Raw genomic sequence first — 288,358 nt, forward strand, 5'->3', positions numbered from 1 at the left:
AATGGTTCACATAGGTCTATTTCTCCAGGCCTGGAGAATTTGAAAACAGTGCTGTCACTGTGAAATTCATTGGGGTTATTCCTAGTTAGGTACCGGAGGTCAAAACGAGGCCCTTTTGATGAATTTCCTTGCTGAAAAATTTTAGCATAGCACTGAATTTAGTGTCATTAATTAGACCTCATTAAGCCAATATTAATTGCTTATGACAGATTCCATACGCAATAATCTGAATAAACGAGCTTGACCTGCCCTCTGAAATTTATTTAGGTACGGAATAAAAAAAAAGACCCATGGAAATCCGGTAAGTGGCTCCCGAGATGCAGCCAGAATCTCGATCTTCTCGGACGTCAGGAAATGTTTCCAAGTGAACGGCGTGCGATGCATTCTCATGCCTCGGGGTAGATGCGAGACAGGAGCTGGAGGTCGCAGTCGCCGAGTTTGATGCGTTCGGTACGCAAGGCATGCCCGAAGCAACGCATTCTTGCACCGATGAAGATGCTGGTACGTCGCTGAAGCGGCAACGCAATTGCTGTCTAGTAGCGATGTAGAAGAAGTTACGCGGCTGGAAGCATCGACAGTCCTTGTTGGCGGCACGCTTTTCCGAAAGAACACAGTTCATACCACGCTTCCGGGCACTGAACGCGTGTAGCGTCTTTAGCTTTGTTGGACGCATCTTGAGTGACTGCGCAATAGTCAACAGTCTGCAGGAAACTGTTCGGACGGCACGGCGAGAGATCGTAAAGACGGTGGCAGCGGCGATCACAATGAGAAAAGTAGAGAGCCAAGGCTGGTGGGGCGACGCGCTGGCCTCCGCTGGAGGGGACCGCCGCGTCAGCGTGCGCAGCAGCCAATAGCAGGCGCGTGATCCCCCGCGTTCTCAAGGAGCGCGCCCTTCGCCCAATCGCAGTCTCGCATTTCAAAGGCGGGAAACTCGAAAGGCGCTTTTAGGCCCCCAATCACAAACGAGTAGCGCTTCCACCACGCCGCCGCTGCCGTTGTCGAAGGCAGGCAAAAGAGAGCAAGAATTCACAAACAGAACAAGACCAAGATGGCGGCTCTTGGTTCACTGGCTGAGCAACAGCGTACGCACACAGTTGGGGTATTTTCTGCACTCTCTCGCAGCTCAGCGGCGAGGCGTTAAGCGCTGGAGGATGCCGAACAGTGTTGGTCATGTGCCAGTGTAGTGAAGTCGGTCCCGCTTTGGCCAGTGTGCGGACACGGCTTCTTAGATATTTAATTTGAAGTACTTTCACGACAAATTAGTCGTTCATATTTGCAGAAAAGGTAGTTAATGGCACATACTACCGCAATGTGCACTTTTCCAAAAATCGGCTTTTTCACGATTTTTCGATTTTCAAGGGCCGCATCCCCCCCTTAAGCGCTGGAGGATGCCGAACAGTGTTGGTCAGGCACCAGTGTAGTGAAGACAGTCCCACTTTGGCCAGTGTGTGGTCACTGTGCCACATGCGCTAAACTTGGGCTTTCAAAATTAGGATGCGGCATTCGCTAATGTGAGCGACTAGTTCTTCTAAGCTAATGCTTTGGTCAGCATCAAGGGCAACAATGAGTCACTCAAGAGTGTTTCACACAAGGGCTTTAGCTTTGTCTTGACATGACTGAAATGTAGCAGACCATATTTGAGATTTGATTCTGTGCTCACTGCCGGGGCCTTCTCCCAACTTTACTTGTTTGGGTGCTTCTACCATGCTGAGATCAGCAAGAGGCACTGTGCCCTTGGAGAGAGCAGGAGGATTGGGTTGGGTGAGGCATTGTTTCTTAATTTTGGTGCTTGGCAGACAACAAAAATAAACTGACTTTCTCATCTAAAATTTTTACAGCGCTGAACTGGGGATGTCAGTGCCACATATATTTGGTGTAGCACTAAAGAACTTCTTCATGGCATTACAGCTTACCATCTAGCAGTGGCAGTACGCATGTTGATTTAATGCTCGCTGCTTGTTTAGTGACGTTAGGCCTGACATATGGTCGTTATGCTAACAATTGCCAAAATGTTCATTTTCATCTGCTTGGTTCTAAAATTCACTCGCATCTGCTGCTAATGCGTAAGGCTTGCTGCATTAGTGCTGCCACTCCTTCAGGTCGATGCACAAGTTGTTTTTCGCTGTCATTGTTTGGAGGTAGACTTTTTTTTTTTTTTTAGTTTTAAAGCACTATTACAATGGGTAAACCCCGAACAACATTTCTTTTGTCCTGTGGTTTATAAACTTCGCCTCACTGCTATGGAGAGGTTATGTCTCGCACTCGTTATGTTTCGGCCACGTGGCTTAGTACAGTCATTCCTGGATGTAAATCTGAGTTGAAGGGGGCTGGAGGTTGGTTAGAATTTAGTGCGGGCCTTTTTAAGTGTAGCGGAGCTAGATTTTGGTGTTTTATGGCCAGATAAACAAGGAAGGCATGCAGCATTAGCTGTAGCTTTCTCATGCCGCTTGCGAGCTAGACTGTCCCTCTTTTTGTGCAGAACCCAGCCAGCACAGAGGTGCCAGGCCGAAGTATGGGCTGTCTTCTCGTCTGACTGCTCAATTTCCGGAGCAATTCTCCACCTCGCCTGAAGTGCAAGTCGGTGGCCGCGGCCCGGTGCCAGGTGGCTCCGCGGAGGGACCGCAGATTCCTAGGCAGCCACGCACGCTGCTGCCTGCCTATATTTAACTCGGGAAGCCGGGCGACGGCAAGTCTGCCAAGGGTGAGTCTTTCCTTTGTGTGCACGCTAGCCGTGGAATGTGAATGCACCAGAGGGGGTGCAAGTGCAGTGTGTCATGTAAAAGGCAAGTGGTGACTGTAGGTGGTGTGATGTTACTGTGAACTACTGTTCACAGTGAACTCCAGTGAAACATGAATAAGGGCCACTCAACTCCTCTGAATATATGAATGTGCACTGAGCTGATGCACAAATGTAGATACACCGTGCATATATTATTGAGGACGCAAGCAAGCGTAACGTAGAACAAGCAACAAATTTTTTGTTTCTTGTCATTAGCTTTGCCTTGCAACTGTTTCTAGCATAGGAGCTGAAATAAAATGTGCACACAGCAGCAAGGTTGACATGCAGCTGCAATCAGAATATGATTTGCAACGCAATGCTGACGTCAAAATGGCGAAAGCGACCAAAGCTGACTGGTTTCATAAGGTAATAATGTATGCTATGCCTGTGCTGCCTAACCTTGCCTACCACTGTTGCTGGCTGATATCGGCGTCTCGGCCTTTTAGCGAGTGGGCCGGGTTGCATGTATGGCACTGCGCTTTACACTAAACTGCTCCTAAAGTCTTTCGTAGCCACTGAGTAGGATAAATTTTCATATGCAGGAAATTACTAGACAAGTACCTCGCAGCAAAGGGGCATAATTTTGTCTCATTGTGTTGATGCTTTGCATAGCTGCTGTGATTGAGGGGTCGAATTGCAGCTAGGGCAGCTAAATTTCAGTTTAGGTGAAAGGAAAAACGTTCCTGGGCTGGGTGATGTCGGCACTCATTAGAAGAATTCCAACTGGTAGAAACTAGTCCCGAGGCCTCCACTGAGTGTCCCTCGTAGCTGACATGTGCCTTTGGGGTGCTACAAATTAAAAATTGGAGAAGCTGTGTTCCGAAAAGTCGGAAGCCAAAAGCATATAATTACTTATGCAGCTTCTTAGACGGTCATTGGATATAGTCTAGCATGTGCCGTATATACCCACCTAATGAACCCACTCTCATAATGAACCCGCCCTCCAGTTTCATCCGCCAGAATCTACTTTTTTTTTTTTTTTTCAGCCTCTAGCATTTTGTAGCGGGGTCCTCTTTTTGCGCCCTCGGCATTGCAAACCTTGGCAGCGTGCCAAGATGCTGCCCCCCTTCCCCATGTCGCATGCCCTCATTCTGCCCACTTGTATGTTTGCACATGTACGCTTGCTCAGTAAATGTATTATGTGGGCACAATTTGTCGAAAGTTTCAACCTGGTAGCCGGGAAATCATGTTTTCTGGGAACGCATTAACCAGGAAAAATATAACGTCTTGCTATGGAACATTCTTAATGTCCGCGATTTTGAGCGTATTAACCGGGAAATCGTATGAACTCGGAACATATCAACGATTCAGTGTGTTCATTGGCATTGGCGTTGACAGTGTTCTAGATGAGGATGCTTTTGAGGAAAGGAAGGGTGGATAACTGGCTCTCTGGATAGCCCTGGCTCCCTGGCGCCCTGGACGGAGTCTGCGTTTACATCACGTTTCACGTTGCTCCGTCCTGTGACGTCATAACAGTGCACAGAGTTTGAATTGGAGGGCGGGAACAACTTTTTGAACTTCAAATCCAAATTTCTTTGAAATAAATGCATCTTTCGCTCCCGGACGAGTGGCAAGAAAGCCATGATATGCCGAACTATCATATTTTCCTAACCAAAAGAAAAAAAGAATGAGTGTTCTCCTCACTGTCCCTTTAAGGGAGGAAGAGGGTCTTAGAAAAAAATTTTATTAATGAAGTCAAAATTATGAAATCTTTAGGGAACATGTATTTTTGTGTGGTGATTCCAAATATGGAATTTAATTTCATGTGCAACAATTTCTTGAGCACTTATGCAATATGTTATGTAACTTTTTGAGAAGAGCTTTCAATAAATCCTGCTGCAGGGAACTTGCTAGAATGCATGTCACTGGTTTCTCTTGACATTGATCTATGCAATAAACCTAAGATTATCATCCTGTCTGTCATAAAAGTTGAGTTATAGAATTTTGAAGTTGTTGCTTCAGAAACAGGAAAACAAATATTTCTTCCCATTTGTGAAGTATGAAGTTCAATACCCTGTAACTCAACTTCTGTGATAGGCAGGATAATAATTTTACCCTTGATGCATAGCTTGTTGTCAAGACCAGCGGACGGGATGCATTCTAGCAAGTTCCCTGCAGCAAAATATTGTTAAAGCTCTCCGCAAAAAGTTACATGACATATTGCATCAAGTGCACAAGGCCTTGTTGTACATTAAATTTAATTCCATATTTGGAATCAGCACACAAAAATACATCTTCCCTGAAGACTTCATAATTGTGACTTCATTAATAAATATTTTTTTTCTAAGACCAGCTTCTCCCCTTAATAGAATATATTTGCTCTGAGTTGTCAAGAACCGGTTATTCCATATGCTTATGGCAACTCTGTATGAATGGTTGCACTTTTGGAGCTCACTGGCAGCACAAGATATTGGTGGTTGGGTCCAAAAATTCGCCTGCTTTTTGTTCTGCAGCTTTGCCATCCATGCAACTTTTTAATGGCTTCTTGCAGCTTTTGCTATATTAGTGAAACAAGATGTTTTTTAAAGCATTGGATGAAGGCTGTGTTGGCAGAGGTACAAGGCCTGTAGGGACATTTTTTACTGGAACAGCCCACTCACCCGGCTCATAGGAACTCTCCCAGTTAGGAAGTCGTGAAATGATACAGCAGAACTACGCTGTTTTTCATGAGGCCACGAGGAAAATTATACCAGCCAGGCAAAGTAGCCAAACAATGTGTGTGGATAAGATTGTGAGTGTTGTATGCGACTTTTTTTTTATTATTCCTTGTAAGCGCAATATGCTTCTGGAATTTACAAGCCTTTGCAGCTGCTAAGCTTTAAGGGGAGACACTGGTCTTAAAACGAAAATTTTTATTATTGGAGATATTGTAATGAAATTAGGTATCCGTATGTATTTCTTCCTCCTATTTTCATAAATGTAATTAGTTTCAACTTATCTCAATTAGTTTTCTACTTATGGAAAATTAACTGAAGCCTAATTAGGTAATTTCTTACGGGTCATTAAGACACTTTCCCTCAACATTTTTTGGTTCCGATTAAAATGTAGCCGTAGCCAAAGAGGTTCCTTGCGGAGCTATGCTATTTATGTTGTTATTAAGATACATCATCATATAAAAATGTTCAGTTATGTCGATGCATCACAATTCTGGAATATAATTAGCTGGTATTATTGTTCACAAAATTTGATATGTTCAACTTAGCCACATAAATATAGCATAGCTCCACAGTTGAATTCTTTCTGAATTCAATGATGTAAAGCTCATTAAAATTGCACCGCAAAAACATAATGAAAAGTTCCGTAACTCTAGTGACATTGGCAAAAAAATGAAGCTGAGAATATCGCAATTAAAGTTTTGACGCTGACTACAGAAAATTCTGGGAGGAATCTTCCACAACGGATTTTATTTAGGTGTTCCCTATCTGTTTCCCTACAAAGCAAAACAAAGAGTGTCTTATTCCATCCAAGGAAACATTAATAAAAAAATGTCGAAGGTGTAAGCGTGATGAAGTTGTAAAAAAAATGATTTCTTATGAAGTTATCGGTACATTTTTTTTTTTTAGGGGCAATGGAGTGCAGGCCTAGGGTGTTGAGCTCTAAAGACAATATTATGAATCCTGAAAACTGTTTTTTGAGAGACCTAGCAGTCCAGAGCCAAGGAGATCTGAGCCACCCTGGCAAGCAGATGGGTGGTCCTGAAAAGGACCGTTGGGTGCGACGCTCGACACGTCTCCTACTCTGTCTCTGAGAAGAACCCCCTGGACGTTAGGTAGCATGCTGCCCTGTGCTGCTGTAGAACGTCTTCATAGCAGTCCAGGACTGTAATCTTCAGTTGCTCCCGTTTTGTGCCGCCCTGTCAGTCTCTCTTTCGTATTAGCGCTCTTTAGCTGAGCTCCATTTGCCTTGCGCAAATGCAGGGCGCCTTTTCCTAGGCTTCGGCGAACAAGGCAGCCACCAGCAGCATAGCCCAGACTTGCAGTGATGGATTCATTAGTTGCCCTCCTTCCTTGGTTGTAGAGGGCAACAGCCTCAGCAGCAGCCGGCTTCACACTTTCCAAATAAGCATTTCCATTCTTTGAAGCTTGCGTCCAAACGAGAGAGTGTAGGCTCTCACTCACCTTCTGAGTCTTTCCTTCGCTGCATCGTGCCAACAGGTTCTCATCGCTGAGCTTTGCAAACACTGGCTCCAGAGCAGCCCCAACACGAGCCGGGAGGGCACTCTTTTGTGCAGGTGGAAGTTCACCACTGGCCAAGGCTCTGTTGAGCTTGCACCAAGAGTCAGCACCCTCAGGGCCCTTGGAGTGGTTCGGGACATCATTTGTAGAGGTCATGTGCAGGAGTGTAGCTTCCACTGCCTTCTTCACGCCTGGAACGTCTTGACTGTTGCTCCTCAGGGCATGGCCGTAGTAGTTGGTGATCTTCTTGATCTTTTCCTGCGTCAGCTTGCCTCTTCCGCCCAGAGATTCACCTTGAGCCTTCTTTCTATGAACCAGGTTCTGCAGAGCAGTCCGCATTCGCTTATGAACGTGGTTAATGCAATCCTTCTTGTCAGTCTTTATGAGTCTTTATGAGTCCGTACACTTTTGCTTCTGACAACGCATAAAAAGTCCGGCTGTCTCCAACAGAGAGGACGGTCGTGTAGCGCAGACCATACTTGGCCAGAGATCTTTAAAACATGGTCAGCGCATTCTCCACTTCCATGCGACCAGAGTTACAATCGATGTTTCGCTGGTACTCGTGGTGGCGAGCCAGTCACTGTAGCCTTCATCTTGTGGCTATGGTCCCAAGGCACATCTGAGACAAAAGTTCGAGTAAACAATGTGGTCTTTTGCCAGTGTACAGCTCAACAGTGCAGGCCACACTGATGTGAGAGCTACGACCTCGGGTCATCCACAAACCATCAAATATAACGTCAGTGTTCCCAATTCTACTCAAGAAGTCTCTATAGAGGTCCTTGATGACTGCCACACTGGCAGCTTCACTTGCGGTCGCTGTGCTTTCGCAGGCTTTCACAAAGTTTTCAGGTGTCCCTGAAAGGCCTTGTGGTGCAGACCTCGGTGGGACAGGTTCATACAGGCGCAAAAGTCTGCAAGTGCAGTCAAGCCTTTGCCTATCGTCTGTATTCCCTTCATGGCCCTCATGTTGACCTCGAAGGGAGTTATGTTGTCAGTTCCACTTACTTGTTGGGAAGAAAATTGCTTCCTCTCCAAGTGCAGCTACCGCAGATGAGCTGGAGCTTTACAGCTAAGCCATACTCCTTGTCTGTTGCCTTGCTCAAAGTCAGACTTCCTGCGCCGCAGGTTCCGCACTTCGGTTGCGCAATAAAGTTGTTTAGAACTTTCATGTCCACAATCACGAACTCGGTGCCAGTATCATCGGTCTGGCACTCCGCGCTGGCGCCAAGAAGTTCAAACTTGCGCTGGGTCGCTAAGTTTTCCGGCAGAGGGGACTTCGTGTTCGCCGATCACTCAACAAACTGCGCCTGCTCCGCCGCAGAGTAGTATGCGGCATCAACACGAACTGTACCGTAATCCGGGAATCAATTCGAGCTGGAACTCGGTCCTGCAGTGTCGTCAGCGAGCAGCGTGGTTGATGTTCCAGACAGATCCAGCGAGTCCGGCACCGGCTTTAGCGAAGGTCCCGACAGCGCACTTGTGGCCGATGCTGTACCATGCCCGTTTCTTACGGCTTCCAAAAGCTCGTTGCATGCACGGTTTAAGTCGGTTGTCTCCCGTCATCTTGATCGCATGGGAAAAATCCCAGCACAAAGCAGAAACATGGCGCATCAAGAAAAAACAAGCGCAAACGCAGACGCACATGAAGCGGCAGTGACGCTGGTAAGCGCAAAAGCGGAAAAAAAAAAAATGACGCGCCGGTTACTCCAGCCAATGGCAGGCGCGAAAAGCGCGCCATGCGCGAGCCAATCAGCGACCCGGAAATGGTCTTCGGAAAGCCAGCCAGGGCAGTCATTTTGCTTGAGCGACGCCATTTTGAGACATCGCAAATTGTGCGCAACGAAAACAGCTTCAAACCAAGCCCAAGATGGCGGCCATCGGCCGTCTGCAGCGTCCGCGGCATGCGTGGGAAGTTCAAACAAATTTCGCCTTTTTGGGGACATTTCGTGGCTGCCGTGGCATATTGAAAGCATATTTTATCGCATTTCCCGACCAAATTTACCGTTAATAATTTGAAAATAGGTGCTTGAAGGGTCAAACATTCCGAAAATGAGTTTTGCTCAAAATCGATTGTTTGACCATTTTTGACTGTTCTAAGACATGCATCTCCCCTTAAGTCTAATAAAATTAGAATATAATCTGACTCACTAGTAGATCACGATCACATTTATTTCGTAGTGAAAAGTTTGTGCAACAGCTATGGCCCATTTGTCAGTACTGTATCTGCAAGCTTTGTTGACAGATTTTTGGTGTTCATTTTTCGTTTTGAACAGCGGTGTGGCCACGGGGACACTCCGGCGCCCCTGGCTATCGTGAACTCCAGAGCAAGGTTGCCGAACTGGAGACAAAGCTGAGAGGTGGGTATCTAGCATAGGATGGGGAAGCGGAAACTTCTTGTTTGCTAGAACGCTGGTGACAAGGCGACCTGGTGTCATTTTTATACAGTGTTGTAACACCTTAGAATAGAGCAGTGGAATGCCTGTGGCCATTTCAAAAGTCTCTCGTGACCACCGTAAGAAAGGCTAGTTTTAGAGGTTGTTTGACCACTGTGTGTTACGGCGCTGGCACATTTACAGAGAGGCAGGATGGCAGCCTGCAAACTTCTATTCCGAGCACCCCCATGAGAGCGCACTCTCTGGACCGCAGCAACCACGAGATGGACTGCCTGAGAAACGACAGTGTTCAACCACGGGGTCAGGTGGGTGGTCCTTTCCTAATAATCGAAAAAAAAAAAATGTTATAATATATATCATATGTTATGTAAAGTGCATGGTCTGTTGCTTGAGTTGAAATATGTGTTCGGCTAATGGTTGACTCTTGATCTCGGTGGCCCTGACTAACGTCCCTTTATGAAGAAGGTAGTGACATTCTCCGTTTCCTGCTGGCTTCCTTCTAATACCTCCATGCCCATCATTGCGTGAGAGCGTCGCTGAAAGGGTCAAAACTTGTTGGTGCACTTGCAAAATTCCAAAGCTTTGCCATTGTTTTGCCATTTATTGGCCGGGCAGGAGTTTCCTGCTTGAACTGTCTGCACCCGGTGGTGGTTCCTGCCCGACCTGCCTTAGCTTGATTGTGGTCTCTTCGCCACCAGAAAATCGCCTCTTCTGATAGAATGTTTTCAGTGCTTTCCCTTCGACATAACTGCAGCGTGAAAAAAAATACAAACGCAATGGAAGGAAAACACTGACGACACGGACAATCGCTGCACTCACAACTGGTTTTATTTTGCCAATACATGCAAAATATAAAGGTTCCGCTGTGCATGCACTCACATAATACAGAAGAAAAGGAGACGTGCCAACGACAACATAGCTCTTCTTAGCTCGTGCCTCAGTTCCAATACCATCGGCGTTGATGCCATCTGGGGTGCACGCCATGGCAATATGCCAGGATGCTGCGCCAGTAACAGCATGGTGTGTTTATATTTTGACGAGAGCGCCAGCGGCAATGGCTCACTTGGCAAGCTTGGCAACGTGCCAGGACACTGCTGTGGCCGGCTGCCGACAGGGTATGTGTTGTAAGAAAGCCGGCGAGACTGTGAGGAAGAGACATGGGGCATGAGGTAGCACGTGTCAGAGTACATGCACTCGAACACCGGAGGAGAACCTGGTAGTTTAGGCCAGAATATCACAATAAGTTTTTACTTTCACCCCACAGCTAATGCTAAAACATTCGCGGTACACACATGTAACTGTCCTCTGAGTTTTTTTTTTATGTAGAATGTTGTCCCACTCGTTTGGGTGACCTCTTCTGTGCAATTGGTCATTAAATCGGCTATGGTGCAGCTGCGTCTCGTGCATACGCTGATGTTATGATCCTTTCCAAACCAAGGAAGAAATTGGTTGGGTTTTAACATAGTTAAGGGGGGAGACTACCCTTAAACACCAACTTTTTTGTTTCTTGAGATATCTGAATGAAATATTCAGGGTAGGCGAAGAGCACGACCATTTGAAGAACTACCAAGTTTCATGGAGCTGTGGGCACTGGTTCCGAAGTTACAGGAGTACAGCAGCCGACGTGTAATTCGGACTCTAATAATTCGGACTTGTAGGATATTTCGGACCTCGTTGAGGCACCGTCAGTCTCCCCATAGAAGCGCATACATATTCACAACGGATATTTCGGATCTAAAAAGTCCGAAAGTTCGATTTTTCGGACTAATTTCAGTCGCCTGCGGGCCAAAGTTGGCCATCTTTTCGGCGGCGCAAAAGGCGCTATCTTGGATGTGGTGGATTTATGCTGCAGTTGGCTTTGCTTGACACACTTTCGGTACCTCATTGTTGCCAGTAGAGGTCCCTGCGATCTCTGACACTTGGAGGTGGCAGCCGGATTGTCATCGCCGCCAACTTGCTTTTGTCGCCGACGTTGTCGCGGGCAGTTATCGCTTGTCCCATACGTTGAGAATTCGTTGTTGGGAAGGAAATTGTGAAGGAGCTATCTCACATGTCGGTAGGAAAGGATAAAAAGAGGGACTGAGAGAAGAAAGGAAAAAAAAGATCTGCCGTAATGGAGGGCTCCGGAATAATTTCGACTACCTGGGGAACTTTAACGTGCACTGACATCACACAGGACACGGGCGCCTTTGCGTTTCGCCTCCATCGAAACGCGCCCACCACGGTCGGGTTCCAACCCGGGTTCTCCGGAGCAGTAGCCGAGCGCCATAACCACAGAGCCACCGTGGCGGGTCTCATACGTTCGCCGTTTCGTCACTTGGGTTTCTCTGACCGTGTTGACCGAGTGGCGCTCAGTCCTCACAAAGTTACATCTGTTCGCCGTTTTGTGATTGCGTCCGGCGGTTCCGCCGCTTTGAAAGAAAAGTGCCTTATCTTCGCGTGTGTTGAACAAGCGGTGTGGTGCACACTCAGATTGTGGACAGCATGGACCCGCTGTGTCCGTCAAACAAGCGTGGCAAGTATTCCAACTAAACGCGGTGACCTTGCTGTCTAGCGTGTGCAGTGAAAGCACAACCATGGCGCAAATACAGGCGCAAATCGTCGCCAACAAGAGAAATTTTCCGCAAGGTAACATCAGTGACATTTTAAAGCAGATTTTTCTCAATAAAGTGATTTTTTTGTACTTCACGGATTTTTCGGACTGTTCGATTATTTGGACCATTTTTGAGGTTCCTTCGAGTCCGAAAAATCGGTCGGCGACTGTATATCAAAGTGGTTCACATAGGTCGCTTATTCCAGGCCTGGAGAATTTGAAAATGGGTTTGGCTCTGTGAAATTCGTTATGGTCATTCCTGGATAGGTGCCCCAGGGCAAGACAGAGCCCTTTTTCTAAATTTCCTTGCTGGAAAAGTCAAGCCCAGCACTGAATTTAGTGTCAATAAACTAGATCTTCATTAGGCATATTTAAATTGCTTATGACAAATTCCAGAAGCAATAACTTGAAAAAGCGGGCTTGTCTTGTTCTCAAAAATGTATTCAGGTACGGAGTAAAAAAAGCCTTATGGAAATCCGATAAGCGGTTCCCGAGCAGCAGCCAGAATGAGCAGCCCCGCCAGGCAAAAAATACATCCTGAGAAAACAGCCCTCAAAGGTTGCGAGAACACAAGCTTTCTTGTTTCTTGTGATATCTGAATGAAATTTTCAGGGTAGACTAAAAACACAAACATTTGAAGAAATACCAAGGTTCATGAAGCTGTGCACACTGGTTCTCAAGTTACAGGAGCATATCAAAATGGTTCACATAGGTCTATTTCTCCAGGCCTGGAGAATTTGAAAACAGTGCTGTCACTGTGAAATTCATTGGGGTTATTCCTAGTTAGGTACCGGAGGTCAAAACGAGGCCCTTTTGATGAATTTCCTTGCTGAAAAATTTTAGCATAGCACTGAATTTAGTGTCATTAATTAGACCTCATTAAGCCAATATTAATTGCTTATGACAGATTCCATACGCAATAATCTGAATAAACGAGCTTGACCTGCCCTCTGAAATTTATTTAGGTACGGAATAAAAAAAAAGACCCCATGGAAATCCGGTAAGTGGCTCCTGAGATGCAGCCAGAATCTCGATCTTCTCGGACGTCAGGAAATGTTTCCAAGTGAACGGCGTGCGATGCATTCTCATGCCTCGAGGTAGATGCGAGACAGGAGCTGGAGGTCGCAGTCGCCGAGTTTGATGCGTTCGGTACGCAAGGCATGCCCGAAGCAACGCATTCTTGCACCGATGAAGATGCTGGTACGTCGCTGGAAGCGGCAACGCAATTGCTGTCTAGTAGCGATGTAGAAGAAGTTACGCGGCTGGAAGCATCGACAGTCCTTGTTGGCGGCACGCTTTTCCGAAAGAACACAGTTCATACCACGCTTCCGGGCACTGAACGCGTGTAGCGTCTTTAGCTTTGTTGGACGCATCTTGAGTGACTGCGCAATAGTCAACAGTCTGCAGGAAACTGTTCGGACGGCACGGCGAGAGATCGTAAAGACGGTGGCAGCGGCGATCACAATGAGAAAAGTAGAGAGCCAAGGCTGGTGGGGCGACGCGCTGGCCTCCGCTGGAGGGGACCGCCGCGTCAGCGTGCGCAGCAGCCAATAGCAGGCGCGTGATCCCCCGCGTTCTCAAGGAGCGCGCCCTTCGCCCAATCGCAGTCTCGCATTTCAAAGGCGGGAAACTCGAAAGGCGCTTTTAGGCCCCCAATCACAAACGAGTAGCGCTTCCACCACGCCGCCGCTGCCGTTGTCGAAGGCAGGCAAAAGAGAGCAAGAATTCACAAACAGAACAAGACCAAGATGGCGGCTCTTGGTTCACTGGCTGAGCAACAGCGTACGCACACAGTTGGGGTATTTTCTGCACTCTCTCGCAGCTCAGCGGCGAGGCGTTAAGCGCTGGAGGATGCCGAACAGTGTTGGTCATGTGCCAGTGTAGTGAAGTCGGTCCCGCTTTGGCCAGTGTGCGGACACGGCTTCTTAGATATTTAATTTGAAGTACTTTCACGACAAATTAGTCGTTCATATTTGCAGAAAAGGTAGTTAATGGCACATACTACCGCAATGTGCACTTTTCCAAAAATCGGCTTTTTCACGATTTTTCGATTTTCAAGGGCCGCATCCCCCCCTTAAGCGCTGGAGGATGCCGAACAGTGTTGGTCAGGCACCAGTGTAGTGAAGACAGTCCCACTTTGGCCAGTGTGTGGTCACTGTGCCACATGCGCTAAACTTGGGCTTTCAAAAATTAGGATGCGGCATTCGCTAATGTGAGCGACTAGTTCTTCTAAGCTAATGCTTTGGTCAGCATCAAGGGCAACAATGAGTCACTCAAGAGTGTTTCACACAAGGGCTTTAGCTTTGTCTTGACATGACTGAAATGTAGCAGACCATATTTGAGATTTGATTCTGTGCTCACTGCCGGGGCCTTCTCCCAACTTTACTTGTTTGGGTGCTTCTACCATGCTGAGATCAGCAAGAGGCACTGTGCCCTTGGAGAGAGCAGGAGGATTGGGTTGGGTGAGGCATTGTTTCTTAATTTTGGTGCTTGGCAGACAACAAAAATAAACTGACTTTCTCATCTAAAATTTTTACAGCGCTGAACTGGGGATGTCAGTGCCACATATATTTGGTGTAGCACTAAAGAACTTCTTCATGGCATTACAGCTTACCATCTAGCAGTGGCAGTACGCATGTTGATTTAATGCTCGCTGCTTGTTTAGTGACGTTAGGCCTGACATATGGTCGTTATGCTAACAATTGCCAAAATGTTCATTTTCATCTGCTTGGTTCTAAAATTCACTCGCATCTGCTGCTAATGCGTAAGGCTTGCTGCATTAGTGCTGCCACTCCTTCAGGTCGATGCACAAGTTGTTTTTCGCTGTCATTGTTTGGAGGTAGACTTTTTTTTTTTTTTTTAGTATTAAAGCACTATTACAATGGGTAAACCCCGAACAACATTTCTTTTGTCCTGTGGTTTATAAACTTCGCCTCACTGCTATGGAGAGGTTATGTCTCGCACTCATTATGTTTCGGCCACGTGGCTTAGTACAGTCATTCCTGGATGTAAATCTGAGTTGAAGGGGGCTGGAGGTTGGTTAGAATTTAGTGCGGGCCTTTTTAAGTGTAGCGGAGCTAGATTTTGGTGTTTTATGGCCAGATAAACAAGGAAGGCATGCAGCATTAGCTGTAGCTTTCTCATGCCGCTTGCGAGCTAGACTGTCCCTCTTTTTGTGCAGAACCCAGCCAGCACAGAGGTGCCAGGCCGAAGTATGGGCTGTCTTCTCGTCTGACTGCTCAATTTCCGGAGCAATTCTCCACCTCGCCTGAAGTGCAAGTCGGTGGCCGCGGCCCGGTGCCAGGTGGCTCCGCGGAGGGACCGCAGATTCCTAGGCAGCCACGCACGCTGCTGCCTGCCTATATTTAACTCGGGAAGCCGGGCGACGGCAAGTCTGCCAAGGGTGAGTCTTTCCTTTGTGTGCACGCTAGCCGTGGAATGTGAATGCACCAGAGGGGGTGCAAGTGCAGTGTGTCATGTAAAAGGCAAGTGGTGACTGTAGGTGGTGTGATGTTACTGTGAACTACTGTTCACAGTGAACTCCAGTGAAACATGAATAAGGGCCACTCAACTCCTCTGAATATATGAATGTGCACTGAGCTGATGCACAAATGTAGATACACCGTGCATATATTATTGAGGACGCAAGCAAGCGTAACGTAGAACAAGCAACAAATTTTTTGTTTCTTGTCATTAGCTTTGCCTTGCAACTGTTTCTAGCATAGGAGCTGAAATAAAATGTGCACACAGCAGCAAGGTTGACATGCAGCTGCAATCAGAATATGATTTGCAACGCAATGCTGACGTCAAAATGGCGAAAGCGACCAAAGCTGACTGGTTTCATAAGGTAATAATGTATGCTATGCCTGTGCTGCCTAACCTTGCCTACCACTGTTGCTGGCTGATATCGGCGTCTCGGCCTTTTAGCGAGTGGGCCGGGTTGCATGTATGGCACTGCGCTTTACACTAAACTGCTCCTAAAGTCTTTCGTAGCCACTGAGTAGGATAAATTTTCATATGCAGGAAATTACTAGACAAGTACCTCGCAGCAAAGGGGCATAATTTTGTCTCATTGTGTTGATGCTTTGCATAGCTGCTGTGATTGAGGGGTCGAATTGCAGCTAGGGCAGCTAAATTTCAGTTTAGGTGAAAGGAAAAACGTTCCTGGGCTGGGTGATGTCGGCACTCATTAGAAGAATTCCAACTGGTAGAAACTAGTCCCGAGGCCTCCACTGAGTGTCCCTCGTAGCTGACATGTGCCTTTGGGGTGCTACAAATTAAAAATTGGAGAAGCTGTGTTCCGAAAAGTCGGAAGCCAAAAGCATATAATTACTTATGCAGCTTCTTAGACGGTCATTGGATATAGTCTAGCATGTGCCGTATATACCCACCTAATGAACCCACTCTCATAATGAACCCGCCCTCCAGTTTCATCCGCCAGAATCTACTTTTTTTTTTTTTTTTCAGCCTCTAGCATTTTGTAGCGGGGTCCTCTTTTTGCGCCCTCGGCATTGCAAACCTTGGCAGCGTGCCAAGATGCTGCCCCCCTTCCCCATGTCGCATGCCCTCATTCTGCCCACTTGTATGTTTGCACATGTACGCTTGCTCAGTAAGTGTATTATATGGGCACAATTTGTCGAAAGTTTCAACCTGGTAGCCGTGAAATCATGTTTTCTGGGAACGCATTAACCAGGAAAAATATAACGTCTTGCTATGGAACATTCTTAATGTCCGCGATTTTGAGCGTATTAACCGGGAAATCGTATGAACTCGGAACATATCAACGATTCAGTGTGTTCATTGGCATTGGCGTTGACAGTGTTCTAGATGAGGATGCTTTTGAGGAAAGGAAGGGTGGATAACTGGCTCTCTGGATAGCCCTGGCTCCCTGGCGCCCTGGACGGAGTCTGCGTTTACATCACGTTTCACGTTGCTCCGTCCTGTGACGTCATAACAGTGCACAGAGTTTGAATTGGAGGGCGGGAACAACTTTTTGAACTTCAAATCCAAATTTCTTTGAAATAAATGCATCTTTCGCTCCCGGACGAGTGGCAAGAAAGCCATGATATGCCGAACTATCATATTTTCCTAACCAAAAGAAAAAAAGAATGAGTGTTCTCCTCACTGTCCCTTTAAGGGAGGAAGAGGGTCTTAGAAAAAAATTTTATTAATGAAGTCAAAATTATGAAATCTTTAGGGAACATGTATTTTTGTGTGGTGATTCCAAATATGGAATTTAATTTCATGTGCAACAATTTCTTGAGCACTTATGCAATATGTTATGTAACATTTTGAGAAGAGCTTTCAATAAATCCTGCTGTAGGGAACTTGCTAGAATGCATGTCACTGGTTTCTCTTGACATTGATCTATGCAATAAACCTAAGATTATCATCCTGTCTGTCATAAAAGTTGAGTTATAGAATTTTGAAGTTGTTGCTTCAGAAACAGGAAGACAAATATTTCTTCCGATTTGTGAAGTATGAAGTTCAATACCCTGTAACTCAACTTCTGTGATAGGCAGGATAATAATTTTACCCTTGATGCATAGCTTGTTGTCAAGACCAGCGGACGGGATGCATTCTAGCAAGTTCCCTGCAGCAAAATATTGTTAAAGCTCTCCGCAAAAAGTTACATGACATATTGCATCAAGTGCACAAGGCCTTGTTGTACATTAAATTTAATTCCATATTTGGAATCACCAAACAAAAATACATCTTCCCTGAAGACTTCATAATTGTGACTTCATTAATAAATATTTTTTTTCTAAGACCAGCTTCTCCCCTTAATAGAATATATTTGCTCTGAGTTGTCAAGAACCGGTTATTCCATATGCTTATGGCAACTCTGTGTGAATGGTTGCACTTTTGGAGCTCACTGGCAGCACAAGATATTGGTGGTTGGGTCCAAAAATTTGCCTGCTTTTTGTTCTGCAGATTTGCCATCCATGCAACTTTTTAATGGCTTCTTGCAGCTTTTGCTATATTAGTGAAAAAAGATGTTTTTGAAAGCATTGGATGAAGGCTGTGTTGGCAGAGGTACAAGGCCTGTAGGGACATTTTTTACTGGAACAGCCCACTCACCCGGCTCATAGGAACTCTCCCAGTTAGGAAGTCGTGAAATGATACAGCAGAACTACGCTGTTTTTCATGAGGCCACGAGGAAAATTATACCAGCCAGGCAAAGTAGCCAAACAATGTGTGTGGATAAGATTGTGAGTGTTGTATGTGACTTTTTTTTTATTATTCCTTGTAAGCGCAATATGCTTCTGGAATTTACAAGCCTTTGCAGCTGCTAAGCTTTAAGGGGAGACACTGGTCTTAAAACGAAAATTTTTATTATTGGAGATATTGTAATGAAATTAGGTATCCGTATGTATTTCTTCCTCCTATTTTCATAAATGTAATTAGTTTCAACTTATCTCAATTAGTTTTCTACTTATGGAAAATTAACTGAAGCCTAATTAGGTAATTTCTTACGGGTCATTAAGACACTTTCCCTCAACATTTTTTGGTTCCGATTAAAATGTAGCCGTAGCCAAAGAGGTTCCTTGCGGAGCTATGCTATTTATGTTGTTATTAAGATACATCATCATATAAAAATGTTCAGTTATGTCGATGCATCACAATTCTGGAATATAATTAGCTGGTATTATTGTTCACAAAATTTGATATGTTCAACTTAGCCACATAAATATAGCATAGCTCCACAGTTGAATTCTTTCTGAATTCAATGATGTAAAGCTCATTAAAATTGCACCGCAAAAACATAATGAAAAGTTCCGTAACTCTAGTGACATTGGCAAAAAAATGAAGCTGAGAATATCGCAATTAAAGTTTTGACGCTGACTACAGAAAATTCTGGGAGGAATCTTCCACAACGGATTTTATTTAGGTGTTCCCTATCTGTTTCCCTACAAAGCAAAACAAAGAGTGTCTTATTCCATCCAAGGAAACATTAATAAAAAAATGTCGAAGGTGTAAGCGTGATGAAGTTGTAAAAAAAATGATTTCTTATGAAGTTATCGGTACATTTTTTTTTTTTAGGGGCAATGGAGTGCAGGCCTAGGGTGTTGAGCTCTAAAGACAATATTATGAATCCTGAAAACTGTTTTTTGAGAGACCTAGCAGTCCAGAGCCAAGGAGATCTGAGCCACCCTGGCAAGCAGATGGGTGGTCCTGAAAAGGACCGTTGGGTGCGACGCTCGACACGTCTCCTACTCTGTCTCTGAGAAGAACCCCCTGGACGTTAGGTAGCATGCTGCCCTGTGCTGCTGTAGAACGTCTTCATAGCAGTCCAGGACTGTAATCTTCAGTTGCTCCCGTTTTGTGCCGCCCTGTCAGTCTCTCTTTCGTATTAGCGCTCTTTAGCTGAGCTCCATTTGCCTTGCGCAAATGCAGGGCGCCTTTTCCTAGGCTTCGGCGAACAAGGCAGCCACCAGCAGCATAGCCCAGACTTGCAGTGATGGATTCATTAGTTGCCCTCCTTCCTTGGTTGTAGAGGGCAACAGCCTCAGCAGCAGCCGGCTTCACACTTTCCAAATAAGCATTTCCATTCTTTGAAGCTTGCGTCCAAACGAGAGAGTGTAGGCTCTCACTCACCTTCTGAGTCTTTCCTTCGCTGCATCGTGCCAACAGGTTCTCATCGCTGAGCTTTGCAAACACTGGCTCCAGAGCAGCCCCAACACGAGCCGGGAGGGCACTCTTTTGTGCAGGTGGAAGTTCACCACTGGCCAAGGCTCTGTTGAGCTTGCACCAAGAGTCAGCACCCTCAGGGCCCTTGGAGTGGTTCGGGACATCATTTGTAGAGGTCATGTGCAGGAGTGTAGCTTCCACTGCCTTCTTCACGCCTGGAACGTCTTGACTGTTGCTCCTCAGGGCATGGCCGTAGTAGTTGGTGATCTTCTTGATCTTTTCCTGCGTCAGCTTGCCTCTTCCGCCCAGAGATTCACCTTGAGCCTTCTTTCTATGAACCAGGTTCTGCAGAGCAGTCCGCATTCGCTTATGAACGTGGTTGATGCAATCCTTCTTGTCAGTCTTTATGAGTCCGTACACTTTTGCTTCTGACAACGCATAAAAAGTCCGGCTGTCTCCAACAGAGAGGACGGTCGTGTAGCGCAGACCATACTTGGCCAGAGATCTTTAAAACATGGTCAGCGCATTCTCCACTTCCATGCGACCAGAGTTACAATCGATGTTTCGCTGGTACTCGTGGTGGCGAGCCAGTCACTGTAGCCTTCATCTTGTGGCTATGGTCCCAAGGCACATCTGAGACAAAAGTTCGAGTAAACAATGTGGTCTTTTGCCAGTGTACAGCTCAACAGTGCAGGCCACACTGATGTGAGAGCTACGACCTCGGGTCATCCACAAACCATCAAATATAACGTCAGTGTTCCCAATTCTACTCAAGAAGTCTCTATAGAGGTCCTTGATGACTGCCACACTGGCAGCTTCACTTGCGGTCGCTGTGCTTTCGCAGGCTTTCACAAAGTTTTCAGGTGTCCCTGAAAGGCCTTGTGGTGCAGACCTCGGTGGGACAGGTTCATACAGGCGCAAAAGTCTGCAAGTGCAGTCAAGCCTTTGCCTATCGTCTGTATTCCCTTCATGGCCCTCATGTTGACCTCGAAGGGAGTTATGTTGTCAGTTCCACTTACTTGTTGGGAAGAAAATTGCTTCCTCTCCAAGTGCAGCTACCGCAGATGAGCTGGAGCTTTACAGCTAAGCCATACTCCTTGTCTGTTGCCTTGCTCAAAGTCAGACTTCCTGCGCCGCAGGTTCCGCACTTCGGTTGCGCAATAAAGTTGTTTAGAACTTTCATGTCCACAATCACGAACTCGGTGCCAGTATCATCGGTCTGGCACTCCGCGCTGGCGCCAAGAAGTTCAAACTTGCGCTGGGTCGCTAAGTTTTCCGGCAGAGGGGACTTCGTGTTCGCCGATCACTCAACAAACTGCGCCTGCTCCGCCGCAGAGTAGTATGCGGCATCAACACGAACTGTACCGTAATCCGGGAATCAATTCGAGCTGGAACTCGGTCCTGCAGTGTCGTCAGCGAGCAGCGTGGTTGATGTTCCAGACAGATCCAGCGAGTCCGGCACCGGCTCTAGCGAAGGTCCCGACAGCGCACTTGTGGCCGATGCTGTACCATGCCCGTTTCTTACGGCTTCCAAAAGCTCGTTGCATGCACGGTTTAAGTCGGTTGTCTCCCGTCATCTTGATCGCATGGGAAAAATCCCAGCACAAAGCAGAAACATGGCGCATCAAGAAAAAACAAGCGCAAACGCAGACGCACATGAAGCGGCAGTGACGCTGGTAAGCGCAAAAGCGGAAAAAAAAAAATGACGCGCCGGTTACTCCAGCCAATGGCAGGCGCGAAAAGCGCGCCATGCGCGAGCCAATCAGCGACCCGGAAATGGTCTTCGGAAAGCCAGCCAGGGCAGTCATTTTGCTTGAGCGACGCCATTTTGAGACATCGCAAATTGTGCGCAACGAAAACAGCTTCAAACCAAGCCCAAGATGGCGGCCATCGGCCGTCTGCAGCGTCCGCGGCATGCGTGGGAAGTTCAAACAAATTTCGCCTTTTTGGGGACATTTCGTGGCTGCCGTGGCATATTGAAAGCATATTTTATCGCATTTCCCGACGAAATTTACCGTTAATAATTTGAGAATAGGTGCTTGAAGGGTCAAACATTCCGAAAATGAGTTTTGCTCAAAATCGATTGTTTGACCATTTTTGACTGTTCTAAGACATGCATCTCCCCTTAAGTCTAATAAAATTAGAATATAATCTGACTCACTAGTAGATCACGATCACATTTATTTCGTAGTGAAAAGTTTGTGCAACAGCTATGGCCCATTTGTCAGTACTGTATCTGCAAGCTTTGTTGACAGATTTTTGGTGTTCATTTTTCGTTTTGAACAGCGGTGTGGCCACGGGGACACTCCGGCGCCCCTGGCTATCGTGAACTCCAGAGCAAGGTTGCCGAACTGGAGGCAAAGCTGAGAGGTGGGTATCTAGCATAGGATGGGGAAGCGGAAACTTCTTGTTTGCTAGAACGCTGGTGACAAGGCGACCTGGTGTCATTTTTATACAGTGTTGTAACACCTTAGAATAGAGCAGTGGAATGCCTGTGGCCATTTCAAAAGTCTCTCGTGACCACCGTAAGAAAGGCTAGTTTTAGAGGTTGTTTGACCACTGTGTGTTACGGCGCTGGCACATTTACAGAGAGGCAGGATGGCAGCCAGCAAACTTCTATTCCGAGCACCCCCATGAGAGCGCACTCTCTGGACCGCAGCAACCACGAGATGGACTGCCTGAGAAACGACAGTGTTCAACCACGGGGTCAGGTGGGTGGTCCTTTCCTAATAATCGAAAAAAAAAAAATGTTATAATATATATCATATGTTATGTAAAGTGCATGGTCTGTTGCTTGAGTTGAAATATGTGTTCGGCTAATGGTTGACTCTTGATCTCGGTGGCCCTGACTAACGTCCCTTTATGAAGAAGGTAGTGACATTCTCCGTTTCCTGCTGGCTTCCTTCTAATACCTCCATGCCCATCATTGCGTGAGAGCGTCGCTGAAAGGGTCAAAACTTGTTGGTGCACTTGCAAAATTCCAAAGCTTTGCCATTGTTTTGCCATTTATTGGCCGGGCAGGAGTTTCCTGCTTGAACTGTCTGCACCCGGTGGTGGTTCCTGCCCGACCTGCCTTAGCTTGATTGTGGTCTCTTCGCCACCAGAAAATCGCCTCTTCTGATAGAATGTTTTCAGTGCTTTCCCTTCGACATAACTGCAGCGTGAAAAAAAATACAAACGCAATGGAAGGAAAACACTGACGACACGGACAATCGCTGCACTCACAACTGGTTTTATTTTGCCAATACATGCAAAATATAAAGGTTCCGCTGTGCATGCACTCACATAATACAGAAGAAAAGGAGACGTGCCAACGACAACATAGCTCTTCTTAGCTCGTGCCTCAGTTCCAATACCATCGGCGTTGATGCCATCTGGGGTGCACGCCATGGCAATATGCCAGGATGCTGCGCCAGTAACAGCATGGTGTGTTTATATTTTGACGAGAGCGCCAGCGGCAATGGCTCACTTGGCAAGCTTGGCAACGTGCCAGGACACTGCTGTGGCCGGCTGCCGACAGGGTATGTGTTGTAAGAAAGCCGGCGAGACTGTGAGGAAGAGACATGGGGCATGAGGTAGCACGTGTCAGAGTACATGCACTCGAACACCGGAGGAGAACCTGGTAGTTTAGGCCAGAATATCACAATAAGTTTTTACTTTCACCCCACAGCTAATGCTAAAACATTCGCGGTACACACATGTAACTGTCCTCTGAGTTTTTTTTTTATGTAGAATGTTGTCCCACTCGTTTGGGTGACCTCTTCTGTGCAATTGGTCATTAAATCGGCTATGGTGCAGCTGCGTCTCGTGCATACGCTGATGTTATGATCCTTTCCAAACCAAGGAAGAAATTGGTTGGGTTTTAACATAGTTAAGGGGGGAGACTACCCTTAAACACCAACTTTTTTGTTTCTTGAGATATCTGAATGAAATATTCAGGGTAGGCGAAGAGCACGACCATTTGAAGAACTACCAAGTTTCATGGAGCTGTGGGCACTGGTTCCGAAGTTACAGGAGTACAGCAGCCGACGTGTAATTCGGACTCTAATAATTCGGACTTGTAGGATATTTCGGACCTCGTTGAGGCACCGTCAGTCTCCCCATAGAAGCGCATACATATTCACAACGGATATTTCGGATCTAAAAAGTCCGAAAGTTCGATTTTTCGGACTAATTTCAGTCGCCTGCGGGCCAAAGTTGGCCATCTTTTCGGCGGCGCAAAAGGCGCTATCTTGGATGTGGTGGATTTATGCTGCAGTTGGCTTTGCTTGACACACTTTCGGTACCTCATTGTTGCCAGTAGAGGTCCCTGCGATCTCTGACACTTGGAGGTGGCAGCCGGATTGTCATCGCCGCCAACTTGCTTTTGTCGCCGACGTTGTCGCGGGCAGTTATCGCTTGTCCCATACGTTGAGAATTCGTTGTTGGGAAGGAAATTGTGAAGGAGCTATCTCACATGTCGGTAGGAAAGGATAAAAAGAGGGACTGAGAGAAGAAAGGAAAAAAAAGATCTGCCGTAATGGAGGGCTCCGGAATAATTTCGACTACCTGGGGAACTTTAACGTGCACTGACATCACACAGGACACGGGCGCCTTTGCGTTTCGCCTCCATCGAAACGCGCCCACCACGGTCGGGTTCCAACCCGGGTTCTCCGGAGCAGTAGCCGAGCGCCCTAACCACAGAGCCACCGTGGCGGGTCTCATACGTTCGCCGTTTCGTCACTTGGGTTTCTCTGACCGTGTTGACCGAGTGGCGCTCAGTCCTCACAAAGTTACATCTGTTCGCCGTTTTGTGATTGCGTCCGGCGGTTCCGCCGCTTTGAAAGAAAAGTGCCTTATCTTCGCGTGTGTTGAACAAGCGGTGTGGTGCACACTCAGATTGTGGACAGCATGGACCCGCTGTGTCCGTCAAACAAGCGTGGCAAGTATTCCAACTAAACGCGGTGACCTTGCTGTCTAGCGTGTGCAGTGAAAGCACAACCATGGCGCAAATACAGGCGCAAATCGTCGCCAACAAGAGAAATTTTCCGCAAGGTAACATCAGTGACATTTTAAAGCAGATTTTTCTCAATAAAGTGATTTTTTTGTACTTCACGGATTTTTCGGACTGTTCGATTATTTGGACCATTTTTGAGGTTCCTTCGAGTCCGAAAAATCGGTCGGCGACTGTATATCAAAGTGGTTCACATAGGTCGCTTATTCCAGGCCTGGAGAATTTGAAAATGGGTTTGGCTCTGTGAAATTCGTTATGGTCATTCCTGGATAGGTGCCCCAGGGCAAGACAGAGCCCTTTTTCTAAATTTCCTTGCTGGAAAAGTCAAGCCCAGCACTGAATTTAGTGTCAATAAACTAGATCTTCATTAGGCATATTTAAATTGCTTATGACAAATTCCAGAAGCAATAACTTGAAAAAGCGGGCTTGTCTTGTTCTCAAAAATGTATTCAGGTACGGAGTAAAAAAAGCCTTATGGAAATCCGATAAGCGGTTCCCGAGCAGCAGCCAGAATGAGCAGCCCCGCCAGGCAAAAAATACATCCTGAGAAAACAGCCCTCAAAGGTTGCGAGAACACAAGCTTTCTTGTTTCTTGTGATATCTGAATGAAATTTTCAGGGTAGACTAAAAACACAAACATTTGAAGAAATACCAAGGTTCATGAAGCTGTGCACACTGGTTCTCAAGTTACAGGAGCATATCAAAATGGTTCACATAGGTCTATTTCTCCAGGCCTGGAGAATTTGAAAACAGTGCTGTCACTGTGAAATTCATTGGGGTTATTCCTAGTTAGGTACCGGAGTTGTTGGCGGCACGCTTTTCCGAAAGAACACACTTCATAGCACGCTTCCGCACACCGAACGCTTGTAATGTCTTTAGCTTTGTTGGACGCTTCGTAATTGACTGCGCCATAGTCAACAGTCTGCAGGAAACTGTTCGGACGGCACGGCGAGAGATCGTAAAGACGGCGGCAACAGCGATCACAGCGAGAAAAGTAGAGAGCCAGGGCGGCCGTGGTGAGGCGCCGGCCACGGCCGGAGGGGACCGCTGCGTCAGTGCGCGCAGCAGCCAATAGCGGCCGCGCGATCCCCCTTGTTCTCCAGGAGCGCGCCGTCGCCCAATCGCAGCCTTGCATTTCAAAGGCGGAAAACTCGAAAGGAGCTTTGAGTGCCCCAATCACAAGCGAGCCACTCTGCCACCATGCCGCCGCCGCAGAAGGCGGCAAAAAAAAAGCGCAAGAATTCACTAGCAAAACAAGACCAAGATGGCGGCACTTCGTTCTCTGGCTTAGGAACAGCGTCCGCTTGAAGTTGGGGTATATTCAGGACTCTCTCGCAGCTCAGCGGCCGCCACGGCTTGTTAGATATTTAATTTGAAGTACTTTCACGACGAATTAGTCGTTCATATTTGCGGAAAAGGTAGTTAATGGCACATACTGCCGGAACATGCACATTTCCAAAATTCGACTTTTTCGCGATTTTTCGGTTTTCAAGGGCCGTGTCCCCCCTTAAGCAGGGTGGATGGAATGATTGCCAAGAAATTGCATGGGCTGGGGGGAAAATCTTTTGCTGCGTCTATGATTTTCCGGCCTTTTACAAAGGTTGCGATAGTGTGGGACCTGTACATACTACTGTGAAGTTGTTTAAGCAGCAAGGCCTTTGTCTTAAGTTTACCTTGGAGGAAATGTCCCAACAAAAAGAGCTGCGGTTTCTGAACGTTACCTTGGTGTTCTGCACACGCCATGTGTGCTAGCGATATTCACCCAGGAGTGTTAAGCAGCTACTTGACTGTTGGTCGCACCATTCTTAGCTAGTGAAAGATAGCATTGCGTCGTCAAGTCTAGGCTCGGTATTGGTGAAGCCATGTTTTCACAGCGTGACAACTGGTTTGCAAGAGTAGATTTTAAGGCTAACGAAAGCATGATTTCCCAACCATGGTATTGCAGGAGCGTGCAATAAATTGTTAAAGCTGAGCATATAAGATTGGGCAAGTTGGTTAGACATGCTGAAGGTAAGAATGGCACAGCATCAAGTAACGAGGACAACAGGAGAGCACACCCACTTACAAGTGCAAACCTTGGAGCGGATACAGAATCCAAGAGCGCGTGCTTGACATTCAGCGTTGGCAGCCAAGGATCGGGCTCGTTCAAGTTTGAGTGTTCAAATCCGTGTTGCCTCGTTTCCTTGACTGTCAATGCTGAATGTCAAGCACGCGCTCTTGGATTCTGTATCTGCTCCAAGGTTGGCACTTGCGTGCGGGTGTGCTGTCCTGCTGTCTTCGTTACTTGATGCTGCCCCATTCTTCTCTTTAGCTTGTTAGAGCTGAAACTCCTTCGCAGGGACTGGCAGGATTAGGCCGGGGCCAGCCGGTGAGATGCCAAAAGACTGACTGTGTTAGTGTACATACATAGATTGTCACAAAATTTGAAAAATGTGCCCAGAAGGTATGACGTAGAAATGGTGTTGTCGGCCCGTAGCAGGTTGTCTACAATATGTAAAATTCTTAATAATTTTGTGAATTTCGTTAGGGAAAAGAACATGTGTCGAGTGAAACATGGCAACATATATGTGCCTTGCAAAATGTATGTGGTGTGTCGCATACCATTATCATGTGGTTGGGTTTATGTTGGTGAAACTAGAAGGTGTATCAATGTAAGACTACAGGAGCACAAGAGGTATTTGGATATTGGTAGGGGTTCTAATTTATCTGTACATTGCAAGGGATGTGAAGGCTGCTAGCCATTCCTTTCGGCAACACGCAGTTTGGCGATATGTTCAGAGCAGATTAACCGTTAAATTATCGAGGCTAGACACATCTTATGACTCGGTGACGAATGTGTGAGTGTGCTGCCCATAGCGTTAACACACAGTTGGACTGTCTAGATAAGAGGAATGTTAATGGTGATCTTTTACTTATGTTGTGATGTTGCTTATGTGTAATTGTGTGGTTTGTGGTGTTTGGCTTTTCTATGTACTTCCTGTTCACTTCAATAAACTTCAGTTGCGAGTCAGTGCCTGTGTGTTTCCTTTCTCGTCCCTGTCTCGTGCTGATAGATTCACATACTTGTAGAGTAGATTCACTGAATTGTGTACTTGCAGAGGCTTGTGAAAAAAAAAAAAACAGGAATTTTCATTCCTTTATGCAGAATGGAAGGTTCAAATTTTCTTACATAGATGTTTGCAGCATGAAATTCCATTCAGAAAGGTAAAACCCGTGAAATTGTACATTTTGTGTGCAAGGGTGCCGATGCTGCGTGCAACTTAAAACATTCGTCCAGGTTATCTAGTTAGCATCCTTCTTCCTTGCGCCAGATTTTCTGAAACAATATTTTGTCAGATTTATTTCAATCAGAATTTCTAAGAACATATTAATTACACCAAATTTGGTGATCATATATGACATAATTCAAAGCGTGATGATCATTGGTATTGTTTAGTCTGGGGCAGCACAATGAGAAGTACATAGTATATAGTGAAATTAAATATGACCAGTCTAACATAAACAAAACCCCCCTTTTTTTTTTAGTGGAAAAGTTTGCTACCGAAGTGGCATGGCATGATGAAGACGTGGACAGTGTACTGTATTCATGATGGCACAAGAACTTGCGTACAGTGCTTCAGGCAATTGGTGAGTACCTTGGTGCTGTGCTCCTGCTTATGTAGCCAAATTATCTTTTTAATCTAAGAGTGTATCTGAAAATTTAAGCAACAATTGGGTAGTATTTAGATATTCTTGCACGAGATACCACTGTGAGAATTGGTTATTAATGATGTGTCTCACATGTACACTTGTCTGCTGAATATAGTAAGCATGTCTTTCGGGTTTAGTGCCTCCGACGTATGAAAAAAAATGGCCAGGTTACTGCACGACGCATGGAGCAGCCCAGTTTAGCACATTCAGGCTTCATGGAGTGGAGAATGAAGGCAGTAAATAATTTAAGAGTAGAAAACACAGCACAAACCACAGGACCAGGAAGCTGACAGAACACACTGACCTTGATGACACTCTGTGCATGAAGGGTGTTATAAAGTTGCCTGTCATGTAATGCAAGACGGAGGTCGCACAGGACGGGTGTTAAACATTAGTTGATGCAGACACCTTCTGTCATTACGTAGTACTCACTGTAGAACTCGAGCAAGAAGCAAAGGTAACAGCTGAGCATGGCCAGACTCTCGTGCTTTCTTCCGCAAGCAATCTGAAAGTGCACTTCTTAGAAATCTTTTATGCTTTCGCTTGACATATACATCATTGCTGCATGTGGCGAGGAAAAGTACATACCCTTGATGTCAAGTGACAGTGCACTCATAGGGCCGGTAACAGCTCACTCAGGTGGTGTGATATATCTACAGGGCACCTCATGAGAAATTCTTAGGCATCAGAACACAGAGCCCTTGCAGAAATTCTCTCAAAGTTTGTTGCCACATGGACCTCTTCATAATCAATGGCCCTAAAAGGCGAGCCTTCCTTTAGTGTCACTTAAAAAGGCCTAGGATATGGATCTTTTCGCTTCTCCATTAGTGCCGAAATGTTTGCTAGCGAGATCTTTCGCAGATGTGGAATTATATCACAAAATGTCAAGAAGGAGACTGAAGCTGCATCAAGCACTACCAGCAAAAAACGTACAGTCAAACTTCACTTGAATAAACTTCAAGGGACCCCAGGGAAAAGTTTGTTAACGTGAAAGTTCACTAAACTGAAATATTAAGTGTGCGGCAGCTTGTTGCCGTTATGTAAAAAAAAAAAACTGGTTGTTAAATTGTTTATTAAGGCATTTATTTGTCATTCTGCTCAAGTTCCGCTAATTAGCAACTTGCAAAGAACGCTGTAATCTTTTGCTGCACTTTCCCACTTAGGACTGCAGCAGTTGTGAACTGAGTCACTGTGCCTAAGCACTCGTGGACCTTCTCTGGCACAGCGGTCTGCTGGGCAGCAAAGGCTTTAACTTTTTCCAGGGCGATTAGTGCTTCTTTAGCAGATATTTTTGGTGCTTCGTCATCATTGGTCGAATCTTCCTTGTCGCCTTCTTCAGGTAATGCATTCGCTACAATATCTTCCTTAGTGAGTGCGGCGCTTGTCTCCACCAGGGTGTCACAGGCGGCATACTCCTCAAAAGAGGAGTATGCACCTAGCCTTTCTGACAATTCCGCCCAGCCATCTGGCTCACTGTTCTCTTCATCAGTGCCATGGTCCTCTGCTTCGAGATTGGTGTTCACAGCAGTCCAGTTTGCTGCATGCAGACCTGCTTTTTGCCAGCAATTCACTATTGTTGCTGGTTTCACACTCCACCAAGCTCCTGTGAGCATTTCTGCTGCCTGCCGCACATTAATCTCGTCAGGCTTCTGCATTCTTAAATTTATCAGAATACACTGCACAAGCCACTTCCTGTAGTGTACCTTTACATTTTTTATGATGCCTAGATCAAGAGGCTGCAGGATTGACGTGCAGCTGGGCGGCAGAAACTAGACTGTGATGTTACTGAGACGTGTGTCGACTAAGTGTGCTGAGCAGTTGTCCAAAAGTAACGAAATCTTGCGATTCTTTCTTGCCATCCCGTCATTAACGCCTACAATCCACTTTGCGAACACATCACGCGACATCCAAGCCTTTGAGTTGTGGGCGTAATCGCACAGAAGCGATGCAAGCCCTTTAAAGCACCTTGGGCGGGCGTAGCAACCGATGATTAAAGGTTTCATCTTATGCGTACCCGATGCGTTGCAGCAAAACAATGCCGTGATCCTGACCTTCGAGTGCTTTCCACCTTTGCACGTGTCGTCTTTGTAGCACATGGGTTTGTTCGGGAGCAGTTGGTAAAATACCCCGGTCTCATCCACATTGCATACATCGTCCGGGCTATAGCCGCCGATGACATCGCGTAGTTTTTCTTCCCGCCATGTGCTTGCTGCAGAGGTGTCCACGCTGCTGGCTTCACCGCAGACTTGTTTCCATACAATTCCGTAGCGCACCCGAAAGCGATGCAACCATCCACTGCTTGCGTCAAATGCACTGACGTCGAAAAGCGCGGCGAATTCCATGGCCTTCTCTTGAATCATGGGTCCTGAAACTGGAATGTTCCTGGATCGTAAATCCTTTACCCATGTGGCAACAGCGTCGTCGACTTTCATGAAATATCCAGTGCACAGTCTTTTGCGGGAAGGGCTGAGCTGCGCACTTTCCGATGCGGCCGCGATTGCTTGGTGCTGGCTCTTAATCGTAGACAATGACGATGCAGGGATCCCAAATGCCTTTGCAATGTCACCTTGACGCTGCCCGGAGTCTAGCCTACGTAAAATGTCCCGCTTTTCGTCGAGTGTCAGGCGCTTTCGTTTGCCGCTCATGGTTAACCAGCACGCACACGCTTCCTCGAAGTTAGGATGTATAGGCCTAGTAGGGCCAGTAGAGCTGAAGCTGTGGCTGCCTGTGGCTATGGCTAGCTGTGGCTGTGGAGCCAACTAAACGCCCTAAACGCGAAAAAAAAAAAACATCAATGGCTTCAGCTGGCTTCGGCTTAGGTAGCCAATCCTGTTCATCGCTAAATGGCAGCGCTAATGGAGCGCGGTCGGCGCGGTTCTCAAACGTAAAAAGCGCGGCAAAAAGGGCGGTTTGTACTTGTTGAAGTGCTCAGTATGACCTAGGAGACATGGCATGGCACCTCGGAAACTGTTCGTAGAACTGAAATGCGCACTGCACTGAATTTCATTAAACTGGAGGGCGTTTGCATTGGGTTTAATGGGGCTACGGTGAAGATTTTAAAAAAAGTTCGTACAACTGAATACTTTAAATAAAGTTCGTTCAAGTGGTATTTTACTGTATCAGCTGCTCAAGAAGCACAAAGGCTCATGCCTTCATCCTTCTTTTGCATCAGACACATGAAGACACTTCGTCTTTCTGGGTCATCATTTTGAAAGGGTTCACATGGCAACGGCCTTTGGTTAAATTTTTGCAAAGAGCCCTTTCTGGAAACTTGAGCATCCGTTCCTCGTGAGGCACACTGCAGAGATATTGGAATGCATTAGTGAGCTGTAACCGGTACATGTGACTGCATTTTCACTGACATCAGATATTAGTACATTTTCTTGCACATGCTGAGATAATGGAAACTATGAGTGAAAACATAGGTTTGGGGGAAGTGCGCTTCCTGGGGCTGTATTCCGAGTTTGTGTCATGATAAAAAGCATCATAATCTGCTGCAGCGGCCACACCTGATTGGTCAGAAAACCGGAAGCGGATGTCGGTTCGGTTGCGACTGTGAGCATTGGCAGGATGTCACTGTGTTGCGGTTGCCGCAGCGAACTGTCCAGCGGCGTTTTTGCTCTTTGCCGAGAAAAAGAATGTGACAGAAGAAACATTCAGCCACAAGCTTGGTTGCGCATCGAATTCCACTGTAAAGAAGTAATATCAAAGCTGCTTTATTTACCCAATTGACTTCAGCAAATACAAACAATATAGTTCAGGCACTCTTTTCTGCACTGTAAAGGCCGAAGGTGTACTTGAAGAAGAAAATATTGAATGCAACCACACATGGCTTTTCAGTGACAGAAGGCGGCATCTACAGCCGTCGATTGCCGATGGTAAATAAGAGGAAGCTAGCTTGTTCGCGCAACACGGCGTTTTGCATTTATCTTGAGGAAAAGGAAACGGAGAGGAAAATTTGAGGCATGCACTTACTCGCTCCACAATGCGCACTTTGTGCTGGGCTGAACCAAGACACCATGACGACTTGCCATCTGCAACATGGCTGAATGTAAAATGTAAATTGGTGCTGTGATCGGACGGTTGTGCAGACGGTAATTAACGTTTTCTCATTCATTTTATGCAGGCACTGCAAATAAATAAAAGGAATGAGCTAAAAAAATCTTCTTACTGGGTTTCTCTTGATACAGTCGCCGACCGATTTTTCGGACTCGAAGGGACCCGAAAAATGGTCCGAATAATCGAACAGTCCAAAAAATCCGTGAAGTACAAAAAATCACTTTATTGAGATGAAATCGGCTTAAAAATGTCAGTGATTTTACCTTGCGGAAAATTTCTCTTGCTGGCGACGATTTGCGCCAAGGTTGTGCTTTCACTGTACATGCTAGACAGCAAGGTCACCGCATTTAGCTGGAATACTTCCCACGCTTCTTTGACGGACCCGGCGGGGTCATGTTGTCCACAACCCGAGTGTGCACCACACCGCTCGTTAAACACGCGCAAAGATAAGGCACTTTTCTTTCAAAGCGGCGGAACCGCCCGACGCAATCACAAAACGGCAAACAGATGTAACTTCGTGAAGACGGAGCACCACTCAGTTAATGCGGTCAGAGAAACCCAAGTGACGAAATGGCGAACCTATGAGACCCGCCGCAATGGCTCAGTGGTTAGCGCGTTCGGCTACTGATCCGGAGTACCAACCCGACCGCGGTGGCTGCGTTTCGATGGAGGCGAAACGCAAAGGCGCCCATGTGCTGTGCGATGTCAGTGCACGTTAAAGAACCCCAGGTGATCGAAATTATTCCGGAGCCCTCCATTACGGCACCTCTTTCTTCTTTTCTTCTCTCAGTGCCTCCTTTATCCCTTCCCGCTGAGATGTGAGATAGCTTCGGCACAATTTCCTTCCCCCAAGAACCAATTTTCAACGTATGGGACAAGCAATAACTGCCCGCGACAACGTCGGTGACAAAAGCAAGTTGTCAGCGATGACAATCCGGCTGCCACCTCGAAGTGTCAGAGATCGCAGGGACCTCTACTGGCAACAATGAGGTACCGAATGTGTGTCAAGCCAAGCCAACTGCAGCATAAATCCACCTCAATCCAAGATTACGTCTTTTGCGCCGGAGAAAAAGCCGATAAGATAGCCGATTTTGGCCCACAGCCGACTGAAATTAGTCCGAAAAATCGAACTTTCGGACTAATTTCCGTCGGGAATATGTATGCGCTTCTATGGGGCGACTGATGGTGCCTCATCGAGGTTCGAAATATCCTACAAGTCCGAATTATTGGAGTCCGAATAACCCGTCGGCTACTGTATATGCATTGGGAGGCTTCAGAGACGGAAGTTTTCATAGGTTTCATTGTTTTCATGGTACGAAGCACACACATGCCCATTGATGCCTTAAAACTAACTTGCAAACTTGCAAGCTAACTCGCGAGCTCAGTGATGCAAAGCCACACCCCCGCAGCTATCAAGAACCGTAAGGGACACCAAAAAACCACCTCTGGCCTGTCAAACGCTTCGGTGTAGCAGCGCATCACTGGCAACTGACCATCCGTGCACGTGAGTGGTTTCACGCTTTCAGACATTACACACGATCATGATACAGGACACTCCAACAGCTAATAGAGAGCTCTAGAATAGGAAATGCACATTTACACGCAGTAAACGCAAGCATTTTGAGTAGGCTTGTACAAGTATTCGATATTTTCAAATAGTTTAATGAATAATGCACTATTCGATATTCGCTTCGATTCGAATTTTGTTATTCGGAAATTTCGAAGTATTCGGCTCGAACGAATAGACACGCGCGGCAGGGAGAAGGCGTTTTCGGAAGTTTCGGTTTTTGATTCAATAATTCTTTTTCCAATCCAATCCAAACCAAGCCAGGAAAATGGAACTATACTCAGAAGCCGTACAAAAACTCATCTCGTCAGCTTGGTGGTATGGTCGACTGCGTTTGGTGGGCTACTCTGTCTCTGCCGCGGCGGCATTTGATCAATCCCAGCCGCCTTGGATCACTCCAGACAGCACCGTGGGGGACTTGCATGCGGCCAGCAATCCGATTTTGAACTTTTTTTAAAGATTCCACCGGGAACCGAAGCAACGCATTTAAGGAGACACCCGGACTTGCACAAGGACTACCAAGAGAAGCAGGACGCACGTGAAAGGCCATCCAAGCTCAAGGGGGCAAGCAAGGCAAGTGGTCAACAGCCATCCATAGCCGACAGTTTCAAGCCGAAAATGAAGGCGTTGGCCCCAAAAGCCCAACAGATGACAAAACTGATAGCTCACTTCGTAACGAAGCTCGTGATATGCACCCCTACAACATTGTCGAAGAACCGGGTTTCCTCGACATGATGAAGTTCGCTATGCCGGATTATGACGTGCCATCTCGGACAACGTTCTCGAGAAAGCCATTATTCCGGACTTCTACGCATCAAGCAAAGAGAAGGTGAAAAAGAAACTCGGGGACATTTTTGCCTGCGGAGTGGAGTCGCTTTCAATCACAACTGATGGTTGGACATTGCGCGATAGCTACGTTTGTCTAACTTGTCACGTCATGGACAGGGACTTAGTGCAACACGTGCATGCATTGGCTTGCGCGGAGATTACAGACACTCGCACTGCAGAAAACCTGGAGCTATTTATTGCAGGTGTCATTAAGGAATGGGAACTTCCAGCCCACGATACTGTGCCGATCTTTGTCGTTACAGATAATGGAAGGAACTTTACTTCTGCAGTAGCGCGGTTGTCCCTGAGTGATGTGCAGTGTTTCGGACACACCCTTCAGTTGTGTATCAGTGATGCCAAAGAGAAGTGTCAGGGTTTTTGTAGCTCTGTGCTAAGGCCAGAGCGATTGTGGCTAGATACACAGTGCCGAGACCAGGGGACGGCTTCAGGAAATTCAGAGGAACATGCAGCTGGACCGTCTCGAGGTTATACAAGACATACCGACGCAATAGAACAGTGAGCATGTCATGATGGCCAGGCCCGTGAAGCTCCGTACAGCCATCACTGTAGAACTTTCAGAATCTGAAGCAGTTTCAAACTTGAACGCAAGTGAGTGGGAGCTTATGAATGCAGCAGTGCAAGTCTTGAAGCCACTGGACCATGCCACAACTGAACTTTCTGGGGACAGGTATCCCACGCTGTCACAAGTCATTCCCCTTTTGCAGTGTACCGAGGTGGTTGTAGCTGAACATGTTTCCGAAGGTGGTGAGGCAGCATTGCTTTCCTCAAGCCTTTTGCGTAGCATCAGGACGAGGTTCCCTGATATCAAGATGTGATGCCTTCCTGCATTGGTAATGTTTGTCTATCATATACAAAGATGTCCGTTACGCTGAACGACCCGCAAAGCAATGGCCGTTCACTCTACTCACAACGGCAGCAGAAGAGACTGTGCCAGTTGATCAACATGGTACAGCAACAAGTGAGAACAGCACCTGCTCTGCAGACCCATCAGGGGACTCTTGTGTGAAGTGCTTTTACACACTTCAGCTCGCGTGCACATCATCAGTCAAGCCATACAATCTCGGATGAGGTTGCTGGGTACTTGAAGGCCCGGGCCCCCTTCTTTCCTGGTCCGAAGACCCCCATGTGTGGTGGAAAAGCAAGGGCGGCCACCTTTACCCGACCCTGGTTGCAGCTGCTCGTAGGTATCTTTCGATACCAGCCACCCAGACAAGAAGTGAAAGGCTTTTCGACTGCGGGAGCCGCTGTAAGCTGCAGAAGGGAGCACCTCAAACCCGAGCATGTGGAACAGCTAGTGTTTTTGCACGAAAATTTGTAGATTTTCATAAATAATGAAGTTGTTTACTTTCTTTTAATAAATCCCAGACCTTAGCCCTCTGCCGTTTTTTTTATTTACTTGCTACTATTCGAAATATTCGCTTCGAAATTATTCAAGACTTGCTATTCGCTTCGAACCAAAAAAGCACTATTCGCACAAGCCTAAATTTGAGGCTCATTCTGCTTTATGTTACATCATTCAACATATGCAGACAAGATAACTCAGTGATTGTGGGGCCATCCAATTTGAATGAAGAGAACAATTTCTACAACAAACCGGTGCTGGTTAGGCCTAGGAGCTACCAAATCGTCCAAAGAAATTAAAAACAGGCCGAATTTATCGTCCATCTAATTTGTTATAGGCAAGACAAGAAGCGAAAGTCCCGTACCCAGTTTATATCCAGTTCACGGGCCGAAAAACGCAGTAACATCGATGAGTTCACTTCGAAGCCAGAGGCTCCACTTTAGAGCGCGCCGCCATGTTGGCTGTCGAGCATCTGCTGCGTACGCTATGTGCTATGTGTGTGATGTCACCGTCCGGTTCCTTCGACCCTTTTCGCTGCATCCGAACCGCCACTTACACTCCCGGCATTTCGACCAATCAGGTGTGCCTGTTGCGGCAGATTATGACGCTTTTTATTGTGACACAAACTCAGAATACGGACCCTGATTGGTTGTGGGCAAGTGCCAGGTACCCACCGCTGATAGAATGGGTACCAGCTTCCCCCTGGCCTGGTTCTCAGCTTCCTTTAGGGTGAAATGCTTGGGAAATGGGTCTTTGGCCCCACCTTGAGATGAAGAAAATACCTTATCTTGTGCTATGGCGCTCTTTGGCCTCAGATGCCCTTGCACCATAAAAAATCACAATCATCATCATGCTTGCGGCCAAGTGTCCAGCCTTTTTCAGATGTTTCCAATGTTCCTTGCTCGCTAAGTTGTGCATTGAGTACTGTGTAGTGAAAGGCATCTGCATTGAATTGTGCCTGGCACCCATCCTGAGCTACTTTCTATTTGCACAAAATAATAGACAACCGTAAAGACTTTCATGCACACAGTGCCGCCCGGGTAAGCGCATTTTGTCTGCTTCTTTCTGGACCTGTGGTTTTTACTGTTTACTGTTATGAGAAATGAATTTTGGGAAATAAATCATAACGGTTTGGTTCTCAGTGAATGGCTTTTGCAAGCTTCTGCGAAAGCAGATTGTTCAATAGCGGATGGTTGAAATGTATTTATGAAATTTATAATTGGTGTTGTGCGACTACTAAATGAGGATTTTTTTTATGCTTTTTCAGGTGGATCCGACAGCAATGTGCAGATGTGCAATTTGTGTAGTTTGCCATGAAAATAAAACGTATGTACAGTAAAAGCTCTTTAATTCGAACTTCACGGGACCGGGAAAAAAGTTTGAATTATCCGATGTTCAAATTATCGAATGGCCTGGAAAAAACTAGCAACAACCATTTGCATTACAGTATATGTACGGTATTTACTGGGTAACGAACCCAGTCGCATAAGGAACCCACCCACCCCTGATTTTTGCCTAAGAATTTGAAACAAAAAAAAGCGTCAGTCGTTAATGCTTCCCTCTGCTTCGCACCCTCACTGTCCACATCTCTTGGCAGTGCGCCAAGAAGCTACGCAGCGACCTTTTGATATTAGCTCTATCATAGGGGTGGAGTGAACTTGGCAGAGTGCCAGCGCTTGTCTGGTTGTGCAAGCCTCGTTTTCACTATGTTCGCCTTATCGTGCCATGGGCGATGTGCCATGGGCGATCGGAGCGGACGCCCTCTACTGCCACTCAATCATTGGAACGCGCGACAGCAGCAAGCGCCTTTTGCAGGGGACGATGCTAAAAGCCGGCGTCATGATCGCGGCTGACCGCGTGGTTCTGTTGGGGACTGATGGGTGGAAAAATGGACACCACTCGCAAAGGAAAAAAAAAAAGTTTTTCGCACCTAATTTGTAGTGCCCACCCGAAGTCATAGCTGTTCATGGGCATTATCTGGGGCCTGTGCCGACAGAAACTTATCCGTATTTCCAAATTAACAGGACTCGAATTAACGAATATTTACCGTATTTACTCGCGTAATGGACCCACTTTTTCCCAGAAAAGTTGACGTCAGTTTGGGGGGAGGGTTCATTACATGGGGAAAAAAAAGTTTCCAACAGATTTTTTTTTTTTTTTTGGAAAGGTCGAGATTTCATATATCTCCGTCCGTCCTTCCGTCATCAACAGCACGCGGTCAGACGCGTTCGTGCCGCTAGTGCTTAGCATCGTTCAGTCTGAAGAGATCCCCGGCAATTCAGCACCGGCCCTCAAAGTCAGGCGTGCGTTTCTTACTGCGAGGTTAAAAACGGGACAGTGACGACTGTCTAATGCGAATATTTAAGCTTTCCTCAAATTATAGGGGGAAAAAAAATATCGGCTGCGGTCAGCAGCTTGGCACGCTGCCAAGGTCCGCACGCTCGCCCTCCCCTCCCTTTCCCTCCCACCCCTCTGCTGTAGCTCTCCTCAAATAACAAAAATGATGTTAATTATCGGCAGCAGCTTGGTGCGCTGCGCTCCCGAACTTTGGCGGCAGACTGGCGCGCTGCCAAAGTCTGCGCTGCGGACGGCAGCGAAAACGAGCTCGCTAGGCTGGAAAACAAAAAAAAAAGTAAATTCTGGCCAACAAAAAGGGGGGGGGGGGTCATTACGCGAGTATACGGTAGTTCCAAGTTTCGGAGGCTGTGCAAAAAAGAGGGTAGGCAGCCACCACCACGTTCAACCGGTGCCCTCCCACGCCGCCTTCCGCTGCGCTGGTGGTGATGACGCCATTTAGGCTTTACCCACTCGTCCACGATTTTATCTGGTTCCATCTTCTGTCCCTGTTTAGCACGCAGCCTCTAAGTACGCACAGGTGCTTTTTCGGCCATGTGCTGTGTGCCAAGCCGCCCAGATGGGGCGACGCGTAGTTCGAATTATCCGTAGCGGAACCGACTCGCTTTCAAATTAACGGGCTTCTTTATACACAGATCTGTATGGAGCTTGGCCGGACCAAGTAAAGTAGTTCGAATTATCGAGGTTCGAATTAACGAGCTTTCCCTGTACTGGTACTCACCCAAACACTTACCACCCTTTCATTCTAAGCTGCATTCTTTGTACATATACAGTACACAATATGCGTAAAGGAAAGCCTTGTACATAATACTTACTTCTTCGACACCTGGACGGCTATATCTGCAGTGAACATTGTGGGCAGAAGCTATACGAAGACGCATGTTCATGTACTGCAGAAAGTACATAATTACAATACAGATAATTTCCGGTCTAGATGAAATGACTTCCGAGTGAACGGAGCTGCATACACATTGCGGAACCTTTAATAAGAACAAAGCAGAAGCGTTCGTTGTGAGAAAACGATTTCGTTCTCGTGCATAGCATGGCGTAACTTTCCGTTACCAAGAATGTGACGTCGTTACACGGAGTCTCTGTTTCTGACATTTAGTCCATACCTCATGTTGCGGAAAACCCTCCGACAACGCATTACGAGCGGGTTTCTCTGTACAGCGGAGCATTTTTTTTTTTACAGTGTATAGGAGACGTTGTCGAGCGCGTCGAACATTTTTGTTAACAGATCGAAGGCCGCCAGTGAAAAAGGAAGAGGCTTGGTGAATAGAGAAAGGAGGCCCACGAAATCTGGGCAAGCGTTTCTATTTTGTGCGACTGCCACCATATACAGCATTGCACTGAGCATGAAAAGTTGCAGCGGGAATTTTGAATGCTTGATTCGCCCCCAATGATTTCCTATGACCGTCGAAACTCTTCGGGGCGAGCGCAGCAAGCATTTTATAAACCAGATTCTGCTGCGCGTAAGAAGAGTAAGCCATCAGGATCTTCGCACGCCATTTCACAAGGCGCTTTAGTTTCCTCTCGACAACTGAAAATATTCCCATACAGGTACGCGCCGTTTGCTATTGCGGCTTACATATACCGCCAGTTATGTCCGCTAGAGTTCCTGTAATGTATACGTCCAAGGCACCCACCGTTCCGCGCAGTAAAAAAAAAAGTGTTCTCAAGGAATAATATATCAGTCTTGCTTCGTTTGATGTTTACCTTTAGTGTCCCTTCAAATATGCCTCAAAATACTTGGGGCATGTAAAGCCTATTCTCTGCCCTTATGCAGTGCCCCTTATATTGTTCTTTTACTTTATACTTAGCAACGCCATCCTTAATCAGCAGCCTGGCCATTGCTCCTTTATGGTCTCCACAGTCGAGGAAAGTAATATAATGATAACTGGTTATGACAAAGGGCAGTAACTGTTTCACTCGAATACGAATCGAATAGCTAAAGAACAGAGTGGAGTACGAATAAAATTTTTTAGGAACATTCGGCCCTTGCGCGATCATTCGTAGAAAACGAATAATCGTGCAATAGCTGAAAATGCTATGGTGGCAGCGATGCAGTAAGACACTATAACTTGTGGAGTCCATAGCTGTCAAAAGGTTCAGCCTTGACCTTCATTAGTGGGTACGCAACACGTAGTCAGTGTATAAACTTTATGACCGTCATGCACACAATTATGAGAAAACTATACCTTTCGCTACTGGTGACGACAGCGAATAAACTCGTGCCACATCTGAACAGATCAGAGGGGCGAGAGCTCTACGTATGACTCGTGTATCCGAGATCTTGCATCAAGACAGGGTTTGCTAAACCTGCCTCGGCCCTGCCGCATCGCCCAACCTTGCTGGTCATGTATGTGCTTTATGAACGCCTCCACACGAATGGACTGTGTCGCGACGCTCAATCCTCCTTCCCAAGCAGACCAATCGTGGCAACATATTGTGAGGCGTCGGTGGGCGCCATGTTTTTGAAACAGTCGTAGCAGAAAACTACGTTCAGCCTTACCCGCCGCGGTTGCTCAGTGGTTAGGGCGCTCGACTACGGATCCGAAGTTCCCTGGTTCGAACCCGACCACGGCGGCTGCGTTTTTATGGAGGAAAAACGCTAAAGCGCCCGTGTGCTGTGCGATGTCAGTGCATGTTAAAGATCCCCAGGTGCTCGAAATTATTCCGGAGCCCTCCACTGCGGCACCTCTCTTCCTTTCTTTCACTCCCTCCTCTATCCCTTCCCTTGCGGCGTGGTTCAGGTGTCCAATGATATATGAGACAGATACTGCGCCATTTCCTTTCCCCAAAAAACCAATTATTATTATTATTATTACTCCAACTTCGCACCAATTATTCGGAAACTACCTGAAAACTTAAAAACATTCAATTATCTTCTAGCAATGCTGAAAATAGGCTATTTTATTTGTCCAGTGTATGGAATATATATTAAATTCCCTATTCGAAAGTTTCGAATATTCGCGCACCCCTAGTTTCAGTCGCCTTTCAGTTCCACAGAAACCCGCGGCCGGGATTTGGTCACACATTCTTGGTCTCAGCAGGCGAGCTCTGTAATCGCTGAGCCACAGTGACGTGTCGCGGAAGGGGATTGATTCCTGAAACCCCAAGAGTAAAAAAATGTCGGCCCAAAAACGCAATTCCCTCGGTCCAAAAAATTCGAGACAGCCGTTTTTTGTCTTGGGATTACTCGCCTTTGTGTTAAGCTTAGAAGATGCAGACTGCCTCATGTGCGACCTGCTAATCGCAACTCCACGTGGAATACACAAACGCGGCTCGGGCAAGCTGCAATAATACGGTATTTTTCTCTTTTTCCCTCTACCCGGATCACCTGTGCTTCTTGCACCATGCATACCAATTTCTGGGACCCTATTTTCTAATGCTCAATTTCGTTTGACCGTGGCCTCAATCATGACGAAAGCACCAGAAGGTGAGGCGGCCAATCACTGACACAGCACGTCTGGTCGCGGCGCCGCCGCTATATTCGAATGCAAGTCTGCAGAAGTTTCGCTCACATTCAGGACCGCTGCACAGAATTCTTCCATGGGAAAAGAAGTAGTCCATTGCTAAAACTTTTCTTATTACGTAAAGGAGAAGCTAATCACAAGGGAAAAAATTATAAGCTCTAAAATTTTGGAACCCGGCTTGTTTAAAATATAGACAAACGCTAAAAAACTGATTTTGTTTACTGTTGTGACTGGCCAGTGTAGCACTTTTTGGCATTCATTTTACAAAAGTTCCAGCCTCGTGCAGCTGTAGTGCAGCGTGTAGGTTGGAGAAGCGAAGATGTGACAGTTCTCTTAATCAAGTGACTATTCTTTCTTGAAAGGAAGGAGGTGAGTAATTGTTCGTGGCGTCATAACTAAACCTAAGCAGACAAGTCGAGCAGCATTTCAGTGCGTATTCGCTAATCGTCTGTGCGTATAGTACATGCAATGACATTTTTTTTTTTCTTTTTCTGTGAAGCGGAGAATTTCTGAGGCTGGTTCACGGCAACACTTCATTGCGATTTGCTGCTTGAAAATTCTTCGCGCAGTTCGGGATTTTGGTACCCATTAACGCCGGCGTCACTCAGCTTGGTGGCGACAATAAGGCTAGCAGACGACCATTCGTTTTGGAAGCAGCGAGTGTCGAGCTGCACTTGCCTGAACTGATGCTGCACGCTGGCGGCACCGCCGTGGAACTTCACTGAACTGGTGCTGCCAAATCGAAGGGACCTTATAGCCACCCTCCTGCCGCTGCATCCAGGCCGCGTGAGTCACACGGACTACGCTGCGTCAGTTCGTTGCACAATTAACCGACGCCAGATACCTTTGCGGAGACGGGATTAGAGCCGATAAAGCTCGTCAGGCGTGGCAAACGCGTCTTCGTACCCTGTCATTCGTGGTCGCCGGTCCGCCAGGGTGGCATGAGCTCGGGACGCGTTTATGTAAGAAATTGGAATAATGGTCCTGTATCTGTCACGACCAGCGTGAGGTAGCAGTGCTATGACTTCTACTCGTGCTTCCATCCTCACCCTTTTGCTGCTAAAGCAGTACGAATGTCGCAATGCAAAAATTCCGACACCTGTACGTCTCTATAGCCTCGAAGAGTGAGGCCGCCACACTCCAGATGTTCCACCCACCACAAACCCATCAGCCTCCAACCACTAGAAGTCCACTGAGCAAAGGAAGGGAAAAAGAACAGCAAAATCAAATTAAAAGACCCAGTGGGAAGGTCAGCTGCCCTCCAGTAGCACAACCCACCAGCCATTTGCCCATCCCTGCTCCATCCTTCAGAAGCGACGTCCACCAGTCATCCACCTCCGCCCACCTTCAAATGTCGCGTTTGTGATGCCTCGGCTTAGAGTGAAAGCATTCATTACAGTAACAGCATCAAAGTAAATCATGAGGGCAATTAAATCGATCTGCTTTCGCAGAATGTATTATTACTGCTTCCTCACACATTCGGATGTCCGAGTCCACACCTCTATCCTCCACACCACACCTCTATCCTCCTTCACCTGCTGCCTCCCTATCTCGTCCTGTGCTTTCCACACGTTTTTGGGGTCATCAGCCGAGCACCATGACCACTGAGCCACCGCGGAGGCCATAATTAAGTGACGAAACCAGCATGGATGACTGCGATAAAACGCAAGCAGTGGGAAAAAATGTGACTCGAAAAAAAATTAGCAGCTCATTTTCCCATGATTTCTTGGTTCGACTTCAGAACGGTTAATTAAACGCACCTCACCCATACGGCTGCCGCTGTCGCTCAACGGCTCTCGGCTGCTGAGCCAAAAGATGCGGGTTCGATCCCGGCCGCGGAGGTCGCGTTTCTAGGGAGGCGGAATGCTGGAGGCCCGTGTACTGTGCGATGTTAGTGCACACTAAAGAACCCCAAATGGACGAAATTATCCGGAGCGTTCCACTGCGGCCTGTCATAGCCTGAGTCGCTTTGGGACGTTAATCAACCAAACTTCACCCATACACTACACTGGTAAACATACACGGAGAACAACGTTTCTCAAATGTTGGTGGAGAATGTGTACCCGACCGACCAGCAGGAGGGCGTTTGAAAGGTGAGTGACGCAAGCCACTTCCGGGGGAAGGGCTGTGGCCCCGCCGCGGTGGCTCAGTGGTTAAGGCGCTCGTCTACTGAGCCGAGTACCCGGGTTCGAAACCGACCGCGGCGGCCGCGTTTCGATGGAGGTGAAACGCAAGGCGCCCGTGTGCTGTGCGATGTCGGCACACAGAGCTTTATCCCTTCCCTTACGGCGCGGTTCGGGTGTCCACCGATATATGTGAGACAGGAATTACTGCGTCATTTCCTTTCCTGAAAACCAATTTTAATTTAGTTTAAGGCCTGTGTCACAGGCAAGCGAAAATTTCTTCCTCGATTGCCCCATCTTCTTGGGCTTCCGCACGAAAATTCGCGTACAGACGTCACACTTTTCTATAGCACTCTGACGGCGTGCTCTGTTGTGCATTTATGGTATTCGCCGCTGCCTCGCGGGCTTCATATGCTTTCTGGCGACATGTGGACTTACATACAATCCATGGAAATGTGCATGCATGTTAAGGTCTTGTTTCGAGCGCTATGGCACACGTAAATGACCCCCCGGTGTGCCGTTCGACCGCTTTAAACAAGTATGTGGGCATCGTACATGGAGTTCTAACCCACGTGGGTTTGAGCTTACCGCTAGCTGAAAGACCTCGATCAGGTGTCGCTACGCGCACTGCTGCGGCGCAAACTCAATCGTAAGTAATAGTAGTTAGTAGTAATTGGTTTTTGGGGAAGGGAAATGGCGCAGTATTTGTCTCATATCGTTGGACACCTGAACCGCGCCGTAAGAGAAGGGATAAAGGAGGAAGTGAAAGAAAGGTGCCGTAGTGGAGGGCTCCGGAATCATTTCGACCACCTGGGGATATTTAACGTGCGCTGACATCGCACAGCCCACGGGCGCCTTAGCGTTTTTCCTCCATAAAAACGAACCCGACCGCGGCGGCTGCGTTTTTATGGAGGAAAAACGCTAAGGCGCCCGTGTGCTGTGCGATGTCAGCGCACATTAAATATCTCCAAATGGCGTTTGTGCCACTCAAGAAACCAATTTATTTTTACTGTCAAGCACACATGGCACGCCTTGCAGAACATCGTTGTTCGAAGCTCAGCCTTGTGCTCATCGTACCATAGTTTGCATAGATAATTTTCCTTGTTTCCCTTTTTTGGGGGCTTGGGACGCAATTAAGCTTGCGGCAGGTCCAGAAGGGGTGTGGCATAGTTGCACAAGTTCAAAGCCGAAAATCTGCTCTCTAAACTCGACCCTAGAGGCAAGCAAGTCGTACTATAGGAACTTGGAGCCAATTCAGGAATGTACCGGTGAGCTTCGCGATCAGCTTGCAGGATTAAGCTGTTGACAGGAGTGATGTCGGTGCAGTGGGAAAAATAATGTTTTCCTCCATAGCACGCGGTTCATCAACACATTGCAACAGATAATGAGCTTGTCTGACTTATCCACACCCAACATGCCAGCATTGTATGCTCGATCAGGAGAGGCTTTATCTTGCGGAATTTTTTTTCTTTTTTTGCAGCGCATGAGCTCATCCGATGTTTATTTCAGGTGATCTATGGGCGTAGTACGGAAAGTTGAGCCATCAAAGTTCTTGCCGAATAAGCTGGAACACAAAAACAACAGTTAAGCGAAAAGCGCGGCAGGAAATCTGGCGAAAATGTTCTGAATCGTATTCTGAATGCGCGCCTTGCTTGGCTTATGCAACATATATGGCGGCTCCAGCCGTAAGACAAACTAGTTTAGGCTTTCTGTTCAGCTCCGGTCTAATGTGAATAAAACCTGTGCGCCTTCTCGTTCTATCTGGAAAGCGAGGACACTGCACCCCAAGCTGAGAGTGCGGACTATCGATGACTGGCCAACCATGGGTTTTAATCGTGACAACGCAACGTGTCTGCAGATGAATTGCTTGGACCGGCTTATTGAGCAATCGTTAAGAAATGACATAGTTGGTTAAAGCTTGGCAAGGAAGGATGGGTCGACGACATAAAGGGACGAGTTGCCGATTAATTTTCCTTTTCGAGATTACCGCCGCTACATGGATGTGCTAGTGTTCAAGCGACCATAAAGGGCGTGCTCAAAATGTATGCACGAACATATAGGCCCATACAGTACTGAATGCATTTTGGAGAAAATAAAATATGGATTGCCAGTCATGCGCAAAGCGGGAAGGTATAAAAAAATAGAGGGGACACAAGCTCCGCCTTAAAGTTATGACGCGATAATGTTTATAGGTTTCTATCTATATTCCCGGAATTGCATGGTCGTTCTCTACTTTACATTCATAAATCTCTGGGAGTCTTCATACCGCTCCTAGCGCAGTGGTGTAGCGGTTACACGATGCGCCACTGCCTTGCGGTGGCAGGTAGTGTCACCGGTGGAACATATTTGAGAGGTTTGTCCTTCCGAGCAACCTCTCGCGACAAATCATTAATTTAACTGCCACATGTCACGGTGAGAACTCGGCTCAGGAACTGGTGGCAGGCGGCTCACCTGCCACCTAGGCTGCTTCTCTGATATTTCGTGGATTTTTCGCTCGCGGCCGACGGTGCAGGCTTGACACGGTGTTGTACCGAAATGTCCGTGCATCGAAGGCCGGTGAATAGAAGAAGACGAAGGCCCTGAACTGCAACCTATAGAAGGCGCGTCAGCTTTGCTAAATGCTCGACGTCATTTAGTTTGGCCTGAGAGATAAGAAATGATCTAGGATGATGTCGTTGACCCGCACCGTGCATTTCGCAGGCGGCGTCAGCTGCTGCAAGCGCATGGAGGCGCTGGTGGCCTCGAACAACCAAAAAATAAAAGACGAGAAGGCGGGCTCGTTACTCAATCGGTAGAGTACTCCTCTAATTGAGAGTTCGGTGGTTAGATTTGCGCCTTTCAAGCTGTCGTGTTTTGTATCCAATAGTTTGTTAACTAGGCAAACAAAAAAAAAACATGGCAACAGATGATCTTCACGTGGACAGTATCTTCTATCCATCTGCAAAAAACTTCCTACATTGGCTCGCAAATGAAACCAATCGCTCTTTCCGAATGCGCATACACGAACTTGACAAGAGTGTCAAGGCTACGCCGAGTCTCTCTTATATGGTTGTCCTTCTGCGATAATCTGAACAGGCAAGTACACACGGTTCGCGTATGGGAACTCTTCCGAACCCTTCTCGGATAAACAAAACCACGTTACACACTGGCCAAAGTTCAGCTTACGCTCAACGTCTCAGCAGAGGTATAAGTGAGCGAGGTATACAGAGCGGTATTGCCACCCCATGTCACCTTAATGCGACTTCCTATCAGAAGCGAATTTGCTGCCATTCATGGGGCTGTCCGAGCTTGGTAAATGGAGGAAGCCCAGTGGCAGTTCTTCTCTTCCGCTTTCGCCAGCTTTTGAGTTTACGCAAACTAAGTTTTATTTATCTTTGCCCAGGACAGGTAACCAAGTCTTGCTGCTATTGACCCTGTTGAGCATCAGGTGCGCCAGGAGGCATTATAAACTTGAATACCACTGCAAAAAAAAAAAAAAGATTCTGGCTATTTTTTTTCTTTTCTTCGTATCCTCCCACCTGGAGATCTTCCTCTTCGTTTTCCACGCCGACAGGCAAGAAATGTATTGCATCGTCGCTACACCGGAAGCCAAACAGTGCTATGGTTCGCCTTATAAATGCCTTGATTGCGCTTAGAAAGAAGAAAAACAATTCTTCCAGAAGAAAACAACAGGAACCCCAGTCCGGTCCTGGGTCATTTCTTTTGTTGTGTTAATTAGATCTCCGGACGGCTGCCTATCACGCAAGTCGCGGCTCATGATTTGGTCAACGCACCTAGAAAACACTTTTTCACTCCCACAAGCCTTTCTGGCCGAATATATTGTGCTTAAAACTAGTTTTTCTTCTGCGGGTTACTCATCGATGTGGTAAATTCCCCTCTTTGTCGACTTCCGGCGGCGGTCCAATAGCTCGCGCGTTCGCCCTCGAGCCCTACCACGCGCAGTGCCTCGCGCTAGCCCGAACGCAGGAAAAGGTTCTTCCATGGAATTGCCGCTCTATTGCATCTTCTCTTCCTGATTTAAAAATTCTTCTATCTTCTCATTACAATGCCGCAGCTTGGGGGCGGTGCTCTATGCGCTGCCGCTCGTCACGGTGCGCAAGCCGTGCTGGAAGATACTCGAGCTCCATCCAGCACCGCAAGTCCCTGCGCGTGTACCTAGGCCTGCCCAAAAACGCGCAGTGCGCCGCAACGTTGGCCGAGGCAGGAGCGTGGCCACTTGAGCTCCAAGCAGCGCGCAGGGCACTGAATCACATCGACCGGCTTCACCGGGCACCGGACGGCGGCTCGCGGCTGCAGCGTATGCGCTCGCACCCGCGCTCACGAATGGGCGCGGTGCTGCTCGAGTATGAGCAATTGACACAAGGCCCACCCCCCTACGGGTCCTGCGCGCCCTGGCCTGCTGCCTCGGAGGTACAACGAGAGATCGTCGGCATTGCGGAAAAGCGGAGCACACCCCTCTGCGCTGTGCAGCAGCTGGCCAGAGCCGTCATACACGAGGAGCTGCAGGACCATCTCCTCGTGTACACCGACGGCTCAGTGGCCCGCGACAGCTGCTCCCTTGCTGCGGCGGCTACCATCCCCTCCCTGCGACTGCACAGCCAGCAACACGCAACCTTCCTGGGCTCCTCCACCACGGCGGAGTTGATGGGGATCCGGCTCGGGCTGGACCTGCTGCTCACCCTCGGCCCTCCGCCGCCCAGGAGTGCTCTGCTGTGCGACTCCCGCGCCGCCCTCAGCCGCCTGCAATCTAACGGCCGCGGTACTCCACTAGAGCGGGAAATTCGCTCGCGCATCGAGCGCCTCGCGCAGAGAGGATGTGCCGTGCCTGCACAGTGGGTGCCCGGTCACTGCGGCATCGCCGGCAACGAAGAAACTGACGACCTCGCGACCGCTGCACACCAACTACCTGTCAGCGATCTGCCCCTTGCGCTGGAGGACGTGCGTGCGGCCATCCACGACCATTTCCGAAAGCAGCACCCCGACCCACGCATCGCAGGACGTGAGCGCATCGACAGTATCATCGGCTGTCGCGGACTTACACGGTCACAACGTGCAATGATCCTCCGCGCGCGCATTGGCTGCGTGTGGCCCGGGGAACGACGGGTGCGTCACGGAATCGCGACGAGTGATGTGTGTGACGGATGCGTTGCAGTGGAAACACTAGAACACCTTCTCATTCACTGTGCCGCGTTTGCCGATGCTCGTCGCGATATGCTCGCGGCCTATCACTGAGGCCGCGCTACCAGACGGCGAAAGCGTCGCCGCGGCAAACGCGCCATGTTTCTGGTCGTTTCGCGAAAGCTCGCGCAGTGTCACGGTGCGCCGTGAGGAATCTGGCCTGAATTGTTGGTGATCCATGACATCTTTGCACGTTGTTAAATGCGACAACGTTCAATTTTCTTTGTAGAATGCTTATTGTGCATAAAGTTTGCAGCAGAATTCTGTGCCGTGATTTAACTGAGCTGCGTGCCGCAACTCGGCAGCAAAACTGGCCGGCTGCATTGTACGCAAGAATGTAAACGACTTGCAGCTTTTAATATCAGTTCATAACTGTCAGCTACTCATGCAGCACACATAGTGGATAACACAGCACATGATTAATTACCCATATTCCTAAGCGGACGCTGCAGAAACTCATATTTCCAGCGGCTGTAGTCCGCGAGCCGCCGAATACTCAGTTTCAGCAAAAAGGCATATTGTGTCATAGCTGCTTTTTTGTCGAGCAAATACTGTCATGCACTCGCAGCAAGAATGGCAGACAGCAAGAATGTTTTGCAGGTTTGATTGTAGAAACGTAGCGTTGCTTCCAGTGCACAAGACCTGGAATCTGTAGGCCGGTTCGCAGCAACGCGATGTGCAGCAATTCCGCTACATTCAGTAGTAACACGTCACTTTCAGCAGACAGAGATCACAAGTTAAGCTAGCTAAACGAACATACACGTTTAACTACTCACCTAGGTGAAAAACGGCACTTCGGCCGTCGGCACCCTCAGCACGGATGTTCGGCTCGACCGCTTGTCAAGCAATTGCGCCCTCATAGATTTGCATACTTTAATTCCTCGGCCTGTCGGCAAACTTACGCCGTGCACAAGGCGTACCTCAATATCGGTGAATTCAACGCACGGCAGCCTTCTTGTAGTACGTCGCACACCACGCCGGCACCTGCACATTCCTACGGGTCGACGTTTTCACAAAATGTAACATTTTCAGCGTGCCCGCTCTCTGCATCGCGCAGTTCACGGCGTATCCACTCAGTCACACGGTGTTACGGGTCGGACAGAAATGATCTGCGGCGAGACGCTAAATACACTCGCATTTCACACATCACAAGCCAGGTAAATGCTGCGGCTGCCGCGCGCGCGACCACCAACATGGCGAATGCCGCGCCGGCCACTAGCTCCCCTTGCGGATGACGTCATGTGAATACCTCCTATAGGGCGCAGGGCATACTACCAGACTCCATCAAGACGCTATTGTGGCCGCAGGGCAGTGCGCGCACTCGTGAGCGAACATTGGTGAGCCTCTGTGCATTCCTCGAACACACGGGCTTGAAGTCCTGTCTGTTCTCCGTCAGGTAGTTACACGCAGTGACCGAACGCTCCGCGAGTTCTACCTTGAACGATTAATAACTGGACGCCCCACTCCAGTTGTAGCCAACACAGTGCTGTGCGCGTGTGTGATTTAATTCCTCTAAAATGAACTAATCACGCGCACAACCTGGACACATTTCTTATTGTGTAAAGAGTTTGTACATATTACTTATCCCCCTATCCTCTCTTCCTGTCCCCTCACCTCTTTCATTTCATTTCTCTATTCTGCCTGCTATCCTTTATTTCCGCTGCCCCAGCTCAGGTGCTTCAGTATCGATGGCAGATGCCGGGGCTAGCAAAAATCTTTTCCTTCCTTTTTACTATTATATTAATAAACAACCACTACCACCACCACTACCTATCTTCTCATAACCCAGATATTGTGATCTTGCAAGAAACTTGGCTATCCCCTATTTAGTCATTTTCTTTAAACAGGTTTCGTGTTTTCCGTGCGGACCGCATAAATGGTAGGGGCGGCGGGTTCGTGACCCTTATTTCGTCAAAATTGTGCCATTGGGCATCAATAACTAAAGGAGTAATGGATTCCGATTGCGAGCTTCTAGCTATAGATCTCACTTTGCCGCACTGCTCTACAGTCACAGTTGTCGATTTTCCGAATGGAGTATGTAGAACAGACCACCTAGACAGCTTACTTGCAAACTCGAGCAGGGTAATCATTGCTGGGGACTTTAACTCCCACCACGTAGTCTGGGGTTCTTATACTGATTCACGTGGCCATACGTTATGGACATGGATGTCTGCAAATGATGTGCGGTGTTGCAACTGGGCCATAACCTTCATTCGCAGACACTCGCGCTCAGTTCTCGATTTGCCCTTGGCAACAAGAAGAGTAGGTATAGGGGCATGGTCCACGATTGACTGTGGCGCATCTAGTGACCGCCTGCCAATTACTTTCACCATATTGGTGAGCCCCCTCCGAGAGCATGGTTCTGGCCGAAAATTAGTTAATCTTGCAGCCTACACATCTTCTTTGCGTGCCTCCCTTACATCTGATCCTTGTTCATGTAGGACCAGCAGGGCTCAGCGTGTGTTTTCTTCAGTTTTGAAGGCTACGGAGAGCTCCCAGTTCACTGTGCGTTCTGCTGTTTGCAATAAATCACCATCCCCATGGTGGAATGATGAGTGCGAGACAGCTTTCCGTCTTAGGAAAGCAGCGTGGGGGTCTCTATCGCACAATCAGAGCCCGGAAAATAGGATCAACTACAAATTTTTCTCCGCATCATTTAAAATAACTATAGCAAAGGCAAAGGATGACTACAATCAAAACTTGAACACATATTTGTCACACCCAAAAAATAAGAAGGCCTTGTATCGTTTTATGGAACGCAATGTGAACACTTCAGTCATGCAGTTAACCAGCTCGGTGGTGCTCTCTCCACATGAGGCGAAAGTTGAGTTAGAACGAATTGTCCAAGGGCTTGCTTCACGTTTTCAGGAGCAGCGTAGAGTCCCTCTGTTCGCCCCCTACCCCTGCTCAGACTATGTTTTCGTTGACAAATCAGAGTTAACAACTCCAGTTTCTTTAATGCAATCCTCAGCTCCGGGTTGGGATGGTGTTGCAGTCGGTATGGCGAAAATACTAGCGCAAGACTTCACTCAGGACCTCCTCGACCTGATTAATACATCATTAGAAACTGCATGACTGCCGCACTCCTGGAAGGTGGCGAAAATAATATTGCTCTTAAAAGATTCAAAGAAAGGCTTCCGTATTGATAACATTCGACCGATAGCTCTAACATCCAATTTGGTAAGGCTCATAGAAAGAATTGTGCACAGTCGCCTATCCGCGCATATCTCAGTAGTGAATGCATTGAGCTCTGCCCAGATTGGCTTTCGCCGGGGATGCTCCATTTGGTCTGCCCATGTCGATTTGGAGAGCAGAATCCGCCTTGCTATGCACAAGAAGGAAGTATCAGCATTAGTGACGCTTGACATTGCTAAAGCATACGACAGTGTTGAATATTTGATCCTTCTTTCTAAATTGGCATTATTACGCACACCGTACTACATTTTTGCTGAATCCGTGAATTTTTAACAGGACAGCAGTTCTTTTGCTCTGACGGTTCCTTCACTTCAGACACCTATGCTCAAACCAGAGGCGTGCCACAAGGGTCAGTACTTTCGCCACTTCTATTCAATCTGTTGATGTGGGACATTCCTGTTCACCCTGAAGTTACAGTATATGTTTATGCAGATGACATAGCCTTCTTTGCTTCTGCAGCAGACATTCATGCCCTATAGCGCTCTCCAGGATTACCTCAATGCGCTCGAGGTTTGGCTGGGTACATTAAATTTGGTATTAAATGTGCACAAAAGCAGCATACTACTTTTTAAAACCAACATACATCTGTATATATCACTACGCTATCGCTCGGACATCATACCTCAGGTAGAATCATTGAGGTATCTAGGCGTCATTTATGATGCCACTTTGGATTGGCGGCCCCACATCAAAGCTAACGTGGAGAGAGGAGAGCGTGCACTAGGTAGGCTACTACGGATAAGTAATAGGAAATTTGGTATGCGCCGGGATACGCTTGTACTTCTCTACAAAACCTATGTCAGACCCATTTTGGAATTTGGCTGCATACTTTTTTCTGGCTCCCCTAAATATAAGCTTCATCCGTTGCTGCTTCTAGAAAGGCGCGCACTGCGTCTCTGCCTAGGTCTCCCTCAATCAGTTTCTACCGCAGTTCTGTACTTGGAGGCTCGTATTCCCGACATTACCTCCCGGTTTCACCTGTTAACTGTCAGGACTTTTTTGCGAGCATTTGAGTCGGCTCCTGGAGCGGCTACTCCTATTTTCGTCTCCCACCCTGCCCTTTTTCTCACTCCTCATTGGCCAAGGTTCCGCCTACCTCAGGTTGTATTTACTCAGAGTCTATTATCCAATATTGGTGTGGATCTCAAGTTTGTATGCAGAGTTGGTTGGGCAGCGTCCCCTGTGGATATTTCTTTTGATTTCATTTTCCCACCTAATGCGAAGCATCTGCCTGCAAAGATATTAACTGGAATCCTCTTGGATCACCTTGCCCAGTACTCGCAACATATTGTAATTGCTACAGATGCGTCTGGGGTCGACAGGAAGGCAGGGGTTGGTATTTTCTCAGTCTCTCTCTCCTGGAGCTTTTCGGTCAGAGTCCCGGATTACACAACCATATTTCTAGCAGAGTTTATGGCTCTGGGGCTGGCCGCTTTGGCAATTCCCACAACTTTTTCTCTGGCGATATTCCTCTCAGATTGTCTCTCTGTTTTGCTGGCGCTGGAGTCCACACGAGACGCTTTTTTGAGACGCTCACTAAACTTTTTTTCTTCCTGGATGGGTGAAAGAGGTGCGCTTCGTTTGGATACCAGGCCACTGCGGTATTTTACAAAATGAAGCAGCAGACTTTTTGGCAAAAGCAGCTCTAAATGCACCAGTTGTCAGTAGCGTATACCTAATCTTGTTCTCTTTGGAATGACTCGATTTCAGCGTTTTCAGTTTATAACCGCCGCATGCAACGATCCCTTACTCTCTACTGTCGACTACCAACATTTCATGTACCCATGGAAGACTCGTGCGTGTTAAACCCGGTAGTGTGAGGTAACGATGACACTTATGCGGTGCAGGATTCCCCGTTTAAATCTGTACTTATGTAGATGCGGGTTCAGTCCCACAAACCTCTGTGCGGTTTGTGGCGAAGTAGAGACATTGGAGCATTTCTTACTCTCTTGCCGGAGGTTTGCACACCAGAGGAGAACACACCTAGAAATTCCCATTACAAAATTGGGTCCCACATTGTCGGTTCCTCTCCTCCTCTCTTTCAGCGCGAGCGCCAGGGGTTTTGCACTGCATCAAGTTTATGAATACCTCCACAATTATATAACAGCTACCGGCAGATTCCCTTGCTAAATGTTTCCAAAAATTTCCGTATTCAAAAAAGCATTTGGGTATTTTCATATCTTTCATTATTTAATTCTCACATATTCTCTCCCGATATTTTGTTTCTTTTTCTTTTAAATTGCTCTGAAATTTCACCCAAGGTACAATCTTTAGCTTGACTCCAGTTTTTTCCTATTTTATGGGGTATCCCCACTGAACCATGGCCAATCCCCCGTCGTGGGTATGTGCCATGTAACCAAGGCAACAACAACAACAAGATCATTCGAACGGCACGGCAGCATCCAGAGTGCCATATTTTCGAGGTCTCTCGTCTGAAAACGTTTCCTGCCAAAAGCTCTTGCGATGCAGGCCCATCGAGGACCAGACAGATGTTCCCAGGGAACTCAGCCGGCGCAGCCCGAGTCTGCGCCTCCACAACGATCATACGCCCAAGTCACCCAGGAGCAGGCGGTTACAGTGGGACCACAGCTACGTTCCTCCGCCCCCGCCACTGGCACCACCACGGCCGCCACTGCCGCTGAAACTAGCACCAGCCCCTCCGCCAGCACAGGGGAAGGAGCCACCAACCGCAACCGGGCCAACGCAGCAAGGGTTCGCAGCACCCGCTTCAGATCTTCCAGCGTGGGCGCACAGCCTAAGGCCGACTCCTTTCCCCTGGCCTCTTACGTCAAGGAAATCGTCATCCGAAGGGTCGAGAGGGAGCGCAATGAAGTTCTCGAACGGCAGTTTTTGCAGGTAATGGGAGAAGACCTCGACCATTCCCTTCGAGACTTCGATAGACTGCTTGCAGGCGAAGATGCATTTTGGCGTTAACGGCGTTAAACCTACACGACCCATTGTTTCTGAAAGGACAGCAACAATCGAGGAAACAAGGAAGAAATTGAAGAGTCCGCCGCCGCGTCTCGCCAGAAAACACAAAAGCGCGCCTTCGCTGACATGATCGAAGCTCAGGCTAACTTCAATAAACACCTCTCACTGCCGTTCTGTGTGTATTTGATGCGCACCGTGTGCCCGGACCTCTGTCCCCACCGGTGGTGTGTTGTGGTTTTATAGCGAGAGTGCCTCAACTCTCGAGATCGTGGTCTCGCCGTCGCCGGCGTACGTAGCGTGTGGAACTGAAAAAATCATGGTGAAAAATTACGCTACGCTTCTACCAAAGACACGCGCATGAGGTGGCATGCGCGCGCGCCCGTCTTTCACGCCGGAGCACGTGCAGGCTCGCGCCAGCGTGTGCTGATGGTGGTGATGGTGAAAAGATCCGCCGCATGGCCGTGTTAGTGAGTGAAAAACTTTCTTGAGCTCTAGATCCGCTGGTCTGCTGCGGTCTTCAGATGGCTTCGTCCATCTTCTTGCAGAACGGTCGGTCGCCCTCAGTCTAGGGCTCCGCTGGATGCTGCTGCCAGTTGTGCTCACCGAATCAGACCTTCTTGGTCGACCCGGCGATCGCTGGAGAGCACTCCCTCCCATTGATCCGCACTCGGGTTTGATATAACGGGTACCACGTCTATCTTCTGGCATGCCCGCGTTATGTGATACAGCATGGGTGTTTCGTGGCACCAGGGGTATTTGTCATTGTATTGTGTGGGATACATTTTGCTGAGTACGTTTAGGTTCGGGTACGAGCCCGTTTGTAGCTGCCTCCACGCGACAGAGTCCTCTTTGCTAAGGGAGTTGTGCGGTGGTGGATACCACTTTCTGTAGCCAACACAGTGCTGTGCGCGTGTTTTAATTCATCCAACATGAACTAATCACGTGCACAACCTGGACACATTTCTTATTGTGTAAATAGTTTGTATATACTACTTCACCCCTATCCTCTCTTCCTGTCCCCGCACCTCTTTCATTTAATTTCTCCATTCTGCCTGCTATCCTTTATTTCCGCTGCCTCAGCTCAAGTGCTTCAGTATCGATGGCAGATGCCGGTGCTAGCAAAAATCTTTTCCTTCCTTTTTACCATTATTTTAATTAAAAAAACCACTACCACCACCACCACCAGCCCTTGTAGTAATTTAGTATCACTGGGTGGCCGAAATTATTTCGAAGCCCTCCACTAGGGCACCTCTCCCTCTCTTTCTTCTTTCACTCCCTCCTTCATCCTTTCCTTCAAAGGGCGGTTCATGTGTCCACCAGGAATTAAAGGCAGTCATTGCGCCATTTCCTTTCCACAAAACTAATGCAAGTGGAGGTCAAAATGTTTTGAAACTCGGCTATAATCAAACGCCTGACATTGATCTATTTGTACCCTTTGTTTAGGTGATCTCTCTATCCAAGCAAAGCCTCAATATCAAGCCTTACGGTTCTTCCCTTGGTCTATAATCTGCATTAGTTATTTAAAGATGGCGTCCTCCCACGATTTCAGACTTGATTTCCGGAGCGTGATAAAATGTTTGTGCAAAGAAGGAAGCTGCTCCGCCTAAGGAATGTACAGTAGAATGGAGAATGTGTACAGTGGCAGTGAACTTCGTTAATATGCTACTGTAACTCGGTGAGGGTAGCCGAGCACTTTGACTGATTTAGATCATTCACCCTCACATGAGAGCTTTAAGAAGAACCCCTGAATAAAGGTCTCCGAGGTTTCCACAAAACTGACTTTCAACTCACCGTTCGCGGAGTATTACATTAATGAGGTTACACCGCGATTTTTGTCACTTGATGTAAGGTTTTTCTCTTCCCCTTCGTAAGCGAAGAGATTCCCGAGCAGATACATGTATACGCCGGTCATATCGGTAACAGAACTGAGGCTAGAAAAAAATTTAGGTCAGCCACAAAACAGCACCCAAATTGTGGATACATCATACTCAACAATTCTGGAGAAAAGCATTTTTGAGCGGGAAAGCGTTGATGAACGCAATTTTTTCATATAATGTAAGATTTCACTTTATCAATCAATATATCCGCAGATCGCCCGTCAGGAGTCTTTTTTTTATTATTATTAACGTTTTTTTGCGGTCGTCTAAACCGTTCTTCATTGGTTTTTTTAATTAACTGTTCGATGCGGTCGATGGAAACGCTTCAAAATAATTATTTTGCAACATATTAGGCGAATGGACCATTACATTCAGCATTTCCATAAGAGTATTTTACAATTTTTCAATCTTCACAATTTTTGGCGGAGTTGGACATGTTCACGACTATCTTTTCTTTCAAAGCGCTGCCAAAATCTCTCACAAGTTACCTCACACTCAAATTTAAGAATTTAAAGTGCGGACACTGAAATGTCGCTGATCTGTCTCATCACCCCCGAGAGCAGTTGTAAGACAGCAAATGCTGCCTATCTGCTGCGGTACGCCACAACGCAATCGGCAGCTAATAGCAACAACGTGCGCAGAGCGCTGATATGGACGCCCAAGTACCTTTGCCAGAAAAAAAGTACAGTAGATTTCTTCACTTAAAACTGGCGTTCTTTTCTTCAAGGACAGCTTAAATTCGGAGTTTATTGGTTTTCCATGATTCATACAAAAACGCCGCGGGGTATTTTTCAGAGTTTATCGGATACTGAAAACACAGAACCCTACTTATAACAGGAACAGGGTTAGTCAGTGTGATTGCAGTGTCAGTACTGCGCTCACTTCAAGAGGCCTGACTGCATGACACGATGACACATACACACGAATGCATCTCCCCACCTCCCTCATCACGGGTCCGTGTTCCACCAGTACTGCGGGTCTTTCTTCTGTACAGTCCAGCCAATGCAGCTCTAAAGCACTAAGTCTTCCTCTTTTCGACTTTCTCACGAGCGAATTAATTGGCCGGATCATTTTCAGTTAACTTCCACACTTTCACGCAGCTGCTGCGTGGATTGTAGAACGCCAATGATAGAGCGTTCCGCTGCCCGAGTCCTCGGCAGACCGAAGTTCAGCAAACATGAACCGAACAGTGCAGCGACGGCGTTCGCCGTCGAAAAGGGGCGTGCATCTCCATGTTCTTGGTGCTGGCAGGCTCCCGTCTCAAGCCGACGGAGGAGGAGGAATTCTAGTACTCTAGTGCCTCTTTCTGCAGGCGGAAAGAATTTCGAGCGGTGAAGAGGTGCGGGGCACTGAAAGGACAACTGAAACCGCGAAGAAAAGTTCTGGGAACCTGAAAGAGCTTCAAGCCACGGAGAAAGGTCACTGAGAGAAATGGACAGTTTGCTCCATTCGACTGTTTTCTTGCCACACAAGGCGGAAACACGTGGTTTTTGAAGATTTCACCAATTACGTGGCTGCAAAAAGGTCTCGCCCGTTCACAATGGTTTGTTTTATTTTGTGCTGTACACAAGCCATAACAACACAATACACTCGCGTTGTATGGCAAGGACCGAAGTAAAGGCTCTAAGGAAAATCCTTTCAGTGTGCGGTCTTTTAAGTAAGTGAACAGGTGAGAACCACGGCCACTAGATAATGCAGTTTCATCGAGCGGCCGCATTTGTACCAACCGCCGCCTCCACAATCATGGTTGAACAACAGCGAGCTAACGGGGTCACAATTTCTGTGTGGCACTGAGGCATCAATTTAGGATTTCGATGTGGTCTGTCTATGTGTCTGAAATTTGCTTGACCTGAAATAAATAATTGGAAATGTCTTACGGCCGCAAGTGAGTTTCGAATCCAGGGCGGCGGCGCGGACAGATCAGTTTTGCTGGACACTGCATTAGACAACTGCAGGGTTCGTACAGACTCAAAAGGGGCAAATTCAAGGATATTCAAGGAATTTCAAAGCCCAATTGGAGTATTTTCAAGGACTCAACACAATGATGCATGCAGCTGTTTTCAATATCAGGTACCAATTTTACTGCACAAAGTTGAAAAAAAAACATTTCAAGGAACAACTTGTGTTGCACTAACCCAACACAATATATGTTCCGTCTTGAAAAACACCCTGCAGTGCATTGCCCCAATGTCGAACAGCAATCCATTCTGCAAAGCTGCTAATGGCAACTTCAGGGGAGCTCCTGCCGCTTTTCCTGAATCGTCTGGTTGAGGCTACACAGTTCATCAGTCTTGCTTTGTGCAGCCTTCCTCAGACTATTCGATCTGACCACGTACTACAGATCATTAGCTGCTTCTGCCTTTTCAACATACGTATCCGCTGAAGCCTGGTGGTCAGCAGTTGTTGCCTCGAGTTTCTTTCTTTTTTTTTCATTGCGTCGATCTCTTCGCCGATGCAGCGCATGATTCCCTGACATCATCACATTGCTTCTTTTTTACTGCTTCCAGATATGCAGCATACTGCTGCCGGGCAGCTGATACAACCGTACTCAGCTCTTTTGTAATAGGGTAGGGTGCCTCGATGCCAGCGCCGGGTGGAGACAACTTAAGCGACGCCGCCATATTGAATCACAACTAGCCTCTCCCATGTACCGCGAAATGCTTGACTGATAGCCCAGTGTAGCTCTCGCTGCAAAAGGCCGTTCAAGTTAAAGCACTTTAAAGCACGCCGAGAGCATGAACGGCGCCGTTACAAACGCTAGCGCCGCTGATCCCGTGTGATTTAATATGGCGGCGCCGCTGAAGTTGTCTCCACCCCGGTGGCGCTGGCATCGAGGCACCCTAGTAATAGGGACTTTAAGAACGCCCCCTACCTTTTCCACAGCGTCGCATACAATACGTTGCGAAGTGTACGACAGGTCCTTCAGGTTTTCTACAGCAACCTGGCGGTTCACGCTAAACCCTCGCTCCACAGTGGTCTGTCCGTGGCTGAGCATGAGCAAAAGCTTGACAACCTTCCACAGTTCCCCATATGATTAATTAAACTTCATCAGCTCAGACAAGAACTCGTCCAACCTGCTTACGTTCTTCTCAAACATTCGCAGATTATGGATCTCTTCCTGCAGGAACTCGGTGTACTCCCCCAGTACAGGGCCTCTTTGGTGCTCAGACATTCTGCCCGCTGTAATGAGGGCATCCAACACTATTCTGAAGCCGGCCAGGCACTCATCTGGTTTTAGTACACATTTGTCGTTTTGTCGTGGGTCCAGAGAGGACAAACTCCTAACGATTGGGAATCTCGATCAGTGGACTTTTTTCAAGCACATTTTTTGTTACACTGATCAAGAATTGTTTGCATTCCATGCGGAACTAGAACACGTCCTTCTGGATTGCTTTAGTTTCCCTGACAGCCTGTTCAGCGGCATGGCCTAAATCCACCTTTTCAAGTGGAGTATGGTTCTTGGTGCTTTCAATGTCCTCCATCAGCAGACCAGTGACTCCTTTTGCTGAAGACCGAGCACTTCAGAAACTTCGTCAGTAGCTTCCTGAAAAGAGTTTACAATGTCCCTTGCAAGAAATAACGCCATTTGGTACTCATTGAGGAATGGCTTGAGGGTCATGGCCACACCCAGTGCAAACTGAAGCTTTGCTAGCAGTAAGACATCACTGGCAAACTCACACAAGTTGTGAAATGAGCCGCAACAAGTCGGGTGCAGAGCCTACGGCACTGTATAGTGCCGTCAACCACCATACTGACTAGTGTTAATAATTGGTTTTTGGGGAAAGGAAATGGCGCAGTATCTGTCTCATATATTGTTGGACACCTGAACCGCGCCGTAAGGGAAGGGATAACGGAGGGAGTGAAAGAAGAAAGGAAGAGAGGTGCCGTAGTGGAGGGCTCCGGAATAATTTCGGCCACATGGGGATCTTTAACGTGCACTGACATCGCACAGCACACGGGCGCCTTAGCGTTTTTCCTCCATAAAAACGCAGCCGCCGCGGTCGGGTTCGAACCCGGGAACTCCGGATCAGTAGTCGAGCGCCCTAACCACTGAGCCACCGCGGCGGGTATACTGACTAGTGTTCTAAATGGTTTTGTAGTAGCAAAAGCGGCGCTCTCCCCGTAAGGCTTTTGGCTCGTGACGCCGTTGGAGCAGGACGCTTTTTTCGGAGCTCCAGTGACTACGTCCGAAGCTAAGTGCTTTTTGGTATTTGCGCTTGTAGTACATGTTGTAGGGGCGGAAGTTTTAAACCGTGTTAAGGGTATAGGAAGGCTAGCGGAAGTGTGTGTGCCGAAGGTTTTTGAAGCGAAAAGTTTCACTACGCTAGTCAACACCGCGCTTCGCGCGAGCCGGCGTATGTCGTAGCACGAGTGACGCCACGCACGGTGCAGTCTCTCTCTCTCGCTCCCTAGTCACTAGTGCGCATGCGCCACTAGCAGCACTAAGCCACAGGCGTTCCGTCGCAGCGCCGCGCCTTTCCTCAAAATCCAACTTTCGATTTTCAGTTTTCTCTCCTCTTTCTCTCCCTCCTTTATCCCTTCCTTTACGGCGTGGATCGGGTATCCACCGAGATATGTGAGACGGTTACTGTGCCATTTCCTTTCCTCAAAAGCCAAACAAAGCAAGTGAGCCAATGGCGTTCATAGAGTTCATTGGTGTTGACAACTTCGCAAAGACCGTTGATTTTTAGGAAAGGAAAAGCGCACAACCGACTCCGTGGGCCACTGGAGACCTCAATCTCGCTTTCGCGTGGTATATCCTGGATGAGTTGGGCTAATCCACATTAATTTTTGTGTAGGAATTTTGGCGGGCTTTTACGTTGCGTACTGCCGAAGGTTTTTCGGTGGGAATTTTGGCGGGCTTTTACGTTTCGCAGTGCCGAAGGTTTTTGTATAGGAATTTTGGTGGGCTTTTACGTTGCGTAGTGCCGAAGGTTTTTGTGTAGGAATTTTGGTAGGCTTTTACGTTGCGTAGTCGGCCGGACGATGGGTCGGCAAGCTAGGAAAGTCAAAGTGGACAGGGACGGGGAGTTAGTGCAGTGCCAGGAGTGCGACCGTTGGTGCTATTTAGACGAGACCAAGTTCAGGAGCTTAGCCGAGGCTGTTGAGGCTAGCTTCGCGTGAAATAATAATAATTGGTTTTGGAGGAAGGGAAATGACGCAGTATCTGTCTCATATATCGTTGGACACCTGAACCGCGCCGTAAGGGAAGGGGTAAAGGAGGGAGTGAAAGAAGAAAGGAAGAATAGGTGCCGTAGTGGAGGGCTCCGGAATAATTTCGGCCACCTGGGGATCTTTAACGTGCACTGACATCGCACAGCACACGGGCGCCTTAGCGTTTTTCCTCCATAAAAACGCAGCCGCCGCGGTCGGGTTCGAACCCGGGTACTCCGGATCACTAGTCGAACGCTCTAACCACTGAGCCACCACGGCGGGGCTCGCTATGTAAGCGTTTTGAGGAGGCCGTTCAGGCGTTGAAAGGGGAATGGGAAGCTAGGATTAAGGAACTCAAAGGGGACCTGAAGGTGGAACGAGAGGAACGGATTAAGCTAGAAACTCAGGTCGTCGAGTCGCTTAAGAGGGAGGGGGCTAATGCCGACCCGTTGGAGCGAATTGTGGGCGAGCTGAAAGAGGAACAGAAAAAGCGGGCCCAGCTAGAAGAGCAGGTAGATGCGCTCAGATCGCGGCCGGCAGGGCACCCCGGTTCGGAGCAGTGTCAGGTGTGGGATGAAGCTCGTCGATTCAACAGTGCTGTAGCCCAGCAGGCTTTGAGTGGGGAAGACAGAGAGGTAAAAACGGGCACGGAGACTCGCGACAGTAGCGTAAGGCGGCGGGGGAGACAGCTGGTGCGATCCGGGGGGCAACAGTCGCAGTTAGGAAGCGAACGGTTAGAGCGCAGGAGGGTTCTGGTAGTCGGTGACTCGAACGTAGCGAGGGTTGAGAAAGGCGTTTTAACGACATCGAAGGTGGACAGGCGGGTGCAGGTGGAGGCCCAATCAGGGAAGTGCATGGTATATGCAATGGACAAAGCCCAGGAGGTGGTAGGGGACAACATGGATGGCGAACACCTTGTCGTTATCCATGCTGGTCTCAACGATGTGTTGAAGGGGAGGAGCCAGAACCTCGAGAAGCAGTTAGACGTGGAGATGCGTAGGATTAGAGAGGCCTCTGAGAGTGTGCATGTGACCATACGCACAATCCCAGAGGTCCAGAGGCAGGCCAGTGAAAAAGAAAGGAGGGTCCTTGAGGCTAACCATGTAATTAGGTTAATAAGTCGACGACTACTGCAGTGCACAGCCGCGTTAGCAGACAACGATAACCGTCAGTCCGTGTATTACATGCATGACGTCGTGCTACTGTTGAACTTCGCTCCAAGTAGCGCGGTTTTCGTGGACCATATTCGTAATAAAGCATTTCCGTTACGGCTGGTGTGCTGGGTGGTTGTCACTTCCTCGCGGATGCGAGACAGTAAGTGGCTCCGCAGGAGAGTGCTCAGAGTGAAGCTGATTACTTACCACCAACGAGACCTAGAGCATTTTCATATCCGCATATCGAGCGTGGAGCGCACCACAATTTTTTATGAGAGGCTGACATAATTGTGAACTTCGTGTAGTATTAACGCGTTTCCATAAGCGCGTTCTAACCATAACATCGAGGAATCCTTCGAACCAGTTTCATGCCAGCTCGTGAAGACTGCTTTATGCGTGGTACTGCTACCATGATAGTTAGCATTTCTGTGTCTATTTTTGTCGCCTTTCTGTGCTTAACAAACCAGTAGGAAATATTTTAGGTTTCTAAGCACCGCTATAACAGCTTGTAAACAAATGCGTACGATGTGCGTGCATGTACACAACCAACACGACAACAATCTGCGAGCATTAAACCTTGCCGTTTTAGATAATAACAATAAAAAACATTCAGCAAAGCTTTCAGGCGGTGCGAAGACAAGCATTCAGGCGACCCATCCTTTGTCTCGAAGAGGGAGAGCTGAGCGGCTCTCTGCGACATGAAACCCGATCATGTTTTCACGCCTCAAGGGATCAAATTAGGGCTCTCACATGTGATTTGAAGCTTTGGCGAAACCATAGTGTCGTCTTCCCGTCAGAACCGAACCATCGGGCGCAGTTGCCGTCGCGAACAGGCGCGCGCCCAGCAGTCAGGAGGCGTGTAATGGCGGCGTGGTCACGTGATCAAAGATGGCAGCCCCATGATCCGGCGCTGTAAAGCCTGTATAGATGACATCGCACGAAGACCGACGGGCTTAGCAAGTGACTGCGGCATTCAAGCTCCGCAACCGAGCAGTTCGGAAAAGACGGGCGAGGAAATGAGACGAGAATGTGAGGAGAATGAAATGGAGCTCGCTACTATATGCCTATAGCAAGCACAGAAGCGTCGTTCGGCCAATGTGCACAAATTCGACCACATTTAATACACCGCCGTTCTGTGTGCATTTCATGAGCACTGCAGCATGCGTGGGTTTTGGCCCCCAGCAGCGGGTTTTTTTTTTTCTTCCGACTTTCTACAACCATTTATTTAACATCTGAGGAGAAAACATCGTTTGCATGTTCATCATCGACTGTCAGCGTTGGTATCTTCAGCAGCTTCACTTAAGTTTATTTCACTTCGCCAGCCCACCCTTCGCAGAGTACTGCTATAATAGCACAGATCGGAAAATTTAATTTTCATAATTTTTTCATTTCCTGTGTAATCTAACTTGTGTTCTAGCGTGAACAGATCCTGGCGAAAGCGATAATGAGGCGGAAGAAGGACATAGCTCACGTACAATATATAGCAACGAATAAACAGCGCACAAATACCGGTCTCTTGGTCGCTGTCTTAACTTTGTGCGTACAGCTAAGGAGATTTCTTAGTATAAACCGACAATCCTGTGGGGCACCGTATACAACACCCAAAAGTTTGGTGTGCCATGGCGCTGAAAAAAAAAAGGCGAGGCGCTATAAGAGGCGCTAAAGTAGCATTTGACTCACGAATGATGCTGCTGCTACAGCTGCTGCTGACGACGACGGCTATGATGATGATGATGATCAACAAAGCGCAATCTTTCTATTTTACGGCGCCAGCTGTTAATGGGAAGGGTCCTGAAAAAAAAAAGCGTGCTTGTCGCGTCATCGAAGTCGCCAAAAAGAGTCCTCGCGCTAACTTTCCCAAAGCAAACAGAGCGAAGGTTCCCGGGAAAGGCATGTTGGTGTAGAAATAATAATAATAATAATTGGTTTTGGGGAAAGGAAATGGCGCAGTATCTGTCTCATATATCATTGGACACCTGAACCGCGCCGTAAGGGAAGGGATAACGGAGGGAGTGAAAGAAGAAAGGAAGAAAGGTGCCGTAGTGGAGGGCTCCGGAATAATTTCGGCCACATGGGGATCTTTAACGTGCACTGACATCGCACAGCACACGGGCGCCTTAGCGTTTTTCCTCCATAAAAACACAACCGCCGCGGTCGGGTGTAGAAAATTGATTTTGTGGAAGGGAAAGGCGTATTAACTACCTCAGGTCGCGGTGGACACCTCAACCGCGCCATTAAGGAAGGGAGAAAGGTGGGAGTGAAAGAAGGAAGAGTTGCCGCATTTACGGGCTCCGGATGGTATTCGGGCACCTTTTGCGTTTTGACTTTATCGAAACGCGGGCGCCGAGGCCGGGTTCGAACCCGGGAACTCCGGCTCGCATGTTTGTGTTCGCAGTCATTTCGCGTCAGTGCAGCCGAGATTGACTGTGCGAAGGGGATGCCATCGCGTTGAAACATCCATTATTGGTTGCGAGGAACTGGATGTTGTCGCGACTGGTCGTTCCACTGCAGTCACGACTGCTGTAATGTTGTGCTCGTCAGAGTAGAGCGGTATAGAGCGGCCGAATTCCCTGGCAGTCAGCGCTTTGTGCACACGTGGGCATACGATTTTGGAAAGCGCTAACTGCAGCATAGGAACGGGCACACGGACACGCACGTTGGAGCGCTACTACCAACTCGTGTGTTAATTCGTCGTGTGTCCGTTCCTGTGCCCGTTATGGGCCTGTCACACTAGGCCAACAGTCGGCCGATTCGGTCCGCCAAAACCATGTCGTCATGATGTCTGGCTCTATGTCACACTGCGCCGACGAAAACACTGGGGGTTTACATAAGCCCGACAAAAGTCGGGTTAAGTCGGCTGTCGGGCAGAAAACCGGTTGTCGGGCTCATGTATACGCTAGGGGTTCGAGCTAAGTGATCGCCGAGTCGAGCTGGGCCAGCCCGGCTGCACGGGGTGGGTTGACTCGTCCCGGCGTTGGCCAGAACCGGTTTAAAGGACCATGTTACGCTGCCGCATCGGCTTAGCGCCTCCTCTCCTGCCTCCTCTCTGGTCTGGCGGCGCTGCGCAAGCCTGGGCGCACCTCCACTTCTAGCATCCGCGCGTGGTCTGCTTGCTCGACGCTAGGGGTAGCGGCGATCTCTGCCCGACAGAAAATGGGTTCATATAAACGCTGTCGCGTCGGGTCGTCATCCCGACATCTGGCGCGGCCCTACTCGACCCGCCGCTGTCGGGCTCATGTAAACAAGGCTACAGTCGGCCGACTGTCGGCGTCGGCGCCATGTCTCCCAAAAGACGGCAGTTGGCCGATGGTCCGCCAACTCCCATGTCACACTAGCGAGACAGCTTGCGAGACCTCCCGCCGACTTGGCCCTTTCTCGTTCTCACTCTTTTGTCATTTCCTGCTATGCAAAATTCATGGGCCGGGACGCTTCATTTTTAACTCTTTTAAATAAATCCCACCATAGTAAAACAAACTCTTTAACAATTGTGATTATGAACCTAGGTTGAGGGCAGCCCAGTACTGAGCGGCACACGCCGCTTCTGACACACGTGCAGGGCAGCAGAAAAAAGCCGACATCGGAACAAATGAAAAGGGCTTTATATACAATGTTTCCGTGGCAGTACAAAAGTTTGGCACGGAGGCCGACAGCATTACGGCTTCTCGAAACGGGGTCGCTAGAACGACGGGCTCGCTGCCTCTCGCCCTCTCGTCGACGGTTGCAGCGTTGCACCACCCGCTTTACCCGATCCGCCGGCTAGGAGGGTAACTCATCAGCGACGGTCCGCGCTGGTTCCTGGCAAGCCTGCATAAATCTGATGGGCTAGTTGCCGCCGGGCGCTGGGCCGATCAGATCTACGCCTGTCTTCAACAGGATGCCAGTGGAATGCACTTGTGTTGAAAAAGCTGTCATAACAGCATCACTGCTGTGAGGTGGTCGTCACGGTAAAGCCGCCGAGGTTCACTGGCAGTTGCTGCGGCGTCCACGCAAGGGCAGGACAGCCAAAGAAAGTCGATGTCGGAGCAAAGGAAAAGGAGCTGTGCGAAGGGTCCATAAATTAAACAAAGTTAAGACATCAGCGCTGGGGACACGAAAGAGCAGCACAGGTCAAAACAGCATGCATCGAAACAGCGCACAAAAACAGCACAGGGAACAAACAGCACGCATCAAAACAGCACGCTGGACGAAACGGCACAGCGAAAGAACAGCACGACGACAGAAGTGCACAGGGAAAAAACGTCACGATGACAGAACAGCACATCGGAGTACGGTGCACCGCTGCTGGAGGGGTGAACACACATAGCCATAACCGCAAACGGCAGATCACAACACATACGGCAGCGACCGTTGCAGTTAGCGAGTGCTCGTTTGGCTGCTTCATTAAGAAACAGGGCAGGCTCATTCATTAACGAACAACGTTGCTTGTATGGTGCATATGGCAGAACTAGTGGTTTTGTAACCCTTGCTTATCTATTTCTGTATTATGTAAGTTTATTATCTAGTTTCTGTATTATGTAAGAAGAGTCTGGGAAACTTAGAGATAAAATGACCCGGGCATCTGCTCTGCGATCACATGTCCCGGCTAGTTTATCTTGTCTTATTTGCTAGCACTGCTTGCTTTGCTTGGATGCTTTTCATGCATTACGTGGCGCCGCACGCAGGCGCTTCTTTTTTCAACTGCTAGACAGCATGCACCGAGTCTCGCTTGATTTCGCTCTTCGACATGTCATAGCCCTCGCCCGCTCTTCGGCGGCCGTAGCTAACATTCGCGGCGATGAAGATTTCCAAAGCATAGCGAGAGAGGCTACCAATCAGAACGGGTAGAGCGAGAGGCTGCTGCGATGGCCGAGTGCTCCATATGGCATCGAAAAGCTTAGCGCGTCGCTGGTTCAAATTCAAATTGATGTAGTATCTTTTTTTTTTGCTTGCTACGGTTCTGACGCAAAAGTTCTGAAAACCTGTGTTTGTTAGGTGTTTCTTGTGGTTCCTGAGCAAAAGTGTCAAATTTGTCGAAAATTGATGTTTCAGTAAAGTAGGCTTCCAAGCGAAAAAAGTACGTTTGGTCAAATGCTACACAAATTGACGTTTCGAGATAATTCTCTTTAGAGTGAAAAATAGAGCTTCACTATAAAATTACTCAGAAAATGCACGCCGATGCATGAATTTTCGGGTGAGCTGTGTAGCCAATTTCGCTAAGGAAAGTAGCCGCCGGTCAGCCTCACACAACCGCTGTGCAGCGTTCTGGTTAAAAACCAAACAACCTGAAAATGTCGGCTCGGCCAATCCTGCCATCGTTAGAAGTAAGCATCGCATGCTGGATATTTTCAGTTTATGAAAGTCCTATAGCTCGCTTCAAACGAAATTACTGAATATTCAATTGGCGACAGTGAGAGTTTTGAATAAGAACTTTTGTTACACCCAGAGCCCTACGTCTGGCGTATTTACAGGAATTCAGCACCATGGTGGTCAACCCGCAGAATCGATGCCTCCAGAACAACTTATTCAGCGTAATTGATTCCATTACCCGCCATAAAAAAGTGGAAATTTGAGATCGCGAATATTACCCGACCCTGTTCCTTACTGAGTCTATGAAACGAGCACTCGCTGACTGCAACGGTCGCTGCCGTACGGGTTGTGATATACCGGTTATGGCTATGATAGTTCACCCCTACAGCAGCGCTGCACCGTACTCTGATGTGCTGTTCTGTCTTCGTACCATTTTTTTTCCTGTGCACTTCTGGCGTCGTGCTGTTCTTTCGCTGTGCTGTTTTGTCCGACGTGCTGTTTTGCCCTGTGCTGTTTTTCACCCCTGAGCTGTTTTGTCGCTGTGCCATTTTTTACCTGTGCGGTTGTGTCGCTGTGGTGTTTTTTGTGTCCCGTTGTGCACAGTCGGACACAAATTAGGTCTGCAGAGAAGCTCCACTCACACTCAGGACTGCCGCACAGAATTCCTCCACGTCGAAAAAGTAGTCCGTTGTTGAAACTTGTCTTGCTACCTAAACAAGAAGCTTATCACAATAAAAAAGGGTAAGTTCCTGAATTTTGATGTCTGGCTTGTTTAATGTAGTGAAACAATAAAAAGCTTATTGCGTTCACTGTTGCGATCGGCCAGCGGAGTAATACAGGACACGGCGGACCATGGCCCACTGTTAGCAACTGCGGTTTTTTAAAGTTGTGTCTTACTTCAGTTTTTGTTATTCTAGAGGGATTCAAGTGTTCTAAGCGCTTGTCTGTATACACGAAATGACATATCTGACGTAACAGTTTGTGGTAATTTATTCCACAGCTTTGTAGCAAAAACAGAAAACAAAAGAATGGTGTGGTTAGCGTGTCGAGTGAAATTGATCGTAGCCCATGTGCACTGGGTGCATATGTTCCTGGGTGAAGTTGATCTCGTTCTCAGCCATTGGCAGGAGTACTTGTGGAATGTTTCGCCGATGTCAACGCCATTGTGTTAGATCATAGCAACACAGTTAGTGCTTGGAAAATTTGCAGAGCTAGGCGAGCCAAGATGGTCGTGAAGTACGCTGAACTTTCCGTGGCGCCATTTAGTCTCTTGGTCGCGAGGAATGCCGCGTTTATGGAGCCAAATATCCGCAGAGGGATGCCCGACGGGGACTCGGTGGCGACTGTATTGTGGTCGGCGCGTTGCCAACAAAGGGACCCGTCCTGACCCCGCCTCCCCTTACAGCGGATGTATGTGTTCTTCGCGCTGTCAAGGGAACCCGTATTGAAGAAGCTTAGGCAGGTACGGTGGTCAACATGTGTGTGGACAAGGGCGTCCGCAGGATTTTTTGCAAGGGGGGCACACGCTGGTTGTTGGCACCGGAGGGAAGGGGGGGGGGGGGGGGGCAGCGGTATGTTCGCAGCAAAAAGGCACTATTTGCGGAGTAAATTTATTTATTTATTTATTTATTTATAAATAAGTAATGTACACACATGAAAGAAAAATTACAAACAGCAAAATAATGCGTGGCTTGGAGAGATCCATAGAAGTTTATTAACGAGCAAACAATTAAAATATTTAAAAAATGCAAAAAGATGCTATCACTTCGTGGAGAAGAGTGCTCAGTCTTGCTGCATGCGGGTTCTCGTCTCACTCGAATTGATGACGATTAAACAGCACAATATGTTCACAAACACGCAACTACAGTCACTCTCCTTGTCAGTCTTCATTGAACAGCAACTGCAGACGCCTGGGATTTTTCTGGATGAATTGCGTGATGACATGGGTGAAAAAGTCATTTCTGTGCTTCTTTACACGCTCTCGGTGCACAGTCATCATACAAAGGTCGTCCAGCCTGTCGTTGTCATCGTTGAGCGTAGCCAGGTTTTCACTTTCCTCATTGTACTGAGGGAGCTTTCGACCGTACAGGTAGTAACTGGCAAAGCCAGAGCCACCTCAATGGCTTTTGGAACACCGGGGAAGAATGTCTTGGCCTGAAGTAGAAGCTCGCAGTAAGTTATTTCTAATGGATTCCCAGTTTTGTTGCACCACATCTCATACAAAGAGGTGGCCTCTTCCTTGAAGTTGTCGATGCCGTAAAAGCATTGGAGTTCTTCGGCGAGGGCAGCGAACTCAATTTTTGCTGGATGCAGCTGGAGAAGTTTGAAGCTCCTCTCATTGCTTTCAGAAAAGCGGCGAGCTAAAGAAGCAGTGAGAGAGTCCAAGTACGGCACATATACTGCCACACGGTAGTATTCCTCCGGCGACTGAATCCCGTAGTTGTCTCGGTGGGCCCGACTAGAGACTTGTCTTGGTACAGATATCACCACATTTTAGCGATTGGCTGCCTCTCTTGCTGCATTCATGATGTCAGAGAACTCCTCTGCAGCGTTTGTCTGGTGGCCGCGAAAAATACGTTGCAGCTCAGTGATGTGGTCATGCACAGAATGGAAGTCCATGGATACACGTTGCAGAACGTTCGTAACTGGTTCGAGCCGAGCGCTGTACTTCGCTACAATGTGCAAGCAGACGATGAAAGATTAGCTTGTTGTTGCGCAGTAGAGGATGTGAGCTCGTCTAGTTGCAGCGTTCGAGCATGATTCCGTTGACGCGAGCTCCTTGAGTGCTTCGACTATGGCCGCGTAATGCTGAGATAAGATCATAATAGACTTGTATTTTGCAGACCATCTTGTCTCACACAGTATCGGAATGTTGGGCACCAATTTTCTCCGGAGCACGCCCTCGCGGAAGACGTTTATGGTTTGTTTGATTATCCCAACTGTGTTTCTAATTTCAGAGAGGTTCAAATCGTTGATGACAAGATTTAGTTTGTGATTTGCGCAGGGGAATAATAGTGCCTTCGGGAACTGTTTCTGTATTATTTTGTTCACTCCAGTTTCTGTTCCAGCCATTGTAGAGCATCCATCGTACCCCTGTCCAACGAGGTTCGGAAGAATCAGCCCGGCATTCGTAAAAAGCTTCAAGACTGCAGCGGCGATGCAAGTGGAGTTTAATTGCTCCAGCTCTACAGATCCCAAAAACTGCTGTCGAACGCACCACACTTCGGCTCCCGCCTTGTCAATAAAGCGAACGCCTATAGACATCTGCTCTTTTCCTGAAATATCTGCAGTTTCGTCAGCAAGAACGAAAAAATCAAACGCTACATGTGTTAACTTCGGCAACTATCTGCTCTCTCAGGATGTCGCCACAGATTGTGATGATCTCATTCTGGACGCGGACAGAAGTGTACTTAGCATTGCTAGCAGAAGCAACGAAGTGCTCCTGAAGTCGAGTATCTCCAGCTTCTACATGGAAGTCAAGGAGATCATTGAAGACTCCACTATCGGACTGCTTGCCGCGAATTGGCAAGTCATGCGTCGCACAAAAGACATTGGCGGAAACTATTGGAAATAGTTTCTCACGATTCATTTCAACTTGCTCGTGCAGTGCTCTGTTCAGCTGCTGTACAACGGGTAGCTGCTTGCCTTTCATCACATCCATAAAGTTCTATGAGGCCGTCATTGCCTCCTGGTGGTGGGATTTTACGTGATCCCTGCACGCCTCGTGCATTTTTGTGTAGTTACTGAAAGCGCGCACGATAAAACTACCTTGAGTACCCTGGTGAACACGCGGAGGAAAAGTGACGCAAAAACGACAAAGGGCGCCTTTCGCTGTCGCTAAGTACGCAAGCCAAGAGGCGTAATCTCCCAGCCATTTGTGGCGAAAAGGCCTCTTTCCAGGTGTTACATCCTTCTTAAAGTCGTATGTAACATTTGGCGACCATGGCTCAGTAAGAAGACTAACTTCAAAAAGTCCAGGATGCCAGTGAGTTTAGCTTTGCCTAGAAACTCTCCTAAGTCATATTCTTGAGGCAAGTTAGTTGTTTTCTTGCTGTTGTCTCCGGACTGCAATCCCAAGCAAGGAGAAAGGGAATCGTCTCGACTTACTGCGTGACCGGAGCTCGCTGTTCGTGTAGTTCCTTCCATGGAGTCGACGACATCGGCTACTGTCCGGTGATGAAAGCTTGCATCGCTCTGGTCAAATCCGGACTTCAATCCTAAGAAAGGAGAAAGGGAATCATCTCGGCCTGCTGCGTCACTGGAGCTCACTGTTGGCGGTGTCCATTCCATGGAGTCGACGACACGAGCTACTGTCCGGTGATGTAAGCTTTCATCACTCTGGTCAAATACTACACCGTTGAAAAGTCACACCAGAATCTTCAGGGGCGCAGTTGGATAACGCTTCGTCAGACAACCGTTGACGCTTGAAGAAGCGTCGGATGTCCATCATTCGGGACCGCGCGAGACAAAGCTGGCTATGGAGTTCCTCGTGGTTGATAGTGTTAGAAAATATATACACATTGATTGGAAAAACAGTTTAACGCGTATGCTGAAAACAAAAAAAATGGCTATATATACAACGAAAACTTATTTACAGGATAAATGCACGCTCGCAGCTTCATACACCTCGCTCGATCTTGCTCGCGCATCCGCACAGTCGAGCAACCGCACACACACTGCTCGCCGCTCGTCGCTCTCTCGTCCGCTTTCTCGGTTGTTCTCAGCTCCGTTGACAACCGGCCACTTAAAAACACCGAAGCACAAACAAACAAAGAGGCACGCACACATACAAGGGCTTACTTGCCGCAACGTCCCCGAGTGGGCACTTTAGGGGTGAAAGGAACGCTGCGAGACTTCCGACGGGAAGGGACACTCGCCACTCCGGTTGTAAAATTTGTTTTGTTTGTTTTTATGGGGTTTAGAGTCCCAAAACGACTCGGGCTATGAGGGACGCAGTAGTAAACTCCGGATAATGTCGTCTTCCTGGGTCTCTCTACCGTGCACTGACATCGCACAGTACATGGGCGCCTTCTGCATTTCGCCTCCATCGAAACGCGACCGCATCGGCCGGGATCGAACCCGCGTACTCGGGCTCAGCAGTCGAGAGCACTGCCCGCTGAACCACCGCGCCGAGGCTCCGGTCGAAAAATGTAAAGGAGGCACTCACAGAAGGCTCCCGACAGGAGAGGGCTCGGATGCCTTTTCAGGAAAGAGGGATCTTGTATTTGGTCACGGTGTACGAACATACTGCACCGTGTATTTGGTTCTACTTTTCTTTGTGTTACTGGCCGGGCGCTGGGTTTGAGGCTGAAGTGTGGCGGCCGCTTCGAAAGAAGGATTTGCTCGTTGTCGGTCCCCTTGGCTCCCTGTTAAGTCGCTGACTCGCTGGTCATTAAGAGGTCCTGGAGTTTGCCAGCGCCCATTCTCGAAGAGTGCCGGCTATGTTTTATGGCCGTCATTTCCCCTCGTTTGCCGTTTCATATGCTTTTACTCGTTCTCTCCGAAGCCCAACTGCGGCGTTCCCTTATGCTTGTTTTTATTAGAGTACGGAAAAAACGCGCGGGCCGCCATTTTTGGTGTTTCTCTCGAACACTTTTCATATATGAGAAAAACGTTGCCTCCTTTCCTTTTCACCGGCAAATCATACTGCAGGCGGTGGTGAAGCATTTATTTGAATATTGCAGAGAGGTTGCGTGGGGAGCAATCCCTAGTGGGCCGCTCCCCTTACAGTACTAGGTGGAGTCCCTTATTCAGGGACCCCATTGATCTGGGCCGCCACTCGAGCTCGCTGAACTAGGGCTTGTTGGGCCGGTATGTCCAGGCAGCTGAGCAGGGCCGCCTCCCAGTCCTCTCGGGTAGGGGAAGGGGCGGAAGAGAAGGGCTGTGTTGACATGCCCAGACCATGTGGAACATGTCAGCCACCTCCCCACAGAAAGAGAGGCCAGAGACAGAAGTGTCGAAATGTTTGAGCACTGCCGGGCACAGTAGAGTGTTAGTAAAAAGTCTAAGCAGTATTCTCTTGTCCGCTTTCCCTAGCCCCTTGAGAGGAACCGGGTGCTGACGGTGCGAGTCCCGGTAATAAGCGGAGATATCTTTGAAAGTTAACAGAGGATAGGAGTCCTGGTCCAGATCGGTAGGGTCTACGTCGGAGGCCCGGTTAGTGAGTGCGCGGGCGACCGAGTTGGCGGCCTCATTCCCTGGTAGGCACTGGTGGCCTGGAGTCCAAATGAGAAATCGGGTCGTGGGGTCCTGATCCCGAGCTGCTCTCCGAAGTACTCGTTGCGCTGTTGGCGTTATCCAGCCCAGTTCATAATGCTGGCAAGCCCCTCGCGAGTCAGTACTGCAGCCGTTTTCATGGCAATGTGGCTCTCTGGGTGTTTACACTTTATAAATTGGTCCGAACGCTTGACAATGGTTTTTATAACCAGAAAATGAAGCAAAGCATAGACTCCTACGAATTACACTCTTCCATTAATAAAAAAGCTTATTTAATTGACTCTTTTTTGATAGGTAGCTATACACAAAATTTGGTGCGGTTGCATTTATCTGGGACCAAAATAATTATGTGGTCCTATCTTAATTCGTTGAAATGGATCGCATAATGACACTACTGGCCTCGGCTTTCAGTGCACTACAAGCGTACAAGCTTTCTGAGGGGCGGATTTATATAGGCTTGGATTGAGTGGCGGGGTGGTGGAAATTTCATCATTTCGGTAAGGAGTGTCTACAAGCAAATGTGACGCCACGGGAAGGTGTCACACTTTTCTTACAAAGTGTGGCGGTCTAGACTTTACTAAATGTAGCAGGCAATTTATGAGAAAGCGGAAGTTCTCGCGATAATGCTGCGTAGATCTCGAAGTTCAATATAGAAAACCTCAAGCGTTCCTCTCAGAATTGCTCGCTATCTTCAGCCTGTCATTCTTTCACTGCCGTGCCGTCACCAGCAAGATTACGTCATAGTGTGCAGAGTGCAAAGTTTGCTCGCAATCCTGAATTGCGCTTCTACAGATATGAAGAACCTGAGTGTGCTGATCAACTTTTTATCTTGAGCGAAAAATTATTGTCCAAATTTCCAGGGGGGTGCACCCGCCCCTCTTGGGCCCCCATCCGGACGCCCATGTGTGTGGAGCTAAAAGGGTTGCCGAGCTTAAGACCCCGTAGAATATCTGATACGGGTCCCAATTGGACTTATTTTTGGAAATGTGGCGGAATGCTTGAAGGTTGCATCACTTTCGCCACCGGTTGGCTCGGTATTGCACTGCCTCCGGGATCGGCCTGGGTCATTACACCGCGCGTCTTTTCTATCCTGTCTTTCTATCCCATCTTTGCACTCTCCTACTGTCTGCACGTGGTAGCGATTGTGGCTCGGCTTGAGCCAGTGGACAGGCCTGTGCGCTTTCTTCCTGGCAACAACAGAGAGAGAGAGCTTCGGGGCATGTGGGAGAGGCACTTCGTAGAATCAAGTGACCATTTTTTTAATTAGTTTTTTTTGGGGAAAGGAAATGCGCAGTATCTGTCTCATATATCGTTGGACACCTGAACCGCGCCGTAAGGGAAGGGATAAAGGAGGGAGTGAAAGCAGAAAGGAAGGAAGAGGTGCCGTAGTGGAGGGCTCCGGAATAATTTCGACCACCTGGGGATCTTTAACGTGCACTGACATCGCACAGTCACACGGGCGCCTTAGCGTTTTTCCTCCATAAAAACGCAGCCGCCGCGGTCGGGTTCGAACCCGGGAACTCCGGATCAGTAGTCGAGCGCCCTAACCACTGAGCCACCGCGGCGGGGCAAGTGACCATGAAGTACTTATTTTCTTGACGACTGTTTTCTTTTCTGTAGAGAACCGAAAATTTTGAGTGGTCGTTTCCTCGGCATACGTTTGTCTCGCATGCACGTGTACGAAAGAGACAACAAATGTCAAGGTTAGGAATGTAGTAACGTCTGTGCGGTGGTGAATGGTAGTGGTGTTTGTGCTGTTAGTGTGTTCGGTTGCAACCTCTTCTTTCCCAAGTGTTTGGCTTCCTTTCCCCGACCATTGTTTAGTCGATATTCTTTTCCCAATCTGTGATTAGTTCGCAGAAACCCTTACTTTACTTTCCCTAACCATTCATTGGCGAGGAGGCTCGCTTGTTATTGGTTGCTGTCCCCGCTAAAGGCGGAGACAGAGGGGATAAAAGTAAGTGCTCTGGGTTGAACCCGGGATGAATTCGTCTGATCAACTGGCTAGTCATTTTGTAAACAGTATTCTCCTTGGTCGTTTCTTCTTGTTTTATTTATGTTGTAGATAAATAGTTAACCTTCTCCTTTCCTCGAGTAACGTGATTGTTTGCGAGTTAAAACCATCAAGTCATCAAGAAGCCCCGATTTCATCACCAACAAGGTGTTTCCTCTCACCGCCACGTGAAAGGGAAACTCAACTGTCGTTCCATTTTGAGCGCCGGGTGATAGATGCTTTCGCGCCGTCAGTGCGCGCCTGCTGATTGGTCCCGACGCAGTAGGCGTGCGCCTACCTCGTCTACACGTGGTGTCATCTGGCGTCCTCATGGCAATTTTTATGTGGAGCGCCGCATACCGTGCGCCCCCTGACTGCCGCTGCTTGGTGTTACAATTCCCTTTGGAATGCCATGAGTGTGTGCCTTCGCAACGTCGTTATTGTAGGTGATGATTGGAAACCCTGCGTAGTTGGCCCAGCTGAAATCGACGTTATCGTGGACTCACGAAGTAGGAAACGAGAATTTTTTAACCTTGTTCAAATAGCCCCTTCTGCACTTATGCAGGTCCTAGAAATGCCGCTTTGGACGGACAAAACTTGCGGACAAAGAGCGACGAAAATGTAACCGTTAAATGCATTCCTGCACTAAAATCCGCGGTGGAAAAACGGCCCGAAACGACACATGGTCGAGCAAAGCAAAAACCTCCCAGCGAAGTCGGGATTGAGTCTAAACGTCCACATAATAGACTACAGCTTATTAACCTTTTTTTTTTCGTTGAGCGAAAACAGACTTAGCCTAGCGGAGACTTAATTTTAGCGTTGACGTATACCGGTTTACCGCCGCTGCGCATACACAGTGGTCCTGCCTGACCCCACCCGTAACACTGCGCGTGTGCAGAAGGCGTCCGGTAAACCGGTATGCGTGTAATTGTCTAAAATCTAAAAGCGCACTCGTGACTTTGCATCCACACCGGTCTTAGGCTAAGTATAGATATTATTCAGTGGCATCGAAGGAAAGTGAGACATCCCACATGCACTCATTTCTCGTCAGTCATATTTTCAGGGCACATATGCGAATACTGGGAAATAATTTTTAAACTAAATCGGTTCGACCCCACTGACATAAGCGCATTTTTTTTTCATGAGCTTGCTCAACTTTAAGGACAAACAGCTGTTTGGAAGTAGCAATTCAAACAAAATTTCAAACAGTGGCCAAACAACAACAAAATTTATTAATTCCACTTGGTTGTTGGGAAAAGCTGAACTATCTTCATCTGGGCCCAGACTAGGCATATTTTGCATAAATATTCGTCAAAGTACTTCGCATGGACGTAAACTAGATATATACGTTTGAAATGGAGGTCTATGCGCGTAAATTTACAGCTGTTACCTGAGCTTATTTTAGTATTACGGAACTGTGGTTTTCAATTAACAGAGCGCTGTAGATGAACCTACTCATACAAGATGAATAAAAGGTCACAACATCCATTTAAATACATTTACTGAGCAACAGTCTACCACTAGCCTTCTTGAGGACACCATTCTTAGGGGGGTATATAAGCATAAGTGAAGGGTGACCTGTTTGAATCAGGTGATGTGATGTGTGAAGTGTTTGTTTTATAGAGTCTAGCAGTGCTCTTAAAAGATTTATGCTATAAAATGGCGTGATGGTGTGTTACGTACAATTCAATATTCGAACTGCAATTCAAATTAACAAAAATATGGCCTAAGTATCCAAGCATAAACGTTCTGTGCAGGTCTGTGTACTTTATGCCCCACCCCCCCCCCCCCCCCCTATTCCCTGATCGATGTCATAAATACCCAACTATATAAAATTATGATTTCATCTTCACGTAGATTCAATCACATTTATTTCCTATCATGTTTAGGCCACAAAGACTGCTCATGTATCTAATGTGTTGTAAACCCATAAACACCTCTCATACGCCTGAGCTGGAATATGTATAGTATGCACTATACCTCAGCATCGCCACTAATTTTAGTGCTGTAGGTACGTAGATTCCTGGAAAACGAGAATAAAATAGATGTCTGCTGGAGATGTCTTATATCCAGTGTAAATATCTCATGGGACATCCATCAAATGTTTTGTGGTTTGCTGGGGTATGACGGATGCCGTACTGGAGGGCTCCAGATTAATTTCAACCATCCGGGGTTCTTTAACGGGGGCGGACATTGCATAGGATACGACCGTATTTTTTTTTTTCAGTTATCACCGAACGAAATGCGGCCGACGCGGCCGGGATCGAACCCGCAACAGCCACCGCGGAGGGTCAAAGAGATGCGTTTTCTTCGCCTTTCCGTGTGACACATGACGCACCACATTCCTGGAACGGGGAAGCGGGGGGGGGGGGGGGGGGGGGGGGGGGGGTTGAGGACAAATCTTTTCGAAGAAGCGTTGGACAGAGAGGACCGAGGCTTCTTGGCCTGCCTTGCAATCATACTATAAAATGAAATAGCACATGGCCTTTTTGGTGCATATTTCTGTGCAGGTGATCTGGTGGCCACAAGAAAAGGGCGCAGACCGGCCACTAGACCAAGAAGCGAGGAAGAGAGAACAAGGAAACATATTTCAGGTACCTCGCCTGATTTCAGGAAACGAAAACGAGATGGACCAGACCGGCCAGGGCGAGGGGGGGGGGGGGGTGAAAGAACCAGATGGGTCTGGAGAGGTGAGCGGGACTGATCCTGTCAAGTCCCAAGATAGAGAATGTGGTTTGGTAAGGAAAGGGAGAAATCTACGCATGTAACTTCACCGCAGGCTGCGCCAGGCTGCAGGAATAAAGGGATATGGGGGATTAAAAGAAGAGTAAGGTACAGGCGATGAGGGAGATGAATTAGCATTGTAGCGCGTGGTTGACCGGGGAGAAGGGATTGATGGGCGGAGGGCGAGGGGGGTGGGAAGGCGATAGGCTAAGAGGGGGGGGGGGTGGAAGAAGTGAGGGGGCTGGATGGATAGAAAGAGTAGAAAAGGGGGTCTGCAAGGGCCTCCGGAGGGAGGGGAAGGAAAACAGCCGCGGCAGGAGTGGAAAGACCCCGACGTACTGGTCTGAATTCCTGAGGAGGCAGTCAGTCAAGCAGCTAATTTTGGGGTGAAAGGAGAACGTGATGCCCAGTCGCGAAGACATGGAGCTAGCTCCCTCCCGCCTCCCTCACCTTTTGCAGACACGCAAGAATTCCTTTCCCAAATAACGAAGCTTACAAAAACCGCGTGCAATGCCGCTTATTTATCATGTCCATGGAGGGGGAAAAAAAATATCCTCCGTGATCATGCCAGTCGTTTCACTTGAAGATAGTCCGAACTGAAAACAAGAACGTTAGGAGGAGTGAAACGAAACACAGCAGACCGAACACAGTGACTGATAGTCCTCGTGCGAAATCTTTCGCGTACTGCCTCGCGAAGGTTGACATACAAGCGAGCGCCATGCCGAAGGGGTTCGCTTCTCAGCTGTTTACCGGAGTTCCCAAGTGTATCTAGCAATCCAAAGCTTGGGAGGATTGAAGACTCGATGCCATTTATCGCTCTAGAGATTACGGTCGCCGAGTATGCATAACCAGGCACGCAGAAGGCGTCGCAAGCAAACCCCCTTGGACTGTATATTTTTGACGAGGGGTGTATATCAAGCTGGAGAGCGCGCGACACGCACGTTTATCCTGTGAAGGATGCCAGTTTTTCTTGCGAAAACATGTGCGAGCGTGTACGCGAACGCACTTTACAGATTTCTCAACAGACTGTCGGCAGAAAAAAACGGCTGCAGCTACGTTCGAACAGATATACCGGTCTCCGCCAGCGTTTTTATCCGAAGCGCTGCCAAACGTTTTTTTTTTTTTCCTGCAGAAATCTTTATGCAATTTCAATATGCTGCTCCAAATTCTACCGAACTGGGACGTAAGAGATCAGGGCTGCAGCCAAATGGGGCAACAATATGTGGATTCATTCACAAATGTGCCAACCACGGTAAGCACCGGCGCCCTAGAAAAAGAAATGATAGGGTGAGGTCTGAAGGCTCGGGATACAAGATATCATCGTGGCACCTTCATAACCACGTTTTTTTAGCTCTCACACCACTTTCACTCTGCTCGCGTGCACACTTTACTTACAGCCGCATGCACTGCAAGCGCTTAACAGTAACAGTGGAACAAAGGATAGGCAAGGAGAATAATGCACAGGTGCATGTCACTGATGTACCAACCACGATTCTATCATTGCATATGTACAAATGAGAGAGAAAGACAAAGAAGGGGACACAGTGCGTGGCATAAGAAAATCGTGGCACTGCTAGGGAAGAGAGTCACTCGAAAATGCCCTATGCTCCAAGGCGTTTATACCACTACAAAAATCAAATAGGAAACAACCAGAATGTGCACGCCTAAAATGAAATAAACAGAGTATCAAGATGTATGTTAAGAAAATGGAATCTAAATACGTCGTAATATTTGTTACCAAGAGCTTCTGAAGCGAAGATGACATGTTCCCCACCAGCCGCTAAGCCATAGGGAAGAACAGGCAACAGCTTTGAGCCAGGCAGAGTTCATAATGCGAAAGTTTTATTGCATGTCTCAGCTTTGCGAATCCATTCTGCTCTTATAAGGAAAAAAGCTTGAGACCTCGCTCTGGTAAGTAAGAAAAAAAAGCTGTATTTATTTTTTGTTGTCGGATGGTGGAGTGAAAGTGGGGATATTAAAGGAGCAGGGACATCTCAATATAATAGGGACTTTCACGCAGCTTGGTTAGGAGTATGGGGACATTTTAGATGCAAGAGTCGTCGGGTGGCCGTTGGGAGCGGCACCTGCTCACTTGCTGCGACGTCAAGGTGGAGGTGAGTTGTGTGCTGTTCAACTGGTCAGTTGTGTTGGATTTCGTCATGCCATATTGTCGGTTCTGCCTTCCAGTGTTCAGACAGACATTTTGCTAAACGCTTGGCGATTATAGATAATTGAAAACAAAGGTTTCCTGCCAAATCAGGTTTGGACCCTTGGCAAACATGAACTCAAGATGGCGTCGTCGTCAGCGCATAGCCTCTGATCTTTTTGCTTTGTTGATGGGTGCAAAAAAAAAAAGCTCTCTGTACCTACGCTTGACCAGCATATTGCTAGGTTTCTGCTAGAAAATTAATGTTGGTGTTAATTCTCACCTCGAGGAACTGGTGTTCTGTTTTCTGAACGCGGAAGCGACTACCGATCGTTCACCGCGCGGGCTTCTCTTGTGGAACATGACGTTTCCTCCCTCTGTGAACTGCTCGTGCTTGTATTTGCGCGTGGGCTTAATGTAAAGCTCAGACATGGACCTTGTTCCAGGAAGAAGTAGGACTTGGTCAGTACGGCGCTCGTCAAAGACGTTTGTCTTGTAGTAACTTGGCTAGGGTGGCTAACTTGGCTGGCGCCTTTTATGGGCCCGCGGATTAGGCTTAAAGGGTCGATCTGGCGCCATGGTGTCAGTTAGTATTGACGTGACGGTTGGCACTATCATTTCTGAAAAGCTCACATAAATGTAGTAATGAGAATTGTCGTCATGCTTTTCGACGAATGAGATCACTCTCGCTGTGCGGATTGTGGCGAAGTATGAATCTTGCGGCTGGCGTATTTGCCGAGTGTTCGACCCGCCTAGTGGCTTTGGCCATGTTTGTTGCCTTATGCTGCTCTTGTGTTTTTATGTGCGCACGTATGTCCGCGCACGCGCATATATTGGCGAAAATTTATCTTTGTTTACGGCAACTGTTGTGGTAAAATTTGCTGTGGATGTTCGATTCAATTTTTGCCACCTTGCAGCCACCATGTGACGTCTAGAAAAAAGAAAAAAAATTTTAATATAAGGACCTAGGCGCGCATGAGCAAGCATTTCATAGCGCGGATTGAAGCTGTAAAACCGCCGGTAAGTTTTAATTTACATGAAACCTAGATGTGCGCGCTAAATTACCTAAAGCAAAGCATCAATTTTTCAAACGAGCAGTATGCAAAAATTCTTGCAAAGAAAAAAGAGACTACTGTTTGTTTTTTCAATTTCCTCATTTCAGGAGCAACTCAAATAAGTTGGTAGCCAACTTTTCTTGAAGAGTGGCCATGGAACTAAACAAGGAGCGATATGCGGGTGTTTTGCTGGCAATTGTGATTGGTTTTGAGATCAAAACTGCTGATGGCGCCGACCATGGAAACAAACTCAGGGACGTCGATCTTCATCGGTACATGTGGCAGTGCGCTGGTGATTGCATACGCTTCAGTTTCTCATAGGGTTCTGTGTGTGACCGGAGACGTGCGTTCAGTTGGCTAGAAAGGTGTACTTCGTTCCAGAAGTCACGACCGTTGCACCTTGGCCAATAGGAGGGAATCGTTCAAGGCGTGTGGAGTGTGCAGCCGCTTGGTCTGCTAGCAGATGTTTTCAGCTGTGAGAGTGTGCTGTCAGAACTGGATCCGTCCGTTGCAAAAATCCACCTGTGAAAAAGCACTAGTGCTGTGTCTCATTTGTGCTACGTGGCTCCATGAAAACTGTGGTGTGCCGCTGTGTATAGTGAATCAATCGCGTCTCTTTGTGCGGCTCCTGAAATAAACGTGATGTGCCGTAGCGTGGTGAATCGTTGCGTCGCATTGCGTTGCACCTGAAAATAAAGTGATGTGATGTGCTGCAGTGTAGTGAGTCAACTGCGCCACACTGAGTGGCTCCTGAAAAAAGCAGGAGGCCATGCGTTGCACCGTGGTGGATCAATCGCTTCGCATTTTGCAGTTGCAGAATCAAGCGTGAGGTGATGATCTGCAGTGTGGCGAACCAATCGCGTAGCATTGCGTGGCTCCAGAAAATTAGCACAGGTGTGCCTCGGTGTGTCAAGTCGTCTCCCAAAGCTACTTCGAAAGTGAGTCGGATAAAATGAATTGGTGTAGTGAAATTGTGCCTCGTGTGAAGTGTCAAAGCTTATGATAAAATAAACTGTGGTAGCGAGTCAGGTGAAGTGAACCGGTGTGATTATTTGTGCCTCGTGTGAAGTGCCAAAGCGTATCGTGAAATGAACCGTGGTTATGAGGCTGGTGAAGTGAACATGTGTGGTGATTTGTGCCTCCTGTGAAGCGTCAAAGTGTGTGGTACAATGAACCACGGTTGTGAGCCAGGTGAAGTGAACCAGTGTGGTGTTTTGTGCCTCGTGTGAAGTGCCAAAGCATATTGTGAAATGAACTGTGGTCGTGAGGCTGGTGAAGTGAACATATGTGGTGATTTGTGCCTCCTGTGAAGTGTCAAAGTGTGTGGTAGAATGAACCACAGTCGTGAGCCAGGTGAAGTGAACCGGTGTGGTGATTTGTGCCTCGTGTGAAGTGCCAAAGCGTATCATGAAATGAACTGTGGTCGTGAGACTGGTGAAGTGAACATATGTGGTGATTTGTGCCTCCTGTGAAGTGTCAGTGTGTGGTAGAATGAACCACGGTCGTGAGCCAGGTGAAGTGGACCGGTGTGGTGATTTGTGCCTCGTGTGAAGTGCCAAAGCGTATCATGAAATGAACCGTGGTCGTGAGGCTGGTGAAGTGAACGTGTGGTGATTTGTGCCTCCTGTGAAGTGTCGAAGCGTGTGGTAGAATGAGCCACAGTCGTGAGCCAAGTGAAGTGAACCGGTGTGGTGATTTGTGCCTCCTGTGAAGCATCAAAGTGTGTGGTAGAATGAGCCACGGTTGTGAGCCAGGTGAAGTGAACCAGTGTGGTGGTTTGTGCCTCGTGTGAAGTGCCAAAGCATATTGTGAAATGAACTGTGGTCGTGAGGCTGGTGAAGTGAACATATGTGGTGATTTGTGCCTCCTGTGAAGTGTCAAAGTGTGTGGTAGAATGAACCACAGTCGTGAGCCAGGTGAAGTGAACCGGTGTGGTGATTTGTGCCTCGTGTGAAGTGCCAAAGCGTATCATGAAATGAACCGTGGTCGTGAGACTGGTGAAGTGAACATATGTGGTGATTTGTGCCTCCTGTGAAGTGTCAAAGTGTGTGGTAGAATGAACCACAGTCGTGAGCCAGGTGAAGTGAACCGGTGTGGTGATTTGTGCCTCATGTGAAGTGCCAAAGCGTATCATGAAATGAACCGTGGTCGTGAGTCTGGTGAAGTGAACGTGTGGTGATTTGTGCCTCCTGTGAAGTGTCAAAGCGTGTGGTAGAATGAGCCACAGTCGTGAGCCAAGTGAAGTGAACCGGTGTGGTGGTTTGTGCCTCGTGTGAAGTATCAAAACGTATAGAGAAGTGATTCGTGGTCATGAATTGGTTGCATCGCTCAGCATCGGTGACCATCTGACGTGCATGCACCGGTCTTGCGACGCTATGTGGTGCGTTTTTAAGCAAAACGTCAAGCAAAGTTGATGGTGTCGCGAGGCTGTGGAAAGGTGTTTTACATGAGTGCATCAATCGACGTGATGGTTTTGCATAAGTCGTCAAAGAATGTGCTTGTATTGGCGTGGTGAATCAGCGTTGTCGTGTTAAGTGCTTCAGAATGTGACGGGAAATGCCTCTTGCAGGGAAGGCGATGTCGTGTTTGTGAATCGCTTGTGGTTTTGTTACTTTCGATTTTGCAACGCTTCGACCGCCACTGATCTTTGAAGTGCCATCGTTGGAAGTCAAGCAGCTTTCAGTATTTAGTCCACCGTGCTTCTGTTGGCCTGCTTTGCAAGTATAGCCTGTGAACATTCGTGTGTGTGCCTGCAGTGTGTGCGTGATTTGTGTGTATGTGAACGGCTTCATCTTTCATCATTGCTGTCAGGAGGAGCATATCTGGCAGAGCCTGGTGAACGCCTCCAGAAATGATCCCTACCTGTTTTTTGTGAAATTGCCGTGTGAAGGTTTCCAGTGCAAAGGAAACAAACAGCATGGTAGAGTGCTGCAAGCTGCCTCCCATGATGTGTGCACCAAGGTGCCAGAGGCGTGATTGCATATACTGTTGAAGGCGTCGGTAAGCTGTGACCCACATGGCAACACCGTTCAGTGTCTGCGCTCTGTGCCCTTGTGACGTCTGCGAATGTGAGGGCCGAATGAAGAAGCGTGAAGTTGTGTGAGGTGTTTGGTGCAAGAAAGTGTGTTCCTTAAACGTGAAGTGCATCTTCGAGAAATCGAGCCTGGTACTGCACTGTGAAATGAAGACATCGTACAAATGAGTCGACACGAAATATGCTGTGGTGTTAGTGTGCCCTACGGAAAGAAAGTTGTGTCGTGCCCTACTGAAGAGAGGTACGCAGTGTGTGCAAAAATGGAAAGTGTTCTCTTGAAAGGGGAGTGGTGCACGGCGAATAGTGCGCGTGTGTGAGTATATGTGCGTGAGAAATGTGAGCGGCACATCCTGCAAAAGCAACGTGAAAGTGGCGAAATGTGGCTGTGAGAAGTGCACCTTTGGTGTTTCTTTGAATGGCGTGGCATTGCAGTCCGTAGTGGCAAGCATGGTGGAGTGCACGTAGATATTGCGTGGTGGCCTTGCGTGAGGGAGCGAGAGGTGTGTGTAAAGGCAGTGGCGACCCGTTATGCCATCATCACCATCAACCAGAAATGTTCTGTGCAAAGTCGGGCAGACTTCAATGCATTTCATCGGTGAAAGTGCATGTCGTGGTGCAGTGGTGTGTTACGTGTCAGTGGTGGAGCCAGAAATGCGAAGTGTGATAGAGGGGCAGAGTTAAGTGCATTTCCTCGTTGAAAGAGTGCAGTGACAACCAGTTATGCCATCAACCAGAAATGTGCTGTGCGACAGTTGGGTATACTTCAGTGCATTTGATTGGTGAAAGTGCATGTCGTGGTGCAATCGTGTGTTTTGTGGCAGTGGTGAATGCAAAAATGTGAAGTGTGATAGCCGGGCAGAATTTAGTGCATTTCCTCGGTGCTAGTGCAAGTCGTGGCGCAGTGGAATGGTCTGTGTGTGTTGGGGTGGGGGTGAGGGGGGGGGCATTATGTAGTTACTGGTGCGGCAAATGAATGTGGTGTGGTGGCTTCTTTGTGGTGCTGTGACTCATGGCATTAGGTTAATTAACGCGTTTAATAACGAAGTCGTAGGTCTGAAGAAGCGAAGACATAAATAGCAGTATTGTGAATGCATTAAGTCGGACATCGCTGACTGTATCGAAGAATTTCTTGGCGGGTGCGTGTTAACAGTGGAGACGTGGCAAGTACTATCAAGAAAGTTGTTCTCATCAATAGATCAAGGTAAGAAGTCGGGTAAGTATATGGGGATGCGGACTAGATTTCGAAGAATGACAATAAAAGGTAGAACAATCGAATGCGTGTCGTTTTACCTTCGTTCCGTGGAACAAGAGGAAGCTTGCTATGCTTGGTAAGAAGTGGTAAGTGTTTGGCAGTTTGTATACTTTCGGTGTACTACCTTGTCTGAGTGGATCAGATGCTGCTTGCGGCACGGACTTGTGGCAAATGAGAAAAACAGTTGGTAAATAATGGCTGCGCTAGCTGACGTATTTTTGTTAAAAGCTCTCGCATGCAAATTGCCCGCGACATATGAGCGGGCAATGGGGTCCCACAGTTCTCACGGCGGCCGAGGCGGGTGCTGATTGGGTCGTTGCCAACTGCCGTAGGGCTTGGTGCTAGGGCCATGTACCACAAATTCCTCGCGCTTTGCCCAGAGCAGAGCGATGACCGTGGGTTTGTGGCAGGACCCAGTCGCTGTACGCGGCCGGGAGGAGAGCAATAGAAAATTCGGCGAGCTTCTACGTTGAGTCCGGACTTTCGTCAGGGCTAGTTGGTGCATAGGTAATTTACGAAAACCGTAGCGCAAAATAACGTAGACAATTGTGTGTTCCCTCTTAATTCTGTTCGTTCTTTCATGCTGCGATTTCCGTCAATTGTCTGCTACGAAGTTCCCAATATTCCTAGCATTTCCAGGCTATGTGGGTGGCGGCAGCCGGACTTAGGAAGCGACGCACATGCCTTCGTTGGGGTCATTGTTGAAAACCTTGTGTCTTAATGACTGGGTTAGCGCAGTGTACCAATTGGTAGCGAGCTAGCCCTCTGTGGCTCCTCCGGCATAGGAGGATTAGGGTGCGCCTGCTCTTCAGCGCATTTCTGTCGGTCGTCGCGGAAGCGCTGAAGGGCTTGTGGAGTCGCTTTTTCACGATTTCCTTGAAGGCTGAGGGTTCCACCGGGCAGGTGTGTGTACCAGCTAAACTGGGAAGAGCGTTCGGCGTGGATGCTATTTTGTGCGCTGCTGCTCACGCCTCGCTGTTGGCCCACTCACTGCCTTCAAGGTACCCAGGAAATCGTCGGTGTAACGTTTATATTATGGTTGAGTTCCTGAAATATTGCTAATAAATCACCGGAACCAGTCAAGCGGAAGGCGTGGATTTTGCGAGCGACAAGAAACATTAAGTACGTCAGCTGCACACTCCAAATTTAGTTTGTCCTAGTGGGGTGGAACGTATACAGCTTCAGAAGTTAGCAATTAAGTGTGGAAATCTGGCTATATACGTGCGCATAATTCTTTTGCCTTAATTGAACATCGAGCCGAACGTTACGAACCAGCACGATGGCTCATAGACCCCACACATTTTAACCAAGTTGTTGCCCGTAGCAACGCGCTTCATGCATGACCTAAGCGGCGATGTGCAAACCTCTCGCATTTGAACTACATTTAGCTGTTTGTGCGGATAAATAAAAGCGGTCGTGCAAGCCAAGCGTGCAAGCAAACTCTACAAACCTTGCAACCGTATGCCATCTCAGTATTTATGCAATCTGTCATATTTGCGTAGCATGACGTTTTGCGATCTCGTACCCGAGTGTAGAATGTTTAAAAAAAAGTACTGTTACCACAATGTAGCGCAAGATTCAGCGACAGCTGGTGTAGCGTGGTCAAGTGATGCACCCTTGCACTGGCAGGCAGCTGTTCCAAACAAAGCCACCCGTAGGCTTATGTAGCCCAGGTTGACCGTGATATAGAGTGGGTGCGTTAATGGGTGGACGTCATTAACGCACCCACCGGTTACGCCGACGGCGACGCACAAACCAAGGACGGGCGCCGAACAGCTTTCGCTGTAAAAATGTTTACGGTCGTTGCACCCTGGTTGCACCGTCTCATAAAAAGCAATGCACAACCAGTCAGCTATCAAGTATGTCCGCATTCAATTGAAGTAACGCAGTTGGATTAAGTGCGACTTGCACTGCGCCATGCTAGCATCTACAAAAAACATGTCTCGGAACAATTTAGCACTCAGCAAACCAGAGCCGCAGTGCATTAATTCTATCTGAGGTAAACATTTTCTGCCAGTGCTTGCATTTATAACAAAAAGTTACATTTGACTGACTTTTTGGCCACTTTTACGGGTAACTGACCGTAGCCAGAGCAAGGGCATTCAAAGTGCGTTTCAATTGAATACACAACTGACTTGAAAGAATGTCACTAGGATGTAACTTCGCGCCCCAATCGCGACCTAACTTGCCTGAGTGCTACGATAGCGCCGTTCTCATTGAGACTTTGAACAGGGGCTTGTAAAATTATTTCAAGGGTCGTTATATGTGTGAGTTTTCGCAAAAAACTTTGTTTAAAGTGCAATGCTTCACGCAATATTTTGTGAAAATAGTAACAACTTTCTACGACCTAGTGCATTCTATTGGGTTCATCATTTTTTGTAAAAGTGCTTGCATTTACTACAAAAAGTGATGTTTGACTCGCTTAGAGCCTCTATTATACGCAATTGACCGCACCCAGTACAAGAGCACTCCGAGCGTACAAATGGTGTTGCGAAAGTCCTCAATCGAACACGTAACTAGTTTTCAAAAGCCTCACTAGTTTACTTGGCGCCACGTTCACCGCCCAACTGACCTGAACGCTATAGTAGCGCCGCACGCTTGGGTAATCATTTTGTTCCAAACTAATTTCATGTAAAAAGAATATACAAGCACTCAGTTAAAGTAGAAAAATTAGACGTCGTAGTTTGTGCAGATAACTAATTTTCTGAAAGTGACAACCTGATGCATTCTGTCCGGTGTACTCTTTCTTTAGAAGTGCTTGTAATTATTACAAGAAGTGACATTTTATTTGTAATTTAGTCACTTTGAAACATAACTGACCGCACTCAGTGCAAGAGGAATTCTAGCACACCACTGGTGCAGAAAAAGTGTACCGACGCGATGAGTTTGCAAGTTTGAAAAGACGACACCCGCGTCGCTGCAATTGTTGCAAAACTGGGCTGAATGCTATTGGTATGGTGGCGTTGCACTGATTGCCTTCCGCGACGGCCTAAGCTGCCTTTAAAGAAACGCCCAGTGCGAGTGCTCTTGCTCGCAACTGCATCAGTTGGAGTAGACCTGGCATTCGTTTCGTCATTTGCTATTGAACAATGATGGCAAAAGTCTGACAGACGCGATGAATTTAAGAGCTTGAGTGCAAGCTCCACGAACGGCGAACATTTCATCTCTGCTTTCAGGCCTATGAATAGCTTTTGATTCGAAATCGGATATTTTTTCGGGGTTGCGCATTGAGCATCAGGAAAGCAGTAGACCGAGAAGGGGGCCGCCGGCCAGCGCGATAACTCCTGCGCTGTTTCGGAACATGTCTATGTTCCACCTAGTAAATACACATGCATGTCTTCTAACTTACGGTGTCGAGCGCGTCGTTCCCGGCGATAAGAACCCAGTGTCAATTGCGCCCATTTTCAAAGCCTTGCACCGTTCGACGCCTTCATTACCTCGCAGGATCCGTAAATCAGTAACAAACATGCACGCCAGGACACTTTACGCAGTCAGTTGGTTAGATATGTTTTTTTTTTTTTTCACCACTACTGGATAGTAAGTCCTATATGGCGATCACTCATAAAATTTGAGCTCGACGCGACTACCGGCCGTTTCATTGTTCTGATTAATGGCAGCCTGAAGTACTCAGAATTTAAAGTTCTTGGATGCTTGAAGCTTGTTTTTTCAAGATGCAAGTTGCACTGGGTAAGTTTGCTCCAAATGTTATTTACACTATATTCAGCCAATCCACTCTTGAACAAAGCGCATTCATGAGTCGCGGCTGAAGAAATTGTGGTGGCTGACTTGCAGCTGTAGGTGTAGAATTTCTGAATGGGATAGCTGACGGTCTGGACAGCATCTTGGCTGTTCCAAAATTGCTTTAATGTTTGTTCACCTTAGCTTGTTCACGCTTCTTTTTTTGCTTTTTTAAAAGAAACAACGTTTAAGAACGTTTACCTTAAATAAGTTCTAAGTATAATCTTTATGTTGTATAAAAAATAAACAATTAAGGTACATCTTGATGTATCCTGAGGGTGATACATTAGATATTTATATGATTAATTCTTATAACAACACAGAAGAAATCAGTGGTGCTTCACGCAGGATGTGCAGCAGGCAGGAAAAATAATTTGTTCTGCTTGCCTCGCGGTTTTACAGGCGCAGTTTTACATGTTTTAGCGCGACTGGGTAAATGTGTAGCGTGCCAGAAGGTTCCGACCGGAGTTAAAGGGCTTGTGTCGCGATGTTTCTATTTTGTCCGCTGCACCATTCATCCGAGTCAGATGAAAGCTGCTTATAGAATTTTTTAGATACGCTCTAATTTTCTCTGCTGTGCACCATTCAGTGCATCTGGCTTAAGTGTTGTTTGTGCGGTTTATTGGATAGAATAACAAAGACGTTTTGATGTCGTTTCTGTTCATTTACATGGAGCAGGATCAGTTGACGCCCACAACAAGCTTAAAACGTGTAGCAGGTTTATTCGTGCTCAGTGCACAGTGCAAGTTTGATGTGGGAAGACAGTGCTCCTTCTTTGCTGAACAAAATACTCAATTCGCGGGTACGAAACATGGGGGCTAGGTGTTGTATCGTGGATGTCTTTAGTACGGATTACGAACTTACTGCATTCAGATGGGTTACGTATTACTGAACTCATTTCTCGACGAATTTTCTGACGATGTCATGACGGATTCTGCATCGTATTTTGCCCCCGATAGACATTAAATTTCCATCGTGCACATGCAGATGTCGACACATCTCCTCTTAGGACTGATGGAAACCGTTTGAGATAGATCGCGCGACGGCTTCCACCGTGCTAGTGCCAGATGCACACAAGTCCAGCGAGCAACATGGCGGCGCCTAGGAAGCGCTTAGTGGAGAACTTTTTACCGATTTAAGACGTCGGATAGCTGGGATTAGATCTACCCTGCCCGTTCCTGAGCTGTTGTTTCGAATAGCTGTGTTAAAGCGACGTCTTTTATCCATTTTTGTGCTACCTGGAGTACTACTTTCGGCTCGAGTGAGGGTGAGAGAGAAAGCCTGCAGCACCTAGCATTAGTCGTCGATCGATGCGGTGAAAAGAGATAAAATCAAAATCATGGCGGTATCGGCGGCAGACGGGCGGCTCGGCTCTTGCTTTGGAAGCTGCAGCGCTATTTTTCCTGACAGGGTCCCGACCGGCCCCAGTCGGCGCAACGCGTCACAAATACGCTCTGGCGTCAAGCGGTGCCCACGCCGCAAATACGTTTCATGTGGTTGCTATTTCAAACCATTCTGTAAAACGACCGTTGCCGGCAGGAGCGCGAGGACAAAAGACGTGACAGCGCACATAAAGGTGGCCACACGCAAGAAACAAATACCACGATATCGTCGAATGGCTCAAACGTCCCGGATCCAGAGCAGGCCTTCTGAGGACGTCCACAGAAAGGGGTATTATGACTGATCCTCCCAAAATGTTAGCTGGGTCTATTCTGGGACCCGCCGCGGTGGCTCAGTGGTTAGGGCGCTCGGCTACTGATCCGGAGTTCCCGGGTTCGAACCCGACCGCGGCGGCTGCGTTTTTATGGAGGAAAAACGCTAAGGCCCCCGTGTGCTGTGCGATGTCAGTGCACGTTAAAGATCCCCAGGGGGTCGAAATTATTCCGGAGCCCTCCCCAACGGCACCTCTCTCTTCCTTTCTTCTTTCACTCCCTCCTTTATCCCTTCCATTACCTTACGGCGCGGTTCAGGTGTCCAACGATATGTGAGACAGATACTGCGCCATTTCCTCTCCCCAAAACCAATTATTATTATTATTATTATTATTATTATTATTATTATTATTATTATTATTATTATTATTATTATTATTATTATTATTATTATCATCTGTTCTGGATCACGAAGTCTTGTTTTGACGGTAGCGTTTGAGTGCATACTAGCAGAGCCAAATGAAACGCGAACAGGATAACTGTTGCGCGAAACCAAAAACACAAAAGCTGGTGAAGAAATGCAGGTACGATACATTAGCACTTCCACGACCCAGCAAACGATGTATCTCCCCAGGTGCGCCCAGAAAGGATGGAATGTCCCAGTCCCAGTAAAACATTTATCGAACATTTCCAGGCCGTAGAGGCAGGACACAGAAACACAAGCAAAAGGGAAGTGCGCCCACTAATGTCATAGAAACGTTTTTTTCGAGGGTGTTAAGCAGAAACAAAAACAAATAATAGCATTTTGGTCCCAGAAAGGTAACTGGGAGCACGTTTTTGGGACCAATGCTTTTCAACAAAAAATACATATTGACTCCTCGCTCCCTTTTCTCTCTCCCTCGCGCCAAAAGCTACGGGGAGAGAAGGTTTTTCTCTTGCACTCGCCGTTTTGAGAGACCAAACAGTTTTGTTCGAACAGCCGAAGGAAGCGCATTTCACCCCGCATCCCTCTCGTGGGCCGTCGGCTCCATGCTGCAGGCAGGCGACGGCGGTCTGCCTTTTCATCGCACCGCCGGGAGCGGCGGTCACCAACGTGCCAGTCTTCTATAGTGTTTCCAACTTCAACACGGTTCGGCGGTCCCTGCAGGCATCTACAACTACCAGCAGTTCTCGTTGCGCCGCTGTCTATCAGAGGCGCAGTGATGGCCCCCCATCGCTCGCGCGGCTTCCTCGCTGCGCTCGCCCGGCTTCCTCGCTGGACGGAAGCCATCTTGCGCACACGTATTATCGCAGCCCCTACCCTCTAGCGCACAAGCCCCAGCGCGCGGCACCTCTTGCTCTCATCACTGGGCTGTCGTGAACTTCGTAGCTACGGATTCATGGCAGCTTTCCAGCGCACCTCGGCGTGCCCACATAATTCCTTTTGGAACTGATGCAGCGGCGCGCGGCGCATCGCAAGTCTTGCGCAGCTTCACGGCCCTACACCATAATGGCGCTCTTACAGGAACGACGCGGCAGCGGATTTCAAGGCAATGGGCGACTCCTAGCGCGCACTCTGCATCCCTCAGCGCCTCCGACGACTGCGGCGTGTGGTTGGTGGCAGCGTGGCCGTCCACTGCGGTCATAGGCGGGAGAGATCTTCGGAAGCCCACCAGACTCTTGCTGCGAATGCCCGTGGATTAACCGGCTCTACCTACATTGCCGTCCTGTCGCAGCGGTATAGTTTGTGTTGTGTTCGCGTCGCTGACTTTCAACCCACCCTCACCGGATTACTTGTGCCTTGATCCCGTTGATCTCGCCTTCCACGCCGTATTGTGCCGCACGGGTGGTCTGCTGTACCATGGGTGAAGTTCTGAAAGGCGCAAAAGACACACACACAGGAAAAAAGGGGGATGACTTTTTTTAAAGGCGCAAAAGAAACACACACAGGAAAAAAGGGGGATGACTGTGTCATCCCCCTTTTTTTTCTGTGTGTGTGTCTTTTGCGCCTTTCAGAACTTCAATCATGAACCAACTAGCCCCAAAGCAAGTTCTGTACCATGGGTGCGGCGCGCCAGGGTTCTTACTTTAAGACCTAAAGTGTGGGGAGGCGCAAGCCTTTAGCACGGTGTTGCTGCTTATGTTGCTGATGTGTGGTTAAGATGTTGATTAAGTACACAATTGTTTGTAAGTCTTAAATGGCGGAGGAACTGGAAGGCGTTTGGGAGGCATCCGTCTGATTCGAAGACTCCGCAAACACTTTCCAGCGTCCGAGACAAGAATAACTACATATGCGTTGGCAGGAACTAGCGTAAAAGTGGCGCCTACTGGGATTCACAGATAGTCTCCATGAGGCGACAAACCCAGGCTTGGATGGGTAGGGAACTGTCAGTGGAACTGTCTGCTCGGGCTCAAGTCTGCAACATTTTTTTATTTGCAAAACTTGCCTATGTGTTGCAGGTTCTCCACTGTGCGAGGAAGAAAGCGCAGGTGATGCACAGAATATTTGCTACATTCGTATGGCGTTCCCAATGGGAACCCATGCGTCGCGATAACCTATTTCTTTCTCTAGAGTCTGGCGGAATAGTCCTTGTCGACTTAATCGTGCATCAGCTTGTTTCGCGTTTTTGCTCTTTCAAATCGTCAAACCACCATTTTTTACTAGCTGTGCTTATTAGTCGTCTCAGTGCTCATTTGCCTTTCCTATTCGCACCGACTGGACACACTCGTGAGGGGCCTTTATGGGGATTCCTTAAGGAAGCTGCTGACACCTTCAATTTTCTCGCTGTGCGCTTTTCTTTAGACTACCTGTATAGCCTCTCCAGAAGGCAGATGACTCAGGCATAGAGTATTTGTTCCCTGTACCTTTGTATCGGCAACCTTTTCTGGAGTTCCTTGACACCGGTGTTTTAAAACGTGTTAGGCGAATGTGCATTTCTTCTGCCGCAGAAACAATCTTTAAACTGCACATATCCACGCTGCATATCCACCACAACATCCTCCAACAGAGTGAAAAGATGAAAGAAGTTATCCCTGATCCCCCACGTGTTGTGTATAGGCGCGCAAGGAACATCCGGGATATGATAACATCGTCTACAATCGGCAACCGTAGCTTCAGAGGATCCGCGCCATGCAATAAACCTAGGTGCAAACTCTGTCCGATGATGACAACAACAACCAGTCCTAAAAGCACAGCGTCATCCTTCTCATTTAAGATAAAAGGTAACTTTTCATGCGACAGCGCTAATGTTGTCTACCTCCTGGAATGTGGCACCTGTAAAGCTCAGTACGTAGGGCAGACAGTTACACCATTCAGAATTCGCATCAACAACAACAGATCACATGTGCGGACACAGCCAAATCTCCCACTTTCAAAACACATCAACAACCTTGGGCACCCATTCGATAACTTTACAGCTATTGTACTCCAATCGGGGTTCAAAACAAATTATGACCGCGAGAGCTGTGAATCGTACCTGATTCACAAATTTAACACAGTCTCGAGCGGCATTAACGAAACAGTAAGCCGGCTATCATGCTTACATACTCAATAGATGTAACAAATAGTTATCCCAGACTCCTAGAATAATAATTATCACAGACTATCAAAAATAATTATCCCAGACTCATAGAACGGGCGGCAGCATGCATAACAAGCATAGTTTCCGACGTGTTTTCCTTTTTTCACTTGCATTGTCCCCAGTTTTTTCACTTGCATTTTTTTTCACTTGTATTGTCCCACATTTACTGCTATTTTATTTCCCCTTTTTATTATTATTCTAATCATGTATTGTCGCGCATTGTATTATATTGTCACCCATTTGCTGTTATCCCCCCTCATTTTTTTGCTGTCATGTCGGTCTTCGCTTCATACATTGATGAATTGTTTACTCTGAATGGTCATTTGTCTAGCGGTAGATTGTACTTCCGACTCATTGCAGTTCGTTTCTGGTGTTGGATTTATTGTTAGCCTTGTCTTTTGTCTGTATCTGTATGCGTGTGTACGGAGTGCCCTTCTAAGGATTGATTAGGAACTTGTATTATTTGATTTCTCTCGTGTTGCCACAACCCTCGTCTGAATGGATATTTCCAAGTCTTGTACAATGGCTCTTCTTTCCTTTTTTCCCCTAATTTTCTTTCTTTTTCTTATTCTTTTTGTCACTGTGTTTTTTTTTCTTTTTTTCTCTTCTTTTTTTAGAGGCCTCGTTAGCATTCCTCTTTACCCCCCTCCCTTCCCCCCTACCAGTTCCTCTGGAATGTTGCCTTCTGCATGTACAGGGGTCAAGCCCTTCACACTTGTCACCAAAATACGCCCTTCACCCCTTTCCAAAGCAGCCCTGAGGTGGTGGAAAAGAATCCCCCCTTTTTTCTTTTTTCCTCTTTTTTTCTTTTTTCTTAATGTCCTATTTTGTACTCTCTCCTGTTGCCACCACCCTTCTCTGAATGCATATTACCAAGCCTTGTACAATGGCTCTTCTTTCCTTTTTTCACTACTATCTTTTCTTCTTTTTTCGTCTTTTTTTTTCTTTATTAGAGGCCTCCTGTGCATTCCTCTTTACTCCCCCTCCTTCCCCCCCCCCCCCTACCAGTTTCTCTGGAATGTAGCTTCCTCCTTGTACAGGGGTGGAGCCCTTCACGCTTGTCACCAAAATGCTGAGGAGCGACACCTCCAGGGCCTTTCCAAAGCAGCCCTGAGGTGGTGGGAAAGAATCTCCCCCTTTTTTATATTTTTTTATATTTTTATTATCTTAATCTTATTGTTCTTTTGTTATTTAAAAAAAAATTCGGCCTCTCCGGAATACCTGCACCGATTCTCTCTCTTCCTTTGTTAAAAAAAAGTTCTTCCTGGTCTCTTCCCTCCCCCCCTAGTGTTCTGAACTCGTGCTTTGCTGTAAACTTGTAAACATTGTACCTCGCGCATTCTCTATAAAAACTGCGTGTTTCAAACGCTGTACTACACTAGAAAAAGGCTGGTCCTCCAGCCGAAACGTCGTGAATTAAATCCTGTTATGTTTCTTCAATTTTTGGTGATTTTATATTAAATTGACCAAATCAGCTGCCAGAAATCACTTTTGGTGTATATATATATATATATATATATATATATATATATATATATATATATATATATATATATATATATATATATATATATATATATATATATAGTAGCTGACAAGGTATGGGAAATCGGGGCTCGCTTGACAAACACACGAAGGAAGCCAACAGAGTCACCGATACCAGTGATCCTCCCACTGATCAGCACTATAAATTAAAAAAAAGAAACATTCTCCTATGTACCTTGGTGTCAGTGACTGTCGGCTTCCTTCGTGTGTACTTTATATAGTATATATAGTTGGCTTCTTCGGCTAGTTGCGTGCACTGGAGGGCTTGCTTTGCCTGCACACTTTCGAAAGCGCGTGTATTTTCGCACGACGTAGCCAAATTTTGTCGAGCCACAGCGGCGAGGGTAATCAGGCTTTCGGAATTCTAAAAACTGATATGGCTATTACTAACGACAGGCTACAAATATCTAATTGCAACTAGGCGCCTAACTCTACTAGTTAAAAAGTTAAGTATTAAAATTTAGTTAACTAGCTTACTACTTAAGACGATTCACCGGTTTTCCGATGTCCGCCAACACTGGCAATACTATGTCGCAAAAGCCATATTTTTACCCCAAAAAGCTTATTTTTAAAAATTTTCGAAAGTGTTCACTTAAACAACCGTGTGTGTGTATATATATAACACGCCTGGGCAGGTGAGCAGCCAGCCACAAAACCGGCTTCAGACAAACACACAACGGCTAAATGCGGGGAATGGCCACTGTAAGAGCTAGCGCACTTAAATAAAGGTTACATGCTGGTACTGTGCTCCGCCGACAAATACATCGCCCGGCCTTCCCGTGCAGCTTGTTCAGTATTCTGGGTATGCGGATCTAATCCAACCAGCGAAGGACCAGACCACACGTTAAGTCTTCTCACAAGCTCAGCTGAAGATGTCACAATAAAGATCAGGAGGATCTACAACAGGAGACCATGCATAAAGGAAGAGGACGCAGTCAAACTAGTCCGCGCCCTGATAGTAAGCCAGATCACCTACAGCCTCTCGTATCAGTAAAGACTGCTCAAAGAACGAGAGCAAATAGAGGCGATACTGAAGGAAGCATACAAGACGGCTCTGGGACAGTCGACCAACACCTCCAATGAAAAATTGGGGGCACTGGGGATAAGCAACACATCCTAGGAACATAAAGAGGCGCAGCTGGTAGCTCAGGACCTCAGACTATGCAGATGTCTTCGGGGCACGCAGTACTAAAAACCCGTCGGATACGGGGACGCTGTCAGGAAAATCCAGGGAGCAACTACACTGGCGGCGCACGTAAGGAAGACCTACGCAGTAGTGGCAGCCCCAAGGCACTAGAACTAGGCCAGAGCGAGAGCACTAAACAGGAGATTTGGCGGGCGAAGAAACTCGAGACACGTGGACGCCTCATACAAAGCGCAACATAGGGCTGTCGCCAACTTAGTAGACGGGTGTTATAAGCGAAGTGAACAGTGCGTTGATATGCGGGGATAACTTCTCGAAGCCGAAGAGGTGACGCTCTATAGCCATCTCAGAGGGCAACATGAACTATCAAGCATGCAGAAGGTATAGTCACGTCCTGGAGCGCGGCAGGCGTACAGCAAAGCTTCTCGAAACACAGAATAATATGGACTCCTGCGCACGAAGTGGTCGCTGGCAACGTCAAGGCGGATGCCGTCGCTAGAGGTTATGCTAACCGAGCGGGGGATGAAGGCAAGGACGCCGGGAGCATCCCTCGAACCTACGGGGACACATTAGAACACTACGATAACCTCCTGCGCATAAAAGCAGTGAGGAGTCGGTGGCCTACTCTAAGCTACGCTTACTAAGTAAAATCCATTCCTCCTATGTCCACAGTCCCCTATGCGGGGAGACACCCACCCTTTATTAGTCTCTATCACACCTCATAGACTTGCCAAACGCAAACGGCAGTGGTAAACAAAACGAATATCAACACGGATCAGTGGTATACGTTGCGCTGTCCAGCCTTGAAGTCGACGATCGGCTTCATCTGTGTGGTAAAACGAGCTCGCCGGGTAGCAGAAGCCGCTGGCTCCCTGGGCCTGAGATGCGTATACCGCAAGACTTGGAAAATCTTCACCTCCTTTAGAGCAATAAATATTTTTTCGATCAATCAATCAATCCCCCTCGCTCTGCTTTGTTGATTGCTCTTGTTGGCGCCCTCGCTCTCCCTCCACAGCCGGGCTCGAGCGGAATGAACGCGCCGCCGTCGGCAAACCGGCATTGCACTCCACGTAGTACGTATACTCTCCTTCTCCTGCTTCATCTCGCAACGTCTTTGCGGTTTTTCTCGCAATTAGAGGGTGTCGCTGACGAACGGCAACCGCTCACAACTGATGTCACGTGGGCGATATGACGTCGTGAGGCAGGATTCGCGCGATAAACCGACAGCAGACGTTGCCGTGAGGTCCAGGAATAGTAATTATTAAAAAAAAATTACTGGCTGGCTTTTGAGAATTTGTACGTGGCATGAACGCTCAATAGCCTTTACTCTACATAATTCATGCATTTTGTACCCACCTTCAAACCGTTTCATGGGACCTTTAGCGCAATACGGTTTTCTGCAAAACTAACTTTTTGACCAAAAAAGGACCTACCTAAATGTCCTTAAGTCCAATAAACACCCCATGGGGATACAAAAAAGTATGGCCAGGAAGATATGTAAGGATATCCGCAGGATCCTGGAGATCCAATGAAATCAAAGTTTATTAATCGCCTGGATGGAAGGGAGGTGCAAGAAAAAGCTGGCCCACAGCACCAAGTTTGGCACAGCTGCAGAATCTTTAAAAACGCACTCACGAGAACACAGGCAAGCTTGAACTCAATATCGGTAAAAAGACCGAAACACAAAAGAAAAGGCACTCAATGATCGTAAATGAATCATTCTTATGTATATCCATTCACACGTTATCGCACTGCCATACCTGTGAAAGAAAGACAATTTTCAAAATAATTACAGTTATGATCCATATATGCGTGTATCCTTGCAAAATCTCACATCGATGCCAATGTTATCATTGAGGGTAGTTGTTCTTGCCTTGGGCTTTTGTTAAACAGTACAGTGAAACTCATACATCCATATCGGTAATGCTGCGGAGGGATCACCCAACTGCATCTCAAACCTGCATTCCTCGAAATATAAAGCGGCTAGAACGTTTTTGAGTCACGCAATAAACTGTAACAGGGCTGTATTTGTCACCGCTCACATCAAAATATGTTCGTGACTAAATTTGAATATATTAAAATTTGGCCTGTGCAAATAAATACAAATACTGCAAGGCTAAGCTCTAGCTTACCATATTTTTTATTCAGCTGGTGCGGAAGATTACATTGCAAACAAACACGTGTCTTCAGCATGACATCTGCAGAAACTCGGAAAGCCTGGTTCAGCGGCAGTTGCAGAAGGTCCAGATGTCACAGATTCGTCTCGCTGCCGCTTACGCCTGTCCATCCATACGACGGACGGCGTGCCATACAACCCGACGTCACTGTCCCCACCTCGTCAGCGCACGGCGCAGGATTCGCTGGCAAAAAAAAAAAAAAGCGGAAGCTTTTTCGTTTGTTTATGGCGTCGGTTTGCTGCGTTTCTAGAAGTACAACTCTCTGGTGCGGCAGCATAAGTATTTTCGTTTTTTTTTTACTAGGGTGGGAGCGCTTTTGTGTCAACAAATCTCGGGGCATGGGCAAATGAAGGGCAGATGTACACGGAGAAGCACGAACAGTCTCTCATAGCAAAATGGCGCAGAGATGTAGAAATAATGAAACATAGGGCATTGGGGGGGGGGGGGGGGGGGGTACAACAGGTATGAAGTACTGAGAGGTATTTGGAAAGGAATAATGGTGCCGGGGCTTACTTTCGGGAATGCGGTTCTGTGCTTAAGTCGAGTTTAGAAGTAAATCAGAGAGCTGTTGGAAGATTAGCACTAGGTGCCCGCGGGAAAACCACAAACGAGGCAGTACAGGGGGATATGGGCTGGGCATCGTTCGAGGCGCGGGAAGCTCAGAGTAAAATACTGTACGAAGAACGCCTGAGGAAATTGGACGATAACAGGTGGGCAGCTATGGTATTTAATTACCTATATAGAAAAAGCGTTGACTCACAATGGCGGAAAAGAACTAGGAAGCTGCCCAGTAATTTTTCCAGACATGAGGAAGGAGAAAGAAAGAGCATTAAACGACAGGTTAAAAACGCGGAAGGTAAAAAATTGGATAGATTTAATGGAAAAGAAGTATAGTGCAGAACTATATCGATACTGGAAAAGGCAGATCAGGAAGGAAGCGTTTTATGACAACTCAAGAGGCAGTGCCCTACTCTTTGAAGCTAGGTCAGGGTGTCTTCGAACGCGCAGCTACAAAGAGAAATTTAACGAAGATGACACATGTGCTGTGTGTGGTAAATTTGTAGAAACGATAGAACACCTCATTCTAAAATGTGATGGTATCCATCCCGATGTCGATGCAGGCGCAGTCACTCTTCCTGAGGCCCTAGGGTTTAGAGATTAGAAAGGTCATGTAAATAAATCTCCGGTGTAAATTAGCAAAACGCGGTTGGAAGATTGGTGGCTCAAAAGCAGAGAGGTGACGTATGGTTATAAGTGTAGGAAGACATATTTAAAGAAAATGGCGAATTTTAATAATTTATAATGCAGTTAAACAAAAATAAAGGGGAAAAAAAGCTGAGCATGGTGGCAACCGCCATTACCCCGTTTCAAAGGGGACGCTCCTACATTCCATCCATCCATCAATCCATCCACGGTAGTCGCTGAAAAATCGCGTGCTGCCGTCTCATGCCTCGCATGGACAGTATCGAAGACAAACGTATCTTCTGTATCAGGTATCGCTTTGCAAAAATGAAAGTAGCGGTGTATCTGTATTGAAAATACATTTATTGAGTGACGTGGATTTTAACGATACTCGGTAATAAAAAATACTGAGAACCGAAAAAGAACACCTCTACTGCAGGAAACTAAACAACTTTTACTCACGACTTAAAAAAAAATGGGACGGCTCAAAACGCGGCTTTTGTCGTTCGTTATTCGTGGAAACCCTAGGGCCCAAGTGAGTTTCTTTTTTTTTGTTCGTTTTTCCCGAGCAGCGCGAAGCCACGCCGAAGCCTTCTTCCGCGGCTCCCGTGTGGAGTAGTGGAGGGGTGTCACCTCACCCCTTGTAGGGCACCCGGGTGGCACTGTCCTTTTTTGTGGCGCCTTGTTTGGCCGGGCTTTAGTTTGGCTCGCTTCAAGCAGGAGGCATCTTTGCTTGGAAGGGAGACGGTGCCTTGCTTCTTTCGCCGGAAAGTGTCTTCACGCATGAAGGTACGCTGGCTTTTACACATCACGGCTCCCCGTCCTAACCGGAAAACACCAATAAACCATGCAACACTATTTATTGTTGCGTGTATGGTTGTCAGAACAACAGCAGGAATGCCGCCGGAACGCGGTCACAAATCAAACTTTACCGCTGTGAGGGCAGGTAGGCACCGACTTGAAGAAAACATCGCAGAAGCATTATTTTAATGTTGCTGTTTAACTATCTCGTGAAACCAGTGTTGGTCTCCACTACCCTTAGTTTTAAACACTGCTTTCATGGTCTGTTTCGTGCTCATCGTTGGACTTAATGACGACCTCCGCCATGCGCAAGGCAGATCCGTACACGATTCGTGCTTGTGGTGGTTCCCAAACACTGCTAGTGCAGCCGCGAGCTTACACCAACTCCAGCACTGGGCGTTGCTAGTTGGCGTTCCAAGCCCGTAGTAATTCGCGGGTTTGTGCGCAGCTAAATGAAATGAAATGGAATTATGCATGCGATAACAAAGCGATACGCAAAAGAATGAGACTCGGCTCCAACGTAAGGCTTTTCATTCCGGCCGCACACTTCCCAAAAATGTCCGAAAGCCCCGCTGCACTGAAAAGATATTCCCGCACGTCACAGTGTCCCGCCTTGAATAATTTGCGGACGCGCGCGAAACTATTCTTTTTAAAATACGCATCAACACACTCGATAGGCTGAAAGCCACAGAGCAGCACGTGCTGAGGTGTTTGCCAACTTATGCCGGATGTGCTTTAGAATAATGCACATGCATATATATACTCTCTCATTAAGTACAGTCACTCGTTTTGACCATGCGCGTAGGAGAAAACAAGTGTCAGAGCTTGTGAACACAGCCGGTGGCCACCTGGCCCGGTGCCTCAGGGCCCTAAGACCCGTGCGGCAGACGGGGTGAGAGTCGGCTCGTCAGGAGCAAGTTTTTTCTTTTTTTTTAAGCGCCTTCACAGCGACAGCTTTCAGCTCCCCTGATAAGAGGCTATCCATGTTGCTGATGGGGCGGAAGTCGGACCTTGAGCGCATTAGCTTTTTCTTGCAACAGCACTTATAATGGGCATTCCCCGCATTTAGCCGTTGTATTTGCTTGCCTGTTTGTGAAGCCTGCTTTGCGGCAGGGTGTCCACTTGCCCACCGGTTTGTGGGCAACACACACACACACACACACACACACACACACACACACACACACACACACACACACACACACACACACACACACACACACACACACACACACACACACACACACACACACACACACACACACACACACACACACACACACACACACACACACACACACACACACACACACACACACACACACACACACATGTGCACGCACGCACATGAAAGGAAGCCAACGGCTTCCTTCATATGTTTGTCCAACGAGCCCCTCATTTCATTTGCCTTATATATATATTCTTTAAGTAATTTTCTTTAAAAACTAATTAATTGGCACTAGATATTAAAAAAAAGAAACATTCCCCTATGCGCCTTGATTTCGGTGACTGTTGGGTTCCTTTATATATATATATATATATATATATATATATATATATATATATATATATATATATATATATATATATATATATATATATATATATATATATATATATATATATATATTGTGAGCCACTGCTTGAACAAAGCGTCTGTATTCCAGAACACCCTGGCAACCTGCGCGCGATCCTCAGAGCAGAGGTGAGCGATGACAATGATGGGTATATACAGGAGGAAGATGGTGCAAGTTCGCGCTCACACAAATCCCCCGGCAAGAAAGCGGCTGCCCTGGTCACTGTTTAGGCAGAGCAGGGGCGACGGGCTCTATGCGCGAGACGTGAACGACACAGGGACCTCGGAACTTCATTTTGAGTGTCAGTGTGTTTGTGTCTGTGTGTGTGTGGGGGGGGGGGGGGGGGGGGGTACAGCGGGAGTACAGCCTCGGGAGCACTGCGAAAGATCGGCGGCATTGCGGGAAACCGGAGCACACCCCTCTGTGCTGTGCAGCAGCTGGCCAGAGCTGTCATACACGAGGAGCTCCAGGACCATTTCCTCGTGTGGACCGATGGCTCAATGGCCCGCGACAGCTGCTCCTTTGCAGTGGCTGCACAGCCAGCAATACGCAACCTTCCTGGGCTCCTCCACCACGGCGGAGTTGATGGGGATCCGGCTGGGGCTGGACCTGCTGCTCACCCTCGTCCCTCCGCCGTCCAGGAGTGCTCTGCTGTGTCAGTCGCCTGCAATATAACGGCCGGGGTACCCCACTAGTGCGCGACATTCGCTCGCGCATCGAGCGCCTCGCGCGGAGAGGATGCGCCATGCGTGCACAGTGGGTGCCCGGTCACTGCGGCATCGCCGGCAACGAGGAAGTTGACCTCGCGACCGCCGCACATCAGCTACATCCCAGCGATCTGCCCCTTGCGCTGGAGGGCGTGCTTGCGGTCATCTGCAGGACCATATCTCCGAAGGCAGCACCCCGACCCACGCATCGCAGGAGGTGAGGCATCGACAGCATCACAGGCTGCCGCGCTCTACGCGGTCGCAACGCGCAATGATCCTCCGCGCGCGCATTGGCTGCGTGTGTTCCGGGGAACGACGGGAGCGTCACGGAATCGTGTGACGGATGCGGTGCAGTGGAAACACTGGAGCACTTGCTCCTTCGCTGTGCCGCGTTCGCCGATGCTCGTAACGACATGCTCGCGGCCTACAGGGCGCTGGGTATACTACCAGACTCCCTCAAGACGCTATTGTGGCTGGCAGCGCGCGCACCCGTGAACGAACCTTGGTGAGCCTCTGTGCATTCTTCGAACAGACGGGCTGGACGTCCCGCCCTTCTCCGCCAGGTAATTACGCGCAGTGACCGAAGGCTCCTCGAGTGCTACCTTGGACAATTAACAGCTGGACGCCCCACTCCAGCTGTAGTGAATATAGTGCCGTGCGGGTGTTTTTATTGCTTCATCAGGAACTAATCACGTGCGCAACTTGTACATATTTGTTATTGTGTAAATATTTTTGTGTATATTACCTCTACCCCCTGTCCTCTCACACTCTTTCCATTCTGCCTGCTATGCATTATTTGCGCTGCCCCATGCACTCAGGTGCTCCAGTATCCATGGCATATGCCGGGGCTGGCAAAAATATTTTCCTTCCTTTTTATTATTATGTTAATAAACAACTTACTACTGCTACTACTGAGGTGATCGAGTTGACCACAATGGCCCATGCAAGTAGCAAACTTCGCCCAGAGGTGTAGACGGAGAGGCGGGAGCAGAGAAGACGGTGGTACTGATTACTGAGGAAGGTTGACGGCCATAAAATAGGAAGAAAAGGCTGTAGGCAGTTGTGCGATTAACCTGAGGAATTATAGACATAGGTGACAAAATGCGAAACGTTGCCCCAGTTCTCATGCTCAGGACTGACGTACATGGATATCATGTCGGACAACGTGCGGTGAAAACGCTCGATGAGGCCATTGTTCTGAGGATGTTAGCTGAGGAATGTCTTGTGGACGCTGTTGGCGGCGAGAAGTACTTCTTCAAGGAGATGGGAAAGAAATTTCCACGGTCGCTAATCAGGGTACGTGGAGCACCACGGCACAAGACTATCACACGCACGAAAAAGTCGGCGACTTCAGAGGCGGCACCGGAGTGAAGAGGGGCTGTTTCAGCGTACCGCGTCAGATGCTGAATGGCGGCGACAACCCAACGGTGGCTGGCTGGCGTGAGAGGCAAGGGGCCAAACAAGTCGACAGCGACAGTCAAAAGACACAGATGGGCAAGGAAGAGTGTAGGGGGCCAGCAGGGAGAGATGTTGAGTGCTTACGATGCTGGCAAGACGCACAGGATATGTATTTGGCGACGCTGGTAGAAAGCCCGGGCCAGAAGTACATACACACATACATGCATACATATTTATTTGTCACAATTACAAGTTGAAATAAGTGTGCCCGCGGAAGCGCAAGTGCGCTTGTGGGCGGGTCACGGCAATCAAACGAAGTACAGGCTCAGTATTGACGAAAAAACATAGTTTCCTGTATGTAGAAACAAAACAAATACTACACAACAAAGCTTATTGCAATAAGACACATAATATTCCTAAATACAAAAAAAGAACAATATCACTAATGCACACTGCCAAATTAAGACACTTATTTACACAGGTTCAAAAACAACTTAAACAACCTAGATTCACATGGGATGGCAAACTCAAGTATTTAGAGCATTCTTTTAATGCAAGCTTACAGGGCCTTTGACATATTAAGCCAGGACTTTATTCTACATTTTACCTCTTTAAGGGATTGTAATGATAGCATTTCAGTTGGAAGCTGGTTAAAATGAAATGGGATGTAGAACATTCGGCACCTTTTCCCGTAGTTAGTATATACCTTGGAAAGTTTGAACGGATTTATTTTTCCTAATACCTTGAGCTTGTTTTCAGGGTGTTTAAATTTATTTGAGAAATAGTTTCTGGTAATTACTACATGCGTGAATAGATCTTCAATGCAGAACATATCAGCAACGAGCATCTGTTTGGTGCTTTCAAGGGCCTCCATTGACGTGCCATACAAAACGTTAGCGGAAATTCTGCTCAGTATTCTATCGATTTGACTGATTCTTGACGATGCACACGAACCATAAATAGTGACGCCATACCTTAAAACGGACTCCCCTAGGGCCTTAAACACCAGTTGACGCAGCCTGACAGAAGTATTGAATTTTATCCTGTACAGATGCATAGAAATTACACAGAGACGTTTGATGAGATGCTCAACATGGGCTGTCCAGGTCATGGTGGCATCAAAATGAATGCCCAGATATTTGACTGTTTCAGAGAAGGGTAAAGGAACACACTGGCAACTAAAGCAAACATTACCATGCAGAATAACAGATTCATTTAATATAACTTTTTTATGTGGATTTCTGAAACAAACCAAAGTTGTTTTTTGCTTATTTATGTAAATCTGATTACCTGAAAACCAGTGGCACACTTGTTTAACATCCGACTGTAGCAGCTCTGCAGCCCTATTGTATGACTCGTGCGAAACAAGCAACGCCGTGTCATCGGCGTATTGGTAGAGCAATGAATTCAGACCAAGATGTGCTAAATCATTGACATAAATATTAAAAAGGAAAGGTCCTAAAACGGAACCTTGTGGCACGCCATATAGAATTGGTTTGAAATGGCTGAAGTCATCTTTGATTCTCACAACCTGAGCACGATTGGAGAGGTAGCTATTGAAAAAAAGCTGATAAGGCCCACGAAATCCAAGTGAAGTCAAGAATGGCAGTTTGTGGCTGCGAGGTCTGAAATGTACCCTAAATGGGAACGCTACAAAAGATTAGTTTATGGCCGGAGATTTCATCACGTATTTCTATTTTAGTTCTATCGAGTGAAATATGGTGGCCGAAATATCAGGTCAGGTGCGTTAGTCGAGTCTTAATTTGTAGAAGGGTTGAAATGCGGGCCAGTTGGTTCATAGTAACTTGGAAAGTTACTCAAAAAAGTCGCAAAGTCTCAGGAAAAGTCTCAAGAAAAGTCTCAGTTGACAGTCCAGGCATTGTGGCGTGTACACTCCTTCTCTTGTCCATTGTCTTTTGTGACTGGTTTTTTTCAAGTTCTTAATTTGTACACGTGTTAGATAAATTTATAATCTGAATGAGATTAAACTGCAGCATAGGGCATCTAGAAGGGTATCTGAAGAAGCAGAGGAATGTTGCATTTTGTGCCAGTTGATATCGGCAAGGTTTGTGCAGCAACAAGATTACTCTGAAGAAAATGCCATGACCTGAAGGCAGAATCCTAGCTTGGAAACTAGGCAGCCAATGAGCTCAAACGCACAGTACTTGCTACATATGTTCTCCACTCAACTATTTGATGCCCCACGTGGTGAGCTTTAGTGCGAACTGCACCGGTAGTGGCGATGAGGTTTGTTGATCACCGAGTTAACCAAGGGTGTTGCGCAAACGTGTTCTACAGACGTTGGAACCATCCTAAGCGAAATTCTGGCAACCTTTATGTACAATCTAAAGGGCTACTAAATTTCGCTAAATACGATTCAATTTGGTGCACAATTACAAAATTTTGTTCATTTTTCTCAGGATGACACAGCAAATCTTGTCTTGAGCAGAATGGCGCAGAAGTCGAAGCACTGCACGTTGCCAAGGAGTCGCATACCACGGGGAGGACCTGCCCCTACTTCCTTCCCCCCTCTCCCACCCGCCTCCTAGCTGGTTCTCTTGGAATTGTTTCTTTATTAGACAAGTACCACTCAACATGCCCCCACTGCTCTGCTCATTACAAGAAATTACCTGGAACTCCTCTTGACATTCATTTCCTTGCTGCTATGGCAGTGACTCGATTGGCCTCAATTCAAGCATTTAGGTTGGCAGGATTGGCACAAAACTGATAAACAAATATATTGGTGTTCACGTGCATGCATACTCGGGTGAAAAAAATCATTCGGTCCAACTGAGAAATTCCCATTTGTGTTTTTGGAACCAAGTGGAAGCTTCAGTTGGAATGCCCACTTGGGTCCTTGCTGTGTATTTATAACCAACTGGTTCCAGTTTTATATGACTGAAACCAATTGGAATCAGTTAGATCTAACTGGTTCCAAATACACAACTGGAACAATTTGGAGCCTATAAGAACTGTTGATTAACTGTTGACTCCCAACTGGAGAGGTAGCATCGCAGTGGGCCACAGGCAAGCATGAATGGCACATAAAACATAGGAACACTAAAAGCCTGAAGGTGGCATAAGGCCAGATTGTGCAGTACATGTCCACTAAAATACCTTTTCTCCCCTTTGGGCTTAGATACTACATTCATTGGGCCCTCCTCCTGAAGCCAGTGGCGCTGGTCCGTTCAGTGAAGTTATTGTATTTAATCATGACTGCAGAGATAGTGGAAATTATGTAAACAATTCAGCAGATTAAGCTCCCAATATCTTTTTTTCCCAGCACCTCATTATTTCTCTGTTCTGTGCTTGTACAAAACAATATGCAGATCTCAGCCATGAAAATCATTGGATTCCAATTTGGCTTTCCAGTTGGAAGCCTGAAGGCCATCCACTCGGGAGGTCTAATTGGACAATCCAATTGCAGCCGCCTGGAAACTCCTGTTGGAATGCCCTGCTGTGCACTTCAGCTGGACCTCCTAACTGGAAGTAAGGAAACCAATTGGGCTACCAAATTGAATTCATGAGTCCAACTAGCTGAGAGTCCATTTAATTCCAATTCAATGCCTAGTTGAGCTGGACCTAATGGTTTTTTGTTTTTGTTTTACCTGGGTAACAGATGCAATAGACTCACAGGTTGGCTAGTAGTGTTTATTCATATGCTTGGCAAACATCATAAGGCATATTCATCTTCCAGCATTTGCATCATAATTAACATGCGCAACTATATAAAAATATGAACTGTGGAGTACAAATGTCAAGAAGACAGCGCGTAAAAATGAAGGCAGAATACAAAGGCACTCACATACTTACAATGGAAGCCAGCACAAACAGACCAGCCAACACTTAGTGTTGCCTATCTTTTTGAAATGGCAGCCTCTGGCAGCAATGCCCTTTCTCACTTTGGCAACAAGGCTGACAAGTTTCACACACTAGGACCATAACAAGCCTGTGTTATCATTAAACATGTATGCATGATGAAAGCCTACACCTCTCCATGCACATTAAGTGCAAAGTCAGCACTCACATAGGCAGAAAAACAAGTGCTACAGCTTAGTTGACAAGATGACACAGCACATGTTATTGCATGTTTGCTAAAAGCTCTTAAATTTGCACAGCTCCAAAGTATATGCCTTGGTAGTTCATACACACAAAAAAAAATATGCACTATGCAGCTTTTATGACTGGCCAAATGTATGCTACTTTCTTTGGCTAGAGCTTCTGGTTGCTTCATAAACAAAGGACGGAACTGACTTTGAAGGACATACCATCCTTGCTGTTGTTCCGCAGCAAGGTATTTGGTTGCTAGACTAACTTGACTATAGTTGTAACATCGCGTCTGAGCTGCTATACATGTCCTCTCTATGCTTAGTCCCTTGTTTGTGCATGGGCAGCTCGTGCATACATCGGGCACTCAAAAAGCTTTTGACGTAGCAAAGGCAAGAAATGGCACACCTATATATATATAAAAAAAGAAAATTCATTGCAAAGGTCTGCAAATGCAAACCAAAGCTTGCTGGCCTAAGCTAGAAGTGTGAACAGGAACAGCATATGAAATAGACATCACAATAACTTACTTCCGCCCACAGCCATTCATTCACTTTAAAAGTGCACAAGATTTACAGCACTTTGGTTTTTCCGTCGACTAGACATTTTTCGAGGTATTCAGTCCTGGCAGAGCACCAAGAAAATTGCTTACTGACAACAAAATATCCATAAGTAACACATGCATTACAGATTTAACAATAACAGTGCTTTCAAGAACAAAACTGAGTGCTTTTGTGGTGGCTGCTATGTGCCGAAAGCATTCACTTTCTAACTGCTAGCCATTGATAAGGTGAGCGCTATACAGTTGGATTCAAGCCTATCTAATCTTATTAACATGGAATATAAATGAGGAACAATGATTCTCTTTTCAGCAGATGATGCCATGAAAGCTTGTTGTATAGTGTGACACAGGGGTCATGTCATCATTCATTCAACTGCTTGAATTTGGAGAACTTGTGAATGGTAGACCATTATCCAAACCTTCATAATGCAGACTGTATTAACTGAAGATATAAATATTTTACGTATATACAGCAGTTTCGCGAAAATGTGTACTCCAAATGAATGTCTCTAGGCGGTTGCCGAAATGGCATTATGGTTCAGAATTTGATCTGGCACATCAATAACATAGTATGAATTGAAAGTGCTGTGATCACAGGATTGATCCCATTGCAGTTAATGCTCAAACGCCGATTATTCAGCAAACTGTATGCATCCATCCAAGAAGTATTCATCTGGAAAATCTCAACAGGCACCTAAATCAAAAATGATCCAAACTTCATACAAACCATGAGTAAAATTAACTATAGTATAGAGCATAGTTTTTCTTTCAGTAGAAGTATTTTGCCCAAGTGTTACATTCTGTTTGCCATTAAAAATGGGAGAAGCCATTTTGAAAGGCATGCAAGCATTACACATGCATGAAAAAAAGTTAGGTTTGTTGATTTAGTTTGAGCATGTATACATGGTTGGCCAACATGTTACAGAGTGGACAGTGTCCAGAGCTAAAAATCAACTGACATTTTCGCCCCCAAAAGGGTGCTCAGAAGTTTGAGCCAACAGTTGGGTATTTTCAGTTCCAACCAGCAATTAAGCTGGCCATGTGAAAGAACAAGCAAACAAGGCATTATCATGACAGTGCAGCTTATCAACAAGTGCAAAGATGGCTCATAGCTGTGCTATACTAGTGCCAACAAAAAACTGAAAGGAAACTAGCTAAAATTTTAGTGAATGATGGCACACTGACGATGGAAGCCATTCAGAGAGTTTTTCTTTCGAACAGAAAGCATGTCCATGTGTAACCTGCACATACATAGCTTCAGTTGAAAATAAAAAAATTATAGTGGAATAATCATGAATGGTGCTATAATCAGATGCTGTGCACAGGGGAACTGTATGACAGGGAACGTATGATTAATTTCCAGGTGCCAATGCTCTTTTTGCATATGGAGTGGCTTTACAAGGAAAAAAGAAAGAGTGCTTATGTACCACTCAGCAGTAATTTTTTCTTGCAGGGATTGATATGTAGACACTAGATTAATTGATTTTTAAATACAGGTTACTATCTTTTTCCCTACATAAGCCCATAGGAGCAATATACTGGTTGCTGAATGGGCCATTGAGATGGCAATTTGATCTGGCAAAATGTCTCCTTTGACGAAGTAGTATGACGAGTGCAAAAGCTCAATGCCACGGCTTCAGCTTGAACTCCAGCATCAGTGCCGCTGACCAATGAGAGATTCAAAGACATAAAGCAGGAATTTAAACCACTTGAACAGTTCCCATTAAAGCTGCCCAGCATTGTAGCCGGCATCTCCAGCCATGCCCCAGGTGTGCATAAGATGTTCAGTCATCTGGCACGGGCGGTGGGGGTATGTCAGGGATGCTGAGCCGCACCTGCTGTTTGTTGGATGGCGTTGGGGGTGGTGCGCCAGCAGCCCCCCATTTGGGGATGTCGTAGTAGTGCCTGCCATCGTCGGGCTCTGGGCAGGCTGGTGGAGGTGGCGCAATGCGTCGCAAAGCAGCCACTGGGAAGTCGTAGTCAAGAAGAGGGTTGTGTCGTTGATCAACAGGCCGTGGCACTTGCGGAATGTCATAGTATATGCCTGCTGATGGGTTTGTCGCTGGCTTAGCTGGGGGAACAATGAGAAAAGACATGGGAGCAATCACTGTAAATGTTGTAGCAAAGAAAGCTGGGTAAGTTGGCACAGGTTCATGCAATTGAAGGCTGAAGGGAAGAAATGGGATGAGACAAGCGCTGTGCTGGGTGGACAAAGGCCGTAACTCACTTGGCAAAGAAATTGTCCTGGCCTTAGACACACAAGGGTAAAAAACTGACACAAAACCAGATCGTTAAGGTTAAAGTTAGAACAAAGAGAAGAGCCCACTCTACAGGAAAAACGTTGATTAGCGAAGAAAGCAAGGCAAATTTGTACAGATTCATGGTAGACAACAGTGCGGTGGACAGCACGAACTTGAAGAAAAGAAACTGGATGGGACATGTGCTGCTCAGTTCCATTTGATTCCCTTGAAGTCCGCGTTGTCCACCGGGTTTTGTTGTCTACCATGACTAAGTCCTCCAGCTTCCTGTGATTGATTGCACGAAAAATCGTGGATTTTGGCATTTTTCGCGGAATTACGCATTAGCAGCTACACAGTCTTTTTTTTTTGGTAACGCTGGATTCTTGGAAGTTAGTGGGATTAATAAAATGATGGGAATGTGATAAATTTAATCACCTGAATTTTCTTAAAACATAGAATGTAGTAACAAGCTAAGTTGTGTTGGTGCTTTGACACACTTCCCCTATCCGCCCAAGCAAGTTAGTGTGTCACTTAAGCAAGGTAGCTGGCACGTCAAGTGCTACGGTTGTGGCAGGAGCGCACCACACGCTTTTATGAGATGTGTCACGATACTGGCAACTGTCGAAAGCACTATCACCATGTTTGCACAAATATTATAATGCGAGTGCTATTTTTCTTGGGTCATCTGTTTCAGAAAGCCCCACACATTATAGCTGAAACCAAATTACATGAATGTAGAGCAAATTTTTCTTCACTGTTCAATACACCCACAGCAAGCTCACCCACTAGGCTAGCGACTTGTGATAAAAAGCAGCTTCTTGACGGCCTCGGGCCATCGAAGTGAAGCGCACGGCCACTGCTGTGTGAAAGGCCACATGTATTAACGCACGGGAGGCTTTCTGCAGAATGTAACAGATTCTTTGATGATGATTATGGATTTTTATGGCGCAAGGGCAGCTATGGCCAAAGAGCGCCATGTCACAAGGTATTTTTTCTTTTTCTCAAGGTGGGGTCAGAGACCCATTTCCCAAGCATTTCACCCTAAATAAGCCGAGCACCAGACCAGGGGAAAGCTTGTACCCATTGTATCACCGGTGGGTACCCGGCGGCACTGGGGATCGAACCCCGCACCTCCCGCATACGAGGCGGATGCTCAACCACTTGGCCACCGCTGCGGTCGTAACAGATTCTTTGTTCTGCAAAAAGTTAGGTGCCTAACCATGACTTTTCAGTGTTCTGAACAGTTCCAGTTCATACATCATCACAAGGTATTCATCAAGTGAAGAATTAGGAAAAAGAAAAGGGTTCTGTAGATGCAGCTAAGAGAAGTGGGGGAGGGTAGGAGTGTTTGAATCCTGCGGTCTAGCAGAGACTAAATGATGTTTGCCACCAGTAGTGAAAAAAATTGGAGAAGAGAGAACACAGAAAAAAAAAGAGCGTGCTCAGTTACCTTTCAAATGGATATTGATCTGCTGTCTTATGCTATGCACCTCTTGGCATGAACGCAGCATGACTTGCCCCACAGAATGCACAATGGCTATAGAGCTTCCACACCTATTCCAACAATGTTGAAGGTGACACCCTCTACCTGTCCAGGCCAATATGCTGTTCATGGTCTAAGCAAGTTGTATGCATCTTGGCATTAACCATGCATTAATGCTTATTCATGTCTTAGTAGTGCAATGGTTACACCTATTCCTCTCCTAAAAACAGCCCTCACTGCACTGAAGTAGGCAGGCATATATATACAAACAGAGAAAATAGTTTATCAACATGTTGTAGAAAGCAACAAATCATGAGAGGAGTAGCTTTCCTATTCTTTGCATACCTCCTGTGCTCAAATTGCCATGTAGGGAACTGCTGGATGGTACACTATTCGTGCTGACTTCTGGTATAGTGGGCCCGGTAAGGTCTCCGGCCTGGAAAAAAAGAGTAAGATACAATATGTATGCTTTTACTGCAGCAGAGAAAGGCACACTTAAGCTTGTAGGTATTTATATTTCCTTCTACTTCTAGTCATTCAACTCCCCACAAAACTCTATGATGCTGACATGGACAGCTGTGCCCAAGTAAAGTTAAAAGTGAACTTAAAATCATTATCTTCAAAAGCTGCTCAGGCAATGCATAGGAATAGACCAATGAAAAAAAATGTTGGCAGAGACACTTAAGACTGCATGGCTCTATGTAGCCAATGTCGCAATGCCCCTGCGCCGCTTCTGATCTGTGCGCAAACTTCGTGAAGGCATGCACCGCCGTACTGCGGCCTGCGCTCAACTTAAAGGGTATGACACGATAGCTAATGGGCTAATGCCCATATATGCAGAATTGGTCTTTCTCTACTGAACATTCTAGATCCCTTGGACTTCTCATATCACTCCTGGCACAGTGGAGCAGTGGTTCAGCAGTGTGCCACTGCCCTGGGATTGCAGGTGCTGCCACCGGTGGAATTCGTGCGATTCAAAGCAACCTCGCGTGACCGATCATTTAACCGCCACCTGCTAGGTTGCATAAGGATGCCATCTTTTATGGGTACCATCGAGTATTAGCACGCACGCACGAATGCACGTGTGCGTGCACGCACACACACACACAGGCGGATTTTCGCTTAATGGGGCAAGTAAGGCCTTAATTAATAAACAAAGACACTCAATCATTGTATTAGGCTTGAGTGGATAATTTTATTTCAGTGTTCTTTCTGCGCTTGTGAATCAGCTCATAATGCAACTCATCTTTTCACAAATGCTGCCACAGACCAGCCAATAACAAAATGAATGGCAAGAAAAACAGCAGCCACAGTGCTTGTCTCCCAGAGCTTTAACCTTCCCGGCATCTCAACTTTTCTTACTTTTCTGCAGCAGCAGTTAATTCTGTGGCCACATGGATAACAATTTTGCCCTCCAACACAAATATAAAGCACATATTTTCTTCAAACAGTTTTAAAATCAATGCAAATATTTTGCAAATGCCAACAGAGAAGAGGAACAGCTTAAAGGGTGAACCCCTGCAAGCTTAACTGAAAATGGGCTTGCAAGTGATTATCAAATAGAGCTTCAGGCATACAAAAATATCAGCAGCTACTTAGCGACACAAAGTCCGCTTTCACATTCTGAGATAGGAAACATACGTACAAACTTTACAAACATGTATATGTGCCCTGTCTAGCTATGCTACAGCACGTGCTCTAACACTAAGCAGTGTGCAATGCCAGCTCAGCCCGAAGTACGCTTTATGGCAGTAATTTTTTCTTGTTAGATGCATGACAGATTAATCTCAGAAGCCTTCCGTGTCTACTCAAGTCAACTGATTATACCAAGCTTATGGAGGGACCCTTTGCTATCAAGTGCCCCTTTAATTGCTTTAAAGCAACATGCTATGATCATGCACAACAGTGCATATTGCGTCACTGCCACGACTGTATTGTCTCACAAAAGTGTGACAGTATACCTCTTGGAGTGCCTCTTAGAGTTCCCACTCTAAGGCACTTGGGCCTCTTGGAGTGGACTGCATTCTCTTTATGTGCATAGGGAATTTCAGTGATATCACTCAGCGTAGTGTATCTGTAGGGCCCTTTATTTTTAGTAAAACCTGAACTTCCCCAATTTTTGTGCCCCAACAAGTTCTTTCAGAAAGTGAGTTAAATCCAATTTTTACCTGAAAAGCTGCATTCCTGATTGTGTAGATTAGAAGTACAACCACTTGATGGTGCTGTTGAGCGGAAGGTATGGTGTGGACAGTAAAAGAGAGAGGTCCTTCCTGTTGACATTGTAAACACTGACTAGAAAATGTTGTAAACATTCTATTTCCCTGGTTATATTCCCCTGGTTTACTCCAGATTATGCTTGAAAAGTTCCCATTTGATGCCAGGCCTTAGAGCAAAGTTCCTGGCACAATTTATTGACATTGTTGGATCAGCAGCTGCCCCACATTAACAGTGCCCTGCTTTAATGTAGTGATTAATTTGATATGGCAACTACCTTATTTACTCGTGCATAAGCCACACCAAAATTTAAAAAAAATATTTAAAAAGTGGGGGTGCGGCGTGTTATCTGTGAATTCTTTCTTTGGGGGGGGGGGGGGGGGGGGGGGGGGGGGGCGGTCGGCTTCACGGCAATGCGCGACGGCCTACCCTGTGTAGTCTGCCATCCCCATCGTCATCAATGCTTGTCAAGCCGATGCCAACGAAAGGCCATAGAGTTTCTTACTATTTAATAGCAAGAAACTCTGTGTGAAAGGCATAGCCAAATCCACATTCATAGTCTGTTTATTCTTCCCCACACCATTGGCCACGTTTTCTTCAGCTAGCATTGTTGAGCTTATAATGTCAGGTGCTGTTTTGTGTACTACACCCCAGTTTGCGCTGTTTGCCTGCTTTGTTTAGGCGCCGTGAGTTATGCCCTGACACCGACGGGACGCGTGCAAAGGCCCGATATTCTATTGCTGTGCCAGTGGATCTTGGATGCGTGGAAAGCGATACCGGCCAACTTGGTGCGTAAAAGCTTTATCTCAGCAATGGAGGTTTGTTCACAAATGTTTTAAAAACTTCTCTAAATATATGTTTTTTATGCAACATTTTAAAAATTTATCTGACAAGAAGTTTACTTGGGAACGTTTTGGCGATGTTTTTTAACAGCAATTTGTTCCAAGCATATCTTTGCATGTATGTCCAAGTGTCAAACAGTCGGTAGATGTGAACTAACGCCGCAGTGAACCGAAGTTCAATGATATGAATTTTTATGCATCTTTTATTTTGGTGATTAGTGACGACTGAGCTAGTCATGTACATGACTTATTAACATAGGAGGATTGCGCACGGCCATTAGGGTAGCAGGAACGTCCACACAACGAACGTTGCAAATGGCACCCTTCTTCGAAGTCAATATACAATAAGAGTAATAAGAGCAACATAGAGTGTGCGTTGGACGTACTGTAAGTAGTAGAGTGCGAGACAATTTCTACGACTATGCTGGTTTCAAGCTCCACGTACGCCGCTGGCAGAAATTGATGAACTGATGAAACTACGGCAGAGACTGATGAAGCTGGTTTTCTTGCCTCATTTGCATGTGCATTTATGCTGCAAAAGGTAGTAGCGGCCTGTCCTTTGCAATTCGAGCTATACTGCACATAACTGAGCTAACAAAATCTGCTGCTCTAAAAGAAGCATGAGCATTATAAACCTAATGAAATCCCACTGGTTGATTTTAGAGGGTTCTAAATATATATAGCATACTGATCTTGAATCTATAGGTTTCATATACAGTCAATCCCGGATATATAGAATTATTGCCTATATCGAACAGTTGAAAAATCCTCTTGGGAATCCCATGCAAAAGTATAGCACTATTGTTCGCGTATATAGAACTCCCATGCACCGGCATATCGATGTATCAAACTCCGTGCCGAGCTGCGCCCCGGCAAGTGTGCTTCTCCCACCATACTCCACCCTTGCAAGTGCGCTTCTCCTCACGAAGCTCTCGCGATGTTCCCGCGATCTCACGCGCGCCGCCCCTTACTCTGAGAAAGGGGTGTGTGGATAAAAGGCACGTGACGAGGAGCACTTGGAGTGCGATTGGGTGTGAAAGGGAAGTGGGAGGAAGAAACCACGCTGACCGCAGGCACCCGTTTCCTGTGTTTTGGTTGGCTGACACCGCTGGCGCAGCAAGACGAACGAGGTCAGTGCAGCTTGGGCTTGTGGTAGTGCGGAGACTGTACAAGGACGCAGTTACCGGGATGCGCTTCCCCCCTTCTCTCCCTCCTCCCCGTATGAGAGTCCCCCCCCCCCCCCCCCCCCCCCAATAACCAGGTGCGTCTTTCGATTCGCTTTGTTCCTTTTATTCACGAGGCCAACGCGAAGGCTTGAGACTTGTGTGGTGCAGTGCGTTTTTCTTTCCGCGTTTAGCATGTGTTCCGGAGCCATGACCGCGAAAAAACGCGAAAATTTGGATTTTTCAGCAAAGGCGGTGGAGGCTGGCGAGAAAAAGTCGTCGGTCGCCGCGGCATTCGGAATTCCCCGCAACACCATGAGTACGATCCTCAAGAACAACGCCATTGTTAAGCTGAAGGCAGTGCAGTCCAGTCGCCTTGGAGCGTGTCGTGTGCGCATCCCAACCTCTGACAAGGTCGAGAAGGCATTGTACGCTTGGTTTTTGGAGACACGTGCCAAGAACATACCTGTTGATGGCCAAATGCTCATGGAGAAGGCCAAATGGTTTGCTGTGGCCTTCGGAGAAGAAAGCTTCACTAGTGGCACTGGTTGGCGGCAGCGATTTAAGAGTCACTACAGCATCGTCGGAAAGACCCTTTCGGGCGAAAGCGAGGCGACTAGCACAAGTCACATAGAGAAGTGGTTGTCCGAAGAGTGGCCAAATATTTCCGACAGCTTTTCGCCGTCGCAAATATTCAACGCAGATGAGACACCACTCTTTTGGCAAATGCTGCCAAACAAGACTCTGCATCTGAAGGGCACTGCATGCCATGGTGGAAAGAACAGCAAAGTGCGCGTATCGATTTTGCTTGCTGCAAATATGGATGGGTCATGCAAACTACGGCCGTTTGTTATCGGAAAGAGCAGGTCGCCACGCTGCTTTAAGAACGTGAAAGGCCTCCTGGTTCGATATGCATCAAATAAGAAAGCTTGGATGACATGCAGTTTTTTCGTTGAGTGGCTGCAGACGTGGGATGCCGAACTGGAGAAGCCTGGCCACAAAGTTTGTCTTCTTCTTGACAATTGTTCGGCCCATCATGTCGTCTGCCCATTAAAGAAGATCACCCTCAAGTTTCTGCCACCAATCACAACGGCAAAACTTCAGCCTCTCAACCAAGGCATTGTGAAAGCGTTTAAGGTTGGGTACTGATGACGACTGGTGCAGAGGCTCCTAATGAACCTTCGATTAGGAATCAAACTCAAGGTGGACCTCCTCGGAGCCATTCAAATGCTGGCTGGTGCTTGGAATGACGTGAAGAGAAGTACAACTGTGAACTGCTTCCGCAAAGCAGGCTTTGTGGTAGCTGCAGACGACGGATGTCTTGACAGTGAAGACAATGACGCTGGATGCCTGGACAGCGAATTTCGTGAGCTCCCGGCATTCCCAGGCGCCATCCCAGGTGGCGTGACAGCACGCGATTTCGTCAGCGCTGACGACGGCGTGCAAGCTGTAGAGGATCACGCTGATGCGGAGATTGTGGCTAACATCATGGGTGACGAGGACGCAGACTCGAGCAGTGACGAAGGTTCCGACGAAGAGGACCAACCACCATGCACTGCAGCTGAACTTGCATCAGCTTTCAGCGTCATTCACCACTGTTGTGGCACAATGGAAGGAGCTGGCCTTTCACATTTGGGCACTGTCAGCAAGCTTGAGGACAGCTTAATGAACTCGATGGTGCAGAAGAAAAAGCAAGCAAAGGTCACAGATTTTTTTTCTTCCGAAATAAAGTGTTCTGGTCATCGCGCTGTGTTTTTTTTTTTTTATGCGCCTTTGAGGCACAGATTGGTGAGTTCCCGTTAGTCACGACATCGGGAAACTGCCTTGAGATGTGTGGAGTTGTTAGAGAAGCTTTTGACGTGCAAATTTTATATTTTGAATTATCGATATATCGAACTATTTCGCGATCCCCTTCGAGTTCGATATATCTGGGATCGGCTGTATGCAGAAATTTCCAAAAAATAAAAATGTCTAAATATGTTCTTAACACGTTCTTACGAAGAAATTTTCTAGATATTTTTTGGCAGAGCATTAGCAGGCATATAACACCTCTTTTTGTCTCAATATCTAGAGAACATCTGAAAATAGATTTCTTCTAGACATTACCGTATACTTTTGTAGACGTTAGTTACATGTTGCGTAGCCCTTCTTGTGTTTCATGGGCTGTGGGTGCACATCGTACTTCTGAGAGTGCTTATGTCGTTTTTCACATTGTTTCACCTAAGCTTTTGCATATGTATTCGTAACATTTTATTGCCTACAGTGGTTTAAAATTTTGTATATTTATTTGTTGCATTCCCAAGATCTAAAATCCTGTTCTGGATATATATATATATATATCTATCTTTTGGATTTCACAACATCGCTAAACCCTTAATTTCTGGAGTTAATCTTTTGATTTTAATGGGGTTTATCATCTCAATGCAACTCAGACTGTAAGGGGCGCCATAATGCAAGATTCCAGATAATTTCGACCACCTGGGGTTCTTTAATGTGCACTGACATATATCGCACAGTACGCGGGCCTCTAGCATTTTGCCTCCATTGAAATGCGATCGCCGCAACTTGCATCAAACCCGAGTCATTTGGGTCAGCAGCTGAGCCCCACCGTGGCGGCCTTTCTAGAGGTGAGTATTTACGAAAAGAAAAATACGACCAAAATATTTCATTTAATTGGTGCTTCATGAAAGTCCTCTAACTTTGGAAGATACTAAGTAAGAAACCATCGTCTTTTTGTATGCTGAGAGCTATGCTTCGCTGAGGGGAATACACAAAGTAAAGCAGTGTCAATCCTGCAGGATGTAAAGCATTAACATCTGATATGTATAGTAAGTTAACATTTTTCGCAATTCTAACTGACCATTCACATAGTGGATGTCAATGGATATAAGTTATACAGCTAATTTCATTATCTGGGTCAATCAGACACTTGTTTCTCAAACTGCAAAGGCACTTAATTAATCTCAATAAGTTGAACTGCGCAGCCGGATGTTGCAGTGCCTTTCCTTTGGGACTGCAACACAGTCATGGTTGCTCGGAATCGGTGATCAGCCCAACCTGAAAGCAATTCAAACTAAATGTAGCAGAGGTGATGCAGTGGTGGTGTCAAGGCTTTCAATGCATTGAAATCCTCAGAGAAGCAGGCATTGACTCAGAATGGCATTGCGGTCAGTGCGTGTCTGCAATGTGGCTGGGCTGACACGAACGCACTGGGCATGGAGGAATGCGCAGGGCCACCACGGTCAGTCTCGAGGGAGGCGGGTGCTCTCCCCTCGAGACCGGCTGCAACTGAGCGTCCAGTTAACGCGGCGAGTGCCACGAGACGGCGCTGGCGATGTGATCGCTGCAGGCACCACCATACCAGCGCACGGAGCCCATATGCAGGGGCGGGTTATACGCAAGTAAATACGATATATGATTTCAAATGGTTGCTGATGAAAAGAATATGCAAGGGGAGCAGGTGGGCACTGAAATGGTGTGAATGAGTAATGTAATGGATGGAAAATAAGAAATAAAATATGAAAAGAAAGATATCATATGCAGATTTAAGTTCATTGTTTTCCAGTGCAACAGCACATGGCCAAAGAAAGGAAGAGGGACAAGAAGAAGGATAAAAAACTAAGTGCTGGAAAACTATGAGCTTAAATCTATAATACGAACTAGCCAAAGAACTAACTGTACTGATGTCATTTGCAGTTAATATATCATTTAATTATTTGTAAATACACAGTTTGTGAACATGCCCTTCATTCAGAGAGCAGGCACAGTATGGAAACTATGCCCTCTTAGTGACCAGTTATAGCTGCATGCACAAGAAGCCAATAGCATACTGAAAGAATGCTACTGTTGCCACTTTATGCACTGATGTCAGTGCACACTCTCTTGTATTGTTATATGATTGTCCACATGTGTCTACACTGAAGCTTTTGCGTACATTTCTCAGAGAAGAACTTTTATGGTCACTCACTAAAACATATATGTCACTAACTTTGAAAAGACACAAGGAAAGTGCTCTTTCATGGAGATATAAGGACCTCTGAAAGGCTATTCTAGAAATTTATATTATTCAAGAACTCTTAAGCACCCTTAAGAACTCTTAAGAATCCTGACAAGAAGGGCTACGCAACGTGTAACAAACGTCAACAAAAATATACGGTAATGTCTACAAGAAATCCATTTTCAGATGTTCTGTAGACAATGGGGCAAAAAGAGGTGTTATATGCCTGCTAATGCTCCGCCAATAAACATCTAGTAAACTTCGTCGTAAGAACTTGTGAAGAACATATTTAGACATTTTTATTTTTGGAAATGGCTACTTATATGAGGCCTATAAACTCAAGATCAATATGCTCTATACATATTTAGAACCTTCTAGAATCAACCAGTGGGATTTCATTAGGTTTTAGTGCTCATGCTTTTTTGAGAGCTGAAGATTTTGTGTGCTCAGTTATGTGCAGTATAACTCGAACTGCAAAGGACAGGCCGCTACCCTTTCCAGCATAAATACACATGCAAATGAGGCAAGAAAACCCGCTTCATCAGTCTCTGCCATAGTTTCATCAGTTCATCAGTTTCTGCCAGCGGTGTGCGTGGAGCTTAATTGAATGAAACCAGCATAGTCATAGAAATTGTCTCGCGCTCTACTACGTACGATACACCGGACGCGCACTCTATATATTGCTCTTATTACTCTTATTGTGTATTGACTTCGAAGAAGGATGCTGTTTGCAACGTTTGTTGCATGGACATTCGATCCTGCTGCCCTAACGGCCGTGCGCAATTATTCTATGTTAATTGATGTTGAGTCATGTACATGACTAGCTCAGTCGTCACTAATCACCGAAAGAAAAGATGCATAAAAATTCATATGATTAGACATAGGTTCACTGCGGCGTTAGTTGACATCTACTGACTGTTTGTGTCAAGTACTTGGACATTCATGCAAAGATATACGTTCGGAACAAATTGCTGTCAAGAAACCTCGCTAAAACGTTCCCGAGTAAACTTCTCGTCAGAGAAATGTTTTAAATGTTTGTGAATAAACCTCTTTTGTCACTATGTTTTTCAAACGTTTGTGAATAAACCTCTTTTATCAGTATGTTTTTAAAACTTTTGTGGATAAACCTCCATTGCTGAGATGTTTTTTAAACGTTTCAGTCTAGAGTTAGCCGTTGCTATATGTATGGAGTTGTTTGAAGACGTTTTATAGAAGTTATGTGTTTTGTGGGGTATACATGCTGCTGCCAAACTATCTCAAATAATACAGCGCTGATGGCACTGAATCACAAGACAATGAAGTCTTTATAAAACATGACAAGTAGAACACGGCATAAAAGGGAAGGCATGATTATTTTTAACAAACAGATCGAGTCTGCCTTACTTCTGAAAGATCCAAGCTTGTTTACATGAAAATTGTGATGCTGTGGCCTAGTTAGATAGCTTAAGGCCTTAAAGATTTGGTGATGCACATTCTAGTTAGATACTGCATGCTGAAATGGTCCTCCAGAGTGCTTTGTGAACGGCATGTGTTTCACTTAGGCTTTCCGAATGCTGTTTGCTGCATCACTTGAAGTGTACAGTATATAATACATCAAACTAAACCCCAATTTTAGCTGGCTTTTGCAAACTATTAATATTGGGGTTAATATCCTGTTCAATGGGAAATACCAGTTTCATAGAGTTGTTTTCATACATACATACAGCTGGGGCCATTCACAGAACACACAATAATGAAAATGGATTTTTGATTGTTTGAGAGACTTGGCGGGACTATCATGTGCTAAGCACAGCTGTGGTGGGTGGCTCAAAACATGGAGTGTGGCACTCACCAGAGAATGGAGGGGCGCATTGCGATCGGTGGGACCGCTGCCTGGTGCAAAAGCATAGTACTGGTGCATTGCCGTCTTCGGGTTGCGTGGCGCTGGCAGGCGTGGTGGCCTTGGTGGTGGCCGGCCTTCCTCGCATGAGTCTGAGTGTGCCCCACTGTCATACGCGCTCATCGAGCTAAACGTACTCAGCCGGTCACTCGAGCTGGAGCCTGCAAAAGGGGGAAAGAATTCGATGAGAGAAGGCTTGCAGGTCAGCTTGATTTATTTAATTTCTGGCCTGCTACTAAACACTTGGGAAAGGAAAGAAAAAATGAAAGAAACAGGAGGGCAATGATGACGATAAGCACAAAGATGATGGAGCTGATATGCAAGAGCTAAGGCCTTTCTCAGAGTCACAATTGCACAGATGGCTAGTGTGGAGAAGGTTCATGATGGCCACTATCAGTTGTTCAGCACATGGTTAGTTTGGGTAAAAGCCAGAGTGGCTGCTTCTCACAGGTTCAAATTGTGCAGGTATGCAGAATCTACAATAACTGACATTCCTCCACATGATGGGCACATAAACATTCAGTTGCCTCAGTTAGGCAACAACAATCACAGTCAGAATTATCTGTACGGCCAATAGAATGCAGCCAGGCAATGGAGTCCATACATTGCTTTAATGTAGAATCTGGGCCTCAGGAAGCTTTCAAATTTTTGGCCACCCAGCATGTCACTGCAGATTCCACAAGATAGTGTTGTCATGCATTAAGATGCAAGCTGAACAAAGCTCATGCGCATATGGTACAACACATAATGTTTAAGCTGCTTGCAAGACAATCTATCAGTACCAGTGCATGACAAAGCAATGTCATTAGCGCAAGAGGCTAGCAACTAACTGTCTACCAGTTAAGCAAGTGGTTGAGGAAGCGTACAGTGCATTCTCACAATTGCTTGAATTACAGACAGGCAGTTTTCCACTGCCCTTAAACGACGTAAGGAACATGCAAAGCATATATGCAAAAAGAACAAAAGCCCTCCTTGCCCTGTTCTGGTGTTGTTTTTTATGAAAACAAAACCGACTTTATAGAGGGTGACCTGCTCAATCTGGCATGTTCTATAGCAGCATATGTCCCAAATAATATCACACGACTGCAGCATGGGGGCCACCCATCCTGGTGGCCCCCATACAAAATACTTCAAATTTAGTGGAGTTTTGGCCAATCCAGGTTTTTGTGATCATTGATAAAGTAATTAAAGAAGCGTCTTCAAACCTCCCGCAAAGCAACCCCACCCCACTCCTTTGCCGAATCTTCATGGCCAACAAACGAGATGGCACCACCGGTGCAATCGCTGAGATAACGGCTAGTTTTGTTTCGTCGTTGCCATAGACAATGAGGGATATCCGACTTTTTTTGATCGATTCAGGCAAGTATCCCAAACAAATGTAGCATAGAACAATTCTGCCAACCCAACACCATTTTTGTGCAAAACTTCAGCTCAAACAAATCACCAGTTTAGCTGGGAGAAGTATTCTATGGCATGCGTTTAATTACGGAACACGCTGTATACGAAAATAACTGAAGCCTAATTAGCTAAATTCTTACAGGTCATTAAGACACTTTCTTTCAACATTTCTTGGTTTTGACTTAAATGGAGCCATAGCCAAAGGCCTACCATCTGGAGCTATGCTAATTATACTCTTCTTGAGGTACATCATCATATAAAAATGTTCATATATGTCCAAGCACAATAATTGCGAAACATAGTTAGGTGACATTATGGTTCACAAAATTTGTAATGTTCTACTCAGCCAAAAAAAATAGCATGGCTCCACAGTTTAGTCATTTCTGAATTCAATGGTATAAACCCAGTTAAAAAAACAATTGACTCCAATTAGGACATTTCTAGTTGGTAACAATGGCAATTTTCAATCGTAAATTAGTACACAATTGGACCAGTTGGACCAACTGGGCCAACTCGAATAACAGTTCCCATTAGGACCCATGCAAGAAATTATTGCATCCAGGAAACTTTCACAAAGTCTACCACCCAACTAGTTAAGCTGCACAAAGTACACAATGTAAGAGACATTAAGGTGCAAAAGAAAAACTGAACTGTGAGGACAGCGGGCTGAGATGTTTTACCTCATACCAAGTTTTTAAATGGATTTAATCTTTTTCAGAAATCAAACAAATCGTACATTACACTCAAGAAACAGCTAGTACAGTCACACACCTAACATAAGCTTAACGCATATCCATGTGTACAATATACTTTTGCATCTGCTTTTATATCCAATATGTACGTGGGACTCCCATAATGGGGCTAGTGACACTTAAGCATAGTTGTTTAATTCATTTTCAATGACAGAGATAGCATAAATGATGTGTACAATTTAGCAGATTAGGCTGCAGATAGTTCTTATTATAACCTAATTAGTATTGCCATGTTTCTCAAATATGCAGTTGTTCACATGAATATATTGGGTGCAGTTTTTAGACCAACTGGATGCAATTGGCAAGACCAGTTGGGCTCACCAGTTGGTGAAGACTGATTCAACTGAGCATCCAATGTAAACGTGAATTATCAGACTACTGCTGTGTCTGAATGGCACTCTATTTAGACTAATTGTAGCAACAATTCCAATTGGAATTAGTTAGAAACTCAATTGGCCCAGTTGGGAGTCCATTTCGACTGTCCAATTGGGACACCATTCCAACTGGAACCAGTTGGAAACTCAATTGGTCCAATTTACAGTCCATTTGGACTATGCAGTAGGAACACCATTCCAAGTGGAACCAGTTGGAAACACATTCAGTCCGATTAGAACCAACTGAAACCAGTTGGAAACCTAATCGGTTCAAATTGTTTTTTTTTTTTTACTGGGAAATTAATTGAAATTGCACCATAAAAACATAATAAAAACTTCTGTAAAGCTAGACATGGCAAAAAACATGAAGCTGAGAAAATTGCATTTGAAGTGCACGCGCCAGCCATTCGGAGGGCGTCGTAGAGGCCTGAAAAAACAGCGTAATGTGGATGTTACAAAAAAATTTCAAAGCAGTGAGTAATACCAGGATGTGGGGGAATTTGGGGCCCAGTTTTCAAACAAAACCAAGATGATGGCCGTTGGGGATGCAGTCAGGGGAAGCAATGGGAATGAAGTTATGCTGCAGTTCGCTCCGAAATCGTCATTTCCTCTCTTTATAGGTGCGAAATTTATAATTTTTAGTAATTAGAGGTCAAATTAGGCCTTGAAACTTTTTAGGCAGGTAAATTAGTGTGTAAAGATCCCAAATAAGCCATTTTTGCAAAATCAAAATTTTCACATTGTTTGATCATGTCAAGACCCACGTATTCCCTTAACAATGCAGCCAAAAAATTATGAACAAGGCTAGGGCTGTCTGCAAAATAAGCATATATCTCCTGACAGAGCTAGTGAACCGTAACTGCAATACTATGTTTCAAGGAACAACATTTTTAATCTCCTTCATTGCCTAATCAAGTTTTTGTTGTTATATAGTACATATATACTGACATTTGAAACAAACATTAATAGCAGTAATTACAGAAAAAAAAAAATAAAGCAGGCAGTACCAATGACCACAACCCCGTTTCGTGGACTCACTTGGCCCAAATGTCTCATTCCTGTTTTTTCATGCATTTCAAAATCCGATAGTCTTTTGTGTTCCGTGCGCAGGTCTAGAATAAGTGGTGCTTTGGTGCTTGGTTCCAATATATGCACTCAAATGAACGCTGTTGAATGCAAGCACACTTGCAAAACTTTGATAGATTCTTTGGTGATCTGTTTCAGCTGGCAAGTTAATAGTATCTAAAAAAACAAAATCCATGCAGAAGAAGCTGTTGATGCGCACATTTTAATACAGGCATACAGGCGTTGCCTTCCAGATGTAGAGCATTTTACATCAGACATATGCTGGAAATCGTAAAAATATGACATGGCACGGTGAATGGCTTCATGCTCCAAAGCTTGATACTTGTAGTTGTCTTCCTTGAAATAAAGGCTCCAGACTTCACTCCAACCACCCACAATCCACGAAATTTTTCCTGGTTCTGTACACCGCTATGAGCTATCAGCAAAAACCACAGGTAACACCTGAGGAAGCACTGCTCATTCTGAACAAGTGCCAGCGTCCTGAGCGCATTTTTCTCGTGCCTCGAAACTATTTGTATTTGTTTATTAGCTTGCTTTCTTTTTGCTGAGAGACCTAACTGGACCATTGCTTTCATGTGACATTCACAGGAAAGCCCGTGAAAAAAAAATTCTCATGGCTGACCGGATGCTTGACTTTCGAGTGACACAGAGCAGTAAAAAATTTTGTTTCTTTGACTATGCTTCACTATTGAATTGCAAGCTTGGAAACGAATTCAGAGGCTTATCACATGTAGTACACTCTTGATAGCCTACCTCAACGAACCAAACACTGGTAAACAGAGGCGTAAGGGGATGTGAGCAGACAGATGGTGGTGTAGAGGAAAGTTGAAGGGCCAGAGGCTGCAATGGCAGCTGAGTGAACTAAGGAACAGCTACAACAAGTAAAACAAATCCTTAGCACTGGCACAGCTCCTGATAAGCAGGATGCTCTCTCTGAAGCCGGTCATGATTAAAAACGATTATAGTTGAATATAAAATAGGGTGCAACCAAAGCAAATGAGTTGCGTTAACACCTTTTGCCGGGCTAAAAAAAAAAAAGCAAATGAGCAAGAGAACTGAAGAAACAGCTTGCATTAAGATGTTTGATGTCTACTAAAAACCACAGTAGTGATCTTACTTCCACTGCTGGATGTTGAGACGGCACTAAGTGTGCTGACACGTCGACAGCCCTCAGTGGAGTCATCTTGTTTCTGGAAGAAATAAAGTATTGAACATGAGATAGAGACAGAGAGAGTCATATTTTGGACGCCAAGCTGAACTTTTGTAAAAAGCATATAAGGTTCAAAAAACAAAACGAAACTGACACCAGCAGCAACCCTATGCAACAGAGTGCTTCTGAGACTTCCGCTTTTAACAGGCTGTCTTACCTACAACAAGTGTTGCCCTTAAGGGTCACACCTTCAGCGTGCTATAAAAACACTAATACTTATATATATTGCCGCGAATCTTTGCAGTGTTTGTTCTTTCTTCGAACATTGCGCCTCTGTTGACTTTGCTACCCTGCTGCCTTTATATTGCCACGAAGCTTTGCAGTGCTTGTTTGTTCATTCTTTAAAGCTGCTGGCACGCCACTTTATCGCTTTGTTTGCGACGCAAGATGCGACTAGATTTATCTCGATTAATCGCAGCCAAGCAGAGCTGATTCTACATTGTTCCAGAATGTTCCAGTAACTTTGCAGGCTTTATCTCGAAAGTTTGCTATCAGCTTTAAATTGAGCACGGCCAACAGCGGCGGGCAATCTGTTCGACAACCGCCGAGCACGCTTGTTGCTACGCCGCCGCCAAGTGATTCAGTTCATTGTGGGCGCAAGTCAGCCCAAATAAAGAGTTTTGTTTAGACACCAGTTTTGCAACCTTTCTGTTCTCCGGACTGCAGTCACCACTTCGTGACATCTGGTGGAGTTGCTGGGTACCTTCCATGTTCCGGGCGCCCCCTTCAAGTCGTGACGCCAGCCCTCAGCGCTTCGCGCCCGAGGACGAGCCAGCAGCTCAGCAAGCCAGCAGACGTCTCCAGGGAGACGAGCCTGAGTTCGGGACTGTGCAGGACCAGCCCAGACAGCGAAAGGACGCTGCTACAAGCACCGCTACTTCTCCAAAGATGTCGACCCCGATCATACTGCAGCAGCCGCAGGTGCCGCCAACTTTCAATGGATCCTCAGGCGAAGACCCCGAAGAATGGTTGGACCAATATGAGCGCGTGGCATCATTCAACAATTGGGATGATGCGTCGAAATTCCAGCACGTCTTTTTCGCACTGGAGAGCTCAGCACGCACGTGGTATGAAAACCGCGAGTCTTCCCTAACAACATGGGAGCTATTCAAGAAGGAACTCATGAAGGTATTCACCAGTGTCGTGAGGAAAGAAAGAGCTGTACGACTCCTCGAGTCCAGGATCCAGCTTCCGAATGAGCCCGTCCGCGGTTACGTGGAAGAAATAAAGCGCCTCTTTCGTCGCGCCGACACCGGGATGACCGAGAAAAAGAAAGTGACTGTCAAAGGACATACCTATCCTGCGTCCTTTGTTTAGCTACCGCAATGCTCCCGCAAAGTGATCTTAGGCATAGATTTCCTTAATGAGCATCAGGCGATCATTCACCTGCGATCCAAGCTAATCATGCTTTCGACGGACAAGGCCATCCCTTCGATGAAAACTCTGGAAAATCACGTTTCTCTGAGTGTCCTGGAGGAAGATGTGAGCGTCCCACCCTGTTCAACCGTTATCATGACAGTAGGCGCCATGAAAGCCATTAACGCTGAAGGAATCATCGAGGGGAACATGCAGTTGCTTCTAGACCAAAGAATCAGCATCGCAAGAAGCATCGCACATTTATTTCCGCAATGGCCAGGCCGAAATACTGCTGGCTAACTTCAGCGAAGAATACCGGCACATTAACAGAGGAACGACGATTGCTTTCTTCGACAAAATATCCGACGTACGAGACTCCTTCGCCCTCTCCGGCCCCTCCGTGGTGCGGCAGACAGTCGGGGCCAGTAATACTTGTCTTGAATGCGGCGGAGGGTGCGAGTAAACCCGAGATGTTCAGCTGTCAGCTCGTCGTGTGAAGCCTGTAGAACTTCTTCGCGGAGACAAGCAGGTACAACAAGGAGGTAGGGTGTTTTGTTCGCTGCGAAGTTCTTCTTCATGAGGACATCGTTCTGACATCGTTCTGTCTCAGAACGATGCAATCAAGACCAAGAGCTAAGAGCATTCCAGAATTCACACGCTCCTCAATATAGCCATATTACAGAAAGGGTGTTTTTCAATATTTAATTCAGGACTGTGATTCACTACCTAGAAGAAACTAATTAAACTTAATGGATTACAAGATATCTATGCTGGGCATGCACATTAGAATGCTTACTTGGAGCACATGGGAGAAAAGCCAAATAAAACTATTTCACCGCAAGTTACATTATGCCACCACTGCTGCAGAAGATGCTACTAGTTGTAGCATTAAGTGGATGTGTGAAATTGGAAGTTTCAACTAAGGGAACTGCATTGAAAATCTTAGTCACTGACTTTTTTCATGCACCTATAAAAATCATCTAATGTTTCTTGCATTTGTTTCTGAAAAGAAACTTATCACAGCATGCAAGCCAGAAAGAATGCTGCCCAGCAGGTACACTAAGTTAAAATGCATGGCGGCCAATATTGTCATCTTTCTCAATGTTGCCCCAAACCTTATCATATTGGTTGCTAAATTTAGCTAAATTAAAAAAAAAAAATTGAAGCCATGAATACTGGAGCAGGGTCAACAGTATATGCTTCATATGTGAAAGACAACAGAGAAAAAAATAAAGGTCTGCAGAGTGTCAACTTATGAAGTGATGACTCATTCAATGAATCAACTTAGTTTCGCTGCTTCAAAACTTGTAAGGATGCTGTGTAGGACTCACCTTGTTAGCCATGTTAGGAAGTGTGGTGTGCTGAATATCACGTCCCCGACTTCCACGTCTGTTCCCTTTACCCGTTATGATTTGCCTCAGGTCACTGAGGCTGAATGACTGTTTCCCTGTTGGTGCTGCACGCTGCTTTTGCTTGTAAAGCTCACGCAAGGCCTGCAGATGACTCTGGAGAAACAAAGTAGAAACACGAAATGAATGGTTATGCAACAATCAGTACTTGCAGAATTTCTTTTGAAACTATGTATGCCAAAAGAAACAACTCTCAGTTTTGATGACAAAGAACACTTGCGAGCTTTCACCAGACTCGCTAGCATTACTTATATGTGCCCATTCAGCCAGAGGTATAGCATCATGTTGTGTGATAGGCTTAGAAGCAGTTAAGATTAAGATATGCTGGCATTAGTTTGGTCAAGGCTGGCCTGAACTCACAGTAGCAAACTACTACCTATGAGGTTCACCCTAGACTGCCTGATCTGTCTGATAGTTTTGTGTGTTCTCAGTTGTCAAAACTGTCCTTAGTAGGACCATGTTCAAAATTGGTGCCACGTACTTACTGCTTGCATCGAAGTATAACTCAGAAACAGTAACGTTTACTTGAAGTGGCCATCTACATAGTTTTATCCTCCACCAACCTCACTTATAGTTAGATGTTGGCGCTTTCTATTTGAACTGAGAAAGGCCAATAAACATATGCTGAATTCATTTTTTGAAATTCGGTTTTGACCGAAAAAGGTCGGTCTCTAAGATGTACATACACCACAGCTTGCTGGCTATTGGGTATTAGTTACAATTGGTCACAAAGAAAATTAGCGAAGTGTGGAAGCCAGGAGCGCAGTGAGACAATAGGGTAATTGCATTAGGTAGCACTGGCGTATGTTTTTAGGAATTCATTTACTACTTTAGACAAAAGCCAGATGCAGAACAAGAGGTTCCATCACCTCGTCAAGCTTCGCTAGCAGTACAGTGCCTTCTGCTTACAGACTATCATCACCTTATTAGAGGCATTACTTGGTTAAGGAGGTTTTTGCAAGACAACCCACGAAACACAAGAAGGACTACGCAATGTGTAACAAACGTCTACAAAAGTACACGGTAATGTCTAGAAGAAATCTATTATCAAATGCTCTGTAGACAATGAGGCAAAAAGAGGTGTTATATGCCTGCCAGTGCCCCGCCAAAAAAGATGTAGAAAACTTCTTTGTAAGAACTCATAAAGAAAATATTTAGACACTTATTTTTTTGGAAATGGCTGCTTATATGAAGCCTATATATACACAAGATCGATATGCTATATATTTAGAACCTTCTAAAATCAACCAGTGGGATTTCATTAGGTTTTAGTGCTCATGCTTTTTTTAGAGCTGCAGATTTTGTTTGCTCAGTTATGTGCAGTATAACTTGAACTGCAAAGGACAGGCCGCTACTACCTTTTGCAGCATAAATACAAATGCAAATGAGGCAAGAAAACCCGCTTCATCAGTATCTGCCATAGTTTCATCAGTTCATCAGTTTCTGCGAGCGGTGTGCGTGGAGCTTAATTGAAACCAGCATAGTCGTAGAAATTGTCTCGCGCTCTACAGTATGTCAGACGCGGACTCTATATTGCTCTTATTACTCTTATTGTGTACTGACTTCGAAGAAGAATTCTATTTGACATGTACATGACTAGCTCAGTCGTCACTAATCATCGAAATAAAAGATGCATAAAAATTCATATGATTGGATTTAGGTTCACAGCAGCGTTAGTTGACATCTACCGACTGTTAGTGTCAAGTACTTGGTCATACATGCAAAGATACATTCGAAACAAACTGGTGTTTTTCCTCACTAATACATTCCTGCGTAAACTTCTCATCAGAGGAATTTTTGAACCGTTGCATGGGAAATGTATATTTAGAGCAGTTTTTAAAACGTCTGTGAATAAACCTCTTTTGTCAGCATGTTTTTAAAACGCTTGTGGATAAACCTCTATTGCTGAGATGTTTTTTAAACGTTTCAATCTAGAGTTAGACGTTGCTAGATGTTTGGAGTTGTTTGAAGACGTTTTATAGAAGTTATGTGTTTCGTGGGATGTGGGACATTGACAGCGTTTTTAACCATAACATACAACAGCCGAAGCGAAAGCATGCACAATTGTTTCTGAAATATGTCATGTACTGGCTTCACTTCAATTGCTGCCGTCATTATGTGGACTGCATAATCCGAGGTCTTCTAGCTCCTTCTGGATTTCTGCTATGATCACTTTCTTTACAATCCAAAGCTTTGCTGCTTCCTCAGTTCATTTTGCGAGTGAAGGAATAAGCAGCGTGTTGCAAGCAAGGAATACACTTACATTTATTACAACCAAATAAAGTAATTCTGATATCAAGGCAACTTGACAGAGAAGCCTGATTCCACCCGCCTGACCAAGGAAACTGTTGCTCACCAGTTTTCGTTTTGCTTGTTTTTTTGCACAACGTAGCATTTAGTCATAATCCTCAGTTTATATTTTTTTTCTCATGGCCCAATCCCTGAATTTCTACACAGTTACTTTTACTCACGCTGATAGCATTCCATATTGAAACCATTGTTTACTTACTGGCACATCACTTACCAACATCAATTGCTCTTGCTAACAAATAAGCAAGGTAAACTATACGTGAATTTTGACCACTCAGAGGCGCTATATATATTAACGAGAAATACTAGGAATTCATTCCTAGGAAACAATGTTCACCACCTTTCTCCCCAATGAAAAAATTTTAATTGTTTTCTAAAATAAACGCCAAAAAGACTACTGAAATTTAGAAAATAAAAACGGACACGCCCAACACCTACTTATACTGCTGCCTCGGAAAATCATGATGACACAAAATAAAAACTGAAAGAATAAATAGCTGAAAATACAAGCAGTGAAGAAAACAGGTGGTGGACTAAATGCCCTTCCAGAAATGCTCACAGTTTTGCATCTACACGGTACACTTTTGAGCAAGCAGTCACAACATAACTGACATAATTACATTGCACAGATTTCTTTGCAATGCTCTGTCCTTACTGAGTCTTTGGTAGGAACAGCTAGCCAGGTTTGATAAGTGTTCAAGGTGAATGTTTTACTGTAATTAGTGCTTTGTTTTCCATTAAAATGTCATAAAAAGTTTTTATTCTGTATCTGTGGTCATGCACTCTCATTTCCAGCAGTGACTGGCACATTTAGCACTTGTTTATTAGCTTTATCCATCCTCTTTGGTGAATAATGATCCTGCAAGAAGGCTGTATAAAGGAGCTACTCAAAGAATATGTGCTTAATGCAAGACCAAGCTTCAGGCGCACATCTATGGGGTGCACAGATGGCTTAATGACTCAGAGGGTGGTGATACCACAAACATCCTTGAAAATGAACTTTGTTTACAAAGATTTTTTATTATAATTTATATTGTCACCGATGAACGGTCAAACCACACAGACCAGGTTTAATTAGACGTGCTGGGCGTGCAAGACAGCAGGGAGCTCGAGCGAGGAAGATGACAATCCTCTAGCCCCTCGGGTGCGCAAGGCATGGAAAGTCCCATCTAAAACAGTTCGGCTGCGGTATGGTGCCGCTGTATTGATTGGTACCGTGGCAATATGTAATTGTTGCCCCCAAAAGGCTGCTACAAAGTGGAATGTAGCAAGAGACGATAAAGGCCTTCTAGGATGTCTGGTTGGGTAATGAGGTACGTAAATGTGAGAAATGCAAACACCAATATGCCGTATTTTTCCACTGTGCAGAGAGACAATATTCCCTTGTAAATAGCGTATCAATACATATAGTTCACTGGCTCCATTACACACAAACATGAATCACTAGTTACATACCCTAGCTGAAAGTAGTAAGATGCAAAATATTGTGTTTTGCTCATGGGTTGCATTTCATTCCAGTCTGACATAACATACATGTACAGTAAGGCCTGATTGAATTTGCCCATAGCTCTACCTTTTAACTGGAACTGTGATAGCTATATACCAAAAGTTTAAAGCCGCATCTATGGTAAGCATGCATTTTAGTGCCAATAACCAAGCCTGTCTTTTATGAACTATTTGTAAAAATTGATTTTTTCACTGCCCGGGAAAAAGATATGGATCAGCACACTCACATCTTCAGTGCTCTTGGTACTTTCATTGCTCTTTTTCCAGTTGTCAAACAGCTTTTCAATCTGTGAGAAAGGCATGCCTTTCTTGTACATTTCTATGATGCGAACCAGGTCCTCTTGTGTGTTTGAGAAGATCATATCTGGTGCACCTAGATGAAAACAAGCACATGTCACATTGTGAACTTGAGCCATAATATCCCTCCCTCAGTAGCTTCCAGGATATATAAAAATTCCTAGGCAAACTCTGCTGCATCAAACCTTCAAATTAAGTTCTGCAGCGCTAAATGAATCATATCAGGAGGCAGTTACTGTATTTACTCGTACAATTTGTGCACCCCTAATTTATTACCCTAGTTTATAAAAAGAAAACTTTACTGGCACATTTTATGTTCCCTGCTGGGCCGGATGCACAAGGCAGGCTTGGGAACGTCGGCACAGTCGTGTCACTATGTGCTGCAGCAAAACGGGCCCGGAAACCTTGGGCTTTCCCGGATGAGGGGGTCAACGTATAGGCGATAATATGTACGGTATATATTGCGTGTTATGGCCTGCGTAGTTTTTTAGGATGTGCTCGCGAAATCTCAGCGTACCCGCCGTTGAGCCTTAATTTAATGAAAAAAGTACGCAAACTACGTACGCGAGAAAATACGGTATATCATTCACCATTCATAATATAGTTTACTGAATTGGCCCTGTCACAGACCCACCAAACCCTTATAAAGTCAAGAGCATTGTGAAGAAAACATAGTACCACATTATGTGACACTGGGATATAACAAAACATATTTCTCTATGTAGGGTGCATTAATACTCTATAGTAAGCATAGGATGAGGTACTAAAGCAAAGTGTTGAAAGAATATTGGTTTGCAGGAATCAGTGAATATGTGGAGCCTGAGCATTGCAAGACCAAGCAGTGAATGATTGTAGTGCAATGACAGCTAGCTTTAGTTAAAAGCATGCAAGAATGTATTTATAATGATAAGCTGATTTTTGTGGGCTGACACTGGTCTTTACTCAGGCAGGCTAAGTACCATGTGTTACTACGTGGGATCCACTGTACTGTGCGGTGGTACAGTGTTAGGAATGTGCACTTTTTAAAAAATAATAAAACTAGACATACCTATATTATTTTGTTCACTTGTGGAATTCACTTCTGTTTTTTCTTCCTCCTGATCACCTTGACTTACTGAGCTTCTTTCTGGTGAGCATGATGAATAAAAATAAATGTCATTCATCTGTCTCACATATCAGCGGACACCTGAACTGCACCCTAAGGGAAGGGATAAAGGAGGGACTAAGAGAAGAAAGGAAGAAAGAGGTACTGACTAGTGGAGGGCTCAGGGATAATTTCAACCACCTGGGGATCTTTAAAGTGCACTTACATCGCACAGCACATGGGCGCCTTAGCGTTTCGCCTCCATCGAAACGCGGCCGCCGCGGTCGGGTTCAAACCCAGGTACAGATCTGTAGCTGAGCGCCTTAACAACTGGGCCATCGTGGTGGGTGGGGTTGGACTGTTTAGATTTTAGGGCCATTAGTCCAAGTACCTATTGCAATGAGGTGGCAGAGTTGTACTCCTAAAAGAGCTGTATAGTTGTCGCTGTATGAAAATATTGCACGAAGAACAACCTGTATGTACCAAAAAATGCGGCAAACAAACCAGTCTTGAGCACTGCAAAACTTTTGCATAATTTATTTGCTAGAATCCAAGATAAATGAAGCAAAAAGGAAGCTGTTTGACAGCCTCTATGCACACTTCCCGAAGTAATTAAGCAATATGACCCACATTCTCTGGGCTAAATCGTCATCTGATGTCCGGAAAACATGCCAAGAATGTCCTTGAGAGGAATTTTGAGGATTTCCTGAGGAGCACGCCCTTCAGTTTATGAACGAACGATGCTTTTTTTTTCCTTTCCTTGTTCCCACAACTGCTGTGGGCACCAGTACCCTTCAGTGTTCTCACATTAAATCAAAGTAGGCAAAAAAATCAACAAGAAAATTGCACCTTTTAAACTAATAACTTAGCATTCTAGAAAAAGTGTCTGCAAAAAGGGAATCGCATTTCAGCCCTTCGTTCAAACACCCAATTGCAGTCAGATTGTAGAAGAGAGGGCGAGCGTCAGTGCTGCACCTTTAGGGGTGGCAACCTGGGGAAGCATGCTCAGGTACTCGGCCTCCTGGTCGTTGTCGGCAGGCGGCGCTGGTGCTGCGGGGGGCGGCACCAGTGACGCCAGCCCATATGAAGGGTTGCACACAGGCGCAGAGCGGGCTGCACCAGGGCTCACGTAATGGCCGCCAACGGTCACATTCTCTGTGCAAAAGAAACAAAGCACACTTATACAACGAATAAGTTGCCATCCAGACCATGAGTTTTCAATCTGCCACAGGTGGGAAAATCAGCACCCTCTTTCTTTTTCATTCGTTCCCCCCCCCCCCCCCCCGTGCATGCTCCTTGGCAAGAGATACACACAGGCAGAGAGGCTATATATATAAATATCAGTTTTACTTCTCTCTATTTGAGCGAATATATGAAAAAGAATGACCCTGTGGTTTCTAAGTAAGTAAATGAACAAAGAAACTGAAAAATGCGTAAACTATTGGGAGCAAGCCTTTGCTGAGCATCAAGAATGGGGGAAAAGATAGCAGAGCAAGTGTTGTGAGGTGCTCCTCATGCGAAAACCAAAGACGGAGTTTACAGACAGCTTATTTTGAAAGGTAAGTTCATAGTTGATGTTTTGAGTCAAAGCATGATTTGAGTGTTCAGGGAGGGTTTGAAGTCTTAGAAACCTGTGTCTATCAAGTGGCCATTCATTTCAAACTTTATCTAAAACTCTTAGTGTTGTCATCCTTCTCCTTTGTTGATGGGGCCCGGGGTACAAATCTATGTCCCCGTGGCAATTTAAGCTGTTCTTCAACTTCAAACATTTAGGTAATTAATTGTAGTTTTTTAGTCGATTTGTCCAAAATCGTACGAAAGAAGAAATGCTGCCCCCTGACCCCACCCCCTGCTGTCGGTGCCCATGATCCAGACTTTTTGCTCTGGGGCTCAGTTTACTAAAACACTGCCCATATTGAACAGAGTTAGAGTGTGTTTACATGCTTCCTAAACTTTTCACAAAATAGGGGGGAGGGGGGTAATCTTATTTGCTGTTTTTTGGGTGCCTTGGCCAGTCATGGCAGCCGAAAGCAGTGGTGGGAATGGCCAAGAGCATTTTGGAGCAGGCTTTATAGCAGGTGAAAAATCAGATTGGAGCAGCTTCCTTGTGTTTCATAGGTTCTGTTTTGTAGCAGGAGCCCTATTATGAAAAATTTCAGTCATGTAGGGTTACAGGCAGCCATCTTAGCCAAGTCTGCATAATTTTTTAATGCACTCAAATTTACTTATTGCATAACAAATTAAAATGGGTGAAATTTCATATTGTTAAGGTTAGCACAAATTTTTCTATGCAAGAGTTGTAAAGAATGCTGAGAAACACCTACTTCAGTTGTTTTCTATAATATGCCTTCAGCACAGTTTCATTTTGAAACTTAAATAAAGCCCACAAGATTTAAAAATTGTCATGTGACCGTGCTCTTACGTCCCAACATTAGCACTCTAAAATGTGCTCCTATTGAAGGAACTCGGTTAGGGCAAGCCAGAATCAATAAACAGACCACTGCAGTCACAGCAATCAACTGTGCTGGCTAAACTATTGCGGCAACTATGGCGGGAACATTATAGTGCAGCAGAAGGTCAGAGCAACCTCCACGCCACGCTTTGCTCCCTTGGGCTGTGTTGCATGCAGCGATATTTTTTTAGCCAAAAAAAAGTTCCAAATAAAGCTGGGGACAACTTTCTGGAGACAAAAGGTCCTGTCCGTAGAATTGGGTGTTCAGATTAAATTCAGGAGCCTTGGACATTCGGAAGTTTTCAGGTATTCAAAGCCAAAGGGGAAGGAAAAAAAAGTGCTCGTTTTCTTTTTTTTCCTGGGTTACTTCCTTGACCCTCGATTTATAAGTGTCCATAACATGGTTCGACAGGGCCTAAGCACCTAAGCGCCTGAACAAAATCCAAAGCTTTGTAGAAATGGCAACACCTTCCAGTGGTTTAATTGGTATGCCCAGAAATCCCAGAAAGCTTGATAGCGACATGCTTTTGGTTAGCCTATTGAAGTCAGAGGTAAAACAGGAAAGTAAGGTTTAACAATCTGAAAGTAAAAGTCTTTAAATGAAAAAGGGGGGAGGCACTGGGTTACACTTAGTATGTGAAAAAAAGCACACAATTGCAGCTGGATTATTTAACTGGTACTCACACTTTTCGGGCTGGAAACCACAACTTTCCAGCTCGAATGACATCTGTTTCCAGCTAGATTATTGGACTGGAAATCGTACCTAGCTGGAATGTTCTTGTATCCAGCCAAAAAATTTACGCTTCCAGTTAGCTCTAGCTAGCTGTAAAGTTTCCAGCCGGAGTAGCTCCAGCTGAATTTACTTAGACTTCCAGCTGAAAATTCAGCTGGAAAAGTGCTTTTCCAGATAGAATGGGTGCCCCTCACTAAAGTTCGCCAAGCCAATATTTTGATCTGGGATTCACTATAACTTTACAAAAAGAACCAGTTCTGCACATATTTGGGGCTTAATTTACACAGCTTTTCAGTGGAGTAAACTGAATATGCATCAGAGCCATTGGTTGCATGCAATGATAGCGTCAAAGGGTCTGCTCACACTGACATATATTTTAAAGCGTCAAAAAAACTTTCAGGGTTTGAATTTGTGAAAGCTTACCGTAATGCATACGAGGTGGGCTGCCTCTACCCGGGTTAGATTGGACTCGCGCAGGGGGAGGAACAGGTGCCTCTTCTTCTGTCACGGAAGAGATGGCTCTTGTCTGCGTGGTTTTTCAAGGGTTATTCAGACACGGGAAAAGTGCACATAATCTTTAATCTACAATGCTGCAATGTTTAACACTGCACAATGGCACAACAATGCATGAAGGTGGCAATTTTGACTGTTTTACATCAGCCAGATAGGTAAGAAATTAACTTTTCAAGCTGCCGGCTGGTACAACTAACCGCAACCCAAATGCCTGACGTGGCCACGTACGTTGATACCACAATTCTCGAAATAACTTGCATTGTGAATGAGCATTTATATATGTTGGGACCTTATAGCAGTACCCTGTACTGGATTTTCACTGCTTCTGCACACAGTGCACAGTGGCTATTAGTCTGTGGCTCTCACAGTAAACTTTGCAGAGCTCCCGACTCAACTCCTCTGTGCACCGCCAGCTCTTTTCATCTTAGCTGTGCATCCACCAATTCCAACCTTTCTATCTGTAGCATTCACGCAGCACGTAATTATTCCTGGCTCACTAACTGGGTCATTAACTGGGTCAGACAATAACGCATGCATTTTGGATGAGTACGGCATCCATTTTCACTCACCTGAAACTCATTGATCGTGGCAGCTAAGCGGTGGTGGCCCGCATTGGACGCGAGCTGAGCAGGTGAGTGACCTTTACAGTTGAGTATCTGGCAACAGGTGCTGGCTCCTGGACACTGCAGGAGGGCGAGGCTGAGCTCATGGAGGCCGTAGTGGGCAGCGAAGTGGAGCAGAGTAGGCAGCAGTTCTTCGCCTGCATTGGGACGCATGTTCACCACTCATGATGATGGGTTGCAAAGCATGCATGGTTTGCACAAAAAATGCACATGTCTGGAGACTCCACTTCCATGCATATTGAAGTGAAAATTGGTCCAATGACCAACAGAAAAGAAAGCGCTTGATTTTACTGCACGAATAAAGATCGAGCTCATAACAGCCCTGCCTACAGGAACCAGTGCACAAAGAGAGGAGCACAAGAACAATTGGAGGACGACAGGACGAAGCGCTGCTCCTATGTTCTTGTGCTCAGCCTCTTTGCGTGCAGTCTCCTGTAGGCGTGAAAAAAAAACACACCTAGCCCAGAGCAAGTGCTGCTCATAACAGCCAACGTAAAGGATGTGTTATGCAGAAAAAATGTACAGAGGGATGAGGAGCGAGCATTTCCGATTCCCCCCCCCCCATTTTTGTTTTCTGAGGGGGGGGGAATTACTTCCCAGAGCAGCCAGTATTGATAACTTCTGCATCTTTCAAAATGAAGCAGCCGAGAAAAAGAAAAAAACGATTTGTTTGTTTTTTGCCATTTTCGATTAGAAACGGAAATTAGGACCATGAAGGATGCGGAGGAGCACCTTTCATGGCTATAGGGTGCGCACGTGATGGCTTCAAGAGGTGCGGCTTAGTTTAGGTTGATGTTTGAAGCACGAGGACAAAGCAATGCTGAAAATTGATCAATGCGGCACTAAAAAAAATACAAAAAAGTGTCCGCACTAACCAATCAGACGACGTTACGTACAACAGAAAAATGTAGGGGGTGTGTGAACAGAAGTTTTTCAAAACCAAATCGAATACTAATTATTATTTTTTTTATTTGGTACCTCAAAGACCCCTGACTCTGACATGGGGCATTACATGAGGGATGGGCATGGCAGTCAAAAAATTTGATAGCATTCTTAAAATGGATGGCGTTGCTATGATGCACGGCATCCTGTGGTAGATCATTCTAGTCCTGGGATGATGTGATGAAAAAAGATCCGGAATGAGTGGTAGTTCTTGTGGCGGGGCGTAGACAGCATTATGGTGACTAATACGGCTGGAGGGGCAATGAGCTGGTGATTCGAGAAATTTTTTGTCGCTTTTCAAGGTTGGATAAGTTGGTTCTGGATTTTAAAGCAGACACACTAGCATAATATGAATAATCAGAATAAATAAAGCAGATAGCACGATTTTGTATTCTTTCTAAGGTTAAAGAAAGGTTAGACTGGTGAGGATCCCCTATTGCTGAAACGAATTCTAGTTTAGTACGGACAAAAGTTAGGTATGCTAATAATGAGAGTGAGATATATAAAACCAAGGGCACGATTAGCCTCATTAGTGATGTGTATGATTTGAGGTGACCATGTTAGGTTTTGCATCATAGTAATACCTAAGTACTTACAGGAAGAAACAGGCAACACTTTTAAACCAAAAAGAACATATTTAGAAGGAATATGCAACTGCCTGTGATGGAACAAAATCAAACATGTTTTAGTATATTAAGAGACATTAACCATTGTTTGCACCAAGTTTCGATTCGTTTATGACCTTGTTGAAGAATCAGTACTGTTAGAGATGAATTGCACAACTGTCGGCAAATAACCGGATTGTAGAGGAAATATTCGAAGGGAGAAGAAAGGGTCCGAGAAAGGTACCTTAGGGAGCATCTTAAATGACCAGGCTACGAGGAGAAGAAGGTAGCATAGACAGATTGCTCTCCATTAGTCAAAAAGTTGCAAAGCCACCCCACTACTAAAGGATTAAGATTTAGGTGTGAAAGCTTTAGGAGTAGCCCTTTAAATTATGCGGTACTTTATCAAAAGCTTTTACGAAACCATGGAAGAGTGTGTCAGTAAGAATGTTTAAATCTTGTGTGTCAGTAAGAATGTTTAAATCAAGATTGGAGCTTAGGTCATTAATAAAGAGAGGTAATTGTCACATGAACATCCTTTCAAGAATATGTTGGTTAGGATGAAAAAATTTTATGGAGATGAGGAATTTGACTACATGGGAATAAATATGTTCCATTAGTTTCGAAGAGATCAGGGGCAAATGAAAATGGGATTGCCTCAAGGCAGAGCTCAAGTGTTACCCTCCAATTCTTGCAGGACGGGAACTTAACGATATTCCATTAATAATAAATGAAAAATGAAGGAAAATTTTTTATGAAAATATGCATCCACTTGAATAATGACAAATTTGATCACTGTTCTTGACGACTATTTCAGCATATGGCTCCTTTGTATGGCTGCTTTCATGCACAATGTTATACCGGACATGTTAGTCTACATGTCATGACCTATGTTCATGTTTGACTTGTGCATTGAGACAGGAACTGCAGTTTGGCTTCCTTATCAAAGCATGTCTTATATGTTTCTGCCATTGCTTTCATCAAGATAATATCTTATAGTCAAAATTTCTTTCATTTTATAGTTATACAACCTCCAGGCGAACCTGCCCATCCGCGACTGTGACCCATCCGCCATCCATGCCTGCCTCACTAAAACGCGAGCATGTTATTTTAAACAGCCGCGTCCCCCTCAAATACTGATGTCACCGCCAGTACGAACACACTCAAGAAGGAACTCTCTCTCCACTTCCACTAATAAAAGCCAGTACATGATCGAGGTAAGAGGCTTTGAAGTTGGTCTTGCCCTCGGCTGAAAACGGGACACACTCACTGCGCTTCTTTTCCGGGGCGGCCAGTTGCTGCGGCGCGAGCAGGTGGAAGCCCCTCGTGGGAAGGTTGCGGCGCAGGTTGGTGGCCAGCGCCGTGTCCACATCATGCAGCGTGGCCAGGCCGAGTGTGAGGCAGAGCATCTCATACGGCGACGTGGCCGACTGCAGCAGCGCGTGCAGCTGTGACATCTGGGACTCACATTTGAGCTGGCGCACTCCCAGCAGCACGCCATCACAGCGTAACTGCACATTCACCACCTTGGACACCTGCAGGAATGTCTCTGCGCGGGAAGTGCAGGTTGTGGCATCGGATGAGCAATGGGCGATTCGAGTTGGGAATTACTATTTTTAACCCCACCTACGTAGGTTTCTCATGGGCCTTTCTCGGCACCAAGCATATGGCCTCCCAGCTCTTTTATACATATGCAACCAAACAGAACTCTAGACTGACAATACCTTCTGCCACCAGTGTCTATACAGTTGTACAGTTAGTCATATAATTGGCTTTTATATTGTAAAAAAATTACTTTTACGGAGATGGATTTCAGCACAGAGCAGGCTGTGACATCACTCCTGAAGAAATTTTCATGCGCTCTCTAAAACGGATGTTGCACAGGAACATACGGCTAAAATTCCTCTGACCGATGCAGTGAGATGTGGCAGCGCACATTCATGGCATGCATTTATTTCGTTTTACCTGACAAATTGCTGAATTAATCCAGTGCAATTAGGGGAAACCCCTTATATGGTGTAGATTTCAATTAGGGAGTAATTACACACTAGAGTCCACCTCAGCCCTGCCATATGGCCACAAAGAAAAAGCAGTGGTCCCAGGTTAGATCCCCGGACCAGGATGAATTTTTCTTCACCTGCGAAGCTTCTGATAAATCTGTACAGCTTTCCTTTGTAGCTGTATGGCTGCACTGATGTGGATGCTTGGGAGTAATCACTCCCTAGATGCTGAATTAAGAAGCTGTACAACAAATTTCAGTTACATTAGCAATCAATTTGGAAAGATCTGCCTTTATTAGAGGGTGTTGTTGCCAGCACTGAAAATAATAGCGCAACACAAACTCACAGCTGACTAGCTCCCAATTAAGTGCAGAAAAAAGAACAATACAAAGTGCGTGAGGAAAAAAATTCTGTTATTTATTCCAAGATACTACGTGTCAGAAGTGTGTTCGGAAACGAGAACTCAAGATGCCTTGAAAAAGAATATTGTGGGAGAATGTTCTGAAAGGATGTTATGGTACAGCTGTCAATATTTGACTCATGGTGAATGCATTGTTTTGTACAAAAACACACCTTGAAATTATAATGCATGTTGTCTAAAGAAGATAAAATATTTCCTGACTACGTAACTTTAATCGAATGACTTGTCAGTGCTTAGAAGTGAATTCAGACTTACCCGGAACAGTAAATTGCAGAACATGCGGATTTCTCCACTTCACTGGCAGCTCATGCATTCCAGAACTCTCGAAGAACAGCTGAAGCTTCTGACTTTGTTCAACTGGCTCGTTCAGCATAGCAAATACTTTTGCGTTTCCCTGCACAAAAGCAATAGTTTCCGATATGGTATGGTATATGTAGGTTTTAACGTCTTGAAAACAACTTATTTAAGGAAGGTTTTTCTCAGTGACAAAACGCTGAACAAATAAGGTTTCATAGCATTTCATGCACAAAACTAATACAAAGGCGCAAAGCCAGTAGTTAAAGATGGTTTTGGCTGTCTGCCAACGTGAGCCTTACAATGAGGCCTAGTCTTCAAAATTCGCCCTTTGATCATAAATTCATGTAGATGCTTTATTAAAAGAAATATAGAGATCTAGTGTAGGTTCGTGGGGGGGGGGATGATAGAGGATAAAGGATTCCACACAGATCACTCATGTATAGTAATACCTGATAGCACGGGCCTGGTTGTGGATTTGGATTCATTGCTATTGCACCTAAAAAGCTAGACAACGAATCAAATTTAATTCTTGTACTTGTCTGTCAAGCAGAGCCCTTTGGCACACTTATGCATAGTGCAAAGATAGTGTACTCTGTGGCGAGCATTTGCTACCATCTGTTGGGTCCGATTCGTCTTCCTGAAACTCGAGCAGTGAATCACCGTGTCCAGGGCAAAACACGTGCGGCAAGGAGCTGCTTCAGGCAGCCAGATACCAATCGACGCTGCCACTACAGTATGAAGCAGCTACACATTGTACACATCTGAAGGCTGCCCGCCATAGAACGGAGCAAGTATGAAAGAGCCAGAAAGTACAATGAGGCTTAATTATTAATACTAGACAGTGAAGAGGGGCATTCGCGCAGCCCCTAGCCGCTTGCGCGCAACCCCCAGCGCGCGGCAGCTCTTGCTCTGATCACTGGGCTGTCGTGGACTTCGTAGCTATGGATTCACGGCAGCTTTCCCGCGCAACTCGGCGTGCCCACATGATTCCTTTTAGAACTGATGCAGCGGCCGCGCATCGCAATTCCTTTGCGCAGCTTCACGGCCCTATTCCATGATGCCGCTGTTCAAGGCAGCGTTCGCGGCAGCGGAGTTCAAGGCAATGGGCGACTCCTAGCACGTACTTGTGCATTCCTCAGCGCTTCCGACGACTGCGGCATGTTAATTGTTGGTGGCAGCGTGGCCGTCCGCTGCTATCATAGGCGGGAGAGATCTTCGGAGGCCCACCACACTCTTGCTGCGAGTGCCCATAAATTAACCTGCTCTACATTGCCGTCCTGTCGCAGCGGTACAGTTTGTGTTGCATTCACTTCGCTAGTGACCCCCCCACCCACTCCCACCAGATTACTTGTGCCTTGATGACCTTGATCTCACCTCCCACGCCGTATTAATTGCGCCGCACGCGCGGTCTGCTGTACCATCGGTGCGTCGCGCCAGGGTTCCTAATTTAAGACATCCCCCCTTCCCGTCTGCCTCCAAGCAGTCTCATCTCCACACTTAGCCACAAGAAAATAAAACGGGGGTGTAACGAGGGCGTAACGCACGTGTGTTTGAGCGTTCGCTGGGCTGCGTTCATAGTTGCAGCTCTTTATTTCATCCCTGGGTTTTCGTTGGCAACGTCGTTAAGGTATGTTGCTTTATGCTAATTTTTTTTTATTTTCGCCGAGTAGAATTGAAATTATTTTTTTTCCTGTTTTGAAAACACGTCGCTGAAGCTTACTCCAAGGCTCATGCGAGAGGCAAAGCGAGAGAAAGGTTTCAACCTGCAGAAAATCCATGACCTGAAACCGCGTATCTGTAGCGTATGCCCATCTTGTCTTTTCTTTTGGCACCCAATTAAGTTGCTCTTTACATGTTTGTTTTTGCGTGTGCATATATGCTTTTGTAGCCCTTAGAATGTTTGCTTGAGGTGCATCAGCTTTCGGCCTGTATTATGTTTTTCTTGCTTCATATTTTTCAGAATTTTCAGAGCTAGAGAAAAAAGTGGCCATTATTATATGCTTCAGGTGCCATAGCGCTACGTATACATTGTGTATTAAATGGTGCATACATATACGCCTGCTGTCTGTATTCATTTAAATGCAAAGAGCACATCTAATAAACTGAAATGACATCTGTATTGCGTTGCTATATTGGGGGGATCGGGGGACTTTTTTCTTTAATTCATATTTCCTTTGTGTGTAAAATTCTAGGACATTTCATGTAAACAGGTAAGTCTCGGACGGCCGAGCCAGCATGCATTCACGCAAGTGGACAGATGTATTACACCACCTGTAACCTAAGCATGTGCCTGAAGTTTGGCATATATGTGTGCTTAGATGCCTGAAGCCTGCAGGAAAAAGGAGAAATAATTTTATTGAGCCAGAGCCGAGAAATCGAGCATCAACCTTTTGGGGCTTTCCCTGGGACGCACAAGGTTTTGGACTCTGCTAGTTGTGGGGATGTTGGATGAGTTCGGGAAAAATGAGCACCTCCTGGGGAGATTCCAAATGCCCGGATTGGCTATTTTTGGGAGATTTTGAGGAGGTTTTGTGTTTGCTGGGGAGCCTAAAAATTTTGATGATGAACTCCCTATTTGCTGTTTGCCGATAAAGAAGAGCTAGCATAAAATTTCTTTCAGACGAACGGGTGTTCTGCGCGATGTGTGTCTAGTGCGGCTGGTACAGTGCATTATCGTAGACGGCGCATATACTATTGATTACTTGCTTAAATTGCGAGCAGATCGAATGAGAGTGTGAAGTGCAGGCACCGGCCGAATGCTTATCTCTGATGGCGCCCGGCCGTCGCGTCGCAAACTGCCGTCGCTTACATGCAACCTGTTGGGGGTGACAGCGGTTCTCGCCGCGCGCAACCGGGCGTCAAGACATCGATCTGTGTCATTGTGGAAGTGTGGAGATGTAGCTGCTCAAAAGTCGCGAATATGTAGCGTGTAGCTTGCGGATGCTTTGTGAAGAAGAGCGAGCAAGCCTCACGGGCATAGTTTTTTTGTTTCCTCCGTGATCACGGGAATAAGTTAACGTTGGGCGTGACTTTAGCCATGAGCCTACAACTTCCGCGCCGTTCATTTATGGAGATTCAACTGGGTACGTCAGACGAGCCTTTAGCCACTTCGTTAATTTACTTATTTATTATTCCAGCTTCAGCTTCTTAGAGCGGCTAAAACCCTGCCCAGCAGGGCGCGCTCTCGACAGGTGAGAGGGATGAGAGTGAGCGGTACATGAACTACCTCTCTTTCTATTTCGCTCACATACCAATTTCCGCACCGAACGGGAGAACGAGGATAAACAGACATACTACTAAGAGCAGCGGGGGAGCACCACGCGGTCGCCAAATTGCTTATCAGGGCGCGGAGATCGAAGGCCCAGAGCTGCCGCTGTCGCTGGCCGCAGTGCCGACAGGATGCTCTTCGACCTTCCGGCGCGGGGATTAATAACCTCACCATACGCCGTTTCCCGTCGGCAAGATCAAATACGCCGACCGACGTCGGGTGCTAGGAAGTTTTGGGGGTCCGATACTATCGTTTCGTCGTCATCGTGCTATTTGGACGTGAGCGGCACACGTGGAAGACGCGGGAAGTTTTCTGCGTCGTCGACGTGGCGTTGTTACTGTTTAGCGCTGCCGCTGCCGAAGCCAAAGAACAAGCGCGTTGACCCGAGCATGGCGACCCAGAAGTTCAAAAAAAAAAAAGAAAGAATGAGAGAGTACGCTTCGTGTGAATTAGCTTGCAGCGACGCCAGGCGTATACTGTAGGCCATATTTCGTGCAGCAGCGCCACGCAACCAAACAAGCCGCAGCGATAAAACACAGTGGCCAAGCGATTGAGCGTATGCGGTGCCGCAGTGGAGGGTTGTGGATCAGTTTACACCACCTGGTGTCGTATTTAACTCTAATTTAGTTCAACTGAACTATGTAACCCAATTTAACTCGCACTGACATCTCATAGTACAGCTCGACAAAACGCTTATCTAGAACACGCGTGTTTCGGCCTGAACACGCAATATCTAGCGATAACATTTGGTTAAATAAATGCTCTGGATGTAATTAGACTCATAGGATATCATCGTTATTTTTTGCCTTCCTGGTCGCAGTGGCTTTGGGAGCTGTGGACCACACAAATAGGTCATTCTAGACAAGTGTTTTGCCCTTTGTACGGGGGCCTTTTTGCATTCCGCCTGAACTGAAATGCGGCCTTGGGCACAGCACCCGAAGCAGATCGCTCGAATCAGAGCCACGATCCACCGATCACATCTACTCTCACTCAAGGATGCTTTCGCATACGCTAAGACACGGCCCAGCCAGACACAGAGAATAGACGACCTCATGTGCTGGTAGTGCGCGAACACTCGGGATGAGAGAAGAGAGCATCACCTGGTGTACTTTGCGCGGGCACAGGCGGAACTGCGGCGAAGCGGCAGCAGTCCCCCGCATACTGTTCTCGGAGCGCTCGACAATCTCGCGGGCCGTCTCGACGAGCCGGATAACGAACTCGCGATCCTGGTTGCGCGCCTCCAGCAGTGGCCACGAGGAGAAGTTTGGGAAGGCGGCGCGAAGCGACGAGCCCAGCTCGTGTGGCTCAACGCCGCACAACATGGCCAGGCCTCGCTCCGACTCCAACAGCCGGCCCACCGAGAACAGCTCGGCGCCACGCCGCTCCAGCAGCTCCAGCAGGTCCGGAGACACGATCAGCAGAGACACCTGCGGTCGCAACGCATCGCACTGAGGGCAGGCTCGCGCGCAGTGGGAGGCCTTGAGGTTGGGGAAATCGCTGAGTAACTTAGCGCACTACAGTCACACTTCTACAAGCTACCGCGTGCTTCATGCATCCGCCTTTCGGCGCATCACTAAATCACGTATGGGACCTCCTTCAAAGTCCTTCTCGATTTCAGTAGGAGAAACATATCCTGCATTTGGTACTGGCTTCGAACAAGATGCTCAAATAAGCTGTGGCTTTGTTGGCGCTTTGACCGTCGACACCATCATTGCTCGGCGGTTTCATCAAGCCGCCCGTAGAAGCCGTCGCCCTCAGCAATACCTGGGACTAAAGAAAAGATGTAACATTGGACCGTACGGTTTGCACGGTGCGCAAATGCCACCGACCACCGCGATTTCGAGCTTAGCGCGAGCCGCAGGGCCCCGACGAGCCGTCGCCACACGCAGACTGGTGCGCCGCTGCGGCACGCACTCAAGCTCCGAAGGGAGGCGAGCGGCTCGCTGCAAGGACACAAGACTACAAGTTCACGAAGGAGACTGCTGTCGTCGTCTTCGTGCGTCAGCTACGAACAATCGTCTTGTCCCGCGGGGTGCACGAAAAGGAAAGGCTCCAAGTGTGCTGGCTAGCACGCTGCTGCAGAAGGAAAGCTCGTGGGGTTCCGGGACTGGGGACCGGGGGGAGTTGGAAATCAGAGCAAGGTAAGCGCCAGTTGTAAGGTCACGAGACTTATAGCGTAGGTCAAACACGAATAAGGACTAGTCCGAACCGATCCCAGAGGGGCCATCGAGCAAGACCAGGAAGCGTACGTGCCATGCGCCTCGGAGGAGTCCAAGTAGTGGGTACACTCTCGAGCGGCCACGCCAAGAGCAGGCTCCGAAATCCCGCCAAAATGTTCCAATGAGAACGATTCATTAGGCTTTCCGGGAGGGGCTGTATATAGTTGAATGAGTGTTGAAAGGAAGTGTTCAATGACTCGGTTACCTCTATGCCCCTGACGTGGGAAAAAGGGAAAGTGAGGAGACGGCGAAAGACCGGTGAACAAGCGCGCCAAGGCAACGGCGGCCCGCCGGGGTCCCCCATCACTACAGAGTACAATAAAAGCAAAGAAAAATACGATAAAGCGGCTGATGTTTTCCAGTACCAGAATAAAACGAACATCATGACTGCGTCTGTTTCTGAAATGCCCCCCCCCCCCAAAAAAAAAAAAAACCTAGGAAGAACCGTAGGCTTGGGAAAAATGCTTAATACTTAGAGCCTTTCGTTTCTCGGTTTTATTTTTTCCGAAATTCGGGGGTGGGGGTAACAATCGGGTGCAATATTTTTCACCTCAGTTTTAAGTACAAGTCGAGTTATTCCGCAAAAGGTTCCATACTTCGGGTTTTATCGGTCATATTTTGTAGATAAGACAATTAGGTATAAGGGTTCGTTTTTGTGCGAAACATAAAATGCTCTATACATTTTTAAGCATTGTTTTGTAAACAATACGAAATAGCAAGTTGCACAACAAACCTTCTATAAAATCAAATATTTCTTTTCTTTCTCATTTATTACAATCAGATTTATCCGCGCGCATTATAATTTACTGCGCATCAATTCTGCGTCCGTGAAGCACCTATCTGCCTTTGTTTGTACACAGCGACAACATTCTTTCAACATAAGTGCGATCGTTTTAAACACAGAAGAGCTTTGGAGCAGGAAGCCGTTATTAGCGTGGATATAGCACTTGACAGAGTGATGCCAATAACGTCTGGTCAGTACCAGGGCTTTTGATTCCCGTTTCCGAAACGTACTGCTCGAACTTGGCCTCAAATTAAGCGCCGTCATAAATAAAAAGACATAAAAGAAGTTTAAAATATCCGCTTGACTGAAAACAACTCTCTGGATTCCCGCTCAAGATGTCCGCTACTTTTCTTGCGGTGTCTGCAGCTTTGCAAGCCCACACTGAAACTAAATTTCGTAGAAGGCTTATTTTCGGGTAGGAATCAGGTTTAACCCTGTTTTTAATAAATTTGCTCGGGGTGAAAAATCGGGTAAAATCGGGATTTACCCGAAAAATAAGAGCCATATTATTACTGCAGGGTTAGAGCATCTATGAACGTCCCCTAAGTATTAAGAATTCTTTTTAGTTTGACAGCATAGCTGAAGTTAAAAGCGACTGATCGCAAGTGGTTTCATAACTCCTGCAGGCAGTGAAACTAAATGTTACTGACATAAAGCAATAACCCTAATAAATTTTTAAGACGAATTCAACGCTGGAATTTAATAACTAATAATAAACTTCAACTTCGAACAAAAATTGGCAGTGACTTAGCTCGGCAATGCCAGGATATACGTAGCGAAAGCTAAGTCATAGCTTGGCTAGCCTTGGTTAATCTTGATTGCAAGTCCAGGTGATGTCACGCCGACGGCGCGGCGCACGGCTTCTCCTCTGACGTCACGCCAGATGGCGAGGAAGTGGCGCCGTGGCTGGTCACGTGGTTAATCACGTGACAAGTCACGTGGTGCGGTGCGACCCCGGTGGGACTGCGAGCACGGCGAAACTGCGAGTTCGTGGCCAATGTAGCTTTCGCTACAAAAACTGGAGCGGACACTCAAGCTCCGCCTTAAGGGTATGACGCGATAGCGTTAATGCCCACATATGCGGAATCGGTCATTCCCGACTGTACAGTCATTGATCCCTGGGAGTCCTCGTACCCCTCCTGGCGCAGTGGTGCAGCGGTTAAGCTATGCTCCACTGCCCTGCGATGGAAGGTGCCGCCATCTGTGGGGCTCGTGAGACCCAAGTTGCTCTTCCCGAGCAACCTTCCGCGGCCAATCATTAGCTTGACTGCCACCTGCCACGGTGGGCAGTTTGCTCACAATCCGGTGGGTAGTTGTGATGTCACAAGGTCCACCTGCCACCTAGGTTGCTTATCTGAGGATTTTTCACGCACGACGACTACGACGCCGGGTTTTCCGCTGAACGAGGCCCTATTGCACTGAAAACATTTAATCAGACATGCGTCTGGAAATTCCAGTAAGTACAAATAAGCAATTATATCTCACTGTGCTGAGGTTGAAACTAAGTCACGAAATCAATGTCAAGGTGCGAAAAAAGATTACAAACAATTTGGGGACTTCCTATCCACATCCTTACGTCTGGAAGTTGGTCCACCCCGAAAGGACCCCAAAATTTTGGAAGTAGGCTCACCACAGAAAATGGGTTAAGGTGGATTGGTGGCAATTGGTGGGTGGATTAAGTTAAGTTAGTATGTGTTAATGGGTGGATTAATGTGGAAAAATGGATCGGGTTAGTACAATCCGACATGATAATCAAGTGAAAGGTACTCACAATATTCTACCACTCAGATTTTCAAATTTGGTGGTGCTGGAGACGTGACGGCTCTTTCGACCAGTAGGGGAATTTCGTTACTGAGGAACCGGGTAGCTTTTGCAAATTAAACTAAATGCTATCGCACATCGCATTAATAGCATTTCTGTAATAAAGCCTCCCCCTCTCCCTCCCATATTTCATCCAAGACAAACGAGAAGAATCGATAGTGAACTGAAAATGATGAGCATTTCGCCCGAGTCGTTTGCCGCAGGTGATAGCAGGGGAAATAAAAAGAAACGCAAAAAAACGCGTTAATTCATACCTACTAATCAGATTTGTCTCTTAATTCGATCGTTAGCACAGGCCTTGGCCGACGTCGCTGCATTTCACCGCATCACCATAACCCGTTCTTTTACAATGTTTCCCATACTTTCGTGGCTTTGTCATGATTAACTTAACGAAAATCGCTGCTCCGTTTGATCATTGGTGTCTGGGCTATCCCGCGGGCGAAGGAAATAAGAAAAAAAAAGTAACGGTAGCAAAAAGTAGATGATTACGAGACAGAATGGGATGAAAGTGAAGGTTTAGGTGAGCTAGTGAATTTGGTCGAAGCACCAGTCAATGTTTATAATAATATAGCACTCATATAAATGCATTCAAGACCTTATTGTCTGTCGGGCTGGACGGTTTTCCGTACCGCAACAACACTTAGCTCAGCATTATAAGTTTATAACGTAAATGAAACAGGTCACAAGTGCTTCGTCCACGTTTGTGATGGTTTGTCTATGTTGAGCAAAGTACGCTCACAATTAAATCAACTCAGATAAAAACTAAGGTGAGGCATATGCTCACGTTTGCTTTCGCTAGTCCCAGAATATTGCTAAAACATAGTCGAAGAAAAAGCACACTACGGCCGGCGGATATATATATTTTTTTGGGGCTAGGCGGAAGTGTGGAAAAATTCAGTGAAGCATGCCAAAAAAAAAAAAAAAAGACGACGACGACACAATTGAGGCGACTCGGCATATAGCATAGATTAGACCTCTCTTCAGGGGCAAGTAGCTTAAAAACGGACACGGAGAAAACCGTGAAGCCTCAGGACGAGTGGGCAAAACGAAGAGAGGAGCTTGTGCTGACTCACAGCGACACCATCACATTACCTCCCAAGAAACCTTGCGCGAAAAGAGATGCGAAATTAACGACTCGATCAATACTTCGACTAGCGTTAAAATCCATTTAGGAAGGACATTTTTGTACTTGTAAGCACGCTTATCTGAAAAATGTTACAGGTATGCTGTCTGGAAGTTTCCGTTTCGTGGTACTACATCATGGTGCGGGCGGTACCGGTCGCAGTCACAGATAAGGTATAACATAATGACTCCAGAGCACAAGCGGAGGCCACACTCCCCACGCACGCTCGCTCTACATTTTTGCTAATAATAATAATTGTTTTTTGGGGAAAGGAAATGGCGCAGTATCTGTCTCATATATCGTTGGACACCTGAACCGCGCCGTATGGGAAGGGATAAGGCAGGGAGTGAAAGAAGAAAGGAAGAGAGAGGTGCCGTAGTGGAGGGCTCCGGGATAATTTCGACCACCTGGGGATCTTTAACGTGCACTGACATCGCACAGCACACGGGCGCCTTAGCGTTTTTCCTCCATAAAAACGCAGCCGCCGCGGTCGGGTTCGAACCCGGGAACTCTGGATCAGTAGTCGAGCGCCCAAACCACTGAGCCACCGCGGCGGGTATTTTTTTTTATTTTTTGCTAACCGTAATACAGCTATTATGGCGGCGCCTCTTGATAGCCGGCCGTTACTCTGCATACTAAATACAGGGTGTGCTAATGTGGTAACGTCGATCCAAATTCATGGAAGGAGGGTTAAAGCGTGGAGAAAAGGTTGTGCTAAGATTATATGGTACCAGCACGGTACTGCCTATAGCGTGCTCGCACAGAACTCAATTAACGGCTCACTTCTTCAGCGAGTGTTGTGTTTAAAGAGAACATATTCGTACTCTGAGCAACCTGACCTTAAAAACGTTGCAGAAGTGCTGTACGCAGCGGCGTTCATAGTGCCGGTTAGAATAACGTAATGTGAAATTATCGTTGTTGCCAGTTTAGTACACCTTGTATATGTGGTCCGCAAAGTAACGGCGGGCTGTCAAGTGGCGCTACCAGAACGGCTGCTACCATGGGTTGCAAGAAAGCGAGCATGGCCGCCGATTTCACTCTATAGCCAGTATTTTAACACTGTGGCCGGAAGCAGGGTCAGAAGGCAGGCGAGCCTCCGTTTTCGAAAACACTCGTCCACAGAAGACTCGCGGGGGGGACGTTAGGCACTTTCGCAGCCAGGAAGGGGCAGAAAAGAAAAGCTCGAATACAAGCAGAGAGCCACTGAGGTACATGAAAAACCCCAGGCAGGGCCCTCTTTCTACGACCAAGCCAACTTTTTTCGCCGTCACCAAACGGCGTCACACTGCTTGCAGAACTCCAGCGCAGGAGGGCTACGGGGATGTCGCAACAGCAAGAAAGCGTCCCGCTTCAGAAGGACCCAAAGGTCTAGTAATGCGATGTTTGAATACATTTAGGGGTCATGTTCTATCAGTACCGAAGAGCAGTCGCCAAACGGCCTGCATCACACACAAAAAAGAAAAAGGCGGCTATGGTGTGTCGGCACTATGTTCTGCTTACCTTATAAAAATACCGTTGGTATTACAAATGCGAAGTGTACTGAGAAATGGCAAACGAAAGTGTGGAGGGAGGATGCAGCAAAAGGTTTCCCTTGGCTTCACCGGCCTGTTATCATTTAGAAGCATATGTTTGCCCTGTGTTGTTGTTGCTAGTTTTCATCGTAAGGAATAGCTTCTGCATACTAACGCTTCAGTGGCTGTCGGTAAACAAGTGTGCCCGGCACCTATTTACCGGCAGCCACTGAAGCTTTCGAAGCGAGGTGTAGGTCGTCGCTGCGACATATGCCTTTGAAAACGCTCTCGGAAATGCTCAAAGAACGCTTCGGCTCCAGAAACAGTTTCTTCAGAGAAGACGAAAAATACGATACCCCAATATTTTTACCGACGCTATCCCTATTGAAGTTACTTTCTGGAGCCAGTGACACAATATGCAACGATACTATTAGTTTCAACCGTCATTCTCTCTGATGCACACACGAACAAAGAAAGTCTTGTCAAGGCCATGTTTTCCTCTGTGGCTGCGTCGAAGGCAGCGGCCGAAAAGGCGAGGTACAGTACGCACTTCTACAATCGAATGTTGAGGTAGTTCACTCTGCTGACAGTGAAACCCGTTCTTTGTGGTCAAGATAGTATTTGTGTTCCAGGAAGCACATTCGTTATAGCACATATAGGATCCATGAGGCCAAAAAGATTTCGCTGAAACTTCGCTCGCGTTATAAAATTCCCGGTCAGACTTCTGTAGTTCGCGGGAACGCTCCGAGATGGCACACCAATATCACTCGGGTAGCTCGGGTCAGAGCCGATCTGTCTGGGGTTAAGATACCAACGGTGAAAACAGTTGCCCTATACTGCTGTTCCTTCCTCGGACTTCCTGTCCGATTATTGCTTACAAATGTTCTAGAATAAGGGTAAAACTTTTCGGCTGATTTGAAGAAAGCGGAGCTTCGACACTCTTTTGTGCCACGATTATAATTAGTTTCTGGAATCGAACTTTATTCCGCTAAGTGTGTATTTATTCGCACAGTCGCTCGTGCAATCGGCTACAACGCGGCTGCATCTCGCGCACGCGCTGACGTTTTAACACTTTTGCGAAGTAAAATAAAAATCACCGCTAGACGTGGGAAGCATAACGCGGGCGCGCTGGGCCAACCAAGTCTAGGGGGTGTTGGCCAACCGCAGATGCGGAGCCGGGGGAAAAGTAAAGAGTGAGTGTGAAAGCAAGGAGGCTCTCGGCAAGATCAAGGAATGTCACTACCTGTAATATAGAGGAACCTTATAGTTCGGGTACGCCAATGCAGCTCGGGGGGTAAATCAGGGACACCAGAAAGGACTATGAGGACATGCATAAACCTGCACAGCGACACCAGGGCGGCAGGGAGCACGTGCAAGCACGCAGCTGTCCTTATGCCAGCTAAGGTGAAGCGCTACAGCTAAACATAATCGAAACTGCCGCAGATTTAAACCTTTGTCATATTCGTTTCAGCCACGGGCGAGTCAGAAACAAGAATAAATAAATAAATAAATAAATAAATAAATAAATAAATAAAGAGCGAAAAACAATACGTGGCGTAGCGGAAAGTAAACGAAGACATCGAAGAAACACACAAACGAGGACGATGCTGCATCGTCCTCGTTTGTGTGTTTCTTCGATGTCTTCGTTTACTTTCCGCTGCCATTTATTCGATCATGCACCAACTAGCTCAACAATCCACCTTAGTGGCGTAGCCATTAAATTAACAATTCGGAATTAAGCAACAAGGTAGTTCGAACGCACAAAAATCAATTTTTGCGTGTCATTGCTTTGGACAAAGTAGCAGTCTAGCAACGAAGTATCACACATCTGATCTGAAAGCAAGCCAGTAAATCCTGAACTCAGTAAAAAATCTGGACCTGCTGACATCGTTTGACGCAGTAATAGAAAATACACATGCGCCCCAATCTTTTGGCGCCGACACACGTCGAAAGAGTCTGCGATAGCGTTGCGGCAACGCCGAAGAGAGAGAACACACGGAGAAAATATGCGCATGAAAAGGGCCCTCTGGATGCGCGCGAGAGAGGAGGGTGAATCCGAGAATACTGCTCCGCACCCCGCTGCTGGCATGCGCAGCAACGCACGAGGGCAAAGAAAGCCGAGTCATGCAGCGAGTGTGCATTTCGCGCAGGCATTCCTGAGAAGCAGGTGGCCGTAAACGCGACGACGCCCGAGGAGCCGTCATTGATGCAGCGCAGAGCACGCGCGTTCCTCTCCACTCGCATACGAGGAAACGAGACGCGCCGCAGCTACCGGTTGTAGAGTGAATATCTGGCAGAATGCGCTGTGTGCGTTTTCTTTCTTTTTCTTTAAATCTCACAACAAACAAACACCGCGTGCCGTGGGGCCAGAAGGCCAGAGATAAATCATCGCCAAGCTACGACTTGAACTGACTTGGATGCGCAGTTACTGACCCATATAGAAAGCTACAACGAACATGCGCAGGAAGTATGCCAAGTTGCTTCAAAAAAAGCCCTAAAACGGATTTTTTTTTACATTTTCACTGAGTTAGCGCACTCATATTAGTACGCGGTGCACACAGCTCAAGACGCCGTATCTAGTCGTCACACCATGCACCATGAGCATGCTGCACTTGTGCATGGTCAGGCTGGTTTCATCGCAACGCACTTCTTAACCCTTTGACACACTATGTACACAATGCTGTACAAAGCGAACGCGCAAGCTTTTTTTTTTTTTAGAATTGACTGCACTTAGCAGTGATTTCTTTATTTCGGGTGAATTTGGCATCCTTCATGCTGCAAATAAGGCGGTTTTCTATGCCATATAGCCAACGCAGTATATAATGCTTCGCGAAACAGTGAGCGTGGTGGAAAAGTCGTCCGCCATTCTTGTGCAGACATATTTTGCCACCTGTAGTAACATAACAAGCGTAACGTTCACTTTAGCAGTAGAAATTATTTCCACGATCCTTCTAGTGTTTGCTTGCTACGTACCGGCATTTCGATGTTGCTACTTCGGAAACATCAATTATGACACTTCGTGCGAAATTTGGTACATCCCTGTAAAAAATTAACCGCTAGTATTTTACGTCGGGAACGTGACAAATTGTCTTTTCTTTACGTCTGAATAAATTATTTAGGCGGGAAAATATTTCTTTTCGGTGGAAATAAAAAATGTCTGCAAGACGTGATCCAGCAGGCAGGAAGTTTAAAATTCTCCAAAGATTTACAGCTTTCGGGCTTTTGAGTTTCTCAAGAAAAATAGACTATACGACTTTCAAAAACCGCTTTTCGACCTTTGTGTCGCCTGATAAGGCTACCGTGAAGCTCTAGGACAAACTCGTATGCTCTGGCGCTGGGACCTATTGTCGCTAATCCTAACCCGTATAGATAAAACAAGGTTATCGTTCAAGGGCGTAGGCAGTAAAAGATAAGCAGCGCACGCCGCATCTTTACAGCAGGTTGGAAGTATTGAGAGCACGCAGCGCGAAGTCAGGGCCTTAGTACAAGTGCTCTCAATCATTTACCACGAAGTCACTTCTCCTTAAGGCAGAATTCTGTCACACTACCAAGCAAAAGCCTAAATGTCCCACAGCGGCATTGAGGCAAACTATATTTAAAAAAAAAATCGGAATGACCGGTGCTCTGGTCTGGTCTACGCGATGTGGTTTTTTTGAGCGAACCAAACAACTTAACTGCGCAAATACGGGGCAAAAAAAAAAATAATCGAAAAGCTGACGTATGCAGCAACCCGAGCAAGCAACACAGCAAGACAAGAGTAAATTGTGGGGTTAGGCGTCCCGAAGAGAAACATGGGCTATGAGGGCCGGCATAGTGGAGGGCCCTTGTATTAACTTATACTACGTCAGGATCTTTAAGCTGCACAGACATCGCACAGTATACGGGCGTGGACGGGATTGAATCCGGGTCCTCCGGCTCAGTTAGCGCCTAGCGCGACAACCACTGAGCCGCCGCAGCGAAGAACAGGACCAGAAGGCGATGCTCTAAAACCAGTAGGCATCGATCGAAACCAACTGATGAAGAGTGGAAATTTGGCCAAGTTGGTTCACTGACCACCACGTGGCGTCTTCAATCGTTCTGTTGCTTCTCGGCGATATACTTACTGCACACGCAAATGAAACCGTTCTCAGTTGGTAGTATAGTCAGCGCGTGTGTTTGTTTTTCTTTAGTCGTCTATGTTCTTTGCGCTGCTTTGCCCCTTCCTCGAAACCATCTATCTCGCCATAAACTTGTGCAGCCCTGGCAAGCGATCACCACAGTCCACTGCGTGTTACGGCGGTGACCGAGGGTCATTTCGGGTGGGCAGAAGCTCTCACCTTAGCGGCGCCTAGAGCCTTGGCCCTGTCCTGGGGCAAGGGCAGCGAGATGGCGTCCAGGGCCTCTTGGGTAACGGTGAGCGCCTGCTGCCGGAAGCAGTCGGCCAGGTAGCTGCCCCACTCACGGCCATCGTTGCAGAAGAGCGTGCTCACGTCGGCCGCCATGCCCAGGCGCAGCAGCGGGACAGGCGCGTCTGCGGGCCCTGCGACGAGGCCCAGACACGTCAACGCAACGGCCACCCTGATGATGGAATGAAGCTGCCGACTAGAGGAGCGGGGAGGAATAGCAATTGGAAGCAGCGACGATTTCATACGTGAAAGGAACATGCGAACGTTCCGCTAACCTAGATGGAGATCCATTTAGATAATAAACTATGGCTGGCGGCTCAGTGTAGAAAACGTAAACTTAAGATAGCGGATTACAGCTAAATAAAAAAATGGAGGACACTTAAGCTCCGCCTCTAAGGGTATGACGTGACAGTGGCTCCTCCTGCCCACGCAGAGACGGACACTGTTTCCTCTTTCACAACAACAAACATTATGTGAAAGACCGAACCATACAAACATGCCTGCGTGGCTAAGCGGTACCATGTCTGACTCGCAACCGCGTGGTCGGAGCTTCGATTCCCGACTACCCCCTTTTTCATTTCACCTCAATTCATTTACTTTATACACTTGCTTGTACTAATCAGTTTTCTAATGTTTTAATCACTTTTAAAGTCTACCGCTCCACGTAGGACGCAGCCACCTTTTCGACCAATCCGGAATTTTCGGTAACAATGCAAACACAGGCTTTTCGCAGAACGGGACCCTTACGTCATTGCGTAAAAGAAAAGTAGCAGTAATATGTGTAGTGTAAAGGGCCGGGGACACCAAATGTTTCATTGCCTGTTTTTTTTCTTTAGTACAATGAGTGTGCCATTAATTAGTATGCGCCCAGTAAGGAATTTAAAAATTATTTTCTCCACCCATGTTGTTTCAGTTTCGGTTTCAGCAGCCGAACGATGGTTGTGACGTCACGAGTATGTACGTGATCAAGTGAGGCCTAAGAAAGCTGCAATACCATAGTTGATTTATCGTTTAGTTCGCTCCTACTCTTAGCGGAGGGCGGGGGGGGGGGGGGGGCGACTCTACCTCACAAACGAGAAATGTGATATGAGAAACCGGCAAAAAGCATTTTTTTTACGCAGGATGTCGCAGAAATGTATTGCGCAAATAGGACCCTCCACCCCAGAAAAACAAAAGGTTCCCTCCAAGGGTCACCCATAAAGCCACCCCTGCCTGGCGTGACCTCATAACCACTTGGGACGTCACAACCACCATTGAACTGCTGAAACTGAAACCGAAACTGCATGGAAGAAGTCATTCAAGCATAATAAATTGCTTACCGGACGTAGGCGGATTTCACATGGTTATCCAGAGTTAGTAATGTCACATGGATCATTCCAAAGCGAAATGCAATCTAACAATTTGGGTATCTGCCGCTTCAAGGTCCCTAAGCTGTACGTGGGCTATGGGGGACGCCGGAGTGGAGGGCCCCGCAAAATGCAACCACCTAGAGTTCTTTAACGTGCACTGAAACTGCACAGCACACGGGCGCTTTCGCATTTCGCCGACATCGAAATGAGGCCGCGGCGGCCAGGATTCGATCCCGTGACCATGGGCTCAGCAGCCGAACGCTAAATCACTGAGCCAACGCGGTGGGTAAGTTAGAAAAAAAAATAGGGAAACGCCGTTTCTCGCTCTTTATTCGCATGAGAGCTGCTAGGCGGTGCATGAGTCATAAAAACCAACACAGCACAACAAAACACAACACACAGCTTCACCCAGAACGATATCGAAAAGGTCCTCTTGTTTTTTTCGGCGTCTCCATCTTGAACTTGCATGAGCTCGATCGCGTACACGCACAGCAAGCAGAAGAGGGCAAATACGGGCTGGTTGGTACATTTTTTACGAATTGGAAAAACAGTGCAATCAAAGACGAGACACAAGAGCAGCATCTGCAGCAGGATATCCCACGAAGATGGTGTCAAATGTTGCTGAGTCCCTGCTTGCAGAATGTAGTCTGCGAAAGATCAAGGGCACCGATGCGGGTCTGGCAGAAAGAAAAAGAACAGTGTGCATCCCGTATGTGCACAAAGTTTCGCACAATCTAAAGAAGATAGTGAGCAAAGGAGGCATTAGGCTGGTTTTTTCAGCCAGGAATAAACTTAGCGGATTGTGCAAGCGTGTTAATGAGGATAGAAGCAGAAAAGGCTGCCAGAAGGAGCATAAGCGGAAGTTCGTTCAGTGTCGTGTTGGTGTCGTTTACAAGATCCCGACCTCTTGTGGCAGTTTCTACATCGGTGAGACGGGACGATGCATCAATGATAGACTACGTGAACATGCAAAAGATATAGAGAACAAGCCTCGCAGAAACCATCTTGCTGTGCACTGTGCTGAGTGTGATGATTGCGAAGAGCACCTAAATAGGACCACTATCATCGCCCGTTATAAAGATGAGACCACAAGGCTCATTTCGGAGGCTTGCCATATCAGAAAGCTCGGTAACACCTGTATCAGCAGCCCATCGATAAATCTACTATCAAAGGAACTTGCGTATCTTAATCAGTGACGTGCCCCTTTTTTTAGTCAAGTTGAGTGGTTGTGCGGTATCTTTCTTTCATGCTTATTTTGTGTTGTTACTCGTGCCATTTCATTTATATGCTGCCTCACAGCGCTGGTGTTTTTTGTGCTTCTCTTGTGTCTCGTCTTTGATTGCGCTGTTTTTCTAATTCGTAAAAGCACAGCAAGCACCCGTTTTCCCCTCCTCGTTTTCAGTCCCGCACACATGTGAAGGCCATTCATTTGCAGAAAAAGCTACAAAGGGTGAGCGCGCTCGGCCGAGCTATGAGAAGTGCTATGCAGAAGTTACGCACGAGGAACAAAAAGGGGTGCTCGGATGACGGATCTACAGTCGGGGCGGACAGGAGATACGCGTACACGGACACGAGACGCAACGGTCGGACAAGGGCGGTGAAGGGCTTTCCGCCAAGGATTGTGACGAACAAAAGAAATCACTGTCGCATCGCAGCACACAGCACGACATCGACAACGGGTGACGAACACGAATTCCGAAACTATAGTCCCGTTCCGGGTTCGTTTCCGTTATTCCCAGCTATATCTATAAAACGTAAGCCGTTGATAGCTGCGCCCTGCCCATACTGTACTAAAAAAAGGGTTGCTCAATTCGCGCATGCTTTTTGCTCCAATGAGCGTTGCCGGCTTTCACTTACTGCCGCTGTTACTGCCACGGCCTCGACATCGAGCCATTCCTTCGAGAGAAAGGCACGAGTTTTTGAGGCGAGATCTCAAACACCAGCGCGATGCAGGCGCAATTTTTACCAGTTCTGAAAACATTGCGAAATCAATACAAATTTTCACTTATTCATTCAGTAAATGCAACAATAGGACGAAATTTTAAAAAAATTCGGCGCCATGAACTGGGCCTGTCCACAGCAAAACGGGAAGCCGACGTTTTCTACCTTGCGACAGAGAGAATACAAATGACTAACCTGTCAAGTACCTGAATATAAGTTCTTGTTGGGCTAGTTGGTAATTGATCATTGTACTTTAAAGGCGCTAAAACCCCACACAAACACGCACGAGAGAGAAAGAAACAAAAAAGGCGTTCTGTCCCGTTCTCTTCTCTCGTGCGTGTTTTGTGTATTTTTTGCCCTCTTCGTGTCCATTCCTTTTTCCCTAACCTTCTACTTTCTAATCAAATATCTTTCAGCCATAAAACAATGCCACTATTAGTTTCCCATTGATCAACAACACGAATAAAAGAATAGAAACATTCCCCTATGCTTTACTTGATTTCGGTGCTGCTGGCTTCCTTCATATATTCAAATTAAAGAGTTCGTTAGAATACCGCACCGCCACGCAGGGCATCAAGAGCAAGAGTAATAAACGAGAACGCCTAAAGTACGAATTTTCAAAGCGCAGCTCCTGCATTGTCAGCTCGCTTCCGTCGCCATGTGTGTGCACTGGGAGCAGAAAACAGCAGTGAGCGAATAATCGTTCGCCACAATGGCGACATCTTGTCGGCAGCGTAAATAGGATCTAGGTCACGTCGAGACGCAATAGTCGGCGTCGCCGAAAAGCCATTGTAGTTGACAAACGTCTGGAATGTCGAAGTGGCAGTAAAAAGTGCGCATCGAACTGTCAGCGGAAGGAACACATTTAGTTATACTTAAAGATCAATGAAAGAAAACAACATTTAAGACACCACTGGTCATTTGCAGCTTTAAACGCGAGGGACCCCGAGTAACGACCGCCCACAAAAGAAATCGCTTCAGCGCGGTAACAATGACACACGGTGGGACGATTTTACGCTCTTGTACCAGCTCACTGTGACCGTAAGCCAATTCTTCCGCCACAGACCAACCTAATAAGTTCGCAAACACGTACCGTTTCCGTCAATTCCGTGGGGCGTGCAGTGGTGATGTGGCGGCACCATTGGCGGGCGCGCAAAACCGTTCGTCACGACTACATCTGCGCTAAATGAAACCCGGAGCAGGAACTAGCGCGGCCGCTCGCGGTTTCCGGAGCCTGGAAGGAGGCACGGGATGTGATTGCGTCAGGGAACCCGTTGCACCGACAGCGAGACACGGTTGGCACGACTGCGGCAGCCTCCCGGCCAGTGACCGCCAATGCAATCCTGTGTCTTGAAGATCACCCTGGTTCCGCCTGCGGCCTGATTCGCCCCCACGGCTAGGTCCAAAACAACCCTACCGCCTCACGGCCACGAGGCAGGCAACAACAATGATGGACTCGATGATGTAAATGGCTTCACCATATACGACGTCCGCAGCGCGCAGCGGTATTATATCACAGGAATGGTATAGATGAACAGGCGGTGGTTGATCAGGGACTATCTGAAGCCACGAAGAAACAGCGCAGGATACTATTTCGGAATATCTGCTACTCTAAATAACTACTTTTGGTACACAACTCTCTGCGGCAACCGGAATGCACGATAAAGTAAATTTACATCTTTATTTTAGACTTCCAGAGCGAGTGAATTCCCCGCGCGTATATATTTAGGTCCAATAACTCCAAATAAACGGTTCTGCTGAGTTTCTCCGCAATGAACAGATATTATAGCTCTAAAATGGTCCTGCAGGGCATTGTTTCGTTTCCGCAGATATGAGCTTATTATCAAAAAACTACATCCGATAAGCAAATATCTTGCCAGCATCTGTTTGACAATACAGAACGTCCGTGGACAGCGATGAACTGTCGCGAAAATATGAGCTAATTGCATATGATGCTTATGTGAACATTTTCCTAAGATAAGCCTTCATCACGTCAGCGGACCTGAATGCGGTTTATCTGCCATCCGGTTAAAACGCAACGAACGAATGAACGTAGTTATCATTCAATGTCGAAAAGGGCACCTTCCGGGCGGCTATGCTTTTCACGAATTCCTTCATGAACGACTCGGACGAAAGGCATATCGGAGACAAAGTTAGTTTCAAGAATTGTGCAAAAGGGTCAGTCCTGTACACTCACCGCCATCAACTTTGAAATATATGTTGTATGACAATGCAGTTAAAATGTCACTTAATACTTTACAGCGAAGCGGGAATATTCCTGACAATTATTCCCGCGCAAATACGTCCGCTTGGCCAAACAGGGACTTGTGTTTTATGGCACATAGGCAGCTCAGGCCATCATGCGCCATACTCAAGGGAAGCAGCGACTATAGATGCGGCAAGCATAAGCCTAAATGCAGATGACATTCGCTTTTCTGTTTATGTTATTCATGTCCGCGCACAGCAGTTGCCGCGCGCTGGAGTATTTGGGGTATCTGCTACGGGACAATTGAAGTCACGTAAAACCAAGCAGCCGATGACCGCAGTATTCGAGTCGGTAACGCACATCATTCACGCTTGAAAAATGCATCCAGTATCGAAACATAGTGCTCGCCACCATTAAGATTCAAATGACAGGCCACAAATCAAAGTATATGATTTGACAAGATATTCGAGATATTCATAATACGGCCTCGAGGCAGCAGCGGTCGTCTAAGAAAGCTCTAGACCAGGCAGAATGCACTCACGCATGCACAGGGAATATTACGAATTTGTGCTATTGTTAACTTGTCAACAGATGTCATCACGTACAGGTTAAGGAATTCAGTTATCTGTACAGCAGTCCCTGAAAAAAAAAATGCCTGAAAACTTGGTATATTCTTATTGGATGCGGTGTATGCACGGGCGTCAGATCAAATCGGCTGTGAACTATATAGGTGGCCTAGTATATAGTTCGCAACTGTAAAAGCTTGGTATACTTTGCAGCATACTATGTTAGTAGGATGCTAAGTGTAATAGTAATACTTGCACGTTCCAGCGACGTTGGCGGCGCCAGCGGCCTTTCTCTGAACTAACGGAAAGGCAATCGGTCTCCGTGTCGCGGGCAGCCGCAGTTCTTTGTTAAGTGCGGAGATGCACGTCAGAATTTGGAATATTTTTGATATTTCATGATGTTTCATTATTCCATGATGAACGCTCGAAAAGTTGAAGATATTGCTTCTGTCACCATTTAGACGTCGAAAATGCCGTCAAGTGTGTCTGAGTAGTACGCAGGGCGTTTCAGCCATGACCAGTGTACTTCACAGCAAAAGTACTTTTTGACGTCGCGAGAAGCACCGTCAGTGGTTTCGTTTTGAGGGTTTTGTTCATTATATCCGTCACAGTGAATCACACAATAGAGGCTAAATTTCAGGCGACCGCATCAAGTGAAAAAGCAGTGCACAATTCTTAGTACTGTTCAAATGGTAAGCTCGTATGTGAAAGATACTATGCAAGGTGTTTCACCTAAGGCTTCACACAAGTTTTAAAAATTGGCTTTTTGAGATAGAAGAGCGCTTTTTTTTTCGGCACAGCATTTTCAGCGGTGTAGTACATCAGAATACACCTAAACCTTGCAGGCTGGTTAACAAATATATAAGTTAACTTTTGAACTATTACTGTTGGACTTGTTAATTATTTAGAGGCGTGTAACCCACCGTAAGTTATATCCATAGCAGTTTTTAGCATTTCCAAAGAGCGGTTACCCTGGGCGCTGTGGCCCAGCAAATTTTGGCTATTTCGACGAGTTACGTTCACTGGAGAGGTTGCTTTGCCTGCAAGCCAGAATTTGTTGGGCCACAGCGCCGAGGGTAACCGCTCTTTGGAAATGCTAAAAACTGCTATGGATATAACTTACGGTGGGCTGCATGCATCTCAATAATTTAGAAGACTAACTGTAATAGTTAAAAGTTAGCTATTCAATATTAGTTAACTAGCCTGCTAACTAGTGAGCACGTCTTAGCTGTATTCTGATGTTCTGCACAGTTGACATTTATATGCCGAAAAAGTGCGCTTCTAACTCAAAAAGCCTATTTTTAGAAATTGTGTAAAATCTTAGGTGAAACACCTTGTATATCGAATGCAGAGCGTAGATATATTCTATGGCGGACGTTTTCACAAGGGGAACAAAACAATTCCTTCAGTTTCGCGTGCATTTCGCTGCGACCTTATACGTCACAGGTGTTTGGTAAGGTGTCAAACAGCTTTATCCATTTAAACTGAGAACAAGAACAGTTGTGCGGCCCTACCGCGATTTCAAAATTGGGTATAAATGGCGTACCCCACCGCGGTGGCTCAGTGGTTAGGGCTCTCTGCTAATAATAATTAATAATTGGTTTTGGGGGGAAAAGAAAATGGCGCAGTATCTGTCTCATATATAGTTGGACACCTGAACCGCGCCGTAAGGGAAGGGATAAAGGAGGGAGTGAAAGAAGAAAGGAAGAGAGAGGTGCCGTAGTGGAGGGCTCCGGAATAATTTCGGAGCCCTCCACTACGGCACCTCTCTCTTCCTTTCTTCTTTCACTCCCTCCTTTATCCCTTCCCTTACGGCGCGGTTACTGATCCGGAGTTCCCGGGTTCGAACCCGACCGCGGCGGCTGCGTTTTTATGGAGGCAAAACGCTAAGGCGCCCGTGTGCTGTGCGATGTCAGTGCACGTTTAAGATCCCCGGGTGGTCGAAATTATTGCGGAGCCCTCCACTACGGCAGCTCTTTCTTCCTTTCTTCTTTCACTCCCTCCTTTATACCTTCCCTTACACGCGCGGTTTAGGTGTCCGCCGATATATGAGACAGATACTGCGCCATTTCCTTTCTCCAAAAACCAATTATTATTTTTATTATTAATATTATTATTATTATTATTGAATGGCACAAATTTCATGATTGCATTTCCGTTTGTTGCATGGAACATGCATAGGGGTAGAATAATTGCAAATGTTTCTAGAGAAATGACAACAATTCACTCGATGAAGGAGCCTTTCTTAGCTACCACCAGTTGAAAACACATTATAATCGGTATTTACAGCTGTCCCATCAAAATCAGACAATAATTTAGCTGCTGCTTTAAACAATAAAATATATGCTGAATAATCTATTAGCGAATACGAGATCAGTATACGATGTAAAAAAATAAAAATAATACTAACTCCTGTGTTTGGCATAACAGCAGCCCCCCCCCCCCCAAAAAAAAAAAATCGTCTCCAAGCGGGAAGACGCTGCAAAAAAACATTAAATATCGATTCCATCTGCTTGTCACACTCTTCACTATACTTCGTTGCTCGGCACGGTGTGGTTACTGAGGTTACTAGCACACCGTACTACGAACGACCAGCATTTGGGCGCTGGCTATTCGATGAAAACCTTAACTTTCGCCATTTACCTCGAGCCTACTTATAATGCCCTCATGCTCAACTTCAGATAGTTTTATAATCTCACATGGAAGGTGCCTGAGCGCCAAGAGGCCGTTTTCCCTCCGAAGACGCACGACTTTAGAAACGAAGCAACGGTGTCTAGAGAGTATAGGCGTGCCTTCCGCGCGACTTCGCCTGATGACAAGAACGATGCCGCTGCTCTGCGCCCGGCGCTCGTCGGCAGTTCGTCTGCTACTTGTCGCGACTGCATCGGGCCTTTAACTACCCTCAGTTCTGGCCAAAAACGCTATCACAACACGGATCAGGGATGCTCTAATGAATGACGGCTCGCCCTTAATTTATTACGCTTACCGTGTTGGCGTTCGAACTTGTCCACAGGCGAAAATCAGATACTGTAGTAATTAAGGCCGGGCTGAACGAGACACATATTTTAAACTCAGCGTTCCTGCTGCTATACAACATTTACGTCTCCCTCTTTTCCCTTCAGACAGTCTGTTCGCAATAAGCTCACGAGGAATTCCCCAAAAATTGAACGTAGTTGGTTTTATGGGGGCGCGGCAGCGGGTGGAGACAACGGGAGGAAACTGGCCTTTCCGCAGTGTGCCGTGCAGTGTCACGAAAAAAAAAAAATGCGTCCGCCACCAACGCCGGTCGGCGCACCTACCGGTAGAGGTAATACGTACACTGCGGCGGCAGCTCTCTCGCGCACGTCATCTCCACGTTCTTGGTTACCATGGAGGAAGGAACTAAGGTGAGGCGGTTACGTTACATTTTTGAGGCCGGCTTCCTATATGTGAAAAGCGGAGTTACGCTGAAACGAATGTGAAACGCGCTTGCTGTTACTGTACTAAAATTACTAAATAAAGCCATTATTTGTGTTTCTCGTATATATATTTAAACATTAGTGGTCCTTACAATCGAAATTAAAGTATGTCGTGATGAAAAAAAAATGTTTGGCTATGTCATGGTCGTCAAGCCGAAGCCCCACGCCGCAAGCTCACCCACTTGATCTCGTCCCTGAATGGTCTTGTCGCGGCCGCTTCCCGCAGAAGGAAAAGATCTCCTTGCGCGCTATAACATTTGCGCGGCTTTGCTTGCAGGCGTGCTTGCGCCGCGTCCGTGCCGATGAAGCCGACGCGCCAGAGTTCGCACTGGAGGCCGCCATGTTAGTCCTCGACGACTCTCACTCGCTGGGCGCTCTCCGCTGGGAAGATCAGACGAGCGGGGAGCGCCGCAAACCCGCTGGCCGCCTGAGCGTTCTGCGCATGCGCAATGGCGCCCTCTCTCGTCCGCTGGCCCACTCTGCTACAGTGCTTCTAGAATATTTACTCCTCTCCCTTTACTCAGCCTTTCCTATGGGCGGCGATACTACTACTATGCACAAACGTTGAAATATGGGAGCCGTACCTGCAAAAGAGCACGATCAGCGTTGCGAAGCATTAACGGGGCCACTCGTCCGCACCACCGCGCTATCGGCTGTTGGCTACTACTACATCTAATTCTCTTGATTCGCCGACAATATCTGTGTACAGCTTCACCTATCTATAGGACCTGTTTTAAAAGACAGAGCCTTATTTCTCCGACGATTCTATGCACAGCGCGCAGCCACGGCGCGGCGCGCCGCATTTCATACAGCCCATGCTCTGGTGGCGCCATCTGGTATCGTCGACACAAGCCGCCTCACCGGCGGCCGCTCCCTGAACATACTACCCATATTCTAGAGCACTGTAACTCTGCTAAAAGTATCTAATGCCAGCAGACGACGCTGCGGCGCCCAGCGTTTGCTGGCTGCGCCGTCAGCCCAAGTCTCCCAGTAGTCCTAGCGAAAGCGCGTGACTTCCGGCACGATTTTTGGCGTGCAGCTCAGATAGCGAGGGCATCTCTTGAGCTTTCCTTCCTCCACGCCCCTACTCAATGTGGATACCGTATCCCTAGTCCCGTCCACCACGTCATGCTGCCGCCGCGCCACCAGTAGGAGCTGGAACGAACGGATGGTTTTAATTCAGTAGTATAAAATTAGTCTGATATATCAGCGTCCTGTGTGCTACACTGCACTAGCATTTTCCGCGCCGGTATTGCAGCTCTACGGTTGAGCCTATAATTAACGAACAGAGCGTGTTTTATTAATTAATTTACCGCGTATCAATGTGCTAGCCGCCATAAGCATGCAAATGTTGTGAGCGAATGACTTACGCCACCGCCGGCTGCATGCCGCGTCGTCCGCCATCACCGCATAACGACGCGCGGAAACCTTTCCAGCGTGACCGATGGTTCCAAAGTACAACAGGAGGGGCAGGACCGCTGCTGTTCTCTGTTACGAGCACCGCTCGGACGCCGAGTCCGGTCGGAATACCGCCCCCTTCCCGAGCACCTCAGCCCCGTAATATGAGGCGTTACTGCAGAACGAGGAAGTCGCAACAGGATGAAGCGAGCAACGCACCTGAGTGGCGATGTCGGTCCAGCCTGAGGTCCATAGCGGCACAGATCGACCAGGGACGCGTCGCACGCCCGCACAGCAAGCAATTCATCAGCGCTCGACAGCGCCCAGCACACGTCTCGAATCTGTCGCGCCCAACAGGCAGCCTGCGTGCGAGACTACCCTACGGCGAAGCACAAAGGAAAAGAGCGGAAGTCCGCGTCTCCAGTTCTCGCGTCTCCCGTTTCGCATCTCTTCGGTGCGTGCCGGCGCAGTGGCGCCAGGCTTCCCAGGCACAAAGGCCGCACGTCGCCGCGGAGGTAACCGGAGGCTCCGGTCCCAGTCTTCCCATCACAGCGCAGTCGTTCGCGATGTGCACGCTCGACTGAGAGTATTGGACGCAGCTAGAAACGAAACGCGCCTCTGTTTCGTACACACTCAAATAAGGCTTTCTTTCTCCGCTTTCCTTTTTCTGCTTTGAAAAAAAAAAAGAAACGATCAATATAGGAATGCCTGTCGTGAAGCATCAGGCCCCAATATTTGCTCAGCAAGTACCGACGCTTGCACGGAGTGTGCTGACGGAACAGAGGGTCGCGAAAGGCAGGGAGGGGGCAGGCACGATGACGTGGTGCGCCAACTCCTCGTCGTCACGGTGAACACGGTAAGCCGTGCTGGCATCCCCCACCCCCCATCTCCGCGAAAAAAAAGCGCTCCTTCTGTGGGCCAAGGGTCCGCAAGAGCAGGGGAGACCGAGGAGCGCGAATCCTTGTCGGGCGGGCGAGTCACCTCGCAGCCGAAAATAGCGCACGCCGCCAGCATCCGTGCCGAACGCGGCAGCTTTCAGGACGATCCAGGCAAGACAGCGCATTTATTGCGCCGGCCATGCAGCGACGTGAAGGCGCTTATCCACTATTTACTGGTACAGTGCCGTCGCTGCTCTGCGGTGTTGAGCGCTCTTCGTACTCTTTTTTTTTTCTTCAATCCTCGCCCCACCGGAATGTCGCGTTTGTCACGCTTTACTGAGCGATAAAGGGCTTGCAAACGTCATCTTATGGACGCCATGAATGGAGCTAGCGAAATCAGTTGAACCAGCCGGCGGAAGAGTACAAGATGCCATCATAATCTCTCTTTTCTCCGCGAAATGATATCAACTGAGGGGAACTGTCATCACCAGAGGGCTCGAGCTATGGACTGAGCACCGTTAGAGGCCTTGAAGGTTCGTCACAGCTCACAATTCCGGCTGCGTTTGGCGAATTGCAGCCACAATACGAATGGGCATGTACCGTGTGAGCGACAGAGTGGTTACTAAACCAAAGCTGGTAGCAGCCGTGCTGCATCCTTTGTGACACCACGGCCGGGCTCGAGTAGCGGCGGCGGCGCGCGCTTGGTATGGCCTGCGCACTGGGGGTGTTTTCTGCCTGCCTCCGTTGCGCGATCGTGGCGCTGCTACCTTACCGCTCCTCAGCCGGCGGACTGGCCGCTCGCATGTGAAATGCTGCGGCGCGTGGGCGCTTTCGCTCGCTGATCGCGTTTTTAAACGCTGCAAACTGTTATGAATCTATTCAGGCTAGTATATACTCAATCCGCAGGCCTACACATGCCTTGCACATTAATGTATTCGAATTGGTAATGTGAATTTGTACCGTATAGTAATATTCAGCCGTATATCTCAACTATACTGCTTTTTATGGTCGCAACAGATCGTGGTCACTATTCACAAAGGGTGTACACTACCCGTTCAACTACTAATTGAAGCTAGCTGGCAGAGCAAGATGCAACCATAAAGACGACTCAAACAAGAAGAAAATTAGCTCTGTTACACGGGTGTATATAAGAGACTTCGAGATGAAACAAATACGCCATCCCAAGTTTTGCAACTTCGACTGCATTTGTGCAACATTAGTTTAAAACTAACCGTTTATTTCCCTCCTAATTAAACTTAGCTCCTAGGAGTGCACTCCTACTTAATTTCAACTTAAATGACTAATTAAAATACTGCCATCTGGGTTTGGGAACAACGTGAAAAACAAACCTCAAGAAATTATTTGTTTTACAGAAAAAGACAATAACGCACGCAGCTGGAATCAGTTTCACCACCCACACCCGTCCTTCCTTGAATGTGACATCACTGACCTGACATCATGAGCCTATGGAACTCGCCCGCTTTAAGAAATTATTTACGGGCCGATATGCTGCACCAAATACGTTATGTAGCGAAATGAGTGTTTTGTTTAGGCATCTGTCGGTACTATTTGAAGGTATCGACGGTACATACTATTTTGGAAAGGTGACATACGTATATGATACACAAAGAGCCCAAGATTTCTACCGATTTGAGTGAACAACCACCTATATTCGTGCGTGCGTACTTCGAGAGCTTGTTTACTTTGGTTGAAAACATCAGCTGTTGTTAGCCGCTACTGAGTATGAGCGACAAGTGATTACCACGAAACAAAATTGATCACGGTATAGATCGTGTATTGATCCCCGCAATACGTGCCCAATAGTGGTTTTGATTCCTGAAGTGGGAGGGTGACTTGTCGGTAATTTTTAACAGCCTGCGCTATTTGAGCAATTATCCTCTATACTCCCATACAAAAAACTCCTATGGGCGTCTATGGAAAAAGCTATGTCCGTCTATGGCCTTTTATGAACGTCTATAAGCACCCATAGAGGTGCTTATTGCCAGCTATTGAAAAACCTATGCCACTAAAGCTATAGCTTTGGAACCACACAATTGTCTTAAGCTCTCTATAGAAAAATATATCAGCCTGTATAGACAGCTATAGACAGAAATAGGAAAGGTCTATAGCTATCTGGGCCAAAATTCTATAGCCGGGCATAGGACATTTTTGTATGGGCTAGTTGTATCTCGCCATAACGTACATGCCTGTGTTGTTCCTATGCTTTTTTTTTTCCGAGGCGCCGATGGTCGTTAATCAGCGCTCGGAAGTGCGAAACCGGGCGCGCACCACCAACCGCCACAGACGCGAGTGGCCCGCGAACGGTAGGGTCACCGCGCCCCTAGCGGCGGCGGAGAGCGTGGCTCGCATAGACGAGCCCCCATTGTCCGCGCGCTCAATGCGAAGGCCGTACGAAAGAAGAACCGTGGTGACCGGCCGTGGTGATACAAACTTGTTTTAGTGCACAATTTCCTGTTCATTAATATGTGATAATTTTCATCCTTGTGGTTTGGCCAAATATTTCAATATTTAGGGGAGAACATCAAGCGCCCACTGCCCGGTGTGCTAGCAGTGATGGTGATGAATCCAACAAAATCACTTGCACGCTCTCAGTACTGCTGCATCACTGTAAAACCTCTCATCCTATTTCACTCGGAAAAAAATTTTCGGCATCTGAGACCTACACCCAGCGACTGGCGGTGATTTGAACTGCACCTCCTTGGTTGCGTACTGTGCGCCCGTCGCAACAACTGCCCCATGTCGGTAGGCGGGCGAAGCCTTGCTGTTTAATTGGTGTTTCAACCCTGTCACATGCAGTATGAGCAAACACCTCCAAGCTAGCACTCCCTTGGCCCCAGTGGCGTCGACCGTGTCTCCTGGCTCTGCAGGTCCCTGTGTCACGTATCTTTTTCCAATTTTAGCGTGACAATCCGACTTTGACAGCTTTTTCTTCTTTCAAATACCTTTTATTGAAACGCTTTTGGCTTACTATCGCTGAAGGCGGCACTGAATAATCATTGCCAGGCCGGCACCCATTGACTGCAAATGCATGCTTGCTCAAATTGTGTGTCACTGAAACGTTCGTATGAAGGTGCTGATTATACATTGCCGAAAAACTGCGCACAAAGACTAGGGAATGGAGGCCTCTCAAGTATATATGTTACCCTAAACTTTCCAGCTATTCGGTGTCGATTTTTTTTCCAGTTCGGCAGATTGCCGCGTTCCAAGGCAAGGCTGACAGAGCCGGTGCTGTGTCAGTACCTGACGCTCTTTCATATGGTCGGATATACAACTCAAGCAAGAAACACTAAATTCCTCGCATAGAAGGCCCTCTAGCCAGTGGCGTCGACTGATTTTCACGACGTCGCGGTTGACGGATTACCCCCCTCCGCGCAAAAAATCCGTGTCGACGCACATAGTTTACTTGCGAAATCGGGGGCCCGTTGGAGGCGACATCTGTATTTCGGTTTTTTGGTCCTTTTAAAGGGGCTTTGAAAGAGGTTCTCAATAAAGGTGCGGAATTCCTGGGATCTTAAAGGACGCCCCTTCACGAATATCCTCCAGCAAGTATTTTTTTAATGCGTATTACAGAAGCTGAGTTACGTGCAGTTGAAATTTGAATTTCAGCATGTGCGCGCCTTTCCCTCTCCTCTCGTCACTTTTTACAAGCCAGAGGCAGGCGCTCCTCCGCCGGCCCCATTAGGGTGCCTCGATGGCCACCCTATAACTCCATCCCATAACTAACTTGCAGCACTACCAAAGGCAGAGACCTTCTCAGCAAATCAGGAGAGCGCGTTAAACGTGTTCCTCCGTGTCTAGTCGTTTGCGTGTCGTCTGCCCGTGGCGTAAACAGCTACGGTTAGAAAAGAGCACAAATCAACACTGTCTACGTACCATAACCGTATGCACGTTCAGGTACGCTAAACGCAAGCATTTTGCGGAACTTTACGGCATTTGTCACAGTCGCACTTTCAGTTCAACGCATGCAAACGGGCACGCAACGACAAGCTCAGTCTAGTGGAGCCATCTGGTTTTTACAATGGGAAGCATTTTTGTCAACCCGACGCTCCTTTTAAGGACTAGAAGGGACAGAATCGTCACTGTCAATAAAAAGTAAAGCAAATTTATCACTCATACGATTTGTTATAGGCGAAATCAGACGAAGCGAAAGTCCGGTGCCCCATTTACGGCCTGTGAACCTACTGAAAACGGCAGTAACAACGACGAATTCAGACCGAGGCGAGGAGTCCTGCTTCGAAGCATGCCGTCAATTTTTTTTTTTTTTTGGGGGGGGGGGGAATGTTTTCGGACCCATCGCTCTGCGGGACGGCACTGCAGGCTGTCCGCGGGAGAAAAACCAGCTTGTGCGGAAAACGTTCTGCGTTGCGTGTTTTCCCGCTAATGTGAGCGCGCCTTTAGAGCACGCAAACGTCCCGTCCCGCACGCTAAACTCGGGAAACAGCGTACGTAACGGGAGCGTACGTTAGCGCTCGATATGAAATAGAGTTTGGTGCATGAGCACTTTAAAGCACGCTATCCAATATGCTCGAGTGCCTATTTCACACTGGCACTACATTCCGAAGCGTCAGGACGTTGCCTGCGCACTGTACTCATCGCAGCTTTGGCAGTGCTGCGAGGCGCGGAATTCCTCGCGGGGAGTGAGGAGCTTCCTGACCCACCGGAGCACCGAAGCGACGCGACTGACTGGCCGCTGCCATAGTAGTTGCGTGACGTCTGAAAGAATCTAACCAATAGCCACCTCTTAACTCGGTTACGCAAGAGCGTGAGACGGAGGAAAGCGCGAGTATGAAAAAGTCTCCAAAAAGGGCTCGCCAACTTTCGCGCGCGATTGTAGGTTACCCCCTCATCCCCTCCCCTACTTGGAAAATAAAAGTTTATCTCTCTCTCTCTCTCTCTGATGCGTGTAGAACCGTATTATTTGGCTCAGGTGCTCGTGACGACACAATATAGTGACTGAGCGAGTTTATGTACTCTCCTTCAAAGGTTGTTTCAGAACCCCTTTAAGGCACTTTCTACGCAATTGTGTACAAACCGAACTCCCAGCTTTTTCTCAGAGTGTGCTATATCTAGCATTTATCTCTCGGTTTAAGGAGAATTTAGTCTCCATCATGTCGCTAATGAGATGGTTTTGTATCCAACTAGCCAACGCAGTAAATAACATTTGACAAAACAGTGAGCATGGAAGCACGCTCACCACCATTTTCGTGCAGACAGCTTTCGCCAACAGTAATATTTTTTTTTCTAAATTTCTAGTGTCATCTGCACGTTCGAAATAGAATTTGATTCCACGATCCTTGGGGCGTTTATTTGAGGAATGTCGGTATTTCGATGTATCAATTTTGAACCATTTTTACAGTTTGTGCAAAAATTTTGCACACGAGCATGTAAAAAATTAACCGTTGGTCTTTAGAGCTGGAAAGGATTGGTTTGCTGGAGGCCTGAATATGACAGTTAGGCGTAAAATGTTTGTTTTGAGTCAGAACAATGAATGACGACTGAAAGGTATAGACACTAGTAGCCTCATTTTCCTGTACGTAGCCAAAAGGACGCACAGCTGAAAGGTTTAGTTTTCTTTGCAGTTTTTTTTTCTTTTCTTGGAGGTGGGGTAAGAAGTAAGATGAATTGCTGGCACAAGTTGGAGCACAACTACGAGGAGGGAGATTTATCCCCCCCCCTCCCCCACAGCATTCTTTCCTTAACCCGAGGAAGACCATTCCCGCTCCCCGAATTCAGTTGTCCTTCTTTTGTTGTATTGGGTCTTGTGGTTACTTGAGATCTTTCGATGCCCACAGGTGACAATGAAATTTGTGTTGTAAGTTCTACTGGAAGTCAAGGTTGTGCGTGCCAAACGACGCGCATGAGAAGGATTTAGTTTTCTCGAAAATGAATTTTAAAGATAGCCTTCTTGCACACTGTACGTACATTGGTGGTCGAAATTATTCCAGAGCCCTCCACTATGGCACCTCTTCCTTTCTTCTTTCGCTCCCACCTTTATCCCTTCCTTTACGGCGCGGTTCAGGTGTCCAACGATATACGAGACAGATACTGCGCCATTTCCTTTCCACAAAAACCAATTATTAAAGATAGCCTTCCATCCTCCCTATTTGCGCTATATCGTACTAGCGATTTTTACGGCTAGCCCTGTTCACTATGACGTCACACTCGGCATGGAGCAGACGGTCGGCGTCCTGCAAGCTCGGCCAGCTCGACTGCGGCTCGCAGCCTGTGTTCGCTCCGTTATTGTGTTGTGGGACGCACGATTCCCTCGGGGAAGACCACGCATTTCCTGGCGACAAGGCGCTTCACGAAAAATGCATTCATGCTGCCCCAACTGGTCCCCGACTCCGCGGGCGGGTTTGCTCGTAAGATTTCACGCGGGATTGCTACGCAGAAAACACTATTCTGAAGGAGTTCGGTTTCGCGAAACTGAATTGCGGGAGGTTGCTGAGGTCGGTCTCTGTGCCAACGTTGCTGTATTCACGACACCTAGCTGTTAAGCTGCCTATATTTCGAGGGGCAGCTACGAAGAGCAATCGAGCGTCGGTAAGTGTAGGAGATCGTTCGGTGCCTTGTTATAGATAATTACCCCTGAGTGGGTAAATTACTGCAAGTAGCGAACAGTAACAGAAGTCCTTGTGGCTTTCCTGCAGAATGTTCACGCGGGCCGAGCATCGACGGAGCATCGGGCATCGACGGACCCCGAGCATGCTCGGGACAGGTCGCCTGACAATACTGTGGCCATTTTTATCAATAAATCGAATGGGAACTCTCAATAACGTTCAGTCGCTGTCATACCGGCAGGAACGTTGTTTACTGAAATATGCCGCTTGTACCAATGTACGTGTCAGCTTGCATAAACAGTAAAAAATAGTGAAGGCTTTCAGCAGCTCGTAGCACTAATGTTTTCAGCAGAACTAGCTCATTCTTTTTCGCTTTGCCGTGTGCATTCGCCCTTTCCCGCACCCTTTTTGCTCAGAACACTCTCCTCGTCTTCCTCTTCTAAATCGTGAAGGCAGGCCTTTCTCGCGGCGGCAGGACATTGGTAAGTTTGTGTCAACGGAGACGTCACTGGCACTGTGGGAGGACATGGAAAACGATCCGCGGATTTGACCTGGGTCCCCGGACGTGCTGCTCCGTGGCCGATTCGCTTTTTGCTTTCGGTTCACAGGTTTTTACTTATTTAAAATTTTTGTTTGAGTATTAAAAAAATGAATTCGCGTTCTCTGGTAAGAAAGCCCTCAGTAACATAAATCAACCATTAATTGAGTATCCACGGTAGAGAGAGGCCAGGAAGACGGAATTCTCGGCAACACAAAACCAAGTTAGCAAGGGTTGACCTTTAGGGGGAGATGGCAAAGAAATCACTGGAGTTGCCCTTTAAGTTTAAATTGCGTTTCGTCGCCGACGCTCCAGCGTTAATTTAGTGCTCGCAATGAATTAATCCTGCCGAAGAAGGGTAAAAAAATTCCAGGCTCTTTTGGCCGCTTCAGAGAGAAAAAGGAACCCTCTAAACGATAGAATGACAAGTGCTCCTACGCCAGCAGTAGGATTCGGGTTCAAAGAATAATAATAATAATAATTGGTTTTTGGTGGAAAGGAAATGGCGCAGTATCTGTCTCATGTATCGTTGGACACCTGAACCGCGCCGTAAGGGAAGGGTAAAGGAGGGAGTGAAAGAAGAAAGGAAGAGAGAGGTGCCGTAGTGGAGGGCTCCGGAATAATTTCGACCACCTGGGGATCTTTAACGTGCACTGACATCGCACAGCACACGGGCGCCTTAGCGTTTTTCCTCCATAAAAACGCAGCCGCCGCGGTCGGGTTCGAACCCGGGAACTCCGGATCAGTAGTCGAGCGCCCTAACCACTGAGCCACCGCGGCGGGGCCGGGTTCAAAGACCGTTAGTGTTTTTAGTTGAAAAAAAGAAAAGAGAGGTTTAGTCGTTTCACACAAAAAGAGAGTCACAGAAAGAGAAGGCGCGCCTCGCAGTTTCTTACTACTACTGTTCGATATGACTGATGTTTCGAATTATGGTCACAGTAACGAACATCATCATTTACGCGTCTCGTGCAAGTATTGGTGAGTAGGTGCGTTTAAGTACAGAATTTCCAAATGGTATCAGACGGAAGACCCTTTACGGTCTTCAAAGTGACAGAGGCGTTGAGGGGCAAAGATAATAGTAGCTGGCTTCATCGGCGGACGATAATTACTTGTGGCAATCATACCCGAAAGGCAAGAACTTTCTTCAAAGCATCTCTCCCACTAGCAAAAATTGGAGGGGACACTTACGCTCCGCCTTAAGGGTAATGAAGCGATAGCGTTAATGGGTTAATTAATGCCCATAAATGCGCGTAATTGGTCATTCTCGACTTTACACTCATAGATAATTGGGAGTCATCATGCCACTCTTGGCGCAGCGGTTAAGCGATGCGCCACTGTCCTGCGATGGAAGGTGCTGCCATCGGTGGGGCTTGTGAGACCAACTTGCTCTTCCCGAGCAACCTCTCGCGAGCAGTCATTAACTTAACTGCCACCTGCCAGGATGGTCAGTTTGCTCACAATCCGGTGGGCAGGTTGTGAAGATGCTACAAGGTAACGTGACCTAGGCAGCCCAGCTGGTTGCTCCTCCGAGGATTTTTCGCTCACAACGCCGACGACGCCGGATTTTCCGCACAACGGAAGCTTTAAAGCTATCGCGTTAATACACCATGGAATCGGCTAGAAGAGCCACAGACTTTCAGAGTCGGAGTTAGATTCATACAAACAACTCTGGGGCCTTTGCTTGGCCCGTGCATAGCCCGGGCTAGCCGTTTTGCGAGCCAAAAGTGGGCGATTTGTAATAATCCTGTAAGAAAAATATAGTTCCCCTAAAATATGTTGGATGAAACGAAAAGGGGGCGCTTATTCTGTGTGACGTCAGTGAACGTTAAAGATCCCCAGGTGGTCGAAATTATTCCGGAGACCTCCACTACGGCACCTCTTTCTTTTTTCAGTCCCTCCTTTATCCCTTTCCTTACGGCGCGGTTCGGGTTGTCTACTGAGATATGTGAGACAGTTACTGCGTCATTTCCTTTCCTCAAAACCAATTTTCATTTTTTCATTCTGTGCCAGCTTCCTTTCTTCTTTCACTCCCTCCCTTATCCCTTCCCATACGGCGCGGTTCAGGTGTCCAACGATATATGAGACAGATACTGCGCCATTTCCTTTCCCCCAAAACCAATTATATTATATATATTCTGTGCCAAGGCGGACGTAAGTTGATGCACCACAAAATTAGCGCGAGCTCAGAACTCGGACATGCAGGGGAGATGCAGAAAGGGGACAATACGTTACCACCCCTTTCTAAGTCTCTACTCGCAGTTAGCTTTCTGTGGCACTGTATCTAATACCCCGGTCACACGGGCACTCTAAAGGCACTTTGAACTAATGCTCCTTTACGCTCCCAAAGGAGCACTACTTCAAGGGAGTTCGTCCGTGCTACACGGTCGCGGAAACGACCTTCGCAAGAACTTTTTAGCGCCCTCATCGGCGAAAAGCGTTATTTAAATTGCAAACCTCACTGCACATGTAAATGCATAAATGTCACATGTTTTTAGTAAATTAGCTTTATAACCGTATTATGTTAAAGCAACGCAATTTTAACTGCAATAATGGACACGATTTTCCAAGTACAGAGGCATAACATCACAGTGCTGGCCACAATGAGCCCAACTCGCTCGTATATCTGGAACGAGAGTATGGCGTGGTGAGACTGCCACAAAACAAATGATCTTATATTTTAAAACACCACTAATCTTATGAAGTGAATTTATAAAACGAAAATTGAACGTTTCTTTTCTCAATTTATTTATGCTGTTAACTCGCTGGGAGAGAGAGTACTCCCTTGAAGCCTCAAAGGACGAACTCGAGCTGCCTTGTTTCGAAGCTCCTTTGAGCTAGGTGTCCTTTGGCGCGTCCGTGTGGCAGCGTGCGTTCGTCCTTAGAGTAATGGAGCACTAGTTGGAAAGTACCTTTACAGTGTCCGTGTGGACAGGGGGTATAAGTCTAAGCACGAAAGGCCTTTGTCCCCGTGCCAGCAACCGCAGGTTGCCCCTTCCTCCTTCCCGGAAACCAAAAACCGAAGTTCGGGTCGCCAACGCAATGCCTTGACATCCTCCTCTTCCGCTTCTTTCTGTAAACGTGTTAGCCCTGCCACCATCTTTTTACTTACGTTAAGGTCTTCCAGGCTTCAGATGGAGGATGACCAGTGCCTTCCTTTTCTCGTGCTCCGAGCACGAAATCTTGGAACCGTGAGTTTCCGTCAGAATACAGAGTTGCTGAGAAGCCGGTAACATAGTTTCATAAGACGTTAGGAAAGACTGCGGATGCCTGAGTAAAGTATGAAATGGGGAAAATAGTGGCAGCAAGGAAACGGGGCTATGAGTTGACGAAAACAGCTCTGGTCGATCACCATGTTGAAATGCTTTCCGCTAAGCGACGTTGCAAGAGCGGAACACTTGTGAGGTGGCTTGAGGACTCTAAATTCGATCCAATATGTAGTGTTCTGCTCCTGTTTACCATTTCCTATGTTTTCCTTTTCAAATCATGTTTTCGCTAGGCAGAAAACAGTGTGACCGTTTGCTAAAAATGGAAAAGCCTCATCACCATCAATATCACTTTAGGGTGCCTACCCGAGGTGCCTATACCCATAAACTTCCACGACTCGTGCCTGGCTCTACCAACGCAAGACTAGCCAGCAAGAAGAGAGCGCTTCACCTGCGTGCGCCATGTTCGGGAGAAAAACATGCATAGAGAACTAAGAAGTCCGTTGAATGGTCACATTTGTCATACAAGCAGGGGCCTGCTCCTATGGCGCTCATTGAAGCGTGTTGGGCCGGCAGTCAGCGCAATAAAGAGGCCCTAAACACGCGAGGAGGTCGCCACTGAAGGTTCTCCGCTAGCGCGTCCAAGGCGTCCGCCGCGAATGGGCCGAACGAGCCCGAAAGGGCGCCAGGGCTGCGGAAAAAGTGGCGCAGAATCTGCCGCGATTGGCATCAATTGGCCACCGCTGCGTGCGCTCTGGCCTCGAGACTCGAGTTATGGGCTTGGCGTCCTCAACTTCCTAATCCTGGAGGCTGAGTGTGCCGCTACGAACTACAAAGTAACGTAGCTGTGATGGCCCGGCTGTAAGAGTAGCAACTATCTTAGCTCTACCATCAGAGCACGTGACATGTCCATGCAAGGAGGAAACTGCCTTGTTAAGTGCAAAAAAAAGGCTTTTTTTTTTCATGCGATAAAGAATACCTTCCTGATTTCTTCATGGAAACAAGTTCAACCTCCAGTTCCAATCTGTGCTCAGGAAGCAGTGTTACAATGTTACCGGTCCGAACAGAGCTATGAGATGGAAGGCTCGGCTCGCTGGAATGTTGCTCGCAGGGTTAAACAAGAAAGCCCCCCACGAAAAAAAAAAAAAACAAGTACAGCCCACCTGCATGCTATCGATTTATAAAAAAACGACAAGCAGAAAATACTAGTTGAGGTGCGCTGTCAGGTTTGGTTGTGTGGTTATGCCTTCATGGCTTCATCAAGCTAATGATTCTGGTGAAGACAACTTATAGGTGTGCTAGATTTTAGTCACTTCACCGTCACCACACCACAAACAACGAGCCCAGAAGTTTACACGCATGAACTGTAGTCGCAGAAATGCCTTGATGGCAGCGGGTACTGTAATACGCTCTCCTTGGTAAGGCTTGATTTTTGCCAACTGAAATCCATCCGTGCGGTGCTATTATACAGTAGGGCTGCCTCAGAAAGAGATAGAATTCCTTTCGCTGCAAGCTTCTTGCATAACAAAAATTGAATGTGAAGTGTATAATGCAGCGCCACACAATCGTGGAACAGGCCTGTATAAATGGGCGGCATGATTTACACTACCACTTTGGTTCGTGACCAGCGTGAGTCCGTGGGCTGCTGAATCACAATAGCCAACGTGACGATGGCTAAAGGCTGGTTCACATGCAAGCGACTGAGCGGATTGAGCGGCGCGTCGAAGGCGAAAAATATCCAACTTATTGGAACCTCGCCGCTCAGGCCGCTCGAGCCGCCGCGACGGCGCTTGCATGTGGAACAGGCATCGCTGGCACTTGTGCGAGCCGATCGCGGTGCCCAAACACGTACCGACGTACAATGACAGATGCACATGAACAAAGTTGCAAATGCAGTCTTAAAATATTGTATACCATAACTAAAAAACGGGTTCAGTTGACAAAAGAAAGCAAAAAAAAAACACTGCAGGCTACGAGTGTTTGTGCGCTCTGTATAGCAGCAAGGTGACCTACAGTTTTGAGCTTCATCTTCAGGATGCATCACCGGTGCGCAGAACAGTCAGCAAGTTCACAAGACGACATCCACAAAAACGAAGAGAAATGCGAAGAGAGAAATAGAACAGAACACAACCCACCAACTGGCCGTAACAGATCGGAGAAAGAGAAAGTGATGCATTTGAAATTTCTCTTTCTCCGCGTTACAGAAACGTCACTAGTGCGGCATTAACGCTGCTTTATAATAGGGTGACCCCAACACTTGAAGGGATAGGTCGCCAAATCCTAAAACTCGTTATTAAGGCCTCTACGCAGCTGATCTCTAGCATCCGATCTGAATCTCGGCGCGATTCGCACGGTTCACCATGCGAGGCGAGCTTTAAACGTCCTTTCCAAGTTTCATTGTCGCTCAATGAGAGCTACTTTGGTAGCCCTTCGCGCAGGCACCCGGCTCCTGTGGTTCATCGTGCACTCTACGTCGCAGTGTGCCTGCAATCTAGACCGAAATTAGTACAAACGGCAAAATGTGCACAAATTTTCTTACAAATGACAGATTTAGCCACAATTTTTAACCACGCAGTCATACAAGCGAGACTTTACGTCTGACCTATTGTTTACATGGCCACAGCAACGACGACGCGACCATTTACACGTGCATTGGCTGAGTAAAGCACCGCGCGAAAAAGAACCAGACCCGCGTTCGGTACCCGACAACGTCCTCGCGCGAATGTCGGGATACCAGAACAACCGTCAAGTTCTCCTTAGGCGCGGTTCCCGTGAAGTCGAGTTAGGAGCAAGTCTCTGCACTGACCTTTTCGAAGACAAGCGGCCCATCCTTTGAACTGCGACCAGGTCATTCTACGAGGCTCTCGCATGGCGCTGCTGGAAGTGGCCCCCGGGGAGCGCACACATGCCAGGATTCGTCCGACGCACCAGTGCTCGGAGCGGCTAACCGCGTGTGCGACTCGCCAGACGAACCGCCAGACGGGGGGCGCTCCACTACGCGCACGAGCCCGGCCGAACCACGCTCACGCGGCGCCACCGAGATTCGAAAGGGCTGCTGCTTTCCCCCTTGCCCCGAGCCCCTGAATGGGGGAGCCCCTCCGCGGGTGAGGAGGTCGCCCAGATCATGTTCCAGATGCGCCGCTTCATTGCGAGCGCCGGAAGCGGTGAGGAGGGGGCGTTCGGAAGTGGGCCCATATCCGCTGTCGCCACGAGCCCCAGCCCGGTCCCCCCCATTTCCCGGCCCCCTCGGGAGCCGCCCCCCCCCCTTGCTCTTCCCCCTCCCTTTCTCCTCGCCATCACACCCCCCTGGCGCTGTACGCGGAGGACGCCGCCCCTGGTCTTGAGCGGTGCAGCCCGAGCCTCTCCCCACGCGAGCCCATGCCACGGGGCCCCCTCGTTGTTGACATCGCGGAGGGCAGCGGTCGACGTCCGGCAGGGGAAAGCGCACGAACGCCCCAAGAGGGAGTGCGAAGAAGGAAGAAAAAAGACTAAGCGAGCAACGGCGCGAAAGCAGAGCATATTAGAAAAAAAGGAAAAAAGACGGGAGTGTTCGCGAGGTCGGGTTGGGTCGGGTCTTCTACATGGATTCCCCCTCTTATGATTTCGGGTGAAAGCCCAAGTCGAGTACAAGGGTACCACGCGTAGAAGAAATCACGCCTGAAGAAAAGTCGCCAAATCAGAAGACCAAGATGGAAAAAGAATTACAAAAGCGGCAATGGCGGCACTGTACCGCACAGGACCATGAAAACACTGTACATGGAATGGTCGCACTTTGTCATTTCTTAATTAAGATAGATAGATAACTGAAGGCGCTGCAAGACGCATTGACTACTACAGTATGCTTTACCATCTGTTCTGTCCTTAGTGCTGAATCCTAAGAGCCCATTACAGAGCAGAATTTTAGTACCAAGAAACGTATACAAGGTGAGCTTGGTAGCCAGCGCTAGTGGTGATCGACTTCGCTAAGAGACTTGCAAGGCCCGATACTATCTGCTACAAATTTATGCCGTTGCATGATGAAACACGGCACTATAGTCGGGTACAAGTCAAGAAAGAAACGAATTTTCCCCGTCTAAGGGCCATCTTCTAGCTGATGGCGTCGGCTGATTCTCAATAACCTGCTGGCAGATGAAAGAGGATAGTCATCTCCATGCACTGTCATGCTACTCATGATCCTGTAGCGTTACGTAGCGCTCGTGACGTCAGCAGTAAGGAGCTGTCATTGGCTTGCCAAAAACCGCATCGAAGAGGTGGGGTGCTCGGCCGACAGGAGACGACTACGTGTCTCCCTTTCCACGTTCTCCTATATTTTCTAGCCGTGGTGGGAGAGAGAAAGTACCGAGCTGGGTTGGCTGAGTGACGCTTTCGTGGGCGGAGTGCGGTGCCGGTCTGTAATCTTCTTTTTTTTATACGAAAGCATTATCTGTCCCATTAGCACAAAAGCCGTTGTCTGTCGTCCATGGCACGAAATTCGGAGGATATCAGAACACCTTTTGACGCAGCACAGAATTTCATTTCGGTCTCGCGCAATCGTGGCCAACGCATTTGCGCATGGCCATCACGCACTGCTTGGACATGTGGATCAAGACTTTCGCCCGACCCAAGCGTCCGACCCTTGGCAGTGCGTGCATCATCACTCTACGTCAACATAGAGTACTGTGCACTGGGACTCCAGGTGGCGACACAGTGCAGTCAAGCAATACCTTGTGCAGGTATATATATATATATATATATATATATATATATATATATATATATATATATATATATATATATATATATATATATATATATATATATATATAATGCTTTCGCATTCTGGTCTGACGGGTAAGCATTCCTAAGTGTCTCTGCCGAATTTTCCTAGGTTCTTCGGTCCTGTGTATCAATTGAGAGGGAAAACGCGGAGGCGGTTTTTAATCGTCGATATCTCTTGTGCTACATCATGTGCGAGATCAAAAAAAAATTGCGCAAGGATGACAGGCGATGCAATAGCTACCAGTATTTCGGCTTTTTCTTACCCTCGGTGGACACCGTTTCAGTGGTCCTTTAATGTCAAGGGAGCGGCGGTGACAGCGGCACCTTCTGGGCAAGAGTGACGTTTCCTTCGACACAAGGAATCGAGTCCACGGGTTACCACGGCTCAAACTTCCATCCATGAATGGCCGGTACACGAGTGGATTTAAAAATAAGGATGCCGCTGGACACAATAGTGCACGCAAAAACACAAAGGCATTGTTAGCAGAACCCATAGAGTTAATATGCTGACTCTAGAGCAAAGGCTGCACATTGGGCCCATACAAGCCATCAAGCAGGCTCGAAAGCAGAAGTTTCTAATCGAAACTCCGAGAGGATTTACTCGTGAACATCGTCCAAAATCGTCCGATATTAAAAAAAGGAGCACAATCAGTATGCTAAACATTACAAAATATGTTTTAAAACATAAAACATACGCGTAAGAGTGGCACTGAATTATTTTATTTAATGCAGTTTTCTGGATTCAAGTTCAAGCTTTACCCATCCTTGATTTAGCGAGAAAAACTGCGCTGTCCATAATACTGTATTGTAAGACGGCGACTTCCTGATGTAAGCCGCCTTGCTGGCTCAGCTTTATCCCCCTGACCATACCGGATAAAAACGCCAGCAGTGAAAAACATTTCACATTTCATGATCGTCCATGATATATTTTTCAAGGGCCTACAGGCTTGCAGCTGAAACATGTAAGAGAAACCTCGAAACGAGGGGGAAAACAAAATAAAACGTACTATAGCCTGAAACTATATGCCAACAGGGCAAAACAGTATCACCAAAGATTCCGCGAATGCGCTCGTGCTGAAGGGGAATGCCGCAGGCGCTATTGGTGTTGCGTGGATCGACAACACGCTCGTGCAGCAAACGCACAGGACTGGACGCGCGACATTAGCGATAATTCCTCTTTCGAGAGACACTGCATCTGAGTACGTCAACGATCCCGTCAATGCGGCCTCGCATGTTCACACACTGAAGGCCCCACTGACGCTCACGCGCAGCCGCACTTATGGAAATACTGACATGCTGACATCCGACGTTCCAGACAAGAGTTTTGCTCTCTGTACATGGGCAGCCTGACGTGGCAGCATTTTTACACAAGCGTAAAACGGGGAGCACATACTTCACCACTATGTGCAGACTCGAAGGCGCCCCTATTTGCATTCCTTACGCTGGCTCCGATTCCGCTACAGAGCACGAAATACATCAGGTGCAGCGCATATGCAAACTTGAGGTATCGAGACAGACCGCGCCTCTGCGAGATCGGTGCTGAATGCTGCTGCGTGCGCAATATCGCACGAGTGCGGACCAGCGTACCGTGGGCCGTCCAGCGATGGGCCGTGCCGTCCGCCGAATGGGCCGGGTGCGTCAGCGGTGTGGGAGCCATGTTGCGAGGCGACTCACTCGCTGATCATGCTGGCGCAGTGCAGGCACTTCACGTGGGTGGCCCGGGGCGGAGGCAAGGAGCGCTCGACACAGCGCATGGAGACAGGGGACCCGCGAGCGAACCTCGGGCGTGTGTGCGCGCGATGGCGCTCGCTCGGAACTGCGGCTGCGCTCGCCGATCCCACGCATGCACGTATTTTTAGAGCCATCGCCGGGCGAAAACAAAAACGCGCCGGGGAAAGGGGCAGACGTAAACAAAGGTCGCACGTGCTGCGGCAACGCCTCGGCAGACGCCCAGGAAGGGACGCCAAGCGAGCTGCTCGTAAGCAGTGCCCGCGAAAACTGTGCGGCCCGGCGGCTGACGATGACGGATTATTCGAGGCTACGGATGCGGTTGCCGCGAACCAGACACGTACGAGCAAACTGCGCCGAAAGCGGTACTGAAAAATTGCTTGGCGAAGACAGCAGGATTGTTGGCGCTTCTTGGGAAGCTCGAATCAGCTGTATAGTTGCACACAATTGCAGAGAAAGCTCGCAAAGGCCAGCAGCGACATCGTCTAAGGCGAGAGACTCGATGAGATGTTTACAAGTGGAACAGGATTTGTAAGTGTCAGCCTCGTTGCTACAACCACACGCTGTGTCTTGTGTACTGCCTTTTGCTGTTTTTTTTTTCCTCAAAGAGGAGGGGGAGGTCGAGACAACATATCCGGTTCGGAAGCGCGAGTGAAAAGCAACCATTGCCCGGTGAGAGAGCCGATGAAGCTATACATCAGCTACGCACACATCCGTTAAATAGTAATTTTGGACTCCAGCAGTGTAAGTCGCTCGTCAAGTGCTAGTTCCCCCGCCCCTGCAGGTATATAATATCTGTCTCCTCATTACGTATTAAACAAACAATCAAATGAAATAAGAAACGGACTAGCAAACACCCGAAAGAATAAACTCGCAAACAAGTGAAAGAACAAACAAAGAGGAAACGAAAAAAACCAGCAAGCTAGCAATAAAGCAAACAAATAAAACAAGTTTAAAGCATAAAGTCAGTTTTCTCTGCGGCGTGCACACCTTCTCTGAAACCCTTGGATTTTAGCCGAACGCCGCGTCCTAGTCGGCACTACTGGCAAACGCAAAAAAAAAAAAAGATAGGGAAAAAGAATAGTTGACAGCTTGGACACTCTGCCTCCACCGACACTCAATGCCGCACACAGTAGCTGTCGACCACCCCAACAAGCTTCGAATAAAAAGGCCGGAGTTAGGCTCAGAGTCAAACTGTATATTGAACTGGTGCTGTGCAAACTTCCTAGGAACTATCTCACCAACACCACTGGCAGGAACTGGCCATGGATACTGAGAGGTGTGGCGTGCGAAGGTGTCACACCAACGCGGCCACCTTGAAACCCGCTTGGCACGGACGATGGAAGCAGCGTTCAACACACAGCTTCGAGGAAGTGTGGCGCTGGCTAGAAGCCAGGGCGTATGGACGTGTTTCGAGGCAGGTTTCGACGCAAGCGTGCCGCTCGAGGTTTGACTCCGCGATCGAAGTTATGACACAGGCTGCGACGCAAAGTTCGAAGAAGAACGCACGCTTAACAAGACAGCAGTTCAGTGAACCTCGAGTATATTTATTTATTGGCGCCTCTTGGAAGGCATCGAACTAGAAATGAGTCGCGTTAATACGCCTCACTGCAATGCATGAAGCGAAGGAAGGCGCGTATCGCGTCTCGTGACCCTGTGGTTTTGCCTACAGCGCGCATATTGCGTCCTCAAACTATGGATTGATATATATATATATATATATATATATATATAAATCACCAAAAGATCGCCTTCTTACATTGCCACCGATTCTCTCTCTTCATCTGCAAAAAAAATTTTTGTTCTTCCTGGTCTCTTCCCCCCCCCCCCCCCCTTAGTTTTTTGAACTCGTGCTTTGCTGTAACTTTGTACCTCGCGCACGCTCTATAAAAACTGCGTGTTTCAAACGCTGTACTACACTCGAAAAAGGCTGGTCCTCCAGCCGAAACGTCGTGAATTAAATCCTGTTATGTTTCTTCAATTTTTTGGTGATTTTATATTATATTATATTGACCAAGTCAGCTACCAGAAACCACTTTTGTATATATATATATATATATATATATATATATATATATATATATATATATATATATATATATATATATATATATATATATATATATATATATATGAAGGGAGCCAACAGTCACCGAAACCAAGGTGCATAGGGGAACGTTAATTAATTTTTTTTAATGTGTTATGCTTATCAGTGGGATAATAATACTTAGATTAATAAATCGATTAAAGAAAATTACTTATAAAGCAGCAGATGATATATATGATGAGACTAAACAGATAAGGAACAAACAAGCGATCAAACGAGGCGGTAAAGAAACAAATAGGAAAGCGAATAAACAAACGAGGGTATTGGCCACTCTTCCCGTGTACGTCAGTGGTGGAGTGTGACCCTGTCGTCGTCCTGCGCGGTATAAAAATAATAACGGGTAGGCACCGCTTTTTCCATCTACGAAGAAGGGAAACCAACAAGAAAAGGAAACACAGTGCAAACAACGCTGTAGCGTTGCACACACACGCCCGAAGGAAACGCATCGCTTCTATTTTTCTGTGCGCACGCGACCAGCCAGAGGAAACGAGAGAGAGAGCGATGGCCAGGGGGTGTCGCGGGGCGCGATCGACTCGAGCCATCTCCGCCTGCAGATGAGCGTCGCGGCGGAAACCCGGGGCGTTTCCCCGCCTCGAGTTGGCCCAGCAGCGGCACTGATGCACTTATCAGACGCCCACGTCAAAGAGGCGCGGGGAAGAAGGCCGGGTCAAAACACGAGTATCGGGGCTGCTTCTACGTTCGCGCGTGGCGCACGCGCGCGATCACTCGTGGAAGCGACAAAAAAGAAAAAAAAAGAAAGCCGGCACGGCGGTGCAAGCCGGTGAAGGTCCGTGGGCTTGTTTACGACGCAGCTATCAACTTCATGCTTTTCGTCCAAAGCGGCGAGCGCACAGAGTGACTCGTTTCACGCCCACTGTACTGCACTTGGCGTTCGATATGACGTTGCGACAGTTCGCGCGAAAGAAATTTGGACAGTAAGAGGAAAACATGTCACATATATGTTGCGATGCTAAGAAATCGGTTGCTTGTAAGCGCTTTCTTAGCGCACAACTCTACTCTAAATTTCAGGGCCACTATTTACTTATTGTTCATTTTTTATTTCCTTCCTTCTGCGCCCTTTGACACTGCCTCTTATATACAGCGCTCTTTCCGACACAGCAGCATGCAAGCAGCTCTAAGCAGGTCAGGTGAAACAAAATGAAGACAGACAACTGGGTTAACTGGGGCCAGTTTATAAAGAATAGCGCTCGTCTTTACGCTGCGCCATTCTTGAGTGCGTCGGCGTTTTTTTGTCTTTCTTTTTTCACGCACCTCAATTATGGGTCCTATCTCTCTCCAGTGACGACAAATTGACGCCAGTCTGGGAAACGTAATCGTCCGTTTTTCGCCTCAGCTTCCTCGTTAATCGTAAAGCAAGCGCGATTTAAAGGCGGAGGATAATGGAGCCCCAAATCATAAGTGAGCGAAAAAAAATGTTTACGAGGTAACAAAGGGATCAAATCGTAACTCAGCTGTTTTCTGCAAAAAAAAAATCTCAATATATTGATCACCAAGGGAGATTTTCGTGCTTGCTTTGAGCGTAAAACCACACGGCGACAGTGAAACTCGGAAGTTTTACATTTTGCTGGTTCCTATCCCTTGTTCATAGATACCAATTGACGACGACGGTAGCACCATACGCTATAATGGATTCTCTCAATTACTAGAGTTGCCCTTCCGATGAATCAGTTCTTTCATCAGATTTTTTGTGCTGGCTACGAACGAAGGAAAAATGCGCTGCGCACTGTACGTGTTGCATGTGTTTCCCGTCTGTCTTGATGTTTTCCGGGCAAGTACGTTTTTTCAAAAAGTAAAAATATATATTTTTCTTTTTCTGATGAAAGTTCTTCCCTTTTGGTATGTCCGTCTAATCCAGTGGGACACACCAGCCACGCTTTGGAAAATCTTGGTATGAGCGCATGTATCTTATGGACGCGGATTAAATCATAGGATTGTCCTGCGATCTTTCTGTATAATGTCGACATCGAATGTTTGGGTGCTTCGCGATAGTTGTTGCGTTTTGGAAAATTTTGTGTATGCGCACAGTTTGTCTTGTTCGCCCGGGATGGCAATGCTGCAAGAAACCTCCCTGTCAGGCTGTTTTTTTTGTTAATTCTTGCATAACTTTTTTTTGTCTTGTATCTGAACAAAGAATAAACATTTTCGAGTTGAACGAATCCCCCCTTTCCAGTAGCAAAATTACGCCGAACACGGGCATGTCTTGCTTTAAGTACCGTCTTTGCCAAAAGTAACCGGGCAGCGGTGGTTTGTTTTTTAGCCGCATAGCGAAGCACTTACGGCAGCCCTTAAGCTCTGAATCTGTGCAAAGTAAGGGGGGCCCTTGCCCTCACGTTTTGACGCCTTTCGGTCTTAACGGATGCCTTAAAATCTCCGTTATACGGTTTAGAAGAAAAAATAAACCTTCTGCTCGGTTACTTTTGGCAAGGGTCTACGTGCTATAATTTTTGTCGAATTTTTAGCGCGTCCCGAGAGGTTTTAATTATTTAAGCGCATTTTCTTGGTGATTCTTCGTACATCGCCGCTCAAATAAGAAAATTTATGCTATACCAATCTCATGCGCCGCAGGATAGCAAATGATTTTGCTGGTGACAAAGCCTTGCTTCACAGTCCCTCACAGCATTTGCGCTTTTACCGCGCAGAAAATAAAACCATCAGCAATCTCACCTGTGCATTTAGTTCAACGCCCCAAAGTGGGATGAAGAAGAAAACGTAACTTTCGTGATGATGCAAGAGAAGAACAGAATAAGGAAAGAGAAGCATGTTATCGAGGAGATGGCACCGCGGTTCCCTTCCCTGCACGCGGGAGAACGGAAAGGGGCGAAACAGAGCGGAATGAGAAATAGTAGCCGAATTAAAAATGAAGTGTCAAGTAAGGACTTTGCGCCTGTCAAAGGCATAGCCTGCAAATGGACAGTGGGGCAGGGGCGGCCTCCTCCCTCTCCCCCCCACCGAAGATATATTTTACGCAAGAAAAGCTATGCTGAAACCCATTTTAGTGGCCAAAAATGCACCAGCAATGCATGGTTCAAATGTCCCCCCCCCCCCCAACCCCCCCTCTACCGCCCCCTCCAAAAGCGACCAATTAATCCGCACGTGCAATGAGGTTACAACACGCTGTCGGAACCAGTCGGCCTAGAGGGATTCCTAGGGCGAGAACACAGCCAGAATAGTCGGCACATGTCAGGAAAATTGAACTTTTTCCGTTTATTTTTTTGTACGAGGTGCAGGAGAAAACATTCCATGCTGTCGACACGCAACGGCAAAAGTTAAATACCACGCGCAGCGCGGCGACCGGATTGCACACTTCAACACCATCGATGGTATGGAAATTGTGGATGATCCTTGCAGTCAGCAGCGATGACACAGATGGCGTCCATCCGTTTTTCATTCTCTGCGTTTATTGTTTCATGTTCCCAAATCTGATAATAATAATAAGTACATCATCACTACAGTAATGCGTATGCACGAAAACAAAGTCCATGAAGTGAAGAAAGAAAAAGAAAGGCGTACATTCGCTGTGTGACGATGTTAATAAATGATGCGCTGGGCAGCAGATGATTACACAAAACAACAACAATAATAACAATAATAACTAAAATGGGAAAAGACATTGGCTCGAAGTTAAAGGACTGTTTTCCTCTAAATCAAACGTAGTTGGGCGCGGTTTCTTTATCTTTCCTTTCAAGGTAGTGGAAATAAGACGGATACAAAGATTTTCACTTATCCGTTCATTCAGTGATGGAAACCACAGTCTAAAGAACTGCTGTCAACGTTATAGGAAACATTTTTTACAGCGGGAGGAAGCCACTGCATGTTATATGCCGCAGCAAAGAAACTTAGTCGCGCAATTTTTTGTAAACAACGGCTTCTTACAAAAGTTGTAAAACCTAAAGTTTACCTAAAGTTCAGCTTTTCATCTCGCTTATTGACGTGTTCGCAGGGCGTGCTTGAATGGAAATACGGAGCAAGCGGCAGAGAGATTGCAGTGTGCATATTTCAGTAAGTAGGATATCCTGCAGGTCGTGGAAATGGAGGAAGTTGCAAACTGCCGGATTGAACACACCTCAGTGACGACATTCAGGCGACAGTGACGGCATCAGTCGGTACAGACGGTTTAGAAGAAGACATAGCGCAGCACAACGGGACAGAGAAAAGGAGCACACAGGACGAGCGCTGACTGAAAACTCAGCGTGGTGTCATTGTTTACCCGCGGTCTTATGGTATCTGCGAATGACGGTAAACCTGGCGTAATGAACATGTACGAGCGAATATTGATAAAAAAAGTTGATTACAAGTATTTCTTGTCGCGATTCCAAATTTCTCAATGAACTACACGGTAAACATTTCAAAACAGAATAAACAATATATAAGCGTGTATTCGTGTTTTCACTCACAGTACCCTGTCGATCAAGTTCCCTAAAATATTCTTTAGAACCTAAATATGCAAACTATGGTATCAACAACGAGTAAACAATATGTAAGCAACGAGCACTCTTCACCTACCGAAAAGAGAAAGAAGAGATATTACGTTCGTACGCCTGCATGCCGATCCCCCATTGTGGGTATGTGCCATCTTTTGATAAGATAACAACAGCAGCATGCGACTGGCCTTTTGTTACTGTCACGTAAAGAATATATTTACAAATATTCACAGTGCTCAAAGACGTATCAGCGGCGTTGTAAGAGTTTAAGAACAATATGGTTGTGTCATGTTACTGTGTTCCGTATCACGTTTGTAATACGAAGTGATTATCAACTGATGCTGAACAGGGTGAAAAAACTTTTGGCCAGCCTCCAGTTTAAATTGTGAACTGTAAAAAAGTCACTTTTTCAAGAAGTTTCTGAAGTATTAGTTTGAAAAAAAAAAAAACGTTTCAGTGCGCTTTAAAGAAGAAGAATGCCCAACATGCGTCCAGTTTATCAGGGTTGCTGCCTAACATAAGTCATTAAAACTTTTGCATGAATTGTCTACATATCTTTCAGGCAATGTTCTGTTTTCCAGCCTGAGCTTGATAGACTAGACAGCAAGTCTGGACGAGCAGCTAAAAAGAAGGAAGGAAGCTAAAATGGCGGAAAGTGACAAATGCGTCTCGAAATTTCCGTTTTTTTTTTTTTTGGATTGGCACAGGCGTGCATATAACGGAGAGCAACGCCACTGTAGTAAATTTAACGGAATAGAACACCCAGCACTTGTCAAGCATCCAGATATCACAGGGATTACTCATAAAACCAGCGCTTCTATCTAGATACGCCGAGAAGTGACGGGTATCAAACTGATATGCACGTTGCGCCATCTTTTGGTGCCCAGCCGAACGACAAAGCCCGACGAAACTCAACTTCCTAAAAAGGGCGGCGAATTTGAAAGCACAGACTCTGCTTGACAACAGCTGATTTTCCGTTTATCACAGGAGAATGTCTGAGGCACGTGCCTTTCACGAAAAAAGCAGGGATTATTTATTCCCTCTTTCAATTTAACTGAGGTGCGTCATTAAAGAAATATTACCAGACGATTAAGCTGGTTGGTGCATTTCATAAGGCAACATATGATTGCGCCAATGCTGCGCACCGCCTTTTTACAAGAGGTATTTAGAGGCTTGGATTGGGAACAGCTGGGGATAAGAGTTAATAGAGAATATCTTAGTAATCTGCGATTCGCTGATGACATTGTCTTACTAAGTCACTCACGGGATGAATTGCAATACATGATGACTGACTTAGACACGCAGAGCAAAACGGTGGGTCCAAAAATTAACACGCAGAAAACGAAAGTAATGTTCAACAGTCCCGCAAGGGAACTGCAGTTTGCAATAGGTAGCGAGGCTCTGGAAGTGGTTAGGGAATGCGTCTACTTAGGGCAGGTAGTGACCGCAGGTTAGGATCACGAGAGTGAATAACAAGAAGAATAAGAATGGGATGGAGAGCATGACGGCAAGTACTTCAGATAATGGATGCAAATTCACCATTACCCCTGGAGAGAAAAATGTCCAACAGCTGTATCTTACCCGTATACACCTATGAGACAGAAACGTAGAGATCAGACAAAAAAATTTCAACTTAAAGTGAGGAGAATGCAGCGAGCTATGGAAAGGAAAATCGATAGGTGTAACGTTAAGGGACCGGAAGAGGGCAAAGTGAGTCAGGGAAAAAACGCAGGCTAATGCCATCCTAGTCGAAATCAAGAAGAAGGCATGGGCTTGGGCAGGGCATGTAATGCGAAGGCAAGATAACTGCTGGTCCTTAAGAGTAACGGAATGGATGCAGAAAGTTAGGTGGGCGGATGAGATATAGAAGTTTGCGGGGATAAGGTGGCCGCAGCTGGCACAGGGCAGGCTTAATTGGAGAAACATGGGAGAGACCTTTGTCCTGCAATGGATGATGATTGCGGGGAAGGGACAGCAGCAGAAGGAAAACAAGGCTCTGAATTTATAACCATGTGTGCTGAAAGGTGTGCAAGAGATGTGCAAGTACAAGTAAAACAAAAATAATAGCTTCGATTACATAGGTAAACAATTTCCAAGTTAATCGATGGCGCGTTGGTGCACGCGGATTTGTAGTAGATCAGTAACGGCCAAATATCAACGTCCAAAAAACACACACGACGTGAGGTATTCAAGGCCTTTGTGATCTGCAGGGTTTTGTGATCTACGTTCGTGTGAACACAGAAAGCACGTATATTTACCTGGTGCAATCTCTATTTGTCGTTTTGCTTGACCAAGGATATACATGCGTATTTCATGATTGTTTCAACACCAGTAGTGTAAGTTCATAGCCTTGTTTGTCATCTGCTTTTGTTTCGACCGCATGCTATTTTGTCGCTTTAACTAAGCCAGGGGTCGTTTATCCAGCCTCTGCCGTATTGCCGACTTTTTGCTTGCAGTCAACTGTTGCGCACGAGTTAAGGACCTCTGAGAATGTCATATCTATCAATGCTGCCGGTATATATTATACACCTAGAGAGACTCCAACTTTCTGACAATTTTCTTTGATTCTAAGGCTTCCCTCCAGGAACTCCAGGAAGTCTTTTAGCTGGCAAACATTCACATTGTGAGCTAGAAAGAAAAAAAAAGGTCGAGAATAAAAGAACAAAACTATACACAAGAGACAAACGTTTGGCCGTGTTTTTTTCTCTTTGCAGCTGTCAATGGTTTATCATGATAAGCAAGCAGCTAGTCCTATATTTTACCCGATTAATGCGTCGCAATGGGGATACACAGAACGTATTTGAGAAGTTCGAGAAGTTTACCCGTTGTGCAGAAAAAAACAACAAGATATCACTGCCACGTTCCAGCGGTGCCACAGAATGGTCGCGGGGCAGAAGCCTCCCGGTGAACCCAAAACAGCCCGATACGCTGGAAGTACGTTTGATGGTGATAGCAAAGAAGTATACAGTGGGTAAGATTACTTACATAGCCGTATTCAATTCATAAGTATGCAGCTTTAATTCCCTTATTCAACTGAGCTACTTGTTTTTCTACAGGGTGTTTACGCTAACCTGTGCACATGCCAAAGCGGTCTACAAAGTTTCTATTAGTGCAGGCTTGTAGGCAGTGGTTTGGTCGGGTCACCATATCTTTTAATGCGTCCAATTCGCTAATTAAAATAAAATAGCAAAATTTTTATCCGTGTCTTTCGCACGAAATTTTCAGCGAAAAATTGCGGAGGAAGCTTAGAAATGCCAATTTTAGTTCTCCCCTGAAGGGTACCTCAGCGTAGTTCTTTTTTTTTTTTTAGAGCTGAAAATGAAGCCCCAGATTTGAAAAATGTTGCGTGATTATGCGCTTCCGCATTGCAATATCAGCTCCTTCAAAAGGGTCCCTACTAAAGGAACACGGTTACGCAAAGCCGCCCTGATGAATGAACAGGTCACCGATCGAAGCGGTTCGTATAATGGACAGGGTGAAAATGCACGTAGCACATTGGGACCCATCTATTTTTGTCCCGTTAACATGGACAGCGATGAGGACAAAATACCGAGTGCTTGTGTTAGATACCTCACACCTTCTATTTTGAGTGCAGAACACCAGCGAAAGGCAGTGCGAAAGTGCAAATGCCGGATTGCTGGCTTTTGCTGGCATTGCTGGCTTCTAGCTTGCGCTGAAACAGTGAATGTGCGCGCGTTGCTCTGACCATGTGCGCTTCACTCTCTGGCGCCGCTGAACAGCGACCATCCTTTCAATGGAGACATTTACAGCGCTGTGAGCCCCTCTCCGTCATCCCTCCAAGCACTCTCATACCCTCCCGTAAAAATAAACACACACACACACACACACACACACACACACACACACACACACACACACACACACACACACACACACACACACACACACACACACACACACACACACACACACACACACACACACACACACACACACACACACACACACACACACACACACACACACACACACACACACACACACGCACGCACACACACACACACACACACACACACACACACACGCACGCACGCACACACACACACACACACACACACACCACTATATATATATATATATATATATATATATATATATATATATATATATATATATATATATATATATATATATATATATATATATATATATATATATATCGTTCGCCCAACCCCAGTGGTTGCACCCTTGTGCCCTCCAAGCGGAACATCTTTTCGCCACGTATCAACAGCAGTTATGCCATATTCTCGATTGCTCACGCCGTGAAAAAATTAATTTTCCTACAGGTATGGGCGCGGCACCGGCCGTCTTTACGAGGGTGTAGCGGACGACGCGCGAGATGTGTAGAAAATCGCGACTGCAGCGCCGTCTAGTTCCAGCGACGTCCGCGATAGGCACGCCAGCAAGCGGAGCTGAAACTGTCTAAGAACGTTGATCGCGGGTTCGACTCCGATGGAAGTGAAATGGAGTAATTTAGATCAAGGCAAAATGTAAAAATTGGCTGTGGTTCAACCCGACTGAATCTAGTTTATAGAGCGGAAGCTCGATTGAGCATTGTCAGACACGGTCTGCCGGGGCGTAACTTTATTGCACATCAATGACTTGACTTGGTTTTTGCTTGAACTTGTGGAAGCTTCGCGCTTTTTGTTACCTTATCAGATGAAGGGCGGGTCACGTGGTCGAGCGCAGCTGCAAGGTGAGCGTTGAAGCACCTTGTTCAACGCAGTTGCAAAGGCCAGCGAACGCCGTCGGCTCCGCGTGCCACAGCTGCGCCGAGGCGCGGCGAGTCACATGGTGTGACGTCGCAGCCACATCCTCACTCCGCCGCTTGAAGGTGATTATTCGGAGCGACATGACCTTGATGTTTTGCATGGGAGGAATAGAGCTCCCGCTCTAAAATATCGCTGGCGGTTTAGCGTGGCTAAGCACGAAATATTGTGCGAAAGCACGATTTTTTGCTGGTGGACACACCCACCGCGGAGGCTCAGTGGTTAGGGCGCTCGACTATTGATCCGGAGTTCCCGGGTTCGAACCCGACCGCGGCGGCTGCATTTTTATGGAGGAAATACGCTAAGGCGCCCGGGTGCTGTGCGATGTCAGTGCACGTTAAAGATCCCCAGGTGGTCGAAATTATTCCGGAGCCCTCCACTACGGACCTATTTGTTCCTCTCTTCTTTCACTCCCTCCGTTATCCCTTCCCTTAAGGCGCGGTTCAGGTGTCCAACGATATATGAGACAGGTACTGCGCCATTTCCTTTCCTCAAAAAACCAATTATTATTATTGCCGGTGGACACCACCGCCACGTACCTGAAAGCACGACTGAGGTGTCCACTGACGCAGGGAGCCAGTTATGCGCACTTCCCTTCCTCATAATCAACGGAGTCTAAACATTCCGCTGGTTTTGAGAAAAGGAAAGGCGCGTAACTGCCTAAATTTGTAGGTGGACGCCACCGCCTCCTCGCAGCGCGACTGAGGGGTCCACTGACGCAGGGAGCCAGTTACACTTGCTACTCAGAGGCTTCACACACGCACACAAACATGCATCGCTGAAACCCGGGAGGCCCCGCCGCGGTGGCTCAGTGGTTAGGGCGCTCGACTACTGATCCGGAGTTCCCGGGTTCGAACCCGACCGCGGCGGCTGCGTTTTTATGGAGGAAAAACGCTAAGGCGCCCGTGTGCTGTGCGATGTCAGTGCACGTTAAAGATCCCCAGGTGGTCGAAATTATTCCGGAGCCCTCCACTACGGACCTATTTGTTCCTCTCTTCTTTCACTCCCTCCTTTATCCCTTCCCTTAAGGCGCGGTTCAGGTGTCCAACGATATATGAGACAGATACTGCGCCATTTCCTTTCCACCAAAAACCAATTATTATTATTAACCCGGGAGTGCGTCTAGATGTGCTTTCGCACTAAAACGTGCCGCGAACTGAAATTTAAACCCAAGTTAAAGAACACCACGTGGTTGAAATAAATTCGTATTCCTCCAGCACGATGTGCCCCAGAGCCTACAGTTCTGATTTGGGATATAAAAATCCGGTGATCAAAAATCAATCAATCCTTTCCACGGCATACAATCGAGCCACATCTCAAACGTACCACGTGTGGCTCTTGACCATGTTGGATTCGCCTGCAAAAATCATGCTGTTCTTATGCGAGAGGAATGTCTAATTTCCAAAGTGTTCTTGGCGAAAAACTTTTGGTTTCTTGAGCACACTTTAAAGACAAGGGTTGGCCGGGAAACACGGCGTTGAAAGCAGTTACTGAAGGAAGGTTTCTGTCGCACGACTAGAATTATTGTTTTTTCTTGAGTTTATAAAAATATGGGCAAGTATGCGTGGGATCATAGCGATCACCGTCAAAATTTTCTATTTTATTATTTATTTTCGTATCGCCGAAAGCTAATTTGAGGGACTGACCTGCAAAAAAATGCTGTTATTTTACTAAAGTTCTGAACTATTTCCTGGGGCTTGTAGAGGTAAACAGATCAGACTGCTCCAAAGCAGAGTTCGTCAGTATGTGTATCTCCTTCCTTGTAAACGTGGTGATGTTGCACTTAAGCTGCAGTTTGAGCCGAGTCTAACTTGCCCAAGAGTTGGCCTTACCAAGAAAACTCATTTATAAACACGTTATAAGATTATAAATATGCGAAAAACGTCGCTGCTACCCGTGTTCGACTGCCAGTTGCGCAGACTGGTGGCCTAAATAAAAATACAAAACAGCCCCCATTTCTTAGCCGCGTTTACGAACGTCGAACACCCGAATATTGATCGCAGTATTTTTTCAAGAAAAAAAAGATATTTTTGGGGAAGAGCAGCCGCTATGCAGTCCATTGTTCTGTACATCCACTTCGCACCATAATAAGCCGGCGCGATGAAACTTCAGTGCGTGGGCGAATGCAATACCGCGGGAAAGCTCCCGGCTTGCCCGACATAACAGTGAAATTTTTTAGCTTCGGCTGCTCCCCGAAAAAACCGACCGTGATGCATACTTTGCCCAGTCGAGCGCCCCCTTCCGAGTAGCACCATCCGTACTGCATTCTCACGATGTCGTCATCGTCCAGGATGCTCCTCAGTCTTATCAGTGCGCGAACACTCAAGCCGCTATGCAACCTGTTGTCGCAAAATTCCCTTCCTAGAAAAGATGCGCTGGCGAAATTTCCGTTACATATTTCGCTGTGATTTCCGACTTCCTACAACGCCACACATATGCTGGTTCGGTTTTTCCTGCACTTCTACGCTAGTTTTTTTTTTTTTCTACACTCCAAACGCCTTGGAGTGGGTGTCAAGAAATAAACAAACAAGCAAGAAAGCTTTTTCGCTTTAAGTTTCATAGCCTTGGTTTTAAATAACTAATAACGCAATAACTAATTTTCCTACTTTTGCACCAAACCGCTGCACATTCTGTGTTGTGAACTACAGATTTGAATTTATATTTTTCAAATGCATTGTTTGTACTGTTTTATGCTTTTGTTGTCTTAGTGTATTAAAAAATGAATTGTTACGTGCTGTTACGTGCTACAAGGCCCACTCCTGCCCAAGGCCTCGCATTTAGGCCGGCAGTACTTGATAAATAAATAAAATAAATAAATAAATAAATAAATAAATAAATAAATAAAACGTACTCCTGATTGTTCTAGCTTACCACGAACGATAGCGCTTCACTTTTGTTCTCGCAGTGTGTAGTTTTTTTTTTTAAAATTACCCCTCTTGCATGTGCTGCGTGGGTCACATTGAATATACAGCCATCATCATCACCAGCCTGACTACACGCAAGAAAGGAAAAAGGCCTCTCTCATACTTCCTCAATTAACCCTTTCCCTTTGCGAGCGGTGGGCACCGTATCCCCGCAAACTTCCTAATCTCCTCCGCCCACCTAACCTTCTGCCGTCCCCTGCTAAGCCTACTTTCTCTTGGAATCCACTCCGCTACCCTTAAGGACCAGCGGTTATCTTGCCTTCGCATTACATGCCCTGCCCAAGCCCATTTCTTCCACTTGGTTTTGACTAGGATGTCACTAACCCGCGTTTGTTCCCTGACCCACTTTGCCCTCTTCCGGTGCCTTAACGTTACACCTACCATTTTCCTTTCCATATCTCGCTGCGTTGTCCTCAATTTAAGCTCAACCCTTGTCATTCCACTTTTCTGCCCCACAGGAGAGTACCTGTAAGATACAGCTGTTATATATTTTTTTTCTTGAGGGATATTGAGAAATAGCTATTCATGATCACAGAGTACCTGCCTAATGGGCTCCACCTCAATCTTATTAATCTAGTTATTTCACTATCGTGGTCCGGATCTCCGGTAACTACCTGCCTTCAGTAGACGTGTTCTCGTACCACTTCCAAAGCTTCGCCTACCAATCGTAAACTACTGTTCCCTTCCGAGACCGCTCAACATTACTTTAGTCTTCTGCACATTAATCTTTAGACCCACCGTTCTGTCTTCCTGTCCTTGATCATACTTTGAATTCAGTGGCTTAACAAGGCAATGTCATCAGAGAAACGCACATTACTAAGGCATTCCCCATTAACTCGTATCCCCAACAGTTCCCAATCCAGGTCTCTGAATACCTCCAGCAGGCAGGCGCTTAATAGAATTGGAGAGATCTTCCATTTCCTGAGAGAGCTTGCCGGCATCGTAGCAACCATCCTACCGCCTACTTCTAATGCGCACTCCTTAATGATAGTTGCGATATTATGATTCACAGCTTGAACACCGAGGTCGTCGTTCTCGATTAAAGCCGAATATCTGTTCTGCAGCGATATCCTGAATTCCTATATTTTCCCTCTTACCGCTAACCTGTTGATGGGCTTCTTCTGCCTCACTAGTTTCTTTCGTTCCCGCTTCGCATCTAGGCTAATTCGAACCATTGCCTTCTTGTAGTCCCGCAAGCGCACCTTTCCGAGGACCTCTACATCCTGCACGATGCCAGGGTGAGCGCACATTATGAAATATATTTCATCTGCAGCTTCACCACTGGGGCTCTTCCATGTCCACTACCTGTTCTCTAGTTTGCGGAAGAAGGCATTCATGACCCATAAATTATTACAATCTGCGAATCCCCTATGCCATAGTCACCTACAGCCTAGTCTCCAGCCTTCTTCTAGCCTACTTTGGCACTGAAGTTGCCATTAGTACAGCATACTGTTTTTACTTTGCTCATTGACGATTCCACGTTTTCTTATAGAAGCTTTCGATGATCTGCTCATTAAGGCTGGATGCAGGCGTGTAGGCCTGCACCACCTCCACGTTTTATCTCTTATTAAGTTTAATTACGATAACTGCCACCCTTTCGTCAAGGCTATAAAATTCCTGTATGCTATCAGCTGTATCCTTATTGATGAGGAATCCCGCACCTAATTCTCGTCTGTCCGCTAATCCACGATAGCACAGTGCGTGTTCGCCTTTAAGCACTGTGTACGCCTCACCTGTTCTAACCTCACCAAGCACCATGACATCCCTTTTAACAGCCGCAGTTAATACCCGCCATTTCATAGCTGCATATGCAGTAGACTGGTGATAATTCAAACTCGCATAATTTGTTTGTACTTTCGGTTAATTGAAAGAAAAAAGAACTTTTGGTTGGCCGGCTATGTTTTGAATGTAGTTTAAAGCCGCTTGATTCGCACTGCGGCTTCGCTTAATTCAAACCTTCTGCCTTGCTTCAACGCTCCCGGCGCGCTGAAGAGCGGCGGCTGAGGTCGGCTACGTCAGGTTAGCGGCGTTGCGTGAGCTGAAGATATATCCGTCGCGCCTCGAGACGGCAAGCGATCGTCCCTCCTCAGGTATGAATTGCGTGCAGCATGGTCGCCCACAGAATCTGTAACGTGCGCGCAACGGCAAGCGTGACAAGAGGAGGGTTCCCGTCGCTGCGCTGTTTCGTTGTTCGCAGTTGTTCGCAGTTTGTGCAGTGAAGACTCCACACATGGACGTCGCCACTTGTGAGAGGCTGCACTGCTGCCACAGCGCACTGTCAAAAATGCCGCGCAAGGCTTGACAATTTTGCAGCAGTGTTGCTTCCACACTCCCGACAGTGTGCAGGAAATAAAGCAATGGACGGAACCGTAAATCTTATCGGTGCCGTGCAGTTTTCACTGAGGAGCGGACGACATTGCCCATTTTGTCACTAATTAAATAACTATAATGCGAAACTATTTTTGGCACTGTTTACATACCTATACATACTTCGACTTCCCGATAATTCTGAAGGTTTTTAGGTTCTTTAAGTCCCTTAAAGTCCCAATGAACGTGGTTCAACGCTATTGGGAAACCAGCGCATTACTGGTACCTTTTTTTTTCAGCTACACCACCCCGTGGAGACTTCTGGGGGAATAAACAAATCAGTGCCTTCCAACAATATTTTATGTTATACTAATGCTTATAGAAAAAGTTCAAAAATTATCTTTGTATGTACAGGTCTCCATAAAGCAAATCATATTCAGTGTTGGATCGTATTAAAGAGGACTTCTGATAACAAAAAAAAATCTCACAGTGCGACTAAGAGTCTGTAACGCATATGTTTTAGTGTATTGGCTGTGGTGGGGTAGCAAATAATTTTTAGTGTTGTGGCTAAAGTACCTTCACTTCGATGATCATCACGTCTCGCCTTGTGTATACCGTGCTCATTGCGCACAGTCTGGTCGACTTTCTTATGATAGATACGCTGCCGCAGTCGTCCGCAGCAGCGTCCTTGCGCGCTGAAAAGTTGGCCGACCGAGCCACAGCTGCCGGCGCTCCCTTCAGAATGTAAACATGCCGTGCAATTACTGCAGCGCATCGCATCTTGGCGCCATGCCAAGGTGTTGCAGCGGACGGCGCCGACGTAAGAAGAACTGCGGAACTGAAAGCGTTATTCCATTTGAAGAGGCGATTTACTGATGACGGAGAGAACACAAGCACACGGGGCTGCTAAGGCAGGTCGAGCGGAAACCGCCCACGGCGCGGGCAGCGCGAGACTAGTGTGTGGGCGACTAAGCGATGGCGAAGAAGCACTGCTGGCGCTTCGTCTTCATCGTCTTCCTTACAAAGCGCGCAGCGGACGCCGCCGATGTCGGCGCGAAATTGAGGAATGAGCTAACGCACTTAAGAACAAATTGGAGGGGGCACTTGAGTGCCGCTTTAAGGACATGACGCGATAGCGTTATTGAGTTAATGTCCGTATGTGCGGAAATTGTGATTCTTTACTTTATACTCATAAGTCCATGGGAGCCTCATACCATTCCTGGCGCAGTGGTGCAGCGGTTAAGCGATGCGCCGCTGCCCTGCGATGGAAGGTGCTGCCACTTGTGAGACTCAGGTTGCTCTCCCCGAGCAACCTCTCGCGACCAATCATTAATTAAACTTCAACCTGCCACGGTGGGCTGTTTGCTCAAAATCCGGTGGGCAGGTTGTGATGACGTCACGAGGTCACGTGACCTGTAGGTGGCCCACCTGTCCCCTATAGGTTGTTCCTCTGAAGATATCTCGTGGATTTTTCGCTACGGCCAACGACGTCGACGTCTACGCCGACGACGCCGGCTTTTCTGCGACACGGGTCCCTTAACGCTGTCACGTTAAAATCTCTGGTTCCTTCAAGTTAGAATTAACAAGCGTATACTGTAAGTATAACAACAGCAGCAATTTGGGGTAGAATGATAACCGTTAGTATCACGAGAGTTGCTAGCATTCCTTCCTACGGTCTTGGACCGAAGTTAAAACATCAGAGAGGCCTGATTGAAGTTGTAGGGCGCACAGACTGCCGCCACACTGGCTACAAATTATACAACCTTTATATACGCGTCACACTTTGACAAATTGCATTGCCTTCCTATAAGTATTATTTTACAGGTTCGAAGATTTTCAGTGCGAGAGCACTAAAAAGGCGTAGCCTGACAGGGGCTCCTGCCCTATCGAGAAGTAACGGCAGACAGGGTGCAATTTCACACAAAACTTGCAAGCATATACCATACATCTTGTACAGACAGCGGGCTATTCTGAATAACCCTCAATGACGAATCGCTTATTATCACCGTTAGTTTCTGTTAATGATCGTTCTTTTCTCTCCTGAAAAATTTAATAACGAGCAACTATAGAGACATAGATCGTGAGGACAGTCACATTTTGTCGGCAGTTCGCGAGGTAATTAATACCTTTGCGATTATTACTTCTGCTGCCTCGGGACCGCACCTGCGCAAAACTCGTCAGACGCTTAGTCCACCAAATTTCGCTTTTGCGCAGATGCTGAACAAGGTGCTTTGATTAAGCAGTCGGTTTTGGAAGAATTGGATAAATCGGTTAGCAGAGCCGACATTGTCATCCACTTCGGTGCAGGGAACAACGATTTAAACGGCCTTATTGCTTTATATTTGTAAGAATTTATTCAAAAGAAAGTCACGGCGACAACAATAGTGCTTTCGTTAGGGCTAAGTAATTCGTTGAGGAGGGCGTTGCGTATTAGAAAAGTTGCCGCGAAATCCTCACTGGCTCCAATGTAATATGTACATTTAATTCAAATAACGAGTATTGTGGGTAAAACGGTATTTTATAGCTGAAAGCGATAATACAAGAGCAGACTGTTTTTTCATCTAGAAGTTATAGAGCGTGTGCGTTGAACAGCGACGGAAAATGCTGCCACATGCAATTCTTTCGCAACTAAAACAGCGAAGCGAATCGGAGAGTCCGTCCTTGATTCCTCTGACAGACGGCATTGCCGCGCTTATTTATGTCTGTTTTCTTTCTCGCAGACGGTGGGTAAACAGCTATCATGCAGACCCGTCGCGTAGCGGTGCATCTCACGCCGATCATTAGCATTCGGCATGCAGCGCTTCTCTTCGATATCTGCACCACAGCGTGTGGCACACTCAATTGCGCAATTTCCGCATCATACCGAGCGAGTGTGTTCAGTCTCACTTCCGCCAGCGGGCGTGGCACTTGCGAAGCAAGAAAATGCGCACAAACTCTGACCAGTCCTATGTTTCGAAGTGCGCCCAGTACGTTTCAACGCAACAGTGTTAAGGGCACAGTGTCGCAGAAAAGCTTGCGTCGTTGTCGGCCGTGAGCGAAAAATCCCGATGGAAGCAAAGAATCAATACAATTGGGCTGAAAAGAAAATTGAGTTAATTTCAGACCCGGCGCGCTGTTGCTCAGTGGTTAGGGCGCTCGGCTACTGATCCGGAGTTCCCGGGTTCGAACCCGACCGCGGCGGCTGCGTTTTCATGGCGGCAAAACGCTAAGGCGCCCGTGTGCTGTGCGATGTCAGTGCGCGTTAAAGATCCCCAGGTGGTCGGAATTATTCCGGAGCCCTCCAACTACAACACCTCTTCTTCCCTTCTTTCACTTCCTCCTTTATCCCTTCCCTTACGGCACGGTTCAGGTGTCCAACGATATACGAGACAGATACTGCGCCGTTTACTTTCCCCCAAAACAAATTATTATTATTATTATTATTATTATTATTAATTTCGGCTTGGGTTGCTGTTGTACTGTATGTTGTTACAAACCTTGAAGTACGCAACAAAAAAAGCGTGCGTTCGTCCAGCACTATCCTGCGTCAAACTTGTTCACAGAATGAGGGCTCTTCGGCCGGCAGGTCACGAAGAAGTATCATAAAGCTGAAGTTGGCACATCATGGGAAGGCTTCACAGGCCTTCGAAGGGAAACGAAGAGCACCGCGAAGATGGTTTATGGGGGATTTAACGTCCCAAAGCGACTCAGGCTATGAGGGACGCCGTAGTGAAGGGCTCCGGATAATTTCGACCACCTGTGGTTCTTTAACGTGCACTGACATCGCACAGCACACGGGCCTCTAGCATATCGCCTCCATCGAAATTCGACCGGGATCGAACCCGCGTCTTTGGGGCCGGCAGCCGAGCGCCATAACCACCGCGGCGGCTGCACAGCGAAGAGTCTGAAGATTCAAAAGCGTGGTTAACTTCGCAAGGCCAAGTCGAAGTACGGAGAGCGACATGCTGTGTGGAAACAGGTGTTTAATACTGCATATAGAAAGAAGGGACTCTTCCGTGTTGCAATTTGCAGAACAGTGAGGGCTCACTAAGACACAAACGAGCGCATTTCCACTTTTGTGTGTTTGAGCATGACCTCGCTATACGAATGCTTTCCCGTTGCGGTGTTCCAGTGCCCCCAAACTTCCCAGTCTCATCTTCCCATCTGACCTTGCCGCTTCACCACCCCCCTTCCCCCTCCTACGCTTGCGCACTTTTTTTATTATTACACTCTATTAATACCGGGGGACCATCGGCTGTGCCCAAACTCATCTCCTCCTCTTGATGTTAGCTAGGATATGCCCAATATTGTAACCAAATTCACCTCCGCTCATTTTCCTTCGCATAGCTCGGTGCACTGTTCTCAGTCCCAATCAAAGCCTTTTCTTCATCCTCCTCGTTTGGGCCCCATAGGTGGGGGCTGACAGGATACCGCAGTTGTTACAGAGGCGGATTTGTGGGAGGGGGGCGTCCAAGAATGAGCGATAAATCCGCCCCTGAGTTGTCACATATACTCATAACCATCAGGGCGACCTCCTTTCATATGTACTACCGGCCCTGTTTCCCAGAAGAGGCAGAACGACAGTACTGGTAAAAATTCACTGATATAGCGTTGATCTTTTTCAAGATGACAAATATAAAGCTTCAAAAGTTGCACAAGCACGAAGTATATAACAGCCCCACAACACTCCTGACTAAACCAGCGCCGAATAGAAGGCAATACACTATCAAAAGGAGATAACTCAATTCTCATTTCGCTCAATTTCCGGAACGGATCTCTTCTATCTCTCCTGCCACGCAATGGTTATCGCTCCAGAGTCGCTATCGTCATAATTAAGCCAGTCACAGCGGCGAACGATAAGAAGACGTTAAACGAAACAGAACAAACGAGAGGTACCGCTGCGTTATAATATCCTTCAGAAGAACAAAAACTGATGTCGCACTCGCGCGGCGAGTTATTCCTTGATCCAGTGACAGGCAAAAAGCTTCCAAGATGAAAGGGCGCGCGCTTACTCGAGCAGAATGCGAGAAAGCAAACAAGCCCGAGCGACGCGTTTTTTGGCGCCTACTCACCGTGGGCCGTGCACGAGGTGCACGCCGTTCCCAGCGCTGTCTGTGCAACGTGACTGGCGGAGCAGCGCTGAAGGCCTGCCACGGGCTCGGCGATGACAGCTCGCCTTGGGCGCTGAAGTTCGCCTGTCAGCGCTGACGGCAGCGGCCTCGACGCAGCGGCAGCACCAGCGCCCCAAGAGCCGGCGGCGACAGAACTTTGCCCCCGACCGGGCGAAGACAGATCCGCCGACGGCGAACCTTGGCCGGGCTTGGCGCACACGTCGTCGGGACGGGCGTAGCAGTCCAGACAGGGCGGCAGAAAGAGGAGCGACCGCGCGCGCTGCCTCAGCTCGCGACATCGATCGGAGAGCTGAGCAAGCCCGGCCGCGATGCCCGCCGGATGCATCGGATCGCTGCTACGCCCGCCGGATCGGACCGCGTCTGCTGTCGTCATCCCGAGGCCTCTCGGGATGCGGCGCGGGAAAAGCCCTGCGTGACTCAGCCGACGCCTTTGGAGATGCGCTCCCCCGACTCCTCCGCTGTTTCTCAGGCGCCTCGGAGTCTGGCACCGAGGAGAGGACTCGGCCCGCGCTGCCGGCGGCTGTCGCCCGGAATGCCGATCAGGCAGCGCTTCCGGCGAGTCCAATTATGGGGACAATGCTATCGTTAAGCAACGCCGATAAGCGGCAGCGTTTATGCTCGGCTACGTGTCATGTTGCACCTGCACTTCGTAGCTGGTGATGCGAGATTGCTCGACCCTTTGTATTTTACGTGTTCTGTTTTTTTTTCCTCTTCAAATTCATTGCTCGGCTTCTTGAATGGTGCGAAAAGTCACCTGCTCAGGAAGTTGCTTGCCGAGGTTATGAGAAGGCAGCGACGTAGAATGGAGAGCCCTTTAATGAGCAGACATAATCGCTCTGCGCGTCGGAGTCATCCCCATCCTCTTCGAGAAGCAACCTGTTTTGCTGAGGCAGCGGGACCGCGGCGTCACTGAATAGCGGTTTTGCTTATTATCCAGCTTTTTCTGGTGTATTGAAAACTGAACCACAAGGCACCTCGAGGGATGTTCAACATTCGAAACCCTATATAGTGAAAAATCATCATGCAGCCTAGCTTTTCATCACGTTGTGCTCTATGAGCGTGGCAGTTTGGACTGTGATCGCCTTGTTAAAAGAGTTTTCCAGCGAATACCTGGAAGAGTTACAGCTTTTGATTATTTTCATGCAGTAAGTATATCGCCGTGAGTAGAGTAATCCACTCAGAAAAGGTCACAAATTTATCCCGCTTTACAGCGGCGCCCTTGCAATACACATAAACAGGCAAAAAAATACAAACATTGATACATCATTTTGGATTTGTATTGCCCAACGCTTTAGTTTCAATATTAAACAGCCACATTACATAATGCATGACGCGCGCACGCGCGTAGCTTTCGTAATGCCTGCTCGTATTTCCCAGAGACGTATACATGAATCCTAAAAGCCGTTCCTTCTTGCTGTTTGTTTACTTCGACCGCACGTTCTTCCTCCGTTCACCTCCTCCCCCCCCCCCCCCCCCTTCCCTCCTGTACGCGTAAACAAGCCGCGGCATATGCTCTAGGGTGGGGCGTTTTGCGGTTTCGTTCGGTACCGCGACTCGATCCACTGATGGTCAATACCACCAGTTTGATTAAGACGGTTTTGCAGCGGCTATGCGCAGTATGCATTCTCGCGGCCCGACTAAGAGCCGCCAACTCCAAGCTCGGAACAGTACCAACTTTTGCTCATCGCTGCCAGAGTTTCGAACCAAGTGGCTCCGTATAGTACGTCTCGGAGAAAAAAAAGACCCTGTAAACACTGACATTTTAATCAAAACGCGGAGCACCACTGACCAGAACGTGTCAGCTAGTTCTTATCACCATCTTCGCCCGGCTCTCCATCCAGTCTCCGAGACCTCTGGGGTCCGTTAAATAGCTGGGCAATAGAAGCAAAAACAATGATCCAACGTCGGTGACACATCCGCATGTGTCCTAAACCAAGAATGCCGCTGTGTAGCGAGCACGTGTACTTTGCGGACATTTTTCGCATCTTCGTTGGCGCCTCCGGACGGGGGCGCCATAAAGGTTAGCAACCTCGCGCGCACTAAATTGGGCGCAGCGGCCTTTGCGCTCTTCTCTTCAATTTGTCCTAATGACATCTCAAGTGGGGGCGGGACGTCTGCAGTCCCACAATCACCGTCCATTTTTTGCGGCTGGCACCGGTCATGCAGCGTGTCCTCAGCTAGGATTATGAAGGAGCCTAAAAATGCTGCTAGTTGCGAAGACGGAAACAAAAACACGACGGACAGCGACCCGCTGTAGACTCGTGCGAAAGCGGATATACACGCGCGAACGAAGACAGACGACCGACCGAACGAACAAGTAAAGCTAAACTACTCGATCCAGCCCCGACAAAGGCTTTCTTGCGGAACGTTCACATATACAAACGTACTGTGCCCCGCGTCTGCCTTGTTTTACAACCCAAAAACAAGCAGTCGCTGCGCTCTAAAAGATAGCAAGATGCAAGCATGCTTCTTCTTGCCTGCGCTCGTATGGCTCCCTCCTTTCTCTGAGAGACCCACTGTCCTCCTTACAGAAAGAAAGCAACTTTCCTAACCTTGCCGCATCAACAGCGCACAAGATGCACGAGATCGTGAGGTAGCCAGAGAGCGTACATGGGCGCGTTTTTCATTCCGGACTAGGTAATATCTGCGGTAAACAACTAGAGGGACATCGACTGTACCACGGCCGGTCCCAGAAGAAAAGCGCGCGCTCCCCTCGAGACCGGCCGCCGTGACTGTACACGCATTTTTTAAGGCACACATAATATTGCTATTTACTTACTTTCCTTATTATTATTTATTTTTCATTAGTGCTCGCGGTTTGTTGCACAATGTGAAGCGCGAGTAGTTGAGTTCGCCGACAATGAACTAGGCGCCCCAGGCGTTGATTGATAACATTGTTCGTCGGTGCAATACGCGTCAGTGAACGTATGTCATCAGTAAATGAAGTGTTGCGGCGCCACAGGGACACCACTCAAGAAGAAAAGCAAAAGAAAAAAAAAGCGGAAACCGGTACGCGGTGATCGTTTATTAAAATTTTCACGCGCGATCGCAATATGTTCGCACTGTGCCGACTGGGCACGTTCTCGGCGTTTGAAGCGCTGCGACTTGTCGGTCGAAACGAGATCTTCCATTTACTTTCTTATCAGCGCTGCACGCGCTGAAAATTCATTCACGTGGAATGAAACGGAGACGAACTCTGACGATCGGAAGCCTCGATCGGCGAACGCCAATGAGGACCGATTGCGAGATCCGTCGATCAGCGGTTTCGCCAACATCAGCGCGACAAACGCCGGTCTCGTTTCACTTCCTGAGCCAGCGTCGCCTCTCTTCGTACGCGTAACGTTTTCCGGTTTTGCGAAACACGTAACTGGTGACTTGGTCCGCCACCTGTGCGCAGGCGCGACCGACTGGGGGTTGGGCACCGCACTACGTGTGGGCCGCTCGCTGCTGCTCTGTGAACTCCGCTCCGGAGCGTCGCGCGTTCAGGTCACGGTCTCCGCGCACGTGGGCGCCGACATCGGAAGAAGCGGCGGCGACCTTGCTCTCCCCTCCCTCGCGCCGTTGTTGTTTCCACCAGATGCGCGCACGCGATATCAGTCTAGTCGAAGGACGAGGGGGAGCGCAACCTCTTCACGGAAACCTCGCAAATACGGTGTGGGGTTTTTTTGCCCTCCCACCCATGTTCATGTTTTCCACACTTTTCCACAGAAAAGCAGGAGAAAAAAAGAAGCGAAAACGGGGTAAATGAACTGTAGGTTTTAACCTGAGCGCAGCCCCTTGGTCGTAGGCGGCTGCAGCGTGTTAGTCAGCTAGGCGCGGTTTCATCCGTTCTTTTTAAAATGTTGTCGGCCATTGCTAAAGTTTTGTGCAGTAACTTCGAACATTTTAGTGAAATTCAGAAAATGGAAAAAGTACTCTGGAAAGCTTAAAAGAAGGAAATAAATGTGACACGCTGTCACCTCAAGCCTTAATATCTTGCCGACAGTAGAGAAAAAAGGCCTAAAGACAGTCGGGAAAGTAAACGAGCGCTCCATGAAATGCCTTCAAGAATGTCAAATGATTACAGAAATAATACGATTACTACATTTTGTTCCCTCGATGGTAGCCTCGGTTTTCTGCGTTTGACAAAGGCAAAAATTGCGGCAGCGTACTGAGATTTCCAGAGTACGTTTCTTTAACCAGAAAAATTACCCACGCTGCTGAACTAAACGGTGACGCAGAAGAAACGGTAGCGGAATGTTGCTCACCGTGGCCTGGCACTATACGTCTTCCGTGAGTACTTGTCGAAACGGCTGAGAGATTCCGACAGCTGTATGCATTGTTTGCAAGATTTCTTGTGCAACATGAAGAAACCGCATACGCTGGAACAAACCGGCACGAATGAGCACAGTGCATTCCAGCTGTCCGCTCAGGTTATGTCCGCTACTTCCTGAAATGCGGAGCGTCGAGTTTTTTTCGTGTTTGGATGCCGAGTAAACTCGATCGCGTCCAGAAAAGGTTGTGATATTCTTGAGCCGCAGATCTTGAACGCATGCATTTTTAATTTCGGCCTGCTTCCTAGTTTCAATCGTCATTACAAGATTACATGAGTGGGAAGAATTTAGCTACAGGTATTTCGAACTTCATGAACCTGCAAAAGAGGCGTATACTGGCAGTTTGTGAGCAGTTTAGAAGGAACATACCAGAAAATTTGTCGGAAACTGTAAAGAGACGCGATGCACTGCCTCCAGCAGTGTATTATACCTTGTCTGGATTCCTACATCTTTTTCCGCCCACCAACGTTTTTGTTCATTTTCTTGAGATTACACGAAAGCCTTACTAACGAAGTGGAACAGACATCCATAACTGGCGGAGGAAGATGGGTGACCTGAAATCCGGTTTTACAAATCTACAGATTTTACAAACAAATTCCAATTCTTCGAAAGTTAGCCGCTGAGCTAGGTGATTTATCACATTGAACTTGCAAACTAAGGTTAACCACTGAACCCATATTTAATGCAGCTTACCCGAGATAGCATAAGAGAAAAACCGATCGCAGCCACATCCCACTTTGGTACGATATAATCTATAGAACGTTCGCAGAAGGGGTCAAAATCCCTGGCAGCTGTTTTGTCTGTCAGGGGCTCTGACTGATGGAACGCTCACAATCAATGTCACGGAGGCTGTAGAGATATTGGCACAAGTGTGAAAAGGATCCGAACAATTAGTAGCTACGAAATGTTATAAGTATGCCAAGTTCTGAGCGTCCCATGAGGAAGCTACGCCCGGTTTGGTTAGCCTCGAGCAGCGCATCAAAAGGGCCGCTACCACGCCCTGAGAACGTTTTCGCGAGCTTTACTCCATCCCGCCATGAAGATCGGTGACTAAGTAAGCCGCCGCATACGCAGATGCGACAGAGCTAGCTTTGAGCTCTCTTTCTTGCTCTCAACGTCGTGGGCGGCGTCGACACCTTGGGGGCAATCTTCTGGGTTTCACGAAACAGCGGAGTTGGCTCTGACTGTTCTTGCGGCTAACCAGAACTGTCTCGCGTCTCCGGTAGTAAACAGCCCGCGACGCAAAACAACCTACTCATCCTCCGACTCAAGACGTTGTCGTGTTTCCGGATTTCAGGAGAGTTATAGACAGTTCCTTCCGACTTGGCAAAATCGGGTTCCAGCAGTATTACCTTCTGGTTTGTGAAACGCCTAGAATGTAAACAGCTGCTGGTAACATTGCATATACAGTCAATAATTCACGCCAAAAGTGCACAGGCATGTGGTAACAGAGCATAGGAAAACATGACGTCACTGTGCATATTGTCTTTACAGGTTTTGTGAGAGAAGCCTGTGAATGAAGCATGAAGACAATGAAGGAATGAATCGGTTTGTCCCTGTGCGGCCGAAGCTTCCGCCTGGACTCGTGTACGTAGCTTAAGTCGCACAAGGCTGAAAAAAAAAAAAAGTTGAAGTTCTGATCTCTGACTGCACTAAGCGGAGCGCCAAGACAATAACCAAATGCAATTAACACACTGTGGTCATGAAAAAAGAAAGCAAGAAACGATGATACGAAAAAGAAATAAAAACAAAAACGAGAGGAAGTCAGATTCTTCGCCGTAATTAGCGACAGAACTGAAGTCAAGCCTTGTATACGGACTTGAAATGTAACCGGCCATCCAGCGTGAAACGCGGTCGTTGTTGTTATTATTATTTCTTTTTTTTTTCGTTCTCGACATTCGGTTTGTTCCAAGTCGCCCAACCGAGTCTCCCGGTGCACCACTACACGCATCGCCACGCACCGCGACATACCGTCGCATTCGGTACGCTTCGGAATGGGAGAGCCGCATGGCGTAGGAGTGCGCGGGCGGCACGAAGACGTAACCGTTAACGGAGAGGCAGTTGGAATGGGAGCCGAGGCCGACCAGTGCGCCCACCACCCCTGAGGCGGAGATGTCCCGCGTACCTCCCTAAGCAGAACCACGAGGCCCACTCGCAGCTGCGGGGACCACGCCGGTCCGAACGCGTCGAGAGTCTTTGCCGGCTGGGCGCGGACGCCCGAACACAGATGCGGACGTCGAGAAGACCAGCGGAGTCATCGCTTGGAAGAAAGGGAGTGAGGCCCTGGCTGTGTACACTCGCTGCGGGCGAAACTGGTTCCATCCCTCTATCGCACCAAGAAACACCCCCCAGGAAACGCAGAAAAGATGGCACATGTGGCTACACTCGATAAAAGCCCAGACGGGAGGCTGCGGAAGAGCGATGCCCCGCTAAGATAACCTCGTTGCCAGAGTAGTTCAGAATGGATTGCGGTGCGCTATTTTGGGAGGAGAGGTTTTCGATGAAAACGCAGCTATGCGCAGAGGAAAAACCAGCGAAGTTGGTGTCGCTCGACGGACCGTGCAGCTTGCTGCTCCGGTACCGGCACCACTCGTCACGCAAAGATTTTTGCGGCGTGCGAGGCGGATACGGTAAGATACGATTCGATGCCGAAGGACCACGTGACATGTGATCAGCGGTTCGCAATAACCGCGCGTAAACGCCATTCGATTAAGCTGCTTCACATCAGCACGCCCGGAAAGAAAGCTCTCGCACAGGGGCTTGTTCGGCTCGGGTCTTCAAAAATATTCGCTAAAACAATAATCTCACCTTTGGATCCCAGCGTGACTTAGACACACCCGTGAAAACAACGTTGTGGATAAAAAAAAAACGGGTGACTTTCGCGGTTAAAAACCACCCGGCAACGAACACTCGCACCGGACGTGCACAGCGATAGCACATTTCGAGGAGCGGTATAGTCGGACGTTATCAGATCGATTTATCTGTTGTTCAGCAGGAAGCGACGCTGTACATGGTTTCTCTCTTGCCATATACTGAATGCACAGCCTGCGAACGCAACGCGTTATCGAAGTTCAGCAGGAAATTGAGAGGCCGACAGTGTGATTAAGGGTCATGTGAATCAGAGGCGAAGTGACATCAACCGGTGAAGTCGACAACTACATTTGCTTGCTTAGCATCTAGGGCGAACAAGTGAGGACTGGCAGGCGGTGCTGTCCAGCTCACATTCGGAGGACCAGCATTTGCTGGTGAACCGGGAAAAAGTGGCGGCTTTAAAAGCCGATGGACTCCTGGAATGAGGGTCGCCCCAAACATTCTATGCATCAAACGTTGTTCTCTCTCGCTCTCTGCGAAGCAATGTTTTGCTGGCCGAAAGAAAAAAAAGGACCATCTGTTCTCCTTTCGCACTTCCAGCCTATCGTTAAATGCAAATATGTGTTTTGTATAAACAAAAAACAAAATGATTCCGGGCAGGCCGTATTGTAATAGCCAGTATTGACCGGTATATGAACGGCAATGACAGTGGCTTGACTGATAAAAACAAGCAAGAAGCTCAATTGATCACGTTTCAGCCCCCCCCCCCCCCCCACACACACACATACACACACACTTTTTTTTTAGTGCGGTGGCATTACTATTTGTTGTTGTTGTCAGTGGCTATTTATTAATAAAATAACAATGGAAGGAAAAGATGTTGCTAGCCGCGGCATCTGCCATCGAAACCTGAAGCACCTGAGCTGCGACTGGAAGGAATAAAAGGACAGAGAGAGGGAAAGAAGGGGGGGGGAGCGATAGCAAGAAAGGATAGGGGTATGTGGTAATATACACTATGTACAAATACAGAATATGAAAATAAATGCGGGATGCTGCGCTGCGCATGATAGGAGTACTCGGTGCGCATTACTAGGAGCATTTTCCGATTCCGGGCATAGATGCGTACGTTCCTGAAGCCTGCTTTGTGGCAGGCTGCCCCCTGGGCTGTCGGCAACCTGCCAGGTGTGTACACCTTGCCTTGGTGAGGGGTACTGCTGGGTGAAGGCCTTCAAGGTAGATGACTTCATGGTAAAAACATTTAGGACAAATGACTTCAGCGGAAAGATCTTGATGGTAAAGGTATTTAGGTCAAATGCTGCCTTTAGTACGTAAGGACCTTAAGTGCCCCCCGTAACTAGCGCTACTGCACGATATTCCACGCTTAGCTGGCTAAACCGTCTGCTATTTTTTTTTTCTTAAGCGAAGGTGAGGTTTTAGCTGGGGGGCGCACTACAAATAAACGCGGAAAGCTGAAACAAAAGATATAGTTCCATTCCTTTTACGCGGCTTATTGCTCGCTATCTATAAATAAAAAATTTCTTAATAACTTTCTCAGGGCAGCTGAGCCGTTAGGTCTATGATTATGTGCTTGGAAGAGAGAGAGAGATAAAACATTTATTATTTCAATGAAGTGTTCTACGAGTCAGGTAGGCGGACTCCTCAGTTCAGGACTCCGGTGGCTTGGGCGGATGCCTGGACCAGTCTGATGATGCGACACCGGTCCTCCAGACCATTGCTGGTCAGGGCTGCCTCCCACTGCTCGTATGATGTCTGTAATGTTTTTAGATGAGGTGTTTTTCGGGGACAATTCCAGGAAATTTGAAACAGCGTAGGCTTATCTCCGCACCATGGACAGAAGGGGCGGTATTTGGAAGGGTGAATGAAGCTGTACAAGTACAAGTTAGGGAAGGTATTCGTTTGTATTCGCCTCCAAAATGTGGCTTGGAAGACGAAATAAGTAGCAACTACAAAAAAAGTGTTGTTCGCCGAAGGAAATGAGCTGCAGAAGAAATGGCTCGGGCAAAGTTAAATAAAATGAGACGCACCTGTTCACTTCAGAAGGGCGGCCACTTGGGCCGATTCGCACACTGTTGCACATGAAGGAATTGCGCGACAAAAAAAAAAGGACATTGTGTGTCCTTTAAATGTCCTTTTTTATCGCCCCATTCCTTCCTGTGATATCTGTTCACGCCTAGTGGAAACTGGGTTCAAGCTATCCACTCCATCGCGCGTACATTACAGCTTGGAGGCTGCTCTGACAGGAGCTATGTTTCAGCGAGAAGGCGCGCGAAACAAAAAGGAAGGAGAAGAGGATAAACAGGAGAGTGAGACCACCAACTAACAAATACGACCTGAACAACAATAAACCGCCCCGAACAACAAAAAAAAAAAAAACCGCCGCGGTGGCTCAGTGGTTAGGGCGCTCGACTACTGATCCGGAGTTCCCGGGTTCGAACCCGACCGCGGCGGCTGCGTTTTTATGGAGGAAAAACGCTAAGGCGCCCGTGTGCTGTGCGATGTCAGTGCACGTTAAAGATCCCCAGGTGGTCGAAATTATTCCGGAGCCCTCCACTACGGCACCTCTTCTTCCTTTCTCCTTTCACTCCCTCCTCTATCCCTTCCCTTGCGGTGCGGTTCAGGTGTCCAACGATATATGAGACAGATACTGCGCCATTTCCTTTCCCCCCAAAACAATTATTATTATTATTATTAAAACAAAAAACCGAAGGCCTACACACAGCGTTGCGTCCCAAGAGTAAGGATACAACGTGGGTTTCCTTTTCCAAGCCAGGCACAGCCCATCTCGTCAGAAACGGCGCAGTACAATTGCATGAAGGGAAAGTAGGTTGCACACTGCGCTGGTAGGTAGCCGAGTGCAGGCTGTGGTTGCCTTGAGGCGCGGTGTCCCTTTCGAGAGGTAATTGCTAGTCTGGTTTCTTTTCCCTCTTCTCAGTCGCAGAGGGAGAGCAAAAAAAAAAAGGATAAGCTGTAAGCGCTATGCCATACTGGCGTCAAGTGCGCAATGAAAAGCGCTAAAGAACAAGCCGCCGGCATTCAATGCGCGGACAGCGCATATTACGTCACTTCACGAAACTCCAGAATCCGCGGCGCGTTTCTCGTGTTACGAGAAAAACTTAAATGACAGCTGACGACGGCAGCGCACAGTTGAAGTCCTGGCTCACTGCTCCACGGCAGAATTGTATAAAGGGGACCATCCGGGTTCGCAATAAAAGAAGCTGCGAGGAGTCTTTTGTCTTGTGAATGATGTATGGAGCCCACTGTAACGATACCGAAATGAGTTTGTTCAACTTATGCGCAATTGTTTTAATTTTCCACCCATTTCAATCACGACATGTCGAGTTTGCGCCTTTTTTGCATTGTCCTCGATTTTCATCTGTGGTGCAAACTGCGCGCTGACCGTATTCAGGCTTATAAGGCAGATACTAACGCACCAAGAACCATAATAAGTCACTTTTTCGGCCAAAACCTCTGTTATCCTTGTTATCCAGGCACCCAGGGTAGCTTCACAGATGCCTCACTTCTGCCGTCGAACTTCCGGGCCCTGCGTGCGCATGCGCTCTCCTTCGGACAGATAACTTTCGCACGACAACGAGTTGGGCGAGCGCGCGGAGTTGCATCGTGCAGAGCGTCGACAGCGCAACAAAGGCCGTGCGCAGTGAGCGTAAACAATACAGGCGCTTGTCTTGCCTTTCGTTAGGTGGACGCCTTTCGCTGCACGCTTCCTCTTTCGGACGTAACACCGAGCAGACACACGCGAGCCATTTCCGACGTATTCTCTTCGTTGACCGACGTGCCCGAATGAAAGCGTAGGACTTTTTGCCCTCGCCCCAGCCAGCACTCGGAATCCCGCAATATGGCTGCTCCAGTGACGCGGCGCCGGAATAGGCGCCATACGTCTTCGGCCGGCCGGAATTAGACGCGATGGGAAAACTCGGCGACGCGAAGAGGAGGTTGCGTTAAGAACGGCCGACGGAGGCGAGGAGAAGTCAACGAGGAACGAATGTCCCGGATGGGAACGAGGCGGTAGCTATCGCCCTCTGTGCTTTTCTTTTTTTCATTTTTCGCCTTGCCTCGAGTTCCCCCCCGAGGCTTGTTAGTCAGAGGAAAACAGCGCCTTTCTCTTCCTCTCCGTATACGCAGTGCATAACTCCACTCATATGCAGTCGACTCGAGTGATCGGTGCCAGCCATTCAGGATGCAGCAACATGGATTTCAGCAACATGGGTCAAATTTTTTGGAGATGATGACTTTTGTTGTTCGTACGGCGCAACACAGCGAGTTGCACGAGACGCTTGAAAGGTTAAAATATAACTAGGGGTTGGACTTCTTGGCTTTTAACTTTCTAAAAATTCGGCCGACTCTTTTCGGCGTTAATTTCAGACCATAGTTTTCGTTTTTTTTTCGGCCCAGATTATTTTTTGCGGACGAATTACCGTGTTTTTTTTTTTCAGCGATAAAATGTGGTACGCTGGTCAGTCAAAGTCACATAGAATTTCTACTGACCTTTCGGTCAGCCCGATCATTCTATTTACCAGTGCTTAGAGCAAAAATGGCCTTACTGAGAGTTTTGTTTGTAGGAAGAATTGCCATAGGCATTAAAAAAGGAGTCGGCGGAATCGTAAGAAAAAAAAAACGGAAGAGGAAGTTGGCTTGTAAAAACAAGGTTGTCATGCTAATGCTGCATTTCTGAACTGGGTGGATGTCGGGCGAGAGCGACGGAGCTGCCGCTTAACCGTCAGGATAGCCAGACCATGAAACTTTTTCGGGGCGCCTGAGCATGCTTCGCGTCAGTGTCCTTGCGTGCAGTGGAAGAGACTACTTACGTATAAACAACAGCCCTAAGTGGGTGGTGTCAGTTAACAAGGACCACGTACAGCGCAGTTTATTCACAACTCATTTACAAATCAACCAAGGCGGTCACTATCATGCAAAACGATCAGGAACGCTAGGACCGAGCTCGCTCCTCACGAAACCCAGTCAGCCTGACCGACCTAACAAGCGCAAAGCGTAGCGGTTCCTCGTTCTTTGGACCGGCGCCAGCACCAAGCTTGGCCCTGTCCACTCTCTGTCACTCCACCAAGAGCAGAGTCGAGTCTCCCCTTTTGGCGCCAAAAAGTCACCTTATTAGTAGCACGCCAGTGCCCACGAGGTTGTCCATTCGCCAGCAGCGCGTGCATTCCACGAAGCCGCTTACGCACAGTTAGAGCACAAACCGCACACTCAAAAGGACAGCGGCAACCGAACGCCGCGGTGGCTCAGTGGTTAGGGCGCTCGACTACTGATCCGGAGTTCCCGGGTTCGAACCCGACCGCGGCGGCTGCGTTTTTATGCAGGAAAAACGCTAAGGCGCCCGTGTGCTGTGCGATGTCAGTGCACGTTAAAGATCCCCAGGTGGTCGAAATTATTCCGGAGCCCTCCACTACGGCACCTCTCTCATCCTTTCTTCTTTCACTCCCTCCTTTATCCCTTCCCTTACGGCGCGGTTCAGGTGTCCAACGATATATGAGACAGATACTGCGCCATTTCCTTTCCCCCAAAAAACCAATTATTATTAACCGAACGGGACTGCGCGCATCGCTGTCCGCGCTCGCTTCTTTGCTGTCCGTCTCTAGAACATCTGGTCCTCGTCACGCAGCGTTCTGCTCAAGTGCCACATTTCACGCCCCTCTTCCAAGGCGACCTTCCAAGGCCCTGGCTCTTCGAAGTCAGCTAATCGCCCGTACTGCAGTTTACAGCGTTTGTTTTCAAAGAAACCCATTCGAACGGCGCCGTGTGGGAAGAGGGGCTGCGCGACCAGCCCTAACAAAAATTGGAGGGACAACTAAGCTTCGCCTTGAGGGTATGACGCGATAGCGTTTAAGGGTTAATGTCCATAAATGCGGAATTGGTCATTCTCTACCTTAAATTCACAGATCCCTGGCAGTCCTCACACCCCTCCTGGCGCAGTGGTGCAGCGGTTAAGCGATGCGCCACAGGCCTAGGATGGCAGGTACGCGCTCCAAGCGGTGGGCCTGGTGAAACCCAGGTTGCGCTTCCCTAGCGACCAATCCTTAATATAAATGCTACCTGCCCAAGTGGGCAGTTTGTTCACTATCCGGTGAGGAGGTTCTGATGACGCCACAAGGTCACGTGGCCTAGGTGGCCCACCCGCCTCCTATAGGTTGCTCTGTGGGAACCACCTGCCAGGGGGACATGCTCGCGATTCTTCGTTCACAACGCCGACGTCGACACCGTACTTTCTGAAGAACGGAGTCTATGAGGCTATCGCGTTAAAATAATTAAATAACTGATCTAACCGCGTCCGGGTGTTTGCTGCTTTATAACGGCCTTTGAATTTTACTCCTGGAGCCTGCCGGTTTGCAGAAGCGTGTAAAGCAGCGGAGTAATACATCAAAATGAACAGCGCTAATTAATCTGCTAATTTTCCCCTTGCCTGATAGTAATTCCCTTTGATTGTCACCTGTGACCTGTAATTGCTGCGTGTATATTAAAAAACACTGACCTTTTTCGGTTAAAACCGAAATTTGAAAACTGAATTCGGCGTACTTTTATCGTCTTTTTTCCGGTTTAAACCGAAAAGTGCGATCCCTAAATGTAGTGTCCCGCCAGACGCAAAAGGGGCTGTCGACTGCGGGGGCAGAATATGGAGGCACTTACACCGAGACGCAAGGCGCATGCATTCCCCGGCGTATGATGCATGTACAAGCAACCGTTACCGTGGAAGCAGCTCAAGTGAGAACAGCCGTTGCACGATCTTTCTGCGGCAAGAGCAACTGATGAACTAAGGTTTAGTTGCCCAGCGATGCCGGCCCAACGTGTGATACATCAAACTGCATCGACCAAGTCTGTACGGCGGTAGTTCGGCGTGTTAGCCTAACCGAGAGGAAGGTGAGGCTAGGCTGGTTTGGGACCCATCTGCTGCATGGACTCAGCTCGAGCCGGGAGGAGCTACAAGCTTCCCGAGCTTATCACCCGACGGCAGCGCTTGGTTAAGTTGTACACAAGAGTGCAGTAGTGCACCCAAGCTTGCGATAACTGCCTCGACATCAACCAAGGAACTCGACATTTATGAACCGGGGACCAGCCCCCTACCACTGTTCAAGTCACTAGCAGGGAAAGCAAAGAGTCCCACTTTGTTTTTCTCGGACGTTTAGTATCCAAGCTCGCCACATTATTTTAGACATTTTTCGGGAGTGCGTCTGAGAGGAAGGTCAGGTAGATGGCGCTAACACAACGACGCGATGGACCAGCGGCTGTGGCGTTCTGCTGCAGAGAGCGCGAGTTTTGACTCCCGCTAGCGCAGACAGTGCTTCGAAGGAGGCGAACTGCGAAAACGCATGTGTACAGACTGATGTTTCGACGAAAGTCTCATCGAATGAATCTGCAATATTCCCTCAACGTCCTTCGTACCCCGCATTAAATTAATTTGGCAATGATGGGAAGAATTTACGGTGAAAAGCGACCTAATGAACTAAGAAGAAATGCTGTCTTACATGTTGAGACAAGTACCACGCGGCTCTTTTGGCTGTCACAGGATGGAAGACCGAGGGACGTAATTGCTCTTTTACACATGATTCACTCCACTCTCTGCATACGAAAAAATCTGACGGTAGCTTGGTCTAGTAGCAAACAATGGTCTGAGAAAATAAAAAAACCGAAAAAAAAGACGGATCTCTCTTCAACCTGTTATTGGAGTAATTCACCCCGTTCCATGAAACCCACTCCCGCTTTAGCAATGCATAGCCGGCCAAAAGAAACAGCTGCAACGCAGAAGGTCCTTTGTCATGGACTGCAGCATTCGCAGAATTAAATTAGCACTGGAAATTTTTCACTTGGTATTTTTCGCTCAACCACAATGGGTGCGCTGAATTCCGCGGCTGGATACCTCTTCTTTCATTAGGAGCGCGCTCCACACTGGTCTGGCTAACGGAACACGGAAATGAGTTTCATAATTAAGCGCAATCACGAAGATCGCCCGGACGGGTGGCTCACTCATTATTTTGGCCTCGATTATTTACTCTTCTCGAGACAGCCAACACGATAAGAACGTTGCCGTTCAATTAACGGAGACGCTGCACAGGGCCATGCACACTAATGCCGCTGACACGCTAAGCCAGCTATCGCCATCGCTTCCTTCTCGCTACCAAAACGCACATGCGCGCGGTCGCATCGCACGCGAAGCTAGCGCGGCCCGGCGCACCGAGAGAACGGCGCCGGGCTGTCCAGGGGGCGCGCGGTCGAAAGCGGCGTGTCAGCGCGCGGGCCGCTTCTCCCAGGGGGGCTACTGGCTGTGAACTAACGGTGCGGCTGAAGCGCGCGGTAGAGAAAAGCACGTGTCGTGTGCCCACTTACCCAGCGTCGGCGGAGACTCGGTGCTAGGACGCCATGGGCCGTCTGTGCCGTTAGCGGCTGCGCGGGTGGGAAGGGCGCCGGCAAAGACCTTCGGGCGTGGTGTTGTTCTTCGCTGGCGGCCGCTGTCACCAGGCCGACGCGTGCAGCTGCGCGCGGCGCCACGCCGGATGCGCGGAAAAAAAGATGCAAAAGACATAGAAATGACAGCTGGGGCGGAAGAGCCCGAGGCGGAAACTAGAGGGCGTCTGCGGCGCGGCACTGAGCGGCGGTCGCGTTAAGGTCGCCAGAAGTCAGAGGGCGTTGTGGTCTCATGACCGATCCGCCGCCGCCGCCGCGAGTACGCTATTATTACACCGCTCACCCATTAGCGCCAGCTCGATGGGCAGGGCTCGCGCGGGCAGACGCAACTGCGCTGGCGCCTCGCAATGAGTGACGTCGACGAGCGCGGCCATCACGTGCGCTCTCGCGTCCCCACTGTGGCTCCTTTTATGGGCTTCGCAGGGCGCCAGTGCCCATATTTCTGGCGACCCTCCGTTTATTGTCTTTCCGCGGCTCTCCCTTTTGACGGACACTGGTGGCGGACGCATGTCGATGACTCGCGCCACCCGTGAAACAAGGCCGACTCCGAGGCATAGCTGCGCTCACGTGACCACCGTGTGCGACGAGTTGAACCGCCTGACTGGTTTATAGGGAACGAGCGCGATTCTGAACAGGGCGAAAGCACCGATCTTCCCTATCACCCGAATGAACTTTAAAGCGCCTGCTATCCGGATGTTCTTAATGTATGTACCGCTTATATCGCAACTGAATTAGCTTGACGAGCCTTGCTGTGCTGAGAACTCTGCATGATGACGCAGTAAAAAGAGCATGAAAAGTTCACACGACAGCGAGGTTTATATTAAAGAGAGCGTTATATGCCAGGTCAGTGATTGAAGTTCCTTATTTTTTTTTTTCTACTATAACTTTTCAGCAATTGAACGCACCCAATAAAAACTACATGGGCGCCCAGGTCGTCAAAATCCTATCGAATAATGAAATAAAATAAATCTTCGGTTGTTTACAGGCAGACTTCAGATGTGAGGAGAGATTACTACCAAGCTTCATTATGTAGATAACGTACAACACATGGCGCTTGCTGCCGGACAGTAAATTAAACTTTTTATGTTCACTGGACTGTGAGGGTGAGGAAAAGATGAAAAAGTGCGATAACGCTGCAAAAAAGCCATTTTTAATCAAGCGCCCGGTTTGGTGCACTGTAAAAAAATTCCGTACCTATAACGTAGACTATGTACGTTTTAAATACAGAACCACTTCTGCTTTCAATGAAACGTAGGGAATGACCGTATATTCAGTCCAGTATTGAAGGAAACGTCCGTGTTCCTCTGTAGTCGTTGCAGGGAAAAATACTAAACATTCAATTTAAGAGATCAAAACTTAACACGACAGGATGGTTGACCCCATCGACTATGTGTTGCACCAAATGCACTAATAACTTGCTTAAAGGCAGCAAAAACAGAAGATGCTTATGATGTGACGCCACTTTTACACGATGAACTGCTGGCCCGCGGACTATAGGCATCACATGACATCCGATTTTTTATTTGTCTGGTTTACTCTTAGCCAACAATGTCTGCAAACTAGCATGGCGAACGACCGTGAGCATGCCTAATGTGATTAACACAATGAAGAGCCGAGGAAGGGTGATAACGCATTACGTTGCTTCAAGGTTGAGTGATTGGTACAAATTGTGAGCAACGTTAAATAACAAAGGCCTTAATTTGCTATAATGTTAAAAGCTGACTTGATGAAAATATTTTTCGCTACATTGCTAGCCACATGATAGAGTAACATTTAATAAAAATGTTACTGCAACATTTGCTTCCTGTGAGAAATGCTGCGTAATGAGGTCAACTGTTAGAAAACATTTAGACACAGACAATGGTTGGACAACTTCTCCAAAGTGAAACTGAAAACCAGCTGAAAGTACATTGCAAACATGATGAAAGTGCACAATTTGAAAGCCGAATTTCCATCTGCCATTTGGTAAGGAAATAAACAACTGAGTAAACCAAAAGCATGGGCAAACAAATCTGTGAATGCAGTGCAATGTAGCAGTTACATCTTTGCTACACAACCATTAATCAAAAACACCAACTCCTTCATGGATAACAAAAGCACCAACACAACAACATATTGCTCAATGCAATGTTTAATTTAGTAGGTACCTATTGCCGCCCATTCATGCCTGCTCTTCCTGCAGATAAATGAAACGCCACCAAAAAGCAGCGAGCAGCCATAATTGCTGCAGTGACAAGGAGGATGTGCACCATCGATGCTGTTCCCCCATCCTGAGTAGGAAATAATAGCAGTTTTTTCTGGAAATACTCTGAAAGCACGAATTTTCTATCCATCGTTTACTTAGCTTGCACTGACATGACCCATTGTGTACTCGGTACCTTTGACAAACAAGGGGCCAGCCGATAGGCACACAAGACTGTAGAACGTTGCTAACTTGCAAAAAATCAATGCACAGAAAGAAAAAGCTGACAAAAAAATGAGGAATTCCTTATTTGCACTTTTTATACAATACTAAGAATGTGGCTAAGATATGGCATGAACATTGTTTTTTTCTGTTCACTTAGAAACTTTCCAGCCTGTGCTAGCATATTACTGTGATGTAAATAATGAAGCATGCCAGCACTGTACAATATGCTGTAACACTTATGAAATACTCCCCTTCAAGGCTACCGCATGCCTCTTACATGCGGTAAAGTTTAAATCTGCCAAACTAGCTAGTCTGCAAGATGAGACGCCAAGCCTCTGACATCTGGCGATGTGTACCTCACATGTAATTAGAGTGATTGGAGATGCTCCTTTTTGATGGCATTTCAGTTGCTGGGTGTGGAAGGACCAGATATGAAGGGCAACAACTAGACACCAACTTTTTAAGCAACATCACAATAAGCAATGTGCCTTAGCTTTCCTTCTGTCTAAAAAGGAGTTTCATTTTCTATGTTCTGTGTACACACAACTGCTTGCATGTGCACATTTTGGCTTGCTGGGAGGTGCTTTCCTCTGTTACAGTTTTAACTCTGGCCTCAGTCTTCTGCGCCTTCTTAATTTTTTGCTAGCATTCACCTTAAGTCGCGTACAAACTCACGCAGATCTCCACTTTTCTACGTTTCCAGCTGTCACATCTCTGCCTTCGTCATGTCCACCACTGCATCCAATGCCTTCAAGTCTGCTGTGTATAATTATTTTAATTAATCTGCCTACACATGTATTTATGTTAGTCACTCTCCTCTCTTCGATGTCAATTGGCCCTGAGAGTAAATAAGTGAAATGGTAGTCTAATCTAGGTCTGAGCAATCACGCATTATGTTGAGTTTATTTTACCACGTTGGCCAGTAGAGAGTGGAAGGAAAAAAAGCTGCTAAGTGGAGCTCGACATGCCTCTCGACCCCTACACTGGAAAGCAGCAGACACCAAGGCATACGTAATCACTAACGACAACAGAACATGACAAGTGTGAAGTAATTCAGTAACGTTCGTCGCATTTACCACAGTGCATACTCGCTGCTCAGTAATTTATTACCTCATTAGACATTCTTCAAAGAGAGTGTACAATTATGTGTTTTGTTTGAACATGGCACCACAGTACAATGACAATCATTAACCTTGTGCCAACACAACATAAAATAAACTTCTGCCCAGTAAATGCATTGCTTACAGTGCCACCACGGCACCTGTTTAGAAAATAAGCTCAAAATATTAGTGACATTAAATTTGAGCAGACGGTAATTCCCCTACCCCCTCCCTAAAAAAATGAAAAAGGGTGCTCTTCCGACGGTACGTTTGTACGCTGTAATATTTGCGAGTCCAACTACGTGTGAAATTCAGATATAGATAATTAACGCCAAAGCATTCGGTTGAATGCGAGGCGCCAGGGCGCGGGCAAACAGTAATCGTCTTCAGGTATCCACTGGTGCCACGCCCTGAGGGCCACTGCTCGGCGAATACCATTCATGACCACGTTCACATCCAACAAGCTTGTCACAAACATCACACAGGTGATGATGCAGCAGCAGTTCATCATTGCTGTTGGCCAGTGCTGATTTTTTTTGGCGTGGTAAACGGAATCATCCACCGAAACGCGCGTCGACTGTTACTCGCCAGATTCTTGCAGTCCCACGAGGGAGAGCAGCTTTTCTGTCGGCTTCAAGTCTCCTCCTTCGTGCAGGGCCACTGGCATTGTAACGCACATTCTGCATGATCGTTTTACTACGCACCGATGCCGCACGGGACAGCGAGCTGTTGTATGTACACTCCAATGCAGCGTTCCGGCCACACACACACACACACACATACTAAAGACACGCAACGCGCAGGACGCACGCAGCGAACACGGAAGAACAAAAACCCATTCCATAGCGCCTGTTCATTCAACTCCGCACTGCGCTAACTGCGCACATGTTTCCGACTGCGGGCTCGGCTAGCGCTTCGACTTCGCCATGGCTAGCCATGGCCAAGCTGCGCTGCCGCTGGTGGTAATAACGTTCATGCAACGAAAAGAAAAAAACAATATATCAAACGATTCAGGTTGTCAGCTAAAAAAGCTACCGTAAAATTAAATACATCTTATATGTTTTTGCCGTTGTGCGCCTTTGCGACATCAGCGACGTGAGCTTGAGCGCGAATACGCGAATGGCGCTATGAATTTCCCGTGTTGCTCCGTAAATTGCAAATGGCGCGGCTGCGCCGCTAACTTTTAGACATGTTTGAAGAGGTAGTCAGTGCGAACACTTGGAAGTTCAGTCGACTGGAATTGCTCAAGGAAAGTCAGCGGCATTGCATTTTTATTGTTTCTGTGCATTGCGAGTGACTTTGGCGGCAGCCACTCGGCAACGTCTCCGGCTTGGCGAACTTGTGAGAAGGTGAGCCTTTTGTTCTCAAATTTTGAAAGCGGTTTTTTGTTTGTATTGTAACCCTGCGTCTCGTCGCATGTTATGTTCACGATAACATCAGTACAACGTGCATGCGCTTTCTGTCTCTATTTAGAGTAATATTGGTCGATCAGCGTAAACTTTTGGATTCAATTAAGCACGAACTTTCCATGTTGGTACTGCGTGTCGAATGTGTTTTGAGATAATTCTGAGCGGGAGATGGTGTTCTGATAATTTGTGTACTACCAGATATAGTCTAGACATTTGAAACCATTTATCACACTGAAACAAAGTTGGAAAACTTTTGTGTTCATGCATCTGCTGTCCTTAAACTTGACTTTTCGGCAATCATTCGCATGGCTCCTTTGGATCTGGAAAATTGACTACTGTTGCCAGGGGTGCCTGGTAGCAGAGCTCCTGGGGACGCCCAGTGGGTCATTTGTTTGTCCAAGTGCCCAGTACCAAAGGTACCATTCCTGACATTTTTTCCCAGTCCGTTAACCTCATATTCCTTGCAAAGATTACAGTATGTAATCAGGTAGTAAAAAAATTGGTAACTTCTGCATATTTCAGAACAGTTCAGAGAAATGCACATGCAGCATCAGTATTCTCTCGGTAGAATTTCTGAGACCTGGATTCATTTCTTCTAGGACTTTGGCAAGCAGTAGGTCAACTGTACATAAATTTACTTTCCTCTGGTGCAAAGTAAAGAGTGCAAACATCATAAGACAAGTCTCTAGTCTGTTTCATTCTCACTGAATTTGGCCAAAGCATAATATGAAATGCTGTGTTTTATGCCCTAGTTTCCTTTACATTGAGCTGTAGATATTGACAGTGAATAGCAAGGCAACTCCACTCGCTGACGGTTTTGCCTTCGGCAGCAAAACAGGGAATACCTTACCCCATGTGTTATCTCGACAGACTGAAAACTGCGATGGACAGCTGCGTCCACAGCTGCTATCACCTCCCAAGTGCATGCGCTCGTAAGACACATAATAACTCTGGATTGCCATTAACATAGCCTTGCTCATTGCAGTTGCCGATAAACACCTCATAAGTGGTACTATTATGCACTCTTTTCTTTGGCACTATGTATGAGCTTCTGTTTTCGCGCTTTCTAGAAATAATGCATGCAGTTTTGAACTGCGAAAAGAGAATTTACGTTTAACTAGATTGTCATGTCAGTATGTTACAGCCAAATTGTACATTGATGTCTGTGCTGGTGGTTTCTTTTCATTATTTTAGGAGAATGTTATAATTTTACCTATAGCAAATAATAGCTCTCACTAATTAGCTGATTTTGTCATGTCCAGTATTCTGATATGCTAAGCCACCAAAGCATGATTCAGAATGTTGTCAGAACTAAAGGCACTGAGTCTTTCGTGTCAGTAAAAAATGTGCTTTATACCCCTGTCACATGGCATTCCTCGAAGGCCTTTCCAGCAAAGGCACCATTTTTCACCAAAGGAGCGAAATATTAAAGGAGCAGCGATGCAGCTACACGGTGCAGCCCAAAGGTGAAAGTCGTTCAGGCTTAGCACCCGCTGCTATACTCGAGGTGGCTGAAGTGAGTGTTCTAAAATTAAAGTGGTGTATTCTGTTCATTCGTTGAGCTTTGACAATTTTTTATTCTGATTGCTTCCTTAAAAGTACTGCAACAGCTACTCTCATCAGCAGGAGCAGGTTTTGTACGTGTATTGCCTTGGCCTCCATGGGCGCTCGGTGTTGCCGCAACACTTTCACTGTCTTGAAATTTGAACATAAAACATAAAAACATAAACACCCGTACAAAAACCAAAGCCAGACACACCTTTCGTATTTGAAAAAAATGTTTTCAAACATTATTAGCTTATGTATTTTTTTTATTGCTTTTACTTTTTGACTTTGGATGGTACTGCGATCACAGCTTCTCGAATGCCGCGTCTTCGGGCTCCGAAGGTCTCGGTTGAGCACCTTCGCCTCCAAGGCCCTTAGCGACAAAGGCGCAACATTTGTACCGGGTAGCTGCACTCCTTACACCTTTGGATATGATTCTCAAAGGCCTTTGCGGTGCCCGTGTGACAGGGGTATTAGTGTGGTATGGCTGCTTGAACACCTGTCCCTGGTATCTCACAAACTGAATAAGGAAGGGAAAAGCCTCAGGGTGCTTGCCGACGTTTCGACAAGAGGACTTGTCTTTGTCTGGCAAAGTGTTCATCATTGGTGGGGTTTAAATAAGGTTTTCACTTCGAGGCGAAAGGCCTGTTGTGTGGGACGAGGGTGCGATATGGGAAGGGCGTTACGATGGGGAGCATCAACCTTGACCAGGCATGATAGCTGCTAAAGAAGATTAACCGGTTGACCTGCAAAACTGTGAAAACAAAAAAGCCCAATTCAGTAGAAACGAATCTCGGGGTATGGAGTGTGGATAGTGGGCTTGAATGGCTTTATGTCCAGCCAAAACAGGTGGCTTGGTATGGCTGGCTGCCTTTTCCTGAAAAACTAGGATAAAGGAATTAAGGAGCATGGCAGAATAAAATACCAGGGGGGGTGGGGGGCAAAATAATTTGAAGTAAAAAGAGAAAATGAGGGCAGGTTCGGAGAAAAGGCAAAAAGAAGGGGGAGGGGGAGGAGTATGGCAGCCAAGGTTCCGAGAAGTGATGTCAGGAGGTGCAGGGCGTAAGGTTAAAGTATAACGATAAATTAAAGAAAGCAGGAAAGGAGCGGGGAAAATGTGGGTTGGGAAACCTCTGACCATGTGCAAGGCCTTTTCAAATAATTATGCCAATTCCGGAATGTACAGAGCTGGCCACATTTAGTGCAAACATGTGAGCGCATGGCCGCACTCTTTAGAGGTCCACTGTGTGCGGCGCAGCCACTCATCGCTGCAAAATGGCGCAAGAGGAGATGCACCTGGATGTGGTGCTTCGTGTCATGTTACACTTCGATGTGTGGCAATGTCAGACACAGTGGCCCAAAGAGCACAGCCATGTGCTCGCGTGTTCGCACTAAGAGTGGACAACCCTGTACTTGATTCTAAGTTTCCTTTGTATATGTTGACCCCAGACGAAAACAAGTTGTCTTGTCAAAACGGCAAGCACCCTGAGATTTTTCCTTCCCTTGTTCACTTTTTGAGTGTCAAGAAACCATCTGCCTACTCTCTCTGTACCATGCACTCCACATCTTGTACGGTTATCTTTGTATGTATACACCAGTGATAAATCATGAAGGAAATCAAGGGATTTGTATTTGTATTGCTTAACACTTACTTTAAAGCTATATCATGAGGGTATAGTTGAAAATGTGCTACGGGGGCTTGGTTGTGTGTCGTGACTGGTTTCTCTTTATCAGGGCTACTTGACAGCCACCATGAAACGCAGGCTTTTGAAAAGTCGTTCCTCATATAAAAGAGCGTTTCCACTGTTACAATGGAAATGTTATTTGCTAAAAACTTCAATCATTGCAGTTCAGGGATTGATATTTTTCAAATAACTAACCTGAAGTTCAAAACCTGCAGAAGGAACTATGTAACTTTTTTCCTGCCTTAAAAACCCAGTACTTATTTGCCAGTTTCAGCAAGCAGCGGTCTGTTTCATGGCACATACTTTCCACTACCTTGCATGAAAATTGTGCAGTACAGGCCCACCATAAACCTAGGGGCATAGTATACTGCTTGTATGCAAGTGCTTTGGCGTTAGACCATGCATAGCATGGTCTTAAAGTTATTCTTTTCATTTGCAACTGGTTCATAAAAGGCCTATTCTGGCAAAAGGCATTTAGCAAAATTATCTTCCTCTGAATGCTTCTAAGGATAACATTAGTTCATTCAGGAAAATATATATTGACAATATCTCTTAAAGGCATGATTGTCCATATTAGCTCTTGTTACCTCACAGTATTTAGTTTTGTGCCTCCAGCATCACTGACTTGCATCATATGTTAAATAGAGTAGTAAAAAGCTCGCTGTTAGTTTAAACCACAACTCATGATGGGGCTGTGCACTTTTTGTTGTGTTACATGAAATATACTTATGTATGAAACAATTTCTTTCAGCTGCACCTCACATGATTCAAATTCCATCAGAAGAAAGGCTGCAACACAACATTGCTCACTTACTGTTGCTTTCCCAGCACAAAACATGCTATAACAGCACATAGCAGGTAAGATGTGAACAAAAACAGTGCATGTATATGCACACATGCATTTTGTGTACTACCAACACTATGATATGGTTAACTATGTCATGTAAGAGAGAGCACACAAATCATTTTTTGTATATATTGCAGCATGGTTATTTCAAGTTTTAAACTGGCCATTGAAACGACCCATTGTATCACCGCTGGTTACCCGATGGCACTGGGGATCGAACTCCACACCTACCGCTTGCGAGGCAGATGCTCGGACCACTAGGCCACTCCTGCGGTCCCCCCACTGATGTTGCTTACACCAGGCGCTGCTAAAGCCCCGGTATGTATGTTAAATGCATTTTAGAAAACCATTCACTTCCAAAGTACCATTTCATCTTTATAGCAAAACCACAGTTTGCCTAGCTAGACAAACCTGCTGCATACAAGCCAGCAGAAGGGTTGCACATACATGCTTCGTTAGGAAAACATAAAAATCAAGCAGAGCCTGCCCTTCATGGTGCATTATACCCTGATTTTGAGCAATGATCAAGATAGGCAGATGGTCATTTCATTAACACTTGCATGATACATTCGTAGAATCGAAAAGACAAGTACTATTGCAAAATCTTCAAACAGTGTTTATTCTCAGAGAAAACATATGAAAAAAGTGTTGGATTAGTTATGGTGCACCTTGTATGGGGAAAGGGGCTCCCACTTTGTGAAAGGCTTAATTTTGGAATAACGACAGCGTTTAAACTAGTTGGGTTACCATGTTTAGATAGTGGATGTGCTCAAAAAACACTGGAAGTAAGCACACTGTGTGGAAATCTCTTTCTGTATCCTTGTCTTTTCGAGCGCTTTCACGATCTAAACTTAATTTTGCAAGAGAGCAAGGAAAACAAATATTTAAATTCTGATAATTAAGAATAAAAGATCATGTTTCATTGTGTTGCTTAAAGTGTACATTGTATCACTATTGCTGTATTGCAGCACTTCTGTCGTGGCCTTGCATTGCAGCCTCTTGACTTTTGTTTATATAATAGGCAGTCCTTTTTTTCATTCGATTGCAACACTTTAGGAGTTACTACAGAGTTGCGTGGTAGCGAACTCTCAGATTAACGGTTTGCATTATTACGCCCGCATAACTTGCTAAGTGTTTCACTGCAGTCTTGTTACTAGAACAGCCTCTTGAAAGTATTCAGCCTGGTGGTCATTGAGGGTTACTGTTCACATATCAAAATGCCGGATCAGCTGTATACTCTTTACAGCTACCAGAACTATGGTACATTTCATGACATGCTGGCTAAAGAGTGCTGGAGCACCAGACTGGGGATTTGGATGAAACAATTTTCAAATGTGTGCTCGGTATCACGCTGTTTTGTTCCAGTTGTGGAGAGGTTTTCTTTTCGTATTTGTTCTGTCAAACATTTAAATTTTGGGCAATATGTTGTTGTCTTTATCTTGTGTTCTCTTTGTTGTTGAGGTTTAGTATTTTTGGCACAAGCACTCCACTCTATTACTTTTCAGTATAATTTAAAATTCGTAGGGCATGTCATGAAGAATAATACTTCTACTTGAATAATCTGCATGTGTTTATGTTCTCATTGTTGATATAAAAACTTAGTTGAGACAGCTTGCATTTTAGCTCTGGCTAGAATTTTTAGGAGAGCCTCAGTAACATAATCACATGACCAACACAAACTTGATATTATTGTTTGTGCAATGAAAAACAGTTTTAAAATAGTTATTAACAGCTGTCAGTGTAGGACTGGCCTAAAATGTTTTGTGCTCTATGTAGCTCTTCTCTGAGGCAGGATTAATTCATCTGCACCTGCAGCCTGATACCGCCAAGATACCAATTCTTGAGTGAACTTATTTTTTTTCACTGAGCAAACTTGCATCATCTTGAAGCATGGAACTTGAGCTGATTCTTAACAGCTCTAGTGTAGCGAATTTCATTATCCTCATTTGCTTAGTTTACATTCACCTCAGGACAATGGCCTTTTCCAGTTTAATTATCTGTGTCTTGCACCAGCTACATGCCACACTATCAGAAATCACCTAATCTTATCTAGTGAGCTTATAATCAGCTATCTCCTGCTATATTTTCCTTAGGGTGAAATTCATTTTGTCGTGATACAATGCACAAGCTGTTTCCTGGCGTGGTGCTCAGCTTATCTGGAATGAAATGCTTGGGAAATGGGTCTCTGATTTCACCTTGAGTAGACGAAATTAACTTGTGCTAAGGCACTCTTTGGCCACAGATGCCCTTGTGCCATTAAAATCCATCAAATTCATTATGTTGCCCTAAGATACCATTGGTGATTCATTCTCTGCATTGTATGCCCTGGCCAGATCCATTTTCTTCTTTTAATTTTTGCCAGAATATTAACAACTTCCTTGTTCATCCCTGTTATGGTTTCACTCTGTCAGTTGTTCTATTAATTATAATCACTATTGAAAACATATTTTGGGCTAAATGGCATCAAGTTTGCCACTCTGCATAATGATATATATGTTTGGTCTTGTATGTCTTTACTTGTGTGGTAATGTTTATTTTGTGCTCACTGTCTAAACAACCTTATTTGCCTATGATATCCTAAGCCCTTCTATACCTATTTTCCTTCCCCCTGGCTCTTTTTCTTTTCAGTCATTCCTCCTCTTTCCTTTACACCGGCCATTGGTCACAAGGCTGCTGTGGGAACGACAATCAGCACTGGGCCCTTTTTTGTTCATGGAACCTGCACTGCTACTATTAGCACATAGTACGTTATCAGTATTTTTGTGATACTGCATTTATTGTTATTTATGAAGTAGTTGGCTAAGGCAATGGTAGCAGTGTTGGATATTGCAATATATTAAGCATATATCTCACTTGCAATATATCAGTGTGTTCACTATTACACTACCCTCTATTTCTTTCAGTTCAGTTATTTGGCTATAGATATATTGTGCTGCTTTCCTAGTTTAGTCCACTCAAACTAAAACTTTGCTCTTTGTGTCACAGGTAGAATCTACAATGGTTGCTGCTCTGTGTCTTGTAAGCAGGAGGCAGTGTTCAATGGAGCCATGAACTTTCCTTGGAATTGAAAAGCCTTTGCCATATTATGCGCTGAACCACGAGTGTGAAGAGGAGAATGTCATGCCTTGGATTTCTGCAGAGGTGAGCCATTGCAGTGAATCCACCAGCGCGAAAGACGAGGATGAGAAAGGAGACAAGACAGGTGCTGACTCGCGACTATAGTTTATTGGCGTGAACAGGGAATATATAAAAAGCCAAGCAATACCATAAACCATGTAGTTACAGATAAGCATACAGGACAACATGAGTCAAAAATCGCCCTCAACATTTCCCTGATCGAGGTAGTCCAACTCATTGTGTGTTAACACGATAGACAAAACACACATTCTTCACGGAGTCATAAGATGTGTCTAGCCTCGATAATCTCCCATTTAATCTCTCTGAATTTACTGCCAAAATGCGTGTTGCCAAAAGGAAAGGGTAGCAGACTTCACATCCCGTGCAGTGTACAGCAGAGTTACCCCAACCACCTAGCCAAGCCCCTACCCTCTTGTGTTCCTGTAGTCTTACATTCATACACCTTCTAGTTGCACCTGTGTAAACCAGACTACAAGATAATAATATTGATACCACATTCATTTTACAAGGTACATATACATTTCACTCTACACGTGTACTTTTCTCGAGCCACATTCACAGAATTATTCTTAAAATTTTACATGCTTTAGACAACGTATTAGGGGCCGAGAAAGCCACTTTTACATCATACCTTCTGGCCACATTTTTCATATTTTGCGACAATTTATGTACATACGGTAACACAACTGGTCTTTTGGCATCTCGCTGGCTGGCCCCAGCCAGATTGTGCCGGTCGCCGCAAAACTGTCACAGCTTCTTTAACAATTTATCATATGCTCTTGCAGTAACAAGGTTTGAAAATCCTGCATTCGTTAACCTTAAAATCTGCTCTTGGAAACTAGTCGTCATGCTGTGAAAGCATAATTTCATCAATTCTGAGCCCGCGCTAGAAAGTGCAATGCTATCTTTCACTAGCTTGGAATGGTTGACATGTAGCCAGGTAGCAGCTTAACACTCGCCAGCACACATGAAGTGTGCTGAACATCAAGGTAAGGTCCAGAAACCACAGCTCTTTTTCTTGGGACATTTGCTCCAAGGTAAACCTGAGATAAAGGCCTTGCTCCTTAAACAACTTGAGAAGATGTACAGGTCCCGAACTATCACAACCTTTATAAAAGACCAGAAAATCATCGACATAGCAAAAGATTTTTCCCCCAGCCCATGCACATTCTAGACAATTATTCTATCCACCCTACTCAAGAAAATATTGCTTAGCACAAGGTCAACCTTTGAACCACTACATATTCGAGACTTTAGAACACATACCGCACTGCACTACTCTACAAACATGCTCTTCAAATAAATGCTATTCAATAACATGCTCTTCAGATAAATTTCAGAAAAGGATTCATGCAAAATTATCTGGTTATTTGCAAAAGCATCTGTCTACTTCGCATCTTGAAGATCCATTTCTTGTACTCAATTCGCAGTGTGGTTGAGTATCTTAAGAATGACAATCCAGCGGATTGTCTTGTGATTAGTGTCGATGTAGAACTATTTTATTCTATCCCGTATGAAGATCTTGTGAAAAGCTTATGAATGTGTATATCGGAGCACAACGATGAGCTCGTGTTTAGGAATGGGTGTGTAACATAAGTCTTTTTTGGCACTTGCCTCCTTTTATTTGAAGTGAAGAGCATGTTTGTGGAGTTTGGCAGTGCGGCATATGTTCAAAAGTCTGCTAAATGTATTGATTCGAAGGTTGCCCCTGTGCTAAGCAATATTCTCTTAAGCAGGGTGGAAGGAATGATTGCCAAGAAATTGCATGGGCTGGGGGAAATCTTTCGCTACGTCTATGATTTTCTGGTCTTTTACAAAGGTTGTGATAGTGTGAGACCTGTACATATTGTGAACTTGTTTAAGGAGCAAGGCCTTTGTCTTAAGTTTACCTTGGAGAAAATGTCCCAACAAAAAGAGCTGCGGTTTCTGAACCTTACCTTGATGTTCTGCACATGCCATGTGTGCTAGCGATATTCACCCAGGAGTGTTAAGCAGCTACTTGACTGTTGGTCGAACGATTCTAAGCTAGTGAAAGATAGCATTGCGTCGTCAAGTCTAGGCTCGGTATTGGTGAAGCCATGCTTTTACAGCGTGACAACTGGTTTCCAAGAGAAGATTTTAAGACTAATGAAAGGCATGATTTCCCAACCATGCTATTGCAGAAGCGTGCGATAAATTGTTAAAGCTGAGCATATAAGATTGGGCAAGTTGGTCTGACATGCTAAAGATAAGAATGGCGCAGCATCAAGTAACGAGGACAACAGGAGAGCACACCCACGCACAAGTGCCATCTTTGGAGCGGATGCAGAATCTAAGAGCGTGTACTTGACATTCAGCGTTGGCAGCCAAGGATCGGGCTCGTTCAATCTTTAGCGTTCAAATCCGTGTTTCCTCGTTTCCTTGACTGTCAACGCTGAATGTCAAGCACGCGCTCTTGAATTTTGTATCTGCTCCAGGGTTGGCACTTGTGTGTGAGTGTGCTGTCCTGCTTTCCTCGTTACTTGTTGCTGTGCCATTCTTCCCTTTAGCATGTTAAAAGCTGAAACCCCTTCGCAGGGACTGGCATGATCAGGCTGGGGCCAGCCAGTGAGATGCCAAAAGACTGACTGTGTTGTTGCAGATTGTTGCAAAATTTGAAAACTGTGGCCAGAAGGTATGACGTAAAAATGGTGTGTTCGGCCCCTAATAAGTTGTCTACAATCTGTAAAATTGTTAATAATTTTGTGAATTTCGTTAGGGAAAAGCACATGTGTCGAGTGAAACGTGGCAACATATATGTCCCTTGCAACCATTGCATGCATTGCATACCATTATCATATGGTTGGGTTTATGTTGATGAAACTGGAATGTGTATCAATGTAAGACTACAGGAGCATGAGAGGTATTTGGATATTGGTAGGGGTTGTAACTTATCTGCATATTACAAGGGATGTGAAGGCTGCTAGCCATTCCTTTCGGCAACACGCATTTTGGCACTACGTTCACAGCAGATTAACCAGAAAATTAGCGAGGCTAGACACATCTTATGACTCGGTGACGAATGTGTGAGTGTGCTGCCCATAGCGTTAACATGCAGTGGGTTGGACTGTCTAGATGAGAGGAATGTTAAGGGCAATCTTTTACTTATGTTGTGATGTAGCTTATGTGTAATTGGGTAGTTTGTGGCGTGTGGCTTTTCTGTATATACTCTGTTCACTTCAATAAACTTCAGTTGCGAGTCAGTGCCTGTTTTGTTTCTTTTCTCGTCCCTGTCTCGTGCTGATAGATTCAAGTACTTGTAGAGTAGATTCACTGAATTGTGTACTTGCAGAGGCTTGTGAAAAAACGAGAGGAATTTTCTTTCCTTTATGCGGAATGGAAGGTTGAAATTTTTTTACTTAAATGTTTGCAGCATTAAATTCTATTCGGAAAGGTAAAACCCACTTTATTGTGCATTTTGTGTGCAATGGTGCCGGTGGCTGCATGCAACTGAAAACATTCGTCCAGGTTATCTAGCTAGCGTCCTTCTTCCTTGTGCCACATTTTCTGAAATAATATTTTGTCAGATTTATTTCAATCAGAATTTCTAAGAACATATTGGTGATCACATAATTTGGTGACCACATATGACATAATTCAAAGCGTGATCATTGGTATTTTTTAGTCCGGGGCAGTACAATGAGAAGTACATAGTATATAGTAAAATTAAATATGACCAGTCTAACATAAACAAAACTACTTTTTTTTAAAGGAAAATTTTGCTACCGAAGTGCTGGAGTGACATGGCATTATGAAGACGTGGACAGTGTGCTGTATTCATGATGGCACGAGAACTTGCGTACAGTGCTTCAGGTATCTGGTGAGTACCTTGGTGCTGTGCTTCTGCTAATGTAGCCAAATTAGGTTTTTAATCTAAGAGCGTATCTGAAAACTTAAGCAAAAATTGAGTAGTATTTAGATATTCTTGCACTAGATACCACTGTGAGAATTAGTTATTAATGATGTGTCTCACATGTACCCTTGTCTGCTGAATATAGTAAGCATGGCTTTCGAGCTGAGTGCCTCCGACGTATGAAAAAAAAAATGGCCACTGGGCTGCTCCACAACGCGTGGAGCAGCCCAGTGTAGCACATTCAGGCTTCATGGAGTGGAGAATGAAGGCAGTAAATAATTTAAGAGTAGAAAACACAGCACAAACCACAGGACCAGGAAACGGACAGGACACACCGACCCTGATGACACTCTTTGCATGAAGGGTGTTATAAAGTTGCCTGTCATGTAGAGCAAGATAGAGGTCGCACAGGACGGGTGTTAAATATGAGTTGATGCAGACACCTGTCATTACGTAGTACTCACTGTAGAACTCGAGCAAGAAGCAAAGGTAACAGCTGAGCATGGCCACTCTTGTGCTTTCCTCCGCAAGCAATCTAGAATTGCACTTAGAAATCTTTTATGCTTTCTCTTGACATATACATCATTGCTGCATGTGGCGAGGAAAAGCACATACCCTTGATGTCAAGTGACAGTGAACTCACAGGGCTGGTAACAGCTCACTGAGGTGTTGTGGTATATCTACAGGGCACCTCATGAGAACAAAGAGCCCTTGAAGGAATTCTCTCAAAGTTTGTTGCCACATGGACCTCTTCGTAATCAATGACTCTAAAAGGCAAGCCTTCCTTTAGTGTCACAAAAAAAGGCCTAGGACATGGGTCTTTTTGCTTCTCCATTAGTGCCAAAATGTTCTCTAGCGAGATCTTTCGCAGATATATAATTATTTCACAAAATGTCAAGAAGGAGACTGAAGCTGCACCAAGCAGTACCAGTAAAAAACTTATCACAGCTGTTCAAAAAGCAGAAAGACTCATGCCTTCATCCTTATTTTGCATCAGACACATGAGGACACTTCGTCTTTCTGGGTCATCATTTTAAAAAGGTTCACATGGCAACGGCCTTTGGTTAAATTTCTGCCAAGAGCCCTTTTTTTGAAACTTGAGCATCCGTTCCTTGTGAGGCACACTGCAGAGATATTGGAATGCCATAATAAAAAGCGTCATAATCTGCCGCAACGGGCATGCCCGGGGACTTTCACTTCGTCTTGTCTTGCCTATAACAAATTGGATGGATGATAAATTCGGCAAGCGTCTCCTACCTTTTTCAGATGTTACCAATGTTCCTTGCTCGCTAAGTTGTGCATTTAGTACTATGTACAGAAAGGCACCTGCATTGAATTGCATCTGGCCCCCATCCTGAGCTACTTTCTATTTGCACAAAATGATAAGCAACTGTAAAGACTTTCATGCGCACAGTGCCGCCCGGGAAAGCGCATTTTGTCTGCTTCTTTCTGGACCTGTGGTTTTTACTGTTTACTGTTATGAGAAATGAATTTTGGGCAATAAATTATAACGGGTTGGTTCTCGGGGAATGGCTTTTGAAAGCTTCTTCGAAAGCCGATTGTTCAATAGCGGATGGTTGAAATGTATTTGTGAAATTTATATTTGGTGTTGTGTGACCACTAAATGAGGATTTTTTTTATGCTTTTCAGATGGATCCGACAGCAATGTGCAGTTGTACAATGTGTGTAGTTTGCCATGAAAATAAAACGTATGTACTTGTACTCACCCAAACACTTACCACTCTTTCATTCTAAGCTGCATTCTTTGTGCGTATGCACTACATAATATGCGTAAAGGAAAGCCTTGTACATAATACTTATTTCTTCGGCACCTGGACGGCTATATCTGCAGTGAACATTGCGGGCAGAAGCTATACGAAGACGCATGTTCATGTACTACAGAAAGTACATAATTACAATACAGATAATTTCCGCTCTAGATGACTTCCGAGTAAACGGAGGACGTATGCATACACATTGCGGAAACTTCAATAAGAACAAAACATAAGCATTCGTTGTGAAAAAACAATTTCGGTCTCGTGCATAGCGTGGCGTAACTTTCCGTTACCAAGAATGTGACAGTCGTCATACGGAGTCTCTGTTTCTGACATTTAGTCCGTACCTCATGTTGCGGAAAACCCTCCGGCAACGCATTACCAGCGGGTTTCTCTGTACTGCGGAGCATTTTTTTTTACAGTGTGTCGGCTCAATTGTGCACCTGCAGTTGCTGGCTTTGACAAGAGGATAAGATGTGACATGGAAGGAAATTTAAACAGTTCGGTGTTTGTTAATGGAACGTAAACCAAGATAGATATCACTCTGCTCCCATACCCTTCGGTTTAACTGTTACTCTTTTTCAAAGTCGGTTCCCAAAGAGGATTAAAGAAAAGTGAGCATATGCCGACGTTGAGTATGTGACCCGAATATGTCAAATTTTAGGGACTGCTCAATAAGTTGTGCCCCGTGGGTGGCAACATAATGAATAATCGATGGAAATCCGAGACGTTACCTTCAAATGAAAGTCTGGAATTTCCACTCGACCACGGTGGCTCGATCAGCGGCTTGGGCGTTTGGTTGCCCACTTTCCAGAGGTCGTATCCCGTCTATGGAGGCGAAATGCCGAAACGGCTTTGTGCTATGCGGTATCAGGGCACGTTGAAGAACCCCAGACGGTCGAAAGTATTTCGTAGACCTCCGCTACGGTTGCCCTTACAGCCCACGTTTAACTACTATACTATACTATACTATACTATACTATACTATACTATACTATACTATACTATACTATACTATACTATACTATACTATACTATACTATACTATACTATACTATACTGTGCTTGGAACTTCCTCTCAGATGACGTTTTCTTTTGCAGATGGAGTCGCTGATGTTGAAGCGTAGTTTGAAGAATGGCGGACTGCCAAGCAGCGTCCCGTATACATATGGCGGACTACAGAAGACGTATACGGTGAAACCTGCTTTGGCTTTAGCGCAGCTAGGAGGTGCGTGTGGACTGTACATGTACGATGATAGCCCAGGCATGTCCAGTCTGAAAGATGAGCACCGCTGTGGACGCCCTGTCAGGTAATCGACTCTCGTCCGGTGGAACGTGGGTCGTACGAACTCATTAGTGAATATCGTTGTATCAAGTAAATGGTGTCCGTCAGCATTGTTTTCATATCGCCTGGAGTAGTGAATCACACCACCAGCGACGACCCTGATTTCAAGAAAGTGTTCCAAGCTGGTCCCTCCTCAGCAGACAAACGACGTAAAACAAGACCAACTAAGCATGTGCCCACAAAACTGGCTCTTCACGAGAAGGAAAGCGATGAACTTCTGTGACGACTAGCTACTGGAGATGAGTCATGGACGCGGTGTGAGATATATGTGGGGATACAACACGCGAAATGCACTGGATGCCAGCGGCCAGATAAACTACCACTCATCATCATCATCATCGTCAGCCTCACAGTGACTACGTCCACTGCAAGACAAAGGCCCCTTCCTTTTCTCTCCAATGAACCCCGACCTGTGCGAGCCGCGGCCACGTTATCCCCGCGAACTTCTTAAGCTGATCCGCCCACCTACAATTCTGTCGCTCCATGCTGCGCTTTCCTTCTCTTGGAATCCAGTCTGTTACCCTTAACGACCACCGGTTGTATTGTATTCGCGTTACATGCGCTGTTTACGAGATATATGTGGGGATACAACACGCGAAATTCACTGGATGCCAGCGGCCAGATAAACTACCACTCATCATCATCATCATCGTCAGCCTCACAGTGACTACGTCCACTGCAAGACAAAGGCCCCTTCCTTTTCTCTCCAATGAACCCCGACCTGTGCGAGCCGCGGCCACGTTATCCCCGCGAACTTCTTAAGCTGATCCGCCCACCTACAATTCTGTCGCTCCATGCTGCGCTTTCCTTCTCTTGGAATCCAGTCTGTTACCCTTAACGACCACCGGTTGTATTGTATTCGCGTTACATGCGCTGTTTACGAGATATATGTGGGGATACAACACGCGAAATTCACTGGATGCCAGCGGCCAGATAAACTACCACTCATCATCATCATCATCGTCAGCCTCACAGTGACTACGTCCACAGCAAGACAAAGGCCCCTTCCTTTTCTCTCCAATGAACCCCGACCTGTGCGAGCCGCGGCCACGTTATCCCCGCGAACTTCTTAAGCTGATCCGCCCACCTACAATTCTGTCGCTCCATGCTGCGCTTTCCTTCTCTTGGAATCCAGTCTGTTACCCTTAACGACCACCGGTTGTATTGTATTCGCGTTACATGCGCTGTTTACGAGATATATGTGGGGATACAACACGCGAAATTCACTGGATGCCAGCGGCCAGATAAACTACCACTCATCATCATCATCATCGTCAGCCTCACAGTGACTACGTCCACAGCAAGACAAAGGCCCCTTCCTTTTCTCTCCAATGAACCCCGACCTGTGCGAGCCGCGGCCACGTTATCCCCGCGAACTTCTTAAGCTGATCCGCCCACCTACAATTCTGTCGCTCCATGCTGCGCTTTCCTTCTCTTGGAATCCAGTCTGTTACCCTTAACGACCACCGGTTGTATTGTATTCGCGTTACATGCGCTGTTTACGAGATATATGTGGGGATACAACACGCGAAATTCACTGGATGCCAGCGGCCAGATAAACTACCACTCATCATCATCATCATCGTCAGCCTCACAGTGACTACGTCCACTGCAAGACAAAGGCCCCTTCCTTTTCTCTCCAATGAACCCCGACCTGTGCGAGCCGCGGCCACGTTATCCCCGCGAACTTCTTAAGCTGATCCGCCCACCTACAATTCTGTCGCTCCATGCTGCGCTTTCCTTCTCTTGGAATCCAGTCTGTTACCCTTAACGACCACCGGTTGTATTGTATTCGCGTTACATGCGCTGTTTACGAGATATATGTGGGGATACAACACGCGAAATTCACTGGATGCCAGCGGCCAGATAAACTACCACTCATCATCATCATCATCGTCAGCCTCACAGTGACTACGTCCACTGCAAGACAAAGGCCCCTTCCTTTTCTCTCCAATGAACCCCGACCTGTGCGAGCCGCGGCCACGTTATCCCCGCGAACTTCTTAAGCTGATCCGCCCACCTACAATTCTGTCGCTCCATGCTGCGCTTTCCTTCTCTTGGAATCCAGTCTGTTACCCTTAACGACCACCGGTTGTATTGTATTCGCGTTACATGCGCTGTTTACGAGATATATGTGGGGATACAACACGCGAAATTCACTGGATGCCAGCGGCCAGATAAACTACCACTCATCATCATCATCATCGTCAGCCTCACAGTGACTACGTCCACTGCAAGACAAAGGCCCCTTCCTTTTCTCTCCAATGAACCCCGACCTGTGCGAGCCGCGGCCACGTTATCCCCGCGAACTTCTTAAGCTGATCCGCCCACCTACAATTCTGTCGCTCCATGCTGCGCTTTCCTTCTCTTGGAATCCAGTCTGTTACCCTTAACGACCACCGGTTGTATTGTATTCGCGTTACATGCGCTGTTTACGAGATATATGTGGGGATACAACACGCGAAATTCACTGGATGCCAGCGGCCAGATAAACTACCACTCATCATCATCATCATCGTCAGCCTCACAGTGACTACGTCCACAGCAAGACAAAGGCCCCTTCCTTTTCTCTCCAATGAACCCCGACCTGTGCGAGCCGCGGCCACGTTATCCCCGCGAACTTCTTAAGCTGATCCGCCCACCTACAATTCTGTCGCTCCATGCTGCGCTTTCCTTCTCTTGGAATCCAGTCTGTTACCCTTAACGACCACCGGTTGTATTGTATTCGCGTTACATGCGCTGTTTACGAGATATATGTGGGGATACAACACGCGAAATTCACTGGATGCCAGCGGCCAGATAAACTACCACTCATCATCATCATCATCGTCAGCCTCACAGTGACTACGTCCACTGCAAGACAAAGGCCCCTTCCTTTTCTCTCCAATGAACCCCGACCTGTGCGAGCCGCGGCCACGTTATCCCCGCGAACTTCTTAAGCTGATCCGCCCACCTACAATTCTGTCGCTCCATGCTGCGCTTTCCTTCTCTTGGAATCCAGTCTGTTACCCTTAACGACCACCGGTTGTATTGTATTCGCGTTACATGCGCTGTTTACGCCCATATATTCTTCTTGATTACCATAGGATGTCATTTACCGGCGTTTGTTCCTTGACTCACCTTCTCTCTTCCTGTCTCTCAACATTACACCTATCGCTTTGCTTTCCATATATCTCGCTGCGTTTCCTCGATTTAAGTTGAACCCTTTCCGTTAGCCTCCACGTTTCTACCCCACAGGTGAGCACCGGTAAGGCAGAGCTGTTATATACTTTTCCCTTGAGATATATCGGCAAACTGTCATGCGTGCACTCAAAGTTCCTGCCATATGCTATCTACCCCATTCTTATTCTTCTAGTTATTAATGCGTTAGCATTAGAAGAGTTTGTGCGAGCGGAAATGGCGACCACCGTCTGTCCTGTCAGTAGCCAGTGGAAAGCGGTTTGCCCACCTACCACTGGCTAGGTGGAAACCTGCTCACCGGACTATGAACGAACTTAGTATACAATAGCTATACGAGCTTAGCAGACTACCTCAGATATAACGGACCTTAGTATGCCACCTCGGATATAACGACGGCCCTTGGTGTGTTAACCTCGGATATAATTATGTCGAACCTTGGTACGCCACATCGGATATAACGAGCTTCAGTGAGTCAACCTCGGATATAACGAGTTTGGCTGCTAACGCATTCAAGGATGCACCGAGTATCGCCTAAGAGTATTAGTGCTAGGAGTTTTAGGTCTTAGTAATGGAGCACTAAGAGCACTCACCGATTTCGTCACTCTCTGTCTGACTGCGCGGGCTGCTAGTTTCGCCACTGTCTGTCTGTCTGTCTCTCCAGGTGGCCCCCTATGTGGCAGGTGGGCCACCTAGACCACGTGACTTTGTGACGTCCTCACAATCTCCCCACTCACCGATTTCGTCACTCTCTGTCTGACTGCGCGGGCTGCTAGTTTCGCCACTGTCTGTCTGTCTCTCCAGGTGGCCCCCTATGTGGCAGGTGGGCCACCTAGACCACGTGACTTTGTGACGTCATCACAATCTTCCAACCGGACTGCGAGCAAACTGCCCACCATGGCAGGTGGTAGTTCAAGTAACGATTTGTCGCCAGAGGTAGAGCAACCGGGTCCCCCCTCCCCCAGCTTGCTCATGAGGATATATGTAGTGCACTTACCCTCGCCGATTTTTCAAGATCGAAACATTTCTTCTTGTATTGGATATCTTTGCTGGCGAGCATGTTCTTTTCGTTCACCCGTTCGGAAAGGGTGCATGACGAACGGGCGCGACAGGGGCAGTACGCTCTTGTGCAGTTCGGTCCCGTGATGATCGCAAATGATCTCATCCCGCACCTTTAGCTCTCTGTCTCAATTCTTGCAATCCACAACACAGCACGTATTTCCTCTGCCTTTCCACATCTTTGTAGAAAGAACACATTAGACGACCACCCGCGATATTTCCACTGCTGCGTCGAGGCGTACACGCTGGCGACTTACGAGGCCTGTAATGGCGCCGTGTTCCTAGCTCACCTGTGGCGCCATCCGGTCTCAGACGGAAGAATCGCGCGCTGTAAACGGTCTATATAAAAAACTGCGTTCATAAGCACCTTCCCGTTAAAAAAAAATGCGCTTGTCGAGAATGTCTGGATATGGACCAAGGCGCCGGTTCTTGCCCGTGTAACGGGTTCAAAGAACGCGCGAAAATGGGCCGCTCAGAGAAGAGTCATGTGGCGGCGCCTAGAGGAAGTAGGGGCTTTTATTCGCCAAAGGCGCGGGCCACTGTGTCCTCACCTGTATATCTTACGCCATGCATGGTCATAGGTTACTACCGGAACCCAGTGAATTGACGACACCACATGGAGTAGTACAGGCATCCCTCATCTCAAGGAGTTCGAGACACAGCCGTGATCAGCCGGCAAATTGGCGGTGGCCACCTCTTCGGACTGTAATGGTATTTTGCTGGTTGATCCTTTGGAACGTCGCGAAGCGTAAACTCAGCGTATTACGCGCCGGCACTAAATACGTGCACATGCTTGTACAGTTCCTCAGCAGATATGTATGATCATTCAACACGACAGTGTTTGACCGCACAGAAGTCTAGAGACCATCGACGCGCTGGAGGAGCTGCACGTCCACGATCATTTGAATCGTTCAACTTACAGTCCGGATTTCATACAATCCGGCTCGCGACTGTTCTTCAAGAGGAAAGAAAAGTTTTAAGGTACGCGCTTTACGTCTGGCAGAGTGGTCACCAATTGAATGTATTGTTGGCGCCGTCACCAGCAGGCATGCATCTGCCCAGTAGCGTACAGGGAGCGGGAATTCGTCGCCTCTGGTAGGGATTACTGTACTTACTCGAGTCTAACGCGCCTTCGATTGTAACGCGCACCCGATTTTCAAGGTCAGAAGAAAAAGTACAATGATCGACAACGTGCACTACATAATTTTAACGTTAGCTTTTTTTATTGTTCCTTTGCGCCCTCGTCGACGTCCGTAGTGCAGACCTTGGCCGCGCGCCAAGATGCTACGCTTCGATAACATCAAGGAGCGTTAATCTTTCGACGGGAGCTCTGGCGGGAGCTCCTGGTTAGACGACTGCCAGCAACCTTGCACTGCACTGGTTGGATCTTACCCCACTTGTTTATGTTTATTTTCGTTGCCCGAAGTCTTCGCATCGTTCACTGGCATTCAGCCTGTTATGGCTCTCCGCTTACAACCATTGAACTCTACCCTTAGGGTTCAGCTCTCCCTTCACTCAATCCTTGGCCAGCACGATACACCAAATTGTGGGCCACCACACCCGCGCCTTTTCAAAACTGCTAATTTGCGCGCTATTCACGCAGCTGAGGCCAAGCGCAGACACGCGTTTTTAGCTCCATGCATTAATCGTTGTCCCGGCAGGTTTTTTGAGGCCATCAACAAGAATCCTAAAAAGCAAAAAAAAAAAGAAGACACGTATATCCTTGCTCGTTTCGTCCCTCCTCAATAACAACTATGGAAAGTTTCTGAACGCCTGTCTTTCCGCACGAAAGTGTTGAAGTTCATTTAACCTCTGTCCGCGCACACCAGCGTTTTCTCCGCTTTGTAAACGAGCGCCACACTCAACGGGCGCCACGGGCGGCCCTCAAGGGAAAATTGCACTTTCATTGACTGACACGGTCATTGCTCTCACGAGGGAGCGCCCTTTCTCTAGCCTCATTGCCGGAGGGCTTTTGATGAAACGAGCATTTTCGGAGAAACAACACGCTTTTGAAGACGCTCGTGGAAACAGGATAGCGCCGGTCTCGTGCACGGCACGAGCCTGACGTCCACGCGGGCTCGGCATCACCCGCTTTCCACGCTGCCTGCCTTATGCGTCGTCTACGACCTGTTTTAATTTACAAGCAGTTAAGTCCACATCTCCATTGCATACCGCATAATGAAATTGAGCCGATAATTAAATTTACTGCCATGCTATAAAGGAGAACTGACATTGTTTGCATCTCTTCACTCGACATGAGCACTGTTATTTGCCTCCTGGCTACAGTCGGCTCACGCAAGACATGTTTGCACAGCATAATGTGCGAATAGCTTTGGGTGAACAGCAGTATAGTGGAATATTACCGTGTTCTAATCACATACAAACTATTATAAATGATAACGGGGCTTTATGAGCTAGGAAAAGTTCGAGAAATGCAATACATCTGTAGCCGCCATCAGCCGTTTTCGCAAGAACTGCCGGGGTTAATAATAATAATAATAATTGGTTTTTTTGGGGGGGAAAGGAAATGGCGCAGTATCTGTCTCATATATCGTTGGACACCTGAACCGCGCCGTAAGGAAAGGGATAAAGGAGGGAGTGAAAGAAGAAAGGAAGTAATAGGCGCCGTAGTGGAGGGCTCCGGAATAATTTCGACCACCTGGGGATCTTTAACGTGCACTGATATCGCACAGCACACGGGCGCCTTAGCGTTTTTCCTCCATAAAAACGCAGCCGCCGCGGTCGGGTTCGAGAACTGCCGGGGTGCCGGAGCAGTTTTTTTTTTTTTATAACGAATCTCTGGGGCCACGTTGTACCACCATCCGACCCCGGCGGATATTACGGATTCCTGTTCGGTCTTGACGTAAAAAGCTTGATTCCAGTGGCGGGAAAAATGTTTCATGTTTTAAATCCTTCACAGTCAGCAAAAAAAAGAGAAAAAAAGCGTCTACTAATGCTCAGAAAACATCAACGTTGCAAGAAAGAGACGCTGAACAGAATTTTACTTATAAGAAACATTTGGAAGGAGCTATCCTTAGTGCGCCTTTAACACGAGAATTGAAACGCGTTGCTCTGTTGCGCTTGCGGACGAGAAGTGGCGTTGTCAAACAGGGGCGCAGTCATGATGAAGCATGAAAATAAGTCGAAGCCATTTTATAGCAGCCTGAATTTTTTTTTTTCGGTGACAGCTGATATATTTTTTTTTTCCTGGTGGTGGGGGATGAATGAAAAAGAAACATTTTTTTTTTGTAGGGGGCCTGTCCGACTTTAGGAGGAGAGGCGAGGGGAGGGGGGAAACGCAAAAAAAATGTACTTGCATCAATCACTACGCTTCAGGAACTAGCTGCAGTAGGAGTCTCGTAAACAATACGCATTTTATGGGGAGTAGTTCGCCTCGCGCTTTGCATGAGAGGTGGCGCTATACAGGGTGATTTTTCAAACCGTTTACAGATTTTTCTTTTAAAAGCTATCAGAGATACGTCTGTGCGGTCCGTGAAGGTGAATTGCGCAGCAAGGCGGACATTCTGCGAGTGATATTGCTGAATAATTAGACAATTAATTTACTAAATTTAAGCAATCAACTTTTTATTTCTGACTATAGGGGACAGCACTATATGGCAAAATTGAAGGCAATAAATATCTAAGGTGAGCCTAGTTTTTAAATTTTATTTATCGGCAATGCGGTTCGAAAAACTGAACGTCAAAGTAACGCAATTTAGAGCTCTTTGAGTTGTCTTTCTCGCATGGCATATTTATAAAATGGCGTCGCTGTGTGCAGTATCTTGAAAAATTGAAAATTGGTTTTTGGGGAAAGGATGACAGATACTGCGCCATTCTCTTTCCCCCAAAACCAATTATTATTATTATTATTATTATTATTATTATTATTATTATTATTATTATTATTATTATTATTATTATTATTATTATTATTATTAAAGGAAATCATGCAGTATCTATCTCACATATCGGCAGACATCTGAACCGCGCCGTAAGGGAAGGAATAAAGGAGGGACTAAGAAAAGCAAGGCAGAAAGAGGTGCGGTAGTGGAGGGCTCCGGAATAATTTCGACCACCTGGGGATTTTCAACGTGCACTGACATCGCACAGCACACGGGCGCCTTAGCGTTTCGCCTCCATCGAAACGCTAATGCGCCCGAGTATATTCGCCGAATTCCCTTTAACTGCTTCAATGTAATAAAATACTCAAACGGCGTCAGTATTTGCTGGGTTAGACATGCAAGAGACAGAGTTTTAAAAATATGCACAACGCGGAAAGGCCAACTTAACATGCTTTCAAACGTGTACTTTTAAAGTTCGGTATTTCAAACCACATTGCCGATAAAGAAAAATTAAAAAGCGAACTCACCTTCAATATTGTCGGCCTTCAATTTCTCAATATAATCCGGCCGTCTAAAATTAAAAAATTATTAGTTAATTTTAGCTCTTTATTCATTTAAATACTCGCCTTTGTAACGTGTATAGTGTACGCATTGCTTCATTAAAAATCCACCTGCGCAGACCAAACCGACGTATCTTTGACAGTTTTAAAAACAAAAATACGTAAACGGTTAAAAAAAATCACCCTGTATATAGCTCATGCCTTTTGCATAGCTTTGATCTTTCGATGCATTGGTTTTCAAAGCGAGCCGCTGCTCTGCAACTTCTGTACACGTGGCCATTGTGCTTTAAGCACCGCTTGGAAACGGATGTGTGGTTTGCATAAGAGCCACCATGCCGGAAAAATCTCTCCGCCCGTCTGTACGTCTGAAGCCTCGGTTGGCAGGTGGGAAAGTGGAGAGAGGGTACTCCCCCTCCACTCTCAGTAGAGAGGGGGAGGGAGAGTGGAGAGGGAGTACCACGTGTCACACTGCGATTGTTCGAGTTAATCGGGCGAGTGGAGTACTCGCTTTCGGCAGCACTCGTAGGCGACCTCAACCAACATCTCAAGAAACAACGTAAATTTGTGTACTTGCTAAAAGTGAGGGTGGGCCTCTTCTTGACCACCACGGACCGCAACGCACGCATCGCACACACGGACCGGACCACGGACCGCAACACATGCATCAATCTAGCGTTCCACAACCAATTAGCATTTACGAACGCAAGTGCGTAAGCTGTCACTGCAGTGATCAAAAATCAGTGGTGGTCACAATGAGCAGCAAGCCACGATCACAAGTGGACGGCTGCTGGTTTTCGGGCAAGGTTGCAATGCTTTAAGCAAACACGAAATATTTCTCAATCTACCTAAGATAAATGTCTCGGTCTCAGCCATCCGCTACACAAAAAGAACAAAAACCCATATAAGAGAACGCAGAGAATAAGCTTAATGCTAACCCATTTCCGCCGTACCAGTTACATTGATCGTCCTCGTAATTTTTGGAGACCGTGCCCTGTGAATTAGAGCAAAAGACCCCTGTGGGCGGATAGAGGCAATTTCACGAGGGTGCTTCATTATGCATGTGTTCTTCATTTCGTTTGCTGCACAGTTTTCTTAAGGCAATCTTTTTCATGTGCTGCTTCTCCCGGCTACAGGACGTTCATAAATTATCGTAGCGAAAAAAAGTGACCCAGAGAGCCCAAACCCAACACATCGACCTGATTCAGCGCGAGTAGTACCTGCGGGAAGAAGATGGCAATCTTCTGGGCGGTAATGTGCTGCCTTTAACTGCATCTTAGCAATGTTCCACCTTACTTTATATACAGTTTTTTTGTGTCTATTAACGAGAATATCTTCATAGCGAAATCGTCATATGGAGACGGCAGGACACACTTTTTTACCTTGGTGTCATCAGCGACGCAATTTTAGTAAATAATATTCGAATGCATCGAGAGACTGATGTGTGCAGAGCAGTGATTAATTTCAATCGATTATCCGAATAAATCGAATTATCGCAGCACCTAGAACGACGCATGCGGCGCATCAAACAGCAGTGAAATTTTGCCCCATATTGTCTTGTAATTCGCTGAAGTATCAGCTGATTACATCTGAGTAAGTCTGGGATAGCTGAGCCCCAAAGGATGTTGTCAATCTCGCTTTGGCCACGGCCTTCGAACGCCGCACAGCTGTACTTGAGCAACATGTTTTCGTTGAAAGTTGGAATATCAGTTGAAGACAAAATAATATCTGGGAAATAACTGAGCCATCACATGCGTGTTCCACGTTCGGTTTATATTTGTTTCGTTTATGAGGGTTTAACGTCCCAAAGCGACTCAGGCTATGAGGGACACCGTAGTGAAGGGCTCCGGAAATTTCGACCACCTGGGGTTCTTTAACGTGCACTGACATCGCGCAGCACACGGGCCTCTAGAATTTCGCCTCCATCGAAATTCGACCGCCGCGGCCGGGATCGAACCCGCGTCTTTCGGGCCAGCAGCCGAGCATCATAACCGCTCAGCCACCGCGGCGGCCTGTTTATAAATTTTCACTGCCTTCCAAAGTGATGAGAACGTTGTTAGTAAGTCTGCAAGCATTTTTCTTCGCGACACAAATACCGAGCTTTGGAAAGCAAGTTGCCAGACGACTACAGACCTTTCCATCGATCGAAGGGGATGTCCAAACGCCTTCTCTCTGTACAGTGAACCAGCAGCATGAACATCTGCGAAAGGGCGGACGGTGTTGCTGTATAAAGGCCAACGCCTTCTCTACTTTCAATGCCTGTCAGACCACCCGCTTTTCAATGGGAACAGCGCGGACGCTCCGCGTTGTGGCGTGCTCCTTCTATATGGGCGCGTCAAATGGGCTTCTGCGCCGCGCGGAGCTTTCTATTGGCGATTTTGCGATTTTAACGAAAATGACGTCATGCTGAGGCGCCGCCGCGAATTCGACCAAGAAGGATCGGCGGGCGCGGTTATACGTCGTATGCTCCGTTGTGCGAGTGGTTCGCCGGCAAGTTGAGACCAACGTTGTTTTCTGTTGTGCTTTAAAAAAAATGTTTGTAATGCTGCTACGCGGATGTTTGCACGATAACGAGATAGAAGAACCGCTAAGTGTCTCTGCGTGAGCTTTCTGGAACCAGCAATACAGAGATAGCATGGAAACAGGAAGTTTCCACGCTGTAGTAGAACGCTTGCTGGGACATGGCAGCGCTGTTCTTATCAGCCACCCAGCCCATATTTCTAAAAGGGTGATTAACATGTAGTAGAAGGACCCACTCGAGGCGCTGTTTGCTAAGAAATATCGCTGAGCACACTTAACGGACGCCTTTCAAGTGCGAAGAGATCCGTGTTTGACTGTCTCTGTAATTGCAGGCCTTATTACTGCGTGCGCGTATGGCCATATAGTGTTTAATAATCCCCAGATAGGAAGGGGGGGGGGGAGATAGGGGAAATGATATCGTGATTTTATTGTAATTCCATTTATGCCCGGTTATTTTTGCGCTTCGATAGCCCGAATAAAATTGTATAAAAATATACCCTATCATACATTCATTAAATGCCTTCAATTCACGAATAAACTAAGGGCACAACGCGCAGCAGATTGCTAGATAAATACAGGTTGAAGGAAAAGGAGGCCTCGTTGTTCTCGCTTTCCACCTGTACACGCGATTGCAAGAACTATGCTGTTATTTATTTGCTAATTATCAGACGGTTAGTAAGGTTTATGAGAACAAGAAATGCAAAAGGGCGCAGCTTTATCTGTTAAAACTGAAGCGTCAGTGACTGCCAAACTTTCGAGCTTGTTTTCAGGGAAGAAGAATGAAATTTGACAATTGTTTGGTTTTGCGAAGATCCGAGTTATCGCATCGCGAGCGGCGGTGTGCGCCTTTTCGTTATCCTCAATCTCTTGACAGCCGAGTGTAAACTCCAGTAGAACACTGAGTGGGGCTCATGACGAAAGGTATATATACCGCATGCGGAAGACGACAGACGGACAAAAACGTAAAGACGGACTTCACCTTTAACGCCCATCCCCGTGTTTCTGTCCGTCCGTGTTTTTCCCTACGCGCTACTTTTCACTCTGAAAGTCCACAAACTTTTCTAGCTTTCAGTATTAGGTGGTAGTGGTTGTTTATTAAAATAATAGTAAAAAGGAAGGAAAAGATTTTTGCTAGCCCCGGCATCTGGCATCGATACTGAAGCACCTGAGCTGGGGCAGCGGAAGTAATGGACAGCAGGCAGAATGCAGAAATGAAATGAGAGAGGCGAGGGGACAGGAATAGAGGATAGGGGGAGAAGTAATATGTACAAACTATTTACACAATAAGAAATGTGTCCAGGTTGTGCGCGTGATTAGTTCATTTTAGAGGAATAAAAATCACACACGCGCACAGCACTGTGTTGGTTACAACTGGAGTGGGGCGTCCAGTTATTAATCGTTCAAGGTAGAACTCGCGGAGCGTTCGGTCACTGACGGGACGTCAAGCCCGTCTGTTCGAGGAATGCACAGAGGCTCACCAAAGTTCCGTATTAATTAGGCTAAATGGGGCTGCTGATGTATTCATGCGTGGCAATGAGGAAATGCTTGCAAGCTGCGACATGCAGGCGTTTCACACGAAAGGCTGTAGCGATTATCTACCGAAGGTGTAGTGAAGTAAGCCCTCGAAAATAAAAGTGATTTTATAGCTCGCATTCATGTAGCTGGAAAGCAGTTGATCACGAAGATGCATTCTGTGTGTCCGCCGCTTGTTATTCGCTCCTAATACTAAAAAGGCGATAAACGACTAAGGTGCGATGCTGTGTGCACTACCATGTCCGGTCGTCTGATCCACGAATGTTTGCACTGCCAGCGCCCTGCCACAGAGAGGGCAAATTTTTCGTCTCACACTGACTTGTTGTAAATGGAAAGCTTGATAATATGTTTTTAGCACGTTCCCTACGGAACTAACCGTTAACGACAGCCCTAAGAGGATTCTATCTTCATGATCAAAGCCATGCTCAGTGCTACCAGCGAAGCTTGTGGTAGCAAGGAAGAGTTGAAAAGCCAATGAGCCCGTGCATTCTATTTCGCTGTGCAAACATGTCCGCACTGAATGTCAGCGGATATTACCGGACTCAAAATTCCTGCCCCGAGGCGACCGGCAAAGGAATCTCGGCAGTCACAGCAGAAGATAGGGAACATGCATCAGGGGCACTGATGGGGCTTACTACAGCTCCAGGCACAACAAAAGAGAAAACGTTTGCGGTCACAACAGGATGGGCAGTGCCTATATTGATCTTACCATTTGCTTGACGTCTTAAATAAAAAACCGCAGAAAAAGCGCGAAAAGCGTAGGTGCATTTATTGCAGTGACCACTTTTCTTGGCCTAATATATATTAGACATTTTGGAGAGGTGCCCTTGGAAAAAAGATATACAACCTCGCATTAAATAGTTGCAGTTGCCTATCACGACGCAAACATAATGAAAAGGAATGGGGCACGTACTAAGAGCTCAGCCCGCATGGCGCACAACAGAAAACAAAGGCAAGCATTTCGCTGCAGTCTCGTAATGGCCCAAGTAAGGCGACGTTGTTGTCACCCGCCCGATTTTTAACCAAGCAGTTAACGGCGCACATCGTTTCCTAGAAGGGTTCTTCGGGTGGAAATAAATAGTTAGGCATGCAGCAGCTGCCTTACGCTCTCACTTGGCTATGCTGCGCTTAGCGACCGTCTGGGCGAGCGCATTAATTCCCGAGGGAACTGTCGTTTTAAGCAAGCAGAACCCAGCCAACGGAGCCACCAGTTGGTGTTGAAGCCTTTTGCAACGCAGCCTCCTCTCGCCATAGTCGTTTATTTATCGAATTACCGCTGGCGTGCCGCGGCAGTGCGGCTGCTTAGTGCAGGCAGGGCCGGCGTGCCGAACTCTTCGCGTGTTTTCCAGTAACGTCAGTGCAGACGCTAATCGACAACGGCGCAGTGCCACTATATATCACCGGTGCCACCGATAGCGGGGCGCGCGGCGTCGTTCTGAGAGGAAGCCCGCGTACTGCTTCCAGACGTTGTTCGGGACAGCTATAGAGCACGGATAATCTCCATTCCAGGGATCGGTCGGTGTTACTGAAAACAGCAAACTTGCCGCTCTAGGACACGCCATTGACCGGTACCACTCTGCTTTCGAAACACTGTTGGTCCCTTAGGGAATATAATGCAGCATTGATTAACACAACTCATGCAAATGCTAAAATAAGAACTTGAAGGCCTTAGTCACTCTCTTGCTCCGCCACCTAGCGCCTTGAAAGCGTAGCCGCCGCGGTGGCTGAGTGGTTAGGGCGCTCGACTATTAACCCGAAAGATGCGGGTTTTATCCCGGCCGCGGCGGTCGAATTTCGATGGAGGCGAAATTCTAGAGGCCCGTGTACTGTGCGATGTCAGTGCACGTTAAGAACCCCAGGTGGTCGAAATTTCCGGAGCCCTTCACTACGGCGTCTCTCATAGCCTGAGTCGCTTTGGGACGTCAAGACCTCATGAACCAAACCGAACCAAACCAAAATGCCTTGCAAGCGACCTAGGGCCACTGCGCTGCCCTTGCCCACTTTTCCAGCACCCGCCTGAAGGGCTGTGCATTTCACCGGCCATCTGGAGCAAGGTTGCAAGCATGTTACAATGAATTCGTTTGCATGCTTTCTGTCCCCAAAGAGTAGGTACATATTCTGAAAAAATGTATTTATTCTTTACTGGTCATTGATTTTATTCGACCGAGAGTGTCGTGATGCTGATCGCTGTTTTCCACATTTTTAAGTGACAGCGAAACGCTCTATGTTCTATAAAACACATGTTCATGGCTCAGTGGTCAACTGCGATGGTTTTAATGATTTTTGTGCGAGCTAGCTATATGCGCTGTGTGCGTTCATGTTTGTGGTTCAGTTTGCGCGCAGGCGCTTGAGGTTAATTATTATTTATTTATTTTTCTGTTTATGGAAGCTCCTCTTTGATCCTAATTCAGTGAAGCAACTAAAAGATAGTAGTGCTTCTGATTAAATATGTAAAAAGAAAACATCAACTGCAAAACACGATGTACTTAGACTTAGTGATTAATGTCGGCTATTAATCTCCGCACCCCTAGAATTTTTCTCACCACAGTAAGAAACGTATTGCACCTGTATCAGCCTTCTTTTTGCTTCAGCAGTCAGCAAATAACACAGCAGTATTTAAATGGCTCTTCGCATTGGCATGTACAGGCCACCGCTGCGTGCAGAAAAAAAATGTAGGAATGTGAAACCAGAGCTGGCTCAAAACTATTGGTGACCAAGATGAATGTGCTCAGTAAAAAGAAAACCTGACTGAATTTTTGCGTCAAATAATTAGTAATTTCCAAGCGAAGCTGCGACGGAAATCGTTTTAGTAACGAAGGCTCGTGGTTTTTGTCGACGAACTTTTTTCTTTTGTTTCTTTAGGAACAGGAACTAAAACGGTGGCTCACTTGAGCACGTAGAATCTTTTTGTAATGCACATCGGAGGGAGGCAAAACTATTTATATATTTTTTTCTATGTATTTATACAGGAGCCCGCACGGAAAAGCTGTTTAGGGCGCACAAATGAGCGCCGAAGTGGGGGAAAATGCGGTAGAAATGCATTTCCGGAAAACTTCGTAATCCTTTTCCTTTTCCCTTCCATAATCATTTTTGTGAAGGTCCCATTTGCGCCTATGAACATTCTTGTCAATGCTCGTTTTATTTTTATTTTTCTGAACTTGAATTGGCTGCAGTTCACTAAAATTCCAAGTCCTATGTTTACTGGTCCCATCGGCTGCTTTATTTTTAGTGCGCGCCAAGCCAGCCACAGATTACGCCTGCACGCCGCGATCGCTGTCTGACTAGCAGGAGAAAATGGAGCGGAGGTTTTCCATGTCTATTACAACACTGTTCCATGGAGTAATAGCACAGTACGGGGATGCAGTTTCAGAACGTAGCGCGCGATTTTCACGAAACGCCAGAATTCGCGTGCTTTTGAAATTTCAGTGGTTCCTCGAATTTCGCGGGTGCTCTTGAGCTGACACTGTGTCGCCATCTGTGTGAGGCCAGGAGAAAAGCTGCCTGTTTCGTGGCTGAACGCCGTAGCGGCGCCCGTGTGCTGTTTTGCATTCCAACTGTCGTTGCTTCAACGCCGCACCTGCCTAACTTTTCTGCAGCACTGCCTTTTGTTGCGTTAATTATCTGTTCAAATATATGCCTTTTCGATGTGATATAAACACCCCAGGAGAACCTGGCATCCGCTCAATTTCTACGACACAGATTGACACAGCGCAACGGAACAAGGACGAGAAGAAACACGAAACACAGGACGGGCGCTGTCCGGTGTTTCGCTTAACCTACTGTATTTACCTAACTTGCACGTAAGCGTGGCACAGCGAAAACAAGCGCTGCTACGAAATGTTTTTCAGAATGTTGTCGCTAAAGGTACTTCTGTACACACTCGGTACATTTTCTTCCGTGCACGTCGGGCCGATTCGATTGCTGATTTTTAAGGCTGTGGCTAAAGATACTTCGGACGGACAGGGTACATTTTTTTTTTCGGGTGCGCCGGACCGATGAAGTGAGTGTTTCTGAAAGTCCTACGTATGTCACAAAATTATGTCGTAGGTTATCTTGGGTACGACCAAAGTCAGGCACAGCGGCGTGCTTCAGTCCACCATTGAAAACAGGGCAAATTCGAGTTGACACGACCGGATAAGTATTGGTCGCTCGATGGTGCCGATTTAGCAGTTGCATTTTTACCCATGTATACCCACTGCCTGGAAGTGGGCGATTGGCTTTCGGTGCGCGTACGTCGAGTGTGCCACCAAAGAACTGTTAGTGCTGCTACACACATTACACATCATTGCGTTGCAGCTCGTGCGAACTGCAAAGTTACTCCCGTTTATTTCCATGCAAACGTGATGCACATGCGATTTTCTTCCGTGTGCCGAAGTCTGTTTCATGAACTTGGAGCCATTCAATGAGGCGAGCCGTGTTCTCAAGTCGAAGTAGAGTGCGGGGGCCATTCGGCTAGTGCTAACCTCGAATCCGCGGGGGTTTAAACTTAAGCCCCCAGTCTGCACAGTCAACTGGCCAGCCATTACGTATTAAACTTTACGTACAAGAACTTTTGCAAGAAGACAAAGCTGCGGCTAGGCCGCTTGCCAAGTCTTCCCCAAACAAGGTGGCTGTTTACCCGGAAGCAGATCGATCACGCTTCCGGCTTTCCGGCTGCTCCCCCGTGGTTTGCGGAGGAGCGCGTCTTCGCCTCCTCAGGCTTGCCTGCCTGGCCATCGTCGCGGCGCCAACGTAGGCATCAAATATATTCGACGTGTCTTTTGCCATGACCTTGAGGTAGAATCTAATCATTTAAATAATGAACGTCCTATACGCTTTGTTTGCGGGTAAAGAAGAGCTAGCAGATCATTTCATAAGGAACAGCGCGTTTTGCGGAATGGTGTTCTGTACGATGCAATACGTGTAATTGTGCCAGGCACGACAGTGCAGAATCGCAGACGGTGCAAACGATAGTGATACGTTGCTTAAATTACGAGTAGATCGAGCTGGAAGATTACGAGACTTAATTGGGTGCAACCTGGGGCGAGTGACATGCCCAACCGGGCGTGGAGACGCCGATCCTTGTGATTTGTGAGAGTGCGGAGATGTAAGAATGGGTGAAATTCTCTTTGCAGCTCCTACAAAGCTGTAAATGTGTAGCTTGTAGCTTGTGTACGCGTTGCGGCGAGGCAAGAGCACGTATAGCAAGCAGCGTGACGGGCAGTCGTCCGCCGTGCCCCTATTGAGAGTCGACTGATTACGACGCACATGTCTTTCGACACTTCGTTTTTTAAAACAGGGCATAGAACACGGACGAAGACGCAAAATGATACACACGGTGTGGCCTTCAACCACTAGGTAGCTGGAGGTCAGCGCCCTTTGTGTGTCTTCGTCCGTGGCCTTTGCGCTGCTTGAAGAAAGCGCAAATAAACAACTAGTCCGCACCTCTTCTACGCTTTTAAAACACGAAATGTTTGGTGTGCCAGGAATATTTTAATGCACGTACTTGCAGCGGAGAGAAAGAGAGGCATAGAAATGTCGTGATAGGATGCTGTTACTGATAAAAAAACAAAAGCGAAGAAAGTAGACGCCTTCGAAACGAGTTCTCACCAGTTTGTGATTGCAAGAATAAGTTTCCATGTGGCCGTAGTGCTATCGCATAATGCGCCTAACTGTAGGAAGGGCAGACAACTGCAACCCTATTATTCGTGTGAAAACTTCCAAAGCTACTCTATTGCATCACCCACGACAATCTTGCGTTCATCAAGCAACAAAGCACGAAAAAAGGCCATAATAAGCTCTACTGACCTAAATCATACGTGGGTAACTCTACACGACGTGAAAATTATTCACACTCCGTGCCATCTACTCTATACAGCTACTTATTGCTAGAGTCGCACTGAAGAAATCGCAAGATATGCACGCGCATCCTTTCCGTTAGAGCTTTGCCTATTGTCGGCTTCCAACAAGATCCAGTGCTTTATAAAATATAGATAAATTAATTTCCTTCAAAGCTTTTCTAAAGCCTAGCGGAATGAGGTATAATGACTACATTATAACTTTTTTTTCTTACCGGGCAACACCAAAGGGCGGGTATGGAACCTTCAATGTTGACATAATGAGGAAAAAAGCCTTGCCACTACTTCGTTGCGGTGGCTGGCTGAGCTATATTAGGGAGCAGCGAATAGAGTACACCTATCTGCCCATGCATGCTCGACTAAAGCATGCGCTTCGCTCGACTAAACAGGGGCACACAAAGCTGTAGGCATATGATGTCTAAACGCCGCAATGAGAAGAAAATATGCGACGAATGGTAACACAAAAGAGTTTAAGTTGTTAGTGATTAACTGGTTCTGCTGGGATGATATAGAAGAAAGGAAAAAGGACCATTGTGAAGAAAGAAAAAAAGAGAAAGAAAAACTGTAGTTCATTACATTATTAACAAGGAGCGTCGAGCTGTTGTGGCAGCGAACGCTTTCATGCTATATAGTTTCTGCCTCTAGCTGCCTCACAGTTCGCTTTGGCTTTCAACTGAAGCGTCCAGCATACAGCACTATCACAGTCGCTTGCTGTACGAAGCTGCGCTAAGAGGCGTCAATCGCCCACTGGACTCGTCTGAGCGCCTGCCGACCTGACGAGCTGTAAATTTTGGTTCTCGGCAAACAGCGTACACGGCTCGGAAAGCCACCGAGCCTTGATCGCCTCCGTGCTCGCAACCACGCACCCCGCCACACCTCAGTCGACGATCGCGCACGGCAAGCCAAAGACCAACTGAGAGTGACGTCTGCCGGTTTATCTTTCTGCACCAAGACATACCCACATGGTTTTCTGGCCAAGATCGCGTCATATGAGAAGCCTGTTGACGATCCGTGGCTACATCAAACGGTGTGGATTCGCGGCGCACTTTCTTGAGCACTTGCGGTGGTTTCGCGTTTCCTCAAAAGCGCACCGACTCGGCTGGGATGCAAAACGACTAAGAAAAGAAACGCCTCCCAAAGGAGCTTCAAAAGAGCGGATCGCCCGCTCCGCGTTTCTAGACCCGGCTTATCGGCTTCTGAGGAGTCTTGCATATCATACAAGATGTTTTTCTTTCTTTTTTTTTGCGTGCACGTTTAGTCAGCGGAAACAACTACCGTAGAAGAGAGAGTGCGCCATATACTTGATGAGAATTTTCTTTCCCTGGGTGTGGATGGAAAATATGATTCGCCATTGCGGAAAAAAAATAAAGGAAGACAAGGCTAGGAGGCAAATTCGACGCTGGGGGACTTACTACAGCGGAATGTGCATTACCCGACAGGTTTAGAACTCGTCGCTGCGGTGGCGGCGATATCAAGCTTTAACAGAGAGGCCCCTCGCCAGAGACATGAAACGGCTTTCTGCAAGCTACAGTGTTTTCGCTTCTGTCGGAAGGCCACGTGCATCGCGCGCCATCTTGAACATCGCATTATGGAAGCGTGACGTCCTCCTTTTCGCCGGCTAAAAGTAGCTGGCCAGGGCAATCTGCCTTGCGCCGACCTTTCTGGCCTTTTTTATGGCTGAATTTTTTTTTGCAATAAGATTCTGTCTTCCTGCAGGACCACCATGCACTACCTCTCCGCCACACTGTATAGCAAGGTAAATGACATCACCCTCGCATTCTCGTCTCCGTGCTTGAGCGTGGTTTTATGACCATTCATGAGCATAGGACAGCTTTTCTTGACTATAATACGGTAGATAATTCAAGACGCAACGCACATGTTCATGCTTAAACAACAGCTCTTTCACCCGAAAGAAAACAAAAACAAACCTGAAGACTCGCGCAGTTCTTGCTTTGCCTGAAGCAAACGTGGTTCATTGTATCTGTGTACATCTAAATACATACATGGAATGAGAGCTTTGTGAACTGCGTAGCGCCTTGAGAGCTCTGATATGTCTGTCAAGACAAGCGCAGGTCTCACCAAGCGTTCGTCCGTCAGCAGTAGCCTGCCGAAGCTACGATTTTTTTTTAGCTCAATGCATGGGCCTTCAGAATGGAAACTGAAAGATGGAAGTTGGTGAAAAACTATCTGTGAAATAAAGAACAGAAGCACGCATGTTTCAACACCACAAGGTTGAAGAAAAGGTCTTTTATCACGAGACTCACACTACATTCAGCATGATACACAGCTCATTTTCACTCTTGGAAAAGAAAGAAAGAACAAAGGTCACGCGTTAAATGGCAGGATACCACTCTGATGTGTCAAACAATGCAGTCGTACACGCGGCTGTCTTTGCTGGAGGTACTCACAGTATTCGCTTGTAAATTATTTACTCCATTGGAGCATAGGACGAGTCAACCGATTACCCGTGACTATATCGTCCCGATTTAGTAATCTCGTTACCATGAAGCCATGAAGAATAATTAAAAACAAAGATACAGTTCATTTAAGCAACAGAAATATGCCATGAATGTCTCAGCGAAGACTTCCGCGAACTGCACCACCAATGTTTAAAGTTTATTGTTGTGATAACAGGGGAGACGGTGACATAGAGGTCGGATTCCTCTTTTTTTTTTTAAGCGAACACACTGACACATAGTTACTGTGGTGCTGGAGAACGGAAAACGGCGAAACGGTAAGGATGAAGCATTGCGCGCTGCAGCGCTAAAAGGTGAGGCACCAGAAGCGCTTGTTGTGATTCTTCCAGGGCCTTGCTTCTAGCGCTGCTGTTTGTTTTCTTTAGTGCTCTAATGCACAACTGGCGATACAAAAAGAAGGACCTCGAGGGCCGGGGCAGAAAAAAAATGAGAGAGGGAGCAACGCAGAAGTGAGGATTTTGTGGTCATTTCCAGAGCGAGGCTCTCACAGCATGCAGCACACAGTTTTAAAAAAAAGTGTTTGCTTGGCTACGGTGAAAGCCTGTCTTCAAATGATTTATTTGACTCGTTTACTTTCCCAGATGTCCCGATCAGGTGTTAGCAACAATGCCTGCATCATGTTGTGGCCTTTTCACGTCTGATTTCACTGCGAAACGAATGAAACCCGTGAAAGCATAAAGGTGCAATCTGCAGGCAGCGGGGAGAGGCCGTGGGAGGCCCGTAGCCAGGGAAGGGCTTGAGGAGCACCGTATTTCTGCCTTGGCAGAGCACGGGGTGGGTTGAAATTACCGAGACATAGCACAAACAGCACCACACCGTTAGCTGCGAGGCTGGCATACCCTCAGCGATACAACGGACACTGACATAGTTTATACAATCACACCTGTTCCAAAGAGTGGGTGAAAATACACTGTCATTTTCCTTCTTTGTTTTTTGTATGTCTCCAACCTCTCCGATACAAAATCGGCGAGTCGTATCCGGAAAAAATGAGCAAGCATTCTGTTCCAGGTCATTTTTCTTAAAATAGTATGTATAGCATCGGTCGGGAGAACTGTGGACAACACTACATTTCGGTTTGTGAAGAAAAGAAAACACAGTCACACATACGCCGCCATGGGAAGGGTGGCAGGAGCGTTGCACTACAGTGACCAGAATAAATAGCACGCCTTTAAATTTTTACACAGACACAACGGCAAATTGTATATCACCCTGAACACGATGTGCGCCCAACACATCCGAATCACACTTTTGATCGTGTCGGGCATTTTTCACACACACACACACACACACACACACACACACACACACACACACACACACACACACACACACACACACACACACACACACACACACACACACACACACACACACACACACACACACACACACACACACACACACACACACACACACACACACACACACACACACACACACACACACACACACACACACACACACACACACACATATATATATATATATATATATATATATATATATATATATATATATATATATATATATATATATATATATATATATATATATATATATATATATATATATATATATATATATGCACACACGAATACGCTACAACACGGTTCTTTTCTTCAGGATTTCAGAAAACAGCACTCGCCTTAATAAAGAGAGCGTCAGGTAACGCAGTCGTACTTTTTTCGCGCGCCTTTTGCGCGGTCACTTTTCCTGAGGTCATTGAAGCGAGAATCCGCGCCCACGGCTTGAGAGCACTCCTCGAGGGCTGTTCAAGGGCCAACCACTGCTTCGTCTCTGACCGATACACAGACGACGACAATACGGCAACAAGCACAAGGACTGATGCAGCCGCGTGCATGAAGGGAATTCCAAACAAGCGGGAAACGCGGCCTCGGTGTGACAGAACTATAGTTGCCTGCACTGCGTAGCAACCTGATGAATACCAGCATGAGGTACAGCCGCTGCCGCGAAAACCGAGTTTAGCAAGAGCCCAGTGCAACTCCACCAGAGTTGGCGACGAAATGCGCTGCTCCTAAGTTTCCACGGCATATACACACAAAGAAAAAAGACGAGTTCAAAATTGCTCGCCTCCCCAATTGCGGCAAGATTTCTGTACAGCACTAGTAATCAGGCCAGACGATTTTTCCCCTACACATCCGACAGTTCAACGTCAAACTGCATTGGCAGCCATTCAGCTAGTTGATAGCAGTGCGCAATGAAATTTTGCGCATTAGTGGTCACCGCAGCGCTCACAGAAAAGGAAACATAAAGACGATAAATGTGGAATAAGTCGGCGACCGGAGTTGCCACGTAGCAGCGTACCGTTTCGCAGACTGAGCGTTGCAAACAAGTTTGGCGCAACGTATTAAAGGGAATTCACTGCATAAGTCTTTTCTTGGCGTTCTCTTTAATAAATAATCCGGTGGGAGGCATAATTTGATGACGGCATAAAACTGCGACACACGACGGAATGTGACCTAAATACGGAGGGAGCAACGCGCAAGTGACATTTTTGCAGCGTTAGGCAAACAAGTCCAAAGAGCTGATGCAATTTGTAGAGAGCTATGTTTCGGAGACAAAGAAATAAAAGGTAATAAAAAATAAGAAACATGATGGGATGTTATAAAGAGCATTCAGTTGAAACGCGCGGAACAGCCAGGAAGTAACTTGAATAAAGAAGCGTGTTATCATTCCGGCTCACTTTTCTCGCAGCTATGTGAAAGCGCGCTTTGAAAGAAATGAAACGTTATTAACACGTAGGCTCTACAGAAACAAGATTACGAGGTCTCCAAAAAGCAAGCCATATGACTGTGTTGAGTTGGAAACTTGAAAGGGCGACCGTGAACCTACAGAAATAATGGTTCAAGATTACCGTTGTAGATTAATGTTAAATACCATTCAGAGACTAACGGCAATGATTAGCGTCCGGACCACCATCGCCTATTTGGCGTCCGCTACGTTTGATCTTTCTTCAGCCTAGTAACGTTATTCTTCCCAAGTCTCTCCGAACTGAAAGATGACTATTATTTATTTGTCTTTGATTTACAAAAATATGGGGTTATTCTTGCCTTTATTCTACAGAGAAGCCACTGACATCGACAGACAATTTATCACTACACGTATTTCTCATAAAAGAGCCATTAAATAAATTACATGTCAAGAGAATAGTTGTGTTCAACAGATAACTACGCATTGGTCCTAGCTGAAGACGTTGAGACAGTATGGTTAACGACCATGACATGGACAGTTTAATGAGCCTGGAAAAGCGAAATAGAAGAAAACGCCGACTCGAACAAAAACGGAGCTGTAGGAATGAAAAATAGTGACCTAGATCCTTTTCAATAGAGTGGTAAAGCAACAGATAAGCTCCCATTTCAGGGCTTCCCTCAATTTTACGGGAAAGCGCTGTAGTTACAGTTAGGGCTGCGCTTTTGGTTGCAGCGCAGTTTGCAACAACGGCCGATCGAAACGCTGCACCTACAAGCATTGCGATATTTCACCACAAAATCCATGAACGTGGGGATGTTATGATGTGCATTAAGGAAAAGAAGGGTGAAAAAGGCATCTCGTATGAAAGAGAACCACGCCTGCCGGGGGAGAAAGCTACACTGCGCGTCTCTGACCGCAAAGATCTTGCGATTTAACTTTTTTACAGAAGTGAGGGCATGCTGGTGTCAAAGACTAAACGAGCTACTCATTAGCGTAAGCGCTGTTGAATTTTCGTGCCGAACAGAGCAAGAAGCATATTACAAACCACGGTTGCGCGATATGCTAGCTACGAAAGATTCCCCAATGTAAGTTTAACGTGAACGCATGTTCAGTCCTGGAAGCCAAATGAAAAAAGTTTTAGAATGTGTAGATTGATCCGGAACTCCAAATAACGCCGTTCGGAAAAGCTTCAGTTGGCTACGTTGTACCTGGGGCTTACTCCGGATTTTCGGAACTTGACGGGGCGTACTCAAATGGAGACATTGCAGCGACAGGCACCATATACATTCATTGACGCTTGTGTGTCCTTGGTGCTCGTCTTGGCCGCAGTCAAAGCATTAGCGCTGGCACCGCGGCGGCATTAGTAGCTCAGACCTGGCGAAGAGAGAACAGTTCGCGCCGGCTGCGGTTAGAACAACTGCTGCTGACAACAACAACAACAACAACAACAACAAAAACAACGAGCTCAACACGCAGATTAGAACTGCTGCTGCTAAGATGCATTACCAGCGCTGCAAGCCCACGGACTGTGACAAAATAATAGGGGCAGCGATGCAATGGAGAAACACACAAGAATAACTGCAAGGTGGCAAGAGATCCTTGCGGTAGTTGCATGGGCGCGCTACGACCGAACGCTGCCTTCTGGGACGCAAAATAAGGTTGTTTCACGTCGGATCTATCATTTGCACGCGCCAATGTCGAGCGACTGAATCAATAAAAATTGTTTTCGAGGTAACTTCTGAAAACAGAGCGACAGAATTTTAAGGGCGCTTTCATGCTCTACGAGCATAAAACACGCGGGAACTGAGGATCCCGGAAACTGTGTTCTATATGTACGATTTTTGCTGGGCATACACCATATTTACATGAAGATAGGGACAGGACACGAGAACACTGCTGGCCTGCTCAAGCGAGTTAGTCTAGAGTCGGTTCTGATGCTGGAACCCTGATCTGCACCTGGCGAAGTAGGCGTGCTCTCAAGGTTTCGCATGCTTTCCTTTTGACTAGTGGTAAGTGTGCAGTGTATACAGGAATTTCCACAAGCAAAAACTATGCAAATAAAAGGCAATCTTAATCTTTCCAGAGCTTTAGGCTATCCAGTCCGAGCAAGCAGACTCCGCAGGTCGAAAAAGTTAAGCCTGGCTTTAAATTAAGCATTAAACGCTTGGCTTTTAGTTTTGACCTCGTTTGCCGGTCGCTCAAAACTGCTTGCCTTTGTTGTACTGTATTCAAGGTGCCTCTTTCAAGTATGCAGCGAAATTTCTACGCAGAAGGTGCGGCGCTTTGTCGCGTCAAATGTATGACGCCTCCTGCGGGGCATGGAAGGAGAGGACCTATGGTAGTCGCCAAGGGTATCTAGGTGTCACCCCCATACCTTTGGCAAAGACGCGCATGTGACTAAATAAAGAGTGGTACATTCTCTAAAGCTTCGCCTCTTAGATAACGGTGAGAAAGAAGCCTTTGTAGACAGAGAGATTTAACACCGGACTATAGCACTAGCTAGCTAAGTGGTCATACGGTTGCTTGTTCGCGTACGGCAATTTATATTTGCTAAAATGTAAGCGCATTCATTGTTATACGTAAGCAGTAACTTGCTGTGCGCATGACTTTGGCATTTATTGAATTCGTCATTGGCTAATCAACGTGCGGTTAATCACTTTGTTCTGGCTTGCTTTCGGAATTGCCTTGCATGTACGCCGTTTGCAGCCTTGCGGCTTGCTATAGTTTTGTTAGGAGCGTTCGTTAAAGCAAAATAAGTTTATTTCAAAGCACACGCATTCCTGTTCATCTCATAAGACTTTTGTAGCATGTACGTCGCAACTACTCACTGCAGGGAAGTACAGCAGTATGAAATAAGGAAACACGAATTGTGTTTGGCAGAGGCTCGTTCTGGCCTAATGCTGAAGAAAAGCGTTCAGTGGCCCAGGTTTGCGCTCTTTGTTATTTTCGAGAAGAATTTTTGAGAACCTTTCTCATGATGTTTTACACACTGAAGTCAGAAATTCCTCTAAGCTGTAGGTGTTCACCGTTGTACACTTTGTATGCTTGCTAGTTTGTTGTGAAATACAATTTTGCGTCACCTTGCGGAATAAGCACCATCGACCGCTCCGGCCCTTCAAGCTGCTGCACAACTTGCGTTGCTATCGGTAGCTTATATATGCGCAGTTCGTAAGGATCTGAGAGGAGCCACCGTTACTGCCTGCACCACTTCATCTTCGGCCATTCTATTCTTTCTGTATAATCTTCCAGTTTCAGTAACTACTAATTTCTAGTGCGCAGCACCAGCTTCCTTATTCAGGTGACTTATGCATCGATCCTTCAATAGCAGTCGCCATCTCCGCTGCTTGCACCTGCTACGCGTGCACTGCTGAAATGTTCCATGTTCACTTCGGCAGATCATTGAAATCAGCTGCAGACTGCAAGTGGTCGAAATAAACTTCATGTATTCTTAAAGTGCGGAAGGACATGCAAGGATAAAGAAATTTTAAATTCCGAAATTATTCGCGCAGAACGCAGGGTGTGTTGACAATATGCGCGCACAAAGTATACAGGCTCAAAGATTGCTTTCTAAGGTAAAAGAACGCATTTGGATTGAGGCCAGTAGAAGTGTGGCCGACGCATGCAGCTCTATAGCATTGCAGGCTCTATAAAAAAAAATAGTAGCAAGAACCTTCGCACTACGAAGTTTTGCCTGAGCTAAAAATCGAAATTTCTGTTCAAAAGCCAGTAAATGCAGTAATCGCCGACTGCCATGCTTTCCTGACACAGCGACTCTTTGACAACGCTTCCGGCTCTGTGGTTACCTGTTTCTTGGCTCATATATTTGGCACGTTAGCCAATGCTTAGGTTGGTTACCTGCCCGCACCTACGTCAACACACAAAACTCAGAACAAAAGAGAAGTTTCTTACGCCCAAAGACTGAGGTAAAAAATGGAGTGGGTGGCTTTGCTGACGTTGATACAATATTTCAGCAAGCCAGATGAGAAAGGCCTCCTCATCTTGTACGGAATCTTCGCAGGGTCAAAGAAATACAATATTCAAGACTCTAACGTCCATATGATTTACCCCAAAGCAAAGAGTAAAAAAAAGTAGACTACACCGGAGCTATTATTGAAAGACACGCACACGCACGCCAGCACACGCACAAAAAACAGCCAAGTGAAACTGTGATCAATGGGGAAAGTAAAACGAAGTTTTCATGGCTTCGACAAGCCTTAGAAATTTTTCCTCATTGCACCTATCAGACTCAGCCTTAAGCACCTACGCTTGTCACTCCTTGAAAACCACGGTATTTCTGCTCTATGAGCCAGCATTTCTTTAACGTTCAGTCGGTGCTACTTTCGGCTTCACCACCTCGTGCCCACGTATGTGATATCGCCGTTAGAAAAAAGAAGACGGTATATGTTTTCGTATTTATTTACTTTTTCATAGCGATAAGGATATCGACGAAGAAACACCGCAATGAACCGTTTCTTCCGATATGCGCTCACTCATGAGAGAAATAATCGTCCGGGTAGACAGTAATGGCTCCTTCTTTTTCTTTTTTTCTTGCGTCGTGGAAGCTGCGCGCTTCCAAACAAATATCCTGAATTGGTATGGAACGCGGACAACACTGAACTGCAACAGCAAGAAACGTCAGCGAAACGCACCGGTGAGCTTGGGTAAACAAAACGGTCTTTGGAGGCCCGCCCATCCATCATGAAAGAAAAAAAGATTCGAGTTTAGCCGCACACCTTTGAAACGCGTAATTTTCTAAAATTATTTTTTTCGTGTTTTCAAAACTTTTCAGTGTGCGAGTTCTGCGAAGAGAAAATTTAATGATGGACCACTAGGTGGATGCTCAAGAAGTGCAGTGAGAGATAACACACCTACAGAAAAGAAAGATAAGGATCATACATCATTTGTCCCGTGTTATCCTATCGCGAGTATGCAGCCGGTACGAGTGCGAGCGTGCGTGTGATAAAAAAAGAGGCAAGAAGGCCATACGCATTCGCTCGATGCCACATTCCTGCGCCGACCTAAGAAAACAAAAGGTAAAGTACTTCCTTCTTGGAAATAATTATTTTGGTTTCCCCACAAACGCTCACATAGTAAACAGTGCGCAGTTTTCAAAACCGCGAAACGCTTTTCACCAGTGCTGCTGATTAAAAGCAACGACAAAAACAGTAAGGAAGAAGCCGATGCAAAGGAAAAAAGATGAACGCCTAGACAGTCTTGCTTGCTATTCGGCAACGGAACGCCTGTATGGGGGAGTGCTTTGCTTATTTGGTGTCGATTCTGCAGGTGCTGGCTCTAAAGTCGCTTGTATGTTGACGTATGTACAGGGTCCATCACTCGTATCAGAGCCACCGCGGCAGCTCAGTGTTATAGTGCTCGGCTGCTGACCCGAAAGAGGCGTGTTCGACCCCGGCCTCGGCGGCCGGATTTCGATGGAAGCGAAATGCTAGCGGCCCGTGTACAGTGCGACGTAAGTTCACGTTAAAGAACCGCAGCTGGTCGAAGTTATCCGGAGCCCTCCACTACGGCACCTCTCATAGCCCGACTCGCTTTGGGACGTTAATTCCCATAAACCAAATCGCTCCCAGAAGGGAACTACAGCTCGGGGTTCTGCGGCTCGGCCCGCTGGAGCGCTGTGACATTGGACCCTGTCACACTGTATGTTTTCGTTGGCCATGCGAGGACACTGCGAAAGTCCCAGAACCACGAGCTGAAGTGTTTCAACTGTGAGTGGTAGACCCTGTACATCTGGGGTAAAACTGCATCCGTGGATGCTGACACGTGACACTTTAGGAGGCTTCAGCCTTGGAGATGTTTCGCGACAATTTCGTGTAATCAGTGCCCGTGCTCCTAACCCCGTACCAAAATGGTCACGTAATCACTGTGGTGCAATCTGTCGGCAAACAACAACAAAAAATGCTTAGAACTAGCCCTAGTCGCCTTGAACTGGGCATAGAGTGCAAGAAAACATAAGACAAGCTGGACTCGTCGGGAGCCAGAAATGACAGTCTGCTTACTACGAGCCTGGCTCGTCGAAGTCCGTCAGGAGGTTAACAGACGCATATTGTTTTCTCCACAGAATCGGCTGGTATGAACTATGGTTTTGTTCCGCCAGCACACTATGCGTCTTTATTTTCGCAGCGGCATTTTCCAACATGCTAAAAGGGCAAAATACCTGCACAATAATTCTGTCTTGAGCGCATATGCTTCCATTAGAATGGGAAAGTTTCAAGAAATGGTGACAAATAGAATAATAATTCAATTTCAACCATTTTAACGCGTGAAATGCCCAGGCGACTAAAGCTCACCTTGCCTTACTTGCCCTGATAAAAGGACTTCCTGCCATACAGGTGTCATCGCTCGACCGTGTTTTTTTATTTTCAGCGTCGTCAGATTCCTCGTAACGCTCGACGTAACATGTAATATTAAAGCCGAGCGTTGTACTAGCAACGTCCAGCCAAAGTGGTAGTCTTAACCCCCCGTAGGTCGGTCGTCTCATACTTCGTCGTTTGCCAGTTGCCAGAACAGTCTCTGAACTGCAAGCGATACGCCCAGTTGCGCTGAGCTCAGTTTTAAGTTTCATGTTTTAACAAAACAAGCAAGCCACGCAACTGTAGTTCATGGCACGAAGACGTTAAACCCTTCGGTTTTCAGTGAAAATATTTTTGAGCATGGGCTGCACAAACAGGTTTATTGTCTTTAGAAGCCCTGCTCAAGATAACTTAAAACTGCCTTGGAACCATAGATAAAAGTGCTGCACATGAATGACTAGCGTAATAGAATATAGCGCTGTGTATATTAAAAACGGACAGCACGAATTTTAGTTTAATAAGCTCTGGTTTACAGAACACAACACAAAATTAAAATCAGATGCTGCAAAACATCTTTATTATCGTCCGTTAAGAACTGAGCCACCCAGTATTAAATCCGCAGTAGAGCTGCAACAAGGGACGTTTCTGCTTCTACTTAGCCGCCAGCACGATGCCTGCACCGTCGTTGCGCGAAGCAGCAGCGATGGGTGTGATAAATGTGCACAAACGCTAGTGTTTTCTGGCTATTAGTTTGTCTGCATTAATCATCGAAATATCGCTTGAGTCGTTTCCAACGTTACCCTTAGCTCTCATCGTTTCAGAATTCTCCGGTTTAAAGCGAATGACGTGAACGGCACTCCCATTAAATTTATCGTAGTATTCAATGTTATAGTATCAAAGCCATAAGGATTTCTTGCCTTTAACTCGGCCCGCGTGCAACAGGTGTACAGGCAGCAGTAAACGGAACACTGCAGCTGTGCCTGAACTACCATGGCATTCCAGCGCCGTCTAATCGATGTCGGGAGCCAAAATACACGATGCGCACACGTGCCCCCTACTACTGATGACGCTGTCAGCAATGTCCATGCCTTCATTTCACTTACTAAGTGATGGGCCGCTCTTTCGAAAGGCAAATTAGTTGATCGGCTAGCGCACTCTGGCTGTGCTATAAGTACTACTGCGCTCGCACGATTCCGTGGGTCGGTGCTTCTTTTGGCCTTTAATGACCACAAGACTGACAAATGGCGCCATAAGATTGACAAATGACGCCCATGACATTTAGCGTCCGCGAAGCGCTTGGCGTGCTGCTGATGCCGTTGGGTTCGTTTAATGCCGTTGAACTAGTCTCGGATTTTGTCGTCTGAGGCAAAGGTCGAACGACAAAGTGCGGAATGAATGATATACTGTGCTAGGAAGACGCGTCTTTTATCTTTTCTTTTTGCATAATCTTTCCCCGTCATTAGTTGTTACCTCAGCGAATCATCGCGCTCCAAAGATGGGCACGTGGTGGCACACTGAGAACTTTCTATAACTTCCGCGTTGTTTTGTTTCGTTTTTTCCCCCTTGGCCAGGCGGTTGAGGGCATGGGAACCTCCGTCAGGCGAGTATCATTTTGGAAATGGAGCCTCGCCGGTGGCTGAAAATGCGCAGCTTCAGTGTGTGAAGATTCACGAATACAAGAAAAATAATGAGACTGACACACCCCGGAAATAATAATAAAAAAAGAACAGCAGACCCAACATAGTATGTATCTCGCGTTCTTGCTCCACCTACATCTCCGACAGCTGCATTACGCAATGAAAAATACAAAAACATTCACTGCCATTAAAATAGCCCTACGTGGCGGCGACCTCGCAAGCGTTTCGTAAACGCCGAATGAAATGCGAGCCAGTGCCGAACGCACGTGCACGTTGCTCGCACGAAACGGCGCTCAAGAGCAATTGAGCGGACGCAATTTACGCGCTATGCTGCGTATTTCCCTCCGCCCCACCAGACGGCGCTGGCAAGGAGCTCGGCCGCAGCTCCCGCGCTCCGTGTACTTCTGTCCGCGTTTGTCCGCAGGAGTTGGAAAAATCATTCGCGAAAGCCCGCCGTGCTGGTTAAGATTCCGTCTCTCCTTGTAGGACCATCCACACTATTTCGGCCTGGTAAAACCTATCAAAACTCTTATTACTTTGTTTTTGCTCGTGAAGAAAAGAAATGTTACTCTAAACATGTGACGATACCGTACAACAAATAGGCTTCGTGAACTGACGGAGTCAACGCCCTTGGACGCGGAGGGAAATGACGGAAGCACAAGAAAGATACATACTGGTACAGAAAAATCGACGTCAATTTTAGCGCAGAAACGAAGCCTTTTGGTGACACAGGTTTGAAGCTCACTCCACTCAAAAATTTTGTGCGCAAATGGCTCCCCGAAGGACGATATCAACATTTTTTTTTCTGATGCAAAGCGGCCAAGGCGCTGCAGTTATAGAGACAAAGGTTAGTATACAGGGTTAACAAAACCACAAGTCCACCATTCCTTTCAAATTTCTTTGTAATTTCTAGTAACGTCACCTTCGGCTTCAATAAAAGTGTTGCATCAGGACAGCCAAAGCAAAATTGCAATGTACCAGTTGACGCTAGCGCACCCGAAATAACCAAACAAACAATGCAAAAAAATACTTGGGGTCAAGTTAACCACATTTTAAAAGAAGAAAGTGCGATAGCTTTAAGGTTGCCTGTTGTGGTGTCTACAATGAGTGTCTAGTGTTATCGCTGGTCACGCGGTATTGATCACGTCATGACCCTCTCAATCGCATTCATCGATCGTGGGGAGTCCTCATACCCCTACTGGCGCAGTGGTGCAGCGGTTTAGCGATGCGCCACTGCCCCGGCAGGTGGCTATTTCAAACACATTCATAGGTGGAGCTTGTGAGACCTACGTTGCTCTTGCCGAGCTCCCGTAATGCTCATGTGCAACGCCACGGTGGGCAGGTGGCAACTGCATTGAATTTGGCAACGGTGGACAGTTTATACACAATCCAATGGGCAGGTAATGATGACGTCACAAGGTCACATTGACCTCTCTCGACCAATCAAAGAACTTCGTGGGAATTTCAAATTTCGCGGTGCTCTGATTGCTCAACTGCGGTCACGTGACCCTGGTGACGTTATCAGGGTCACAAGAACTTCATCAGGGCCATCAGGGTCACCAGAATCAAAGAAGTTTGTTACGGAGAAGCCGGAAATTTTTTTGTGAGATGACAGCGTAAATGCTATCGCATTAAACAAAGATACAGTGGACGCAGAGATTGTGGAATATGTCGAGCAACGTGAAAATCCCGAAAGCGTGAGGGGCAGCAGTGCAGTCATATATTGTCGACATTACCGCAGAGTCATCCTGCGGAACAGAAATGCACTGTCAGCAGCAGTATCACCATGGAGACACATCTACACAGGGAGCTGCTACCAAGGAACACTGGTAAACACTTAACATGCACATACGGTAATTGTGACGAGGATAACACGCTGCAAAATCGGACAAAGGAATGAAGCATAAAGCACCAGGTTGGTAACAGCACAAAACATCGCATATCTCAATATACGAGTACATATGAGCTACGAGCGTCCCCTGTTCTAGAGAAATGCATACGATGTTCTTCCCATAACATCGCAAATACATCTCATAGAGGGCAAAAAGAGTAGTAATACAGATGTCAAATATGTTCGCTATTTGCCGTCGCTGGCCAGCATAAGTATCTGAGCTGCGTCCCACAAGCAGGCACCGAAATTTCATCCAAGATCTCAGCACTAGTTCTGCACAATTCTAAACGTTGTAGCTGGCAAGCCGAAAAACGCCACTTCGCAGACACAAATGCGTATCTGATATACCTGGGAGCTGCACCTTTTGTGGTGGCTCAGTTTGATGACCTTATGGATACTGCTGGGTTTCATGTGCTTACAAGGAACTTTTGGGGAAATTGGATTAATATCTGAGCAGTAAATTAACGAGTGAACAGCTTGATATGTAGTTCGGGTGGCTTCGCACTTAACACGACGTGCTAAACGTTGCTGCTTGAAAACACAGGAACAGATGAGATGAAGCGGTCGTTTGACAATACGACGACATCTGTACCTTTCTGTTTTTGTTTCTGCTTCTGTTTTTGTTTCCTTCTTAAAGCGCGTTTTTCTTGAAAAGTCACCTCGGTTCTAAGAAGTAGCGTAGCGTAACATGTTAATCAAGCGTGTAACGGCACCCCTCGCCTCAGTACGCGAACATATCCTGTCCATTCATTACCTCACCATGCCCACATAACATCAAGAAACTCTGAAATAACGGTGCGACACGCTACCCTTGAATAAGTGGCTGCGGCCCATCTAAAAAAGCAAGAAAAAGGCCCTTATATCAGCGTCTTTTTAATATACGTGGCCCACGTCGCATGAAATTTGGTCATTAAGTGAACTTGAGGGACAAACTTTTTAACACCACTGCAAACGGCTAGCGCGACTGCGTTACACCGCGTCTATGAGTTACACACAACAATGAAGAGGAGAGTTCACACCCTTAGCACAAAAGCCGAGCCGACACACCACCACGAGAGCTCCTCATGATCGTGTCCGTGCCTTGTCCAAAATCACCGGATTCGGCAAGTCCGGCGCCCTCAGCAAATGAAGGCAGTCAAGGTGCGCAGTGCAGAGAGTGGCCGGTGTTGTCCCTGCAGCGAAACTGTGGCTTGCCTTCACCACGGTACTACCATCTGAGCCAGTCGGCTAAACTTGGTCAGCAGGTGTCAGTAGCAAGGAAAAAACAGGAGGCAGAGACCGCGGGAAAAAATAAGAGTGAGGAACAAACCCAAAGGGTTCGATAACATCACTTTGACCTGCTCTAGATGTTATACCTTTCAACCAGAAAGCCTACCTTCGACAACATTTTCCGCCTCAGGAAGGACGAGGTGCGGAGAAAAATTCACGGCCCTTTCTTTTTTCCCACGTCCTTGTTACTGTCATCTACTTCATCGAATCCAGCTTTACAGATTCCCGCAGTCGGTCGGTTTGGCCGTTCCTGTGCTCTCAGACACGACGCGAAAGTCACGTTGGAATAAAGTATTGAAGCAGGACGGCGAAACCAACTTTTAAATAAAGGACAATCGGGCCTGCGTCGAGTTGACAAGCCAAAATGATCGGCTACTCCATCAGCTCCGCGCCGCAGCGTCGGCGGCGGCGGCCTCCGCCGCTCAGAGGGCGTGCGCCGTCGCGTGCGGGCCGAACCGGGCCGACCGGGCCGGCGGCAGCGTTCGTCACACGTCCGAGCCGACGCCCCTGAACTTGGCGGCCGATCCCGGCCCAGCGGTCAGGTTTCCTGCGCTCATGGTCTCGGTGAGCGTATGCAGCGGGACGGCCGTGGCAGTCCCGTTGAACGTGACCCGAGTGTCGGCGTACGGCTCCGAGCACGAGTAGCGCGTGGCCGCCATGTGCTGACGCAGCTGCGCGGTCTCTCTGTCGTTGAACGCCAGGCAGCAGAAGACGCGTTTGAAGCCCTCGCGGAACCTGCGTGCGACGCTGAGTCAGTGGGCGCCCATCCCGACGGCGGCTCTCTTTTGCGCGTGAGGCGCCTTTCAGAGCCTCTTTCCCTTGTCTGACAGTCGCTACTTTTGCCCCTGGTTCCCGCAGAAACGAAACTGCGGCACTTAGCACGCGCAGCCGCCGAAGGAAATACAGTAGCCACGCTTGGCTGCATTAACCCAAGATATCACACTATTACTGGCAAGCACTCTGCAATGGCAACGTGGTGACCCGGGGCTTGCTGCACGCTCTTGCAGTCCTCTCGTGTCGTTTTTTTTTCACTGCATGAAATATTGTACCTCATATAAGAAAAAAGCAGTGAGTACCGTGGCATATGATCAAACTTGAAGTGCACACATCCCATGTTGTAAGGGGTAGCGAGAAAATGGTCGCCACGAGGTGATTGCTATCCATGAGCTCTGTACAAGCCGAAAGTGTGCAATGCACGATAGACTTTATAGTTTGCTATATGACGTGTGTGCTCACTGTTCTTCCATGCGTTAGCAGATAGGAGGTCAACAAATTCGGCAGAGACACTTAAGACTGCTTACGTGTGGGAATGCGAAAGCATTACTGTCCCTGGGTGCTCTGACACCCACCCACCCATACACACGCGCGTATAACACCGCCCGGAACGCTGTACGACGAGGGGTTGCATCACAACTATGATATGAAAATTGCTTTTTGAGGAAAGGAAATGGTGCACCAACTGCCTCACATCTCGGTGGACATCTAAACCACGCCTAAGGAAAAAGGTAAGAAGTCTGGGAAGGCTTATAACTGAAGGTGCATAGGTCATCGGTTCGAATCCCTGTCGCAAACTAGCCTCCAACTTGACTAGCACATGTAAGCTATACGCTTATGACACCACCCGGAACGCTGTACGACAAACAGTTGTGTCAATATTATGGTGCGAATGTTGTTGGGAAAACTGGCGCCACAATGAGGTCGGCTAGTGGGGAGTGTGTATAGATGAAAGACATGTATAGAGTTGTCTGAAATGGCAGTGCTCGGCTTGCTGTGGGCGTCATACGGTCGACTGATGACGTCACCCTATTTTTGCCATCGCTGGGATTTTCTGTACCATTTACGAGTACACACACACACACACACACACACACACACACACACACACACACACACACACACACACACACACACACACACACACACACACACACACACACACACACACACACACACACACACACACACACACACACACACACACACACACACACACACACACACACACACACACACACACACACACACACACACACACACACACACACACACACACACACACACACACACACACACACACACACACACACACACACACACACACACACAGGTTTTTCTCTTAATAGGACTAGTAATGCTTTCGCATTGAAAGTTGAGCTGTGGTCTTGTTGGGCTCTAAAACCGTAGCTTCCTTTTCATGGACGCCTCACGCAAGGCCTATACGGAAAGTATCCGGCCTTTTATTATTTAAAGCTTGACAAACTGAAGAGCTCAAACTTTACTCGTAGTGAATGTACTTCTCATGGGAGTTGAAATAAAATATGCAACTTAGTGGTCTTCTCGCTTCTAAATGCACGAATCCTCTTTGGGGATGATTACTTTATTTCGCTTTGCCTTCGTATCTCTTTGATGATTTGAAATTTCTTGCATTTTAAGAGTAACTGCAGCGTTCGGAATAGCCAAGAGTTGAATGGAGGTATATCTGAGCATAAAAGACGAGCAGGCTTCAATGCTGCCGCACTTTGCAAAAAAAAAGTGTAAAGAACCCGCACTGAGGCGCGATGAATGCGTAAGCTCATTACCGCAGCAGAGCTAGAAGTCACAGTATCTCTAGAACTCGGATTTATTCCTTGTTACGGTAGCCTTGAGGCAGTGAAGAACTGTAACGTCGTACAGCCTTTGTCAAAAATACGCAGTCCACAGGACCCCCATCTAAAGTGTGCACTGGGGCTCTTGTAGCACCCGTAGAAGCCCTGAGGCTCGGAGGAATGAATATGAGAGTTCCCTTATATTCTACAGAGATTTGCAACGCTGGCGATCTAAAACAAGCCATATTGCGTGAGCCAAAAGCAAGCCCAGTGGGCTGTATATTTTTGACCAAGGATGCACACCTTTTTCACTGCCTCACACGAAGAAGCGTACTCAAACTGCATTACGCAGTGGCGCCCGAATGAAACCGTCCGCACAACCTTCCGATTGCTGCAACACTGGTGCCTTCTCCCACTGACACCGTGATGATTTCCGTAGCTGGTCTGCCGTTTTGTGTCTTGACTGCATCCCATGACCCCCGTTTTAACTCCTGTTATAACAGACCTTCTTTCTGGAAACGTTTTAATTCTTTCAACATAAATCCAATACCCGAGCTATGTAATAGCATATAAATGCAGCGGTGTAAAATAAGTAATACTCATCGCAATTTCTGGAAACGTTGTCTTACCTAAAATTTAGACATTATACACTCGCGATATACGAAATCGCAATGAATGGTTTCCCCACGTACGTACTAATTATGGGCGCGAAATGCTCGGGCATTATTTTACTAAATCACCTGTGTTAGTCTCATAAATTTTCTGATGCATTTCAGTTCGCATTTTAGAATTTGATGCTTTTCAGTATGCTGTGTATCGCTTATCTTCAACAGATGCAATTGCTGTGTTTACGTTGTTGTATATACACGACCATATAACAGTTTTACAAATCTTTTGCGGCGGTGCAGGCAGGCAACCCAGCTCCACTCCGAGGTTCTTTGCCTGCGCCCCTAACACCCGGATCATGCGAGTAAAGATTTGATTTGATACAAACCTGGCTAAATATCACAAGTTTCCAGCAAGTCCTGTCCAACTTGAGCCCGCATATTTTTCGAGTCACGGATATGGGCACCGCGTGTGGCAGTTTCACAAACTCTAGTCCGTGCTTAGAAAATAACGCTGCACACAGGTCAAGACAGGAGGCGACAACAGCGCTGGTATCGCCACCGCCTTTAATCTTCTGTGTCGCTTTTACTCCCGGGGAAACTAGCCCAACGGTACACCCTGCGTTACCCTGTGGAATGCAGGACATTCTTTTCCAGCTCTCTGTCTGTGAATCAGCGATTTTATTGATTGCAGCCCTCGCTTGTTCCATCTTCGTGCGTTTCAGCTGCGGAAAGCCATCTGCACCGCGCATCACTTTCATCCTCAGAACAGCCACTCCGGAACCAGTAGTAACTGAGTATAATTGAATATTTTCTGTCGCCATTACCCTAGAAGCTTTTTGAATTTTTCAGCCGTTTTAGAGGATGAATGTTCCAACCGGGAGCAGAATTTTATGCAAACGCACTGATAAAGTTGCTCCGCTGTTCAGAATGCGACGTCGACACCACATGCTATCAATTCAATGGCGGGTTCATTGTTGAGCGTGTAGAAAAAAAAGGACAGCAGTGAATCATGAATGCGCAGTAGTGTGCCCGTAAAAAATATCCAAATGTGGTGGAAAATGAGGTCGGGTCGGAGGCTTTGGGGGTGTTAAATTCTGTCGGATACTTTTCAGTCGGTCTTCGTATTTACGAGAACGACAGCGCAAAATTCCTTACCTCAAAATAAGCGCTGATAAAAAATGGAACTGTAGGGTGCACTGTCTGAATTGTTCATGAAATGTGCAAGTGCTCAACTTATGTTTAGTGCAGCTTTTCTGGCAAGACGCACACGAAGCAGTGATTTTTATCAAACACTTAACTGAATGTCATGGTAGCGTGTGCCATTACCTATTATTTTACGGGGCGGTTCTTTTCTTAAATATGTAGTTAAAGGGACACTGAGGAGAAATTGAAGTTGGCTTGTATCGATAGAATAGCAGCTCCTGATCACAAAAAACGCCACTCTTACTGAAAACAAAGCTCTTGTAATGTAGAAAATAGCCAGAACCAAAATACAGGTGTCGCCGCCACAGGCCAATCTCGCAAGTACAAGCGTGATGACTTCCTAGGACAAGAGGCGCCACCTTGAAGGAATTTTCCTTACTTCATGGAAGCCACGAATCTCTGAGGCTGGCAAAGGAAGGTTGCGTACCGCACCGCTAGCCGACAGAAATCACGGAGTCTGCGTTTACGTCACGTAACACGTCACTCCGTTCTGAGACGTCATAAGAGTTGCCGTGGCGTCATAAGAGTTCCCCGAGTTTGAATCAGAGCGGCGGGAAAAACTTTTTCATCTTCGAATCCAAATTTCTTTGAAATAAATGCATCTTTCGCGCACGGACAAGCGGCAACAAAGCCATGAAATGCCGAACTATCAGATTTTGCTAACAAAAAAAATGATAGAGTTCTCCTCAGTGTCCCTTTAAGGTTGCTGGTGCTCCGCTGCGCTGACCTTTACAGTTTTTATGACATCACGCACCAGTATGCAGGAAGGACAAGGCTGCGGTACCTGCTGTTCATCCAGCAGTAGATGATAGGGTTGTACATGGAGTTGGACATGGCCAGCCAGTAGATGGCCAAATAGACGTGCTGGATGTAGGTGGACTGGTTGATCTCCGGGTGGTGATGCATGACCAGGAAGTAGACGTGGTACGGCAGCCAGCACACGGCGAATATGACCACCACTACAATCATCATCTTCACAATCTGGGAGAAGAAAAAATAAAAACAATGTTTTGGTGCAAGCACACATAAAAGAAGAAACATATGCTTACCAATATTGGCTGTTACACAAGAAGAGGTCAGTTAACAGCAGGGCATACACTATAAGCACAGATATTGTTTACGGATGAATATTTCGGGAAACTATCACAATAATTTGTTACCCGAAAAGGGTAGATATACATTGTCAGCAGCAGTTGAAGTATGTTGTGCAATGCCGGACGCGAAAATTCTTGCGCCTCCAGTAGCATTTTGCGTCAGTGGTCACAGGAATGTGACGATGTGCTTTTTTGGCCCGTCGACTATTGCCTCGAGGCTCGAAGAAAGAATGATATTTGTACTCTTCGTTAGCATGTAGAGGAAGACGCACTGCCGTGAAGCACGTTGAGCTCTTCAGACCAGCTAACACCTGCATTCGCCGTTCGCTGCGTACGGTCGTGACGTTGCCCCAAACCGCAATGCTTTCGACTTCAACAAGCTCGCCGATTTTGTCGAACAACGAGAAAAGGGACCCGATCTTTTGTTTCCGGCTGATTAAATATTTATTCGTCGAGGTCGTGTTCAAGAACGCCGCGTGTCACGCTCGCGCGCACACGGGGGAAGCACTTGCCGAATGTGAACACAGCCAACGACGCCAATCAGATTCAGTCTTTTTCCGATTTGCATGGCATGCGCACAAGCGGTAGACCAATCTTAAAAAAAAAAGAAAAGTAAACTTTGAAGGGAAGATGGCACAGGGGAAAAAGATAACGGCTGGATGGAGATAGCGCAAAGGAGGACACACCGCGGGTACAATGAGAAGAGGCGGGAGAAGAAAATTTAAAGGCAAAAGACGAACCAACAAAAGGGTGAATCGGTGTCACGCCTCACGCACAGCTTGTCAACTTGTCAGTGACAGGAAGAGCACAGGGTGGAAAAAGAGGCGAGGAACAACACAGCGCGGCCCTGCAGACTCATCACTATGCGCATACGTTCGCGCCCGCTGTCGCGGCTCTCAGAGAGGCGCATGCGAGAGCGCGCGCAGCTCTCGCGAGACGGGACCGCTGACGTGCTCGCGAGGCCAGGACGCGCGAGAGCACCTGTAAACGGAGTGACGGGGGAACAAGGCACGCCGAGGCGAGACGAAGCCTTAAAACGAGCCGGTAATGGCTCGCGCTAAATCGGCTCCGCGCGACGGGCAGTGGCTTTGTATATGCGCCTTCTATGCTTTAGGGAGCGCAGCGTCGCGAATAAATCTTCGCCGCCGAACAAGAGCCCCGGGGTTCGACTTCTTGCCTCGTTCGCCCCAGAAGCTCCGTGGCTTCTGAATTCAAAGTAAATACTATTACAACCTATAGAACATCCCTTAGAGTGCAGTTGGGAAGTGAACATTGTGTAACCTTATGAAGAGTGGCAATTTGGGCTAGTCGGTTCATCACGGAAAACCAAAGCAGCTGACTACTATCAACTGAAGCGCGGTTCATTTGCGTAAGCAATCTATACCGACAGGAAAAAGAAATGATTACAGATACCGCGTGTCTTAAATAACTAAAAAAACAAAATTATTCGGACATATAT

The 288,358-nt window shown here is 46.8% G+C and overlaps 4 protein-coding genes across 11 annotated transcripts in view; 2 read left to right on the top strand and 2 right to left on the bottom strand.

The window, feature by feature from the left end:
• The first annotated feature begins 101,502 nt into the window (after positions 1 to 101,502).
• On the top strand, positions 101,503 to 132,626 carry LOC144114589 (uncharacterized). 2 transcript variants are annotated; one of them, XM_077648431.1, is made up of 4 exons: positions 101,503 to 103,008; positions 110,075 to 110,191; positions 117,930 to 118,036; positions 130,616 to 132,626. In XM_077648431.1, the coding sequence occupies exons 2-4, from the start codon at positions 110,152 to 110,154 to the stop codon at positions 131,264 to 131,266; spliced, it is 798 nt and encodes a 265-aa protein (XP_077504557.1). In that variant the 5' UTR covers positions 101,503 to 103,008; positions 110,075 to 110,151; the 3' UTR covers positions 131,267 to 132,626. The 2 variants fall into 2 exon arrangements, 1 of the variants encoding a protein (XP_077504557.1); XR_013311062.1 differs by lacking the exons at positions 101,503 to 103,008; positions 117,930 to 118,036; positions 130,616 to 132,626 and adding an exon at positions 114,558 to 115,369 and having other exon boundaries at positions 106,779 to 110,191.
• Positions 110,340 to 227,601, bottom strand: stumps (DBB domain-containing protein stumps). Of its 7 annotated transcripts, none has more exons than XM_077648423.1 (15): positions 227,391 to 227,601; positions 161,540 to 161,742; positions 150,866 to 151,192; positions 146,456 to 146,594; positions 145,050 to 145,328; positions 142,179 to 142,369; positions 141,520 to 141,622; positions 138,887 to 139,066; positions 137,876 to 137,953; positions 136,758 to 136,903; positions 132,637 to 132,810; positions 129,857 to 129,929; positions 125,082 to 125,290; positions 115,380 to 115,470; positions 110,340 to 113,382 (listed from the first exon to the last, which is right to left on the bottom strand). In XM_077648423.1, exons 1-15 carry the CDS (start codon positions 227,584 to 227,586, stop codon positions 113,096 to 113,098), a joined length of 2,676 nt encoding a protein of 891 aa, XP_077504549.1. In that variant the 5' UTR covers positions 227,587 to 227,601; the 3' UTR covers positions 110,340 to 113,095. The 7 variants fall into 7 exon arrangements, with proteins under 7 accessions (XP_077504549.1, XP_077504556.1, XP_077504554.1 ...); XM_077648430.1 differs by lacking the exon at positions 227,391 to 227,601 and adding an exon at positions 219,015 to 219,120; XM_077648428.1 differs by lacking the exon at positions 227,391 to 227,601 and adding an exon at positions 211,834 to 212,417.
• A 47,686-nt stretch (positions 227,602 to 275,287) lies between these two features.
• The window catches only part of LOC144114591 (uncharacterized), a 79,045-nt gene continuing 65,974 nt past the window's right edge, over positions 275,288 to 288,358 (top strand). Inside the window, exon 1 of the mRNA XM_077648433.1 lies at positions 275,288 to 275,337. Within this exon, the coding sequence (XP_077504559.1) occupies positions 275,302 to 275,337 (36 nt within the window). The 5' untranslated portion in view covers positions 275,288 to 275,301. The remainder of the gene's footprint in view (positions 275,338 to 288,358) is intronic.
• LOC144114590 (tachykinin-like peptides receptor 99D) overlaps positions 275,330 to 288,358 on the bottom strand; it is a 444,243-nt gene continuing 431,214 nt past the window's right edge. Inside the window, exons 9-10 of the mRNA XM_077648432.1 lie at positions 286,590 to 286,786; positions 275,330 to 282,144 (exon numbers count right to left, since the gene is read on the bottom strand). Of these exons, the coding sequence (XP_077504558.1) occupies positions 281,895 to 282,144; positions 286,590 to 286,786 (447 nt within the window). The 3' untranslated portion in view covers positions 275,330 to 281,894. The remainder of the gene's footprint in view (positions 282,145 to 286,589; positions 286,787 to 288,358) is intronic.

This window comes from Amblyomma americanum, chromosome 1 (assembly GCF_052857255.1).
Source record: "Amblyomma americanum isolate KBUSLIRL-KWMA chromosome 1, ASM5285725v1, whole genome shotgun sequence".
Taxonomy (NCBI): Eukaryota; Metazoa; Arthropoda; class Arachnida; order Ixodida; family Ixodidae; genus Amblyomma; species Amblyomma americanum.

Bases quoted from the DNA above. Each gene is read 5' to 3' on its own strand.
- LOC144114589 (XM_077648431.1), top strand. From the start codon at position 110,152: ATGCCCTGCTGTGCACTTCAGCTGGACCTCCTAACTGGAA. The intron at 110,192-117,929 runs GTAAGGAAACCA...TGCTTTGTTTAG, and splicing joins GCTGGACCTCCTAACTGGAA to GCGCCGTGAGTTATGCCCTG. The intron at 118,037-130,615 runs GTGCGTAAAAGC...TCCGGACTGCAG, and splicing joins AAGCGATACCGGCCAACTTG to TCACCACTTCGTGACATCTG.
- stumps (XM_077648428.1), bottom strand. From the start codon at position 212,266: ATGACGACAGCAGACGCGGTCCGATCCGGCGGGCGTAGCAGCGATCCG. The intron at 142,370-145,049 runs GTGAGTGTGTCC...GTCCCAATGCAG, and splicing joins CGCCCCGGAAAAGAAGCGCA to GCGAAGAACTGCTGCCTACT. The intron at 125,291-129,856 runs GTAAGATCACTA...CCCCTTTTGCAG, and splicing joins CTCAACATCCAGCAGTGGAA to GCTCCAGCTCGAGTGACCGG.